The 288,358-nt window shown below is 35.7% G+C and overlaps 2 pseudogenes; both read left to right on the top strand.

Moving 5' to 3' along the window:
* Positions 1-31,777: 31,777 nt before the first annotated feature.
* On the top strand, positions 31,778-32,295 carry LOC101421126 (PRELI domain containing protein 3B pseudogene; annotated as a pseudogene).
* Positions 32,296-68,500: 36,205 nt separating this feature from the next.
* LOC101422012 (tRNA dimethylallyltransferase pseudogene) lies at positions 68,501-218,312 on the top strand (annotated as a pseudogene).
* Positions 218,313-288,358: the final 70,046 nt, after the last annotated feature.

Genomic DNA, 288,358 nt, shown 5'->3' on the forward strand with positions numbered 1-288,358 from the left:
GAGAGTTGATGCCTGCCACTGCAGAGAGCTGGCACAGTAAATTGAGGCAACAAAGGGAAATAAGCAGACACAGAAGAACACGCAGAAAATGGACACAGAAAGCAGACAGCAAACAAGCCGCAAGGGGGGCGAATAAATAAAAGAAAAATCTTTAAAAAATAATAAAATAATAACTGCTGTCTTCCAGGCAGAAAGGAATAATAAGCACCAGATTTTTTCCTCCGTTTTGAAACAATTACAACAAAAATATACAAAATATAGAAAATAATAGTTGCTAAGACACTGTTTATCAGGCAGTGACAATAACAATCACTGCAAAAGAGGAAACAAATAATCTGAATCCTATGATTGTTTCAGCTACTTCCTTGAGAGAGTTTCTACTAAGGCAAAGAGAGGGAGAAGAGCAATTAGATTTATCTGAGTTGGAGAGAAAGCTGAGAGTCTAGGGAGAGAAACACAAGTAGATATTTCAGGACTCAATATGAGACAGGAAGAAATGGCATAAAGAGGACAATTCATGGATGATAGGGGATTGACACTGATTATTTTGTTATAGAAATTACTAAGAAGACAAGTGGCGAAATGAAAGAATATGCTTTAAGGAAATGACCCAACCTTTCCCAAATTTGATAAAAAATGAACCAAAATGTTTAAGGTCTTTGGACTCTGTGTGCGAAACAAACAAACACTTCAAAACCAATTACAAAGAAAAAATCTTAAATTAATTCAGTTCAAAAGACATGTTAAGTATAGAGTAACTGTAATAAGGATAACAGCATATTTCTTATTGGAAAAATGCAAGTGAGTGGAAAATGGTGGAAGAACACTTTTAGAGGACTGAAGGAAAAAAAAACACAACAAAACCTGTCAACTTAAAATTCTATGTCCAGTGAAAATATCTTGGAAATAAAGGTTAAATAAAGAGTATTCAAACATATACAAACAAAGAATTCATAAGCAATAAGCCCGTACTATAAGAAATATTAAAGGAAATCACTCAAGCAGAAGAAAGATGGAAATAAAGATTTCAAAAAAATCAAAGAATGAAGAACAATAAAATTGGTAATTATATAGGCAAATATATTAGCTTTTTAAGTTCTTTCAACTCTTTAAAGCATAATCAGTTATTTAAACCAGAATGTTAGTGATATAGAGTGACATTCATAGTATTTCTGATACTAAATGTATGAAAACAAACATAAAGAGAAGACAAAGATAAGTGTACTATTATAGGGTCATATACTATTCAAAAAGTTACATAATAGTAGGTGAAGGTAGACTGTAATGAATGAACAAGACTTATTATAAACCAAAATGCAGTCACTAAATTAAAAAAACAAAGAGTTACAATAAAAAGCCAACAAAAGAAATAAAATGTAATAAAGAAAGACAACTCATCCAAAATCAGGCAGAAAAATCCATGAAATTTGGGAAAGTAGGCACAAAGAACAAATGGAACAAAGAACAAACAGTAAGATAATTGACTTAAGCCAAGTCACATCAACAACAAATTATCTGTAAATGACTAAATGTGAAAAAAAAGAAGCAAAGATTGTTGAATTGGTTTAAAAATCATGACCCAATCAATATAAATACTCTCCACAAGAAATGCACCTCAAATATAAAGATATAAAGACACAGATAGGCTTAAGTAAAAGGATGTAAAAGTAAATAACATGCCAAAACACACTAATAAATAGAAATATGGAGTATCAATATTATTATCAGACTAAATATATTTCAGAGCAAAGAATATAGCTGGAGATTTTTTTTAAAAGCTCATTTCATACTGATAAATAGTTCACTCCATCAAGTGGAACCAGCAATCCAAAATATTTATATACAGAAAAAAAGAAACTCAAAAACATATGAAGCAAAAAACATATGTAACTGCAAGGAGTAACAGACAGAATCACAAATAGCCATGGAATTCAATACTCCTCTCTCAATATTTAACTGAACAAGCAGACAAGATAAATGTAAAAATATAGAAGACTTGAACAACACCATCAATAATATGATTTTATTGATATTAGATGTACATTGCATTCAACCATAGTCAAATATGCCTTATAGACAAAGGCAAACACAGTAGACAATATTATGACCCCTAAATAATTCTCAATAATTGCAAAATAAATTTAAAAGGATTCAAGTACAAAGCATGTTCTCTGAACACTATGTAATTAAAGTAGAAATAAAAAATGAAAGACCTCTGGAAATTCCACAGATATTTCTAAATTACATGTGGGTAAAATGAGGAGTAAAAAAAAAATCACAAACTATTTTAACTGAATGAAAATACATACCACAACTTAGCAAAATTTATGGCGAGCGACAAAGGCATTTCCCAGGTGGAAATTTCTAGCACTAAATGCCCAAATAGAAAAGAAGAAAGGTCTCAAATCAATGACCTCAGTTTCTGCTTTGACAGGAGAACAAATTTAACAGAAGCAAAGCTAAAATAAGAGAAATAAAAATCAGAGTTACAATCAATGAAATTTAAAGCAAAAGCATTATTTAGAAAACTTGGTGAAACTAAAACTTTGCTCTTAAAGAACATAAATAGAATGAATAAACCTCTAGCCAGACTAATCAGGAAAAAAATAAAGGAAACACAAATTATAAATCTCATGTATGAGAGTGATGACTTCAATACAAATTTCCATATATCAAAAGGAAAGGGAATAATTTGAGAAAACGTATGCCAAAAATTTGACAACATAAATGAAATGGATCAAAACTTGGAAAGACACAAACTTCCAAAGTTTCTATTATTATTAAATAAGGAAAATGCTCTATAATGTTTGAAGTGATAAATGCACAACTATGTGATTATATCAAATGCCATTGATTGTACACTTTGAATTGTATGCTTTATCAGTATGTATCAATAAAATTGACTTGTTTAAAAAAAGAGAATACACAGATGAATACTTTTATATCTTTCTAAGTAATTTAATTATTGTTAAAAAAAACTTCCAAAATTGAAAACTCCATGTCCAAATGATTTCAATAGTGAATTTTAACAAGCATTTAGAGAAAAGTGCAATAATCTATTATACAATAACTTCCAGAAAATAGGAAAGGAAGGAATGCTTGGAAACTGATTCTATGAATCCATGATTAATTACCTTGATATCAAAAGCAGGCAAAGAGATTACATTCTAATAAAACTACAGATAAATAAATCTCATGAACATAGATTCAAAAATACAAACAAATCAAAGCTAAACAAAAACTCATTATGATTAATTGGTATTTACCCTAAACAATTAAGGTTGGTTGGTGCAACATTTGAAAGTCAATTGGTATAATTCAAGACAGTAAAAAACTGAAAATGAAATACCATGAGATCATTTCAGTAAACATGGGAAAAAGTGCTTTGACAAAATCCAACATTCTTCTTGATGAAAATCTTTGCAGAGTAGGAATAGAATGGGTCTAACTCACCCTGGTGAAAGGCACTAGCAAAAACCTGAAGTTATTGCTGAAAATTTTAATATTTTCTCCTTGATATTGAGAACAATAAAAAGATATCCACTCTCTCCCATTTCATTTCAACATCATACTGGAAGTTTTAAAAAGTACACTAAGGGAAAATAATAATGATGGTAGTAATATAATAATAATAATAATAGGCATCTAGAATGAAAATGAAATAAAACTGCCTCGATTCACAAAGGATGTAGACAATATGATAAAACCTATTTTTAAAAAGCTATCAGAAATAGGAAAGTGGCTGTGGCTCAATCAGATGAGCTCCTGTCTACCATATGAGATGCCCTCGGTTCGCGTCCAGGACCTCCTGTGAAGGGAGGCTCGCCCACACACTGCAGAGCGTCGCCCTGCCAGCAGATGCTGCGGGGAAGCAAAAGTAACACAACAAAGAAGAGAGACAAGCAGGAACACAGGAGAGCCCACAGCGAATGAACATAGAGAGCAGACAGCAAGCAAGCCTCAAGGGGGGGAGGGGAAAATAAATAAATACAGATACAGAAGAACATACAGCAAAATGGACACAGAGAACAGACAGCTTGTAAAAAAAAAAGTTGCAAGAGAGGGATAAAAAAAAAGCTACCAGAAATAAGTGAATATAGTAAAATTGCAAAAAAATATATCAACACATCTGCATAAAAATTTAATTTCATTTTATGTACTAGCAATGAAAAATTATAGACTAATAATTAAACTATCACTTAAAATGGCATAAAATATTAAGTACTTAGAAATAAATCTGACAAATATGTGAAAGAGATGTATGCTGAAAGCTAAAATATTATCAAGGTAATTTAACAAATACATAAGTTAATGAAGAGTTACACGTCTTGTCCATAGGCGGGAAGACTCAATTTTGTAATTACGTCAATTCTCCCTATATGGGTCTATAGATTCAGTGCTGTCACAATCAAAATAAAAACAATTTGTTTTTTTATTTTTAATAGAAATTAACAAGCTGATTGTAAAATTTATTTTGAAAGACAAAGGATCTAGAATAACCAAACTACTTTGAAAAAACAAAACCTAAAATTGGATGATTAACACTGCTTTACTTCAAAATTATTATAAAGCTACAGTAATAGAGATGATGTAAATATAGAAAAATAGGTTAATCAAAAATAATAAACTGAAAAAGGGAGCCCAATCATAGATCACACTTATATGAAGAACATATTTTCATCAAATATAGAAAGGCAGTATAGTGGAGAAAGGATGGTCCTTTCATCAAATGGTGCTGGAGCAATTGGATAGGCACATGAGAAACTGAAAACATTTATCCATATATAACCACATTATAAAAAAAATAAAGCTTCAGGTGAACCAGAGACCTAGCTATAAAACCAAAAACTATAAAAATTTTTAGAAGGAAACTCTGGAAAAATATGTTTGTTACCTTGGGTTAGCCAAAGATTTTTTAGATATCACCTCAAGACAAAAATCCATAAAAGAAAAAATTAACAAAGTGGATTTCATTAAAATTAAAAACTTCTCTTTAAAAAGCTGTTATTTGTGATAATATTACAGGTAATGAATTTTTTACAAATTGAAGGTTTGTGGCAATCCTGCAAAAAGCAAGTCTGCTGGCACCATTTTTTCTACAGCATGTGCTCCCTTCATGTCTGTGTCACATTTTTAAAAAATTATCTCTAATATTGAAATTTACTTTGAATAAATAATCCTTTAGAAAGAACAAAAATAAGTTTAGGCTGTCACATAAAAATTCGTGACACTTTCTCTTAGTATTACTTAAGTCTTTGTATCGATTTTTTGTTGGTGTTAAAACCCCCTTGCAACTAATGGTTACTGTGAGAAATTAGAAAACATTGCTCTGAATGATCAATGATGACTCTCACACATACAGCCCTGGTCTTGGTTCTAACCATCTGATTTGTGCTCTTTGGAAAATATTTGTCTATAGTATATCTTTCTTATTGTAAAACATAGGTAACCATCATTTCACTCTTCTAAAGATTATCAGAATTAAGTGAGAGGTTTTTTTTGTTGTTGTTTGTTTCTTTTTTTTTTTTTTAAGTACTCAGAATAAAAGCCTAGAAAATATACTAACAAATGACACTGACCATTATCCTGGAAATAAAATATTCAAACCTTACACTGAAGATGTAACACAAGAAGAGCAGACTAAAGTCTGTCATTTGTCTACTTTTCTTTCTTTTTTTATATTTATTTTTTAAAGATTTATTTTTTATTTTTATTTATCTCCCCTCTTCCATGGCCTGCTTGCTGTCTGCTCTCTGTGTCCATTAGCTGTGCATTCTTCTGTGTCTGCTTGTCTCCCCTCTTGTTGCCTCATCTTGCTGTACAAGCTCTCTGCAGGCATGTGCTGTCAGCTCTCTGTGGGCACGGCCAGCTTTGCCTTCACAAGGAAGACCTGGGACATGAAGCCAGGGCCTCCCATATGGTAGATGGGAGCCCAATCGATTGAACCACAGCTGCTTCCCTATTTTTTTTAATCTTTAAAGACACTTTAGATTACGTAAATGTTACATCAAAACTTGAGAGGATTCCCATATACCCCACCCCTCCATAATTTCCCACATTAGCAACATCTTTCATTAGAGTGGTACATTTGTTATAATTGATAAACACATATTGAACCATTGCTATATAAGTTTACATTATAGTTTATACTTGCCCAGAACAATTTTATAGGTTTTTGAAAAAATGTATAAAGGCCTGTATCAGTCATTGCAATCTCATGCAGAACAATTACAATAACCCAAAAATGTCTCTATGTCACACTAATTCTTACCTCTCCATCACCTCAGAACCTTCATTGTTTTTTTAGACATATTCTTAGACACTCTCCTGTATACTTAATAGACTACAATATAGAGTAAACATAGCTTTTATATGCACTGGGAAACCAAAAACTTCGTGTGACTCATTTTATTGTGATATTTGTTTTATTGCAGTAATCTGGAGCAGAACCTGCAGTATCTCCAGGATATAACTATATATTAATATATTAATATCAAAAACTTGTTTATTTATACATATAAATACATACTTTATATATATTTGAATATATAACAAAAATTTCAAGCACAATAATAACAAATCAAATAATCCAAAATAAATATAGGCAAAAGATTTGAACAGGGAAGCGGACTTGGCCCAGTGGTTAGGGCGTCCGTCTACCACATGGGAGGTCTGCAGTTCAAACCCCGGGCCTCCTTGACCCGTGTGCAGCTGGCCCATGCACAGTGCTGATGCGCGCAAGGAGTGTCATGCCACGCAGGGGTGTCCCCCGCGTGGGGGAGCCCCATGCGCAAGGAGTGCACCCCATAAGGAGAGCCGCCCAGCGCGAAAGAAAGTACAGCCTGCCCAGGAATGGTGCCGCACACACAGAGAGCTGACACACAAGATGACAGAGCAAAAAGAAACAGATTCCCATGCCGCTGACAATGACAGAAGCAGACAAAGAAGAAGACACAGCATATGGACACAGAGAACAGACAACCCGGGTGGGGGGGGAGGGGAGAGAAATAAATAAATAAATACATCTTTAAAAAAAGAAAAAAAGATTTGAACATATATTTCACCAAATAAGATGTATAAATAACAAGTAACCTTAAGAAATGATATCACTAGCAAAATGAAAATTAAATCTACAGTGAGATGATATAAATACCTACTAAAATCACTATAATTAAAAAGAACATTCCAATTTATGATGATGATATAGAAAAACTAAGACTCTCATACACTGCTGGTGGCAAAAAAACTGGTGGTAGTTTCTTTGAAAATAAAACATGTACTTATCATATGAGCCAGTCTTTCTACAACTAGGTATTTACCCAAGAGAAGTAAAGCATATGACCAAACAAAGACTTTTATACAAATGTTCATAGCAACTTTATTTGTAATAGCCTCAACTCACATCCTTATCAACAATTGAATAGATAAACAAATTGAGCTATATTCATAAAATCGGATACTTAACAATATCAAAGAATGAAATCTTCATACATATTAAAATGTGTGAATTTCAAAATAATTTGTAACATATAAAATTCTATAAAATGCAAACTAATATGGTGACAGAGTAGATCAGCGGCTGCTTTTGGAAAAGGGAGGAGTAGGAATGTGGCAAGAAAATTTGGGGGCAGGAGACATAGTGTAAATTTTCTTGATTGTGTTGATAGTTGCATTTTTGTGTATATTTTTCAAAACTCAACTTGTACACTTGAAATTGTGCAGTTTATTGTATGTCAATTATACTTTGACAACACCATATTTTAAAAAGACCATTTTACTACTTGAGACTATAAAATATTATTTCTCTATAAAGTTTTCATGTTAATGTACTTTAGAAAAGAACATAAAATCATAATAAGTATGGGGTAGTACTGTCACTGTATAGAAATTAAAATATTGCAAATATAGACCAAATTAGTTCTATTTGTGTTAGTCAATAAAAATTGACTAAAACTCAGAAGTCTCTTGACCTTTGGATATTAATATTTTGAAAAATAAAATTTATATGGAAATTTATTAGGAAACAGACATGTATTAAAGTGCCCATACCACACATATTATTATTTTGTTTTATATAGAAAGATTAATATAAATAAATAATAATAAAATATCTTATTTAGCACAAAATCCCATATGATTTTTCTTCAAACCTGTGAGTCAGGTATCAGTCTGGAGCACATTTCTATGGAGATGAAAGAAATGATGACAAGTCAACTGCAGGAGATCTAACATTGCCACTTACAATGTAACCAAGAATTGCAAGGTAACAACAGATGAAGAGACTTAAATAGAATTCTGAACTATTCCCCAGAAGTCATTACATTAGTGAAGTTTATCTCAGTCTTGTAATTCACATAAGTCATGCACTGAATTGAATTTACTACTAAGGCATCAACATCAACTACTTTGGTGTCATCTTGCTCTCCTTCCAAATGACCTAATTCTACTCAAGGATAACAGACCACTTTCATTCCTGCAGGGGACAGATTAAACATTAGCAGTCAAAAGCAATTGCTTCTCCCTTCAACTTCGTCTCTAGCCTACTTGTTTAGAACATCCTCCCTGGGGATTTCCTGCTAGCTGAAGGAAAGGCAAATAACATTTGTGCCTCAGCATAGTATCAGTTGATTCCATGCTGTAATACTGAGATCTTTAAAACAATGTGTGAGATCTTAATAGGTAAGGTACAGCCCTGGTGTAAAGCTCTGGAAGGCTCATAATAATCCAGATTTCCTTGAAGACACTGCATGTTGCTTTGAATACTCCACAGCCTATAAATTCATGAATTGCAAAAGACTTGAGCAGTCCTTGTTTAGGTCATCAGTTCTGTCACTATCCTTGAGAAATCACCCCTTTCTGGTGACCATTAATGTGTAACAGATTTTGGATGTCTTTTTTAAGCACAGTATCCTAGCAATTTCTTAAATTGTGGGATGTAAATTATGAATTGGTTAAAAGTTGAGTCACTGAGTTGGAGTTGGTGTGGGTGCCTGTTACAGACTTTGTGTTGAGATCATCTAAAGTCCTGGTTTTACTACTTGAATGTTTTCTCCATTGTGATCCTAGATGCCTAAAAAGCCTTATCTATTAAATAAGATTCCCTGGTGGCATAGAATAAAACTCATATTGTCTTAGAATATTTTGTCTTTGCCTGTTACGAATGTTCTGTCTAATTTTGATTTCTGCATGACCTATTGATCTGAAGATGATGGATGAAAGCCACAGAAAACACCCAGAATGAGCCTACAATAAATTTTGAATTCTTCAGGGCTTATAAATGAAGTCTCCAGATTCCTACAGCCGATGAGTAGATAGAGGGACTCACTCAGTACAAACAACATCAAGTTAAAAGTCACAGAAACAACTTGCTTTCCCCGGTTTCTCCTGATATTGTTTTCTCCATTCCTCATTGCAGGATGTGTATCCTACAAATGTGAAAAGTAAACTGAAAATTTTAGTGACTGTTTTCATGTTACAGTACAAGTAATACTTGTATGTCTCCTTTATAAAATTAGTTCAGAATGACCATTTTTGAGCTTGGTCAGAAAAGATGAAGATGGCTTACAAGAATTCTAGACCAGCATTTAGTTTTATATAATTATCCTTGTATACTGAAGATCCATGGTTATTGTGAAAAGATGGTTCTGGTATCTGTACTGAATGCACTGGATAAAAAGCTAATTTTTTTAAATTAGCTAACTAAAATATAATAGATATGTTGGCTTTTATCTTAATCTTAATTATTGATTGTTATTTTTAGCTCTGCATTCCTTTGATGTACTGCTATTATGTTCTGTACTAACAATATCCCTGATAAAATTCTGTTGTTGATGTTTTCAGGTGGTCACTGTACTTAGTCTGTCCAACTAAACTATAAAATATTTTTAGTTCTATTGCTGCTGTTATTGTTATTCCTTCTTTTTCATATCTCAAATCTTAGTATCTACAAATACTTGTAATGTGGCTACAAAAGACACAGGTATATTTATAGAAGCAATTTTATATATGGAAATTCAAACCATTCTCTGGTCTTCTTTCTTGTCATCCACTTAAAAATTCCATTTGCAACTATGGAGTAGGATCATGAAAGTTTCCAATTTTAGAATTATCAATAACAACTTTACTGTAGCCCTATGTGAGTTACAACAGGAATAAATGTGCTCCTAAAAATTTAGAAAAGTGCTATTTATATCACTAGAAAACATGATGTAGCGAGATGACTGAAATTACCACTTAAGCATATTGACATTATTAATAATAATAATGATAATGTGAACTTTTCTAAAGACACCTGGAAAATAGCATAAGATTTGATATCTTTTACACTCTGTGAAATACACTATACACAACTAAGAAACTAAGACAACTAAGAAAATAGTAAAAGCTGCAGTCTTTGAAGTTTGCTATTCACAAGTATAAATGCATACATATGTATAATAAGAACCACATTCCTTAGTGCTTTAGCAATATCTAAAACATTTTAATGTATCATAACCACATTTAGTTTCCAAAAACCTTAAGAAGAAAATAGAACAGACTTGATTTTTCTTATTTCATGGCAAGGACTTGGAATCTCAGAAAAAAGTCAAGCTTGTCCAAAGTCATGTGATATAAAGTGTTCTTACTCTTGCTCCATTTTTTTTTTTACAATGTTTTAAACTTTTTCCATGATCCCAGCCTGATTGTATTTTTAAAAATGAAAATTAAATGTTCGGATAGGTTTCTGGAAGATTAGTACTTTAAAGATATTTAATCATGAATTTATTTGTTTATTAAACATATGTGGATCATTCATACTACTCATTTTATTTGCATTCTTCAACAATCCAACACAGTTCACCATTCTTTCCTCCTAGAAACACTCTCTACTCATTTTTCATGGAACTTCTCTCCTGATTTTCCTCTTATTTTACTGTTCATACAAATTCTGTCTCCTTTGCTTTTTTAGTCAATCTCTACATGTTCAAATCACTCAGGTCTATGCTCTATACTCTTCTTAGGGAGCTGCAGCAATTGCTATGGACTTATAATACTATCTTCATGCTGACACCACCCATGTCTGGTTTTCTTGACCAGGCAACTTCCAAGATCTTCACACCTTAATGAATTATATGCTTTGTTTTCAACGTGAGACAGACTTTTTCCTTTTGCTGCTGAAGGCATATGAAAAAAGTATCCAACTTCTCTATATCTCAGCAAATTCATTCGCCAGATAACTACTTCAGAAGTTCCATTACATGAACATTTTCAGAGTCCAGACATCTCCACTGGCGTATTTCAGAGGCATCTCAAATTTAACTTAACCGAAATGACTCCTAGTTTCTGGCCTCAAATCTTATCCTGTTGAGTCTTCTTTTTTTCTTTATAGCAGAAGTTGGTAGGAGCTCCTGCCCCCAAGTTGTGTATCGAAATATCAATGATCTTGAATACCCCAAACATTGTAAATATGTTGACAACAACTAGAAAGCAAACAAATTAAGAAAAACGTGTTATTATAACAACTGAAAACAAAACATTCAGGTAAGGATATGACATAGACTGGCTTGATGCCTGCCAGAGGGACACTCCCTCAGTAAGAATATTAATGACCAGATCTCTGAGACATAAAAACCAAGTGCTGATGTCACTTTGGTGAGTGTCAGATAGAGGCAGATTGAAACCTGGCCACTCTGACTTCTGGCTCCAATGCCCAAGCCATGCTGCAAGACTTACTGCCATCTTTGCCACACCACTACCAGTGCCTCTTGCAGGTAGCTTTGGATGCTCAGCTGATCATACGTGGGACCAACCTGAAGACCTCTCATTAAGGTCAATGGACTTTAGAGACTCTAGTATCCTCCACCTTTAACTGTGCTGTGTGTCCTTAACCTGGTTATTGCATATTGTTTATGCTGGCAGCTTGTGATGAAACAAGCAAATAAATTAAATTGAGCATCCAAACTATTGCATTAAACCTGCTTGCAATTTGTGGTCATTTCTCAGATCACTTCATGACAGTTTTCTGACACTTACCTGACTCACATTTATCATTATATTAGAAAGCCATAATCTATATTTAACTTTGCTTTTTTCTTATTTAATTCCAGATCCAAGCCATTAATTAACAAGATCTACCAATTCTACCTTCAAATTAATCTCAAATCTATATAATTTTCTACATGTCATTGTCACAACAGAACAGTTAACATGTCTTTACCGACCGTTTGCAGTAACCATATTATTGCTCTCCCTATTTTTATTAACGCTTTTCTTCCATCCTTTATCCATTGAGCAGCCAAAATATCCTTACTAAAAACAAATATTATTCCACTCCTCTGATTAAAACTATGCTGTATTTCACTAAGAATAACACAAAACCCCTTATCACATTGTACAAAATCATGTGTAATCTGGCTCTTGCTTATCTCTCTATTCTCATCTTACTCACCTTATCATCACTTGCTATGCTCCAGTCACAAAGGTCTTCTAATGGTTCCTAAAATTCAACCAACCCTTTTACACTGAACTTCCTTTCTGCTCTCTATTATCTCTTCTTGGAAGGTGTTTCCTCTGGTTTTAGGCAAGGCAGTTGCTGTGTCATTGTTTAAGACTTAGTCATTATCTCAAAGAGATTTCCCTGACAACACTATTCACCCCTCTCCAGTTACTTTCTTTTTTGTCACAACACCCTATTTTTCATGAAGAGCATAGATAACTATGTATAATTGTTTTATTTTGTTCATTTATTTGCTTATTGCATTTATCCAACTACCAACATTTTTGAATGCCTACTCTGGTACAAGTTCTGTTCTAGAGTCTAGGAATGAAGCAATGGAGACCCTCATGAATCTCACTACATGGTAGGAAAGCAAAGTAAATAATATGTAGCAGAATAAGAAAATATACACTTGGGACAACTGGTAAGGGGTACGATTGGGATTGAATGAATGATTAGGAAAGGATTTTCTGAAGAAACGATACTTGCGTTTAAACTTGATTTACATGAAGAAACATTTACAATATATGAAGGAAGAACATCCTATGCCATGCAGTAGATTAAAAATTTTAGTCTCATATACATAAGGGGCCTATAAGACACCCAAGAGAAGATAGAAGTAAATGGTTGAATCCCAAAAAAAGGTTTCAACTGAATATGTGAGTCTGACAATCTATCAACAAATAAAAACATCCTGGGACTGGATAAGGTTTGCAGGGAGTCATTTGAAGAAGAGAGATGAGGAAGAACTTGAACAGACATGAAAAGGTTTAGAGGCCCAGACTAAAAAAGAGAGGCTAGGCAAGAACAGGAAAGTAAGGGCAAATTAAACCAGGGGATGTAATGCCCCAGAATCAATTAGAATGTGCCAAATGTTGTTTAGTGGGTGAATAATTTGAGGACTTATAAAAGCCAGCTGAATTTGGCAATGTGATGGTAATTGGTGATTCAGACAAGACAAGATGAAAGACTTGTTATAGTGGGATCAAGAGAGACTTGGCCCAGTGGTTGGGGCGTCCGTCTACCACATGGGAGGTCCATGGCTCAAACCCCAGGCCTCCTTGACCCATGTGGAACTGGCCCATGTGCAGTGCTGATGCACTCAAGGAGTGCCCTGCCACGCAGGGGTGTCCCCCATGTAGGGGAGTCCAACCCGCAAGGAATGCGCCCCATAAGGAGAGCTGCCCAGCGTGAAAGAAAGTGCAGCCTGCCCAGGAATGGTGCCGCACACATGGAGCGCTGACACAACGAGATGATCCAACAAAAAGAAACACAGATTTCTGTGCCTTTGACAACAACAGAAGTGGACAAAGAAGAAGACACAGCAATAGACACAGAGAACAGACAACCCAGGTGGGGGCGGGGGCAGGGGTGGGGGTGAGGGTAGAGAAATAAATAAATAAATCTTTTAAAAATAGAGAAAGAATGGAAAACAGGGAATAAAGACAGTGAGTTTAAAGAAATTCTTGGCAGAATGTTACTATAAGAGTAGTTGATTATTGGGGAGGTGCTAGAGAACAGTGTAGTTTTGTGTTTGTTTTTAAGCAGGTGGATACTATAGTAGGTTGATGTAGTTGAGCTAGTAAAAAGGGAAAAATAGGATAATGGGAGAGACAGAAGGAAAAGATATGAACAGGTGGATGACTGAACTGATTAGGGAAATGGAATAGTATACCAGAACAGTATTTGAGAGTTGCCGTAGTAAATAGAATAAGTTAAGTCAGCAGCATTGTATATTATTCTGCAGCCAGACTTAGCTACACAGAAACACTAGAGGAATGAATAGGTGGAGGGTTGTGTTTACTCATACTGGAAGTTCTGCCTATCATATATTACAGAGGGAAAGGTAGTTGACAATGAACACAAGGGAATAACTGCAATAATGCTCCATGCAATCAGACCTAGGTAAGAAGAGGGTGAAGACACAAGTACCTATGGCAAATATGTGGCAGAATGTATAGAGTTCCAATGGAATCCAAAAAATTATTGAATTAAGGATGTTGTAGAATTTAAGAGAAGTTCAATTATTTGAGTATAGAGAGGCCAGGACTCAGGAATGATTTTGAGAAGGAAAAATGGTTTATTGACGGCCGGCCGGACTTGGGAACTTCTGTTTGAATCCCGAGCCCCAAACAAGATTTTCAAACGTCTTTTATACAGAGAGGAAAGGCCAAATGGTCCCTTTGTTTCAGTTCTCAATAGGCTTCAATTAGCATATATCTCTTCCACATCTTAGGTAAGCTTTTAGCATGGACTCCAGATATTCTAGATAAGCTTTTAGCATATTTACTTTTTGCATTTCCCCTAAATACTTGAAGTTTATAGCCCTTGCATTGTTAAACATTTCCTGGGACTGGAGCCGCTGCCACTGTCCCTAAGGGCAGGACTGCAGCCTCTTACCGTTCCACACCCACAAGTCAAACAACTTAGTTATCTCTGAAGAGACAAAGAGCCTTCCACCCATAGCCCACATCAAGGATAGTAAATTAAATGATACAAAAGATGTAGTATTTCATACATGTGTCCTTCACTAGAATGGAGTTTCCATGATGTCAAGAACAATGCTTGACTTCTTAATTATATTCTTATTACATAGACTAACAAAGAGGTAATTACTACATAGGAGAACAAGTGTTAGGAAAGAAGAACACGGTATTATGAGAAAACCAAGTAGAGCCACTTATCACAGATTGGAGGGATTCAGAGGAAATGATGCCTAATAGGAAATGTGGAGAATGAGTGATAGTTGGCCAGGCACTATGGAGGAAAGATTTCTCAGTGCCAAAGAAACAGCATGAGCACTGAAACAGTCAAATTTGGCCAACGTAATATTTCTAGCACCAAGCAGAATTTGAATAGAGAGTGACAGCTAAAATTTTTTCTGGTGTGTGTGTGTTTTTTTAAGAAATATAAAGAGCAACATCTAATACTTTTTGCATTGACTAGTTACTTACTTTTGTATTTTGACATTTGCTCTCTTTTTCAAGTCTCTGACTTGATTCTAGCTAAAGCAGGGGTTTTTGTTCCACGGACCTCTTGCCAGCCAGGTGAAAACCATGGACCCCTTACAAGTCCACACTATACTGTGTATTATTTAATAAATATATCACACCCACACCAACACATCCCCCACTAGAATAATGTTTTATTGAATTTCAATTCAAGCTCACAGACCCCTTGTTAAGAACCCCTGCACTAAAGGGAAATTTGCAGTTTATTACCAAAACTTCTCAGGATAGATAACTAGAGATTTTTATTCCAGTATTTATGGCTTTGATTTTCTTCTAGGGTATTTAGATCTTCTGCCTTCATTCTTACAGTTGTAAGACTCTCTAGCCTCTTGTATTCAGCTCTGTGCTAGCTTTTGCTTAAGAAACTGCCAGACATTTAACACTGAAGACATTTCTCTGAAAGGTACACATATGAAAGGGTTTTTTTCTATATTGCTCTAAAAAGATAATAATTAACAATTATTTTATAGTTAACTTCGTGGGGGAAGGGAGATGAATAATAAATGCACTTAGAGAAATTTGACATTGGAAAACATTTGTTATCTCAGAAATTTCTTATTGAAACAATCTGCCAAAACTTTCAAACAATTCTACCTAAGAGTACAGTATTTTAAACTTTGTATTATTTTCTGAGACATTTTAAAAGACACACAAGATTCATAAATGCAAACACTGATTTATTTATAAGTACACATTTGGGAAAATGTTATTGTAAAATCTATCAAGTTATCTGGGCTCCATTTAACAAAATTAAATGAATACATTTACCAGTCTTTATTATATTTCTATTGTGATCTGAAAAAATTAGCCCCTAAAGTTATTTTCATTTGGTTGGTAGATATAGAAAGATTTTTATGCTACTTTTTAAATTTTTGAAGCAGAAAGCATCAATACTTTCTGAGATAATTATGAAATTTCAAAAGAATAATCAGGGAACTTTGGGGACTCACAATGGGGATAGATTGGAAGGGCAGGATATTAAAAATAGATGCCTGAAAATGAATTTGCTTTGGCTGTTCTACAATGTAATAATTTGTATCAGAAACACAGCTGCAATTACCACGTAATCATGGTCAAAATCACATGTAGACAGATGGCAGAAATGTTTGGGGGAGAGATAACACTGAATTTTAGCAAGTGATAAAAAGATTGTCATGATGTAAAAAGAACATCACTGTACTTAGCTGACAGCCAGGCTGGCCCCGTGTGCTCTCCTCCTGCCATCGCACAGAAGGCTTACATTCTAAACAAGACAGTGGATTCTGTCTCTCAGTCGACACAGACCCTCAGAGTTAAAATAAATAAATAGATAGATAAATAAATAAATAAATAAATAAATAAATAAATAAATAAATAAATAAGAAAGGGAATAGCATTTCTATTACATTCTAAGGTTATTTGATTTGAAAGTTTGGCAAGGTAAACCAACACAATATCCTGCCCATTGCCGTCAGCAGTATCATTTTGGTTGGGAGCACAACAGCACTGTGGTTAGAACAAGACTTCTAGTGTGCAGCTCAAATATTAGCTCTGCCAAGTACTATCTGTGTAACCTTCAGTAAATTTTTTCTAATCTGTCTGTGCCTCAGCATCTCTAAACTTTGAAGATCAATAGAGTCTACCTGTTGTTGAATGTAGGATTATTTAGAAGAAGCTAAGACAATGATTCTTGGAAGATTCTGAACAAGGATGTGGCCTTAGCTGAATTCTTGGCATTTATTATTGCACACTACTCCGATTATTAATGATATAAACAAACAATTATGTCATGATCTCATGATTCTGGTGCATCAGGAATTTAGTTGGGGTACAGTGGGGGTGCATCTTTTACTCCACAATATGAAGTGAGGTGGCTCAAAAAGGAGGTGTTTTAGAGGGTTCTGCTGAAGATATGTGCTTGAGGTCTTAGTTGTTTCCCATGTGGCTGAAATGCCCACAATAACTTCTTCACTCACTCATCTAGCACTTAAGCTGAGACATCTGGAACACCTGTGGGCTGTCCAGCATCTGCTCAACCTCTACATGGATTTTCCAGATTGCTAGCTTGTGCTTTCTCACTGAATGGCAGTCACAGGATAGTCAGATACTTTTATATGATGTTTGCCTTCCCCTGAAGTATTCCAAGAGACTAAGGTAGAAGCTTCAAGATTCATTATAACCCAATGTCAGAGTCATGCAGTTTCACTTTTGCCACATTCTATTGATTACCTTTAATATAGGGCCATCTGAGATTTGATATAGAAGGGGTCTACACAAAGCATAAATACCAAGAGACATGGGTTCCCTGGGGAGCCTTCTTGGAGAATAATTAACACAGTTGGAAACGACTTCATTTTGAACTTAAGGGGGGAACAATGGAGTTGGTCCCACCTTAAGGGAGGGAGCCCAGCCTTTTGTGTCATCATTTGGATGATGGGGTTAACATCTCTAGCAAGACAGTTTGAGTCAGAGGGCAGGGTGATTGCCTATAGGTGGAGGCATCTGTGAGCAGTTAACACCTAGCACTTACAGCAACTGCAGTATGAATGCAGAAACATGTAAAGGTGAGCAGAGCAGCCAAATGATATTGCCTAGTACGCTACCTCAGAGGGTTGATGTGAAAATTAAATTAATTACTATATTTATAAGCACTTAGAGCAATAGCAGACAAACTTTAATGAAAGACTCAAGGAAAGGTAACTCTAACTCTGATTTACCTCTCTCAGTACTGAGTGGTTGCTTCATCTGGACTCATAAGGAGCCTGAGAAAATATACTGGTAGATTAATATTTGAAGTTATACAACCAGCAAAAGTTCTTTGATTAAACTGCTAAAGAACAGCTCTAATTAAAGAGGAGTTATAAGACTTTTGAATGGTGCTGCCTATACAGAGCAGTTCCCAAGAAGCATTATGGTATAAAAATTAATCAACTTCAAAATGATATTACCTCTTAGAGCCATCTTAATTTGCACTCTGATTTCAAAGAAATTTGAAGAATACCAATTAGCTCTTTTGTTGAGCCCTAGTAAGATACCAATTACTCCAGGAATGTCTTTGTATGTATTATTTCAGTAATTCCCATAACGCATCTGTGAGACATTATATTCCTAATCACACTGGCATACAAACTAAAAATTAGGAAAATTGAATAATTTTTTTAATGAATGAACATACTTATTTAGGCAAGTATGGCATCACATTTGAACCAGAGTCTCTTTAATTTTAAAACCTGTTTGTCCAACCATATTAAATGATCATCTATTGTAAATAATTCAGAAATGATTATATTGAAAAGAATACAGAAGATTCATTTTAAGTATCTCTGGCCTCTCTACGGTAATATGTCTAGTGCTCCTTCAAAGAAACAAAGGCAGGTTGTGTGGAGCAAGGAAATTGCCAAAGGCTTCATTGACTATTCAGAGAAGAACAATAACTCAAGGAGAAAAATCTTTAGCTTCTTAATGAGGCTATTGATATAAATAATGGCAGTGTAGCTACTGTATTCTGACCAATGAATTATGGTGTTAACACAAGCCAATAAAATTTACATGTTTTTAACTTTTTTTTAAAGGTATTGAATAATTGTTCTTATTGTTGTATTGTACAAATGCTTGTTCTAGTAAGCCACAGACACATTACTTACATAAAGGTAAACACTGACTTTTTCAACTCTGCCATTTTTCCAGTAAGTGGTATTTAAAATCCAGGGGAATAAAGGAAATGTGCTCCTTCAAATTAAAAAAAAAAAAAAAGTATGTTTAGTTCTATCCTGTCAAAGTTACTAGTTTGATATTTGTATCCTACAAGTAAGAAAATCAATCATTATATTTTAACATATTTGATCATTATAGCGATGACTATATATTTGAGGAGAGAAATTAACATATGTATATTATTGGAGGAAGAGGTGATAATCATTGTGAAGAGGAAGAATAAATTAATTCTATTTACAGTAAAAATAGTATATTCCAATATTATCAAAATAAACTTGTAAAATTATCTTATGGGCATCTATAACATTTTAAATTATTTATTAGGGCATTTTCTTCTCATTTATTCTGTGGTCTCTGAATGCTGTTAAGGCAGGCTAGAACAGGGACCTGAGGGAAAAAGAGTGCCATAGGAAATCATTAGGGTGATAAGGACAAAAGAGCCAGTTCTGTGTAAAACTTCTGCTCATAAGTGCACATCTTTACCTGCACCTAATAGCAGAAAGTCCCACCAACAACAGAAGAGTCAACCTCCCTCCCAAAGCCAGCTGAATGCCTGAAGACAATAGATAATGAGAAGCCCATTTGCTCCTATCCCCCAACCCCCACTCACCCTCACTCAGGCTGGCAGACACTCAGAAACAATAAAAATGCTGTTTGCAATCGTTCTTCTGTATACTTAGAACCAAAGAGAATGTTGTAACTTAGAAGTATTCATTTACATGGAGGAAGAAGGGGCAGGGGAAGACCAGCTTTAAATGAGGTCACAGTCTCAGTTCCTGCATGCATCTCTCCTTGAGCATGCCTGCATCCCTGTCTCAGGTGTGTACTTCCTCTTTCTTTCACTTTACAATAAATTCTTTATTTGCTTGCTTAAAATATGGCATGTCCTTAAATTCTTTTCTGCAACATGGCCAAGAACTTGGAAACCCACCGTTGGTGACATCTTTGGTGAGACAGCCAGGAGTGAAGATCTGGTAACATTCTACTGCCACCCGACAAAGACTGATGAGTTTTGGCCTCTAACCAGAGCCTGCCTGTGCTCTCTTTTGTCTGTCTGCCATTTCCTTCCATCATTTATTTGTGCCTTTTCCTCTCACTGCTTCAAGCAGTTTCTAGATTCAGCTCCCACAGGACATAAATGTCTTCCAAGAGTCCTCATGCTCTAGAGTTGACTGAGGCTGGTCCCCATGCTATGCAGATTCAAGGAGACTTTTATGGCTGTGGCCATAAAGGAGACCTCTTACCTTCAGTGCTTGATAATCTGGACGATTATAAAGTTCCTTTCATGGCCATTCCCTAAATCACCTAAAACATAGACCATTCTAGAAGGAAAAAGTTCCTAGGAAGCCCCTGTTCTAGGGAGGAAACTCAACTTGGTAGCTTAGGTTTGAGAACAAGATCCAGATGGCTCCTAAGACCTGTAAGACCCTGGAAACATCCAGGAGCAAGGGAATCTGATCACCAGGACACCAAGACAATGAGCAGTTTCCATGTGGTGAGATCGAGGAGTGGGATGCCACTAAAACTGATGAATGCACTCTCATCCTCCCATAGGATAATAGCCAGTTCTTCCAGCATTCCCATACACTCCCCACCACTGGGTTGTCTCCTCCGAACCTGGAACAACCTACCTACTGATGGTGTAAAGAGAAAGAACCTAACCTTCTTCTATAATTCAGTTTACATTAAAAGATGGCAAGGAGTGGCTGTTAAATGGAACATTTAATTGTAACCCTGTCCTCCAGTCAGATCTCTTATGTAAAAGGGAAGGAAAATGACTAGAAATTTTCTGTCTGACTTTTTATGGCTCTGTATTAGAACAAGAGCCAAAAGGGTTCTTGTGGGTTGTGTTATGTACAAGGAAAATCCAGAGCGCAAGGAATATCCCTTTCTGAGATGTAAAATAATACCTTGGATAATCCCCTTCTTAGTAGCCCACTCCATTAAAACCTGGTCCAGCAGGCCATACATGATTTGAAGCCTCTTTCCATCCAATGAAAAAGCTTACAGGACTTTATTCCTTGTGAGCAGTGACTGATGGGTATTCAGCCCCCAGAGCAGCCCCAATTCATGTCTAGTCAGCCATTAGTCTTCCCTGGATACCTCAGCTCTGTGCCTAGCAGCTGCCCAGGGATTTCCTGGAGGAGCAAGGCTGGAGGATCTGAGCAATTTTTCTGTCATGGGCAGATACTGGGAGCTCTGTGTGAAGGTGATTTATAGAATTGGGTCTTTCCCTATGCTAAGTAAATATGTAAAATTCTTTCTTTTGCTCTAATCCCTGCTTAATTTAACTTTGTCAGTCTGCTATGCCTAAGAGCTCATGAATCAGATTCTGGGTTCAACTGTTAATTTTATATTTTCAGTTAGGAAACCTGTTGACTTTGAGGAGCTCCTGTTTTTGATGTTCTATCTTCATGACTTCTGTTGGTATTGCCTACTGATGAGAAACACTCAGAATGTGCCAGCTATATCTCCTTTGGGTTGTATATTGGATAATTTAGTATAAACTTGGAGGGGATTCACTCAAGGAAAAGAGAAATTGATTTTCCATTACAACATTTCCTGGCCACATTATAAACTGGATAACAGTGAAAAGTAACCTAAAAATTAATCTTCAAATTTTAATAATATCTTGCAATTGGATTTATTTTATAAAAGAAATCACAAAAGGATTTAGTTCGACTGCTGTAAAAGGGGAAAAAAAACATTAATTGTTACTAATGAAATAGTTTTGGTTGCTTAGTTGATAAATGAATATCCCTAATTTATTTTGAAGTGAAAATTTACTAAAAATTGTAACTAAGTTAAAATTAAAGCATTCTCTAGATACCTTTATAATATAAAACAGCAAAAAATACAAGATCTGCAGGTGCTGAAACTGACTGGATTTGTTCTAGACTTGCTTTCATGATGGTAATTCTAAACTGAATTTACCTTTGTTTATGGTTATTTCAAGACTAGCCTCACCTTGTGTATTCTCAATATTGTGTTGGTAATCATAGACCAAACTTTTGCCTTTGTTTATGGTTTCATCAAGACTAGACTTACACTGTGTATACTTGTTATTGTGATGATAAACCCGTTTAAATCCCTAGAAACTTCTGCTCCCCACAGTTCAGGGATAGCAGATTTGAGACACCCCTGTCTCTGGTTCTTCTACTGGCATTAATAAATTTTCTTTCTCTCATGACCATCCCTGTGTGGACTCCAATTCATCTGCTCTGGGCAAGAACCCAGAGGAATCCCTGAAAGGTTTCAACTTGGCACCCCAGGTGCAACCCCAAAACTGTTGAGATTGCAGCCCAGTGTAATCCATAATCCATGGGGTTGTATGACGACTCTTCCAGTCCAGCAGCCACTAGAGTTCTGTTATTTCTGAGGACTGGGGAGTGGTGGATCTCCCACTCTGAGCATCAAAGACCCCAAAAGCATTTGGTCATGACAGAAATCAGTTTCCCCTGAGATTTCAGTTGCCTCAGTGATTAGTTGGTGTTGTTCATCAGAGGTCTGTCAGAGTCAAAATGTGAAATAAGCAGAGCTCTGAAGTAAAGGAAAAGGTTATAGATTATATTTTAAGGCATGGGAACAATTTGATTATAAGCCAATGACTAAAAACATTTTTTGCGCAAAAATGCCTTATCACAGTGCACATTAGAATAATTATAAATAGTTTTCAAAAAGATCTGTTGAATATAATGTTATTTTACAGTTAAACTTATTTTGTAAGATAAAGAAAATCATAAGTAACATTAGTGAGTTGCTTTTTTATGTTTTATTTTGTTTAAAGATCTTTTAACACATATTGTTTTATTTCTTGATGATTGATCCAAGTTTACATTCCTGGTAGTAGTGAATATTAGTGTATGCCTTATATACTTTCACAAGCATCATTTTTCTAGTTAGAGAGACAAAATACATACCTTTCAAACTCCAAATCCTTTGTAATATTCATTGCAAGTGTTTCTTCATTTTATTTGCTTATTTTTTCCATTTCACTTTTATTTAGATGTATAAACTCTTATACTAGCTTTTTTCTTTTAAAAAAAATCAACTTTATTGATACATAAATTCATCCAAAGTGTAGAATCACTAGTATTAATTGTAATCACATATTTGTGCCTTCATCACTTCATTCTTAGAGCACTTTCATTATTCCAATTATAATAATAAACAAAATACGAACAAAACTCATCACCTCTCAATCACTCTATACTTCCCCTGCCATACATAGCTACTATTCTTTTTCCATCTCTCTAGTATATTTTATATTTTATAAATACAATCATATACACAATATCACCCAAATTCACATTTACATGAAGTTTTAATATCCTATACATTCCCATGTTAGTTTTAGCTTTCCTTCTTGTAATATATATGACCTTAGTCTTTCTCTGACAACTACTGTCATATCCATGTAACAATAGCACTGCTAGTTACAAACTCCATGATATGGTTTAACCATTTCTATTCATTTCCAAAGATTTACAAACAACCTTTCTTCCAGTACTGCATAGACTAACCCTCATCTTTCCATTCTTTACCCTCCAATTTTCTGGTGATTGATATTCTAGTTATTAACTCCATGAGTTTACACAATTTATTTAGTTCATAATAGCACAATCATACTATATTTGTCCTTTTGTGTCTGACGTGCTTTACTCAACATAATGCCCTTCAGTTTCATCCATGACGTCACATCCTTCATGACTTCATTTCTTCCTACTGCTGCATTATATTCCATCATATGTTTATACCACAATTTGTTTATCCATTCATCAGTTGGGTTGTTTCCAACTTCAGGTAATTGTGAATAATGTCACTGTGAACACTGATGTGCAGATGTCTGTCTGTTCATGTCTCTGCTCTCAGTTCTTCAGGGAACATACCTAGTAATGGTGTTGCTGGGTCCCATGGCAAGTCTATATTCAACTTCCTTTGAAATTGCCAAACAGTCCTCCACAGTGGCTGTACCATTCTATATTCCCACCAACAGTGAATACGCTTTCCTTTTATTTATTTCTTTATTTTTGTCTTTATTTATTTTAATGTTACATTCAAAAAATATGAGGTTCCTATATACTCCCACCCCCCTCCCTCCACTCCTCCCCCCATAACAACAACCTCCTCCATCATCATGAGACATTCATTGCATAGATCATTGATCTATTTTGAGGTAATTTTCATATATGGTATGAGAAGAAATGGGTCTTCTTACTTTCTTTTGGATATGGATATCCAGTTCTCCCAGCACCATTTGTTGAGTAGACTGTTCTGGTCCAGGTGGAAGGACTTGACAGCCTTGTTAAAAATCGCTTGACTGTAGATGTGAGGGTCTATTTCTGAGTTCTCAATTTGGCTCCACTGGTCAATGTGTCTGTCTTTATGCCAGTACCATGCTGCTTTTACTATTGTAGCTAAGCAATATGCTTTAAAGACTGGACCTGAGAGTCCTCCAAATTTGTTCATTTTTAACATCTTTTTGGCTATTTAGGGGTCCTTACCCTTCCAAATAAATTTAATCATTATTTTTTCCATTTCTGCAGAAAAAGCTGTTGGGATTTTTATTGGGATTGCATTGACTCTGTAAATCAGTTTCTGTAGAATTGACATCTTAATGATATTTATTCTTCCAATCCATATACACAGAATGACGTTCCATTTATTTAAGTCTTTGTCAGTTTCTTTTAGTAATGTTTTGTGGTTTTCTGGATATAGGTCCTTTATGTCCTTGGTTACGTTCATTTCCTAAATGTTTTGTTTTAGTTGCTATTATAAATGGATTTTTTTCTTATTTCTTCCTCAGATTGCACATCATTAGTATATAGATATGCTTTGATTTTTATGTATTAATCATGTATCCTGCCACTTTGTTGAACCCATCTGTTAGTTCTAGAAGCTTTTTTTGTGTGTTTTTCAGGACATTCTAGATATAGGATCATATCATCAGTGAATAATGAAAGTTTTACTTCTTCCTTTCCTATTTGGGTGCATTTTTATTTCTTTATCTAGCCTATTGTTCTACTAGCACCTCTAGCACAATATTGAATAACAGTGGTGACTGAGCATCCTTGTCTTGTTTCAGTGAGAAAACTTTCAGTCTTTCACCACAGAATAAAATGCTAGCTGTATATTTTTCATATGTGCACTTTACCATAGTGAGAAAACTTCCTTCTATACCTATCTTTTTGAGTGTTTTTATCAAAAAAGAATCCTGTATTTTGTCAAATGCCTTTTCTGCATCAATTGAAATCGCATGATTTTCTGCATCAATTGAGATCGCATCAATTGATAACCAACTTATCAATGTGGTTTATTACAGTAATTGATTTTCTTGTGTTCAACCACCCTTGCATACCTGTGATAAAACCCACTTGATGGTGGTGTGTAATTCTTTTAATGTGCTTTTGGATTCAGTGTGCAGGTATTTAGAGAGGATTTTTACATCCATATTCATTAGAGATATTGGACCATAATTTTCATGTTTCATGGTATCTTAATCTGGTTTTGGTATTAGGGCAATTTGGCTTCATAGAATGAGTTTGGTAGTGTTATTTCCTGTTCCATATTATGGAAGAGCTCGAGCAAGATTTGGATTAGCTTGTCTTCACAGGTAAATTACAATTTACCTGTGAGGTCATCTGGACCTGGGCTTTTTATCTTTGGGAGATTTTTGATGATTGTTTCAATCTCTTCACTTGTGGTTGGTTTGTCGAGGTCTTCTGTTTCTTCTAGGGTCAGTATACATGCTTTGGGTGTTTCTAGGAATTTGTCCATCTCCTCTGCATTGTCTAGTTTGTTGGTATACTGTTGTTCATGGTATCCTTTTATGATCGCTCTTATTTCTGTGGAGTCAGTGGTAATGTCCCCCTCTCATTTTTTATTTTAATTATTTCATTCTTCTCTCTTTTTTTCTTTGTCAGTCTAGCTAAGGGTTGGTTGATTTTTGTTGATCATCTCAAAGAACCAAATTTTGCTCTTGTTGATTCTATTATTTTGTTGTTGTTATTCTAAATTTCATTTATTTCTGCTCTGATCTTTATTATTTCTTTCCTTCAGCTTTGTTTGGGATTAGTTTGCTGTTCTTTTCCTAGTTCTTTCAAGTGTGCAGTTAGATCTTCAATTTTAGCTCTTTTTTCTTTTTTAATGTAAGCATTGAGGATATATATTTCTTTCTCAGCACTTCCTTTACAGTGATTCATATGTTTTGATATGATGTGTTCTCATTTTCTTTCATCTCAAGATATTTGCTGAATTCTCTTGCAATTTCTTCTTTGACCCACAGATTATGTGAGTGTGTTGTTTAATCTCCATACATTTATGAATGTTCCTTTTTTTCCATCCATTATTGATTTCCAGCTTCATTCTGTTATGATTAGAGAAAGTGTTTTGTATAATTTTGATCTTCTTAAATTTATTGAGACTTGTCTGTGATCTAATGTATGGTCTATCTTGGAAAAGGATCCATAACCACTTGAAAAAAATGTATATCCTGCTGTTTTGGGGTGCATTGCTGTATTGATGTCTGTTAGGTCTAGTTCATTTATCATATTATTCAAGTTGTCTGTTTATTTATCCTCTGTCCAGATGTTCTTCACAATATGGAGAGTGGTGTATTGAAGTCTCCAACAATTATTGTAGGGACATTTATTTCTTCCTTCAGTTTTTCTAGTGTGTGCCTTTTGTATCTTGGGGAAATAAAGTTTGGTCAGAGATTCTTAAATAAGGGTCCACAGAAGCCCCAGGAGTTTGTGGAAAGATTTCAGGAGTTCCATGAGCATGAACTGAAAATTCAAAAAAAAATATTCTTGTTGGGGACGTGTTGGTGTAGGTGTGATATATTTATTAAATAATGTACAGCATAGTGTGGACTTACTAAGGGGTCTGTGGTTTTCACCTGACTAGCAAAGGGTTCCATGGCCCAAACAAGATTAAGAATCCTTGAAATATTTAGTACAGTTATTTTTTCTTCTTGAATTGCCACCTTTATTAATAAATAATGACCTTCTTCATCCCTTATTGCAGTTTTGCATTTGAAATCTATTTTGTCCAATATTAATATTGCTACTTGCGCTCTTTTTTGGTTACTATTTGCATAGACTATCTTTTCCAACATTTCACTTTTAATCTGGTTGTGTCCTGATTTCTGAGATGGGTCTTTTGTAGACAATATATAGACAGCTTATTTTTTTATCCATTCTATTAGTCTATGTCTTTTGTTTGGGGAATTTAATCCATTAATATTCAATGTTATTACTGTAAAGGCATTACTTACTTCATCCATTTTGTCTTTCAGTTCTCTGTTGTCATATCAGTCTATTATTGGTTTTCTTATCCTTCAGTTTACCTTTCCTAATAATCTTCATTTCTCTACTCTTTTCCAAATTTCTTGCCATTGTCTTTTACTTTTAGTTTGCAGCACTCCCTTTAGTATCTCTTGTAATTCTGGTCTTTGGTAACATATTCTATCAGTCTTTGTTTGTCTGTGAAGACTTTGAACTCACTGTCATTTTTGAAGGACAGTTTGCCAGATACAGAATTCTTGGCTGGCAGTTTTTCTCTTTCAGTACCTTAAATACTTCATACCACTTTTTCTCTCCTCCATGACTTCTGATGAGAAGTTGGAACTTAATCTTATTGAATTTTCCTTTTATGTGATGCTTTGCTTTCCTCTTGCTGCTTTCAGAATCCTCTCTTTATCTCTGATATTTGTCATTCTGTATCATATGTGTCTTGAGGTAGGTCCATTCAGATTATTCTGCTTGGGGAGCATTGTCCTTGTTGGATATTGATATTTCTGTCCTTCATCAGGGCTGGGGAGTTTTGGGTCATTATTTTTTCACTACTTATTTCTACCACTTTTCCATTCTCTTCTCCTTCTGGGACACCAGTAACATGAATATTTGTGCATTTTGCATTGTCATACAATTTCTTTGAGACTCTGTTAAATTTTTTTACATTCTCTTCTCCTACTTCTTTCCAGTCTTTTCCAGTTCAGATGATCTGTCTTTGAAATCACTAATTCTGTCTTCAAACCACTCAAATCAGCTCTCATATGCCTCTAATGTAGTTTTAATCTCACCCATTGTGTCTTTCATTCCCATAAGTTCTGTTAATTTTCTTTGCAGGCTTTCAAATTATCTTTATGCTCACTGAGTGTCTTCTAAATATCCATTATTTCTTTAATTCTGTGAAGTGATTTAGGAGAGTTGTGTGATTATCACAGATTAATTATCTTAAATTCTATACTTCTTCAGGATATTCAGTTAGTTCCTTTGACTGCATCATCTCTTCTTTTTTCCTAGTATAACTTGTAATTTTTTGCTGATGTCTAGACATTTGAATTGGCGAATCTACTGTGATGACCAATTTCTCTCTCTTTCCAATTTTTTTTTCTCAGCTTCTCTTTAATATTTGGTTCAACTTATTCTATGTCTTTAAAATTGCCTGTGTTAAGTTATCAAAATCAGACCAGGACTCCCTAGTGGTATATAGATTTTCTCCTAGAGGTTAAGATACAGAGAGAACTGAGAACAGATTTTGTCCATGCAATTTCCAGATCTGCCAGCAGATGGCTTTCATCAGTGAACCTTTCCATGGAGGTGTTTCAGTCTCAGTGTTCCTGTGTTTCTGTGTTAATATTCAGAACAGAGTCAACTCCCCTCCCTTTTCCCTTGAAATAACTGACAGGGAGATTTCTGTTCCACTGTCAGTAGCTTCAGTGTGCGAGAGGTTTTACCTCAGCTTAATATCTTCAGGGTAGGGGAAGAGAACCTTTCCTGGCCACCACAGGGGCTTGGTAATTGACACTTGTTGTTACTGTCCCTCTGCTACTCACCCTTCTGGGAGTTGTATAGCACTGTCCTGGTCTGCTGACCCCCAAAGAAGGTCCCTTGGACAGCTTTTGGCTTTTTTGCCATTGTTTTTGTGAGAGAATCCAGCTCTTCCTGTTAGTTCAATGTCATCTTCCTACAATGCTCTACTGTACTCTGTGTTTTTGTTTGTGTGTCTAACTCTCTATTTGTGTCTGTCTCTTTTTCAGAGTATATTTTCATACCTCTGGATGGTAATATCAAATTAGTAAATGAAAATTCTAAAAGAGCTCTACACAGCAGATGTAGCTCAAGTGGTTGAGCACCATGTACGAGATCCCAGGTTCATTCTCCAGTATCTTCAAAAAAAAACAAACAAAACAAACAAATGATGAAACCAACTTTCACTGAGGAGTGAATGTTGCTCAGTGTTTGAGCACCTGCTTTCCATGTACAAGGTCCTGGGTTCAATCCCTAGTACCTCAAAAAAATGAAAAACTCAATTCAAATTGTTAAAAATTAAATAAGTACTTATACATGTAAATTAATACCCCTGGATCCTAAACTAGAGGAGCTAAATAGGATGGAAAGGTCATATAGAAATCTGAATATAGAAACTATTGGAAGAAAAAGTTTATCCTAAGCTCCTTGACCTGCCTCCAGGTCCTTCACTTTGATACAGCTGTGGGGGAAGGGCTAGGTGTGATAAGATAATGAAATGTAAGTTTAGCTTAAATTAAAGCACTGTCTACTAGGTGGGGAAATTAAGAACAATAATGACAGAGGAAATGTTACAGAATAAAACTTGGTTGCATAGTTTGTCCTGCAATTCCCCAATTTAAGCCTTTTAATAGTCTTGGAATGAGAGTAATCAATAATCCAATTGCCAATTTTCAGTAAGTAAATAAAGTCCTTGAAAACTATGGAAAGTTTTTCTAAATTATGATTAAACGATATATTATTCTAATATATTCCAGAATCTGAGAGTTTGTTTTAAGGTGAGTCACTATTTTAGAATATTAAAAAGAAAAGTGGTTTTAGCCTTCTGTGGGGGAAGGAAAAAAAATTCTTGTACAAACCATAACTTTCAAATTTTATTTGGTTTGGGTGGAATATATAGTTTTATAGGATACTAATAAAACAAATCAGCATTTTCCTTACTAAATCTTTAAAATGATAAAAACTCTAAGTTTCTGCTTAATGAAATTAAGCTAAAGAAGAAAATAAGTAAAATGACAAGTGTTCACAGAACAGAATAAGGGACATAAGACAAGGTTTAAATGGATAAAAGGAAATTTCATTGGTTGTTGGCTGTAATTTAATAAGCTTATTTAAAGGAGAAGTAACTAGTCTATGTGGTTATGGCTATAGGACATTTATAAAAGCATTTTCTAAACTGAAGTATTTCAATGACTACTTCCAGGAAGTCAATATTAAATAAAACTTGAATTGATATTGATAACAAAAAATAATGTCATAACAGAGAAACCTGTCACAGGCTGCACTAGTCAGCTAAAGAGGTGCTGATGAAAAGTTTCTGAAGTCTGTTGGTATTTATAAAGGGTATTTATTTGGGGTGAAAACTTACAGTTACAAGTAAAGAGTTCAACTCAAGGCACCATAAGAGGTACTTTCTCAGCTGGCATGTGTTGAAGTAAGATGGTGGGTCTGATCTCTCCTTCCTTCTTTCTCTTAAGGCTCGGTGGGACCTGCTTCTTCTGATCGCAGCTATAGCCTGGCATAGGGTATGTTTCTTTACAGGCTTCCTTCGCTCAGCTGCTCTGTTCTCTTCAGCTGCAAACTATCAGTCACATTGTTCATCTCTTTTCCTGAGGCTGCAGGATCAAAGTTCTCTCTTCTACCTTATCTATGATGCTCTCTTTCTGCCTGTGCCTCCTTCTGTGTATCTTCTTGAGTGTCAATTTATATAGCCCACCAAAGGGGTGGAGACTTAAACAGAGTTACAACCTACTGATCTTAACATAATTTAATCAAAGACATCTCAGTTGAATCTAATACAATGAAAATGTATCACATCCATTTCACAAATATAATCTCTCTTTTTGGGATTCATAAATAATCTCAAATTGACACACTCCACCCCCTGAATTCAAGAAAGACATTCAAATATTCAAAAAACCATAAGCACTTTCAGTTAGCAATACAAGTACAAAATTATATCACAATTAGTTTACGGAAATACAGTTTGTTTTGGGGGCAAAGTCCTGTCTGGCCTTAGACCTGTGAAACTTACCAAACAATTTATCTGTTTCCAATATACAAAGCAACAGACATAGGATAAATATTTGCATTACCTTAAGGAGAATTAGGGTGGGAAACTTGCATCACTGGTCCCCAGTTGTTCTGAAAACCTGCAAGGCATACTCCATTAGATTTTAAAGTCTGAGAGTCATTCTTAAGATGATGGTTTCTTCTCCTCCTTGGCAATTCAGGGGGCTCCACCCTTTCCACAGGCTTGTCCAATGGCCATTTTCTTGGTTCAACCCTCATCAAGCATCCGCCTGGTGACCTTGCTTCAGACCTACCCTCCAAGAACATTGGGTTGATGGCTACACTTTACCCATTCTCTAGGGTACAGTCTCAACCCTCTTACTACAGTGGCAAGGAGGAACCAGCCTGCATTTTCCACATTTAGTTTGGAAATCTCCTTGGCTAAATGTGCAAGTTTGTAATTTTCAAATTCTGCCTTCCATATAACATCAAGAGTCAATCTTGCTAAGTTCTCTGCAGATTTTAAAAACAGATCACCTTTCCTCCAGTTTGCAATGTAGAAATACCCAAGCCCTATGAACCCAAGTGTGGTTAGAGTTGATGCATTAGACGGACACGTAGATCCCTCTGGAAATTTGCGGTCATAGACCTCTCAGCAGAGTGGGGACTGCCTTCCATTGTGAAATCTCTTATCAGTGTGGCAAAAAACAAAACAAATATGCAAAAACATTCAGTAGTGGATCCGGGAGAGAGAACAATGGAACTTAAATCGACTAATATTTCATTTACAAATATGGTTTCAGTAGATGAGAGACTTATATACAAACCATATTCTCAAGACCCAGAAAAAACTGTTTTGACTCAAGTAGCCATAATCACTGTGAAAGGAGTCAGCCTCAGTAGTTACCTGGAAGGACTGATGGCAAGTACAATTTCTTCAAATGCTACTAAAGGCCGGCAGGCAATGGAATGTGTCATACATAAATTAAATGCTGAGATTGAAAAATTGGCAGCTTCGGCAAGAGGAAGCATAAGGACACCAATGAATGCAGCAGTATTTGTAGAGGAATGATAATGAAAATTGGTGTACAATATTGGATCCCCCAGGTCTTTCCAAGCTGGCAATATATTTATGTATTATTACTTTTTAAAATACAACTATATTTTAGGTAGACTTTTTTGTAATAAGCTGAAGAAAGTATACGTGACTTTTCATGAAGACAAGGAGATGCAGGGCCTCTAATTAAGAGACCGTCTGAAATTTGTGTTATTTGAAATGACCATCTCATTTTAAGGGTTCCAGTATATATTTTTAAATTTTACAATTTTTGAAAAAGTACTTTGCAATTGGTATTAGCATATTGAATAAGGAGTTAGGGTGGAATGTTAAAGCTTTTCACACATTGGGACTCTACCTGACTTTGGACCAACCCCAGAAACAAGCAGAGCCACCTTAATTTATATGCACACACAATTGCCCTACTGCATTAAACTTCAACAGCTTATATGAAGGGACTCTCTTTAAAAATAGAAAATTGTAACTTTTTAAAAGCATGTTAATTTGTGTTTACAAACTTGCCATGCTTTAAATTACTACTAAAAACCACAGTGTTTAAAGTTGATATACTTAGGTAATACTTTTGGAGTGCAAATTATCAATATAAAGTAACATATAACACCAACAAAAATATGATTTTATTGTATTAAAGAGTACTGTATTAATTTGCCAAGGTTTTGTAACTTAGTAAGGTATTACCTTCTTTGGATTTGTACTTCTAGAACTCTTTAATGATTTAGTATGCTGTACCATGGGCTGTTTACGTCAACTGAAAAAATGTCATTACCTGAATTTTGCAGCACTCTAAACTTAAAACAGAAGAACAGCTGGTCACATCTTTTAGCATTTCACATTTGCTTAACTCATAAATTGCCATGTGTCAAAATCATGGTTCTGTAATTGCTAAAGCATGATATGTCAGGTTATTTGAATGTAATTATTTTTTGAAGTAAAAAAAAAAGTTTCAAACTTTGAGAACCATAGCTTTGGGCCTCTAATTAAGGAGAGGAGAATGAGATAAATATAAGAAGATGTGGAGGTAAAGGAAAGGGAAACAGGAAAAGGAAAAATAATAATATATAGAAGTTAAATCAAACAAACCCTCTCCCTATCACCACCAACATAACTCATTAAGGAAACTGAATTTCATTAGACAACTGAAGAGGGTTCTCTTGTATTTGGATGTCTGTCCATGAAATATTTAAGAATAGAAAAATATTAGACATTGCATAAGGATTTAGTTACAGGAAATATTAAGTGAAAAGAACAAAGTTAAATGTTTACATATAGTATGCTACTGATTATGTAAGAAAGAAGGAGAATTAAGGAAATGCATTCATCCCCTTTCCTTTAAAAAAAGAAACACAGGGAATATAAACCAGAAAATAATGAAATTGATGACATATAGAACTGTGGGAGGAAAATGACAGGAAAACAATCAGAGAGAGGTGATACTCCTCTGAATAATGAATTTTTATAGTTTTGTATTTTGGAAGCATACTAAAATTCTTATATTAAAATAAAAATAAATCAACAGTAACTCTGTTAATTCAGATTTTACTCAAATGGTAATGGTAAGTAATTATAAATGATTCTTTAGAAAAGAGAGGTGGTCAATTATGAGTTTTCGGAGTCCTTTTACTTCAGTGTGGCTTTCACAGTGAGACACAGGACACTAACTAGGAGGGTGAAATAAAATAGAAACACATTCATTTTTCCTTTCCGAAATTCACACCTGTAAGAGGCTTATTAGAAAATTGACTGTTGGAGGTAAGTTCCTGGAGCCCAGAAGAGCTCAAAGGCATGATATGTGGCATCTTCCTCTTAGGTATCTGTTGACTGGCAGACACATACAGGAAAATTGCTACAGCAGAAGTCATCTAGTCCAGAGAAACACTAAAGCAAAGTTGAGACTGTGGGCCAACTTTGGTTAGTAAAAATAAAATCTAAAACCACATGGTGTGGCAGCATCTGTTTGGGTGGGTGGGGGGTGGGGGGGTGGCTGTTTTGTTTTGTTTTTTCCTTAAACTGGAACCTTCTTTATTTGATCAACAAATATATATATCAAGTGGGCAGAAACTATCATTTTCCCTCTTCATGAATTGGAAAAATAACATAGCAAAAAGTTAACAATTAGCCATTATGAACCAAAGAGAAATAGTCTGATGGAATTACAATTTGCTATAAGGCCAATTATGACTTGTAATGTGACAGTAATACACAGCAGACTGTGGAGCTTAGAGCACCATTGTTAGAAAGATCTATGAGAAACAACCCATTTAGCACATAAAAAGAATGAGTACCAGCATCTTTCAAACAGAACCATTTCAGTTACTCTACCACAGACAGAAAGAGTTCAAGCTTAGAGTTATGTCAGTTTTCTCACCTGCTAGCATGTCTTGGTGCTTAAATCAATGCAAGAGAAACTCTAGATTGTACATTATAGCCCTTGTGGGGAAAAGAGCAAATAAAATCATTCTGTGCTCATCTTCCCAATTCAAAAGCACAATTAAAATGATAGGAGTTAAATCAGAGCTTACTGCTTTAAAAAGAATGAGAATGTAAACTTCTAAGACACTAAAATTCTGTTCAGTGTACTTCTCCATAAAGCTTTGTGCAGAAGATTGTGGTGAGGAATAGAAGAAGTGTCTCATTTGAATGTGAAAGTCTCCCCTTCACATAAAATAAATCATGCTTATGATATACATTACTACAGAGAACTTGGTCCTTTAGTCCTCAGTAGTATTTATCATTACATACCTACATCTTTATCCTGTGGCAAAGAATGTGTGTGAGAGAGATGGGGTGGGGGTGGAGAGACAGGGTTTGAGGGAGGGGAGAGAGAGGGGAAATTGAGAGAGAGAAATTGAGAAAGAGAAAGGTAGTCTCAGACAGTACAGAAAAGCAATTTGGAATAAAGAGGGGAGATTTAAGTTTGGGTTAAGGAAGTATATTATAGGAGACTAAGGTGACTAGAATTGCCTTTATCTTGGCTTGTAAAGCATGGTTAGTTTCTATTTTACAGTCTTTTGGTGGATGACTCTGGCCTTTTATGATCTGGGTACCATGTTACTTTATCTTTTGACCTACTGAGGTTGATACTGGCAATAGGTAGCTACAAGCAAGCCAGCCTTGGATCCTTGTGCAAATAGAGTAGAGGACAAGGAGATGGGAAATAGGGGTAATTGAAACTTACAGTTTAGCAGTAGGAAATAGCATGGTTTTTCTATGGCTGGTGTGGTATGAATATTAAGTATCAGTTTTAAATATACATATATATATCAAACTTTATTTCAACCTCAAAAAATAAAAGACAAAAGGCAGCTTAACAAATTATGGAAGCATTATTTTTAAAAATCCTATCCAGGCACATTTATTTTATTTAATCCTAAAAAAATTCACTTGTTTCTTCAGTGTTCCAATAGATGAATAAATGAGCACAGATCGGTTAAATGATATGATCAAAGTCTCCTTGTTAATGAAGAAAATGATCATATTCAATCAGAATAACTAAATCAAATAATGCAGCTCAGTGTATTAGAACTGAAAGAAGCCTGTTGATAAATACTTACAGATATTCAAGAGAATATTTTCAGTCGAGAGGTGAAGAAAGGTATTAGATTCAAAGCATTAAAACAGTAGTCTGAAATGAAGAAATGATATGATTGGCTAAGAGAATTTGGAAAGATTAAGGTGGTGATTTAAAAAATGGAGATTCAGTAGAAGTGAGAGGATGTAGGAGATGGAAAGATAAGAGGTTTTGGTCAGAGAAACACCACTTGAGAGGTTAATTTTGGGGAGGGGAAGAATCTCAAAAGAAAATTATATTTAAATTGTGGCCATGTTTTACAATTGGAGGTCTACTAACTAGAAGTTAAAAATAATGATATAGGATATTTAGATTTAAAATTGTGGAGTTCAGTGAGGATAATTTTAATGTGATATTTAAACATATATATATATATAAAAGAATTTGATTTAAAAGTAACTAGTAGCTTCCATCTCTGGAGATATGGATACAACTTTGCCTTTAAAATTGTCTGGAGAAAATCAGCAAATGGCAAGTATAAACCTATTCTTTTTGTAGGAAGTATTAAAGTTACAATTCTACTGCATGCCAGTGTTTCAGACTAGTGTTTTCCTTGTCAATCACCCAGGATCAGCAAAGCACTCTGGCTTTAAAGCAGAGTAAAGCAAAGGCTTTTCTTCTTTATAGGACCAGGACATGGTTGATGTGAGCTCTTTTTGGTCAACAGATTGGCTGACTCTTACACCATGACAAAAACATGGTTTCTAAAGACAGAGTTAGCCAGTAAAAGGGGCACATTGAAGAGGCATGACCTGCACACCCTAAGAGCAATTAATTTTTCAGCTATAAATTTTATCCCTTAAACCCAAGATTTTAGTTGACTTCAATAAAGCCTTGTCTTAGACCTGCTTTGAAAAGTTAAGAGAATGCTCAGTGCCCACACTTGGAGGTCTGGTAGTGGTATGAGAGAGCAGTAGCAGCTTGCAGAAATTTATGAAAGGATGAACAGAAATGATTCATAGGAAGTCAAAGTAAATTTTTGAGAGAAACACAGTTTGGTGCGAATGAGAAGTAACCATCACCTTTTCTTATGAAGTCTCAGAATTTATTAAGAAAGAACCTTTGGAAAATATAAAATTCTTGGAGCCTTCATATTTGGAGGTTTTTTGGGGATAAGAGCTTTTACTTTTTATTTTTATCATTATTGGAGAAGTTGTAGCCTTAAAGAAAAATCATGGAGAAAATACAGAGCTCTGGTATATCCCTCTTACAGACACACAGTTTTCTTGTATTTGTTTGGTATTTCAGTTACAATTGATGAAAAATATTATTATAATTGTACTATTAACTGTAACCCACAGTTTACATTAAGGTTCACTGTATTATACAATTACATGTTGTTGTTTTTTTTTGAGTTTTTACTCTGCTACATATAGACAAGCTAAAATTTCCTCTTGTAACAACATCCAAATATATAATACGATGATGTTAATTATATTCATAAAGTTGTGCTACCATCAAAACCATCCATTACCAGAACTTTTCCATCACCCCAGATAAAAACTCTATGACATGTAAGCATGAACTTCCCATTTTCTAACCCCATGTTGAGCCCTGAGACTTGTATTCTAATTTCTAACTCTTTGAATTTACTAACTCTATTTTGTGTCATTGAGATCATATAGAAATTGTCATTTGGTGTCTAACTTATTTCAATCATCATGATGCCTTCAAGGTTCATTCAAATTGTCACACATAATATCACAACTACATTCATTTTCATGGCTGAATAATATTCCATGTTATATAAATACCACGGTTTGTTCATCCGTTCATGTGCTAATGGACACTTTGTTGCATCCATATTTTGGCAATTGTGAATAATTCCACTATGAACATTGTTGTTGAAATATCTGTTTGAGTCCCTGCTTTCAGTTCTTTGGAATATATATCTAGAAGTGGGAACGACAGGTCAAATGATAATTCTATAGTTATATTTTCTACAGTGGCTGTACCATTTTACATTCCCACCAACAATGAAAGAGGGCTTCTCTTGCCCCAAATCTCCAACATTATTTTCTCTTTTTTTATTAATAATAGTCATTCTAGTAGGTAAAAAATGTTATCTGAAGTTTTGATTTGCATTTCCTAATGTCTAATGATGTTAACATCTTTTCAAGTACTTTTTGGCCACTGCTTTGTAGCAGGGGGTCTTAACAAGGGGTCCGTGAGCTTGAATTGAAATTCAGAAAACACTATTCTTGTGGGACTACTTTGGTATGGGTGTGATATATTTATTAATTAATACACAGTATAGTGTGGTCTTAGTAAAGGGTTCATGGTTTTCACCTGACTGGCTAAGAAGTCCGTAGAACAAAAAAGGTTAAGAACCCCTGCTTTGGAGAAATGTCTATTCAAGTCTTCTGTCCATATTTTAATGGGCTTTTTGTCTTTGTGTTGTTGACTTGTAGGACTGCTTCACATAATCCGGATAGTTAAACCATATTGGATATGTGGATTCTAAATAATTTCCATCTTGTAAGTTATCTTTTTACTTTCATAATGAAGTTCTTTGATGCACAAAATTTTTCATTTGTTTCTTATGTTTTTTAAAGTTGAAAAATTCATTGCCTAATGAAAAGTACAGAAGATGCTTTGCCCTGTTTTTTTCTAGGGGTTTTATACTTTTGGTTCTTATATTTAGGCAATTAATATATTTTTAGTTAATTTTCATATTTGGTTTGAGGTAGGGGTCCACCTTCATTCTTCTGCATATGGATATCCAGTTTCCCAACATCATTTAGGGAAGAGACTATTCTTTCCCAATAGATTATATTTGTCACTGTTGTCAAAAATCAGTTGGACATAGATATGAGGGCTTATTTCGGAATTCTCAATTGAATGCCATTAGTCTATATGTCTTCTCCTATGCCAATATCATGCTTTTTTGATTACAGTAGCTTTATAATATTTTAAAATCTGGAAGTGTGAATCCTTCAACTTCATCCTACTTTTTCAAGATGGCTTTGGATATTTGAGGTCCCTTACCCCTACATAAAATGTTGGTAATTGGTTTTTAATACCTCAATTTATTTTTTACTTTATTTTAGTTTTTCTAAATTAGTGTGTATTCAATTTCTAATCTTTAAACTATCATTACTATTTCATTTTCCTACTATTTGAATTGGACAATATATTAGGCTTCATTTTTGAAGAAGTTTTGGACCACAGAGGGGTTCAGTTCAACTAGGGCAGGGAAGGAACACTGGTGTGGGGTGTTATTGATCAGGGACACATGGTTGGGAGGTAGTTCTCCAGAGCATGTATATAGGGTATATTAAAATGTTTGGATATTCATTGGGTATTGTCATAGTTATAATACCCAAACAACAACTGAGGGGGTGCTGAGTTCCTAGCTAGGGGAGCCCTGTCACATTCCTCAATGAAACAGCAATAATCCCCCAAGTGCAAGGGCAAAGACCAGTGAAGAAGGATGGTCCAATGATGAGCCCTTGATACTGATGACTATGCTTATGAGCCTGTGTGCCTGAAATTTCAACTAGGCCTAGAGCTGCAGGGTGCCTAAGAGTTACCTCCTGAGAGCTTCCATGCTGCTCAAATGTAGCCACTCTCTAAGTCAAACTCAGCATGTAAATGCTTTACCTTCCCCCTATCATGGGGTATATGGGAACCTCTAATATTTTTAATGTAAAATTTTTTGTGATCTATGTATCTTTTAAAAAGAAGACAATTAAAAATAAATAAAAATTTTTTAAAAATAAAGTAGGAAATGACAAAAAATAAAATAAAATAGATTTTCCAAATATCTATATAGCATATTCGGGAATTAAAATGAGATGATTTATGGGGGAAAAAAAGTTGATGATTGGGAGCAGATGTGGCTCAAGTGGTTGACAGCCTGCCTCCCATGTGGGAGGTCCTGGGTTTGGTTCCCAGTGCCTCCTGAAAGAAATGAAAAGAAATAAAAGACAAACAAATGAAAAAACCAACTCAGGGAAGCCAATGTGGATCAGTGGTTGAGTGCTAGCTTCATACATACAAGATCCCAGGTTCAATCCCTGGCTCCCATTATATAACATAAAATAAACAAACAAAAATTCAATGATTAGATTTTCCATTTTTTCCATTTTTGTAAATAATCTTATTGGATTTTTTACTGGGATTGCATTGAATCTGTACATCACTTTGGGTAGAATTGAAAGAATTGAAACTCTTAACAATATTATTCTTTCATTTCATAAATATGGAATGTCCATTTATTTAGGTCTTATTTGACTTCTTTAAGCAATGTTTTGTTGATTTCTGTGCATGTCTCTTTATCCTTGGTTAAATTTAATCCTAGATTATTCATTCTTTTAGCTGCTAATGTAAATGGAATATTTTTGATTTCTTCCTCTGATTGTTCATTGCTAGTGTGTAGAAATACTACTGACGTTTGTCTGTTGATCTTGTACCTCACCACTTTGCTAAGTTCTTTCATTGACTTTAGTAGCTGTGTTGTGGAGCTTTCCAGATTTTCTGTATATGAGATCAAGAAATCTACTGATACGGAAAGTTTTTCTTTTTCCTTTGCAATTTGATACCAATTTATTTCTTTTCTCATCTAACGAATCACAGTAGTGACAATGAGCATCCTTATCTTTTTCCTGATCTTAGAGGGTAAGTTTTCAGTCTTTTACTATTGGGAGGGTTATTACTGTGGGTTTTTCATATATGCTCCTTGTCATTTGGAGGAAGTTTCCTTCTAGTCTAGATGTCTAGGTGCTTTTGTCAAATGCCTCTCCTGCATTAATTGTAATGATAATGCTAGTGTGTTTTTCCCCCTTCATTTTATTAATATGTTCTATTACATTCTGATTTTCTTATGTTGAACCACTCTTGCATCCTTGGGATAAATCACACTTCATCATGGTATAATAACTCTTTTGATATGCTTTTGGATTCAGTTTGTAAATTTTTTTTGTTAAGGACTTTGCATCAATATTTGTGAGGAAGGTAGGACTTCAATTTTCTTTTCATAGGGTATTTTTATCTGGTTTTGGTAATAGGATAATAATGGTCTCATAAAAAATAATTAAGGATTTTTCCTGCCTATTCAATTTTTTGGAATTGTTTGGGCAGGAGAGGTGCTAATTCTTCTCAGTATTTTTGGTAAATTTCTTAGGTGAAGCCATCTAATGCTGTCCATTTTATTTTGGAGAGGTTTTTGATTACTGACTCAAACTCTACTCGTTATTTTTCTACTGTGTTCTTCAATTTCTTTTTGAATCAGTTTAGATAGTTTGTATATTTCTGGGAGTTTGTCAATTTCAATTACATTATCCAATTTGTTGGTGTACATTTGTTTATAGCATCTTCTTATAAACCTTTTTTATTTCTGTGAGTTTGACATTAATTCTCTTTCATTCTTGATTTTAATTATTTTCATCTTCTACCTTTTCTTCTGTCAGTCTAGCTAAAGGATTGTCAATTTTATTGACCTTTTTTAAAACTAATTTTTGGTTTCATTGCTCCTCTTTAATTTTTTAAATTCTCTATTTCAATTTTCTCTAAACTAATATTTTGCATTCATTCCTTCTGCTCATTTAGGGTATAGATTACTCTTTTTTATCTGTACCATCCAGTTGTGTGATGAGCTGTCTGATTTGAGGTCTTCATTCTTTTTTAATATAACATTTAGAATTATAAATGTTCCTTTCAGCACTGCCTTTGCTGCAGCCCATAAATTTTGATATGTTGTGCTTTTGTTTTCATTTGCATCACAATATTTCCTAATTTCCCTTGTGATTTCTTCTTTGCCCCATGGTTGATTAAGAGAACATTATTTAATGTTTACATAGTTTTCAATTGCCCAGTTCTCTTTTGGTTATTGATTTCTAGCTTCATTCCATTCTGGTCAGAGAAGATACATTTTATGGTTCCAGAGTTTTAAATTCATTGAAATTTATTTTGTGACACATCGTCTATCCTGCAAAATGATCCATGTGTACTAAAGAGGATTTTGTGTTCTGATGCTGTTGAGTGAAGTGATTTATATATATATATATACACATATGTACCAATTGTATATATATATCAGTTCTATTTGGTTATAATATTGGTTAAGTCTTCTATCTCCTTTTTGATCATCTATCTAGATGTATTGTATTAGATGTTGCATAGTGGTGTATTGAAGTTTCCTATCATTAATGTAGAAACATTTATTTTTTCCTTCAAATCTGTCAGTATTTTCTTTATATAGGCCCTGCCACTAGGGATATATATGTATATAAATATAATTTTTATGTCTTTTTATGTGAATTGACCCATTTATTAGTATACAGCGATCTTCCTTGTCCCTTATAAGAGTTTTTGACTTTAAGTCATCTTATCTGATATTAGTATAGCTATTCCAGCTCTCTTGTGGTTACTATTTGCAAAGTATATTTTTTCAATCCTTTCACTTTTAACCTTTATCTGACTTGTAATTTAAAGTAAGACTCTTGTAAACAGCATATAGTCTGGTGATAATTTTTTATTAATTATGTCAATGTATTTTCACTGGTGCCTTCATTTAAAGTAATTACTGATAATACAGCCCTTTCTTCTACCATTTTAGAATTTGGACTTTATCAATCTTTTACTTTTTTCCCTCAATTTTTCTATTAACAACTTATTTTCATATTTATTTGATTTTTCACATTGTACCAATTGTATCCCTTCTTATATCTTTTCACAAGTATTTTTCAGATATTTTTGGTTACTATGTGGCTTAAATTTAACTTCCTAACAAATAATTATGTCTGATTTTATACCAACTTATATTCAAAAGCATACACATACACTGTTTATATACCTTTCCATATTCCCATCTTTTTGTTGTCCATTATAAAAAATATACCTTTTTCATATTTTATGCCACAAACCATAGATTTATCATTAATTTTTATGCATAAACATTTTAGAACCTGTTAAAGGTTCTAAAATACAATACAGTATTACTGGCATTAGCAGTAGTCTTTATTTCCTTATGTCATTTTAATCCATTGCCTAGTGTCCTTTCCTTTCAGTCTAAGTAATACTCTTTAGAATTTTTTTTTATAGGGCATGTTTAAAGTTGATGAACACCTTCAGTTTTCGTTTATCTGGGAATGTCTTAATTGCTATCTCATTTTTGAAATATACAAAAGTATTGATTGGTGAATATTTTCTTTCAACACTTTAAATATTTGATATCACTACCTTCTTGCCTCCATGAAGTCTGAAATAAAATTATCACTTAATCTTATTGGGACTCTCTTATACATAACACATTGCTTTTTCACTTTCACCTTTCAGAACTCTCTCCTTGTCCTTGGCATTCAACAGTTTTACTACAGTATATCTCGATATGGTTCCTCAAATTCATCCTTTTTAAGTTTCATTGGGATTCTTGAGTATATCTTTTCATGTCGTTCATTAAATTTAAGACCTTCTTCTGCCATTATGTGTTTGAATATACCTTCTGTCCCATTCTCTCTTTCTTCTCTTTCTGGGATTCCCATAATGTAAATATTTGTATGCTTGATGGTGCTCCACAGTTGTCTTATGCTTTCTACTTTTTTTCATTATTTTTTTTCTTTCTTCTCCCCAGTTAGAAACATTGCATTTTTCTTCATTTCATACTCACTAGTCTTTCTCCTGCTAGGTCCAATATGCTGCTGAAATTTTCTAGGAAATATTTCATTTCAGTTATTGTGGTCTTCAGTTCCAGTATTTCTATTTGGTTCTTTTTTAAAATTTCTATCATTTCAGGGGGGTGGATGTAGCTCAAGTAGTTGAGCACCTGCTTCTCAAGTGCGATGTCCCGGGTTTGATCTCTGGTACCGTCTAAAAAATCAAACAAACAAATGAAAGAAAGAAAACTCTCATTGGGGAGAAGAAGTAACTCAGTGGTTGAACATCTGCTTCCCATGTACAAGGTCTTGAATCCATTCCCAGGTTCCTCCTAAAAAAATTCTATCATTTTATTGAGATTCTTTTATTGCTCATTCATTATCTTCCTGATATTCTTTACTCTTTCTCTATGTTTTCCTTTATATTGTTGAGAATATTAAGAATCTTTTTAAAAAATATCTTTGTTTGATATGCCCAAAGTCTGGTCTTCTTCATTGAATGTATCTGAATTTTTACCTTGTTTCTTTGGATGGATCATCATCTCCTTTTTCTTTGGTTGACTTGTAATCATTTGTGGCACACTGTATATTTTAATATTTTTAATGTTAACTCTGTGATTTTAGTTCCTGATCTATCTGTTCTTTATATTTGTGTCCAGCTAGTTATTTATACGACAAGAGATTTCTGTGGGTGACAGGTGCTTACAAAACTGATCAAGCACAAAAATCCCTTTCTCAGTCTTTGCAAATTATGTGTTATATGGTGCTCTCCTTCACAATTTAGCCCTCCTATCCAGAAGATCATGCTAAGGAAAATATGAAATATGAAGTTCAGGGTCCTCTCCATCTTTCTCATCCTGAATCTGAGCTTGCATCTTTTGGAACTCTTCCATTTATAAGAATTTGAATGTCTGCTCTATGCCCTATGAAATATAGTTTTTTCCTCTTCCTGGTTGCTCTACTGAATAACTTAAAGAAAGCAATCCTTTGCCTTAGGTCACTTTGACTTTTTTCTTAGATTTCTTACATATCTGAAAGATGCTTCTTCCTTCAGAATAAGTTCTAGGGTGAACCTGAGAGTAGTGTCCAGGTACAGTAATACAGATTACCATCAATAGATTGCCACTGATATTTTGGCACCGAAGTATTTGCATAGGGGTTTCTGTGCTTCCTCTGAAGCTGGGTCAGGGATCCACAAAAAGAGTGCAAGTTAGCTCCACATTGCACTGAGGAAGGAGTTGGGGGAGGGTTAGCTAATGGGCCAAAAGCTACTACTACCATTTTAAATCTGTGTTTTCTTGTTTAATCATTCACCATCTACTGCAAACCTTTAATTGTTTTCTGTAGTTTTGAGGAAGATGGCAATGCTACCTTTTGCAAGTTTTTCAAAATTTTATGGGGACACAACACCCTGGATACATCTTGACACCATCTTTGTTGACTAGAAACCAAGATGGGGGCTTTGAAAAATGTTACTTTAATATTCAAGGTAGCTAGAAGATTGTGAGATCTGAGTTCCAGATATATACACAATCTTTAATTATAAGCATGTTGCTTCTGGAAACATCCTTAGTAACAATTGTTTAGAATCCATGATACATTTATAATTACTAATATTTTATATTTTATTTGAGATTAAGATATTTTGTAAAGCATCGTAAAGCATCAATTGTATAATTGATTTCTAGTGTTCATGATGACTTAACCACTCTGCTAATTACCTTTATCATATTATCTCTTTTAATCCACATAGCAATTCTATGATATGGGTTCTGTTATTTTTTCCCATTTTACAGATAAGATAATTGATCTACGTAACTGTATGTAATATGCTCATGTCTGACAGCCAATGAGTGGTTCACCTGGAATGAGAACCCAAAACCAGACTCCAGAATGTAAGATCTTAAACTTTACACTACAATACACTAGTATTATGGGACCAAATAATTGCATTCACATGTATGTGTATTTGAGAGAAAGAGAAAGAGATGGAGAGAGGGAAAGAGAGAAGTGAGATAGATACATGGATAGAGAGATTGAGAGATAGAGAGAGGGAGAAAGAAAGAAAGAGGGAGAGAGGAAGGAAGGAAGGGTGGGAGGAAGGGAGGGAAGAAGGAAAGAGGAAGAAGAGAAAGAAAGAAAGAAAACAGTCAAAATCACAGCTTCAGATTGCAGAGGTATATACTCTCAGCCACAGTAAGAACATCACCCCCCACTCACTGTCACTACAAGTGAAGGTCTCCTAACTCTAAAACTAATGGTTAGTCCTCTATTTATCTGCAACGAAAGCAATTAGGGTTGAGGCCATTCCCTTAACAGGAGTCACTGAATTGAGGTTCAGGAAGCTTTTTGGTCTTAAGGCAGTGTCCACAATGCATCAAGTGATCAAAAAGTCAATTAAATGAGTAAAGAGTGAATGGGAGATCCTCCAGGCCAGGGAAAAGTGTTGTTCCTACAATAACTTTTTATGTATAAAGAATCATATGACTGGAATTTTATGTTAGCTCAAGAAAATAATACACAAAACTATATAAGTGGATCTATGTCACCAGTGAGAACTGAAAAGAAACAGAATCCAGAGGGATAGAAATTGTCATGGGCAGGAAAAGACTAGCTAACAAAGAAACAAAGAAGAGTCAATAATAACAAAGAACAAAATGACCTATTATCTTAGAAGCCATGCTTGTGATTTTTGAAGCTTCTGCTTCTTACCTATTCTCTTCATTGAGTAGGTGTGGATGAACTTTGTTCTACCCTATACCTTATCACAGCAGTGTTGTAATTATTGACCATTTTAAATGCTTGCTTAAAAGATACTTAGCTGTTATAGCAAACCTTTCTGGCAAATGGCATGGGGTACCTCCAGGGATATTTTTACAGACAAATTTTTTAAGAATTTGAATATTTTCCAGTGTATTAATTTTGGTTTGTCTATGTTTTCCTGGCTTCCACTTTAAATATAGAGAAAGTAGGAATACTCTATACTTTAACAAGCCCAGAGAAAACACAAGCATAAAATAAAACATATTTTTCAGAATTCCTAAATGTTATAATAGAGCTCATGGGCTCAAAAGAGTAATATTGTTTTAGGGTTTTTTTAAAGATAAATTTTAGATTGGTAAGAGAAAGTTATTTACAATAGGAAATACAAGAGGAGAGGTTCTTAAATAATTTTGTACATTCATGATATTCCTCTGCTAACTTTTTCTCTAAAATAAATAAATCCAGGGCTCATAAATTATTTCATTCTAAGAGCTGATTTTGCATTTACAGACACTAAGTTTCAGAATAACAGTGACAAACCTCCAATTTTTCCCATTGTACATTTTCTCTTCCATAGCATTTCAAAAATATTTATTCATATTTCTAAAACACCAAGATGAAAGCAGTATCTCTCATTTACTTAGGAAAAAAATGTAATTTGCTCTTTACAATAACTGAGCTCCTATATATCACTTATAAACTAATGGTAATGCAATGATTTCAAATGCAGTAAAGAATCCAATATTTAAAAAGGAGACCAATATGGAATTATTTTGCAAAGTAAATATCTCTTCCTTTAAATACTAGTCATTCTTTAATGTATGATTATATGCATTATATGTATATATATTTCTTAATATTTGAAAGTATACCTGCATTCTAGATGGTTATTGTTTATGCAGAACATATGTAGGATCAACCATAATATTAGAATTTTTATCAGTTTTAGAATAGAGAGCATAGAAATTACAACCTCAGAAAAATTATTTTAAGAGCCTGGCAGTCATGAAGCTAATGAACACCATAGGAGCTTATGTAAGATTGAATCATTCTGAAATTCAGATGAATTGTTTCAGATAAAAGAATGAACAGAATATCAGTTAATAAAAAAATAGCCATTAAAGCTCCTACCTTCTTCCTGCAAATTTGAAGTTGGGCATTGGCACATAATTTGCTTTGGCCAATGAAATATGTGTGGATCTGACATGTGTCACCCAGGCCAGAAACATTTAACAGTGGAGTGCAATCATCCTTTCTTGCCCTTCTCTTGTCTTGACAAATGTGAAAGTCCATATTGATTTGGAGGTGCAACCGCTGAACCATCACATGGAGCACTGCTACCCCAGAGAGTCATTCAAAAACACAGGGGCTTTGTTTTCGTGAGTTATTAATATAAACTTGTGTTGCTACAGAACAGAGGCCAGCAAACTTTTTCTGTTAAAGAGTAAGAGAGTAAATATTTTAAGCTATGCATGTAGTCTTTTTACAACAACTAAGTTTACCTGTTGTGTGATAGAGGCCATAAACAATATGCAAAAGGAAAGAAATGGGTGTGGCTATGTTCTAATAAAAATATTATTTTCAAAGCCAAGAGGTTGGATTAATTTGTCAGTCTTTAAGTTATTGACACTTGCTAGTTGATTTCTGCTGCAATATAATTTACAATAATCTGACTAATAAAACCATTTTTTACTCTTTGTTGTGTATACTGTTTTATCAGCAAGAGAAAAGGTCATGGTGTGATGAGAAAACTATGAGAATATATCCCTGACAAGGAAGGCACACAGACCTTATGACATCACGACTCATTTACTAGGTAACTATTTCCCACCGTCCATAACATATACATATCAATCAGGGTCCAAACTATTTTTTTCAAATAAAGACTTAATTAAATATAATTCAGATAAAATAAAATTCATACTTTTGTTAAAACTTGTAATCACATATATATATCTCAAAATTTCCCATTTTAATCACTTCCAAATATATATTTCCATGTCTTTAATTATATTCAAAATAATGTGCTACCATCAAGAATATTAATTACTCCAACTCTGTCATCTACTCAAACAGAATTTCTGAACCCATTTAGTAATAACTCCTCCCGCCCAATTCTTTTAAAGTACAGAAGTCAATAATTTTTATTATATTCAGAGTTATACAACCATCACCATTATCTAATTTTATAATGGCTTCATTATCTCAAAACAAAACTCCTTTCCCATCAGCAGTCACTCTGCAATAGACCAATCTCTCCAACCCCTTGCAACCACTTATCTATTTTCTTCTCCGTGGATTTACCTATTCACATAAATGGAATATAATAGTACTTCCTTTTCACTGCTGAATAATATTATATTTTATAGAGATGCGATATTTTGTTTATCTATCATAAATTAATTCATCTTTGAGTTGTTTGTACTTTGGGGCTATTTCAAATAATATTGCTATCAATAGTTGTGCAGAACATTTTGCATAAAAATAAACTTTTATATCTCTTGAGTACATAACTAGAAGTAGAATTGCTGGAACATATGGTAATATTATAACTATCATTTTAAGGAACTGTCAGACTCTTTTCCAAAGTGTCTTCACCATTGTACATTCACAATCGCAGTGTACAAGTGCTCCAATTTCTCCACATCCTCAATAAACTTGTTATTTTCTGTCTTTTTTATATGAACTGGTTTAGTGGGGATGAAGTGGTACCTCACTGGCGTCTTTACTTGCATTTGCTAATGAATAATGATGTTGAACATCTTTCAATGTGTTTTCTGGATAGTTGTATATATTCTTTGAACCAATGCTTATTCAAATTACTTCCTCATTTGTAAAATAAATTATTTGTCTCTTTATTGTTGAAATAAAAGTTCTTTATATACTTTGGCTACAGTACTTAATTAGATTATAATTGATAAATATTTTCTTCCATTCTCTGGATTGTATCCTTACTTTCTTGACACAAGTAGGTTTTTTGGATTTTTTTTTTGCATGTTTTCTTTCTTTCATTTTTTTTAATTTAAAAATTTTTTAAATTTATTGAAATATATCACTCATACATAAACACACATAAACAATAAGTATATAATAGTTGTGAACTTACAAAACATATATAATATCAAACAAACATATAATATCTCACACTACCACCAATAACTTGCATTATTTTTAAACCTTTTTAACTAATAATTAAGGAACATTGTCAAAATATTACTTCTAAACAAAGTATTTTCCCCTAATCAATCCTATTATTATCTTTATATCATTTACATATAAACATACATAAACAATTGAGTGTATAGTAAAAGTTGTGAACTTACAAAGCAAACATGCATAACATCATATAGGGGTCCCACATATCAACCCTCCACCAACACCTTGCACTGTCATGAGACATTTTTTACAAATGATGAAAGAATATTGTCAAAATCTTACTACTAATCATAGTCCTTATCTTACATTTGATGTGTTTCCCCCAACCCACTCTATTAATACTTTTAAAATATATTTTTTTATGACAGAAGTTGTAAACTTATAAAATAATCATGCACATATGCAGAATTCCCAAACAACACCCCTCTATCAACACACTTACATCTGTACTATCAACCACAATTCTCATCCAGCTCTTGGTTTACTGTGCAATCCACTTCCCAGATTATTCTCTAGCATTCTGTCAGTTGGCATTTACATAACTAGACTACCATTTTCTGTCACATCTCCATTTACAAACTAGCTGTTACTGTGTGTTACCATCAACTCTATATATTTCCATACCTTTACAGTAAAGTTAATTAAAACTTCCACATACATTAAACATCAGTAGTCCACTCAGTCCTTCTCTTATCTTCTTCAAAAATCCACCATCTACCACCAGGTCTTGAAGATATTTTCCTACAATTTCTTCTAGAAGTTTTATGATTCTTGCTTTTATTTTTAGTTTTTTTTTATGCATTTTGAGTTAATTTTTGGATGAGGTGCGAGACAGGGGTCCTCTTTCCGTCTTTCAACTATGGATGTCCAATATTTTCAGCACCTTTTGTTGAATGGATTGTTCTGCCCAAGCTGTGTGACTTTGACAGGCTAGTCAAAAATCACTTCACCATACCTGTGAGGGTCTGTTTCTGAACCATAAATTTGGTTCCATTGGTCTATTGTGCCTGTCTTCAGGCTAAAACAACAGTACCATGCTGTTTTTACCACTACAGGTAAGTATTATGATTAAAAGTCTGAAGAAGAGGGTTGACTTTTCCTTTTTATGATGTTTCTGACTATTCAGGACTCCTTACCCTTCCAAATACATTTAATGATCATGTTTTCAATTTTTTCTTTAATGCTGGTGGAATTTTTATCGAGATTGCATTAAATCTGTATATCAATTTGAGTAGAATTGACATCTTGATGATATTTAGTCTTCCAATCCATGAACATGGAATGTTCTTCCAGTTATTTAGGGCAATTTTGATTAGTTTTAGCATTGATTTGCAGTTTTCTGAATACCAGTGCTTTACATCATTGGTTAAGTTTATTCCTGACTATTTCAGTTTTTTATTTTCTCCACTCTTTTGATACTTTTAGTTACTTTTATTGATATAATCTTCATGCCTAGATACTCTTCCAGGCCCTTCTCTCCTGTCTTTTCTTTTCAGGCTCTAGCACACCTTTTAGCATTTCCTGAAAATCTGGTCTCTTGCTTAGAAATTCTCTCAATTTCTGTGTATCTGTGAATATTCTAATTTCACCCTGATTTTTGAAAGAGAGTCTTGCTGGATATAAGATTCTTGGCTGGAAATTTTTCTCTTGTAGTATCTTAAATATATCAGACCACTGTCTTCTTGCTGCCATGGTTTCTGGTGAGAAATCAGCACTTAATCTTATTGGATATCCTTTATATGTTATGCATGGCTTTTCGCTTGCTGTTCTCAAAATTCTCTCTTTGTCTTTGCCCTTGGACATTCTGATGAGTATGTGTCTTGGAGTTAGTCTATTTGGATTTTTTTGGATGGGAGTACAAGTACATTGTGCTTCTTGGACATGGATATTATGTCCTTCAATAGGGTTGGGAAATATTCTACCATTATTTCTTCAAATATTCCTTCCGCTCCTTTCCTCTTCTCTTCTCCTCTGGGACACCCACTATACAAATGTTTGCATGCCTTTTGCTTTCTTTTAGTTCCCTGAGACCTTTCAATTTCTTCCATTCTTTTCTTCATCTCTTCTTTTGTATGTTCACTTTCAGAGGCCATTTCTTTAAGCACACCAATCCTTTCTTCTGCCTCCTCAAATCTGCTATTATATGATTCCAATGTTTTAAAATTTCATTTATTGCACCTTTCATTCCATAAGATCTGCTATTTTTCTATGTATGCTTTCAAATTCTTCTTTGTGCTCATCCAGTGTCTTCTTAATATCCTTAATCTCTTTAGCCATTTCACTGAATATATTAAGGAGATTTGTTTGAACATCTATAATTAGTTGTCTCAACTCCTTTATGTCATCTGGAGGCTAATCTTGTTCCTTTAACTGGGCCATATCTTTCTGTTTCTTGGAAGATATGTTTTCTTGAAACAATCTTGTGGATTGTAATTTTTTGTTGGTGTCTTCACATCTGGCTTACTATAGTAGTATTTATTCCGGGCGCAGTTTTTCTCTTTAGTTTTGGGCTACCTATCCTTTCTCCATTGCTGGTTCTGCAGTAGGAGCCAAGCATGTAGCTGGTGCTGTAAGCTATGGATGCTCAAGCTGCCCTCGTTGCACCAGGGACCAATGAAGTTTCTTCCAACTTTCTCTTTTGCCAGGGGTAGGGACAGAGTCACAACTATGTGGAATAATCCAAGTGCAGGCATAGACTGTAGTTGCCCAGATAGACTGATGAAGCTTCACATCCCTTTCTACACTGCCTGGGGTAGGGATGGAGCTGCAGGTGTGGGCAGCAATCTATGCAGTGTGGGTCCAAGATGACCACAGTTGCCCTGGTAGACTTCTGATTTTCAGTCTGGCCAGCCAAAGTTACCTGCAGTTACCTTTATAGGCTAGTGCAGGGCTCCTCAGGCCTCTCCCCACCAGAGGTGGAACTAGACTGAAGCCTAGTCTAAGGTTGCAGGCTGATCTGCATGAAAGAAACTGGTTCCTGCTGAACCAGTTTCATGAAAGAAACTGTCTGCCTGGCTTCCCCTCAGGATGGGTGCAGAGTCAGAATGGCAGCTACTGGCCTCTTTCTGACTTGGGCTGGTTCACACCCTAATTGTTACCAGGGTTATGCCTTAGCCAGCCTAGTCTACCAATCAGCAGCCAAAATCGGCAGGCAAAGGTCTCCTCCTCCCCCATTTCTGAGAAATGGAACCTCCAACTCCAACCACAGACTAGCCCCTGGGGTGGCTTACGCTGCCAGAGTAGGATAGTCACCTGCCTCCACGGCTTGGCTGGTAATTTCCTGGAGAGGCTGGCACAGGTCCCCACAGCTTCCTCCCTGATGGAGGTGATCCTGGGGCCTAGGCTACAGCTGCAATGTGATCTGGATGGAAAGAAGCTGGTCCCCACCAACACTGGGATTCTCAGGCCACCCTGCTTCCCCTTGTGCCAGGTGCAGAGTTAAGATGGCAGCTTCCAGCCTCTTTCTGACTTGTACAGGTTCAAACTTTAGCTGTTCTCAGGATTATACTCTAGCCCACTGAATTTACTCATCGGTAGCTGAAATTGGTGCCCAACTGTCTCTTCCTCCCCAGTTTTGGGGAAGTGGAGCTTTCAGTTACAGCCATGGAACAGCTCCCGAGGCAGTTTGTGCCTCCATTGGAGGTTGGGCACCAGCCTTGGTGGTGTGGAGTGCTCGACTTATGAGTCTTCTCTGCAGATGGGCAGTCTCCTCCTTTCACTTCAAGGATGTTCTTCTGGTCTCCTGGAGCCCCCAAACCGGTACTTCAGCTTGCTCCAGAGAGCTCTGGGTGTTTGCTAACTGCCCTGCAGCAAAAGCTGACTAGGAACACCTTACTCCACTGCCATCTTGCTGGTTCTCCACATAAGTTTTTAATTTTGATGTAGTCCAATATAACTACTTTTCTTTTGTTGCTTCTGCTTTTAGTGTCATAGCAAATTCTCAGAGTGATAACCCAAGATAAGTTTCTTGATTCCAGATTTCAAGATGCAAATTAGTAGATTGGCTCCTCTGAAAGATAGCCAGGTACCCAAAATGGGAGTGCAGAACTGGTCAAGACCATTTTGGGGAGGGGTTTGAAGAGGAGCCAACAAGTGTACCATGAGACCTTTCTCCTACTGTTCGATAGTTTGTTTTCTTAGTTTGGCTCTGCACAGTTAAGCAAACCCTCTAATGCTTCTCGAGACTATTGAGGAAGATGGCTCTACTAGTTTCTGTTGTTTGTTCAAAGAATTTGTAGGGTAATAACACTCTGGAGTATCTATGCCACCATATTTTTTATTAATACAGTTATATTAAACTTGCAAAAATAAAATTAAAAAAATCATTACAATAGCATCATATTAATAGAGCAAAGGAAAAACAAAACAAAAACAAAAACATATGATCATCTCAACTGAAGAATAAGTTATATGACACAAATGGAAGGACATTCCATGTTCATGGATTGGAAGAATAAATATTTATAACATATCAATTATATCAAAGTGATTTACAGATTCAATACATTGCCAATCAAAATTCCACCATCCTTCTTTGAAGAAATGGAAAAGCCAATAATAAAATTTATATGGAAGAATAAGAGGCCCTGGGTAGACATAAGCAACTTGAAAAAGAAGGACAAAGTTGGAGCACTCACAGTTTCCAATTTTGAAACATGTTACAAGGTTAAAGTAATGAAAACAGCATGGTTGCAGTACAATACAGGCATCTAACCAAAAATTTAGAAATATATGCTGAAATATATGGCCAATAGATTTTGACAAGGTGCCAAGTCCACTCAATTTGGAGAGAATAATCCCTTTATTAAAATGGTATTGCAAAAACTGGATGTGCATAAAAACAAGATGGACCCCCTACCTCACATCATAAAATAAAACTCAAAATGGATCAAAGATCTAAATATAGGAGTGAATTACTACAAACATCATAGAAGAAAACATTTTGTAGCTTCTTTAGGACCTTGCATTAGGGAATGGTTTCTTGTATATTATACCAAATGAATAAAATAATTTAAAAGGGTGTATTAGTCAGTCAAAAGGGTGCTGATGCAGGGTACCAGAAGCCTGTTGACTTTTATTAAGGGTATTTATTTGGGGTAAAAGCTTACAGTTACAAGGCCTTTAAGAGCCCCACTTAAAGTACCATAAGATGTACTTCCTCACCCAAAGTCTGTTGTCACGTGTTGAAGCATGATGGTGGGCAATGTCTGCAAGGGTTCAGCTTTCCTCTTTCCTCTTAAGGCCCCATGGGTCCAGCGGTAGCCTGGCATAGGGTTCGGTTTTCTTCCTGGAGCTCATTTCTTTTCTGGCTCAGCTGCCCTGGCCTCTTCACAAGGTCAGCTGTAAACTGTCAGGCAGATGGCTCATTTCTCTTCCTGGGAATCTGCCATGTTTATGGCACTCTTTTTTCACATATCTGTTTCCAAGTTCTTGATTGAGCCTCCACTTATATAGCCCATCAGGGCATGGAGATTCAAACTAAATCACCCTAATGAAGTGGTTGAATCAAGCCCTAATCTTAACATAATTTCATCAAAGTCATCTCAGCTGAATCTAATACAGTCTAAAGGTAATATGCCCAGAGGAACAGACCAGTTTACAAACATAATCTATATCTCTTTTTGTAATTCATAAATAATACCAAACTGCCATAATGGGGCTTCATCAAAATTAAAAGCTTTTTGCATTAATGACTTTTGTTATGAATGTAAAACAGATTGTACATAATGGGAGAAAATATTTGGAAATGACTTGCCCTTTAATCTTTTAATATATAGAATATATAGTTATCCTATAATTTAAACAAAGACAAACAAACCAATTTATAAATGGGTAAAACCTTGAATAGACATTTCTCCAAAGAAAGTATACAAATGGCCAAAATGCACGTGATGATATGCTCAACATCATTAGCAACTAGGGAAATGCTAATCAAAACCACAGTCAAACACCAGTTCACACCTACTAGATTGGTTGCTATTTTTAAAATGGAAAATAAAAAGTGTTGGAGAAGATGTGGAGAAATAGGAAACTTCATTAATTGTTGTTGGAAGGGTAAAGTCTTTGGTTTCTGTGAAAAACAGAAATATAAGTTTAAAACTACTGTATGACCTAGCAGTCCCACATCTAGTTATATACCAAAAATAATTGTAAGTGAGGACTCAAACAGATATTTACACACTGAGGTTCATAGCAGCATTACTCAAATTTGCCAAAAGCCAGTGTCTTGGTTTGGGACAGGGCTGTCACTGCAAAGTTCCAGAAATGTGTTTGCTTCTAAAATTTATTTGGGCTAAAAGCTTCAGTTCTGAGGCCTTGAAATGTCAAGTCATCACAGACATGCTTTCTTAGTTCCTGCCACATGGCAAAGCAAGATGACTACTGGTCTTTGCTCAGGTCTCTGTCTTCCCCTCTAGAAGCTACCAGCTCCAGGCGCTCAGCTGTGGGCAATCTGGCACAGGTCTTCTCTTCCTGGGCTCTTCTCTCAGTCACAGGTGCTCAACTTTATTCTTGATTTCAGCTGTGAGTTAGCAGGCATCTGGCTCATCTCTTCAGCATTGAGCCACTTCATGGGTCCAGTTTCTTGGGCCTCTTCCTTTGTCTCTGTATTCTGCTGGTTGCAGACTTTGAATTCTCTCTCAGTGTTCAGGGATTCTCTGTTTTCCTGTGGTCTTCTCTCTCACATGGCAGGATCAATATGATGGCTCCCTTTCCCTGTGTCTCCTTTAATATCTGACCCAACAAGAGGCCAGAGTTGACCTGAGTCATGCCTCACTGATATAATACAATCAAAAATTTCTCCCAAGCACAGCAATAGGTTAGTTCAGAAACATAATCTTTTTATTTTGAGGATTCATAAAAGAACTTAAAATTCTCACAAATGGAACCAACCCAAGTTTCCATAAAGGGATGAATGAATAAACAAAATGTAGTGTATGCATACTATGGAATATTACCCAGCCTTAAGAAATATTACCCAGCCTTAAGAAATAAGGTTCTGATACATGCCATAGCATAGATAACCATAAAGACATCATGTTGAGTAAAATAAGGCAGACACAAAAGGACAAATATTGTATGATGTTACTTATATGAAATAATTGTATAAACAATTTCATAGAGTCAGAAACTACAATATTATGTACCAGAGGCCAGGGAAATTACTTATTAGTTACAAAAGATCTATTTACTGTGAGGGAGGGTTTTTTGTAAATGATTTTTGTGATGGTAGCACATCATTGTGAATTTAATTGACACCGCTGAATGATATATTTGAATGTTGTTACAGGAGGAAATTTTAGGTTATATATATTTCGCTAGAGTTAAAATTAAAACCCAGCATTTACAACATAAGCAGTGAACCTAATGTAGCCTATGGACTAGAGTTAATAGTACAATTAAACTAATATTCTTTCATCAGTTGAAACAATGGTACTACGCTAATGGAAGAAGTGAATAGTAATGGTGATGATATATGGTAACTTTTTATTTCTTCATGTTTTTTTGTAAACCTTCAAGTTCCCTAATAAAAATAAAATATAATGGGTAAAGAAATAAAACTGATTTTTGTGTATTAATCTTGTACCCTTCCACTTGCAGAACTTATTACTTTAATTAATTTTTAGTGGCTCACTTAGCCTTTATATGTACAAGATCATATTGTCTGTGAGTAGAAATAGTTTTACATGTACATTTCCTGACTCTCATCTTTTATTTCTTTCTCTTATCTAATTGCTCTGTCTATAACACTTAGTACACTATTATGTAGAAATGGTGAGAGCAAGCATAATTTTCTTTCTCCTGATCTTATGTGGAAAGTAGATACTCTTTCACCTTTAGTGTGCTACTAGCTGTTGGTTTATCATAGATGTCCTATATTAGGTTGAGGAACTCTCCTTCTTTTCCTAGATTATTGAGCACTTTTATAAAGAAGGGGTGCTGTATTTTGTCCAATCCTTTTCAGTGTCTATTGAGATAATCTTTATCAAGTATGTATATTTATATAATGTATAAATATATGATATTTTACATTACTTATCATTACCATTATGCATTTCATTAATCAATTTAGGTATGTTTAACCAAACTTGCATTCTTGGTTAAATCTAATTGGTCATGATATAATTATTTTTATGTGTGTCTTGATTTTTGTTAGCATTTTGATGAGGAATTTTGTTTTCTAATTTTTGAGGAATATTGGTCTGTAATTATATTTTTTAAGATGTCTTTGTCTGGATTGGGCATCAAGGTAATACTTGCCTCATAAAAGGCAAATTAATTGCAACATGTCCCATCCATTTCTAATGATTAAAAGAGTTTGTGGAAGAATTAATTCTTTAAATATTTAGTGGAAATCATTCAATTCATGTGGACTTAGGATTTTAATTGAGAGAAGTTTTTGAATTATAAATTCATTTTCTTCACTTTTTACACATGATTTATATTTTTTATTTCTTCTTCAGTTGGTTTTGGTAGTTTGTGTCTGTCTAGGAATTTTCCATTTCTTCTAGGTTATCTAACTTATTGGCAAATGATTGTTCATATAATTTCCTTACAATCTTTTTAACTTTTCTAAAGTCATTAGTTGACCTTCCTTCTTTTATTTCTGATTTTAAATTTGGTTATTTTCTTCTATTTTCAGCCCAAAAAGAGGTTTGTCAATTTTATTGAACCTTCCAAAGAACCAACTTTTGGTTTCTAAGATTTTTTCCCCATGGTTTCTTTATTTTCAATCACTTCTATTCCAATCTATTATTTCTTTTTTCTGTTGATTTTGGATTTAATTTTATGTTTCTAGTCTTAAGGTGAAAGGTTAAGTTATTAAATTGAAATCTTTTTTCATGTTTTCATATATGCACTTACAATGATAGATTTCCCCTTAACCATTGCTTAAGAGCATTCTGTAAATTTCATTTGTTGTATTTTCTTTTTCATTCATCTAAAAGTATATTATAATAGTTCCTTTATTTATTCTTTAATATGTAAGCTTTTGTCTTGGGTTGAGTCCTTTGTAGAACCCTAAAAAATCCTCATCTTAAAGTGAACAAATTCCTGTGTCTGTAAATCCATTACAGATCATACCTTTTGATTAGATTCAGTTAAGGGAGCTTTCTTTTGATTCGATCACTTCAATTAGGGCAGGGTGGGTCTTAATCAACTTACTGGAGTCCTTTATAAATGGAGGAATAAAAGCTGTAGAAAGACAGAAAAGAAGGTCATAGAAACAGAGAGAGGCAGTAGAAATAGAGAAAGAACTTCAGAAGTTGAAATCAATGAACCTGAGAGAAATAAAAAGAGAAGAGGGGAGAGATGAGAGGACCCTGCCATGTGCTAATCATGCCCAGCTGAGCTGGGAGAGAAAGTAAGCCTGGAGGAGAAGGCGGAGGTAGGCAGAGTGGCCATTGTGTCTTGTCACATGACAGGAGTCCAGGATCACCAGCAGCCAACCTTCTGGGAGACAGCTTTGCCTGGCGCCTTCATTTGGACATTTTTCCCAGCACTGGAACTGTAAAATTTAACCTAATAAATTCACATTATAAAAGTCAACTCATTTTATGTTATCTGCATTTCAGGAGCCTAGCAAACTGTAATAGTTATTTAGGAGTATGTCATTTAATTTCCACATATATGAAAATTACCACATTTTCCTTTTTTTCACTTTAAAAAATAACTTTATTGAGATAGAATTTTCATAACACACAATTCACCCTTTAAAAGTATATAATTCAGTGGTTTTAGTATATTCTCAGAGTTGTACAACCATCACCATATTTTCCTTCTCTTATTGATTTCTAATTTAATTCCATTTTATTCAAGGAACATATTTTGTATGAGTTCAATTAAAAAAAAATTTGAGATTTCTGTACCAACATATGGTTTATCTGGGGAAATGTTCCACGAGCATTTGAGGATAATGTGTGTTATTCTGCTTTTTGGGGGAGTGCTGTACAGTTATCTGTTAGGTCTTAGAGATTTTTGATGCCTCTCAGGGCTTCAATTTCCTTATCAATCTGCATAATTGTTCTATCCATTGTTAAAAATGTAATAGGAAGTTTCCAAATACTATCATTGAATTGCCTTTTTCTCCTTTCAATTTTGTCAGTTTTTACTTCACATATGCACTTTCTAAGTTTTGTTGGTAGGTGCTGTATTAGTCAGCCAAAGGGGTACCAATGCAAAATACCAGAAATGTTTTGGCTTTTATAAAAGGTATTTATTTGGGTTAAAAGCTTACAGGTACCAGGCCATACAGCATAAGGTACTTACTCACCATAGTCTTTTGCCATGTGTGGGAGCAAGATTGTTGCCAAATTCTGCAAGGATTTAGGCTTACTCACCCTCTTAAGGCTCCGTGGTCCCAGCTTCTTCCAATATCACCTGTAGGCTGGGATAAGTCTAGTTTCTCTCACTTGAAGCTCATTTCTTTCTGGGCTTAGCTGCACTTCTCTCTCCACAAGGCCAGCTGTAGATCATCAGGCTAAATTGCTCATCTCTATTTCCAGGTCATCTGCCATGTCTAATGGAGCCTTCTTTCTTTCCTTATGTGTGTTTCTTCTTTGTGTGTTTACTTCCCATGGCTCCAAAATCAAAACTCTCACCTCCCTTCTCTGCAGTGTGATTTCTCTGTAAGTCCCTGCCCACCAATTAAAGCCTTAATCATTATTTAATCAAGTAAAAGTGAAACCTCTGTATCCAATGTAATCTAATATTCCCAGAGGAAAAGACCACTTTACAAACATAAACCAATATCTATTTTTGAAATTCATAAACAATATCAACTGCCACAGGTGCATATATGGTTATAATTTTATTTCTTCCTAATTATTCACACTTTATCATTATATAATGCTTTTTTTCTCTGCTAATTTTTTTAACTTAGTCTGTTTTACTTGATATCTGTATAGACATTAAAGCTCTCTTTTGGTAAGTATTTGTATGGTGTATAACTTTCCACTATTTCATTTGCAGGTTATTTGTGTTTTAGAACTAAAGTGTGTCTCTTTTAGAGTTGGAGCATTGCTTATCTATTCTGACAATCTCTGCCTCTTGATAGGGGTGTCAGATCACTTTACACCTAAAGTAATTACAGATGAGTGACATAATGACCAATGGAACCAAATTGAGGGTTCAGATATAGACCCACACGTCTATAGCCAATTGATATTTTAAAATGTCACCAGGTTCACTCAAGTGGGAGAGAATAATCTCTTCCACAAAAGGCACTGGAAAGATCGGATATCCATTTCCAAAGAATAAAGTTGCAATACTTACTCTCCAGTTCATTGGACTCAACAGGGACAACTAACAAGGAGATGGTGATGGAATGACCATCCCAAGCAACTGAGAGAGTCTACAACTACAAGCAAGAGAGTCCCATCCATGCCCTATGGGAATGAAGCCCCATCTCAATTAGAGGAGGAGTGGGCATCACCATCCCAGAATCCTCAGGATTGGGGGAATGAACTATGGACCGAAGTAGATATACTGGTATTCTGCTATAAACTTGTTATTCTTGCAATAGAAAAACTGTTATCATTGATGTGGAGGCAGTGGCCACTGAAGGTTCTGAGGTGGGAGATAGGAAAAAACAGGTGTAATATGGGGGCATTTTCAGGACTTGGGAATTGTTCTGAATGACACTGCAATGACAGATATAGGCCATTACATATCTTGCCATAACCTACAAAATTGTATGGGAGAGAGTGTAAACTACTATTTAAACTATAATCTATGCTTAGTGGAAATGCTCCAAAATGTGTGTATCAGTTGTAATGAATGTACCACAATAATGAAGGATATTGTTAATGTAGTAAAATGGGGGAGGTGTAGGGAGTGGGGCACATGGGAATCCCCTTTATTTTTATGTAACATTTATGTAAACTAAATATTTTAATAAAAAATATATTTAACAAAAGAAAAAATGACTATGCAGTTACTTGGCAATTTCTTTTTTTCTTTGACAGTTTGTGAGATGATTATATTGAGTTCTTTGGAAAGTCAATGAATTTGAAGTATGACTTGCTTATAAAAATATGTGAATGCAAGTGTTGGAAAGCTGGCCAGATGTATTCCCTCTATTTAGTCTTACTTTAAAATAAAAGTATGGTCATTTGCTTCTTCCTTTTTGAGAGCACTGGTCAGGTTTTGAATTACATCTCTTGGAAATCAGTTTTAAATATAATTTGAACTGTAGCTAAAATTCCATCAAATCCACAAATATATTTTGACTACTTTTTTCTTGGGATACTTTAAGTAAAATGCTGGAAGGAAATAAAAGAAAACTCTTTGGCCTCACAAAGCTTAAAATCAAGGAGAGGAGGCAAAACAACTACAAAGTTTGGATGATTAAAAATTTAAATAGCAATAAAATATTTATGGAGCAAACCATGTCAATAAAGAGTTATTGCTAAATAACATGGGGCTATTAAGAAATGAAGAAAGATCTCTTTAGTCGGTGAGTTTTATACATAACCAGGATAACTAAATTTTGGGTAGCTGCAGATGAGGAAGGAAAGCATTGAAGTCAGGTGGAATTGCAGGATCAGAAGAAATGAATGCATTCTTGATGAACAGGCAGCCAATTAATTCAACTTTTATTTCCGTTCATTTATAAGCTTTTAATTATCTTGCTTCTGATAACAAAGAATTCATTATATTCCAGGCATTCTTCAAATCACTATATAAATATGAATTTATTTAATCCTTATGACAACCATATCTAGCACACACTATTATTACACAGATGAGGAAACTGAGGCACAAAATTCTAAAAAATTTCAATCCTGCTGCATGCTAATATTAACTTCTTTCTTGCCTTTGGGAAAATACCAATTTAAGGAAAATTGCCTCTGAATGTTTTTCATTTAGCATATAGTACACACTGTATAATTATGAGTAATTGATGATTGCCTTATACTTACTTGTTAAATGGTTGTTTCATATAACTTTTAAAAGATACTTTGATCTTTAAGCTCTTAATCAGTCAAAGAATACTTAAGAGATACATTAAATGAAGTAAATTTCGAAAAAAAATCATCTATTTGAATAGACCCTTTCAGCTTGTGTTTTGAACAAAAAGCTAACATTCGACATCAGAACTTTAAAACAGCTGATGCAGAAGATTGTGTTGGAGAGTACATTTATTTGTGATTTCTTACAAATTAGTAAAGCAGCCACACTGTCATGGATACATCATCTTTCTTAAGTAATTTCATAGGTTAGTCTAGAGGGGATATACCACCTTCCATCGACTTTTCCAGAATTCTTTAAATGGCTATGACTAAACTGGAAAAAAAAGAAACAAATTATTTCCAAGATCTTTAATTTTTTTCAAAATTCATGAGTCTATGTGATTCTACAAACTGATGTCCTCATGGAGAAATGTCACAAATCTTTAATAGTTGGAGGGATACAAGGAAGACAATTTTTAAAATTAGAAAAATCAAAAGAATTGTATATTTAATAATTGATTATTTTTTCCATGATGAATTTTCCATCTTAATATTTGTGCTTTATCTGGTTTATTTCCTGAATAAATTCAGAAAGCTGTAATTCTCTCTGCTTATCTAAAACCTAAATATTATGCATACCTAAAACTATTTCTTCAGAAAGTTATTTAAAACAAGTATTTTCCCTTCCTTAATATTCAGGAAAAGATCTGATACCAAAATAATAATAATGGCAATTTGTTCCACATAAAATCAATGCCTTAATAGCCCTAGCTATTTGTGAAATAGGCTTTCATCTTAAGTGGGAGAGGAGCAATAGGTGACTGCATTGAGAAGACAAGATCATCAAAATTTAGTTTCAAATATTGTTGATAAAATCATTTCAATAAATAGTTTTTCTTCAGTAAAAATTTCTTATACAATACCCTCTTCTTAAACTGTTTTTAAATCAACTTGAAAGCAAAATGTTGTATCGTCCCCACATTTCACAAAATTATCTATATAAAAAGGATACAGTTTAGGAAAAACATAAAACTCAGGTTAAGAAATTCCAAGATCACTAACTTACTGAGAAATACTATATATGAATCGTATCCATGGCAATCTTTAAACACTCACGGGTGCCATTTTTATAGAAAAAATTAGAACTGTTTCTCTCACTCATTACTTAATTACATACTTATTTTATTACTCCATTGAGCCATGCAGGCACAAATGCAGCAGGTCTGGACTGAAAATTGACCCAGTGGAAGCCGGGGTCCTTGTTTTTAGAATTTACATTCTTGTTGTGGAAACTAATACTAAACAAACAGATTGTCATACAGGATAATTGCTGATAGAGAGTGACCAAAAGGTTTTAGAAGTTCTACAAGATTGCTTTAAAGAGCAGAGATTTGAAAATTAAAAATAAGCCATCAGGCAAAGTTGGGGGAAGAGCTTTCCACGCAGAAGGAAGAGCAAGTCCAAAGGTTCTCTCTGTGTAGGGAAAAACTTGGAATGTTCAAGGAGGTGTCATTTCTCATGAAACACAATGAATAAGGGGACAGCTGCAAAATATGAAGCTGGAAAGGAAGACAGGGTTTTGGTCATGCTGACTCATGTCACCTAGTAAGGGATTTTAATTTTATTAAAAGATAAGTTGGCAGTCACTGAGGCTTAAAGTAGTAGAGTGCATGATTTAATTAAGATTTAAATTAAAAAAGGAGTAATATGGGGCCATTTTTTGGACATTGGAGTTGTTCTGCATGACGTTGCCATGACGGATACAGGCCATTATGCATTTTGTCATAACTTACAAAATTGTGTGGGACAATGTGTAAACTATAATGTAAACTGTAATCCACAGTTAGTGGCAGTGCTTCAATATGTGTTCATCAATTGTAACAAATGTACCACACTAATGAATTATGTTGTTAATGTTGGAAAGTGTAGAAGGGGGAGGGAGTGGGGCACATGGGCATCCCCTATATTTTTAATATGATATTATATAATCTAAAGTTTCTTAAATAAATATATATATATATAAATTAGAAAGAAAAAATGATTTTATTGTGTCTAAAAAAAGTGGCAAATAATAAGAATAAAATCAAAGAGATAATTAGGAGGTTGATAAATAATTCTAGGCAAGAGATAGTGACTGCTTGGAAGCACAGTTGTGGCAATAGAGAGAAGTGGACAGATGAGTATTTTGGTAGCTAATCAGAAAGACTTGCTGATATCTGGAATGTGGGTACTGAGATGGGGGAAAAGAGGAATTAAGTAGATGTTTAACTTAAGATTTGATGCTGTTGGAGTTACTTTTAAAATGGGAAAGACTAGAAGAGAGAGGGCTCTAAAGGAGAGAATAGAATACTCCATTTTGGTCATACTAAATTTAAGATAGCTTCATCTAACATTCAGGTAGAGATGTCAAGTAGGCAAATGGAAGTTATAAAGGTGAAATTCAGGAGATAATTCTAGACTGAAAATACGGAATTGAGAGAAATTAGCATTTAGATTTTCAAGAGAGTGTTTGAGAGAGGGGTCAACTATTGAATGCTGTTTAGATTTCAAGAAAAATAATGTTAGATGTTAGTAACATATATATAACATGCATACGTTAGTAATAGGAATTGACCCATATAACTGTTGGGATTGCCAAGTCCATGTAATTCTGGAGGGCTGCTGAATGTTGGAAATTCTGATGAGATGAATGAAGTTGGATTCCCCAGAAGTTGTCTGGATGACATAGAGTTGAGAATGCTTCTCTGACTTCTGAAATCCTCAGTTCCAGCTTTTAGAACTCCAATTGGCTGGATGTGGAATCACATCTATTGCTGAAGGTAATCTCTTTTGTTGATTGTAAATGCAATCAGCTGTAGATAAAATCAATTGACTAGAAATGCAAATCCATCTACAAAATACGTTCACAGCAAAAATCAGGCCAGAATTTGTTTCACCAAACTTCTGGACACCATAACCTAGCCAAGCAGACAAATGAAATTAGCCATCACAGCTGGTGTCCATTGTACTTGGAAATCAGGGAGTCTTGGTGCTCCTTGACAGGAACCGATCCAGAGAAATATGGAAGTAAAAGCCGAGAAGGGATAAATTAAGGAAAAATACGAAGTGAAGGAGTAGAGACATATTGGTATAACAAATATATTTGAAAAATTTTGCTGTGAAGTAGGTTTGTGATTGAAGGGGAATGTAGAGTGAAGGAGAGATTTTTGTGTTTTTATGAGGACAAATACAATTGTATGCAAAAAAGTAGAGAGAGATTGTTTAAAAAACAAAACAGAGTCTCTTCTGCCTTTGAAACAGGAGAAAATGATTCAAGTATGTGTTTTTACTTGAAAATTTGATTAATAGAGGAAAAGGGAGATCTCCTTTGAAGAGCAGAAGTCATGAACCCTAGAACAACGGTATCTTTGATAAGGGTTAGTTAGGACTGATTAGATAATGAGATGTAGTGGTGATAACATCTTAGCAAAGAAGGATATTAGCACAGTTAACTGTGATATGCTTATAACTTGCTTTATTACTTCATTTCTGGTGTCTGTCAAAAGGAGAAGCTCTAAAGATAATGTGAAATAAAAAACTAGAAATATTTCGAGAGAACTTAGATGTCAAGATTGAAGACTCTGGGTTCCTTTTGAGATGTCTAAAATTTTAATTTTCTGTGAAAATACTATCTCCTAATCATCTCTGTTTTAACTGACAAAATGCCTTTCTTCAAAATCTCCAAAATATACAACAATCAAAAATTTTACAACTCTGATGTACCTTACTAGTTGAATCCTTTATTTCAAGTGTTCCCTTCTTCTTGAGAAGAGTATAGCATTTTATCAGTGTGTCAGTCCACTTGTATTTAGTGAAATTGTTTTTCATGTTTTAAAATTATACACATATAGACACCTACCAAAAAATACTAAGATATAAATATACAACTTGATGAGTTATTGTAATGTGAACAAAATAAAATATTGCCAAACCCTGTCCCACCCAAAAACCCAATGCCCCTACACTTCCTTCCTCCTATAGTTAACCTGACTTTATCTTTATAGCTTTATCCCATAATGGTGCATCCCAAAACAGATGGTTTTGTTTTGACTGTTTTAAACTTTCTGTAAATGGAATCACTACAATGTGTATTCTTTTGCATCTGGATTCTTTGTCTCAAGACTATATTTTTAACACCCATCCAATTTGTTCTGTATACTTATTGTAATTCATTTTCAAAGCTTATATGGTGTTCCAATTTATAAACATACATTTTATTTAACCTTTCAACCATAATTCAGAGCATTTCCAATTTGGAGCTATTACAGAAAATGATGCTGTGCAACTTTTATACTCATTTCAGTGTGTATAGCCATTGCTATCAGCACCATTTTTAAAAGCATTCTTTCTTTCTCCACTTATATTCAGTTCTAAGTTTATTATAAATTAAGTACCCATATATGAAAGAGTCTGTGTCTAGGCTCTTGATATTTTTTCATTGGTTATCCCATCTATCTTTGGACAACTGCTGTTTCACCTTACTTTCTAAACTTCTATGGTAACTCTTGACATCCATCTTCCTTTTTAAAGTGTCTTAGATTTTTTTATTGCATTTCCAAATAAATTTTTGAATTATCACTCAAATTCCAAAGAAATTTTAGAGGTTTCATTGAAATTTCAATGGCACTATAGATCATTGAGAAGATAATTGACATATTTACAATAACTGAGTCTTTTATGTTGTGAATGAGACATAACTTTAAAAAGATCAATAGTGTCCTATACCCATATGCTTATTTGTTTCTGACTGAAAACAAATAAATTACATTTTCCTCAATCCTACATGCAGAATTGCACAAATATTTAAAGATTTCTGTATAGTAAACATTTTAGTCAGAGTCTATGAGGAACTGGTAGAAAATAATTCTGCATATTAAAAATAAAGCTAAAATACTTTCTACAAGTTTAAAGCATTTCCCAAGTTATTCACTCTATATTTTCTAAAATGTAGTTACTTTTGAGAGGGTGACATCACATAGTGAAGTAAAACATCTTCTGGGAAAGCCTGACCTCAGAATCAACTAATAAAAGGATAATCTCACTTGCTTGAATCTCTGGAGACTAGCAAAGGCCTCCACAAATGCTACCTCAAAGGAAAAAAAAAACAGAAACAAAATCAAGTAGGAGATTTACATCCCAGACCCACTAGTCCAAATCCTCACCCTCACTCAGTCCCATGAAGCTTGGGAGTTTCACAGAGGCAGCAAGATCCATGTCCCTCCTGCCGTGGATGCAGACTATAGAACCACTCATAACAGCAGCATAGTGTCCTATGCACATCCAGGCACAGGACCAAGTCTACAAAGACCTATAATAGAACACAAGGAGCACTGCATTTAAAATAATGTCCCCTGGAAAATAATAGACCATGGCAGAAATGTGACAAGAGGTGCACACACTCCATCCATTCTCTGCTTGTTGAACTACCTAAAGGAACATAAATGGTCCTTTTGGATGACCCCCTTTGGCTCCATAAAATGAGATACCTAAAAGGGAAGAAACCAGAGACAGAAAAGCCTTACAGAAAAAACTAAAAATTGGGTAAATGGACTCCTGGAAGACAAGAAGTGTCCTAGAACTGAAAAGTGTAATGAAGGAGACAATTTAAACAAATCACAGGAGCTGATGAGAAAAGGCTACACAAAAACAAAAGGACCATAACAAGATTTTGGGGGAAGGGGCAGAGAAAGAGAAGCTTTCTCCTGAAAGAAATAATTGTACACAAAAAGGGCAAACTTAAAAATTTTGTCACACATCCAGGGCAAGAATTATGTGCAGAAGAGACAAGAAAATCTGAACAGTTAAATACAGGCTACTCTAATGTTCCATAATAAGTTGAGGCAATCATCAAAGGAGAGCCTTAACACTGAGCCATTCACCAATGAACCCCAGCAAGAAGAAGAAACTGGCCTTCAGATGTAATACATCAAAAGAATCAGATGTCCAGACAGCAGCAAAAAATTACAAGCCACACTAAGAAACATGAAGATATGGCCCAGTCAAACAAATATATAAAAATTTTCAGAGGAAGCAAAGAATTGGGAGCAACTAACCAAGGAAGTTCAAACACTTTTAAACCAATTCAAGGAAATGAAAGAACATGTGGATAGAACTAACTGATAGTTGATATGGAGATAAAGGATTTTAAGAAGGAAACATGTCAGTGTAAAGAAGAATTTGAAAATTCAAAAGGAAGCAAAACAGAAAGTATGGGAATAAAAGGCACAATAATGGAGATTGAAAATACACTAGAGACAAAGGACAGCAGATATGAAAAAACAGAAGGTAGAATAAGCAAAGTAGAAGACAATACAATTGAAATCCCACAATCAGAAGAGATAGAGAAAATAATAGAAAAATTTGAGCAAATTCTCAGGGACTTGAGTGACAGTATGAAATGCACAAACACATGTATCATGGGTGTCTCAGATATAGAGGAGAAGGAAATAGGGCAGAAAGATTTTTGAGGAAATAATGGCTGCACATTTCCCAATTCTTATGAAAGACATAAACATACATGCCATGTCCACGAATTACAATATATTCCAGATAGAATAAAATTTAATATACCTACTCTAAGACACATTTTTTTCAGAATGTCAAATGCAAAAGACAGAAAATTCTATAAACAGCAAGAGAAAAACACTTTATCACATAGAATGGATCCTCAGTAAGACTAAGTGCTAACTGCTCATCACAAGTTATAGAGGTGAGAAAGCAGTTGTATGGCATAGTTAAGGTACTGAAAGAGAAAAATTGCCAGCTATAAATTTCTTTATACAGCAAAACTGTCCTTCAAAAAATGAGGGAGAGTTAAAAATATTCACAGATAAACACAACCTCTGAGAGTTCAACAGAAGTCCTACTATTCAAGAATTTCTAAAGGGAGTTCTACAGTTGAAAAGAAAAGACAGGAGAATGGTTTGGAGTAGTGTGAAGAAATTAAGATCTTCAGTAAAGGTAACTGAGAGGACTAATACAAAACCCAGTAGTATTCTCAATATACAACCCTACTCTTTAATTTCTGTAAGAGTCATAATATAGTTATATCTTATATATATATATTATACATATAATATAGTTGAATAGGAAAAAGTCATATTCCCTGGTAATAGACACACAATATAAGTAGGCAATGTGGGACAAAAATAAACATGTATGCTATTGAAGCTAAGTGGGGATTTGTTCCAATTAGTAGGTTATAAAAGTAGGTTGTGTAATACAAACACCCTGGTAACCACAAATGGAGTATTTAAAACATATATAGAAATGGAAATGAGAAATAGAACAGTCAGCTACATCCAAAAAAATTAACTATATAAAAAAGGAGGTGGCAATAAAGGAAAAGAGAGACCAAAATGATATGACATATGTAAACCAAAGCACAAAATGCCTGAAGTACTATCTTTGTTGTAATAACATTGAATATTAAAAGGATTAAATAACCCGATAAAAAGACACAGATTAGTAGACTGGATAAACAATCATGATCCAACTACATATTGTTTACAAGAGACTCACCTGAGACCCAAATACACAAAAAATATGAAAGCAAAAGAATGGAAAAGAATAATCCATATAAACAGTAACCACAAAAGAGCTGAGGTAGCTAGACTAGTATCAGCCAAAATGGACTTTAAGGCAAAAACTGTTACAAGGACAAAAAGGACACTATCAGTAAAAGGGTAAATCCACCAAGAAGAAATAATAATCTTAAGTATCTATTCACCTAACCACAGTACCCCAAAAATACATAAGGAAAATACTGGCAAAACGTAAAGGAGAAAAACACAGCTCTAAAACAATAGTTCAAGCCTTCAATACACCACTCTTATAAATAGATGAACACAAAGATAGAAGATAAATAAGGAAACAGGAAACTTGAAGAAATGGAACAAGAGGAACACTACCTAACTTATTCTATGAAGCTAACATCACCCTAATATCAAAACCATATAAAAGAAAATGAAAATACAGACCATTGCCTCTTTGAGCATAGATGTAAAAACCCTCTACAAAATGCTTACAAATCTAATCCAACAGCATATTAAAAGAAATATACACTGTGATCAAGTGGGTTTTAGCCCAGTTATGCAAGGATGGTCCAACATAAGAAAATCAATTAATGTAATACATTGCATTAGCAAAATGAAGGGAAAGAAAAAAACACATGGTCATCTTAATTGGTGCAGAAAAGGCATTTGACAAAATTAACCTTGGTTTCCTGATACAAACACTTAGAAAATAAGAACAGAAGGAAAATTACTCGACTTGATAAAGGGCATATATGAAAAACCCACAGTCAACATCAAACTTAATGGTGAAATAATGAAAGCTATCCCTCTGAGATCGTGAACAAGACAATGATGTCCACTGTCACTAACACTATTCAACATTCTGCTGGAAGTCCTAGCCAGAGCAGTTAAGGAAGAAAAAGAGCTAAAAGCCAGGCAAGGGAAGTGGCTGTGGCTCAATCAGAAGAGCTCCGGTCTACCATATGGGAGGCCCTTAGTCCCCGTCCCAGGGCCTCCTTGTGAAGGCAGGCTCACCTGCACGCTGCAAAATACCACCTGGCCTGCAGATGCCACGGAAAGCCTACTCAATAAGGTGACTCAACAAAAAGAAGGGAGACAAGCGAGAACACAGAAGAGCCTGCAGTTAATGGATGCAGAGTGCAGACAGCATGCAAAAAGCAACAAGGGGGAATGGGATAAAAAAAAAAAGTCAACCAAATCGGAAAGGGGGAAGTAAACTTTCACCATTTGTAGATAGCAGGATCTTATATTTAGAAGTCCTGTAAAACCCACCACAAAGCTACTAAAGACAATAAACAAATTCAGCAAAGTAGTGGGGTACAAGATCAACATGCAAAAATTGGTAGTTTTTCTACACATTAATAATGAGCAATCTGAAAAGGAAACCAAGAAAAAAATCCACTTACAATAGCAACTAAAAGAATCAAATAGGAATAAATTTAACCTGGTATGTAAAGGAGTAGCATACAGGAAACTACAAAACATTGCTGAAAGATATCAAAGAATATCTGAATAACTGGACTGGCATTCCATGTACTTGGAGTGGAAGACTAAATATTGTTAATTTACCCAATATTATTTACAGATTCAATACAATCTCAATCAAAACTCCAACAGTCTACTTTGCAGAAATGGAAAAAACACTCATCAAATTTATTTGGAAGGGTAAGAGGTCCAGAATAGCCAAAAACTTTTTGAAAAAGAAAAAAAAGTTGGACTCACACTTCCTGACTTTAAAGCTTTTTAGAAAGGTAAATTGGTCAAAGCAGCATGGAACTGGCTCAAGGATAGATATATAGACTAAAATAGACAAGACTTGAATTGAGAATTCAGAAATAGACCCTCACATCTATGGCCAATTGATATTTGACAAGACTTCCATGTCCACTCAACTGGGAAAAAAGAGTCTCTTCAACAGCTGGTGCTGGAAGAACTGTATATCCATAATCAAAAGAAGGAAAGTGGATCCCTCTCTCTCACCAAATGTAAATATTAACTCTAGTGATTCAATGACCTAAATATAGGAGCAAGGACTATAAAACCCCTAAAAGAAAATAAAGGGAAGCATTTTAAGGAGCATCTTAAGAATCTTATGTTAGGCATTGGTTTCTTAGACTTCACATCCAAAGCACAAGCAGCAAAAGAAAAAAAAAATAAAGGGACATCAATATTATAAACTTTTGTGCATCAAAGTACTTTATCAGGAAATTAAAAAGACAATCTAGTCCATGGAAGAAATATTTGGAAACTACATATCCAATAAGAGTTTAGTATCCAGAATATATAAAGAAATCTTATGAATCAATAATAAAAAGATAAGCAACTTAATTTTTAAAAATGGTCAAATGACTTGAATAGACATTTCTTCTAAGATGATACACAAATGGCTAAAAAACACATGAAAATATGCTTAATATCACTATCTATTAGTAAAACACATCAAAACAGCCATGAAATACCATTTTACACCCACTAGAATGACTAATATTAAAAAAAAACAAAACCATAAAATTACTGATGTTGGAGAGGACATGAGGAAATAGGAACACTCATTCAATTTTGGTGACAATGTAAAACGATACAGCCACTTTGAAAGATAGTATAGCAGGCCCTCAGAAAAGTAAGAATAGAATTACCATATAATTTGACAATCCTGCTGCTAGGTATATACTCAGAAGAACTGAAAGCAGGAAATTGAACAGATATTTGCACATCGATGTGCATAGAGGCATTATCCACAATTGCTGAAAGATGGGAGCAACCCAAGTATCCATTAATTGAGGAACAGATAAACAAGCTGTGGCATATACATACAATGGAACATTATTAAGCATTATAAAGGATTGATGATGACCCTGAAGACATCATGTGGATTGAAAGAAGCCAGAAACCAAAGGACAGGTATTGTTTGATCTCCATGTCATGAAACATTTAGAATAAGCAAACTCTTATTGGAGTCATAACTATAGGTTACCAGGGGCTGAGCTATGGGGATTTGATGCTTAATTTGTACAGAATTTTTATTTGGGTTGATTGTAAAGATTTGGAATTGGATGGTGGCAATGGTAACACAATACTGTCAGTAAAATTAAGAGAACTGAATTATATATATTAATGTTGTTAGGGAAATTTTAGGTAATTTATGTATTAAAAAAATAAAAAATAAAAGATGAAACATAGGAATATGCAACACAGTGAGCTCTATTATTAATGATGGACTTTAGTTAATAGAATAATTAGAAAAATATTCTTTCATGAAGTACAACTAATGTATCTCAGTAATTCAAAATGCAATAAGGTGGTATATGGGAACTCTGAGTTTTATATATTTTACTCATTATATTTCTGTAAACCTCTAACTTTTAAACAATAATTATTAATTATTAATTTCATTATTAATTATTAATAAAATAATTTTAAAAGAACACCTTCAGAATTCTTCATAGGCTTTTGTTGAGTTGTGCTCAGTGGTAGGTCACCTATGCATAGAATAAAAGGTCATAAAGTCAGAAGAAAAATGGCCTTGTATTTGTAAGATGACCAATTCGAAGAACTTTTCAAGCATTTTCCCCAAAAAATTGTAGTCAGTCTTTATTTTCTTGAAAAGGAATATGGTGTATCCTGATTCAACATCACATCACAGACTAAAAATAAGTTTGTCCTTCCAGTTTTAACAATGTTCACTTTGGGTTCAACATTATTTAAAAATGTGGCATGGAATATCCTTGTTTAGGTATACTTTTATAAACTATAAGAAAATTGCAAAGTCTTAAAATCCATCATTTCACTAAGTATGATAAAATTGAGCAACCTCAAAAGTAGTTTTTATTTCACTAATGATCTAGATCAGTAGTTTTCACTGGGGGTAATTTTGCATCCCTTCTAAGGGTATATTTGGCAATGCCTGGAGAAATTTTTCATTGTCATAAGGTAAGTAAGGGGACTGATTGCTACTGATATACAGTTGTAGAGCCAGGTATGTTGCAAAATATCCTACAATACACAGAACAGTCCCCCACAACAAAGAATTATCTTGCCCATATTGTCACTGGTGCCAACGTTGAGTAAGTCTAGATAACTTTGTGTTTCAGAAAAATTGCTTCTACATGTCAAAATTCTTCCTGGAAATCAGGACAAATGAATGCTTAGTTGCCCTTCAGTAAATGATGAACAATAATTATGAAAACGAACATTATTATTGAGTAAAACAAATCCCCTTATGTTGATATTCACCAAATTTGCAGTGAACTATAAAAGGAATATTCAAATAAACTTTGACCTTAGAAATCACTTACACACATATGGCCAACCATGCTTCATTTTATGACTACAAAAACAACCAAAAACATTCACTTGGGAATCTCTCCTAGTTTAGAGCTTTTCTAATTTGTTACAATTTCTTATTTTCAATATTCTCAAGTATTTCAAATTTTACCTCCAAGGACTAATTAAATGTCTAGTATATAATGCAGTTTAATAGTAATTAAAAATAAACACAAGCAATATAGAAAATGTCTAGCCATGAAAATTTTCTATATAGTGACCGATAACTTCATTTGGAAACCATTTTTGGGAGAATACCCTACCACTCAGTGGATTTTAAGGTTTTAGAAGTTTTCTGTGACCAGGAAGTCCATCTCTATCGATGACTTTTATGTGGTAATTGGGAACCTCATTAAGACCCAGAGTGGAATGATGGGCTTCCATTTGATCCTGCATAAAACTCATTCTACCATTACTGACCTTGTTTCCAGAAACTTTTCAGTAAAGCCTGACTGAATCATGAACTCCTGACCAGCTTAAAGATGCTTCTGAGTCAAGATATTCTGGGGAAATATTTTATACAGTTCTATGTCCTTTAAATCTATTTTCTAAAAGCTATAAGCAATGTGCCCTCCAAAATATTTTATTAATGGCCAAATCAAACCTACATACATTTTAAATGTGCTGAACTGCATTTGCTTCATTTTTCTAAATGGCATTACCCTTAAAAGCAGAAGTATGTTTGAAAGAGGTTATCTAGCTTAAATTTATACTGACTACAACCCACCCTAGGGTTTGTTTATTTTAATCAGTGTGATCAGTAGCCCTCTCTTGCTGTCTGCTTTGGGGAACAGCTTGCAGTTATTACTTCCACCACTGAGATCTGACACTGTATATCGTCTAAATGGGACAGATGGAGCTTGTCTAAGGTTGTGTTTCATCAGCCCTATCCTTGGCAAGTCTCCCATAGACATCAGAGTAGAGCAGACTGATGCCCAATCTGTTATTTATAAAAAATGATTTAATATTAAATTACAAAATGCTATTGACACAATTATAGGAGAAAAATTAATAGTGTCAGATTCAGTAATAAAGAAGTTTCTCTAGCATCATAAATCTATCACCAACACTTTATTCATGCATCAGCATCTCACATGGAAAAAATTATGAGAGAGAGACCCTTGGTGCTATTAAATAGGAAAGCATTTGAGAAGGTAGCCATGAAAGTGTTTTGTCCTGGTCCTATGTTGGAAGATGATAGACTTGAGAATAATGACTGCACTGTAAATGAGATAACTTTCAGTAAGTCTACTGAGTTTTCAATATTAAATTTCAAAGACTAACTGAAAGCCAGAGATAAATAGTGACAATGACTACACTATTCTATAGATATTTAATTGATCTTTTTCTGCTCCTGATATTTCATGGAAGAATTTGTTTTCAACCTCAATGTAATAATGACAAAACTAGAGGAATTTTCAGAAAAAGAGAAAGTTACTAAGAATGTTGTACAAAACAATTCATATCAGCATGGAAAGGATACAAAACTAATTTAAACTTTGGAAGGCTTTCCATTGTTTTGCTTCATAGAAAGCACTTTGCGCATCATCATTTCAACCCCAGTTTATTATGTTTGTCACTGTATATACTTCATTTCCAAAAATCCCATATTATTAATTTTCTGCATCACTCAGTTTGGCATGATAAGTAAAATCTAGCAGGACCAACGTGGAGGAACTCATTCTAAATCCCACATCAGCAAACCAAAAACCTAACACCATGTCTATTTCCTATAAATGCCTGGCTTGCTCATAACACCAAACTTAAATACAGCTCATCTGTTATCACAAGCTGACTTCCTCAATCCTAAGGAACCACCTGCTCCCAACTCTATATGTCTCCCCTAAGTAAATTGGAAACAATGTCAGCCAATCAGAACATCTATTCTCTTGCTTTCGTGCTCACCCTATGTGAGCTTCCCTTTGCACCTCCACTGGAGCTGCTTTCTATTTCTGAATGGGATGCTGCCCGTCTCATGAATCCCACAATAAAAGTTGTGAGATCATTTATAAGCATTTACTCAGGTTCTGTTCAGTTCTGTTGTTTTATGGGCACATATCATTTGTCCCCCTAAAGAGTAATAAATTCCTCTGAGGTAAATACTCTAGTTAATACTTTATGTTCTCTTCCATAACACTAAGCAGAGAACTGAACACAGTGGTAACCACTCAGTAAGTACTTATTAAACCAAGGAAAATCAAATCAATGCATTGCTTACAAATGGAAGCAAATGCCTAAAACCCATTTCAATATTCATAGATTTTAGTGCTATTACATCAAACTATAAACTAATATGTAAAAAAATAAACCTTATATTTCTACTATTTTTCTTTGTATGTTCCCTTCTGTTATTCTCTATATTGAGAAACAGAAGTCAGAAGAGTTCAGAAAAGACAGCAAACTCAGATCATGGGAGCAGGTTGTAACAGATTCTTAGATAAGAGAGCAGTTATAACTAGTTAGAAATGGGTCAGAAATGAAATTTTCAACATAAAATCATACAACTATTAATTGGGCTTCAATGCAGTCACAGTATTTTATCTAGCCTTTTACTATTAGGTGTTATCTAGAAAAGCCTATATAGAGAGGATTAGATAAATTTCTGACACAGGTGTGATGATATGTAAGAACACAACCAACTCACATTTACTGAATGCATACTCTGTATATTGTGTTGGTTTGGATTTAAGCGTCAGAGAAAAATATGTTCTTAAACAATCTTTTCCTATGGCTGTGAACCCACTGCAAGTAGGAAATTTGATGAGGTTATTTTGGTTAAGATGTAGACCAACTCAATCAGAATTATTACTGGAATCCTTTATAAGCAGAATGAAATCAGACATAAAGAAAGCTGCAGCAAGCAAGAAGTTGAAATTTAACAGAACCCAGAAGAACACTAAAAGGCCAGGAGAGGCTACCATGTAAACTGCCATGTGCCATAGGAGTTCAGGACTAAGGATTATCGATAGCCATCCCCAGAATGCCAGTCTTTAGTAAGAAAGCATTACAGTGATGACACCTTGATTTGGACTTTTCCTAGCCTTGAACGGTGATGGAGTTAAGTTTCCAAGTTTAAGCCAATTCATTGAATGGTATTTGTTTTGGCAACCAGAAAACTGAAACACCTATCAAGGTGATGGTAAAACTGATGATGGGGGAAACATTAAATAAGAAAATATTAGAGCTATATAACTAAATGATAAAGCAGTTAAAGATTAATACACATTGCATCATTTTAAAATAATATAGAAATTTGTTTATAAACTCAGTCCACAAGGATGTGCAATGCAGCTGAACTGAATGCTAGAAATTGTCTATCATTCTATCTATCTATCTATCTATCTATCTATCTATCTATCTATCTATACATCCATCCATCTATCTACCTTTGACACTCACAATCTTTGGGTGACACCAAAACAAATACATAGAACAGGAATACAGTGAATAGTAATGAATGGTATACACTAGTCACAACTTTGGCACAAAGATGAACTGATCAGATTTGCTTAGTTGGGTCAGGGAGGAAATACTTGATCTGAGTCTTGAAATGTGAATAGAAATTCAACCATTTTGTTGAAGAAAGAATCAAAGTGCAATAGCTGTATATGGTTCTACATGTTTTAGTAGATATTAAGATAAAGAAGATATAATGATTGCTGGAAATTAATATGAAATTTCAAGAATCAAACATGAACTGAACCCAGAATGATGTCTAAGATATGGATCTAAGGAATAAGAAATTTATTTACAAATGAGGTTAATTATGGCTATTCCTAGAGTGAAGAAAGACAATTCAAAAGGACATGTGCAACCCTTTCTAATAAAATGATTTCAATAAACCTGTGTCTCTCCTCAAATAATCCTATGTCCCCAAATACTGCTCTTGGTACATTCATTTTATTGTTACATATTTTGGAGTATACATGTATGGCAATAGTGATTTCACACTGATAAAAGCAATGATAATCTTATAGAAACTATTTTACTAAAAACGGACTTGCAGTATTTATTGAATGCACTGAGACAATAATCTACTGAGAAATTTGAATTCAAACAGATAAGATAGCTTGTCAATATACCAATATATGCTAAAATAATTTATTTCTAGTATTTGGACATATCATGCAAGAACAATTTCAGAAATATGCATGGAGTTAGGAAGTACCTAAGAAGCTTAAACAGGAATCCATTTCGAGTCAAAGATGGTTGAGTTTATGAGAACACCAATGAATCAGCAATAGTAAAAATATATATATAATACACAGAAGATTTATTGGCATAATCTCCTATGGTACATCTGGTACCTGTAGATAGCTAATAGAACCAATTTACCAGGAATGACATGTCAAAGCCTTAAGAGAAAATGACTCCTTCCAGATGCCACCTATAATCACTTTCTGCTGGTTCTAATATCTTTCTCTCTTTCTGGATGGCCTCAATCCATTCTGGCAGACACAATACAGAGAACAATGTCAGTAGACATTAGAAATGAAAAGAAGTATAAATGAAACTACTCTTGTATAGTAGGTCACATTTCAAACTCAATATACAAAGGTTTAAAAGAGATAACAACTTGTTCCATTTCATTTAAACATCATCCAGGCTATTTAAAGTATTTTATAATATGAATGGCTAACATAATGAGACTTTTTTCAGTCCCACAGGCAGGCATATAATAATGTCTTTGACCTTCAGAGCAGAGGAGACTCTTCGCCCTTGCCTTTCTGCAGTCTTTTATCATTGCCATAAGTAGTTATTGTGTTCTGTACCTACTAACACCCACCACTATTAGCACATATGAAGGATACAACTGTGAATAAGATAAGGATACTGACACAGTGGATCTAGATTTAATACAAATGACTTCACCGAGAAAGCAAGAACTCCAATATTCAACAATCACTGAAATTTTTCTAGGAAAAGTTCAAGCTTATATAATTCCAGTAAGAATGCCTTGGCCAAGCCTTCATTTCCCAACACCTATTCAATTTTCTTTGAATGTGCTGATTTCTGGCTTCCATTCCTATTTTCCTATCACACTTTGAAATCCTCATGAAATACCCCATCAGCAATGAGTATTTGTTCTCATCCATCAGAAATAAGTATTGTTTCTCAAAATTAAAAGCTCATTGAATCCCAGATCTTGGATATTACATCTGTATTTGAGTGTACTGTTGTAATCATAATGTTTTGCTTTTACTCTAGACTGGTTTTCATGCTTATTCTTTGACAACAACCCTGATAAAAATCATTAGAGTATAAAGCTCCAAGTGTAAACTTTTTAAGGAATTTATTAAGCAAACTATAATTAAACCCCAAAGAAAAAAAATTTTTTTCATTTGAGTCAGAGGCTTTTCTTCTATTTATATCATATTCATTCGTCAGCCCTCAATCATATCAGTGTGCACTGAAAAATTAGCTCATGGGACAAGAAACAACATTTCAGTTCTGTGTTGTTCAGCAGGTAAGCTCACACTTGGCACTCCACAAGCACCAAATGATCTACTTTAATAAAGTTTAAAAATGAAGACATCAAATACACTTTACTGTGTTAAATCTATTCTCTTCAGATTAGGCTGCAACAACAGTGGGACTTGTTGAATTGATGGGATGTTCTTTTTGTGACAGCAGAAATCTCAAGTTGGATATTGTTTTGCCTTAAAATAAAGATTTATTAGGTAGTAACAAAAGATCCTATTATAAAGAAGGCAAACGAAGAGCTAGGTAGTTCTCAAAATACCTAATTTATAAAATGATAATGAGTCAATTTTTCTTTCTCATGTGAATTCTTAAGCAGGGAGTTTTTATGAGTACTAACAAGGGTCTCATATGTCAGGCTTTCAGAGTTACAAATCTCGATTCCCTTTACAATATTGCTCATGATACCATTCTGCAGCCCAGGATGAGAATCAGAAAAAGATATCACCCTTTTCCCATGATAATTACTCTGATTTTTTTAATTATTATATTTTGCATTTTGGTGCCTCTCTTTTTTGTGGTCACCTTACATCCATTCAGCATTAACCTAGATTCCTGTATTCCAGACCTTCATCTCAGAAAGAATGGGCACAGAATCCCAACTTGGACCCCGAACCAGAAGCCCATTATATTTGCAAGTATGGATTGTGGGGATAAACTGCAATCAGGCATGGAGTTGAATATCCTGGAAGAGGAACACGTGAAAAGTATTTCAAAATTGTGTTCATCTACTTCTGAGATACTGCTTTTCAGAGTTCATAATCTCACCATGCTTCTTATATCTAAGATTGCATAAAACACAATGATTTTTAATAGTATAGTGCTTCTGCAGGACCCTTCTAGGAAAAGAACAGACTCATTTTAAAGGTACAATAGAATCTTTTGGACTCAGCAATCAGACTGCAACAAAGGTCTTTACTACATTTAGCTTTACCACTAGGTGTGTCTTTTAGTGATTTACACTATTTTATAGTTTACAGAATAGATTGACAGAAGCACACATACCACCACATCTAGCAGTTTTGATTGCCTCGAGTGGGGGTGCAATAGAGCAAGCATACTTTGCAGACAGGTCTGACTTTAGTTCCAGCTCCTATCTTCACTGGCTAGATATCCTTGAGGAAATTACTCCTTTCTTGAAACTCCAGTTTCCTTATCTGTGAATGGCTGTGATATTGCCCACCTGATGAGAGAGCAGACATTAAATCCTGAACACTGTGCCCAAACGCAGATTAAATTAATGTACTTTCAAACTTCAAAGTAGCAGTTAATGCAGTTAGCATCCCATTTAATAAATTGTTGTATTAGTCTTTTATTACTGCTGTAAAAAATTACCACAAACTTAGTAGCTTAAAACAATTTAAATGTATTGTTTTATTTTTTATTTTATTTTTTGTCTTTTTTTTTATTGACTTTGTAATAATATTACATTAAAAATATATATGTGAGGTCCCATTCAACCCCACCCCCCCACCCCCCCCTCCCCCCCCAACAACACTCGTTCACATCATCATGACACATCCATTGGATTTGGTAAGTACATCTTTGGGCATCTCTGCACCTCATAGACAATGGTCCACATCATGGCCCATACTCTCCTCCATTCCATCCAGTGGGCCCTGTGAGGATATACAATGTCCGGTGATTAGCTCTGAAGCACCATCCAGGGCAGCTCCATGTCCCAAAGACGCCTCCACCTCTCATCTCTTCCTGCCTTTCCCCATACCCATCGTCCACCATGTCCACTTTTCCCAATCCAATGCCACCTCTTCTATGTGGAAATTGGATTGGTTGTGTCCATTGCACCTCTAAGTCAAGAGGAGGCTCAGATTCCACCTGGATGCTGGATGCAATCCTCCCATTTTCAGTTGTAATCACTCTAGGCTCCATGGTGTGGTGGTTGTCCTTCTTCAACTCCATCTTAGCTGAGTGTGGTAAGTCCAATAAATCAGATTGTAGGTGCTGGAGTCTGTTGAGGCTCAGGACCTGGCTATCACATTGTCAGTCCAGAGATTCAAATCCCCTAAATATATCTTAAACCCCAACGTTAACTGCACCTCCAGCACATTAGCATGAAAGTCTTATGAAGGGAGATCCCATCTGAGTCCAGATTCATCATACATAAACACCATTTCCAAAGAGGGGCCATCTGCCCTGGTAGTTAACCCCATCGGCCATGACCATAACTCTCATGGGTCTCTTTAGCCTTCAAAGGAACCAATATCTGGGGGTTGTATCTGCTTTATCTGTCTCTCTGACTCTGCTCAGTTGTGCATGAGGGCAATCCTTCTGCCAGCCTCCAGACTCTTTTTTAGAAACTCGTAGCCATATAAACTCATTTCTCCTTTCCATTTCCCCCTTACTTTAGGTCAAACAGCATTTTAAAGTCATGGTATTTTATGTAGACATGGATATTCTGCTGATCCGCATTGAACCTTCCGTATAAGGTCCTTTTCCAGTTGCATCATCAGTTGGTATTTGATAGTGGTCCCTCGTTGCCAGGGAGGCTCATCCCCAGGTGTCATGTCCCACGCTGGAGGGAAGGCATTGCATTTACATGCTGAGTTTGGCTTCGAGACTGGCCACATTTGAGTAACATGAAGGCTGACAGGAGGAAATTCCCAGGCACAATGTTGCTCTAGGCCTTGTTCTTATTTTAGGTTTATCAGCTCACAAGCATAGTCATTAGCATCAGGGGCTCACTGTTGAACCCTCACTCCCTCCCGGTCCCCGCCGCTGTACCTGGGAGACTGTCGCTGCTCCCCTAGGGACCACGACAGAGCACCACTGGCCAGGAACCCAGTACCCCCCTGCTGTGGTTTTTAATTGTTGCCACTATGAGTATATCCAATCATTACCATGCACCCTGGACATATGTTCTTTACAGCTCCCTGTCAGCCATATATCACCTGTCATTGGTATCCCATACCATTATCCCTCCATTGCCATTGTTGAAACACTCTGTGATCCAGAACTCCCCGAAATTTGAAGCTCAATATAATGTCATGGTCCCTTACTAGGGAATGGCATATAGCGATGGGTTTAAAGGATAGATAAAGAACTTGGATAAAGTTAGATAAAGAACTTGGATAAAGAATGTTGACTTGAGAAAATTCCACATCCTATCCTTTTTTTTTTTTTTTCCCCCCTAATTATTCAGCATTTCTTCTAAATGTATTGTTTTAAAGGTCTGGAGGTCAGAATTTGGAAATGAGTCTCACTGGGCTAAAATCAAGGAGTTGGCAGGGTTGCTTTCCCTTCCGGAGGCTCCAGGGTAGACAGTCTTGCCTTTTCCAGCTTCTTTTGGTTGGACACATGGACTCCTTCTCCTGTCTTCAAACCCAACAACACTGCATCCCTCTGACCTCTCTTCCCTGGTCACATCTCATCTATGGCCTCAGCTTTTGACCTGGCCAGGATAGATTTTCCAATTTAAAGAATCAGTGATTAAATTGGCCCACTAAGATAACCCAAAATCATTTCTGATATCAACGTTCTTAACCTTAATCACATGTGCAAAGTCCCTTTTCCATGTAAGGTAACATATTTATAGGTTTTAGGGATTCAGATGTAGGAATCTTTGTGGGATCATGAGTCTACCTACAACAGTTGTATAGCAATTACTTGATTGAAGGTCAGAATTTATGTCTTCATGGACATTGTGTTAAGCATACCAGCTATGCCCTCAGGTTAACTCAGAAAGTCTTTTTAAATCATTATGTATCTCAGCTACAAAAATGCACTACATGAACAAAGGAGTAAAAAGTTTTATCAGATGATGTTTGAAGAATTTACCTTGAATGACGGATACAAAACTTGTCAACTCCAAATTCTTTGAGCTGAAGCATCAGGATTGTGGTAGAGAGGATGGAGAAAGGTAGGATTCAGGAACTGAGGCATAATGAACAGTGATACTTATCTGCGGTGACCTCATCACTGCAAATCTTTTACTGCCTCAATAAATGGCAGTGGAACATGGCTCCTTTTCTTCTGCCACCTTCTGCTTCTACCAAAACCTTCCCTACCACCCAGCATATGGATTCACAACTCATCTCCTCAGCTCCTATACTTGCAATATACTCTGGATATTCACAGTAAGGATCAAAGAGAAAATCCAGTGTTTAAAAGGCTTCCAAACATGCACCTTCCTTTAGTTTCTACTCATTTCGCTTTTATCTCTTTCCATTACCCCTGACTTCAGGGAACACTGATCTTTCCATAGGAAAAGTTAAGAATCAGGAACTTTGGGTGGATGAATTATCCTAGGCAGTAGATACGGAAGAGAATAAAGAGAACCCAGGAAGGTGTGAGCAACTGATGGTAATGGGCTACCTAGCAGCATTGGTGATTTCTGGGTGACTAATCTTATATAATCAATTATCATAAATCCGGTATAATTTTTTAAAAAAAAATAGACTGCATCTTTATCAATTTCACCAAAAACACATGCCAGACAAATTTTAGCCCATTCCCCAGATTTCCCAAAGAGAATATTTAAAGTCAGAACATCTAAATAATAGGTGTCACCTATTCCCCTGCTTTTTTCCACACTAGGTAATGCAGGACATCCAGGCCTTCACCAACAAGTGTTCCTGGAAAGCCCTAATTTATGACCCACGTTCATGATCACAAGTCCTCTCTATCACAGAAGCATAACCCATGTTCTTTCTGTCTTGCTCCTATGCCCATTGTGTTCTGAATCTCCTATATTCTGCTCCAAATGTCCCCTTGTTGTATCACAGAAAGCCAGTTTTCAAGAATTCTTTCATAGTTGCCAAGAAATTTTGGTAAATAATTATATGTAAATAATAATATTAATAGCTAACTTGCCCACCATGTGTGCCTTCTATTTACAAATACCAGAATAGAATTGTGTTCTGGAAACATTTGGTTTCTTTATCTTATTTATAAATGTTTTAGGTAATTGCTCAAATAAACTAATTAGAGTCTTTTACTTTAGTTTCTATATTAAAATGCCTAATAAGATGACCTATAATTAATTACCAGACACTAGGAGACAAGGAAGAGTATGTCATCTTTATTCTGATTTTAATATGAGACCATGCTTCTGACTTTAATTTATTGCCATAGGCAATTTGAGAAACTGAATTGTGAGTTTTTTGAGAGCAAGAACTGTGTTTCATGTATCTTTTAGTTTAGGCATTTAGCTTATTTAATGGAACACAATAGTTGCTCATTAAATATTTTTAAGAATAAATGAATAATGAATATAAAAAAATAAGCTCCCAATGTTCCCTTGTTGGTCATGTGTAAGCCTTTCTTTGTATTTAAATAGCATCATATGAATGATTCCTGGAAATAGTCAGACATATCTGAATACATTGGATACAGTTTGGATTAAAGTTAGAACTTCTGCTACACAAAAAATATATCAGAAAAAAACTGATAAAGAATATACTGAAAGTGTTTCCTAACTTTATTGGAAGTCATCATGGTGAACCACTAAATAGCACAAAATGCAATTGTAGAGAAGCAGATGTGGGTGAAGTGATAGGGCTTCCACCTACCCTATGGGAGGACCAGGATTCCATCTCTGGGGACTCCAGGTAATAAAGGAAAAGAGAAAGCATGCCTGCGCAGTGAGCCAGTACCCATGTGACAAGACCAGTGCCCGCCTGAGTGCCTGCATGGTGAGCCAAGTGCCTACATGATGAGTCAGCGCCCACATGATATGCCAGTGCCCACACAAGTGAGTCACACAGCAAGATGATGACACAACAAAAGAAAGATGAAGGGGAGAGTCAAGGTGAAGTGCAGCAGAAACCCAGAACTGAGGTAACGCAAGTGACCTCTCCACATCAGAGGTCCCCAAGGTCAAATCCTGGTGAATCCTAGAGAAGAAAACAGCAAAAACAAAAATGAGAAGAGAAGACAAAAAGAGAAATAGACACTGAAGATAATAAAGTGAATGGACACAGGCAGCAAAACATCAGGATGGGGGAAGGGGGAGGGGAAAATAAATAAATAAAGTAAATCTTTTAAAAAATGCAATTACATTTGGGATGACAATGGCAATGGTGCTTTTTGTGGTAAGTTGGCACTGTTCACCACTAATTGGAGTCTCATTCTATTATGTCTTGTAGTTAGTTTATTGTACTAGATTGGTTACTTTAGACCATAAAGTTACTTTGAATATTGTTGTTACATTGCAATGCTCATTATAGGCTATAATACATTCTTTTAATAATTGACTGTATTCAAATACACTTGTTCAAATAAATATTAACTAATTAACCATATGAAATACATACTATTCTAGGTACTTAGAAATAAAATATGTAAAAGGCATAATCCTTGCAAGCAAGTAGCTAATAGTTGTATAAGAAACTGTATTCATAAAACATACTAAAGTTAAGCTAATTTAAAGATGTTTGGACTAAGTTGCATGGACAAATAGAAACTGAACTTGAAAGAGATCTTACAAATACATTGTCTGATTAATAAAGTAGACATTTTATATCCAATAATGTGGAGGATTATACTTTTCACAGGGAAGTAAAAATAAAAGAGGCAGTTAAGGGTATTGCAAAAACTTACTTGGGAAACTTAAAGACAAACATAAACCCATGTACAAGTTATGGAGTCTTTTTAAGTGCAGGCCTACATACAAGAGCAAGTCTGTATTCTAGTAGGGAAAATGTGTACAAGTGAATAGATGTGCACAAATACAGGAGAGTATACAACTTCAGGAACATGGACAAGCACAGAATTATGTATATATGCAAGCAGGTATACAACTACAGGCCTGTGTGCAAGTGCAGATCTGTGTGCATGTTCAGGCATGTGTACAACTACCTGGAAGTTTGGGAAAAGATCCTGCCAAATTTTTTTTTATGATTCATAGCTAGACAAAGGGTAAAGAAAACTGGGATAGAAGGATATGCTACTGTTAATTTCCATAAGAAAGATATCCAAGTTTTAAGATGAGAAAATTAGTCATCCAATTATGAAAGGAACTTCATTTTAAAGCAATCTGGTATTACGATGAAGATGTGGAGGGAAAAACTCCTGTCTGGCTACATTCTTTAAAATACCTCCAATGTGCTAATCTGGAGTGTCAGGATTAAAAATCAGCAAGATGAGGCATTCTTGTTCAGTATTTTTTCACTAGTACCTATTAAAGTATATCGCATGGCAAGTTATTGTCTTGGAAGAAAATTCTCTAAATTCTTTATTTCCTTTTCAACATTTAAACAATAAAGCATGGAAGATCTACATTCATTGGATTCTTGCTAAAGAAATCTCTTAAGATGAAAAAATATTCTTTTGACTTACCCATCTCAAGCTTTGGATTAGAGGAAGAGAAAAAAAAAAAAAAAGAAAGGGGAGGGAGGGAGCTTAATTGTTATTTATATGTATCCCAATTTTCCCACCTCGGGACTTTAGCTAACTGACAGTGAGTTGTGCATCAAAAGCACGATTGGGGAATGTTCCTATCAATTCCTTGCTATCAATCCTCAATACTATATATTGTCACAGATTATATTTCACACTGTCTTCTCACCTAGGTGGGGCACAGGTCCATCAATTTAGTTACTGTAGTCTGATCATTGTTTCTGGATTGACAGTCTGAAGTTTTAGCTTCCTCGGTCATGCTTTAGTCTATATGACTGAATGAGACCCAGAAAAAGTAGAGTCCATATGGAGAACTCATCAGAAGAACAGATAGCTGTGTATTGAAAACTACAAAGCAGATCACTCATATCATGTCTAAAGAAAGCCACTGCCAGATGCATTCAAGGAGTCTCTAGACCCAGTTGAAGTTACAAGAAATCTGGTGAGCTAGACAATGCCTCCAAAAAAACTAACCAGGACTAGGCTTTAGCTATGGTGGCCAGCAAGCTATCAATCCAAAATGTGGTGAAGGAACGTCTTCTGGAGATCAGAGTTGCCAGGGGTCATGCAACAATTAACCCATATTTTCCAGGTCAATATTATAAAAATTCCCAAACAAGACCTTGTAAAAGATAGACAAAACTGTTGAACAGCTATAAAACTCTTTAAGAGACTATTACCTGAAGACATTGTCTAAACGATTGAATTAGACTAAAGTTTAAAGAGGATGAGAAATTTTGGTTTTGCTTCTAGTAGTGAGCATAAGGAACTTAGACATGGAAGACTAGACTATAATACCCCTAATAAAGACAAGATATATTTTTTGCACTATCGTATTGTTGTTTGAGTTCAATTTTGCAACTCACTAAATAAATGCATAATTACTTTTGCATCTGCAGTGTCTACAGGTGTATGTTATTTTTGCATGTGTGTACGGGGCATGTATTTTTTTTTTAATTTACAAAAGTATAGAATTATGGAAATTTTGTTAGGAATTAAATTGATTGACACATTTTCTCTCTAGCTAGTTTTAAAGTCCATTTTCTGGTAATTGCCCATTCAATTAATCATATAGAACTTATCTCTAATTGACATGTCACATGTGCCCAGACCAACAGAGCTTTACCACAGAAGCATAGCTTTTGTGCTGGCAAATTTGATATGTTTTTTATGACTTCAGACTACTAACAATGAATAGCACCATCCTATCATACCAGACAAAGAATATTATGGCTTAGTGAGGGCACATACACTGGCAGGCATAGGTACTTCTGATACAATACAGTTTGGAAGCTATTTTATCTTCTCTATGAACACACCAATTTAGACACTAACTTAACCTACCAAATGGACACTCCTATATTCAAATACTCATTTCTCCTGTAAATATAAATTTTGTTTCGGACTCCTAGAATCTAACCAAAAATGAATACTACTGTTTATTTTCATAGGGTGATTTTTGAAGTCACGTATGACGCATAAAGTTGAACTACTTTCATATCATCAAGGTCCGACTGAAAGAAGAACACCACAAATAGACAATATTCCTCACAATCTTGAACATGTGATCTCTGCAGTCCATCACAAACGGCAGTGCAAGCTCTGAGGTACTTTGGTCCTTGGTGAATAATAATAAAGACTATTGATTTTCATTGTCCCTGAACCATGGAGACACAGGCTCTGTCTGCACCCAATTTATATATGTGCAACTCCCCTTAATTGATATGCTAGTAATGAGAAAATATTCTTAGAAGTGGACAATTCCTCTCTGCCGAATTTGTAAAGACAAGCGCATGTATACTCAAACCGTTTCTGTAGATTCAAAGAATTAAAATATTAAAGGACTCAATGGCTTATATGGAGAAAATACCACAAATCAGATTTTGAATATTTAGTGGAAAACAAATGCTTGTACAAAATCACCATGGGTAATTTTATTAGTAGACACCGTTGATATTTACAAAATGTTGAGTTACACATGATATTTCTTAAAAAAAAGTTTTCCTAACATTTTGTGAGCAGAATTTTGAAGTAACTCTTACTTAAAGATAGAAAATTGCATGATGCTTTTCCTATATAGAAATAAAACCTTTTACTGCAACTATGTCTCCATAATACAAACGTACATCATTCAGAGATGTAACTCTTAGACATTGATTTCAAATTTTCTCCAAGTTTGACCTCTCTAAGAATTCTTAGAAGAAATGCATTAGAATGAAAGATCTATTGCCTCCCACCCATCTCTACCCCACTTTCCTAAGTAACCTACTTCAGATGGACATGCAAATAAGATAAAAATCCAAGCTATCTAAGAGGTGAACAGCTCTGTTGAAGACCATGGAAATTCAGAAGCCCATGATCCATTCTTGGGAAAAATTTCCATGAATATTCAGAATAAATAATACTTGAGAACCCAAGGTTTTTGAGTAAAAGTAGCCTTTCTTCTTGTCTTTACCTATAGTTGTCCATTGGTATCTTGTTCACAGAATAATGTGTAATTCTCTTAAGGACAGACATCAAAGCAGTTTGTGACTAGATCTGATGCAGTTTTACCTCAGTGAAAATTGCCTTTTCCTAAAATTCTATTTGATCCTGTATAATTTTAAAAGCAAACATTTGAAATAATTATGTATTTAATTCTCATATTGTATTATGAGTTTATTGAATTGTCCCACTTAATTCTCATAATATCAAATAGGTACTATTATTCTTTTAGTTAAAGGTAAGGAAATCAAGCCTTAGAAATATTAGCAATTTTTCCACAGTCCCATACTATTAAGTGTAAATAAGAGTTAAGACTGTAGGATGTCATTTCACCACTGCCGTAAAGATTAAGAAGCAGAGAAACAAACCAGATAAATTCCACTAAAATAATTTTCACATGCTAATATTGAACACTTACATACCACAGTTAGATGCCAGTACACAAAACAAAACCATCACACAAAAGAAATAAAAAAAGAATTCTAAGTCCAAAATTCAGGTACATTGCACTCAAATACAATTAAGGTTTAGACTTTAACTTTTTATTATAGGGAGGCAAATAAACACATTTTTTTTTCATCCGTGCACCCTAATGTGCTAGCACATTTAAGCTGCTCTGTTTTCTTTACTGCAGAATTTAGAAACACCTGACATGCAGAAGTTTTTTCGTAAATATTGGTTAAGTGAATAATAGTAAAAGTTGACTTTACTTAATACTATATGTGTTTTGATAGTTCAACAGAGCATTGTTCTGCCGTTCAAGGGGATCTCCGTTTTAAAAGGCCCTTCCAGTCTTAAATTCTAATTAAAGCTTAAGTGTATGCCTCACCATCCAGATGCAGTCTTTTGCATTGCATTAGCCTAAAATGTTTTTAGGTTGCACAGACATTTATAATGAAACTATCCAAACAGCATACCTGCTCTAAGTTCTTTGCCTGGAAATGGTTTCATTATCAGTATATTGCTTCTTTAGTATTTAAATGTTGCACTATTTTATCAAAGCATGACAGAATTAGCTACAGATGTTGAATAGTTCAAACTGTTCCATGTAATAAGGGTCTGCTTTCCATGTTTTCCTGAGAGGTTATTTCACTTCTTGCTGCTTCTTGAAGAGATGAAATTGTATATAAAGTCAGAAATGTGTCTGCCCTCTGAATTCCACAGCGAAACAAATCAGAAAGGATAGATCATTCTCCATAATGGAAACGCTATTCTCCAAGGGACTCTTCTTACATAATACAGAAGAAGGATAGTAAACATTTTAATTTTTCATCTGAATCTATTGCTTTAGACCATTAGCAAAGAACATTACAGCCCTCCACAAAAATCAAACTAATGTATTGTCACCTTTCAAATGAGTAGGAGCCATTCATCATGTTCAGAAACAGAAAGCAATGTTACTTTAATCAAATAGGCAAGATTAAATGTATCATCCATAATATGAATTAGAATGGGTCCTCTCACAGGGGAAGAGAAGCTTTAAGAGACAGGAATTGGTTTATTTATTTATTTATTTTAATTTTTTATTTTCCTCGTTTACTGAGTGGGCATTAGGAGCATTTAAAAAATTAAAATCATACATAGATGCTTTCTAATAACATTAATAGCAACAAAAGAAATAAAAACATCTAAACAGTGTGAACTCTGAGCCAGGACTGTTCTAAAGGCTTTCCTTACATAAATTCAGTCCAAGAAATGTCACTTCACTGATCTTTTGATATGTACACTTAAAAAAAAAAGCCTTCTAAAAGCTGACCTATAATCTAAGGAAAATAGTTTGCGAATCAATGGAAAGTGATTCTAGATTTTAAACTTGCTTCTTTTCCATTCTTTTATCAAATTAGAGGCTATTGCATACAAGCCTGGGGATATAAGATTTTGAACCTGTTTCTGTCTTCATGGAGCACATGACCTAGTAGAGGCATTTGCATTCCAATTGGCTTCCCCAATTTTCAGAGATCTCAAAACCCAGAACAACATAAGGAAAAATCCAGCTTCAAAACCTTTATAACAAAATAAGGATAATAATAAATTCTCATTATAAAGTTTGTGAAAAATGCTGTGCAACAGTTTTCATTTAGAAAATGCTCAATAAAGTGCAGCTAAAACTGAACAAATCATTTAAACATTGTCTTTCTTAGAAGCTCAGATATCTTGTAGGGGAAACTTGTCAGATTTCTGCTGTACTAGATTTAGATGGAAGAATATAAGACAAACATAAATAGGAAGCTGACAGGAAGAGAATCTAGAAGATAATGGCCACATCCTTTATTTAATTATCTTGCATTTCCTGACTCTTAAGATAAAAGATATTCACATGTAATAGACTTTACTTAAGAAAATCCTTTTCCACTTAATCCTCTCCTAACATTGTGAATAACAGAAAATTGTCTTAAATAAGTATCACAAATTTATTTTGATAAGATTTTAAGAGTATATGTGCACCTTTCTACAAAAAAGTAATATGTTCCAAATCAGGACAGTAAACAATACTGATGGATCTTGAAGCTTTGCCTTTCAGGCTTATATGATATTTAACATTGCTACTCACCTTTTTCTGAAACCCAATCTCCATCAATTGCTGATTTACAGGAATATAGATGCAAAATCAAGCTCTCATTTCTTTCAGAAACTTATTGTTAGAATTGTGTATTTGTTTTATGGTATTTACAGAGAAATATAGTTTCTCTGTAAATTGAGCACAATCCAATCATTTGGTCTTATATATTTTGGTGTTTTCTGGCATGTCCTTCCTTTCTAAACCTTGAAAAGTGTATCTAGGCAACCTTAGATCATGGAAGTGAAAAGTCAAACTGCAAGGTGATTCAAAAGTAAAAGTTAAGAAACTATTAAGCAACAATAAGAATTTACACGAAAACAGCACTTTAAATCTGACATAAAAATGTTAAACAATAGGAAAAGCAGAAAGACAATGAGAAGCTGATCATCATCACTCATCAAGTGGCAGGGTAGCCAGAACATCATCAAAGATGATATATGAGCTTCAGATAATTGCATGGGTGAGTTTTAAATTTAAAACAATGAGATCTGAGGGATTGAATTTTGCAGAAGTTTGAGCATTTAGTGAACAGTTTATTTATGACTGTTAGACATACATTTTAGACAATTTGTTACTCAGACAGGAAAACATGAATAACTTAATAAAATATACATGAGCAAAATATCTCTGCAACATAAGACAGACACTTTAAATAGACCTTGGTCAAGAGTTATTAGAATTAAAAGCATAATTTTTGGCCAGTGAACTGTAATAGAAGCATATGGAAGAAAATGAGGGTTTGAAGTGCTATGTGGCTCACCATATCAATTTACCTCTGTAAATTCTGTGTTTCCTAAATGTTTACCTTTGAGAGAGATGTGTAGATAGGTAGCAGAGAAATAAAAACTTTGTTCTTTCAGAGTTTCTCTTATAGTGTAATTCAGAGTTATATTAAATATTAGTTTCACCATATAAGAAATTATTCCTTCAAAGAGTTAACACCTTACAATTTACTGCTGACTGATCATCCAACCAAATTTGCTAAAAATCCTTACGTGAAAATGTCAAAATTTCAAATCAAATTAATTTAGGTGAATTCAGGGAGTTACTACAAAGTGTATGGAACCATGATAAAAGGCAAATAGTCTCAGAGACACAAGGAGCAAGCAACTGGATTGCTACAAAATTGCATCCTCCTCTCCTTGCTACCTTCAGTTCTCACTCCCCTATATCCTTGAATGCTGTTTTGGGTTTCCTCAACAAAAGTAAACTTTAATGCAGGAAACACAATTGCTATAGCACCCCTATTTCACCACCAGACATGGGGCATAAACAGGTCTTCATCCCTTAGTTCAAAATTCCCAAGAAATGACTCTGAACATCCTAGCTGGTATTGTGCATTTCCATTGAAATTAACTGTTGTTAGAATCTCAGGTCCATATGAGCACACAGAAGCTCCACTAACCATACGGTAGGAATTGGAGAAATAGCTCTTCTCAACAGAATAAATGTCAAAGAGACCCACAGTCTTTTTTTCTGGCCTGTTGTAGTTTTCCTTGGCTGCTCAAGCAAATAGCGTGCATTTCATCAGTTTCAACAATTGGAAATTATTAGCTCACATGAGTTGGGAGGTCACCAGAAGCGCAGGGCTTATGCAAATTTCAGCAGGATCTCAAAGAAAGTCTGGGCGGATGCAACTCCAGGTAGTGGTGTACCTGGGGGCTGCAGAGATACCCGGGTCCTGAGGTTATAGCAAATGGCTCTGGAGTTCAGTGCCTTGCCAGTGGGCCCTGCTTTGGAGTTTGTGCTTCTGAGTGTGACAGAGTTGGACTCGGGTGTGACTTCTCTGCACATGCCTCTTCTGTCACTTTTACTGAACCTGTCCTGGTGCTGGGGTTGGTGTATGCCCAGGAGTCTTGGGTCACTGGACTGTCCATGTGCCAGCTGTGCCCTGAGCCTCAGCGGAGGCAACGCCTACTCTCCAGTTCATTGGACTTGACCTAGTGGGCTGGCAGGGAGGTGGGGGTAGTCAGCAACCACAATGGGGATCCAAGAGAGTCTTCAGCTGCGGACAGGAGAGTCCCATCCACCAGCCATGTGAGATCTGAGTCTCCTCTCAAGCTGGAGGTGAGGAGGGCGTCGCCATCCCAAGGTCCTCAGGATGGAGGAATGGGGTATGGACTGGAGCGGACTTGCTGGTATTCTACTGTGGAATTGGTGTGACTTTGGCAATGGAAGAGATTGTGTCATTGGTGCGCAGACAGTGGCAGCAGGGGTTGCTGGGGATGGGGGGAATGGAGAGGGGACATGGTGTGGGGGCTTTTTTAGGACTTGGAGTTGTCCTGGGTGGTGTTGCAGAGACAATACAGGGCATTGTGTCCTGCCATAACCCACTGAATGGACTGGAAGAGAGTGTAAACTACAGTATAAACTATAATCCATGCTGTGTAGCAGTGCTCCAAAATGTATTCATCAAATGCAATGAATGTGCCACATTAATGAGGGAGGTCGTTGGTGTGGGGGAAAAGGGGGGTGGAGGGTGGGGTATATGGGAAATTCTTATATTTTTTTAATGTAACATTTGTGTGATCTATGTATCTTTTTTAAAAAAGAAAGATATTCCAAATCAAAGTATCATCAAGGTGATGCTTTCTTCCCAAAAACTGGCATTTTGGAGCTGGCAGCCTGTCATTCTTGGTTCGTAATTTGTCACATGGCAGGACACATGGTATCGTTTCCTGGTATTTCCCTTCTCTTCTAAGTTCTGTTGATGTTCAGCTGCTAGTCCCTTTCTGTGGCTTTTCCTCTCCATTTGAATTTCATTCTTCTTATAAAAGACTCCAGAAATAGTGTTCAGATGCATCCCAATTGGATTTGAAGTAACCTCATTGAAAGGCCATACTTACAATGTTTTCACACCCACAGGAATGGATTAAGTTTAAGGACTTATTTTACTTGGGGACATGCAACTCCACACCATCACATGGAATTCTCCCCTATTTTATTTCACAGGAGAATAGCAGCACTCCTGGAAAGTATATTACAAATTGGCTGTGCTAAATATAATTTTAGCCTTGCTGCTTAGTGTGCTTCTTTGGCCTGCTTTCTGGCTAGCCACCTCCCTGCCTGGTGTTAAGAACATAATCTTTTGTGAAGCCGTAGGGATGGTGAAAGCTCCCAGCAGGAATCTATATAGAGCATTAGTTTTAAACTGCTGAAATAAACCCAGACTGCTGGGTTAAAGTTGAATAAGTGATGAATAATACTGGGGGTCAGCTTACAACTCTTGCTGCTTTTCTCCACATCAGAAATCAAAGGGAGAAATTAGGAGGAGGCATTGTTTCTTTCTTTCAATACACTGTTGTTATAAAAGAGCAGATATGAGTTGTTTAAAATTTCCTTTGACCAACTCCAAGGAAACATAAGGGAGTAAAGTTTATTATCTTCCTTTCAATTTTTCAAATAGCTTGAACAATGCTACCATTTACATCTAATACAGCACTTCTCAAGTATGGTCTAGAAGTGTGGGTATTCTGGTTAAGTTGGCTGATTTGAACCTTTAATGGTTGGGCAGAGTACATCTGCACTTTTAAAAACCACTGGAAGTGATTCTTATGTACATTGAATTTCAAAACCCATTGAAAGTATGAATGTTCTGTATATATCAACATATTACTGCCATTCACATATCTAGTACATCACCAAATATCTAGTACATCACCTTATCCAATAAGCGCACACTTCTTGAGTGACAAAAATGTGCGTTTGTAATGTGAGCTTCTCCCTTTTCCTTCCTTTAGCTAAGTCAGTTTTAACCAACTGATAATCCACGATGACTGGCTTGCTTCATTTCTTCATTCCTTATTTTATTTATTTTCTCATTCAGCATTCGATAAATATTAAGCACTTATTTGATGTCGCATGCTTTCTAGATACTCTGAATACAAAAGAACAAAACATAGTCCCTGCTCGGAGAAATGCACAGTACAGTAGCAATGTCAGATACTTGAACTAATGCTACTGCAGAGTGCTGCAGTGTTCTCCAGTGTGCTGCAACGTACAAGATGCTATTGGGACAAAACAAGAAACATTGTGCTATGAATGTACTTATTCAAGATATAATTATCTTAATTTAGCTTTACTAAGCTTATCCTTTTAAATCATCTCAATCAGTCCACAGAATTTACTTCAGCATCTGTTATGTCCAGGGTAATATGCTAAGCAATGATGGGAAAACACAAAATTACAAGATTTGCTCTTAATCTCTTTTAAGGTTGTTTATTTGATATCATATCATTTAATAGGAAGATATTTAAATACCTTGTGATGAATTTCCTTTGCTCAGTGAACTGAGTCTAACACATTCACAAGCAATTTCAAGGACCTCACTTTCTTTACCAGTAACCCTAAGTCCTTTGTCATGATTTCTGGAGTTTTAACCTGAGCCTACCCAAGCATTCTTGCTCAGAGCAATTTTGATATAGTCAGCTGTTTTTTCCCTTTGAGCTTTCCTTTAAACATTTGTAGTCTCTAGCCATCCACTAATTTTCTAAATAGACATAAATGCCAAATTCCCATTTACCTCATAGAGCTAAAGAACAAGTTAAGGGACACCGCACTGCTGTCTAAATACACGTCTTTGCTTTACCTGCCTGTTCGAAGCTACTCCTTAAGATGGTATATCTTCAGGGTCTTCCTTCATTCATGAATGTTCTTCAATGCAATCCTTATTTGCTAGCCTCTACTCATTCTTCAGGTCTCAGCTTTAATGCCTTAATCTTAACCTAAATCCATTTTTCGCTTATTCTTTCTCTAGCAACTGTACTTCCCATCAAAGCACAGATCACAAGTTTTATTATTGGTTGTTATGCATGCTTGTTTAATATCTGACTCTCCCATTAATTTATAATTCCATGAGGCCTAGAATGGTATTTGTTTTAGTCACTATATTAATCAGCCAAAGGGGTACTGATGCAAAATATCACAAATTGGTTGCTTTTTATAAAGGGTATTTATTTGAGGTAGAAGCTTACAGTTACCAAGCCATAAAACATAATTACTTCCCTCACCAAAGTCTGTTTCCATGTTTTGGAGCACGATGACTACCAATATCTGCCAAGGGTTCAGGCTTCCTGGGTTCTTCTTTTCCTAGGGCTTGTTTCTCTCCAGGCTCTGCTGCTCTGCTCTTTCCTTAAGGCAAGCTATAGACTATCAAGCAAATGGTTCAACTCTCTTCCTGTGGCCTCTGCCTCTAACAGAGCCTTCTCTCCTTCCTCCCATATCTGTGTCTCTGTGTGTTTATTTCCTAGAGCTCCAATAACAAAACTCCAACCTCTCTTCCCTGTGGTGTGGTTTCTTTGTGAGTCTCTGCCCACCAAAAGGGTAAGGACTCAATGTCTTACTGACATGGCCCAATCAAAAGCTAAATCATTATTTAATCAAATAAAAGCAAAACCTCTGAATCCCATGTAATCTAATATGCCCAGAGAAAAAGAGAAGTTCACAAACATAATCCAATATCTATTTTTGGAGTTCACAAATAATGCCAAACTGCTACAGTTACCACTGCACATACTTAAGACATTGACTGCCTTGCTGTAGATGTACAAGGATCCATTTGGAATGGTTTAACCAAACCAAAAATAGATTTAGAAATAGTTTTAAGGAAGACAGTTGGTATAAGAAAGAGTCCATGCTAAATGTTGTTATATAATAACTTAACTACTACTGTACTTACTATCTCCACCACTCTTTTTATAGTTAAGAATTTACAGTGTATATTGACCTGAATTGTTTTTTAAATATTCTTTGAGTTTAGGTAGTGTGCCTTGGATTAAATTATGATACATTTAAGATTAAAGAATTTCGTCTTATGCATATTTTGTATTGCCCACAGAATTTAGGATGGCATTGAGAACATGGTGGTTTCTTAATACAGCTTAGTGTATCAAATTGAACTGAAGTGAATGAAAATGAATTAAAGAAGAAATTTTCATAACATTATGCCTTCTGGGTTTGGCAGATAGAACACAGGAGTGTTAGTTAGAATTACTATACTTAGCTTTCAACTAGCAAGTGAATTGGGGCCATTTGAAAGCATTCCAATTCTCTACGTAGAGAAGGAGGATAGTGCTTGTCTCATCTTTAGAAAGATGCCACATAGATTAGATATCATCTTTACATAAAAGAATCTTAAAAAATATGAATTATTGTCACTCAATCACTGCACAGGTTAAGCACAGAGCTGCAAAGGATATAATTAAGACCTAATTCAAAGAGATGGAAATCTGGTATGCTAGAAGAAAGATGCTCAGAGAAAGTTATAAGGTTTTAAGGCATTTTCTGTGGTTTGACTACATTTGTCTCATTCATTTAGTAATTCTGGGAAACCTTTGGATACTAAACTGTTTTTGGATTTGGGAGAAGAGCATGAATCTTGGGCTAATATAAATGTTCTCTAATTGTAATGATATTTTCTATATCAAACTATATCATTCATATGCTAAATTAATGAAACTGGTAGGATAGTATTTCTAATGTCCTCTGGTATATTTTGTGATCTATTTAGAAAATTATTATTCCCTCACAGTGTGATTCTCTTGCTCATGCCATATATCTTTACAACCATCTCCATTATAAAGTTGGGCATATAACTGTATATGTAATCTAAGTATGGTCAATCACAAACATTTTGGGGGAAATGATATGAATACCACATAGAAGATTTCTTTCTGAGGTATTGTCTGATACTGCAAATCACACAGGCAGTGTAAGCCTGGATCCAATACAGAATCTCATTTTTGCCATACATAGAGAAGAAGAGCTGAAAGATGGGGAGGAAAAAGGTAGACATTCACTGGCATAGCTAGAGATATGTAGATATGTAGAAACAAATCTGTTTCTTTAGTGATAGTCACCACTGGCCTTCCACAAAGTTCCATTCAAATATATCCCCTATGGCTTAAGCAATTTTGAATTTGAATTCTATAACTTGTTCCTGAATACCCCTTCCTATAAATTCTACCTTCTGCAAAACAGAAAAATTCTCTTTCCCATCATCTTTCTTCCTTATTCCATGTCAACAAACACAATAATATTCTGCATAATTTGGGATTTTATATGCATAAATTTTTCCAAGAACTCTGAATTGGTGAGCTATAAGTATCCATGAATAATATGAATCTGAAAACTTATGATTTCAAGTTAACTATGTTTAGCCTAAACTTAGTCATTTAAGAAATTGGGACTTGCATGAGGATTTAACTCACATGAACCAAAAATTCTTCACATTTTATTATTTTATCATCAGGACTTTTCCTTTGAGGTATCACTTATCTTTTCTCTTATATATTTACTTTGTTTTTGTTTTTTGACCAGAATATCACATTTTGACTCCTAATAAACAATGTGTAAGCTGAAATCCTAAGATGTTCTCAGTTGTGTGGTTGTTATCTCCACTCTCTCTGTATTGATCTTCTTTATGTTTTTTTCCCTATCAAGATTCCCATAGCTAGATTGGATCTACTTATCTAATCTTCCTAAATACTTCTTGATATAAATTATGTCATCCTACATATTTGTCTTTTAGTTTGATGGATTTGGTAAATGTTTACCTACTGAGATATTTTTACCTTTATCCAAACAATTATTTTGGATAGAAGAAGTACTCTAAATATTTTTAAAATAAATTAATGGAGCGATCTAATGAAAACAATGATAACTCCAGCGTTGGTCAAATGTAGGATAAACAAAAAATCAAAGATTAGGTACTAATTATTAGTACAAATGTTCCTTGCCACATCACTTTTTGCTCTCAGAATTACAATATTCTAATGAGAAGCATGACTATACTGGCTAGAACCTCTATCAGGAGAGGATTTGGGCTTCTTGTTTTTGAGCTTCATTGTAGTTAGTGGTACCTAGCTTTTGCTCGATGAGTGGCTGATTTTCTGTCTGGGGTAAATTTTTTGCATGCTGTTATTATGAGTTTTTAGACACATACTGAATCAGAAAACAAGGCAGAATTTCTGTTGTCTTCAGTTTTCTTCTCTATCTCATGGACAGAACTTAGAGGTAAGTAGTGGAAAACATACATCAGAAGCATATACACAATAGAGAGAAACAGGTCTTGAAAATATCCAGTGGAAGCTTATGGCATGGAATGACTAATTAGTATCTTCATTAATGCCTGGTAACAAGAAATATGACTAAGGAGGGAGGGAACTTCTAGATGCCTCAGGAGAGATTATAAAACAAAGCACTCCTTGATTTGATGTCATATGTTCCTCTCTTTTGTCTTTACAGACAAAGAGGAGACATAAATAAGCTCCCACCTTCTGCTTAGGGTTGCACAGACTGCCAATTATTTAAATGAATAAGAAAGAGAGATGACTATTAGGAAGTGCACAATAAAAAAAGAGAAAAAAGACAAAATACATATATTGTAATAGATTCTATAAGACTTTACTTACAGATATGTGAATATTTAAGACAGAAACCAAGAGACATGAGCTGTTAATCCTTGTCACTTTAATTCCATAGGTTCTACCAGAGAAGCACATAAAAGTACCAGCTACCTATATATAGCTTTCAAGTAAATCAAAGAGAGGAAACTCTTGGTGAGTACTTCAGAAAGAGTCAGTTTCCTCAGAATCAACAGCATTTTAAAAGAATAATGTTCCTATGGGGTAACACTATATTAAAATATTTGTCTTGCAAAGCTTTCATGAAAGATGTTACTGATTATATACTCATTCCAAAATTTCTCAAAATAGTAATAGCTAATATTGATGTAATATTTGCCATGTGTCAGACAGTATGCTCAGGGCTTTGTTACATAGTAATTCATGTGCAGATAAGGAAAGTGAGGCACAGAGTAAGCAATTTACCCAAGTTTCTGCTTCTGGTAAGTGTTAGAGCTAGGACAGAATCTCTGTGTTTATCATACTAACTATCCTGCTTCTTTAATAATCAACACACTTTAGCCATGTGTCAACCATAAATCACAATCTAAATCATGTAGTGTCACTATAAGGAATTACGTAAAGTTTCATTTTACTCATTCATCACATAGGCTTTTTGACAAGTAACCACAGGCAGCGGCATCAAACAATTCAAGACTTAAATATCTAATCAAGATTTTTCATATTCTTTTATTTATGTATTAGGAGCAGTTAATGAAATTCCCCCCCAAACTTTAAGCTCAAAAGCAAATCCTCAAAAATTACTACATAAATTAGCTATATTTTTTAATCATTGATAAAATTATGAAACTTTTATGTCAGAAAATTATCAAACTTAAATATACATTTGGACCACTTGGGATATTATGATAGATCCAAAGTCCATCATTCATTCTACAAGCATATGGACTGCTTTATTTTGTATAGAGTATTTTGCATAGTGGTTGCCCTCAGGAATTCAGAGATGCTTTAGGAATTTCCCCTGTCTAGATGGCTCCTGACAAGCTCAACAAAAGTTTACTTCTGAAGTTAAGTCAGTAAAATAAATAATGTATATATGTACATAATAAAGCATATATGAAATACTTAGTTTAATTCATTAAAAAGATAGTAATATAGCATGTAACAAATTTTTTTTATGAATTACCTGGTAATTGGCATAATAGATATGTTAACTAAAAGCTATGTTAGTATGTGTTTTAGTTTCCTAGATGTTAAAACAAATACCACACAATGGCTGGCTTAAACTATGGGAATTTATTGGCTCACAGTTTTGAGGGTAGGAAAAGCCCAAAATTGAGGGGTTAGTAAGGCAATGCTTTCTCCTATAAAACTGTGGCATTCTGTGGCCGGTTGCTGCCTTTCAGTCATCCCAGATCCTTGGCTTATGGATCACATGACAATGTAGATGGCAGTGGCTTCTTTCTTTTCTGGTTTTTGTTGACTTCCAACTTCTAACTGTTACCTATGACTTCTTCTCCATGTCCAATTTCCTGTGATTATAAAGACTTGAGCCACATTGGATTAAGGCTCAACCTCATTCAGTTTGGGCACACCTTAACTTAAAACATCTTCACGGGTTCTATTTTCAAATAAGTTCACACCCACAGGACCACAGGTTGGACCTGAACCTGCCTTTTGTGGGGGACATGATTCAATGTCCAACAGAATGGATGCATCTGATTGTTTTGGCTGCATAGCAGACCACCCCCAAACTCAGCAGCAATCTGAGCTGTGCTCAGCAAAACAGTTCTGCCTCAGCCTGTAGCAGCTGGAAGGCTATGTTTCTTACTATAGGTCCATTGACTTACTGATAGCCACAGCATGTTATTTTAATAGAAACTGCAGATGAGCAAAGAGTAAGCAGAATTATGTGAGTCCTCTAAGGCCTATGCTAATAAATTGCACACTGTCACATCTACCTCATTCCGTTGGCAAGTTGGCCAATCTCAAAGAAAAGCAACATGGGGATATATTTGATTCTGTCCCTGAAAAAGGAAGAATTGCAAAGTCACATGCCAAAAACATTGAGATAGGAGGAGAAAAATTCACCAATGAAGTGAACTACCACTATGAAGAATAAGATTAAAATTCTAACTAGAGAATTAGCAATTGGCTCACAGAAGAAGAGAAAGCTAAAAAGGATCTTCAATGATGAGTATATTTCTGTCCAATGGGGCTCAGAATAAAGTATTGAATTAGAGTGGACAACACAAACACTTAGTCCTAAGAGTACAGAGTACATTTAGGGAACCAGAATCAATAAAGGATATATGAAATAAAAATTGCTACAGGGAAATTAGATGTATATTGAAATATGTACTCTTGTAAGTAGCAATATATAGTAGCTAATATCTGATTTTGCATTATCTGAGTTTGGATGTAAAATTGGGAAGGAATGTAATTGGTGATATCAAGAATCCATGAAAAGGCATTCTTGGAAGCATGCATGGCATGAGTAAGAATAATTGAGGCAATGATCAATGGTAGTACAAAGGATTTGTATAAGAAGTAGTGGGAAATGTATTATAAACAGTTTTAAGAATGTTTTAAAATAGAGGGAGTTTGATTTTATTCAAAGGCTTCTGTTCAAAGAACTTTCTGCAAATGGTTAAAATAACCAAAGTAATGAAGTAGGAGGGCAAAAATCTGGCTAGGTATATAAAATGGAAAAGAATGGAAGATTCTAGGAGATAGGATCAATAATTAAGGAAGATATGACTCAGGACTGGGTGCGAAGTATGATGACAAGGTAAAGAAGAGGATTAAGAGAGAGCACTTAGGGATTGGTAGATTAAAGGAAGTTGCAAAGAAGGAAGAGAACTCAAAGACTTCAACTCAGAGATGATGATATGGTTTCTTAACAAAAATCAATAGAAGGTATTATTTTAGGGAGTGGCAAAATCATGAGTTTAGTTATATACATAATATGGTCAAGGCATAGAAAATATATATGAGTAGAAATGTTCATTTAACTAATTATAATAAAATTTTAAAACAACACTGAATGATAGGCTGGGTATTTTTCTAAATGTTTTTCCTACTTTAACTTAGGCAGTACTTATCATGACACTAAAGGTAAACAATATGAGACCCAGTATGAAGAGCAAGAAATTGAGACCTAGAGAAGTCTGAGTAGCAAAGCCCAGATTGAAAAGCAGAGGCTTTAGCTGTTGAAAACAAAATTGCAACCACTCCCTGTTCCTCTTTCAGCCATTCTTAAATGTGGAACTGGAGGCCCTAAGAGAGTCTGTGCTGGGTGGAAATAGGCAAACATGAAGAAAACAACTGAAGACATGGGAGTAGGTAAGAGTGTGTTCATTCATTCATCCATCCATTCATTCAATGAATATTTAAGCACTATGGGGACTCAGGTCCTTCAAGTCCTCAGCACATAGCTAGCTGTGTGACCTAGGCATAAGTTAAAGGTTAATAACCCTCCCCAGAGGGGAGAGAATTTATATATGGTATCATAAACTATACTCTTCCCAAAGCAGTAAACATCCTTGGTACACGTCCTTCCTATAAGCCTATAAGCGTAGTATAAACATAACCGCACCCCATGTGTACACTTCATTTGGCCCTAGCAAAAACTTTGCTCTCATACCCTATAGGATGTCTTTGTTCTGAGATCCCTTATATATCACCCTTTATTTTCCCATCTTTTTGCAGAGCACTAACACCATTCATTCTTTGACAGGCCACAGTCAAAAATTCTCTCCTGTCCATAAGCTTATACCTGACTAAATGCCAGGTATGTTCTTTGGTCTCGCGGCCTCACCAACTTGTGCTCTTCAGGAATTGGGTTGTAACAATTGGTGAATCACGAGCCAGGAGGCCAAAGGATCACCAGCGGTAGAGGGCATGAGCTCAGGGAAAGGAGAATCAGTGGGGGAAATCCTGGGTTCACCTATAATGTCATGTGGGGAGGGGTGGCTATTCTCCAAGACAAGTGGGGACTGTCAAGAGAATATGCGGCCACTCACTTGCATGACTATTGTGAACTCCCCATGAGTATGGGGCCACCCTGAAAACTCTGATGGGAGTTGCAGTTAACTAAGATAGGGAAAACATTCCAGCAGCAACTCTGCAAAACCCCTGCTGCCTGGATGGTGCAACTGCAGGCTAGTGGGGACTGATAGAATTTATTTAGTTGCTGGAGAAGTAGAAAAACTTAGCAACATTAATTTCTATGTTCTGTTTCCATGTTCATTCTAATTAGATCTGGATAACCACATTAATAACATTGATGCTATTAAAATTTAGTAACTTTGACCCAGATAACTCTATGAAAACAAAAGAAAAAAGGGAAAGAAAAAAATCCTAGCAGTTTTTGTAATCTTGTAATTAAAAATATATTACAAAACTGAAAGCTCATAAGAGTGTGTAAACTGTGGAAGAGTTTAAAAGGGGTGTTATTTTGACAATGCTTTAAGTTTTATTCACATTTTATTTTAACCAGAATTTTTATTAAGGTGTTAAAAAGAACTTTTAGTTTTGAATCAATAGTTTAATCCTGAACTTTGAGTCTAAGTGTACTCCTGAAGAGTAATCCAGAGTATGTGTGTTATATGTCTGTCAGTCTAAACTCTAAATTAGTGCTTAACTGTATTTATACTGCTCAAGTATCTTTTGCATAATCTGCAATGTTTTCCATTTTATTTAACTTGTGTTTAATTTCTATAGGTTTATAAGATAGTAAAAAATAATTAGCATTACATGTGTTAAATCTTTAAGATGATGAAAATTTTAAGTTTTTAGCTCATGAAATTATTACAAACCTCTTTTTTAAAAATTGTTTTTGCCTAAATTGACAGGAATATTTTTTTTCACACAATAGAATGAGGGCTGTGAGACTTAAATGGATACAGAAAGAGTAAAAATTTTGTGAAAGTGAATTCATGGTCAATGCTGACTAAAGTTTGATAAGTTTGATTAAGGGAATGTATTTTGTCCAAAGATAAGGTGGTTGGTTTCCATAAAATCTGGGTGGAAATATGTAAGACAAGACTTGAATATTCATGGACTCAGCACTGTAAGCTTGAAAGATAACAAATCTCCATTTTAAAAGCCAATGCATTTCTGGTATATTGCATTTTGGCAGTCTAGCAGACTAAACAGTACTATTTGTAATTCAGAAAACATAAAAGAAAAAAATCTTGATTAAATAAAAAAAATTGTACAGGGTTTTGTAGATGGTAGCATTAAGTAAGGGGATGTGTTTTATAAAGGCAAAATTTGTCTTGAGATGGAATGACTATAGTCTATATGGTTATGGTTAGTTACAGGAAGCTTGCAAAAGCATTTTCTAAACTAAAGTATTTAAAAGGTCAATCCCAGGAAGCTATTATTAAATACAAACCAGAATCAATGTTGATAACAAAAAGTAACTTCATAACAGGGAAACCTGTCACAGGCCATCTTAATCTGCATATTAAAGTGGTGGTAGAGGGAAGATAATCTTGATTCCATTGGGAAACTTAAGTTTCCATATAATAATGAAGAATGTAGCTTTTCCTGTAGTGCCAAAATAAAATAGCTGTTAATTAATATAATTATGGTAAAGGGGCAAAAGTAAAAAGTAAAGTAATAAAATAGTTCATTTGTTATGTTACAAAATCTATTGGAAGTATTTAGAAAATGTATGAAAATCAAAAGAGATAGACTTCAGTATTGCCAGACTCTCTTGTACATTCAAACCAGGCATTCAGTACAACGCATGATAACCCTCCATTTGAGTTATTGAGTTGGTTGGTCATTATGGGTCTTAAAATAATAATAGGATCTACCAGATTTCTGGATATGACTCCTGAAATGGATGGAGAGCATGTTAGTTTCAGACTCCTGCAGCAGCCAGTGATGGCTCAATATGGCCAGACTCACACTGCCTCCAAACTGGCTCTGTTTCATCGTGTCCAAGGATGCTATGCATTGGGAACACTGGGACTTCCCTCCAAGGGACAATCGTGCAGCATGCTGCCTTTGTGAAGGATATACCAGAGCAATAATTACCAGAGGAATGTGAGTAGAAACTAAACAGACACAATTGGCATTATGGTCTGCTCCCATGGAGAGACAGCAAACCTGGAGCTTAGATCTATTAACTGCAGCTCAAAAAGTAACTTGTGCTTTGATGAGTGCATTGATTAGTATTAAGTGTTGTACCTATATACCTGATGAATATAATAATGTTTATTTTATTCTGGATCATATACAGGGTATAGAGCATATTAAAAGTCTTTGTAAAAGTAATTCATTTTCTAAGTAATTAATGAACACACCTATAAGATAAAAGAATGGCTCTCTTAAGTATTGTCATTATTTTGCATGCCATATGTTTATCTTGTTGTTGCATACATGGTCTTTGTGAGTTCACGTCTAGGGTAGTGCCTCTCCTCATACCTCTTCTAGCTGTACTAGGCATAACTACTGCTGTGGCAACTGGTGGTAGCAGTTTCCTAGACAATGTTTGAGACTTACAAGATCAAGCCCATCAGCTTCAGGAGGATGTAACCTCTGGAGGCACCTGGCCTTCCTCATCCCCACTGTTCAGTATGTCATGGCTGGCCCCCTTTTGGGGGCCACTTACCACAATTTTCTTTATCCTTTTAGTAGGACCATGTATCTTCAAAATTCTAACTTGCTTATCTCTTCCAAAACCAATGTCTTCCAGAGCAAGGTATTAGTCATGTGGGCATTTCTTCCAGCTCTGACCTGTCTTCCCTCAACCTCAATAGAATAGCCAAAGAGTTTCATGCCTTGTCAGGCAGGAAACTTCTGCCACTAGCCAGCAGGAATCAGCTATAGAAGAATGACCATCACCCTTCAGCCCCGCCCCTTAAAAATAAGGGTGGGAACTCTCTGAGGGGGTAGTTGAAGCAGGTTAGTATAGGAAACAGAGAAGGCAGCTGGTCAGATAAAGCCTGCCAAAGACTCTGGTCACAAGGTCCAGTTCGAAAGTCCTGGACTCAAAAGAAGTCCAGAATAAATCCAAATAGGAAGGCCTCCCCATTTGTTCCCTGAAAGTTGACAGGTGAAGGTAGAAAGCAACCAATCAGGACAACAAATAGCTGGGGCCCATATGTATTCATGTGGACTCTCCTTATACTTAAACTAATTTTTTATGTCACCACAGAAAACTCAGAGTATTTAGAGGGGGAAAATATATGGCATTGGAAGCCTCCTCATAGGAGTCCCGTATCTGGTACTTTGTTAACTACTAATGGAAATGTTACTTGTATACAGTTTGACCAGCATGATCTGCCTCTTACTGTTCCCCATAAACATCTCCCTCTTCACCCATAATGTCCTTGTCAATACTTTTCTACGGTGGGCTTCAGCAGTAACCCATGCCAATGGTCAAGCCCAACATTGGGTTTGCAGACTTACCATCCTTGGGTGCTACTGGCCTTCCTTGGGCTGTAGCTCTTGCACATTGGACAGCATGGAGCACCTTGATGGCAGAATATGACCCATCGACGAGTTTGGAACAAGACCTTCTCATTTAAGACTGAAATCCAGCTGCTGTCTTTCAATGAGACTCATATTTTTCCCCCCTATGGGTGAATAAGCCCAGGCCTTTATTAGGATATGCTGTAGATAATGATTTAGGATGGTTAACGGCTGAGTCTGTCACCCTAGAGCTCATCAAGTCTGCATGAAATGACAAGAGGAATAGATAATGTGGGGTGGTTACCTCTGAGTTGTTTAATTTTACTATCAAGGCTAGATATAGAGTAAAAGAGCAAAGTGCAGTCCCTGCTGGTTTTTGTGCCAGGTGGTGCTGTAATCGTCACTGAAAAACACATAACAGTTTTAGCTGTTGTCTTTTATACTATTGCTGTAGAAGGTGGATGCCATGCTTGTCCTATAGTCAATGTAGGCCACTATGTGGGAGTGGATTATGGGGGCCCAGGGTCCCCCTAAGTCCTCAGCACATAGCTGTTTGTGTAACCAAGGCATAAAGTAAAGGTTAAGAACCCTGCCAGAGGGGAGGGAATGAATAGATGGTATCACAAACTATAATCTTCCTAGAACTGTAAACATCCTTGGTAAATGTCCTTCCTAGGAGGGTAGTATAAACATCACCACACCCCACGTGTATGCTTCACATGGCCCTAGTAGGAACTCTATTCTCCTACCCTATGGGGTGTCCTCGTTCTGAGATGCCTTATATATCATTCCTCATTTTCTCATTGCTTTGTAGAGTGCTAACTTCATTCATTCTTTCATCGACCCTGTCAAAGATTCTCCCTTACACATAAGTCCCAATAAAGCTTATGCCTGACTAATTGCCAGGTGTGTTCTTTGGTCTCACAGCCTCATCAACTTGTGCCCTTCAGAAATTGGGTTGTAACAAGCACTTATATGTTAACATTTGTGTAGTTGCTAGAGTAGACCAATGAATAACAGCTCCTTCAAAACAATTTTTCTTAAATACCTAATATGTATTCATATTCCTATTCATTATAACTAGAGAGTTAAATCATAAGCATCTTATCCTTCATGGAATTTATACTCCAATGGAAAGGATAGATATTAAACAATAGAATTACTTATATACAAATACAAAAGTGAAACTATAAGTTCATATGGAAGCTTATAACTTAGTCTGTGGTACCAAATATAAGGAAGAAAGAAACCAACATTTAATCTGAGTCCAGAAATATGAACAGGAATAGGTAGAAAGTGAGTGTGCAAAAGACAATTCTGACAGAGAGAATGCCTGTATCCTGACATGAGAGAATTGGTGGCCAAGCAAAAGAATTATAAAATAAGGGGGTTGGGTACCTTTATTTAGAGCTTAGAAAGTGAGAGAGATAAGAGAAAGAAAAGAGAGAGAGGAGACAGGGAGAAAAAGAGAGGCAACTGCTAAGACTGGAGCAGTAGGCAGGAGCTAGATGGTAAGGAATTATAAATCAGGTTAAATATTTGAAGTTTGTCTGAACAATTTAAGCGTGGGAAAATATGATCTGATTTACAATTTTAAAAGATCAAACTGAAAACTGAGTCTACAAAGGTAAGGAAATTGTGAAATAAATCAATTGTATATATTATACAGAGTTTTTCAGTATAAATGTATCACCACTGGACTTACATCAAAATGACTCCTTTGTAAACAAGATAATTAAAATGAACTGAACATTTTTTACTGTATTACAAAAGAAAGAAAGGTATACTCCTATTTTACAAATTAAAATATGCATCTTTCTTTGTATTGACATCACTAACTATTTAGGAACTGGAAAGAAACATCTATAATTATAAGCAATGCAATGTGAATTGTGAAAAAAATAAAGTCATAGGCAGGCATTGCAATATATCAAGGGATTAATAACAAATAAGCAGTGACAGTATGTTTATCTAAGAAGGAAAATTTAAGTCTTGCAATTTTATATTCTCCAAAATTAATTGTGTATAGCCAGAATACATTGATTTTGGTACCTTCACCACAAGTAACTTTTTTTTTTTTTCAGTTTGGTAGAACAGGTGTATGATTTTCATGATTATCAAATGTCCCATTATATTTTATGGCATAATTTCCTACTTTCTCCTGTCTTGTTATATTGTATGCTTTCACACAAAATCAGAGGTTTACAGAATATACAAATAATATTAAAGAAAAGAAAATGAGGATGCAGTACTTATTTGATGGAATAAAGAGAAAAACTACATAACACACCTGGATTTTCTAAACACTCAACACCATTTTTGAGTTTGTCCACAAACTTGGCATTTAAATCTATCTTAACTTAGCATAATATTTCTGAATGAAGTTTAGGAGATATACATTTATCTTTTTCTGAGGAAGACTAAAGGGCATGTGGATTCTCATTAAAAAAACATTTCACTACTTTTATTTAAATATGCAATAGTGATTTTTACTTAATCTATAAATTATACTTGTAAAGCTTTCTAAAGTCTAAATTCAGAATTAACTTATTCTATTTTCATCATAACCAAATTCAGAATTAACTTACTCAATTTTCATCATAACCAAAGTTAAATTCTTGTTACAATTACTTAAAAGGAAAAAGTAAATATTCTTTATAAAAGAATGTAGAGTGTAGAGTTTTTAAGAATATCGAAATAAAGCTAATAGTAAAAATCATTTCTGTTCAAAGGGTAACCATTAAAAGCAAAGAGGATAACAGTAAGAAAAATAATAGAAGTTACAAACACAAGTCTTATTTTAGAATTTTTTTCTGGCATATCAGTTGCAATTATTCTGTTCTTAATTTTGTTTGCATTTTCACTTTATTTAAGGAAATTTTTGTCGGGAAACTTCATAATGCAGCTGGACTTCACAATCGTTCCTATTGTTGCTTCTGGATTTTATGCAATGCTTGGTGAGAAGTGTAACTAAATTCTCCCATTTTTCTGTATTTTATATTGTTCCTATTTCATATTTAGATATTTGATTCATTGGCATTTACTGTGATATAATGATTATGGGAAGAGACTCAAATCCTTACTGTTTTCCTGATGGCTATTTCAATTTTCCCAGCAAAACTAATTGAATGATCCTCTTTGATCAATTGCCTTTTGTATTATATATTAATTTCAGTATTTATTTGAATAGCTTTATAAACTTTCCGTTGTGTTCCAATGATATGACTTTTGAGTCAGTGTCATACTATTTAATATAACATTATAATTAGTTTTAACACTTAGTAAGAATAGCTTCCAGTATAATGTTTTAATTGATAAATACTCTTAAAAAGTTCAGTTTAAAGGAGATAACAGAAAAAGATTCTACCTGTATAAATCTAGCAAGTTTTACTAAAAATGCATAAAGAAGTTAGCTGGGTAGGTTTTACATAGAGAAGGCATCAAGATTCTACAGTGATAAATGAAGGATTAAATTTCTGGGTCTCCACAACTATGGATCATAAGTGTGAATCAGTGAGAGCCAAGTCAAAGCTTATTGACTCAACCATGTCCCTTCCAGGTGCAGATTTAAATCATGAGTTGAAAATCCTACAGTCTTTCTTGGACATGACCACTGAGTTGGGTACTTCTTAATCTTAAACTTACACACTTAAATCCCCACTAGACTGTGTGAGGCAGGAGGGTAGGAATTGTCTGTTTTGTTGCTCTCTCCCCTGCATTAAGAAAAAGACCTTGACCAAAGGAAAAGCTAAAGAAAATAAGTTTGTATGGCAAAGAGACTTCAAAGTGAGTTGGGAGGCATCCCAGCAGTAGTGTTTATGCCTATCTCAACAGGATCTCCCTGACAAAATAGATACTACTCCCAAATAGCAAAGCTTCTCAGAGATATGGAGACATCCAGACACTGTAGTCAGGGCAGATAGCTCAGGAATTTGGCCCCTTGCCAGAAAGCCTTAATCTGGTATTTATGCTTCCTAGGGTGACAGAATTAGAATCAGTAGTGATTTCCTATACATGACACTTCTGTCCTTCTATTTGAACCTATAATCAGTACTAGAGTTGGTAAGTATACACCCAAGAGACTTAAATATTTGTATTGTCCATGTGCCAGCAGAGCCCTGAATCTCAACAGAGTTGCAACACCTACTCTCCAGTTTAACGGACTCACCCAGGACTACTAACAGGGAGGAAATGATGGGCAAACAGCATACCAAAGAACCAAGAGTGCTTACAACTGCAGGCAAGAGAGTCCCATCCATCGGATGCATGGGATCAAAGCCCCCCTCAATTAACGGTGGAGTGGCATCACCATTCCAGAGTCCTCAGGATTGGGAAACAAACTATGGACTAAAACAAACTTGCTAGGGAAGCACACTTGGCCCAGTGGATAGGGCGTCCATCTACCACACGGGAGGTCCACGGTTCAAACCCCAGGCCTCCTTGACCTGTGTGGAGCTGGCCCATGCGCAGTACAATGCACACAAGGAGTGCCCTGCCATGCAGGGGTGTCCTCGCATAGGGGAGCCCCACGCGCAAGGAGTGCTACCCATAAGGAGAGCTGCCCAGCATGAAAGAAAGTTCAGCCTGCCCAAGAATGGCGCCACACACATGAAGAGCTGACACAACAAGATGACACAACAAAAAGAGACACAGATTCTCGTGCCACTGACAACAACAAAAGCAGACAAAAGAACACTCAGCAAAATCGACAGAGAGAACAGACAACTGGGGCGGGGCGGGGAGGGGAGAGAAATAAAAAATAAAATAAAATAAATAAAAAAATAAGCTTACTAGTATTCTATTATAGACTTATTGTGATTCTAGCAATGGAAGAAATACCACTGTTGTGGATGCCCGTGGATGATCTGGGATTAGGTATAATATGGGGGCATTTTCAGGAGTTGGGAATCATCCTGAATGACACTACGATGACAGGTACAGGATATTTTATATCAGGCCATAACATATAGAATCTAATGAGAGAGAGTGTAAACTACAATGTAAACTATAATCCATGCTTAATGGCAATGCTCTAAAATGTGTTTATCAATTGCAATAAATGAACCACATTGATGAAAGATGTTACTAATGTGGGAAAATGTGGGAGGTGGGGAGCAGGGCATATGGGAATCCCCTATATATTCTCTGTATCATTTATGTAATCAAAGTATCTTTTAAAAAAGAAAAAAAAGTGAAAAAAAAGAACTAAGTATGACATAGAGTAAGGATACAATAAAAATTGTTGAATGATGAATAAATGAATGAAAGATTGCTAGATAAAGCACACAGTATACTTTGGCCTGAAATAATTCTTTTTTTTTTTTTATTGACTTTGTAATAATATTACATTAAAAACATATATGTGAGGTCCCATTCAACCCCACCCCCCCATCCCCCCTCTCCCCCCCCAACAACACTCGTTCCCATCATCATGACACATCCATTGGATTTGGTAAGTACATCTTTGGGCACCTCTGCACCTCATAGACAATGGTCCACATCATGGCCCATACTCTCCTCCATTCCATCCAGTGGGCCCTGTGAGGATCCACGATGTCCGGTGATCACCCCCGAGGCGCCATCCAGGGCAGCTCCACGTCCCAAATACGCCCCCACCTCTCATCTCTTCCTGCCCTTCCCCATACCCATCGTCCACCATGTCCACTTTTCCCAATCCAATGCCACCTCTTCTATGTGGACATTGGATTGGTTGTGTCCATTGCACCTCTATGTCAAGAGGAGGCTCAGATTCCACATGGATGCTGGCTGCCATGCTCCCATTTTCAGTTGTAATCACTCTAGGCTCCATGGTGTGGTGATTGTCCTTCTTCAACTCCATCTTAGCTGAGTGTGGTAAGTCCAATAAATCAGATTGTAGGTGCTGGAGTCTGTTGAGGCTCAGGACCTGGCTATCACATTATCAGTCCAGAGATTCAAATCGCCTAACTATATCTTAAACCCCAACGTTAACTGCACCTCCAGCAGATTAGTATGAAAGTCTTATGAAGGGAGATCCCATCTGAGTCCAGATTCATCACACATAAACACCATGAAATAATTCTTTATCCATCACTTTCAAAGTCTTGACTTAATATGAAATAGCTTTCCTTATAACTGTAGAAATAGAACATTGACATGCTATAAGGTCTATTGTACATAGCCTGTATTCCTGTCCAATCTCAGAAATTTCCTGGGTATTTAGGCAGAGTTGTTTTTGATAAGAATTTAAAACTAAAATAATCTGGTATCAGTATTTGGGGGAGGTCTACATTGCTAAATTTATGTATTATATTTAGACAATTGATACATTTGTATTAGCCGCCCAACTCAAGGAAAGATTATATAACATCCAATTTTATGACCTTGAGTAGTTCTTTAATTGATTTTTCATATAGATCTTGTACATTTCTTATTAAGCTTATTTCCAAATATTTTAAATATTATTTTCCTATTATAAATGAAATCATTTTTGTTTTATTTCTTTATTAGAGAAGTCATAGGTTTGCAGAAAATATAATGCATAAAATAAGTTTCTCATATACAATCCTAATATTAACAATTTGTATTGGTGTGGAATATTTGCTGCAATTGATGATAGCACATTCTTATAATTTTAGTATTAATTACAGTCCATGGTTTAACATAGGGTTTATGGTTTTGTAGTGTAGTTCAGTAGAATATTTTAAAATTTTTATTCTATTATCGGATATATAACCTCACATTTCCCCTTTTACTGACATTGAGATAATTTTTCAGTGCTATTAATTCACAATATTATGCTACCATCACAATCATCCATTACCAAATATTACCCTATATATTTTAAGCCTTAACTTCCCAAACCCTATCCCAACCATGTCTGTCTCCAGGTAACCTATATTTTACATTCTGACCTATGAGTTTGCTTATCCTAATTCTTTAAAATCAGTGAGATTATGCAATATTTGTTCTGTGTCTGGCTTGTTCCACTCAAAATGATGTCTGATGTCTTTAAGGTTCATTCATGTTGTATCATGAATCAACATTTCATTCTTTTTTTATGGCTGAAAAATATTCCATTGAATGTCTATACCGTATTTGTTTACCCATTCATCATTTAATGGATATTTGGGTTGCTTCCATCTTTCAGCAATTGTGAATAATGCTGCTATGAACATTGGTGCAAGTATTTGTTTGAGTCATTGCTTTCAATTCTTCTGATTATATGCCAAGTAGTGGGATTACCAGGTCATGTGTTAATTCTATACTTAAGTTTGTGAGGCACCACCAAAGTGTTTTCCACAGTAGCTGCACCATTTTACATTGCCATCAGCAATGAATGAGTGTCCCTATTTCTCTGTATTCCACTAGTAATTTTCTGGGTTGTTTTTTTTTTTCATAGTAGTCATTCTAATGTGTATAAAATGGTATCTCAATGTGGTTTTGATTTATATTTCCCTGATGACTAAGGATGTTGAGAATCTTTTCATGTTCTTTTTGGCTGTTCATATATCTTCTTTTTTTTTTTAATTAATTATTTATTTATTTATTTTTAATTACATTATGAAAAATATGAGGTCCCATTCAACCCCACCGCCCCCGCCCCCCACTCCCCCCACAGCAACACTCTCTCCCATCATCATGACACATCCATTGCACCTGGTAAATTCATCTCTGAGCATCACTGCACCCCATAGTCAATGGTCCACATCATAGCCCAGACTCTCTCACGTTCCATCCAGTGGGCCCTGGGGGGATCTATAATGTCCCGTAATTGTCCGTGAAGCACTATCCAGGACAACTCCACGTCCCGAAAACGCCTCCACATCTCATCTCTTCCTCCCGTTCCCCACACCCAGCAGCTACCATGGCTACCGTTCCCACACCCATTCCACATTTTCTCTGTGGACATTGGATTGGTTGTGTCCATTGCACATCTATGTCAAGTGAGGGCTTAGATTCCATATGGGTACTGGATGCACTCCTCCCGCTTCCAGTTGTAGACACTCTAGGCTCCATGTTGTGGTGGTTGACCTTCTTCAACTCCATGTTAGCTGAGTGGAGTAAGTCCAATAAATCAATGTGTAGGAGCTGAAGTCTGTTGAGGCTCTGGGCCTGGGTGTCATATTATCAGTCCAGAGATTCGAATCCCCTACATATATCATAAACCCAGCACTGACTACAATTCCAATAAAGTAGCATGCAAGTCTTGTGAAAAGAGATCCCCTCTGAGTCCAATTCCATCACGCAGAAACACCAGCTCCAAAGAAGGGCTATCTGTCATGGCAGTGAACCCCTTCTGCCATGACCATAGAACCCGTGGGTCTCTTTATCCCTCAAAAGAACCAATACCAGGGGTTGTATCTACCTTATCTGTCTCTTAGACTCTGTTCAGTTGTACATAGGGGTATTCCTTCTGACAACCTCCAGACTCTTTTTTAGAGACTCACAGCCTTATAATCTCATTTCTCCTTTCCATTTCCCCCTTACATTAGGTCAAACAGCTTCCCGAAGTCATGTCATTATATGTAGACAGGTATATTCTGCTGTTCCGCATTGAATCTTTAATTCAAGGTCATTTTCTAGTTGCTTCTTCAGCTGGTATGTGGTAGTGATCCCTCGGTGCCAGGGAGGCTCATCCCCGGGTGTCATGTCCCACGCTGGGGGGAATGCATCGCATCTACACACTGAGTTTGGCTGTGAGAGTGGCCACATTTGAGTAACATGCAAGCTGTCAGGAGGAAACCCCCAGGCACAATGCTACTCTAGGCCTTGTTCTTATTGCAGGTGTATAGGCTCAAAAGTGTAACCATTAGTATCACGAGCCCACTGTTGGGCCCTCCTTCCTTCCTGGTTCTTGCCGTTGCACCTGGAGGATTGCCGCTGCTCTCCCAGGGCCCACAACAGTGACCCCCCGGCCAGGAGCCCAGTACCCCCCCAGCTGTTGTTTTTGTTTCCACTATGAGTATATATAGACATTACCATATACCCTGGGCATATGCCCTGTATAACTCCCTGTCAACCATATATATCCTGTCAATAACATCCCATATCAGTATTCCTCCGCTGCCATTGTTGAACCACTCTGTGATCCAAAACTTCCCGTAAAGTGAATCCCAACATAATGTCAGCTTCAGAAGAGTCTTAGATCACCGAAATTCATATATACAATATACAGTATTTCCCCAGATCCACCATAAAACCTTTTCCCTTGCACAGCAATAATCTTTTAACTTATTCGTATCATATTTCCTGAAACTGATGTACAGATTCCAACACTATAGTTTTCAAACAAGGTGACATTTGTGCTTACTATGTGGTCCATATTTTAGGCTGTACAGTTTTCTAAATTTTTTAGTTATCCTATGTTTTATCTTATGGTTTTCATTATTAGTCTGTCGTCCCCTATATGTTTTTGGTGTAATATTAGCTGTTTTATATTCATCCTCGTGTACTCTCACATAACTCCTCTTTTTCCCCCTTATTTACCTTTGTTCCATCCATTCCACATCCATTTTCCCCTCCCCTTAGGGCCCACAACGCCTGCCAATCTAATACCCTGGGAGCCGTCCTTTCTCACGAGAGATACAGTTCTCTCTATTCAACGGCATTAGTCTTCCCCAGGATATGGGTCCACCCCACCCAATGGTAGAACCCACCTTGGCAAAATGAGCCTTCAGCTATTCCCTCCGGAGTCCGTCACACATCAGACCATAGCCCCTGAGCGTCCTAACCAGGTAACCCTCCTACTTACTACACATATATCTTCTTTAGAGAGATAGTTATTCAAGTGTTTTGACCATTTTTTTGTGTTGTTTGTCTTTTTATTATTATATCGAAGGATTTCTTTATATATTCTGTTTATTAAACCTTTATCTTTCTCTTTTTTGGACATGGAAACACAGTTTTCCCAGCACCATTTGTTGAATAGGTTATTCCTTCCCAATTGAGTGGTCTTTGTCACCTTGTTAAAAATCAGTTTGCCATAAATGTTTGGGTTGGTTTCTGAGCTTTCAATTATATTTCATCAGTCTCTATGTCTGTCGTTTGCCAGTGCCATGCTATTTTGATTACTGTGGCTTTGTCATAAGTTTTAAGATTGTGACGTGTGAGCCCTCCAACTTTATTCTTTGTTTCAATTTATCTTTTAGGCACCCCTTACACTTCCATATATATTTGATGATTTGCTTTTCCATTTCTGCAAAGAAGGTTGTTGTGATTTTGATGGGATTTTGCATTGAATCTATACATTGTTTTGGGTAGGATTAACATTGTAATAGTATTTAGTCTTCCACTCCATGAACACAAAGAGGTTTTCCATTTATTTGGGTCTTCTTTAAGAATGTTGTGTAATTTTCTGTGTACAAGTCCTTTTCATCTTTGGTTAGATTTATTCCTGGATATTTGATTATTTTAATTCTTATTGTTAATGGAATTTGTTTCTTTATTTCTTCTTTTTTTCTATTGCTCGTGTGTAGAAACACTACTGATTTTGGGGTGTTGTTGCTGAATCATTAATTAATTCTAGGAGATTTGTTGTGGATTTCTCAGGATGTTCTGTACATAGGATCATACCATGTGAAATTACAGAAACTTTTACTTCTTCCTTTACAATTTGGATGATTTGTATTTCTTTTTCTTGCCTAATTTCTCTGGCAAGAACTTCTAGGTCAACATTGAATAGCAGCAATGACAGTGGGCATCCTTGTCTTGTTCCTGATCTTAGAGGCAAAGTCTTCAGTCATTCACCATTTAGTAGGATGTTAACTGTGGGCTGTTGATATATGCTCTTCATCATGAAGAGCAAGTTTTCTTTTACTCTTAGTGTTCTAAATGTTTTTATCAAGAAGGGGTGCTGCCACTCAGCTAACATGGAGGTGAAGAAGGTCAACCACCACACCAGGGAGCCAAAGTTCCTACAACTGCAAGCAGGAGAATTACATCCAACATCCATGTGGAATCCAAGCCCACTCTTGATATAGATGTGGAGTGGACACAACCATTCCAGTGTCCACAGGATGGAAGAATAGAGTATGGATTAGAGTGGACTTACTGATATCTTATTCATGAACTATTGTGATTAGTAACTGAAAATAATGTAGCATTGATGTGGAGAAAGTGGCCATGGTAGCTGCAGAGGGTAGGGAGTGAGAAGAAGAGATGCAATGTGGGGGCATTTTCAGGACTTGGAGTTGTCCTGGGTGATAGCGCATGGCCCACTGGGGGAGAGTGTAAACTGTAATGTGGACCATGTGGTGCAGAGATGTATTCACCAAGTGCAATGAAGTCCCATGATGATGGAGGAGGTTGTTGTTATGGGAGGAGAGGGGTGAGGGGGGTGGGGGGTATATAGGGCCCTCATATTTTTTGAATGTAACATTAAAAAAAATAAAGACAAAAAGAAAAGAAAATAATAATTAAAAAAAGGACAGAGTTGGGAGTTTTGGTTGCTAGAACCCTGGAAAGTAAGCACACAGGAGAAGAATACAGAGGAATAGAGATGGCTCTTTAGACATAGTGGAGGTCCCAGGAAGAAAGATGAGTCATTCGCCTGAAGTTTACAGCTGGCCTTGTGGAGGGAGCAGAGCAGTTGAGCCTTGAAAGAAAGGAGCCCCAGAAGATGGGACAAGACTTATCCCAGTCTACAGCTGATATTGGAAGAAGCTGGGACCACAGAGCTTTAAGAGGAAGAGGAAGACTGAATGTCAGCAACCATCTTGATCCAGTATCTGGCAACAGACTTTAGTGAGGGAAATAACTTATGCCTCATGGCCTGGTAACTGTAAGCTTCTACCCCAAATAAATACACTTTAGAAAAGTAAAAAAAAAAAAAAAAAAAAAAGGGGTGCTGTACTTTTCAAATGTCTTTTCTGTATCAATGAGAAGGTCATGTGTTTTTTTCTTCGTTCTGTTAATGTATATTACATTAATTGATTTTATTATTTTCAGACAACCTTGTGTACCTTGCAACTACTCTACTGAGTTTTCTTATAATCCATAATAATATTCATTTATTGAATTATATATAATTATGTCATCTGCAATAGTAAACATTTTGTTTTCATTTGCTATTCTTATGTATCTTACTTCATTTTCACAATTGTAGAACTCTAGTAACTCTAAAATAATAAGTTAAGTATATCATAATGCTTCTTTTCCCCAAAGAAACCTATTACTATGAACTTGGGTGACTATACAATGAGGAAACGGTATTATCTAGACATTCAAGGACTCTGAGACACATCTGATTTGGCTTTCATACTTGAAGACGCCTCATCATGGCTTTTCTATTAGAATAGGAGTTTATGGTAAAATGGAGTCCTGGCTAAAGTCCAACTCACCGTAGGGTCCACTATACATATATCCCAGACCACCCAATTGTCATTTCATCAAAGCCCCACAATTTCCCCGGTTTCTGCAGCTCTCCATTTATTTTAATAATTTCAGAATCTTTGAAATGAAAGTAAAATTTGTTTGTTTTTTAAGTTTAAACCAAATTGAACTGGGTTTCTGTTACTTTCAACTGACAGTCCTGCTTGATATAGTTTTCACAGTAAAGAATAACATTCACAATTGAAAAATTTAAAAAGTTTACAACATGTTAGATGCTCTTTAAGAACAGTGAAACAGTATTTTCAGACATTAACAATGATTTCTTGCCTATCTCTAGTAGCAGAAATTAAATACTTAATATATTTCCAAGACCCTGCACAGTAACTAGAACTAGGAGGAAATTAGTATTGTGGGCAAGTTCCTGAGTCTTTGTCAGCTTTAGTTATCCTACATATGAAATAGGCAAGGTATGTAATACTTATTGCACAGTACAGGCATAAAAATTAAGAGCAATCTATGTAGAGCATCTGGTTTAATGCACGGTGATTGAGCAAGAAAACAAACAGTACTAAATAATAGTAAAATTTTATTAGTATTTTTAATGAATGAATAATTGAAACTTAATGGCAACTTCTTATAGCAAGTCATATTAATTTATTAAACTGCTCAAATTTCTTAATTGTTTAAACTGAATTTCACACTACCAAATCATCTGAGAAGAATTACAAAGACTTGTGGGTTGGAGAAAAAGCCCTGTTGGTGAAAGTGATATTAGCTGGGTGTTCAGAATATATGATATTTGGGTCCTGATAGCTGTCAAAGATGATGACTTCCAATAAAAAACATTTGAGAAAAATGCGTAGATGCCATTGTACAGTAAATCAGAAGTATTACAGACAGTCAAGACCTGTAGTCTTTGAATAAAGGCAAGGGATGCAATGAGCCTGAAACAGGAACTGTTGGCAGGTACGTGGCTCTTTTTCAAGAATTCTCATTCATGATCATTAGAGTGATGGTTAGTTAGCAAACCAAAGCCATGATAGTATTCACAAAAATGGTGTTGGTTGAATTAATCATAAACTGAAATGATGCAAAAGGCAGATTTCTGTCAGGAAAGGAATTCTAATTCTTTTTAAAGTAAATAGAAAATATATGATAAAACCCATTATTTTGAAGTTTTCCAAAGTAGTCAAAAGAGGGCCCAGGAAGTAATTCTGTCCACTTCCCCAGTTCCATGCTTCCAAAATTTCAAATCCAGCCTAATATGGCTTTGTGCTTTAAAAATGTGGGTGTGTTTAAAAATGAAAAAGAAATTCTATTGTCCAGTAATATCTTCTAATTCACCACAGTCACCATTAATATTAATGAGCCAATCAATATAAGAATGTATTATAGAAATATAGGGTTTCAGTGAGTTGTGGATTGTCCTATAATTTCTCATTCACTATGTTTTCTTTCATACTGCTAAATGATGAAGTACCAAGAGAGTTTTCTAATCCTTCCTCATTTGTTCGTTTGCTTCCTTCTTCCCCTGGAAGATGTTTTCTATTATAAATAAAAATTTGATTCTTTCTAAATGTAATTAAAGATAAAATTTCCATAATGTATTGGTGACCTCAGAATAGAAGGAGATATTGGAATCCTGTGCTGGAATATATGATTCATGTGCTAGAATGAAAACCTAAAACATAAGCCAAGCTCAGAGAGCCTAGCATCAGGCAAATAAAATGATAGCAAACTTATTTGGACAAAATGCTATCTCTAAAACCTGAATGGGCCCCTCCCATGGAAGAAAGAATTAGTTAAAAAACAATATATAGTTGGAACAACATATCCTTATGACAATCTAAAACTTATAAATACTTTATTGACAGAAATACAATTGCCTTCTTCATTGATTCCTTTCTCACTTTACTTTGGAAATGATGTCCCAATGGAGAGTGCCCTGCCAGTGCAATGGAAGTTATTTAACCATGATTAGAAAACAGAAAGCTGTATCCATTACAAGTTAATTCTTGGTTACTAAGGAAAAGGTATTTATTTATAGAATTAACCAGACCCCTTCCTATTTTCTTCTTTTCTATTGTTTGTCATGTATTATAAGAATATTATATATATAAATATTGAGAGAATTAAATTTTTCAACTTGAAAGCTGGATAGACAGAGAGACAGACTCCTACTAAGCTTTAGGTACATCAGCACAGGAAGAGCATTTGACAAAATCCAGCATCTTTTCTTAAATAAAACACTTAGAAAAATAAGAATAGAAAGAAACTTACTCAACATGATAAAGGGTATATATGAAAAACCTACAGCTAACATTACATTAAATGGTGACAGACTGAAAGATTTCCCTTTAAGATCAGGAACGAGTCAATGATGCCCACTGTCACCAAGTCTATTGAGCATTGCACTGGAAGGTCTGTCCAGAGCAGATAGTCAAGGAAAAGAAATCAAAGGCATTCAAATTGGAAAGGAAGAACTAAAAGTTTCACTACTTTCAGATGATGTGATCTTATATTCAGAAAGTCCTAAAAGATCTACAACAAGGCTACTAGAGCTAATAAACAAATTCAGCGAAGTGGCAGAGTAGAGACGAACATACAAAAAAGAATAGTGTTTCTGTTCACTAGTTATAAGCAATTTGAGGGAGAAATCAAGAATAAAATTCCATTTACATGAGCAACTAAAAGAATCTAATATCTAGGAATAAATTTAACCAAGGATGTAATGGACTTATTCGCAGAAAACTAAAGAAGTTTGCTAAAAGAAATCAGAACATATAAATAAATGGAAGCACATTCCATGCCCGTGGATTGGAAGACTAAATATTGTTAAGATGTCTAGTCTATCCAAAGTGATTTACAGATTCAACACAATCCCAATAAAAATTCCAACAGCCTACTTTGTAGAAATGGAAAAGCCAATTATAAAACTTTTTTATAAGGGTAAGGAACCACAAAGATCCAAAACTATCTTGGAAAAGAACAAAATTAGAGGACTCACACTTTCTAACCTTAACAAAATTACAGTGATCAAATAGCATGTTACTTGCACAAGGACAGATAAACATGGAATTGAATTTAGAGCTCAGAGATAGACCCTTAAATTTATGACCAGTTGATTTTTAACAAGGCTGCCAAGTCCACTCAATTAGGAAAGAATAGATTCTTCAACATACGGTACTGACAGAACTAGATACACCAATGCAAAACAATGAAGAAAGTCTTCTATCTTACACCATATACATGAATTATCTTAAAATGGATCAAAGAACTAAACATGACTATCAATCACCTTGAAGAAAACATAGGGGAGCATCTTCTATATCTTCTGGTAGGCAATGATTTCTTAGACTTTATACCCAAAGGACAAGTAACAAAAGAAAAAATAGATAAATGGGACCTCATCAAAATTAAAAACTTTTGTGTATCAAAGGACTTTTTCATGAAAGTAAAAAGACAACTGTAGCGTATATGACTTCGTACTTTCTCCCTAACCCTTCCAGCTCTTTTCTCTACTCCAAATAGTAGCAGAATTCCTAAATCATTAAAACCGCAACCCCCTGTGACTGGTTACTGAACAACAGCTGTTGTATTCAGATGCGTAACCTATATTTCCAGAAGCCTGTCACGACATCTTTTTCCCTGCCTAATCAATCTTATATCAATAAACCGTTCCTGCCTTGCTGAAATCATCTGTTCCATTAGGACCTGTTTCCTATAACTACTGTCTTTTTGGTTTGTGAGCTGTTCACCAATTCACTGCGTTCCTTGGAAAGCACCCAGAGAGAAATGGACCCCGGGAAGAGAGGAACCCAGGAAGCCTGGAACCCTGGCATATGTCAGCAGTTTTCTTGCTCCAAGACATGGCAAAAGCCTTTGGTGAGGGAAGTAACTAATAGTTTATGGCCTGATTACTGTAAGCTTCTAGGCCAGATAAATACCCTTTATAAAAACCAAACGATTTCTGGTATTTTACATCAGCACCCCTTAGGCTGACTAATACAACATACAACAAAATATTTTTCTGCATTACAGACAGAATGAACTTCTGATTCATGTGACAACATGGATGAATCTTGAAGACATTATGTTAAGTGTAATAAGCCAGACACAAAAGGACATATATTGTATGATCTCATTGATATAAAATAATTATAATAAGTAATCAGAGCTAGAATCTAGAATAGAGGTAACCAGTGATCAGGTTGGGGCTAGGGAATGGGGCATTAATGCTTAAATTGTGTAGCTCTTTGATTTAGGTCAATTTTAAAGTTTTGAAAATGGATGGTGGTGATGGTAGCACAACACTGAACATAATTAAGAACACTGAATTATATATATAAATACGGTTAAAAGGGGAAAATTTAGAACATATATATGTTACTAGAATAAATTTTTTTAAATGCAAAAATGAAGTCTGAAAAGATATGAAAAAAATCATATAGTACACCTTAGTATTCCTTAGTGGCTTTTACCAGAAGTTAACATTATTTTAACATTAACGTGTTAATAGGATTTCATGAGAGAAAATCCAAAGGGCATTATTCAGATTTATTTTTATGTACTGAATCCTGTCTTTATTTCCTTATTAAAACAATGTAAAATATAAAAAATTAAAAAATAAAAATGTAAAATATAGAGATATAGTGATACTTTTCTTAAATCTAAGTATGATTTCCTGAATTGGGGTTAAGCAAATAAATTTCAAAAAGCTAAGAACATTAATCATTTAATATTATTTAGGATCAGAAAGAAAAAATATAAATTAAAATGAGAAAATGCAAGCAAAATTGAACACACATAGCAATATACAACAAAATTTTTATGTTGATTCTAAAACAATGTAGTGAATATCCTAAAGGATAGTGAAAGTGGTTTCAGGTCATATGTTTCCCAGTTCTTTGAATATAGCATAATCAGTATTACAAAGTTAGTTATCAACTGAATTTAAATATAAAGTTTATTATGATTGTTTGATTTTCTCAGGAAAGAATTATCTTTATACATAAACTAAGTGCAATAATAAGGATAATTCAAACTATGATCATATACATTCCTTCATTTAATTCCCACATCAAGTTGTGTGTATAAATACTATCTATATTTTATAACAAAGTGGATTGTTCAAGGTCTCATCAGTATCAGTAATAGAAAAGGAAATTAAAACCATATCTTGTAACTTCATGACCTTTACATTAACTTGTATTGATTTTGAATACAATTGCCATCTAATTCCCCTTTATAGCTGTCAATTGGACACTAGCTATTGTTCCTCATGAAGGCAGAAAGTAAGGTGATTTATTAGAAATTAAAAACAAAAAATGAAAAACAAAAAGTAAAAGTAAAACCAAGAAGCCAGATAAAATGGAGTACGAATCCCACGCTATGCCACTTTTTATTGTTTATATTTGTTCGAGCAACACAGTCTCATCTTTTTTTTAATTTTAATTATTTATTTATTTATTTTTAAATTTCTCTCCCCTTCCCCCCCCCCCATTGTCTGCTCTCTGTGTCCATTCGCTGTGTGTTCTTCTGTGACTGCTTCTATCCTCATCAGCGGCACCAGGAATCTATATTCCTTTCTGTTGCGTCATCTTGTTGTGTCAGCTCTCCGTGTGTGTGGCGCCATTCCTGGGCAGGCTGCACTTTCTTTCGCGCTGGGCAGCTCTCCTTATGGGGCGCACTCCTTGTGCGTGGGGCTCCCCTACGCAGGGAACACCCCTGCGTGGCATGGCACTCCTTGCACGCATCAGCACAGCACATGGGCCTGCTCCACACGGGTCAAGGAGGCCGGGGGTTTAATTGCAGATCTCCTATGTGGTAGGCAGATGCCCTATCCATTGGGCCAAGTCTGCTTCCCACAACCTCATCTTTTAAACTCTCATGTGCCACGTGTATAATAGGGAGGTAGATTATCTACCTTTTAGACATGCTGATTGAATTAGATAAGACACAAAAAATAGTTTGTATACTGTAAGTTCTTAAAAACTGTGATTTCCACCTTCATTTGTATCAGTTTGTTCTGATATTGCATGGCTTTGAAATTAAAAACATGATTTGATTCAAAATATAATACATAATTTCATTTTTTCTCTCAATATCATTCTCATGTATTTCAAGTAAAACAACCAAAAAACCTTCAAAAATAGAGCACAGAAAGGAAATTAGCAAATATGAGGAATTTTATATATAGATAGATAGATATCGTAGTGAGAAATAAAGAATAAAAATCTCTAGTTAAGGGGTGTGCCTATATATCCTCCAAGAATGCATATATGACAGAGTCTTCCATTTAATCATTAAAGAATGTCTTAACAAATTTCCTTAAAGACTCCTAGTTCATATGATTAAATTTGAATTATAAAGCAAGGAGAAGGTCAGTGAGAGGAAATCCAAAGTTACAGGAAAAAAATCTTGAACTGTTTCTTGACATGAAGTAATTTCATCAGTGTCATCTCACACAAGGAATTTATTTTTAGTTAACAATTCAGTACAAGTAGTTTAGAACAGTCAAATCACTGGAACTAATGTTCCAAGGGTGACCAAGTAAGTAAAACATGACAGTGTGCCAAAGAGAAATGGGAGCAGGAATTCTAGGTAGCTTCTGGGTAAGATGCTAACATGGGACAAATGTTGTTTAAAAAAAAGGCTAAGAAAGTGTGAGCATATGGTTTCCAGCAAAACGAGACTTTCTGATTTTTAGGAAAAAACACTAGGTGTTTCCTTATCAGATTCTCCTCTTTGGTATAGAGTCCTAGTAATAAGAATGTTTAGATCAGTCAAACAAAGGAAGTTTTTAGTAAGAATTAGAGAATGTGTTTCAAATATAGGAAATAAAAAAAAATAGTAGCTAAGCATCAATTCCTCACTTTAGCACTTCTTAAACAAACAAAAACTTCTCTGGCCATGATGCTAGCATATTGCATTTAATTCAGCTGAATCCCATGTTGCTTCACACCTTCCCTTTTTTTGTGCAGTCAGTCCCTGAGTTTTTTGCTGCTGCTTTTTACAAAATATCTTGCATCCTTTCCTGTCCATGAAGTCTCACTATCACCAGTCATATTCAACCCCTCATGATATCAGACTTAAATTGCTTGATGCTCCATCTTACATTCCCATTTATTTCCTGATTTTTAAAATTCTTTTTATGAAGAAATTATAAGAGATTCAATACTTCCAAGTGACAAATTTGCTTAATGTTTGAAAATCTGTTAGATCCAGTGTTAGTTCAGCTCTATTCTGCCTGTTGCAATTCAAGGTCATTTTTATTTTTCTTCTTTTTTTTTAAAAGGTAAAAAATGCACATAACTTGACAAAGCCAGAACAAAAATGTATTCATTAAATAGACTCTATTCTATTTGTGTAGTTGGAAACCCAATTCCCTTTTGCAAAAGAAAATGTGACCATTTTCTCATGCATTCTCCCAGAGATTATTTTTAATTCAAGCAAAATATAACCATTATTTTTCCTCTTTTTTTACACACAGGTTATGGGAGTATAAAAATACTTGTTGTGTATATTCTTATACAATATATACAATATTCAGTATATACAATATGTATGCATATTCATATAGCAATATATATCAGTGATTTTCCTTATCTATACATATGAACATCTTCATTTTGTTTTGGTATTTCCTTTTAAATTTTTAACACATATACATAACACATGCACAAAATACAAATGTGTAATTCAATGGATTGACACAAAATGAACATGACTGTGTAACTGTCACCCAGATATCACCAAGACTTCAGGAGACTTATGCCCTCCCACAAGCATCTCTTTCCTTTATCTTAAAGATAATAATTTTCCTACATTTTAACACCTGAGATTAATTTTTCAGGTTTAAAAAATGTTTACAAATTAGATGAGGATAGATAGATGATTGATTACATAGATTTAGATATAGATATATTGATAGACATCTTTACTGAATATTATATTTGTGAAATGTATCCTTGTTGCTGATTGTTTTCATTTTTATTATGCTTTTTTTAGAATTCTTTGATCTTGATAATTTCCTACTAAACCAGTCAGCTCAAATTTCAATTGTTTATCTTCAACCTCTTTGCTAAAATGTTCGTGCTTGTCTTTCATTTCCTTGATCATACTATGCACAATTACTTTACTATTCATGTCTTATAATAATATGATCTAGAGCCTTTGTGTGCCTGCAGGTCTTAATATTGTCACTTATTTCCCTTGGTTTTCAGTTCCATTTTACTTTATAGTTTTATGTCTCGTTATTTTTGATTCTGAGTGCAGAGCATTGTAAACAAAGAAAAAGTTATAGAGATAATTTGAAAACTTGGATGTTGCTATCTCCTTATCGACAGGACTGATGTTTGCTTCTCTCTGTCACTAAAAGTACTTGCAATCCAGGTCACCTTTAACCAGTTAGGAATTAAAATTATTAGAGCTGTCATTCAATTTCTGAAACAATTGATTTATTTCTGTTTTACACTTACTCATAAGTAAGTTCCAAAACAAAATATAGGGTGTTGTCTAAGGTTACTTTTTAATAAGCCCTGAATATCAATTTTTGTCTCTCTGGCCCAACTTCTTAAATTCTGTGCCTCAGTTTTGGGAATAATCAAATGTCTTGAAGGAAGCAGTCCCAAATTAGAGTGGGAACTGTTTTGAAGTTTCCTTTTCTTCATGTATTTCAGTGCCATCATTTTATTAGCTCACCGTTATCTCAAATAGATGTATTATTATTTATTTTTATCTAGCTTTTGGAATTGTTCTCAGCAGGATGATGGGTCTGAATCGTCTTATCAAAACTATAACTCTTTTTCTTCTTTATGATTTCAAGTATTTGATGGTCATTTAGGTTGATTCCAGTCTTTTGCTGTTATGAACAATGCTACAAGGAATTACGTGTATGTAGGTTTATATTTGTAGGAAACAATACTCAACAAACAAATCATAAGTAATGAGCTTGAAACAGTTATCTAAAATCTCCCAAATGAAAAGTCTAGAGCAGATAACTTCACAGGTGAATTCTACCAATCATTCAAAGAAGATCTAATGCCAATCTTACTCAAAGTTTTCCAATAAATTGAACAGTAGTGATTGCAACCAAATTTATTCTATGAAGCCAACATCACCCTAATACCAAAGCCAGACAAAATTACTATGAAAAAAGAAAACTACTGACCAACTTCTCTAATGAATATAGATGCAAAAATCTTCAGCAAAATAAATGTTAACCAAATCCAAAATCACAGTAAAAGAATTGTACAACATGATCAGGTGGGTTTTATTCCAGGTATGTAAGCATGGTTTAATACAAGAAAATAGATTAGTGTGATTGAAGAATAAAAATCACATGATCATCTCTATTAATATAGAAAAGGCATTTAAAAAGTTTTAGCATTTTTTCTTGATAAAATACTCCAAAAGATAGGAATAGAAGATCATTTTATTAGCATATTAAAGTGCATATAAGAAAAGCCCACAGCTAGCATTGTACTCAATGTTGAATGACTGAAAGCTTTCCTGCTGAGATTGGGAGCAAGACAAAGGTAACCACTGCCACCACTGTTATTCAATATTGTGCTAGAAGTTCTAGCTAAAGTAATGAGGCAAGAAAAAAAATTAAAGTCACCAACATAGGAAAGGAAGAAGTAAAATTTTCATTATTTGCTTATGATGTGATCCTATACCTAGAAAATCCTGAAATATCCATGACAATACTACTAAAACTAATAGATGAACTCAGCAAAGTAGCAGCAAACAAGATTATATGCAAAAATAAGAAGCATTTTTATACACCACTAATGAGTCATCTGAGGAGGAATTTTTTTTCCATTTATAATAGTGAATAAAAGAATCAAATATTTAGGAATAACCTTAACCTAGGGCATAAAGGAAGTATATCCAGAAAACTACAAAATATTGCTGAAAGAAACCAAAGAAGATATAAGTAAATGGAAGACATTCCATATTCATGGACTGGAAGACTAAATATTGTAAAGATGTCAATTATACCCAAACTGATTTATGGAATCAGTGCAATCCCAATAAAAATTCCAACAGCCTTTTTTTAAACAGTTTTTACAGAAATTAAAAATCCAATTATCAAATTTATTTGGACAGATAATGGGGCCTGAATAGGCAAAACTTTCTTTAAAAAGAATGAAGTTGGAGGATTCTCATTTCCTGACTTTAAAGCATGTTAACTGGATACAGTGGTAAAAACAGCATGGCACTGGCATAAGATAGATATATTGACCAATGAAACTGAATTAAGAACTCAGAAATAGACCTCCACATCAGTGGCCAAGTGATTTTTGACAAAGCTATCAAACCCACCCAGCTGGGTCAGAGCAGTCTATTCCAAAATGGTGCTGGGAGAAATGGATATACATTGCTAAAGAAAGAAGGATGACCCCTATCTCATACGTTATATACATTTTTAACTCAAAATGAATCAAGGACCTAAATATAAAAGCTAGGATCAAAAAACTCCAAGAAGAAAATGTAAAGAAACCTCATCAAAAACTTGTGGTAGATCAAGCCCTCTTAAACTTCAACTCAAAGCCTAAGGAATGAATGAAAAAATAATTAAATGGAAGTTCCTCAAAATTAAACACTTTGTCCCTCAAATGACTTTGATAAGAAGGTGAAAAGGCAGTCACATATCTGATAAGGGTTTGATCTACATGTTATATAAGGCGATCATACAACTCAGTGATAAAAGCATGCAATCCAATTAAAAAATGGTGGAAAGACTTGAACAGAAGTTTATCCATGGAAGAAATACAAATGGCCAAAAACACAGGAAATGATGCTACACATCACTAGCTATTAGGGAAATGCAGATCAAAACTACAATGAGATATCATTTCACACCAGAATAGCCATTATTAGAGAGGCAGAAAATTACAAGGGCTGAAGGGGATGTGGAGAAATAGTAAAAAACCTTCACTGTTGATAGGAATGTAAAATGGTACAGCCTCTGTGGAGGACAGTTTGGAGATTCATTGAATGGAAAACAAGGACACAAACAGACATTTTCACACTAATGTTCTTAGCAGCATTATTCACAATTGCAAAAAGATGGAAAATACCCAAGGGTCTGTCAACTGATAAAGGGATAAAACAAAGCTGTTCCATACCTACAATGGAAAACATTTAGCTATAAGAAGAAATTAACTTGTGATGCACATGACAACATGGATGAATCTTGAGGACATTATGTTGAGTGAACTAAGCCAGACACAAAAGGGCTAAAAGTGTATATTCTCAATAATATGAAATAAATATGATGAGTAAACTCATTGCATTAAACTATAGAGTGTAGCTTGCTAGGAGACAAAATATGGCTTGAGCAGAGGGAGCTGATGTTGAATGTATGCAGAATATTAAATAATGGAGATTATAAATATGGAGAAATGGATAGAGTTGATGGCAACAAATTACAGTGAATATGATCAACATGGCCAATTTGTAAATGTGATTGTGACTGAAAAGTGTCATCTAGGGAGGTTAATGCCAATTGATAGAAAACTAGAGGGTAATCTAGAGATTCTATAACAGTGATTTTGGTGGGGGGTAATGTTTGTGGTTAATAGTACAAATACAAGAGTGTTCTATTACAAGATGTTAAAAATATGAAGATACATAGGTAAATATAGAACTAATGTAACATATGACTATAGTTGGTAACAATATTGTAATATTTTTACAACAGTGGCAAAGCAGGTGCTTTATCAATGCTCAGGGTCAATAATGGGGAGTGGATATGGAATTTTTACTTTTGGAGCAATGAAACCATTCTGACATGGATGGAACTGATGACAGCCCAACTCTGTGATGAAACTGAGAGCCACTGAACATACACTTTCAATGGACTGTACAAGGTAGGGGAATGCATAACAGCATACCCCATGTTGAACAATGGACTGTGGTTAACAGTACAAATATGAGAACATCCCTTCATGAGCTATTACGAATATACAATACTAACACAAGGTGTTAATGATAGGATGCTTTGTTGGAAAAATGCAGCAAATATAAGGTATGGACTGTAGATAACAGTAATATTATGATGATGTCCTTTTATCATTTGTAACCAATGTGTCACAACAATTTAAGTTGTTGGTGGGGCAATGGATGGAATCCTATATGGTAGGCATGATTGTTCTGTTAACTCACAACTTGTCAAATAAAAAAAGAAATTAAAGAAAATAGAATAAAACACAGTCTCCAGCATTCCTAATTGGCACTTTTCTTAGGAAGAAATGCTATTCATCTCTCATTCTTTTACTCTCAGAACCAGGAAAATCTATATCATCAGTAGGAGCACCTTCACTTACAAAATACAGTTTTAGTTATTTTAACATGAATTAAAATGGCATTATATGAAAGTACTTTTAAAAAATAGCAAGTGATAATTTTCAGAAAAATAACTGCCTGATGGGTTGTACATGAGCCCATAAACTTGTTATTATAAATGTAATTTGTACTAGCCTGAGACTTTAGTAAGAAGAAGGAAACAAAAGAATGAGACCCTTGCTTCCCAGTCCCAGGCTCTGTTTCAATTCCCAGGATCTTCTCCGTTTTCTTCAATTTTTCAAAAGTCCTGCATCTTTGCCATATGAAATTATGTGAACATGAATTATTTCTAATTCTTAATAGGACTTCCAAATGAAAAAATGTGTTTATGGCTTTTATTGTTGCCTTTCATCTATTCTCAAGCCAGACTTCACTGCTGACTTCTTTTATATTGGTGCAGAAGAGTTTATTGCATAATTCATAGCCCATTAATGATCTGGCAACCAACTCTTAAGGCATTGCAAAAATAGCAACGTCCACTAAACAAAAAGATTATCTGTGCTCGGATGCTGTGAACAACTTTGCAAGGAAAGCAGGGAGATTTAGGAGGAGCAAGCTTAAGCAAAGAGACTAAATTCACAATTCCGTCTTATTTGATCAAACGGAAATTTTCTTTAAGTATTTTTTCTATATGGCTATCTAAGTAGCACTAACATTTCCATGCACTACATAAGCACAGATATATTTACTTGATATTTAACAATTCTCTATATTAAAACATAAATCATTTCTTATTTCTCCCTGTGGAAATATAGTTGTGAGCATACTATAATTATTTCTGTTTATTAGCTATATCTGTATTTAAGATATGACATCAGTAAAGCCCATAACCTATTCACTATTTTTATTCATATCTAGTCAGCAAACAGCTCAACAAGGCAAACTTTATATACTTCAGTCTGTAACCATCCCAGATGGGCTTTCCCTCTAAGTATTTCATTTTTTCACAGAAACGTGTATAATGATTCTGTCAGCTTCTGGCAATATTCTTCCTTCCAGTACAAATTCATCCCAGCATAGAAAATACAGCTTGTGTGAACTATTGGATAATCTGTCTCAGATCACTCTTCTGTCCCACTAGGTCTTACCCTGTTTCTGTAGTAATTACCTCCAGCTGTGTTGCTGATACATGTAATATAGCAAGCATTTATAAATTATATGAAATCTTTCTTTTTTAGTTGAAGTCATGTTCAGAACTTTCTCCAGTCAACTCCTGGGGCCTTTGACACATTGTGTAGTATCTAAAATAATGAACAAGCTTTTATTGCTGTTGTTTTAAGTAAGTTTGAGAACTTCAACAGACCAAAAGGAAAGAAACCTAGTTATTTCAGTAGCAGGCAGACACGTACATAGAACATTCATATCAAGCTTGCAAAGAGTGATGTCTGAAACACTTTTTTCTACGAAGCACTGTGACTTGTAAATTGGCCTTTAATCTTTCCTATCTTTAGTTTTACATTTCAAGTATCCCCTTTGTCTTTGATGGAAGTGTTATATGGATCTGCCCCAAACTTATTTTTCCAAGCTTGTTCCTCATAATGCCAATTCAAGAAGCCTGTGTCACCACCAAGGTACTTTCCTTGATAGCATACTTAAATAAGGTGACTCATGGTTCATTTTCTCTCAGCTACTTAATGTGGGGTTTCCACTACTTAGAATTCTTTCCTTTTTGCTCTATGATCATTTAACTTCTCAATAACCTAAAAAATGCCCTCTCTTCTCCAAGTTAATACACTCCTTCCATGTTTTCCTGTAGAATAGAAGGTAAGAGTAGGAAGAACACTGATGGATACTGCAGAATAAAACCCACATTTTATAAGGAAAAAAATCTGAACCATATCCATACCTCATTCTCATGAGTCATTATTCGAGAATAGTTCCAAGTCCTTTGAGAGCTATCCAGAAAAAAATATATAATAATTATATTGTAAACTCTTGAAGTTCAAGAAATAATGCTTTGGTTTCTTTGTTCAATCTATCAACTAACCAATAAATATAAAATGAAAATCCACTACATATAGTTACTATACCAGTGCTATAGGTATTACAGCAAAATACACATATAAGATCTCTCTTTTAGAGACTTTCATGTTAGTTGAGGAATAAAAGAATAAGAAAAGTCCAACATAAAAGGAATTATAGGAATGAAGTTGGGAGGAAGGTCACTTTACATTATAGAAAGTCTCCAGAGAGGAGATGAACCTTCAACTAAAATTGAACTAAGGGTTCAAAATAGCCAGCTAATGAAAAAATAATATTATCAAAGACATAAAGACAGCATTTTATAAAATCTTTTTCAAGAACATATTTTCTCAAAGGTTAGTAAAACAGATAGAAAAAAATATGTTTAGAAAGTTAGCCATCAGCACAGTTGTAAAGTGTCTTTAATTCCAGTTTCAGAAGTCTGATCTTCACCTTGAGCATGGAAAATATGATGTAGTGAATGAAACATTATGATTTTTTAAATATACAAGTATGGCTGGAAGAAAACAGTTGTTTGTGGAGGCTTAAACATTTATAAATGGCTAGAACAGATTGTTGCCAAGAGAGATTAGGCATAATGTGTCTAGATAAAAATTTAAGATGATATATTGTGGGAATTCTGCACATTATACATGATTGTTTTGCAAGTTCATAACTTTAATTATAAAAAATTAAGATGATAATTCAGGTGTAATGTGATGGTGGAAGGATGAAATATTTTTTAAAAATCTGTGATGCAAGCAAGATGTATGATTTTGCTTGGTGTATTTTCAAAAAGTGTCTTAATGAGTGAGTTAAAAATAAAAAAAGAAAGCATTCACCATAAAGATTACTATAAATAAAAATTCCATATAACAAGAAAGATTGTCACATCATCTGGAAGTGTGCTAATTGTGCTCATTAACTAATAGCAAAAAATTCTTGCATGGTTCCATCTTATATGATTAAAGCTTATGAGTTCAAGAACCAGGCAGACCTGTGGATGAAGGTCAATATCATAACTTGAAAGCTGTGTGATTAGACAGCTTATTTCATGTATCTGAAACTCAGTTTCCTCATATGAAATCTGGAGTCATAATACGTCCAAGGGGCATTGTGGGAATTAAATATGGCAGGTATGCAAAGTGATATGCATGAACATCGGCTCATGGAAGTATCTTAATAAATTCTCACTTTGCCTCAAAAAAAAAAAAGGCCTTAATATGAAAGGTAATTCAAAGGAAATATCATCAAGAGAGAACTCCTCTGAATTTCTTGAAATTGAGCCTCCTATGTACTGAAGAATAGAGTAGACCCTTGCCCATCAAGTGTGCTGTATTTCATCTTAGAAAAGTGTTGTTTTTAGCTGATAGTTTGGGGCACATTGGTTTGGGGCACATTGTAGGCACTAATTTCATAAATATAGGAATGACTTTTCCTTTTGTTTCATATTCATAAAAAAGGAAAAAAAGAAAGTAAGGAATGTAAAAAGGAAATTTGAGAAAGAGAAAAGACAATAGGACACTTGTAGGTAAACAAAGTCAAAGAAAGCTGCTCTTCCAAAAATTACCAAATAAGCTGCTAATGCACCTTCAAAAGCCAACAATGTCTAGTCATGACAGTAATAATTGAGTCCATGGTAGCAGTATTACTATTGTTATCCCAAAAACTAACAGTACCACCCATGCCAAAGCTTTGATATTTTTCACATAACTGATGCTACTGCCAAAGTTACTAAAGGCATTACTACTAGTACCTGCAGTGCTCGAGAATTATGTTCTCAATATCACCCAAAGTTTACAGAGACAGAGCTAATTAACCTTTAAGGCCCCTGTATTAGTCAGCCAAAGGGGTGCTGATGCAAAATACCAGAAATCTGTTGGCTTTATAAAGGGTATTTATTTGGGGTAGAAGCTTACAGTTCTTGAGGGAAGTAAAGCATAAATTACTTCCCTCACCAAAGTCGGTTGCCATGTGTTGGAGCAAGATGACTGCCAGTATCTGCAAGGGCTCAGGCTTCCTCTTCATCTTAAGGCTCTGTGGTCCCAGTTTCTTCCAATATCAGCTGTTGGCTGGGATAAGTCTTGTCTCTCTCCCAGAGCTCATTTCTCTCTGGGTTCAGCTGCTCTGTTCTCTCCACAATGCCAACTGTAAACTATGGGTGAATGGTTTGTCTCTCTTCCTAAGGCTTGCTTCTCTTTCCTCACAACCAAGCTCTTTTGTGTGCTTACTTCCTGGGCTCCAGCTCAAAACTCCAGCATCAAAACTCCAACTAACACTTCTGCATTGTTGTTTTCTCTGTGAGTCCCTGCCCCCACCAAGGGGGTGGGGTGCAATGTCTTACTGGCATGGCCCAATCAAAGCCTTAATCATTATTTAATTAAGTAAAAGTGAAACCTCTCAATCAAATAGATTCTAATATGCCTGGAGAGACAAATCAGTTTACAAATATAATCCAATATCTTTTTTTTGGAATTCATAAACAATATCAAACTGCTACAGCCCCTTATATTTATTGTGGGATGAGCAATAAAACCATCTAAATGATGAACTATTTTCCATATTTACCTATTGCACTAGAAACAGACTTATAGATTTGATAATGTTTCCCTTAGGATAATTAGTCTTTCAATATGCTGTGCTTTATAACTAGATTATAATGGATTGCTCTCTTGTTCTCCACGTATGGCTAAATGCTCAGATAATGATTCAGTTTAAAAGAGCCTTATCCCTAACAGTAGTGGAAAGTTTCATAGTCTCAAACAGTTTAAGTGTTGGTGGTTTGAAATCAGATGAAATCTGGGTATAAATCATGCTTCTGACATTTTGATGCCCACATACTCAGTAAGGTACTTCACTCTCTCATTGTCTAGTATCTAAGTCCATTTGTTGAAATAATATCATACTTCAGAGTAGTGAGGATTTAATGATGTAATAAAAATAATGCCATTAGCTCACTTCTAGAAACAGAGTATTTGTTCAATAAACGGCAGATACCGTTTTACATAGATCAAATAAAGGAACAAACAACTGAATATTAAAAAAAAAGGATTGCAATAAATGTATTCCTTGGGGAAGTGGAAAACAAATCAGATAACTATAATACTATTAAAGCTGATAACAGAAGCATACACATGAAAATTCTTTACTATTAAAACTGGAAGATGTGCATTACAGCATTTAGAAATATTTTATGACTATATAAAAAATAAAGTTTACATATTGTTCAAGCAGCATTTATTGATTCCTTTATTTATAGAAGAACATTTATATAATAATAACAAACAATATCACTGCACAATTCAGTACTCAGAGTTTTTCTATTTTCTTAGCATAATTTGAATCTCTTTTTTCAGTGACTCCTCTGCTGGCTTTTGGCAGTCCCACAATTGGCACAAGAGAATCACCTGCATATGCTTGTAGTAATTTTATATGCATATTTAATTCTCATGCATTTACCTTAAAAAGTGTTTATATATGTTTTATACATATAATAGAAATTATAACTTTCCAATTTAACAGATTATAAGAAGCTATCACGCGGGCTTAATAGAAGTCAAAACACTTTAAAGTAAATATAAATTTGGGTACAGTAATGTTTTTAGAGTAAAGCATGTTCAAATCTATTCTTATTGAAAGGAATGGGTAAGAAGGAACAGTGGATTTCAGCTAAGTGCTTTCCTTCATCCTTAACCAAGTGTTTAATAAACTTGATGTAATCTATAACGGAACGAGTATTATATGTATTAAGATAAAGTAAAACACCATATTGATATAGTATAAATATGCCTAATATTATCATAAAACCTTAAGATTTAAATAGCAACAAAATTCATTGAACTATCCTCTTAAAATGGGTGCTTTTATTGTATGTAAAGCTCACCTTGGTAAAGTTGTTAAAGTGTTGCAAGAGACTTATTACATAACTCTGAAACAAATTTGAAAGTGCATATGCAATGGAGTATTTTCTAGAAACTAGCAAACAGAGGTGGAGTATGCTATATGAATATTTTATATTAAAATATGAAGTTTGAGAGCAGGCCATTGGCTTGTGACTCTCTCCTTGCTCAGTGCATTTTTTAAAAAGATTTATTTTATTTATTTCTCCTCCCTCCCCCATTGTGTGTGCTCACTGCCTGCTCTCTGTTCATTGTGTGCTCATCTTTTTTTTTAGGAGGCACCAGAAAACAAACCCAGGACCTCTCGTGTGGTAGGCAGGCACCCAACTGCTTGGGCCACATCTGCGTCCTGTGCATTATTTTTTCTTTTCTTGCCCCTGAATGGGTGCACTATTCCTGGAGGTACTGCAATATCAAGACAAATGAAATAAATTCAAAGCTGCAATAGTATCAGAAACTCCTGGGTAGAGCATAGAAGATTTTTTTTTCCAAATCTAAAAGCACAGATAAAAGAATGTTTACAACTTGGACTTTGAAGCTAGTTTGATATAGGTCATAGTGAGTCCCAGGTAGGTCTTTTACTAACTCCGTTACCTTGGGCAAGTGGATGGAATGTTTTTACCTTGTGTTACTTAACATAGGAATTAATGCTGTAAGAGTCATCTTTATAATTAAAACTGAAACATCACAACAATTCCCATTAAAATCAGGAATAAGTATGTCTAATATCACTATGAATATTTAACATTGTCTGGGTTTTCTAATCAGTGCAACAAGTTACAAAATGGAAATGAGATAGTAATAACTAACATAAAGCATCAAAAGTAAAAGAATGCAAGCATTGTCAGACAGACCAATCAAAGACCATAGCTTTCTAAAGGTCTTAATACACATATAGGAATTTATTATCTGATAAACTTGGCAATACAAATCATTCAAAAGGTAAGATCACTCAATATCTCCTTGGGAAAATTAGTAATATTAACAACATTTTAACCAAACACATTTCAAATTAGTTAAAAAAGCAGGAGAAGAAATATTAAAAGAAGAAAATATAGTAAAAAGATTTTTTTTGGATTCCTGAATGACAAGTAATTTTTAAGCACAATGGAATAAAACACGTGGGCTAACTAATTCTTGTTTTTAACTCTTTAAAGTATTTTTAGATCCTTTTATTATATTCCACTCCATTCTACAAGTGAAAGAGAAACAAAAATTGTACGTATCATCTGTAAAATGGAGATAATGGTAATATCTACTGCATGGGTTTGTTTTTGAAATAACCGTGTTCATACAACAGTGAGATAAAAATCACTCAATATTGTTAGTTATAATTATTTTATTATACATATAAAGAATGATATCCCTCAAAAATTATGATATATTGAAATGATAGATAGATAAATAGATGGATCGATGCGGACACTGTAAAGCCAGCAATTAGACTCAATAAGTATAAAAAAACGGTTTCCCTCTTGTTATCAGTGAGTTTGAGATTTAGCTCCACAATCTCAGTCAATCCATAATGCCCATGAGATAAACACAAGAAGTCACTTTGAAGTACCACTATTCTTTTTTTTTCAAAGATTTATTTTTTATTTCTTTCTCTCCCCACCCCCCAGTTGTATGCTTTCTGTGTCCATTCCCTGCGTGTTCTTCTGTGACCGCTTCTATCCTTATCAGCAGCATAGGAATCTGTGTTCCTTTTTGTTGCGTCATCTTGTTGTGTCAGCTCTCCGTGTGTGCAGCACCATTCCTGGGCAGGCTGCACTTTCTTTCGCGCTGGGCGGCTCTCCTCACAGGCGCACTCCTTGCGTGTGGGGCTCTCCTACGCGGGGACACCCCTGCGTGGCAGGGCACTCCTTGTGCGCATTAGCACTGTGCATGGGCCAGCGCCACACGGGTCAAGGAAGCCCGGGGTTTGAAGCGTGGACGCCCTAACCACTGGGCCAAGTCTGCTCCCAAGCATTATTCAAAAAACTTAAGTTAATCGCAAATCTGCCATGAGCACACATTCTGTACCATAAACTCCTTCAGACATAGTAATTTCAGCATCATATTCATAATATGTGGGCCCACATTACTAAACAGTGAGGACAGAGAACTGTACATGTAATCTAAACTTTATTTTTCTTGGCTGATTCAAATTGTTTCCATTGCCTTTACTTACACCCCTCATAAGCACTCCTGAGGCACCACTGAGAATCAGCACAGCTTCTGCTCGAACTCAGCATAAAGTCTAGTCCCACAGTCTCCACCTTAGTCAAGTGTCATTCACTGTCATTCCTTTCTATCTTCTAGGACAGCACCCAGAGCTGCTTGCCGTACCCTTAATGTCTCTCTCATGTTCACGCACTCATCAGTGTGTATACAGATGCCCTTGCCTTTATCAGGAATGTTATTGCTCCCTGATCAAAATATTCTTTCCTCAAATAAACTTTCTTCCTTAAAACATCTTTTTTTCATTGACTAAGTTGCTGTTTTTTCATTCTCTCACATGACGTTGCACACACTTTTTTATGCCACAGATATTACACAGAAACTACTATGTGTCCTGCTTTTCCAGAGACTACGGCGTGGTTGAGGGAAGCTTTTTGTCTTATTCATCTACACATTAAAAAATATATAGTGTCAAATGTTTGTCAAAGGAATTATTGAGTGAGTGAGTGAGTGGGTAAGTGAGTTAAGGTATGGGTGATGTGAGGTACAGTAAAGATGTGTGAACATATGTCCTCTTCCATATTTGCTCTCATTTATCTATTCTCTATGTTATTCAATGAACATCCAATATTAATATTTCAGATTTAGGATTAAAGGCAAATTAAAATTTCTTATACTAGGTAAGAAAATGAGATAAAAACCCTTCCAAATGCATTTGAACTAATGGTGGGGCTATTTAATAAATAGTAAAGCATTTAATACATGGAATTTAAAATATAGCCAGTTCTAATGTGGTTAATCTGAATGACACTCTTAGTTATGGATAGTGGAAAACAAATTATTAAGAAAACTTTGTGTTAGTCATGAATAAACTGCCTGCAACTGTTCTTTGTTAGTTTAAAAAATAAAAAAGGATATTTTTGAAATATGAAATTTTATTAACTACCAGATGCTTAATGAGATTAAGTAATTCACTAAAAGTGGCACTTTTAATTTACAAAATTTTAAGTCGAATCCCCTTATGCCATTTCAGTAATGCACGTTTTTCCTAAATTATTTTATGTTAATTAATTCCAATGGAATATCCTATACTTAAATGAATTTGAAATGCTACCATTGTAACAGAAGAAAATGTCAATCTTTAATGCAAAAGTATATACCTAGTTTGCTGTGTTGCAATATTTGTACATTAGAGCCAAGCCCATGCTTATATCCTATATGCATTTAGAAAATTTTCTTTAAGAAACACCAAATAATGAACATCTTATTCCTTAGCTAAAAAATAGATGATAACCCAGTAACTTAAAGCCCATTTAGATACTATAAGTGCTGGTCTAAAAAATATATTGACACTTTGATTGGAAAAATCAGATGAGCAATCAACAGAGTAAAACTGAAGCAGTGAAAACTTGTTGGACTAGTACTGAACAACTGAACTATTAGGCTGGCACAGACTGAAAAGTCTGTGTGGAAACCATCTTTAGACATGGTTTAGTCAGTAGTACCCCCACATACAGAGCCATCGCACTTTCCTGATTTTCTAAGACAGACCTAATTTCAAGCATTCTATACCTTTTCTCATAAATGTGTCAATTATCAGAATGTGGATCTCAATTTTGAATCCAGTTCATTCAGGTCTGCAATTGATTCACCATTACCTCCAAGAGCATTTGAATCTCCCAACTTGAACCTCCCAGTCCAAGCCACCGTCAACTGTTTCCAGCAACCATCCTTTAACTGGTTTTCCGTGTCCATCATTTATTTCCTCCAATACACTCTCTACTGAGCAACTAGAGGAACTTTAAGATATTTAAATCAATCATGCTACCCTTCTGCTTAATAATGTCAGTGAATTTTCATGACTATTAGGGAAATATCCAGAATATTTCTCAACACCAGTAAAAGCTTGATATTTTACCTACATCTCACACCTCAATTAGATACCACTCTCCCTCTCACACTTGTTGCTTGAGCAAGTTTTCTTCTGTTCCTTAAATATGTCGTGATCTTTCCTGTCATGGAATTTGTTTGTTTTTTAGTATACATTTTTATTTTTTAAAAAAGGTACTTAGATCTTAAATGCTACACAAAAAATATAGGGGTTTCCCATATGCCCCACTCCCTACCCCTCACACATTTTCCCATATTAACAACATCCTTCATTAGTGTAGTATTTTTGTTACAATTAATAAACACATTTTGGAGCATTGCCACAAAGCATGGATTATAGTTTACATTGTAGTTTACACTCTCTCTCCTGTACAATTTTGTAAGTTATGACAAGATATATAATGGCCTGTATCTGTCATTGCAGTGTCATTCAGGACAATTTCCAAGTCCTGAAAATGCCCCCATATCACACCTATTTTACCCTCTCCTGGGAACCTTCAGAGGTTCTCCCCTCAGAACCTCCAGTGGCCTCTGTCTCCACATCAATGATAGCAGTTCTTCTATTGCTAGAAACACTATAAGTCTATAGTAGAATAACAGTAAGTCTACTCTAGTCCATATTTTATTCCCCAATCCTGAGAATTCTGGGATGGTGATGCCCACTCCACCTCTAATTAAGAGGGGGCTTATATCACATGGGGCGGGTGGATAGTCCCATGGGACTCCCTTGCTTGCAGTTGCAGATGCTCTCTGTTCCTTGGGATGGTCATGACCATCATCATCTCCTTGTTAGTTGTTCTGGGTGAGTCCAGTGAACTGAGAGTAGGTGTTGCAACACTGTTGAGATTCAGGATCCAACTGGCACATGGAAAGTCCAAAGATTTTTTTTACTTCAATTTTGAAGAAGTTTGGACCACAGAAGGGTTACAACTGTGGCACGGGAGGATCGTTGTGTGGGGTATCAGAGATAGCGGATGCATGGAAGGAGGTTCCCCTGGGGAATACTTATAAGGCATATGAATGTGTCCATGTGTTCATGGGGCATTGTCACAGTGGGTGACAATTCACACAAATAACCAAAATAATATTGAATGTCCATCATGGAGAGCTCTATCACATCCTCTAATAGGACAGCAAGAATCCCTAGCGTACAGGGGCAGTGACTAGTGAAGGAGGATGGACCACTGACATGGCCTTAATAGTGATGACTGGATTTATGAATCTTTACTTTTGAAATTGAAACTTAGCCTAGTATATAGGGTGCTTAAGAGTTATCTCCTGAGAGCCTCCTTGTTGCTCAAATGTGGCCTCTCTCTAAGGCAAACTAAGCACATAAATGCATTACTTTCACCCCAATGTGGGGCATGACTCCTGGGGATGAGCCTTCCTAGCACTAAGGGATTATTTCCAAGCCCCAACTAGTTATGCAACTGGAGAAAGACCTTGACCAAAAGGGGGAAAGGGTAAAGACAAATGGGTTTATATATCTAAGAGACTTCAAAGTGGGTCAGGAGGTCATTCCAGAGGTTAAGCTTATGCACATTTCAGCAGGATCTCATTGACTGCCAAAGTAAATATTGCCTCAAATATCAGGGTTTCTGAGGGCTGCGGAGACACCCAGACACTATAGGCAGGGTAGACATCTCACAAGTTTGGTACCATGCCCACGGCCCTACTTTGGAATTTATGATTCCCAGTGTGCCAGAGTTGGACCTCAATTATGGTTTCCCTACATATGGCTCTTCTGCCCCTTCTATTGGAACCTATGGTTAGTACTAGAGTGGATAGGTGTATGTCCAAGAAACTTAAATCTTTGGGCTTTTCCTGTCACAGAGTTTTGCCTGCCTTTACCTGGAATTCCTCTCACTCTTTACCTGGAATTCCTCTCACTCTCATCCTTTGCCTGCTAATTTTTAATAACTCCTCAGGTCTCACTTTAAATGTCACATCTTGAGAGGCTTCGGTCTAGTTCAGGCCTCCCTGTTACATATATACAAGGATGGCATGATTCATTTCTCCTTTACCACACGCATCTCTCTAACAATTTCTTACACATCTGTCTCCTGCTTAAGATTTCAAACTGTGTGATGTAAGGAGCCATGTCTGTCTTTTGCAACATTATGCCCCTTCTGTATATTTAGGCCCTAGCTAAATATGGAGTAGGCACACTGGGCTGCCTCTGAGCAGGATGGATCAAAACATAAGCTCAGCAGTTCCACAGAAGTTTGTTGCATCAGAGTATGATTTGTGCTGAGTCAAAATCCAAGGTCAAGAGAACCTGAGTAGGCTAGAAATTAGGTTAGCAGGATACTCACAGGTGCCCTTTAAACCTAGCAACTAAAATAAAGTGCCAGTGAGTCACATGCATCAGTAACCTCTTTTAGCATAAGATGAAGAAGAATGAAGAAAAGACTTTTTTAGAAAAAAATAATCCAGGTTAAAAGTGACAATGAGCATTACATAATGTGAAATAGAAAAAAACACCTTGGTTGTACCTGACACAACAATGAAGAAACATATAATTATAATTTCCTTTAGCCTTTTAATGCTGCCCCACCTTCTAAAAAAAGTGTTAGCACAACCCCTGGATATTGGACCTGATGGAGACAGATGAAACCCTGAGTTCTCAAGGAAAAAGACAGATGCCTACAGAGAAGAAGTCTTCTTAGGTACGTGCTCTTTGGCAAGTCAATCTTTCTGCTTTTTTTCCCCATTTTCCTCATTTTATCTAACTCCCATTCCTTCTTTTTAAATAATAATTATCTAATCTCTTCATCCATATAGCACCCTCTGTTATCTTGCTGAATTCTCGATAACTAAAATTGTCTCTGATTTCCATTTAATTGTGATTAAAAATAAATGAATATATAAGGTGACAACAAGGTATGAGAGAAATGATGAATGAGGGGCAGAAAGATATGTGAAGGGTATTTGGCCCTCTGTACTCTACCATGTCTCTTGTAAATTGGGTCCAGTGGAAAAATGGAGTGGGTGAAGAGCCAGAAGAGGACTCTCAATTGTGTCCTTACACAGTTTCTGTGCTTTCAAATATTGGCTATAAAGAATGGTGCTGAGCACCTTGAATGAAATACAATAAAATAATTGAGGGTTAAGCTATAATTATAGATATCATAAAATAACTATTTCTTATTTTTTATTTAATTGGGTACCTTGAAATGCCACTGAAGAAAAGAAGTTATAACTTTCTGAAAACTAAGTTTGATAGCATGAAAAACTTGTTATTGTTTTTAATATTTCATACTTCTGGTTCCCAGAGAACTGAAGGGTTGAAGAACCTTCTCAGATTAGCAGAGAAACTTACTTCACTCATCAGAGAGATGACATCTCCCCTGGGAAGAGGCTGGCAGATCTTTAACAATGCATAATGTCTCTTGGCATTCTAGAAGAGGTTTGAAAGCTGAATTCTGATGGTGTTGTGGCATATCCTCCAAGCTTACTTACATCACACTCAACAGTTAGACTCTACCACGTGGTTTTTATTCATGGATTTTAACTTCTTATAAATAAGGTAGCTTGCCACTTTTCTCTTTTGTCATGTGTCAGAAGTTTTATTGATTCAAGTTTTGGAAGTATATCCAGCTGATTCTCCCTTAAAATATGTGAAAAAAAGTAGAAAAAGAAGTAATTTTGAAGACTGGGTCTCTGGCCTTGGCTCTATCTTTTTAATGATTTCATTTTCTACAGATATCTTGAACTCTGTCTTAGGTCCAATAGGATATATCAATATTTTCAATCTCTGAGTAAGTGTCTAGGTACCCATTCAGTATTTCAGTTCTGTTTTAGGAAAATTCATTTATTTAACAGATTTTCATTATGTTTCCACACTCTTCCAGGAAAAAGAGATGCTGTTGTGAACAAGAGGAAATACCCATCTTCCTGGACTTTATATTCAAGTGAGGGCAGACAGACAATTAGCAAACAAATTAACAATCAGCAAACAAAAAACAAAAAAAAAACATAAATAATATGTCAGGTGAAAGGAAGAGAGTATAAGAGTAAAAATGGTAACAGTGGAAGGTGGCAATTTTATATAAAATCATCAAAGTGGTCTCTGACAAAATAACATTTGAGCAGAGACCTAAAGGAAATGAGTCATGTTGATATCTGGGAGAAAAATGTTCTAAGAGCATTAGTTCAAGAAACAACAAGGCAGCCAGTATGAGTGCAGCAGGAGCAAGGCAAAGAACATCAGAAGGTGAAGTTAGAATTAATAAAAGCCTGACTTGTGTAAAGCCTATTAAGCTATAGAAAACTTTGCATTTTCTCTGAGATTGGGAATGGAAATAGCATCTCATGTACATTCTAACAGAATCACTGACTCTAGACTACAAAGCAAGGATAGATGTAGGGAGGAAAATTTAGAAGTTCATTGCAGCTATTCAGCAAAGAGATATAATGTCTTGATGTAAACTTATGACAGTATACGAAGCTTTATATTCAAGAAAGAAAAGTGTTCACTGGAAATCTTGCAACAAATCGACTAGTCATATGTGGAAAACAATCATTTCTATCAGAGAGGAAAAAATTTAAAATCTTCATCTAAGATAACTTATATTGGGAATGTGCAACTTGCCTTTATTTTATAAAGGCAAGCCTTTTCTCAGTTTAACATTTCTTTCCCAGCAATCAGTACAGTCCTCTCCATTAAAAACTATCTTTCTTCTTTCACATCATAAATGTAAACACACAAACAGATATACCCAGACACACATACCTCCCCACACACAAATCCAATTTATCATTAAAACCAGTCACTTAATCTTCATATGAAAATACTTCATATACTCATGAAGATAAAAATACCATAGCAGTCCTAGAATCACAATGAACAGTATCAAGTTTATAGCATATGGCATTCATAATTTGGGATATTCACTCCCAAATTTTATCACTTATTTTGTGCTCAATGCTTTCAGGGATATAAATAAATTGACGTTATAGTGAACAATTACTGTAATTATAAACCAATTCAATGATTGTGTCCATATTAACCATCTTATTCTTTCTTCCATGAATGTTAATGTATTGTTGCTCTATTATGTATTTTCTTTTTGCTTTTTTATTGTACTTTTTTGAAGATATATAGATCACACAAAATGTTACATTAAAAAATATAAAATGTTCCCACATATCCCACATACACACACACACACATACACCCCACTCCTCCCACATCAATAACCTCCTTCATCATTGAGGCACATTAATTGCATTTGGTAAATACATCTTGGAGCACTGTTGCATCACATGGATTATAGTTCACAATGTAGTTCACGCTCTCCCCCAGTACAGTCAGTGGGTTATGGCAGGTTATATAATGTCCAGCATCTGTCTCTGCAATATCATTTAGGACAACTCCAAGTCCCGAAAATGCCCTCACATCACATCTCTTCTTCCCTCTCTCTGCCCTCAGCAACTATCATGGCCACTTTCTCCACGCCAGTGCTACAGTTTCTTCCATTACTAGTCACAATAGTTCTGTAGTAGAATACCAGTAAGTCCACTTTAATCCATGTTTTATTCCTCCATCCTGTGGACCCTGGGATGGTGGTGCCCTCTCCACCTTTATATTGAGAGGGGGCTTAGATCCCACATGGTTGATGAATGCGATTCTCCTGCTTGCAGTTGTAGGCACTCTCAGTTCCCTATTGTGGTGGTTGACCACCTTCACCCCATGTTAACTGACCTGTGTAAGTCCATCGAACCAGAGAGTAAGAGTTGCAACTCTGCTGAAGCTCAAGGACCAGCTAGCACATGGACAGTCCAGAGATTCAAGTCTACTGGATATATACCAACCCCAGCACCAAACACAGGTTCAGTAAAAGTGACAGAAGAGGCATGTGGTAAAAAGGTCACATCTGAGTCCAACTCCATCACACTCAGGAACAAAAATTCCAAAGTGGGGCCCACTGACAAGGCACTGAACTCCAGAGTCAACTTCCATGACCTAAGAACCTGTGTGTCTCTGTAACCCTCAGGAGCACCAGTACCTGTGGTTGTATCTACTTTGACTGTCTCTGGGATCCTGCTGAGGCATGCGTAAGCATGACCCCTCTGATGACCTCCTGACTCTTTTTTGAAGACTTAGCCATATAAACTCATTTGTCTTTGCCATTCCCCCCTTTTATTCAAGGTCTTTTTCTAGTTGCATCATCAGCTGGTGCTTGGTAGTAATCCCTCAGCACCAGGGAGACTCATCCCTGGGGGTCATTTCCCATGCTGGGGGGAAGGCAGTGCATTTACATGCTGAGTTTGGCTTAGAGAGTGGCCACATTTGAACAACATGGATGCTCTCAGGAGGTAACTCTTAGGCACCCTGCAGCTCTAGACCTATTTCAGATTTCAGGCACACAGACTCATAAGGATAGGCATGAGTATCAAGGGCTCATCACTGGATCATCCTTCTTTACTGGTCTTTACCCTTGCACTTGGGGGATTGTTGCTGTTCCATTGGGGAATGTGACAGAGCTCCTCTGGCTAGGAACTCAGCACTCCTTCAGTTGTCATTTGTAACTGTAACTACTATGAAAATACCCAACAAATATCCAAACATTTTTATATACCCTAAATACATGCCCTGGAGAACTCCCTCCCAACCATGTGTCTTCCATCAATAACATCCAACACCAGCATTCCTCCAGGGGCATAAGAATACTATTGTGTTGGGTTTTGCAGGCTTGAGTGGGGCTAGGGTTGGGAGTATGGGTCAGATGGCCCAAGGAATGGGGGCGGGGGAAGGTTGGGAGGGACAGAGGAACATGGTAGATTGTCAGGTATGTGGTTGAAACTATAATGTTGAAAAAATATAATAAGGAAGGATTACCTGTTTAAGGTGCTTAAGAAGGGGCATCTGGCACAGGGGACAGCTTCTAGGGAGTGTGTAAGTGCTCATCTTGTCATAGTGTGTTTTATTGTCAAAATGAGACCCATATAATGAGTGGGAAGGTGTACTCACATACTGGGGAGGCCTGATGTTCTCACATAGAGAGTATTGGGTCTCTCGAGAGAATTGGTGGCTCCCAATGGGGGAGGATAGTCTAATATGTCAAGCCCTCAGCATTCTTGCAAGTATCTGTGAATCTGGTCCTTCAAGCACTGAAGCTTGGTTGTCACTGTGGGCCCTGAGGGGAGAGGGAGACAGGAATAGAGTAGATGGAAGCAGGGTAACTGGGGGGCAATGGAAGTGTCCCACAAGATCATGCAATGATGGATATAGGACATGTTTAACTTCACAAAAATGTATAAAAGTCTATAGGCTAAAATGTAAACCATAAGGTAAATTATAATGTAACTAAAATTTTAGAAAATTATGCAGTCTAAAATATAAACCATAACATAAATCAAAATGGAACCACATTTGATAGCAATGTTTCAATATCTGTACATCACCTGCAGCAAATATAATATGAACATGTAAAAAGATCATTGCTGGGGAAGGGGCAAAAGGGGTTGATGTTGGATATATGAGATTTCTCCTATATTGTGTAGGTGACCTTACTGTATCTAAAACTTTTTGAAGAAAAAATTAAAAATTAGGGGAAAAAAAAATGGATGTAGACCCTGAGGAAGAAATGAAAGAAACTGCCTTGCTATTGTACAGACAGGGCAATACCCATTACAGTGATAAAAGGCAAATGTCAAAAACAAAGTTTTACGATATTTGTCATTTTTTAATACTCCAATTAATTTTTGCTTCATTTTAGTTTTTCTAAATTAGTATATGTTCTATTTCTAATCTTTAAACCTATCATTACTATTTCATTTTCCTACTAATTGAATTTGGCACTATAATAGGCTTCATTTTTGAAGAAGTTTTGGACCACAGAGGGGTTCAATTATGGCAGGGGAGGAATGCTGGTGTGGGGTGTTATTGTTTTTTTTTTTTTTAAAGTTCAAAATAGATACGTATCTCCTTTTTTAAAGATGGTAAAGGTAAACAAAATATTAGATATTCAGAAATACTTAGATCTTTCTTTCCTTCATCTTTGGCTATGTTTTCTTTTTTTTCTTATTAATACTCAGAACTCCATTGCTAGAAACCACACAAAAAGATGCTTTCTTAACTTGAGATGGAATGTTTATGAATTTCTTGGATCCAGGAAACCATAGAATTATAAGAAACTGTCAATTGTTTAAGTCAAGTATTAGAGGAAAAAGAAACCTAATATAGAATAATTTAAATGAGAAGGGGCAATTTATTAGTTCATGTTACTAAAAAGTGTTGTTCTAGGGGCTCAAAGGGTAATAGGGCTCTATTCAACTTCTTACCTCTTGGACAGTTCCTTGAAATGTGCAAAAAATGTTGACGTTCACCTGCCCAAGATTCACATCCCACCACCTGAGAATCCTAGGGGAGAAAAGACATCCTTCCTACAGCTTCAGGAAAAAGTTCCATGGAGGGCTGCACATGGCTTGGCTTATGTCATGTGCCCATGATTGAATGAATCACTGTTTCTATGTGGCAGGCACAATCCATTTAATTTGGGGGATGAATTCTTTCACTGCCAAGAAAGTAGGTTTCCCATAAGAAAAATTGAATGATTCTGGCCACCCAAATCAGCAGATGTGTCCTACGTGCTTATGTGCATGTTTTTGAGCTGGAGAAGGAAGGGTCAAGAGTTTTCCCAGATTCTAAAAGGGGTCATGACCCCACCATCAGCAAAAAAAAGTTTAGATAAGTTTTGTAAAGATTTGTTACCTAGAGACAAAAAGGAAGTAAATCTTCAAGGACCAAAAAATCAAAAACAAAGCAAAACAGATATTTTCAATGTCAGTCAGATATTAACCAGCATGACCTTCCTTTGGTCAAAAAAAACATAGTTTATTAATAGTATCAAAGGGTTTATTCATGTTTTTATAGAAGTGGAGACCATAACTTCAGCATCCACACTCAGAAGAGAAACCCAGCTTCTGGTGAGGTGATTTTTCCTTTATTTGTTTGATTTTGTAGATAATTTTCTTCTTATCATTGTTACTGGCTTTCCTACAGTCCTGACACATGGTATATAATCACAAAGTGACTTCATTTCAACTCCTTCTCTCTCTTTGAAATTCATTCAGTGAGGTAAGTTCCTATCCTGCCCTTGGATGAAAGCCAAGGAACTGCCATGACTTATGTGGTGACTCCTAGATAATAGGAGCCATAGTTACTTTAAATCATTCAACATAGTGTGGCTCAGAAATTAGAATGTCTGTAGCAATTAGAACTCTGATTTTCATGTAAATTTTCCTGGCTGTCCTGGCTCCATTTTTATGTCTACAGATTTTGACAAGCACCAGTATGCATCTGTGGTAATGCACATAGATTCTTTACAAATCTGGCATAGGACCAGAATATAATATAAAATTGACATTGAACAGGCAGGCCCATTGGAATACAGTCACAGAGCAATTTTATTTCCTTCTTCCTTGTCTTTTAATTTTGTAAAGGGAAGTTAACTTCTCCTACCCTGGGTTAAAGTGCCTAGTACTCAAGACTTAGATATTAATAATATAAAGTTTCTTAAATGCAATAAGCTCATAGATATAATTCATTTCTTGGAATGTCCAGACTCCTATAATAATCCAAGTTGCCACTTTCATTCAATCACAACTACTCTGCTCCCTGCTAGGGCCTACAGTAAACAGAAAAATAAACCAAGGAAAATGGTATATACAGTTTTGTGTTTCCCTTCCTTTATTCCTCTGCGATATGGCTAAACAAGTTTCTGAATCCTCTGAGCTTGGATTATAAGGAAAGAGCAAAGTTAAGGAGAGGGGGGAAAGATTTTTCTTGATTTTTACTGTCATAACTTGGTCTGACCATTATTTAAAGCTGACTTTTCCTGGTTTGAACACATTTGTCGGTTGTACCCCAATTGGTAAGATCCTCTTGTCTATGGCGTTCTTGCTTTGGGTCATGGACTTACCTCAAAGTTTCCTTTTCTCCATCCTTTGGAGTCTTGCAACTCACTTCCAACCTCTTTGTGCTGAAACTGTTTGCTGACTCTGACTGACTTGGTCAGGATTTTTGGTAATTTTATATGACTTTGATTTTACCATGGGCAACATCAGATTCAAGTAACAGACTCACTTCTCCTTGGCTCTCATGTGCTTTTAGAATGAAGGCCCATTCTATACAGAATGCCTTCATCTCTCTAATTTAATTTTCTCAGGTGAGAGTTAGGCACTGTAGCAGTTTGATATTATTGATGAATTCCAAAAAGAAATATTGGATTATGCTTGTAATCTGATCTCTACCTGGCCATGTTGAGTTAGGATTAGGGCACCCAACAAGGGGGAGGGACTCACAGATAAAAGGCATGTCAAAGAATAGAGTTAAGGATTTTCTGATGTTAGAGTTTTGATGTTGAAATTTGTTGCTGAAGACTTAGGCTGGAGCGCCTGAAAGTCAGCATGCAGAGGAAAGAGAACTCAGCACCCAGAGAAAAGCAAGCCCCAGGAATGTAGGAACCCAGGAAGCCTGAACCCTCTCAGATGTTGGCAGCCATCTTGCTCCAAATAGACTGGTGAGGGAACTAACGTATACTTTATGGCCTTGTATGTGTAAGCTCCTACCCCAAATAAATACCCTTTATAAAATACCAACCAATTTCTCGTATTTTGCATCAGCACCCCTTTGGCTGACTAATATGGGCACCAATCCATGCATCCTCTATGCTACTACTCCAAAAAAAGTTTAATAACCTGTTAGTAATATTTGCTAATTTTAAATACAGTTCTCATTTTGCACCCACTAATAAAACCTAAGTCTAAATAAAGTGGAGTACATAAATGTATTTATGATTCTGTGTCACATCAATTCTTGTTACATTGTCTGTTTATTCCAGTTCAGAGTAAAATGGTTCAAGAAGAATGAATACACATCATCAGAAATGGTTTCATCTTCTTTTTAGGTGTGTGTGCTTCTCTCACTGATTCTAGTCTTTCTCTGCATTATCTATATTGCTTGCCCACAAATCATAATACTGCATCAACAAGCATATAAACCCGAACCATTTTATCTTGCTCATCTTAAATGGAACTTTATTGCACATGAACATTGCTTCTTTGCTATTCTATTTTCCCATCCCCATTAGCCCTGACAGGCTTACATTTGATTTACGTGTTTTTTCTAGCCCAATTCATCTCCCCACTTTAGCTCCTGGTGATTTCTTTGTTCAAAAATTTTTTCAGCACCCTATTCTGGCTCCCATCAATATGAATGCATATTTGCTCTCCAATGACTCACGATTAGGTATCCTGAGGCCTCACTGACACTCTCACAATGCCTCAACACCATCAGTTAAGAGAGAGGCAAAAAAAGGGCTAACCCTTGCCATCTAATGTCAGTGTTTATATGCCTCTGTTCTCAGGCCAGTATTAATTTTTATTACGAGACTTGAGGATCTGTTGCAAGTCAGCTATTTATTCGATAGCATCCAATTGATTAAAATACATTTCTTTTTATCTTGAAAGGAGAATGCAATTTCTAAAGTGACTCTGTTCTTTCACTCTTTAGCTAAAAGAGGGAATCATTTCCTTCTCATTCCATCAATCAATGTATCATAAACAAAGCTTTGATGGATGACCAGCCATGATGTATTAGAATTATGTCATTATTAGAAAATGTCTTATCATCACTTTCTAAGTTTATATCAATTACAGAGTCTTAGAATGCAAATGAAAGCAACCAGGAAATCATTTTCCTTCCCATACCACACACATAGATTTGTACCTTTTGCAGTTCATGCTATTTTTTGCTTTGTCCTTAATTGTGATTTTAATATCATTGTATAAATCTAAATAATACTTTGGGTTCTCTCCAAAGACATTCCTTCTGACTGTCTTAATCATACTGCTAGATTCTTCCAGCACTTTCTAATACAGAGCAACCAAGTGAAACTGAAGTGGGGAGAACATTTCACTCCACATTCAAATAATTGCCACTCACAGAAGGTGACATTTTGAGTCTCACTTTATTGTTTAAGAATAAAAGAAAATGCATTCACTGAACATTATCTCATAATATTTTACTAAAACATTTCCAATATGTACAATACAATGAAATCCCTTGATATTCTATTTGACAATATCTTCCCAATTTACAAGCAAACCAATAAATGAATGATTCATTGAAATGTGTTCCATTGTGAGGCAACAAAGCACGATGGTGCTTACAGTAAAAAATGTATGTGCTTTAGAGTCAGAGAAAACTACTACACCTTTGATATTTTTGACACCTCTTCTGCAAATTCTCAAAATAATATTTGTCTTATTTTGTTCTTATCCCTTTCATATTAGGAATTAATATGCCAAATATGTATGAATGACTGGCATAATTGGGAAATTAGATTTAGTCCCCTGGAGTTAATGATAAGGGAAAAATTGTTATCTCTGCATAATTCTTTTATAATTTCTTAGTTCATACTGTACCCTTAAAAATGTTTTCAAACTGGACAATATGTTCATTGTATCCTTGCAGTAAATTGAGTAAAATAAAAATTGTTGATCTCTCTTCAGTGCCTGTAAGACATCAGAGAGGAAACAAAGAAAAAATAGTAAGACCTAAAATTCCATTAAAGTAGAAATGTGACACAGAAAAGAACAGAGCATTTTTCTGTTTTTGACAGGATTTCATATAATAATATTGAAAGTTTTATCTTTATAACAAGAAAGATAGAAATCATAAAAAGAGAATGTATTGTACCTTCTCACAATTGCAGAGAGAGTTTACTAATCTAAATGCCATAGTCCTTCTGTTCAAAAAAAAAGAAAAATATGCCTCATTTGGAGAAATCATAGTATTTACTCAATATTACCAATTTCAAATTTTCACTTTTAAGTGAAGATTTATGGTGCAAAATGTTTCCAAATAAACCTATATCCATGTGGAACCCTCGATTTCTTTAGCAACTTCAAGGCAACTATCCTTTTTCAAAGATTTCTAGGTCATAAACAGAAGTGAAGAGGGCCTTATTCATAGTCTCAGAGTTAGTAAAATTCATTTTAAAGCATGTTCTACTAAGGATGGATAAGACTATATTCTAGGTCTGCTTTTTATTAAACTATAGTATTTTTCTTTCCTGTTATATATGTGTAACACCATTACTCTCTTTATCTCTCATAATACATACTAGGTTAAAAATTAAGGTTAATGTTTATAATAAATGCTTTGCAAAGTTTAAAGTGCCACCTAAATACAAAACATTCTAATTACCAAGCTCATTTTAGTCTTCTCTGGATTTTCTAACTTTGAGGTTATTTATCAGAATGGGTTTCAGCATTTATATTTACTAACAAAAGTGGAGGAAAAAAATGTGACAAGTGGAATCCTAGGGGAGTTGCATCTATGTCTCGCTGTGAAAATAATATTACATTAGGTGGTGTGGAAGACAGACTCCAGGGAGGTGGTCCATTATCCAGCCTGCTGCTGTTCGTGGGGTATTGGTTTTCTAGGGCTGCTGTAAAAAAGTAGCACAACTTTTGTGGCTTAAAACAATAGAAATATATTCATTCTCAGTAATGGAGGCTAGAAGTCCAAAATAAAGGTTTGGCAGGGTTGATTCCTTCTAGGGTTCTGAGGGAGAATCTATTTCATGCTTATCTCCTAGTTCTGTTGGTTGTCTGCAATCCTTGGCATTCCTTGGTTTGTGTACACATCACTCCAACCTCTGCCTCTATGTCACATGGAGGTTTCCCTGTATATCTGGGTCACACTCATGGGTTCCAAGTGGACATCAATTTTTTGGAGAGACACTGTTCAACCCAGTAGAAGACTCTCGTATCATCCCTTCCCTTTGAGCATGATTAAGGCCTATCACATAATTCTAGCCAATAGAATATGGCAGAGGTGATGAGATGTTAATTTTGCGATTAGGTTACTATATATAGGACTCTGTCCTGCTAGCAGGCTCTTGATGGAGTAAGTGACCATGCTGAGGAAATCACGTGACAAAGAACTTGGAGCAGTCTCTAGGAAAAAGGGACAGCATCCAGGAATTGCATGCAGTCTCTGCTTGTTATGGGTGGCTTCTAGGAGCTGAGTGCAGCTTTCAGGAGAGAGCCAGCCAGAAGCCTGGGCTTTCTGAACTAAAGATACAAGGATAAGAATTCTGCCAATAATTAATAAATTTTGAAGCACATTTTTTCTCAGGTGGCCCTCTAGATGAGAAACAGCCCAGCCAACAGCTTAATTGCAGGCTTGTTAGATTCTGAGCAGAGGACTCAGCTCCTCTGTGCCTAGACTACTGACCCATGGAAACTGTGAGATGATAAACATATATTGTTTCAAGCTACTAAATTGTAGAACTGTGTGATACAGCAATAAAAAACTAATATACCTGGTAAAGGAGTAGCCAGGACCCTGACCTAGCTAGTGATACAAATCTAACCAGAGGAGTATCTGATATTTTGATAGGTCATAGAACTGGTATTGAGAGTTAATTCCTTTTAGATACTGGTCATTCATTGAATACTTCCAATATGTACCTTGAATCAGTCAGCTATCCCTTAAAATTTAAAAATCTGAATTTAAAGATAATTTGCCTTTAACCATTATCTACTTGGTACTTCTCACTCTACTTGTAAGAGATAACAAAGAATAATGTCCGCAAAGACACATTAGTGAGTAGAAAAGTGTCTGTAAATTATGTATAGTTCCCTCCTTAGCAATGTCCATTTCACCACCAACAATTCCAAGAATAAGAGATTCCTTTGTACCCGAAGCAAAATCTGTGCATGTGCAATATAAGTATTGCATACTTATCAAATTCTTTAATAGATAATAGATCTGTTGTCAAATGGCAAAGGACACATATTATTTTATTTCCCCTTTGTCTATCATTTTATTCATCATTGTGGTCTCTTTCTTCTTAATTTCTGATTTAGACTTTAGAAAGTAAGATAACAATCAAAGAATTAACTAACTCCCATTTTTATTCTTCCTGCCCAGTGGGCTTTAAATAAGTGGAAGAAAATCCGTAAATATTCTGCCCTTACTTGAGGAGCCTATGAGATTAAATTCTTAATTATTGTGTTAAATACATCCTCAACCACTCAAAACCATGTTGGCTAACTCCCTATTTGACTAAAATAAATAAAAACACCAACCTCCTTTTCTTAAAAAGGAAGCAAATGAGATTTTAAGTAAATTTAGATTGTGATTGGAAATAATGTTAAATGTTTGCAAAAATCAGGAATAGATTTCCAATAATCTAATCATGGACCTATTTTTGTTTGTATTCTATCATGCTGTATTCCTCACTCATGTGGCTAATGACTGCTCCCTTGGAATACACAACAAACAAAATTCATAGTTTGAATCCCTGCTGTTTGGGCAACATATGGACCTTATTTTTCTTGCAGGGAGCACCAAAGATGGCGTTAGATCACTCAATTTTAAAATGTCTATTTAAGTATGTGATCAACAGCAACATCAAAAATTCCTTATTCTCTAGAGGTAAGACCTCCTACCCTCCAAGTCATGAAGTGCTTTCCTGTTGTCCACTCCCCAGCCTTCTAGGATGAAACGCACACTATTTTGTATTGGAACACAAATTATTCCTATATTGGTACTGGAATTTGTTATGCTACAACTTTATAGTGTTTTTGTTTTGTTTTCTTTTTCCTCGATGTCTTTGTATAGTTCCACTCCTTGTACATGCAAATCGGTACATACCCAAAGACTAGAGTGGGATTGTCTCTGCAGATCTCTGATGTCTTTCTACCTCTCCTTTCTGCCCTGCAATTTCTAGACATTTTAGCCTCTTGTTGCTCCAACTGCAGTGTGTTAGAGAAGAAAAATTTCTTGACAGAAATGATGATTGAATATAGAGTAAGAAAGGTTTTTGTAATGCTGTTCTCTGGTGGCCTTTAAAATTAGGAGGTTCTAGGAACCTCTGCATACAAAAATAAAGTTCTCATTTGGCCTGACAGCAGAAGATTGCTCATTCACCCAAGCATTTGTTTCTTCATTGAATAAAGAAAGATTAAGCCTCAACTATGGGTTGTTTGAGGTTTGTCTAATACAAAGATTAATTATGTGGTCTCCACCCTTATGAATCTCACAGTGTAGAAGTAGAGAAATATATAGAAACACAAAATTTCAAGGCAATGCAATCAGACTTCTAGTCAAAGTAACAACAAAGTGTAATGAAATATAAAGAAAAATTGTCTTTGAATGTACTTGTAGTCTTAAGTCAATGTTTAAGGATACAGTATTGATAGTTCATTATACAAAATTTGCTTCGTATTATTTTTACACAGCAATCTTAAAAAATAGAAAAAAAGAAAGGGATGTTTCAATTTGCTGAGTTAGTAAATGGCTAATAATTATATGCAAATAAATATATTTAATAATTAAATGTGCTTAATAAATTAATAAGTATATTTAATAAAAATGTTTAACCTCCAGAGTAAAAAATAAGCAAAAAGGAACTATGTCTCCCCCTACTTTTGTGTTACTTAATAAATATTGCTAGACTATGATTTCAAATAATGAGCATGATGACTAATTAAACTTACCCACATGATGATGTTCATCTTCAGAAATTCATATTATTTCATTTGTTGACTTAATTTACATCATGGGGGACTGAAAATGGGTGTGTCAAGACAATAGAGAATGAGATAAAAGTGGTAGCTACCATTTGAAATTAATATTATGTGCCAGGAAATGTTCTAAATACTTAAGAATATTTACATTCTACATCCTTCACCTGAAGCAGGTACCATTATTTTTAGGTGTTAGGTATATGGAAACTGAGTCTCAAGGATGATAAATGAATGAAGATCACATGGTTTGTAAGTGATGGCACTGTGATTTAAAACCAGAGCCATCTGTTTTCTCAATCTTTAACTCTTAACCATAGGACATGAGGCTTCTAGACCTGAACATTAAATTTGACCAAATTGCTACAGTAAGCAATAAAAAATGAGACCCTCAGAGGGACTTTTCCTATACCAAGACATTAAGGTACAGGTGTAGTAAAGCTATTTAAAATGATTCCTTGGGAGTTTCATTTAAATATCCTGTAAAAAATAGTTTCTTCCACTTTGTTTTCACCCATCATTTTTCTCCAGTAAGAAGATTTAGTATTCTTGTAGAGTAAGAAAAAAAAATCAAATTACTTCAAAAGACAAGATTGATGGGACCTTGGAAAAAATAATGATTGAAATTCTCAGCTGCTCTCCAAGGTGATTAAAACCTAATTGAGGAAAGGTCCTTGTGTGGAACCCGCAGGCTACAGCAAGATGGTTCTGTGGACTCCGAAGGAGATACAGTTGGATCTATTGCATTCAACAATTGCTTTAGGCAGTTCTATATTGAGTGGTTACAATTCAATAATAGGGAGGACTGACATTATAATGATTTCTACTCTCCCTAATTATTCTGTGATATTTTTTGTTGTGCATGAGCTATGGTTCTGAAGCACCACTTAAGAGGGCATAGAGGACTTCTCATTTAGGCCAACAGAGCTCAGTTTTCAGTGGGATGACATTCTAGGCACCTCTTGAAATGTATTTACACATCAAACTTTTAAGTCTAATACTCTCAGATTGTAATCACTGCTATAAATGGAAGATAACTAAAAGAGGAGTGTGACAAAATCTTATAATATTTTAGCAGTAATTTGTAATTTAGATTCCCTCTAGATACAAAATCTCAGAAAAGAAATGTTCACAGGTTTGAGTGCATGCCTGTCCTCTGTCCAAAAGCACCATTTATGAGAAATCAACCTTTCTGCATACTCTTGGTGCATGTATGGCAGCATCAGTCTTGACATCCAAACAATTAGGGGGGAAGACTTGATCCCACCCTCTAAAATGCAAATACAAAACAACTGGAGTTGTAAGCAAGATGCCTAAGAGATATCACCCACTTCCTGGGGTTCTTTCTGCTCTTGCTTTTGACTTGCTAACCGGCTGATACCTTTAAGGTTCTGCTGACTGGCAAGTTTGCTCTTTGAACTGTGTTGCTATCTGTTGTCAAGCTTGCTCTGTGCTGTGCTGCACTGTGATGCATTTACCAAGTCCTACCAAGTCTCCATTATAGATTTAACAGCCTAAACTGGAAGTTTCAATACTTATTACTTAGGAATCTGAATATGAGATTGGGGCTCTTCTTAAAGGGGTGTAAGTTTGGGTGTCTTGGCCTGTACCTACCTCTGATTTAATCAGATTTAATCAGCTTAAGTCTTGGCTGATGCTAGGCCTCAAGGAAACCACTCTCATTTAGTGATCATTGGTTGCTTTTTTTAGCTAGGCATTTACTTGATCAGGGGAGCACACAGTGGAAAGATGGATACTCTATGCAATAAATTGGCTCATCAAGTGGTAGCTCATGTGGAAGAATTGTAGTCACCAAATGGTGAGTTGAGGTCCACACCCCTAAAACCAAGTTAGTCACTGGGATCCTATGAGGACTTATTTGGTTCTGCTACTACTTCCCATGCCTCTAACACCAAAAAGACTTTAACCTTAGGGCTATAGTAGAAAACATCCATGGCACCCCATCACACAGAATGCTTTATCCCCACCTCAGTAAAAGAGCTGGGGGACACCATCACTCTACTAGATAACCATGAAATGGACCAACAAAGACTTTGGTTTTAATTGAGTGTGTGGCCTATCGACATGTAAAAGGATTACATCTGATTTAAGCCTAGCATCCCTAAATCTTTTTTTTTTTTTTACATTTTTTTTATTGATTTTGTAATAATATTACATTAAAAATATATATGTGAGGTCCCATTCAACCCCACCCCCCCCACCCCACCTCTCCCCCCCCACCTCTCCCCCCCCCCCCCACCTCTCCCCCCCCCCCAGCAACACTCGTTCCCATCATCATGACACATCCATTGGATTTGGTAAGTACATCTTTGGTCACCTCTGCACCTCATAGTCAATGGTCCACATCATGGCCCATACTCTCCTCCATTCCATCCAGTGGGCCCTGTGAGGATTTACAATGTCCGGTGATTGCCTCCTAAATCTTAATAAATCAACAGTCACCATAGGGGAGTACCCTAACCCTGTCAATACTGATTTAGGACACTCTGGAGAAAGAAACTTATATAAATATGAGCAGAATAGAGATGATCTCCTAAGGTATATCCAGATTAATTTCTGGGAATCAGTTGGTTAGTGTAGAATTCCTCTATCCCTTACACTGTCAAAAAAGACAACTATTGGGAAACGGACTTTGGCCCAGTGGTTAGGGAGTCTGTCTACCATATGGGAGGTCCGCGGCTCAAACCCCGGGCCTCCTTGACCCGTGTGGAGCTGGCCATGTGCAGCGCTGATGCGCGCAAGGAGTGCCGTGCAACGCAAGGGTGTCCCCCGTGTGGGGGAGCCCCACGCGCAAGGAGTGCGCCCGTGAGGAGAGCCGCCCAGCGAGAAAAGAAAGAGCAGCCTGCCCAGGAATGGCGCCGCCCACACTTCCCGTGCCGCTGACGACAACAGAAGCGGACAAAGAAACAAGACGCAGCAAATGGACACCAAGAACAGACAACCAGGGGAGGGGGTGAAATTAAATAAATGAATAAATCTTTAAAAAAAAAAAAAAAGACAACTATTACCCTCTCAGCACCCACAATACTAAAACAAGGTAAATGTCTTTTAGTCCTTTCGGGTTCTACAGCAACATATTTCTCAGTTACAAATTTTATTAAGCCCAGTTATGCTGTTACTTGCAAATCATCCCAGTTTAAATAGAGACACCTACAACAAAAGGTTCTAGAATCTGTCCAAATTGCAATATGAGGTTTCTTATAGTGTCCTTCACTTTGGAAGTGCTACCAGTCTATTCTCATGCCTCCTGGAGACTCTGGCTCACCCATAATGGCCCTAAGTTGCCTATGAGTTTCTAGTGCCAAAAACCGTTGTCCTCAGCCTTATACTACACACAATTGAATTGGTAACTTCTGGTTGCATGTTGGACTCTTCTGAAAAAAGAGGCTTTCATAGGCTCAGCTGCCCATTATGCCTTAGGTAATGGAGGCAGCACTCCACAGACTCTGCACAGCCACAAAATTCTTCTTAATAAAACATAAAGAGGGGGAAGTGGATGTAGCTCAAGTGACTGGGCTTCCACCTACCTCGTGGAGGGTTCCTGGTTCAGATCCTTGTGCATCCTAAAGAAGACAACGAGCAGACATGATGGGCAAGCATGGGCAGGCACAGGCAAGTGCAGTGAGCTGATGCAACAGGATGACCCAACAAAAGACACTGGGAGCTAAAACATAATGAAAGACATAGTGAAGCAGGGAGCAGATGTGGCTCAAGTGATTAGGCACCTCCTTCCCACATCAGAGGTCCCAGGTTCAGCTCCTGGTACCTCTAAAGAAATAAGGAATGACAGACGCAGCAAGTGCAAACAACTAGGGGGTGGAGAAAAATAAGTAAATAAAATAAATCTTTAAAAAGTAAATTAAAAAATATATTAAGGGGACTTAGAAGATAAATCCAATTCTAGACCTTCTGGCATATCCTACCTACAGGAGGAGTGACTTTACAAAAATTTGCAGAATATTTTTTTAAGTTGTGATTATTTTCTTACACAGACCATAATTTACCCACACTAAAATCCAGCATATCCTAGTGTTATGAAAGTATTATTTCACTATAGTAGATGCTAAGTAGAAGAATCCAGATCATTGGATGTTCAAGTTTGTGTCAGAATAAATCTTATTCTGTTAGCACATTGAGATACAATTTTAAAGATGATGGGATCTATGGTTAATCTTTTATAGAAAGGTAAGTTTGAGGTTAGGTGTTATTTTTTTCCTACTTCAACCATGTACATATAGAAATGTTTGATTCCATATAAAGTATACACATATGAATTTATTTAATTTTAATTTATTCAGTTAAACAGTCCCAACCTTGAAAATTAGCTAAAGCATATTTTTATACTTCAACTATATGAAATATTACATTATTTGAGGAACCACTTCAACTCCAGATATTTTTTTCTAATAAAGAAAATGTTTCATATACTCCTGCTATTTCTTAAGCTATATCTCAGTTTTAAGTTAAAACAAAGTGTTCATTCAAGCTCTACTATATATTTGTTGAGTACCTACATGTTCTGGATATTATGCTAGGTATATAATCATAAAAGAAAAGAACCATCTTTTAATAGTTTAAATTAAGCATATGAAAACAAGCTAAACTTAAAATACCATTTTTTGTCTGTAAACATGATTGCTCTTGGTTAACATGAATTGGTTAAAATCCATAAAAAACAACAATAGGTTTGAGAACTCTGAGAAGGAACAATCACACATGTAAATAATTCCATGGAAGTTTGGTAATTGCTCTCAAAGGGGAATGCTTTTCACTTGTTACTTCAAATCATGTCCTCAAAACTAGGAACTCATTGTTGGAAATAAAAAGCAGTATCAACATGCCCCTGAATTCTTTGAATATTAGAGTTTGTTCTAAGAGAATATGACAATTCATTGGGAAACTTTCTTTTAAAAATTAGCCACTCTGAACTCTTCACCTATATCGTCAATTCTTCTCATTCTTGGCAACAGTATGATTTATCATTTAAGAAGATGATAAGTGGATTTACATTGACTTCAACAAAAATTTACACTGAGTTCTGGATTTTGGTGTTGTTTTATAAATTATTTTTAGGAATTTTGTTACATTTGCTAACGTCTAGAAGAATATAAATTATTTTTTGTCTTGCACAAGAAAGCTTTACAAGTAAAAAGGACACTTTCATCATCTCATATGATAACTTGCAGAACTCTATTTTATGATATCTGAACAAGTGATATTTGAGTGCCACAGACAGATTTATCTAGCAATAAATTTTGGGTTAATACTCTTACTTCTACAAAGGAAAAATGTTTTCTAGGTAACAGATCCCTGAGATTCATGCTCTGGGTACAAATAAGTGTTTCTTTAGCATTCACAGAATAATCATACAAACAGCAAATATGTATGTTGTGCCCATTATAAGCAATATAATAACAATAGTCTAGATTAGCTGGTGAGTTGATAAATATGAAATGAAATATTTCAAAGCTAATCAATGAGGATCACACAAATCTCTTAGATCAAATTATGGAGTTGAAGGACAAAAAGGCTAAGTAAAAAAAGATATTAAGGAGACACTGAGTGAGCACAATGAAAAAATTGAAATCTAGAATAGAAAAATAGCAGATTTATGGGAATGAAAGATACAATAACTGAGATTAAAAATACAATAGAGGCACACAACAGGAGCTTTGAATTCATGTAAAAAAGAATCAGTAATGTAAAAGAAAGAATGATTAAAATTGAAGAAGGAAAATATCAGAAAGAGAAAAGAATGGAAAAAATTGAGCAGGGGCTCAGAGAGTTAAATGATACCATGAAGGGCAACGGCATACATGCTGTGGGAGTTCCAGAAGAGATGAGAAGAGAAAAGGGGAAGAAGGAGTATTTGAGGAAATAATGACTGAAAAATTTCCCAACTCTCATGAAAGACATGAACATATATGTCCAGGGAGCACAACATACTCCAATTAGAATAAATGCAAATAGACCTACCCCAAGACTCATAATATGCAGAATGCCAAATGCCAAAGATAAAGAGAAAATTCTGAAATCAGCAAGGGAAAAGCAAAACATCACATATAAGGGACATCTAATAAAACTTAGTGAAGATTTCTCTTCAGAAACCATGGAGGCAAGAAAGCAATAATATGATATAATTAAGGTAATGAAAGAGAAAAACTGCCAGCCAAGAATTCTTTATCTGGCAGAACTTTCCCTCAAATATCAGTGAGTTTAAAATATTCACAGATAAACAGAAACTAAGAGACTTTGTAAATAAGAATCCAGCTCTTCAGGAAAAACTAAAGGGAGTTCTGCAGCCAGAAAAGAAAATAAGAGAAAGAGAGTATAGAAGTGAAGACTGTCAGAAAGAATAACCAAAAAGGTAAAAAGACAGACAAAAATAAGATGCAACATTTGAAAGCCAAAGGATAAAATGGCTGAAGTAAGTAATGCCTTTACAGTAATAACACTGAATATTAATGTATTTAACTCCCCAATCAGAAGATATGGGCTGACAGAATGGATAAGAAAAGATGAGCCATCCACATGCTGTTGGCGGGAGACTCACCTTAGACCCAAGGGTGCAAATAGACTGAAAGCAAAAGGTTGGAAAAAGATATTTCACACAAATAGTAGCCAAAAGAGGAGCAGGGGTAGCTATACTGATGTTTGACAAATACACATTAAATGCAAAACAAAAAAAAAAGTGATAAGAGATGCAGTAGGCCATTATTTATTAATAAAATGGATAATCCACCAGGAAGGAATAACAGTCACAAATATCTATGCACCTAGCTGGAGTGCCCCAAAATACATGAGGCAATCTCTGGCAAAACTGAAAGGAGAGATAGACATCTCTAAAGTAATAGCTGAAGACTTCAACATGCCACTTATATCAATAGATAGAACAACTAGACAGAAGATCAACAAGAAAACAGAGAACTTGAACAATATCATAAATGAGCTGGACCTGACAGACATATATAGCACATTGCACCCCAAATCAGCAAGTTATAAGTTCTTCTCAAGTGTTCATGGATCTTCTCCAGGATAGACCACATGTTGGGTCACAACACAGCTCTCAATAAATTTAAGAAGATTGAAATTATACAAAGCATCTTCTCTGATCATAAGGGAATGAAGGTGGAAATAAATAATAGGGAGGAAAGGGGAAATTTTACACATATATGGAGACTAAACAAACTCCTTAATAATCAATGGGTCAGAGAAGAAATTGCAAGAAAATTTAGTAGATATGTCAAGACAAAGGAAAATGAGAACACAATTTATCAAAACTTATGGGATACAGTAACAGCAGTGGTGGGAGTGAAATATTCAGCCCTAAATTTCTATATTAAAATGAAGATGTAAGATCAAAGATCTAACTGAATGACTGGGAAAACTAGAAAAAGAGCAGCAAACTAATCCAAAATCAAGCAAAAAGAAGGAAGTAACAAAGATTAGAGCAGAAACAAATGAAATTGAGAGCAACAATAACAAGAACAAAAAAACCAGTAGAGATAATCAACAAAACCAAAAGCTGGTTCTGTGAGAAAATCAATAAAATTGACAACCTTTAGCAAGATGTGCAAAGGGAAAAAGAAATAAGATGCAAATAAATTAAATCAGAAATGAAAGGGAGCACATTATAACTGACCACACAAAATAAAAAGGATATACATCATAAGAATATATATTTTGAGAAACTGGATGCCAACAAATTATACAATCTTAGTGAAATGGACAAATTCCTAAAAATGAACAAATAACCTACATGGAATATACAAGAAATACAGAAACTAAACATTCGTAAGCAAAGAAATAGAATCATTTATCAAAAAACTTCCAAAAAAAAAAGTCTAGGAACAGATGGCTTCATAGGCTAATTCTACCAAATATTTTGAGAAAGGTATTACCAATACTGTTCAAACTCTTCCCAAAAAATTTAAGAGGAGAGAAAATTACCCAACACATTTTATAAAGCCAATATCACCCTAATAAAAAAGCCAGATAAAGATACTACAAGAAAAGAAAGTTACAGACCAATCTCTCTAATGAATATAGATACAAAAATTCTCAACTAAATACTTGCAAATCAAACCCAACTATATATAAAAAACAACTATAGGTCACTATCAAGTGGGTTTTATTCCTGGTATGCAAGAATTCAACATAAGAAAATCAATTAATGTAATATACCACATTAACAAAAGGAAAGAACCACATGCTCATCTCAATTGAAGCAAAAAAGGCATTTGACAAAATCCAGCATTCTTTTTGATAAAAATCACTTCAAAAGATAATTATAGAAGGAATGTTACTGAACACAATAAAGGGTATATATGAAAATCTTACAGCCAACATCATACTAAATGTGGAAGGGTTGAAAATTTTCCCTCTAAGATCAGGAACAAGACCAGGGTACCCACTGTCACCACTGTTATTTGTTAATAGCATTGTGCTAGAAGTTATAGCTAGAGTAATTAGGCAAGAAAAAAATAAAAGACATCCAAATTGGAAAAAAGGAAGAAAAACTCTCACTATTCACAGATGGCATGATCCTATATTTAGTAAATCCCAAAATATCTACAACAAAGATATTAGAGCTAATAAATGAGTTCATCAAAATGTCAGGATACAAGATCAACATGCAAAAAATCAGTAGTGTTTCTATACACCAGTAATGAGCAAGCTGAGAAGGAAATCAAGAAAAACATTCCAATTACAATAGCAACAGAAAGACTCAAATACTAGGAAATAATTTAACCAGAAATGTAAAGGATCTATATTCAGAAAGCTAAAAAACAGTGCTAAAAGAAATCAAAGAAGACCTAAACCATTTGGAAGAACACCCCATGTTCATGGATTGGAAAACTAAATATCGTGAAGATGTCAATTCTACCGAAATTGGTTTATAGATTCAATGCAATATCTATCAAAATTCCAAAAACCTACATTACAGAAAAATAAAAGTCAATTACTAAATTTATTTAGAAGGGAAAGGGGACCTGAATAGCCAAAAACATTTTAAAAAAAGAAAAGCAAAGTCAGAGTACTCCTGCTTCCTGACCTTGAAGTGTATTATAAAGCTACAGTGGTCAAAACAGTATCGTTTTGGCATAAAGATAGACATATGCATCGAAGGAATCAAATTAAGAATTCAGAAATAGACCCTCACTTCTATGGTCAACTGATTTTTGATAAGCCTACCAAATCTACTTTTCTGAGACAGAATAGGCTCTTCAACAAATAGTACTGGGAGAACTGGATATCCATTGCCAAATGAATGAAAGAGGACCCCTAAATCACTCCCTATACAGGAATCAACTCAAGATGGATCAAAGACCTAAACATAAAAGACAGGACCATAAAACTCCTAGAAGATAATGTTGGGAAACATCTACAAGGCTTTGTGGTAGCTAGTGGTCTCTTAAAACTTACATCCAAATCATGAATGACAAAAGAAAAAAATAGATAAATGGGACCTCCTCAAAATTAAACACTTCTGCACCTTAGAGGAATTTGTGAAGAGTGTAAAAAAGCAGCCTACACAACAGGAGAAAAATATTTGGAAACTACACATCTGACAAGAATCTAATATTCATGATTTATATCCTACAACTCAACAGTAAAAAGAGAAATGACCCAATTAAAAAAATGGGCAAAAACCTGAATAGACATTATTCTTTAGAAGAAATACAAATGGTGAAAAAAATCACATGAAAAAATATTCAACATCCCTGGCTATTAGGGAAATGTAAATCAAAGCTACAATGAGATATCATTTAACACCTACTAGAATGGCCACTATTAACAAAGCAGTAAACTACAAATTTTGGAAAGAATGTGGAGAAATAGGAAAATTTATTCATTGTTGGTAGGAATATAAGTGGTCCAGCCACTGTGGAAGTCTGTTTGGTGGGTTCCTAAGGAAGTTAGCAATAGGTCTACCATGTGAACTGGCAATACTGCTACTAGATATATACCCAGGAGAACTGAGAGCAGGGACAAGAACAGACATCTGCACATTGATGTTCATAGAGACATTATTCCCAATTGCCAAAAATGGAAATAATTCAGGTGTCCATCAACTGACAAATGGATAAGCAAATTGTGGGGTGTACTTACGATGGAATATTATTCAGCTGTAAGAAGAAATGAAGTCATAAGGCATATGACAACATGGATGAACCTGGAGGACATTATGTTGAGTGAAGCAAACCAAGCACAAAAGGACAAACATTGAATGATTTTGCTAAAATGGACTAAATGTAATGAACAGATTCATGGAGTTAATAGCTAGAAACTAAGTCACTAGAGAAAAAAATATAGTTTGAGAATGAGAAGCTGAGGCTTAATCTGTACAGTATTGGTAAAAAGTTGTTTGGAAATGAATAGCAAACAACACAGGATTTGTAACTAATAGCATTAACATATTGGTATGATTAGTGGTTTGTTTTTCATTGTTTTTGTTTTTGTTTTTTGAGTTGAAAAATGCTCTAATATTGATTGAATATGATAAATGTGCAACTCTGATTATAGCAAATGCCTTTGATTATAGACTTTAGATAACTTATGTGGTTTATGAACAAAAAATAGTAGTGTAGTTTGGAGAGAAAATGCATTATTGTAAAATACGGACTATAATTAGTAGTAATACTTTAATAATGCTCTTTCGTAATTTTTTACAAATGTTTCACAACCATGCAAGGTGTTGGTGGTGGGGTGTTGTATGAGAGCTCTGTATGATGCTATGCATGCTTGTTTTGTAAGTCCACAACTTTTATTACATACTTATTGTTTATGTATGTTTATGTATGAATTATATACTTTAAGAAATTGTTTTTTAAATGAAAATAAAAAAGAAATCCAGGAGCTATCCATTAATATTGATAAGAAACCAGTTGTCTAGTATTAAACTGAAGACTTTCTTAAATAATGTCTCATGGGATATTATTAAACAGCACTGTGGAATGTCCCATAGGAAGACGTATTAATCAAGTAAGTTAAGGAAACCATGCATATCATTTGTTCATTCAGCTAATAATAATTACTGAGCAACTATCTTATGCAAAGTACCTTTATGGGTACTAGAGACTCAGCAGTGAAAAATAAAAGTCCCTTATTTGGAGATACAAAGAATAAACAATAGAAAAATAAATTCACATATAATATTTAAAGGTCAATAAATCCTGTGGAATAAATCCAAGTGAGAGTGATGAATAGAAATTCTATTTTATAGAAAACATTTAAGAAAAGCCATTCTGAGCTATGATAAGCATAAAACTGAAAGGAATAAATAAAGAGCCACATTCAGATATCTGGGGAAAGGGTCTACTGGGCAGAGGGAACAGCAAGAGCAAAGCCCTGGGATGGGAGTTTTCTTGGTGTATTCAAGGAACAATAAGGATATCAGTGTGGCTGAAGTAGAGGGAGTGATAAGATCAATGGGTCTGGATTATGAGGCGCTTTTAAGTCATTTTAGGAACTTTGGCTTTAGCACCCACGGATTTAAGAAGACAATGGAGACTTTTGAGCAGGGAACAAATAAGGTCTGACGTACGTTTTAAACGGGAAAATAGCAGATATATGAAACATATAGTGTAGAAATAAGGGATGTGAAAGGTTAGAAACTAGTTTGGAGTTTATTTTGATAATCCATGTAAGACATTATGGCAGTTTAAACCAGGGTATTTAGAGTGAATAAAGTAAAAAATGCACAGATGCTGGAAAAATAGTGATTGAAGAGTCATCGGGATTTGCTTATGTATTAAATTTGAGTTTAAGAGAAATAGAGGAGGAAAGGATAGCTCCAAGTTCAATGACCTGGGAATGAAGAAAAATGCATTGTTTAGTGGTAAAGAGCATGGACTCTGCAGCCATGCTGCCCATGTGTAAACTTAGATCTTTCACCAACTGTGAAATACTAGACAAGTCGTTTAAGCTTTCCAGGTCTCAGTCTCCTAATTGATAAATGGTGTGTAAAAATGCTACCTCCCTCACAAAGTTAATATAATAGCCAAATGAATCACTACTTATAAGGACACTTAGAATAAGTAGTGTCAGGCACATAGCATGCCCCATCTAATGTTTTGTTGGAAAATAAATGTACCAAAGTGCAGATACTTTGAAGAGATACAAGTTTGAAGTTGAGGAAGTCAATAGTTTAGTTCAATTTTAGACAGTTATTAGATATCCAAAGGGGGAAGATGTGTAAGTAGGTGTATATATTCATAAAGAATTCTGAGAAAAAGTATTTATATATAAATTCCAGGAATATATTTGGCAGTTATAAATGTATTGGTGTTATTTAGTGTTAGGGCCTGGATAAGACCACCTAAAGAGTGAGCACAGTTTGGTAAAATGGCAGGGGATTGAGCCCTGAGGCATACAAATTTTATAGATCAGAGATTTTAGCACAGTGAATAATGAGGGTGGTAGGAGTAAAAAGAAAATAGATTCTGGAAGTTATGCAAAGATAATGTTTCTAGAAAAAGGTAGTACATCAACACAGAAGAAAACGTTTTATGTAAAAAAACACCTGTTCATTTTAAAAACTATTAAAAACAGGAATTGATGGTCAGTGACTTAGGAAAAAAATATATAACAAAATGTATATTGTGTCAGTCTAAGAACAAGAATCTTATTTAATGAGGAAATAATAGCAGCTTTCTCACTAAGTACAAAAATAATGATTGCCCACTATCTCTACAATTTAAAATTCTTCTAGACTAATAGGCAATAGAATGAGAAAAGAGAGAATAAACAAAGGTATAAGAATTGTAAAGAAGTGGAAGAACTAGCTCTACTTTTGTATGATAAGACTATCTTTCTTTCTACCTATTTACCTATCTATCAACCATAATTCTACTTATCTTTACATGTATGTGTATTTGCCTGTTTGGTTCATAATTAAGATTAAAATATCTTTATATATTTATACACCAACATTAAAGCTAGGAGATGGTAATATAGGAGGTAAATGAAATACTTAGATATAAACTTACCAAGAAATATCCAAAACTTTCAATATCCAAAACAGTAAAACACAGCTGAAAAATATAAACTTAACAGAATGAAAAAAGCATAATTTTAGATGGGAAGGCTAAAATCATAAAGATATAGGTTTTTCCTAAGTTAATTTATAAACAAATCTAATGTATCAAGTTTGTTGTTGATAACATTATATTTCAGAGCTCCACTGATTCTAAAATTCATTTGGAAAGTCAAACAAGCAAGAACAGACAGAGAGGAGACCTGAGCTAGTGGTACACCAAGATGGCACTGTAAGACACTCCAGGGTGCTATTTTCACTAACCAAAAATAAGACACAGGCTTAGCAAAGAAAGAGGAGAGCCCTGTACTTCCTTTCCCCTTGGACTTTCATTTTGGTAGGAGGGCTAAATTCTGAAGAAAAGCACAAGCCAAAATAAGCCAATTTGCAAAAAGAGTGAAAGATGTTTTTGTTAGCTCCTGGCACTCAAGGAAATGTTTACCGTGTCATTAGCTGGATATAAATAAAAAGAACAGATAGCCCAGGAATTAAACCCAGAGTTAACACTTTAAAATATCAAAATGTACAGTGTACAACAAAAGATTATAAGACAAAAAAGAAATAGGGTATATGACCTATCCAAAGGAACAAGAGAAAGATTGAGAAAGCATCAATGAAGAAAACTAGTCTTTAGACATACAAGATAAAGAGTAAAACAAATGACCTTCAATATGCTCAAGGAAATAAATGAAAATTTGGTAAAGGAATTAAGAAAGCAATGTATGAATATGAGAATCTCAATACAGAGAAATTTTAAAAAGGAACCAAAGAAAAGTAAATACTGTAGTTGAAGACTGAAATAATTGAAGTAGAAAATTCACCAGAGGGCTTCAACAGCATATTGGAGCAGGCAGTAGAAAAAATCAATAAACTAGAAATAAAGAAAATTGAAATGATTCAAGCTGAGGAGCAGAAAGAGAAAAGAATGAAAAACAGTGATGAGCCTAAGAAATCTGTGGGACACCATTAAGCATGCCAATATAGGCATGATAAGAATCCCAGAACAGAAGAAAGGGGAAGAAGGAAAATTCAAATAAATAATGGCAAAAGAACTTCCCATATTTAGCAAAAGATATGAACATGCATATACAAGAAGTTCAACAAAACCTAAACAGGTTAAACATGAGGATATATATGCCCAGATACATAGTAGTCAAACTGCCAAATATCAAGGACAAGGTGAAAATTCTGAAAGTTGTAATAAAATCAAGTGAAAATTTCTCATCATAAAACATGTAGGTATGATGGCAGTGGGATGAAATATTTTAAGTGCCAAAAGAAAACAATTGCCAACCAATAATTTTGTAATTTTGATACAAAATCTTTCAAGATTAGGGAATGATGAAACATTCCCAGATATGTAAATACTGAGGAAGTTCATCATCCCTAAACTTGCACTACGAGCAAAGCTAAAGGGGGTTCTTTAGGACACTAGATAATGGATCAAAGAAGAGTGAAAAAAATAGACCTCTAAAAGACCTCTAAAAGGCAACCATGTAAGTAATTAAAAGTGGCAAAACTGTTGTATTTTTTTGTTATATAACACCATTTTCTCTTTCTTAGATTTTCCAAACTGCAAATGTATAAAAAAGTAATGATAAACCTGTAGTTTTGGTCATGCAATGTAAAAGATAAAATTTATGACAAGTACAACAAAAAGTTAGAGAGATAGAGAGGTATAGGAACAATGTTTGTGTATGCTATTGAAGTTAAGTTCATATCTAGTCAAACAGGATTGTTATAGATTTATGATGTTAAATTTAAAACCCATGGTAACGACAAGGAAAATATCTGAAAGAATACATACAGTAGAAAATGAAAAGGCACTCAAAAATTGTACACTACAAAATATAAATATATTAGTTATTAATCAAAAAATTGAGGGAGATAATATGTTGTAATACTCATGTATTAGTCATGTTCTCAAGGGAAACAGATGCAATAGAAGATATCTGTAAATTGTATGAGATTTTTGACCATGGGGGCGCAAAAGTCCAAATTCCACAGGAAGGCTGCAAACAAGGTACTCCAATCAAGGTCCTTGAAGAGGAGTTCCCAGGAGACACTGGCTGACTGAAGTAAAGATGGAAATTATCTCTCTGAATGCTGAAATCACTTCCCCTTTAAAGGCTTTCAGCTGGTTAAATGAGATGTCACTCATTGCTGAGGGCAATCTTCTACGTTGCATAGATTGCATCTATGCAATCAACTCACTGATGTTTAAATTCCATTAAATGCTCTTTTATTAAAATTAGCCCAGTGCTTGCTTGACCAAATAACTGGGCACAATTACCTGGCCAAGTTGACACATTAGACTAATCATCCCAACTTATAAACACAAAATGACAAAATGGCAGAAGAAAGTCTGACATTATCTGTAGTTACTTAAAACATAAATAAACTGTCCAGTCAAAAGACAGTGATGAAAATATAGATTAAAAAGCATGACCCAACTCTATGCTATTTACAAGAGACTCACCCAAATTCACCACTATGAACTATGGTGTGCAGATGTCCCAATTGCCAGAAGATGGAAAGAAAACAATTGTCCATCAACCAATGACTAGATAAATAAAATGTGGTGTGTACTTGTGATGCAATACTATTCAGCTTTAAGAAGAATATATGCAACAACTCAGATGAATCTTGAGGAAATTACGTTGCGTGAAATAAGCCAAACACAACAGGATAAATATTGCATGGTTTCAGTAATATGAACTAATTATAATAAGTAAAGTCATGGCAATAAATTCAAGAGTATAGGTTACTATGAGATAAAATGAGGGTAGAGGATGGGGAGTTGATGCTTAATGTATGCAGAGTTTTGAATAAGATTGACTATAAATGTTTGGTAAAGGACAGGTGTGATGGTAGCACATTATTTTGAGTGTAATCAACAGCTCTGATTTATGGGTATGATTGTGCTTGAAAAGGGAAGTTTAGAACTGTATATGTCAAAAGAAGGAAAACCAGAGGATAAACTTGGGACTGAAAAGCATATTGAAACATATAGTGGATGATAAATGTTTAACAAAGTATGAATATAGGAATAATCTTTCATTAATTACAACAAATGTATGTTACTATTATAAGATCTTAATATTAGGGTGGTATATGGGAAAATAAAAGCAAATTATTGACCATAGTTAATGTAATATTGTTAAATTTTTTCATCAGTTATAACAAAGGCACTAAAACAATGCTAAGGATCAATAGTGGGGGTATAAGGTTAGGGGATTTTTTGGAGTAATGCAAATGTTCTAAAACTGATTGTCATGATGAATGCTCGACTCTGTGATTTTACTGAAAGCCATTGATTGTATAGTTTGGATTGATTGATTGTATGGAGTTTTAATAAAATTTTTCAAAAAAGTTAAAGTAAAAAATTAAAGTATACAACAAAAGAGTGCAAGACAAAGAAACAGAAAATGATGACCCAGCCACAGGAAAAGGATAAAAATACAGAAAATTCCAACAAAGAATCAAAGAACATGGACTTACCAAAGAAAGCCTTTAAAAGGAATATTAAAAACAAGGAGATGAAGGAAAAGACAGAGAAAGAACTAAAAATATCACAAAAACAATGAATGAGCAATGTGAGAATCTAAGTAGAGAAAAAGAAAATTTAAAAAGGAAACAGAAGTACTAGAGTTGAAGTCCACAAAAATTGAAATTAAAAATTCCCAGGGCAATTTCAAGAGAAAATTAGAATTAGAACAAAATGATATCAATAACTTGAAGTCAAGACTTTGAAATTAGTCAGCATGAAGAACAAAAAGGAAGAGGAAATATTCAAAGAGAAAATAGCATAAGAAACCTCTAGGGCACCATCAAATGCATCAATATATGCATTCTGGGAGTCTCAGAAGGAAAAGAAAGAGAGAAAGGGACAAAAGGAAAATTGAAAATATAATGACAGGGAACTTCCCATACTTAGCAATAGACATGAACATGTACATCCAAGAAATTTAAAGAGCAAACAAGATAAGATGAAGAAAAACACACCCCTGATGTATTGATCACCCTACTGAATACAAAGGGCAAGAGAGAGTTCTGAAAACTGCGTGGGAAAATAAATGTGTGACATTCAAGGGAATCCCAATTAGATTGAGTGCCAAATTCTCATCAGAGAGTATGGAGGCAAGAAGGTAATGGGATGAAATATTTAAAGTACTGAAAGAAAGCAACAGTCAGTCAAGAATTTAATATCTAGTTAGACTTTCTTTCAAAAATGAGGGAGAGATTTGATCATTCTCAGATACAAAGACAAACAAAGGCTAAGGAAGTTCATTACCACTAGATCTACCCTACGAGCAATGCCAAAAGGAGTTCTTCAGACTGAAAGGAAAGGACAATAGACAATGGTTCAAAGCAGCATAAAAAACAGAGACCTGTGGTAAATGTAACCATTTGGTATTGGGTATTTGTAAATGCCAATATTATCATAGTATATTGTTTGCTATGTAACTGCACTTCATACATCCTGTAAGTGCTAAAATGTATATACATAAAAAGTAACAGTAAGTCTAGGTTTTTGGACATACAATGTACAAAGATATAAATATAACAAGTACAAAAATAGTGGGGAGACAGAGCAAAATGGGAAAATATATGTGTATGTTATTGAAGTTAAGTTGGTATTATACTAAATATGATTATTTATTTAAAATGTAAAATTTTAACCACAGTGTAACCACAAAGAAACTAGATGAAAAATATATCCAGATAGAAATGAGAAGGCACTCAACAACACAAAAAGCAAATAAATATAAAAGTAGACTTTAATGGAAGTGAGGGACTAAAAAAGGTGTAAGATTTAGAAAGACTAAAGAGGAAAATGGCAGAAGAAAGGTTTCTTCTTTGTCAGTAGTGACTTTAAATGTAAATGGGTGAAACTGTCAAGTCAAAAGGCAGACTGGCAGAAACAAGAAAAAGCATGGCCCAGGGGAGCAAATGTAGCTCAAGTGGTTGAGTGTCTGCTTCCTATGTACAAGGTCTTGGGTTCAATCCCCAGTACCTCCTAAAAACAAACAAATAAAGAATTAAATTTAATTAAAAAAAAAAAACAACTATCACTGGAGAGTGAATGTAACACAGTGGTTTAGTGCCTGCTTTCCATGTGCAAGGTCTGGGTTCAATACCCGGTACCTCCTAAAAAATAAAACTAAAAGACATGGGACCCAAATATATACAGTCTGAAAGAGACTCACTTTAAATTCAAAGACACAAATAGGTTTAGGTTGAAAGGATGGAAAAAATATACCATCCAAGTAGTAACCAAAAGAGAGCTAGGGTGATTGCACTAATATTGGATAAAAGAAACTTTAAGTCAAAAACAGTTATGATGGGCAAAGATTGTCATTATATATTGATAAAGGGGACAATTCAAGAGGAAGATGTAACAATTACAAATTTATGTTCACTTAACAGCAGAGCTCCATAACATATGAAGCAAATACTGACAAATTTGAAGCATGAAATTGATGGTTCTATGTTAATACTAGAAGACTTTAACACACCATTCTCCATAATATAGAGAATAACTAGTCAGATCAGTAAGGAAGTACAGGAATTTAATGATATACTAAAACAACTAGCCCTAACAGATATATATATACAACAAGACACCCAACAAAAATAGAATATACATCTTCTCAAGTGCACATGTATCATTCTCCAGGATAGTCTACATGTGGTGTCACACAAAAAATCTCAATAAATTAAAAATATTGAAATAATAGAATTTATATTCTCTGACCACAACAGAATGAAGCTAGATACCAATAACAGAGGGGGATATGTAAAATTTACACAGTGTGGAAATTTTAAAAACATACTCTTAAACAATGAATGGGAAAATACAACTAGTGTGATTTATAGACTATAGGTAATGTGATATTGTAATATTTTGTAGCAAAGGCAAGGAAGGTACTATAGCAATAGTAATTTTTTCAAGTCAAAGAAAAAGAACATGGGATTTAATTTTATGAGATATGAATATGAAATCAAGCATTTTTTTCTTCATTTTCATCATTAACAAAGAGACGTTGGTCATGTCATTTAATCAATCCATACTCATTTAGGTATCTTTCCGAACACTGGAGAAACAATTGAGTTTGTGTTAGGATTAAATGAGATAAATGTATCTGGAAAGAATTTTTTTAAGCCATGCTTCCATTATTTGTTAAGCTGCTTTTTATCTGTTATTTTGTTTTTAAAGTTGAATTAAAGTTTACTTAAATTTTCTAAGAATTGGTTAAGGAGGAAATCATAACCCAAATTAGGAAAATCTTGAGAACAATGAAAATGAAAATACAACATACCATAACTTATGGGATGCAGCAAAGACAGTGCTGAGAGGGAAATTTATAGCTCTAAGTTCTTACATTACAAAAAAGAAAGGCTTCAAATCCTAGACCTAACCACAAAACAGGAAGAGCTAGAAAAAGAAGAGCAGAGAAAACTCGAGTCCAGGAAAAGAAAGGAATAACAAAGATTAGAGTGGAGATAAATGAAATTTAAAAATAATAGAATCAAGAAAACCAAAAGTTGGTTCTTTGAAAAGATCAATAGAATTGACAAACTTTTAGCTAGACTGACAAAGAAAAAAAGAGAGAGGATACAAATAATGAAAACCATTATTGAAAAGGGGGACAATGCTACTGACTCACTGAAATAAAAAGGATTATAAAAAGATACTATGAACAACTGCATGCCAATAATTAGATAACCTATATGAAATGGACAAATTCTTAGACATACCAACTGACCTACACTGACTCAAGAAGAAATAGAAAATCTTAACAAATCAATTACTAGCTAAGATATTAAGTCAGTATCAAAACTTCCCAACAAAGACATGCCCAGGAACAAATGCCTTAACAGGAGAATTGTACCCAACATTCCAAGACTTTAAGTCAATCTCTCATCAGCCTTCCAAAAACTTGAACAGGAGGTGTATTAGTCAGCCAAAGGGTTGCTGATGCAAAATACCAGAAATTGCTTGGTTTTTATAAAGGGTATTTATTTGGGGTAGGAACTTACAGATACCAGGCCATAAAGCATAAGTTACTTCCCTCACCAAGGTCTATTTTCACATGTTAGAGCAAGATGGCTGCCGACATCTGTAAGGGTTCAGGCTTTCTGGGTTCCTCTGGACTCAGCTCCTGTGGTTTCTCTACAAGGTCAGCTGTAGACTATTAGGTTTTCTAGGCTTTGTCTCTCTCCACAAGATCAGCTGTAGCCTATGGGGTGAACAGCTGTCTCTCTTCCAGGGGCTCCAGCTTAAGACTTCAGAATCCAACTCCAGCATCAAAAGCCCAACATTAAGAACCCTCCAACACTGTCTTTTGCCATGCCTTTTATCTGTGAGTCCCCACCCACCAAGGGGTGGGAACTACCGACACGGCCCAATCAAAGCCCTAATCATAACTTAATCATGCCCAGGTACAGACCAGATTACAAACATAATCCAATATCTATTTTTGGAATTCATAACTATATCAAACTGTTACAGGAGGGAACACACCCTAACACGTTCTATGAGGCCAACATCACCCTCATATCAAAGCCAGATAAAAAACTGAAAAGACACCAAATGAAATGCATGTGCCACAATGATGAAAGAGGTTGTTGATATGGGAGGAGTGTGGAGTGGAGTATATCAGAACTTCTTATACCATTTAATGTAACATTTTTTGTAATCTATGTATCTTTAAAAAAAGACAATTAAGAAATAAATTTTAAAAAGATACTGAGAAGAAAAATAAAACTACAGACTAGGTTTGCTTATGAATATAGATGCAAACAATTCTCCACAAAACACTAGCAAACAGAATCCAAAGGCACATTAAATGAATTATACACCATGAGCAAGTGGTGATTATCTGTGGTATGCAAATTTGGTTCAACAAAAGAAATTCAGTTAATATAATATATCACATTAATAAGATGAATTTTTAAAAAGATCATCCCAATAATGCAGAGACAGCATTTGACATAATAAAGCACCATTTTGTGATTTTTTTAAAAAGCACACATAGAACACTAGGAATAGAAGGAAATTTCCTCAAAATGATTAAAAGATATCTAAAATGCCCACAGCTAACATCCTGTATAATGATGAAAGACTGAAAGCTTTCTCTCTAATGAGGAACAAGACAAGGATGCTCATGATCACCACACTTATTCAACATTGTACTGGATGTACTCTCCAAAGTAATCAGGCAAGAAAAACAAATAAAGGGCATCCAAATTGAAAAGGAAGTTGCAAAACTTTCCCTCTGCGCTGATGATATGATCCGAAATACAGAAAAACCTGAAAAATCCACAACAAAGTTCTTAGAGCTAATAAATGAATTCAGCAATGTGGTGGGGTGCAAGATCAGTACCCCCAAATCAGTGGTGTTTCTATACACAGAAAATGAGCAATCAGAAGAAGAAATCAAGAACAAATTCCATTCACAAAAGCAAATAAAAGAATCAAATATTTAGGAATAAATATTACCAAGGATGTAATGTACTTGTACACAGAAAACAACAAAAAATTGCTAGAGGAAATTAAAGAAGACCCAAATAAATGGAAGTATATTCCATGTGCATGGGTTGAAAGACTAAACATCAAGATGTCAATATCAGGTGGCGGACTTGGGCCAGTGGTTAGGGCATCCATCTACCACATGGGACATCTGCAGTTCAAACCCTGGGCCTCCTTGACCCATACAGAGCTGGCCCATGCGCAGTGCTGATGCGTGCAAGGAGTGCCCTGCCACGCAGAGGTGTACCCCATGTAGGGGAGCCCCACGTGCAAGGAGTGCGCCCCGTAAGGAGAGCCATCCAGAGCGAAAGACAGTGCAGCCTGCCCAGGAATGGCGCTGCACACATGGAGAGCTTACACAACGGAAAGAAACACAGATTTCCATGCCGTTGACAACAGCGGATGCTGACAAAAAGAAGAACACACAGCAAATGGACACAGAGAACAGACAACTGGGGGGGGAGGGGGAGAAAAATAAATAAATAAATCTAAAAAAAAAAAAGATGTCCATACCACCTGGGTAATAAGGAAATGCAAATTCATTACTCCTGAGCAAATGTTCCATGTAATCAAACCGTGAATTTGTTTGTTGAAATCTATGTTTTATAGCTGTACACTTATAGCTTTAATAAAATGTTTCTCATTGAAAATAAGAAGATGTCAATACGGCCTAAAGCAATTTATAGATTCAATGCAATCTGAATCAAAGTTACACTGGAATGGAAAAGCTAATCATCAAGTTAATATGGGAGGACAATGAGCCCTGAGTAGCTAATGCTATCTTGAAAAAGAAAACTAAAATTCAATAATTTGCACTTCCCAATTGTAGCGGTTTGATAGGGTTATGAATTCAAAAATAGGTATTGGATTATGTTTGTAATCTGATCTGTACCTGAGTATGATTGAAGTTATGATTAGGGCATTGGTGGGTCCCCTTGGTGGGTGGGGACTCACAGATAAAAGGCATGGGAAATAAGAGTTGAGGGTTTTTGCTGCTGGAGTTTTGCTGTTGGAGTTTGATGCTGAAGCCTTAAGCTGGAGCCCCAGGAAGAAAGCTCACAGAGGAAAAAGAAACCAGTCCCAGGAAGAAAAAAGCCCTGGAAGGAAAGGAACCTTGAGCCCAGAGAGAAGCAAGACCCTGAAAGGGAAGAACCCAAGAAGCCTGAACCCTTGCAGCTGTTGGCAGCCATCTTACTCCAACACGTGGAAATAGACTTTGCTTAAGGAAGTAACTTATGTTTTGTGGCTTGTATCTGTAAGTTCCTACCCCAAATAAATACCCTTTATAAAAACTAACCTATTTCTGGTATTTTGCATCAGCACCCCTTTAGCTGACTAATACACCGATCTTAAAATTTATTACAAACCGTAATAATTTAAACAGCATGATATTGGCACAAGGATGGACATATAGACCAATGAAATATAATTTGGAAGTTAAGAAATCAACCCTCATATTTATGGCCAACTGAATTTTGACAAAGTGATAGAGATCACCCAATAGGGAAAAATCTCCTTTTGAAAAAGAAAGGAGGACCCCCCACCACACCATATATAAAAATCAATTCAAAATGAAAAAAAACAAACAAACCCAAAATGCTTAATATTAGTTCTAAAACTATGAAACTCCAAGAAGAAAATATAGGGAAGCCTTTTCAAGACCTTGTGGTAGGAAATGGTTTCTTAGACTTTACAGCCAAAGAACAAGCAACAAAAGAAAAAAAGAGATAAATGGGACATCATTGCAATTAAAGACTTCTGTATATCAAAGGACTTTATCATGAAAGTAAAAGGACAGCTTATACAATGGGAGAAAAGATTTGGAAACCACTTCTCTGATAAAGATTTAATATCCAGAATATATAAAGAAATCCTTTACCATAACAACAAAAAGATAAACAGCCCTATTAGAAAATGGGAAGAAGACCTGAAGATATAAAAATGGCCAAAAGATACATGAAAAGATGTACAAGAGCATGAGCCATTAGAGAAATGCACATCAAAACCACGTTACAATACCATTTCTTACCCATTATAATGACTGCTATTAAAAAGAAGAAAACAAGTGTTGGAAAGGATCTGAAGAAATAGAAAAACTTACTCATTGCTTGTGGCAATGGAAAATGGCACAGCTGCTGTGGAAAAGAATTTAGCATTTCTTCAGAAAGCTAAGTATAAAATTACCATATGATGCAGCAATCACAGTACTAGTTATATACTTAAAATAATTGAAAGCAAGGACTTAGAGTTTTGCACACCAATGTTTATAGCAGCATTATTCACAATTGCTAAAAGGTGGAAGCAATTCAGTTGTCAATAAATTGATGAATGGATAAATATAATGTTGTATATATAAACAATGGACTATTATTCAGCCATAAAAAGGAATGAATTCTGATAGATGCACCAAATGGATGAACCTTGAAGATTTCGTTTTGAGTGAAATATGCTCAAGAGGAAAGGGTGAACCTGGAGGGAAAGCCTGAAACCTGGAAAGAGATTGGCAGCCTTCTTTCTTCAACACATGAAAGCTAACTTTGATGACAAAGCATCTCTTACGGTGCCTTGATTGGATTTTTCTCGGCCTTGGAACTGAAAGCTTTTATCCCAAATAAACCTCCTTTATTTGGCCAAACGGATAGGGCATCCACCTACCACATGCGAGGTCCAAGGTTCAAACCCAGGGTCTCCTGACCTGTGTGATGAGCTGGCCCACATGCAGTGCTGATGCACTCAAGGAATGCTGTGCCACTCAGGGGTGTCCCCCATGTAGGGGAGCCCCACATGCAAGGAGTGCACCCCATAAGGAGAGCCGCCCAGTGTGAAAAAAATGCAGCCTGCCCAGGAATGGCACCACACACACGGAGAGCTGACACAACAAGATGATGCAACAAAAAGAGACACAGATTCGGGGTGCCGCTGACAAGAATAGAAGCAGACACAGAAGAACACACAGCCAGTGGACTCAAGAGAGCAGACAACTGGGGGAGGAGAGCAGGGAAGGGGAGAGAAATAAATAAAAAATAAATCTTAAAAAAAAAGTCAAAACATTTTCTAGTACTTTGCATCAGCAACCCTTTGGCAGACTAATATGCCCCATATGGAATTATGTGGTTGATTCTTCTCTGCCAGGATTTTTAAAAAATAACTTTGTCTAAAGATTTTACTAAGGACATCATGATACAGGATTTCCCTGGAATCCAAAATCCCTCTCAACCTCCCTTTATTATGTGTCTTTAAATATTTATTTTAAATAGGCTGCTTAATATTATATAGATTTGGTATTTTGTTTAATTTTTCTTTGAAATATATTCATTGTATTGGGAAGAGTCTCTTAAAAATTAATTCGTCCCCATTTTCTAGTTAGATGAAGAGCAAACCAATAGAGAGTTCATAGTTCTATCTTCCTTTTAGCTTTTTTTCTAATTGTAACCATACAATAGGTATAAGCGTCACTTTCTTTAAGACTAAATCAGCAATAATTGAAATCAAACATAAACATTAGAGTTAAGAGTGGGATGCAAACAGTAGATTGGGAGCAGATGCTTATGACATAGTGAACTATTTTCAAAAATTACACTATCAAATATCTAAGACTAATTAATTTCAAAGTAGTTTGTTTTTTTAAATAACATTTCTAGAATTCTGTGTAGATGGATGCAGGAAATAGCTCTTTGAGAGATGAAATAACACCTCTTATCCCCTTATCAGTTCCACACAATTCTCATGAACCTAAAAGCTGCTTCAAAAGTCAGAATTCTATGAGAGAAAGTATTGATTTTTATCAACCTGGAAAGTGAAACGAGAAGGAGAATGACATTGCTAGCCATAGGCAGTTTAGTTCAGGTCAACAACCCCTAAGTTTTATGGGAATTGTTCAGAAATTACAAATGTTTCAGTGCTAAAGAACTCTGACATAGGGCTAGAATACACATTTTGACATTGGGTAGCATTTGGCCTCCAATCTGCCAGTCACTGAGAGCCAGAGCATAGTAAGCACACCTATTGGTTGTATATAAGTCCAGATGAGCCTGATTTTTGGAATAGCATTTGGTCTAAAAGGAGTAAATATCACATGAGAAATTAATTCTGGTGCTGGAAATTGTGGTGTATATCAGCTGTTTTGCTGCTACTGCTGCTGCTGCTCTACTTTTCTTGCACGTGTCAATATCACTAAAGATGTCATTACATTAGAACGTATTTTGACAGGTCCCTACTGATGAAAATATGAAAAAGTAGAACATGGGAAAAAGAATGCAAACTTTTTATGCTCTTCCTTCTGTAAATCTTTCAATTGTTTTATTTGAATTAAACCTAATCTAATTCAGGAAATGATTAACCATACATTTTTTCTTTTGTTTTTCTTACATTTTTCTTCTACAATTACAAGCTAGCCTCTGAAATTAATTGCAAGGAAGTGACTATTAAGATATGATATCGTTTACCTTTTTCACTTTTTTTCTTATATGCAATGCTCTAACACTATTAGTATCTCTCTTTTTTTTTTTTTTTTGGATTAGTATCTCTTAAATGCTGCCCTTTACAAGCCTACACCAGAGGAAATAAGAGTTAATAATTCGTTTGAAAAAGCTTTTCACACTAATGGGCTTGTAAAGTTTCATCTATATTCAATCAGTGCCTCTTAGTTTGTGTGCTACCATCTCTACCAATTGATGGCACTTTTTCATTTGTTAAACACCCATGCATTTATCAGATTGTATTGAGTTAGTTAGGTGATATTTATCAAAATAAAACAAACAAAAAACAAAGGAGAGAGAGACAGAAAGTGAGAGAGAGAGAGATGAAAATAAAAATGTAGTGGATAAAGACAAAAATAATGCTAAAGGAAATAATTTTCAAATTCCTTAGTCAATAATTTATTTGAGTAAAAGAAAATTATGTTGATGGAATGCATAAACAAGGCTCAGAATTGGGGTCTATTTAGGAACATTTGTACCTGTCTAGAAGATGGCTAACAAGAGTTGGTCATGAGAATTGGGATTGCTAATTGCCCAGTTTTTATTTTATGGCCAACATTCTCCAAGGGATGTCAATGTAAAAAATACACTGTATTTTTTTCAGCGGCTTCATTGATATTCTAAATGTCCTGAAGTTAAGAGCCCTACCTGTATCCTGTGGTCCATCAATAGCACACAATTAAAGTATTGTGTTTTAGTATATTTGATAATACTTTAAACCAAGCCTGCTTCACTAATACATAAAGGACAATTACAGATCCATTGGCAGGCAGTAATCAGTCCCACCTGAGAAAGGAGTGTATCTATCAATATACATATATGTGCACTTGTTCACATACAATCCAAAATGAATGGTCTTTAGAGCATTAATGAGATTTTTGATGAAATACATAATATAAATATTTGTCATTGTTTTCTATTACATTTTGAGGATAATTTTGTGGTTTTGACTAGAATAACAATGTCAAGATTTAGAATACAAATAGAATTTTTTAATTTTTCCCTTCATACAAGCATTTTGGAGACATCAAAAGCAGTTGCTGTATGGAAATACAGGAGCAATTATTCTTAGTTTGATAGTGTAATTAGAACCACACTCTCTTAATTGTACTAAATTGTCCTAATTAATTTTTAACTTTGTGCTTTATTCAAAATTAGATAAGGTGGCATACTAAGGCAGAATGAATGATAAATAGATTAAAAGTAGAGCATAAAATATGGCAAGCATAAAAGAAAATTTAGAAAATACGTTGTGTAGCTTACCATTAATTGTGGAGGGAAAAAGCTTTTTCAGATGAAGTAAGTCTAGGCTAAACCTTTTAATACAATTTCAATTATGTAAAGCATTTCATGATTCTGAGACACTCATTGAGTCATTTATTTTTTTAACAAATATTAACTGAAAATGCATTCATTCCAGACACCGTAACAGTTTCTATGGATATGAACATTAAAACAACATAGTGGCTTCCCTCACAAAGCTTACATTCCAGTATAGGAGACACATATGTAAAAACATTGTCTAATATACTCAAGTGAGATGATTGAGGCAGATTTCATATGCAAGGAGAATCTATTTGAGCTGTGGTGATTTGCTCAGGATATGACAGGTTGGGGATTGAGGCTGTGCCAATCAAGTCTTCACAAAATAAAAGGAAGACTGAAAATTTAGAAATCTAAGCTATTCTATGTAATTGACAGGACAAAAATTCTGAATACATTAAACATGTCTTGATGGAATTAAAATTATTCAGTGCAAAATTGAAATAGAAATATGATCTGCTTAATATATTTCCTATTAGTTTCATTTTTCACAGTTGAACATTTTGAGAATATCGGCCTTTCACAGTTTAAAAGGCCTTTCAGTTTAAAAGCATAAAGCCTTTTATGCATGAGCTGTTGAGTGTGAGCACTGATGACATCATAAAAGTAAGGCAGACATCTGTAAGCTTATTTGACCAATATTTACTTATTAAATGTGTTCTACGGGCCAGGCATTGTGCAAATAATTAGAAAACTCTTGTTGTTTGAATCATATTCACTGTAAAGGACATGTTCAAGTTCAAATGGTCTGGTCCTGTGGCTATTAACACATTTGTAAATAGGATCTTTGAACATGTTATTATTATAGTTAAAGTGAGTCAGGTTGCAGATGTGAACCCATTAGTAAGCAGCATATTAGAAGATGTTACTAGTTATGGCATGGCTGAACTGAATGAGGATGTACCTTAATCCAACATTCCTGAAGTCCTTATACCCAAAGGAAAGTAGACAAAGAGGTGTAATCCAAAGAAGAAGATATATATTTCCTTGTGACAGAGACAGGCAGAGATCAACAAAAGTCTCAAGAAAAGAGACTGTATGGATTATGCAAAGCCTTATAGGTCATTTTAAAGACTTCAGTCGCCACAACTTCAGAACTATCAAACGTCATTGAGAAATTGAAGGCAGAGAACTTAGAGTCTGCCTCCTTGAACACTACCTCATGGAACTCAGAGTCTGACAGGAGTACTTATACACATGTAATATAATTCAATTTGCGACATAGTAAAGGCTTATACTCGTTAGGGGAGCAAATAAGGACACCTACTACCACAACTTGGGGACCTCAGAAATCCTTATAGAATGAAAATCTTGTAGAATGAAATACCTGAATTTAGTCTTGAAAGATGAGTAAAAAAATCATCAAAGGAAAGGAATATAGTTAAGTATTCCAAGCAAGAGAATATTCTGTGTAAAGAAATGAAAATGTGAGATAAATGGCATAAATTGAAGATGCAAACATTTTTATTACCAGAGAATGAAAGGTAAGGCAGGGAGTGAGAAAGCATGAGACTGCAGAGTATCTTCATATATGGAACCATAATGTCATATTGGAATTTAGTAGTTCATTCTCTAGGCACAGAAATGTCCCTACAAGGTACTCAGCAGGTGATTGAGGTAACCCACATCTTATGTAGGTTATTCTGGGTGAGTGGAAAAGATAAATTTGTGGTGGTCGAGAATGAGTACATGACCAAGATGAAGTGTAAGATGCTCCAGGGTTCTATTCTATCACATAATCTTTGAACAACAAGCAAAAACTGGTATATCTATCTTATTTAGAGATATGAAAGGAGTTAAAGGGTATCAGTAAGTGGGTGACTCTTGAATCAAGAAAATAAAACATAAAAATGGTAAGAAAACCATGTGGCACCATGATGAATGTGGAGCTGGCCTGAATCCTCAATGTATGCACCTGGCCCTGTTTCAGTGGGAGTAGAGTAATACCTGTGCCCATATAAGGTCCAATCAATCAAGTGGCAGCCTAAAAGTCTATATCAGGACATTTGTCTCAGACTTGCTGTCTCAGAAATTGCTCTGCAGGCATATGGAGCTTGCATATAGCTAAAACAACTTAAGACACAATCAAATCCAAGGAAGCTGGGGCAAAGGGCTACTGGCTTCTGGGCATATAATAAAGTACTCCAGGAGTTGGGGCAGATTCTATTTCATAGAGAATAGAGAAACATTCAGATTCCTATAAATAGGGGAATTCTTAAAATCACCAGTGAGCATGAGCTCAGAACAAGATATAGACTCATCAGAGGAGGACAGGAGCCCATGCTTTTACCACAGTTTGAAATTCTTGGTAGAAAGAAAGAAAGTCAACATAAATCCAATTTGCAAGGACTGTGAAGGTCATTTTTTGCATAGATTTGTTTGTTTCAGTTAACTACTAGTATTTATGGAAATCCCTGTCATATCCCTAACTGAATACATACTTAAGGATCAGACAGCACAGGGACGAACTCCTGAACTTAAAACTTAAAAGCATTAAACTGTTAAATGTGCAACAAAAGATTAAAAGACAAAGAAAGAACAAATGGCCCATCCAAAAGGACAAGATAAATCTTTAAACTATCAGCAATAAAGGACCAGACTTTAACATACAGAGATACAAGAAAACATGGAGAAAAAAACTACAGGATATCAGGAAAACGATGAATGAACAAAATGATCATCTCAATAAAGAAATAGAATATAAATTGAAATTGTGTGGTTTGAAGCTATATGTATGCCACAAAAAATATGTCCTTAAATTTAATCCAATCCTGTGGGTATAAACTGATTGTAAGTAGGATCTTTTGATGAGGTTATTTCAGTAAAGGTATGCCACCTCAAGCAAGGTGGGTCTTAATTACTGGAGTCCTTTATTTATAAGAGAAAGAAATTCAGACAAAGAGATAACCCAAGAGGGAGCAGCCAGACATCAATAAAATATAGAAAAGATCTGAAGCTATCACCTTGTGCCTTGCCATGTGACAAAAGAGCAAAGGGTCACCAGCAGCCAGCTTCAGAACACCAATAGTAGGGAAGAAAGCATCGCCTTGATGATGCCTTGATTTGGACTTTCTTTTAGCCTCAAAACCATGAGCAAATATATTTGCATTGTTTAAACTTACCATTTCAATGTATTTGCTTGAGCAGACTGGAAAACTAAAACACACACCAAACAGAAACACTGGAGGTTAAGACTATAACAAGTAAATTTAAAAATTCCCTAAAGGATTTCAATAGCAGATAAGAGCTGTCAAAAGAAAGGATCACTGAAACTGAAGATAAGACCACTGAAATGACTCAGGATGAGTGGATAAAAAGAAAAAGAAAGAAAAGAGAAAATAAACAAAGCATAAGAGACCTAAGGAACATTGTTCTGGTTTGCTAAGCTGCTCAAGTGAATACCATAAAATTTGTTGGCTTTTAACAATGGAAATGTATTAGTTTACAAGCTTACAGTATTGAGGCTGAAAAAAATGACCAAATGAAAGCATCATCAAAGTGATACTTTCTCCCTAAAGACTGGCGGCAGGGATTCTGGAATCCTCTGTCACCTGGTAAGACACATGGTAGCATGTACTTTTTTCTCTCTTTTCTTCTGGATTTCATTGCCTTCAGCTTCTTACTTCATGGCTTTCTCTCTGTCTGAATTTCATTCTCCTATGAAGGACTTCAGTAAGAGGATTAAGACAAACCATGAATGGAATGAGATGAATCACATCTTAAGATCCTACTCACCAAAAGATCACACTTATAATGAGTCCACAACCACAGGGAAGGATTAACTTTAAGAAATACTTTTCTGGGGTTCATAGTTTCAAATCATCACACTCCACCCTCTGGATCCTAAAAGACACATTCTTTCCACATGCAAATACAGTCATTCTATCGCAATATCCCAAAAGCCTTAAGTCATTTCAGTAAGAACACTAATACAAAGTCTCATCAAAATCAATTATAGATGTTATCTGTGCTGGGAAACAATTCCCCTCAGTCAATGGACATATGAAACTTAGAGAACAAGTTATAGCTTCCAACATACAAGGGAAAGCCAATCATAGGATAAAATTTCCCATTTCCATAGGGAGAAATTAGAAAGAAAACAGAGATCTTGCAGCCCAAACAACTCTGAAATACTGCAGAGCATACTCCATTAGATTTCAAAGTCTGAGATTAAGCTATAGAATGATGCCTGGTCTTCAGGACTTGATGGAGTGGCAGCACCACCCTTTCCAATTGCTTGCACAGTGGCCATGCTGTACTAAAACAATGGGGTGAAGGCTACAAAATCTTCAAACTTTGGAGTGATATCCAGGCTCTCAGCTACACCCTCATCCAGACTTGGTGAGACGGCCAGCTTCTAGTCTCCACTTTCTTCAAGCATTGGAGTGGCAGCCAGCCTTTCCACAATTCCCCAGGTATTTAAGAAAATTGGGGTAGTAGTACTATTCCTAAACTATGGCGCAGAAGGCCCATCCTCTCCAAGCTCCAGGACATACTCATCATTTCCATATGCATGTGTGGGTCCACTCTCTTGGCCTGAGAAGATGTCTTCAGTCCAGACCTCAGGTTCCATGGTTATGCTTTTCAATCTCTTCCTTTGCAGTCCTTATTAGTCCAGGCTGACAGTGGTTCCATTCATTCACGTCCTGCACAAAAACAAAAACAAAAACAAACCTTGTCAATTTCACATGTATACACAGGGATCCACACCATCAGACAGTAAGACATTACATAGATCCTTCCTGGAGAACTGCACTTCCAATCCTGACTTGCACTGAAATGGCTGACTGGTTCTGTGTTAAGTTAAACCCTTCCATGCTGCATTATTCTCTGGGAACTCATTTTTCCACAAATTCAGCATTTTCCAAACCATCAATTTTTTATTTCTTTATGTCAAGGAGTTCAGTACTCAGCGTATCCCTTTCCTCTCACATTTGACTATAACCTCAAAGAAGAAGTCAGACTGTGCTTCCACATTTAGTTTAGAAATCTCCTCAACTAAATATCCAAACTCATCACTTTAAATTTTGCCTTCCATCTGACACCAGGACCCAATTTGCCAAATTCTCTGCACTTTAAAACTAGAGTGCCCTTTCTTTTAGTTTTCAGTGACACATTAACTATTTCTGTCTATGTCTTCATCAGAAGTAATTTTAGTGACCATATTTCTAAAAAGTCTCTTCAAAGCCAGTCTAAGCCTTTTCTATCAAGCATTTCACAATTCTTCCAGCATACCCATTTAATAAGCCAGTACCACATTTTTGCTATTTGTAATAGCAGCACCATACTTCCCTGGTACCAAAATCTGTTCTAGTTTGCTAAAGCTGCTAAAGTAAATACCATAAAATGCTTTGACTTTTTAATAATGGGAATGTATTAGTTTACAAGCTTACAGTTTTAAAGTTGAGAGAAATGTTCAAATCAAGAAGTTCTTTCTTCCAGAGGATGGTGACATTTTAGTGCTTCCTGCAATGATCCTTGGTTCCTAGCTTTTCTGTCAAATGGAGGCCTCTTCCAGTTTAGCTGAGTTCTGTTGACTTCCAGCTTTTCCTCATGGCTTTCATTTTGGATCTAAAGGTCTCTAGTAATAGGATTAAGACCAAAACTGATGTAGTTTGGCCACATATTAATTGACGTAAATGCATCAAAAGGTCTTATTTGTAATGGGTTCACACCCATGGGAATGGATTAAGAGTAAGAACATGTTCTTCCTAGGGAAAACAGCTCCAAGCCACTATAACACCTGTTGAACAAAGAACAAATCACACTAGAAATTAGGAAATAATAAATAAATATATGGATGTGAATGAAAACCAAAACACATTAAAAATTATGAAATGTAGAAAAGGCAGTGCTCAGAGGGAAATTTCCAGCTCTAAATGCTTATATTGTGAAGAAGAAAAATCAGAGAACTAACCTAAAACATGTAGTAAGAATAACAAACTAAATCTAAGTGAGCAGGAGGAAGAAATCAACAACGATTAGAGTGGCGATAAATAAAGAATTTAAAAAATTAAAGAGAAAATCAACAAAACCAAAAGTTGGTTACTTTAGAAGATTAATAAAATAAAATCAACAAGCCTTTAGTCTGACCAAAAAAAAAGAGATGGCACAAAAAACTAAAATCAGAAATAAATGGGGACATTAGTAGCATTCCCACAGAAATAAAAAGGATTATAAGAGGTTGTTGTGAACAACATTCCTAGAAAGACAAAGCATTTTATACCATGATCAATTGGGATGTATCCCAATAATACAATGTGGCTCAACAGAAAAAAAGTCAATTATTGTAAGACACAATATGAATAGAATGAATTTTTTTAAAAATTCACATGACCATCTCAATTGATGCATAAAAGGCATTTAACAATATCTAGCACCCATACTTAATAAAAACACTCAGAAAACTAGGAATAAAAGATTTCCTGAAAATAGTAAAGGGCATAGATGAAAAACCCATAGGCAACATGAAACTCAGTTCAGAAAGACTGAAGGTGCTCCCTTTAATATCAAGAACAAGAAAAGATGGTCATTGTCACCACTGTTGTTCAACATTGTACTACAAGTTCCATACAGAAAAATTAGATTAAAAAAAAAAATAAAAGCAATCAACATCAGAAAGGAAGAAGTCAAAATTTCCTTACTTGTTGATGATATGATTCTATACATAGGAAATCCTGAAAAACCCACAAGACTACCAGAACTAAGGATCAAATTTAGCAAAGTGATGGACCGCAAAATCAACGTGCAAAAATCAGTAATGTTTCTCACGCAATACTAATGAACATTCTGAAACAAATATCACAAATTATCCTGTTTTCAATAGCAAATAAGAATCAAATATCTAGAAGTACACTAAACTATGAATGTAAAGGATTTTTACACAGAAACCTACAAACCCTTGTTGAAAGAAATGAGAGAATACTTAAATAAATGAAAAAAAAGTTCCATTTTCATGAATTGTTAAGATATCAATCTGACCAAAAGTGATAAATGGAGTAAACATAATCTGCCCAATCAAACTTCCAAAAGCATTCTTTATAGAAATGAAAATGTCAGTCATCAAATTTATATGGAAGGGTAAAGGGCCCTAAATAGCAAAAATGTCTTGAAAAAGATGAACAAAGCTGAAATACTCAAACTTCTTGATTTTAAAATTTTTACCAAGTGCAAGGTCAATGTCTACTGAAGAAAAATAGACCATTCAGCCAGGCTCTTGACATTGTTAATAGTACTTATGATGTACTTATGAACCTTGTCTTGTGAAATTGAAACTTATTGTAGTATTATATAATGTCTAAGAGTTGCTTCCCGAAAGCCTCCTGTTGCTCAAATATAGCCTCTCTCTAAGTCAAACTCAGCATATAAATACACTACCCACCCCCCAGTGTGGGACATAACTCCCAGGGATAAGCCTCCCTGGCACTGAGGAATTATTACCAAATGTCAACTAGCAATGCATATGGAAGAAGACCTTGACCAAAAATGAGAAAAAGTAAAGACAAATGAGTTTATATGGCTAAGTAATTTCAAAATGAGTCAGTAGGTCATTCCAGAGGTTACAATTATGCAAATCTCAGCAGGATCTCATTGACTGCCACAATAAGCAGTGCCTCAGATAGCAGGGCTCCTGAGGGATTTAGAGATATCCATAAACTATAAGGAGACAGCTCAGGAATTTGGCACCCTGTCAGTGGGCCTTACTTTGGAATTTATGCTCTTCAGTGTAACAGTTAGATTCATTCATAGTTTCTCTACTCATGTCTCTTCTGCTCCTTTTATTTGAACCCATAATTAGCACTATACTTGATAAATATATGTCTCAGACACTTAAGTCTTTAGTCTTCCCATATGCCAGTTAAGCGCTGTATCTCAGCAGTGTTGCAACACCTACTGTCCAGTTCATTGTATTCACCCAGGACAACTAAAAAGGAGATGATGATAGACAACCACCATACCAAGAAAAAGAGAGTATTGCAACTGCAAGCAAGATAGATCCATCCATCTGCCCCATGGGATCTAAGCTCCATCTCAATTAGAAACAGAGTGGTCATCAATACCCCAAATCCTCAAGATTGGGGAATGAACAATGAACTAAGGTAGGCTTATTAGTATTCTACTATAGACTTATTATTTTTCTAGCAGTAGAAGAACTCTTATCATTGATGTAAAGACTGTGGCCACCTCAGGTTCTGAGGGATGGGAGAGAGAAGAATAGGTGTAATATGGGGGCATTTTTGGGACATTGGATTTGTCCTGCATGACATTGCAGTGATGGATACAGGCCATTGTAAATTGTGTCATAACTTACAAAATTGTGTGGTACAAAGTGTAAACTCTAATGTAAACTGTAGTCCATGGTTAGTAGTAATGCTTCAATATGAGTTCTTCAATTGTAACAAATATACAACACTAATGAAGGATATTGTCTATGTGGGAAAATGTGGGAGGGGGAAGGAGTAGGGCATATGGGAATCCCTTATCTTTTTTATGTAACATTTATGTAATCTAAATCTTCTTTAAAAATAAAATAATTAATTATTTTAAAAAGTTATTACAAAACTACAGTAAACAAAACAGCATGATACTGGAATAAAGACAGGCAAATAGACCAATGGAATAAAGAGTTCAGAAATAAACCCTCAAATCTATGCCAATTTTTAATATATTTTTATTAAAGTTGAGAACTTACAAAAAATTATGCACATGTGTGGAATTCCCATAAACACCCCTCCCTAACATACTACATTGCTGTGGAAACATTTGTTATACAAATTATGAGATAATATCATCAGACTATTACCACTAACTATAGTCTATAGCATATATTTGGTATATTTTTTGGATACCTCTGATTATTAATGCACAGCACATCCCTAGCATTGATGCAAGAATATTACAAATTGACTATAGTCCATACATTATGTTAATTTTGCTTTTCCCATGCTTCTCCACATTCTTTCCACCTTGCAATAGTGATGTACATTTGTTTTAGTTCATAGGACATTCTTGTATTTGTACTATTAGCTACAATTCTCACCTACCTCTGGATTCACGATGTTATTCATTCCATAGATTATTCACTAGCTTTCTTTCAATCATTTACATCCCTAAGCATTTACATCCCTAAACTACCATTTTCAGCCACAAACCCATTTATAAACCAGCTGTTAGTGTTTTACTCTCTATAATGTGTTGCAATCATCTGTATCCATTTCCAGACTTTTACAGTGAAATTAATTAAAACTTCTACATACATTAAGTATCAGTTCATCTTCTCATTTCTCTTGTTATCTCCTAATAACCTCTACTCTACGTTTAACTTCATGAATTTATTCTTCATATTTAGTTCATATTAGTGAGACCATGCAATATTTATCCTTTTGTGTTTGGCTTATTTCACTTAGCATAATGTCTTCAAGGTTCATCCACTTTATCATATGTGTCCCAATTTCATTTCTTCTTATAGCAGCATAGTATTCCATCAAATGTATATACCACATTTTGTTTATCCATTCATCAGTTGATAGACAATTGGGTGTTTCCAGCTTTTGGCAATTGTGAATAATGCCACTGTGATGAACATCAGTGTGAAAATGTCTGTTCATATTACAGTTTTAAGTTCTATTTATATTCCTAATAAAAGAATTGCTGGAGGATATGTCAGTTCTATATTTAGCTTCCTGAGGAACCACCAAACTGTATTCCACAGAGGCTGTGCCATTTTACATTTCTACCAACAGTGAAGGAGTGTTCACATTTCCTCCACATCCTCTCCAGCACTTATTGTTTTCTGTTCTGTTTTGTTTTTTAAAATAATGGCCATTCTGTGTGCTGTGAGATGATACCACATTGTCATTTTGATTTGCATGTCCATAATAACTAGTGATATTGAACATTTTTTTCATATGCTTTTTGGCCATTTGTATTTCCTCTTTGGAGAATTTTCTATTTAAGTCTTTTTCCCATTTTAAAATTGGATAGCTTGCTCTTTTATTGTTGAGTTGTAGGGTCTCTTTATATAGAATGGAAATAAAACCCTTATTGGATAAGTGATTTCTAAATATTCCACCCATTGAGTGGGCTGCCTTTCATTTTCTTGGTGAAGTCCTTTGAATCACAGAAGTGTTTAAATTTGAGGAGGCCTAATTTATCCATGTTTTCTTTCATTGCTAATGCTTTCACTGTAAGGTTTAACAATGCACCACCTACTACCAAGTCTTGAAGATGTTTCCTCACATTTTCTTTTAGGAACTTTATGGTTCTATTAATAGCTTTTATATTTGAATCTTTGATCCATTTTGAGTTAAATTTTCTGTAAGTTATGAGATAAGGGTCCTCTTTATTTCTTTTGGCTAAGGATATCCAATTCTCCCAGCACCATTTGTTGAATAGACTATCCTGCCCCAGCTAGGTGAGTTTGACAGCCTTGTCAAAAATCACTTGACCATAGATGTGAGAGTCTGTTTCTGAACCATTTGTTTGGTTCCATTGGTCTGTTTATCTTTATGCCATTACCATGTTGTTTTACCACTGTAGCTCAGATAATGATTTAAAGTCAGGAAGAGAGATTTGTGAAATTTTGCTCTTCCTTTTTCAGATGTTTCTGACTATTTGGGGCCCCTTAACATTCCAAATAAATTTAAGAATTATGTTTCCATTTCTTTTAAAAATGCTGGTGGAATTTTTATTGGGATTGCATTGAATTTGTATATTAGTTTGGATAGAATTGAGATCTTTAGAATATTAAGTCTTCCAATTTGAATACAGAACATTCTTCTATTTGTTTAGGTCTTTTTAAATTTCTTATAGAATTACATTGTACTTTCCTAGATACAAGTGCTTTACATCCTTGGTTAGGTTTATTCTTAAATATTTGATTATTTAGTCACTGTTGTTAATAGATTTTCCTGAATTCCTCCTCAGATTGCACATTACTAGTGTATAGAAAAACTATTGATTTTTGCATATTAATCTTGTTTTCTGCCTTTTGTTGAAATAATTTATTAGCGCTAACAACTTTGTTGTAGATTTTTCAGGACTTTCTAAGTATGTGACTATATCATCTATGAATAGGAAAAATTTTTCTTGCTCCTTTCCAATTTGGATCTATCTTATTTCTTTTTCTTGCCTGACTGCTCTAGCTGGAAGTTCTAGCACTATGTTGAACAACAGTGTGGACAGTGGGCATTCTTGTCTTGTTCCTGTACTCAACAGGAAAGGCTTCAGTCTTTCACCATTGAGTACAAAGTTAGCTGTGTGTTTTTCATATATGGTCTTTATCATGTTGAGAAAGTTTCCCTCAATTCTTATCTTATGTAGTATTTTTCCCAAGAAAGGATGCTGTATTTGTCATCATGTGATTTTTCTTCTTTGATTTATTAATGTGGTATATTACATTGATTGATTTCCTTGTGCTGAACCATTGTTGCATGCCTGGTATAAAACCCACTTGATCGTGATGAATAATTCCTTTAGTGTGTTGCTGGATTCATTTAACAAGTATACTGCTCAGGATTTTTGCAGCCATATTAATAAAGGAAATGGGTGTATAATTTTCTCTTTTTTTGTATATCTTTATTTGGATTTGGTATTAGGGTAATATTGGCTTCATAGAACTAGTTTAGTAGTGTTCCTTTTTGTTCAATTTTTTAAAAGAGTTTGTGTAATATCAGTATTAAGTATTCTTTGAAAGCTTGTAGAACTCCCCAGAGAAACCATCTGGTCCTGGGATTTTCATTTTGGCTAAACGTTTTTGTTTCTTTTTTAAGATTTTATTTATTTATTTATTCCCCCCCACCCCGCCCTGATTGTCTGTTCTCTGTGTCTATTTGCTGTGCTTCTTCTTTGTCCGCTTCTGTTGTTGTCAGCATCATGGGAATCTGTGTTTCCTGTTGCATCATCTTGTTGTGTCAGCTCTCCATGTGTGCGGTGCCATTCCTGGGCAGGCCGCACTTTCTTTCGCTCTTCTTATGGGGCACACTCCTTGCGTGTGGGGCTCCCCTACGCGGGGGACACCCCTGAGTGGCACGGCACTCCTTGCGCGCATCAGCACTGTGCATGGACCAGGTCCACACAGGTCAAGGAGGCCCGGGGTTTGAACCATGGACCTCCCATGTGGTAGACGGATGCCCTAATGCTGGGCCAAGTCTGCTTCCCTTGGCTAAATGTTTAATGACTGTTTCAATCTCTTTGCCTGTGATTGGTTTGTTGATGTCTTCTATTTCTTCCAGGGTCAGTGTAGAATTTTCCTACATTCCTAGGAATTTTTGCATTTCATCGTCACTGTGTAGTATATTGGCATAGAGTTGTTCATAGTATCTTTTATGATCTCTTTTGTTTCTTTGGGGTCAGTTGAAATTACCAGTTTTCATTTTTTATTTTATTTATTTGCATCTTTTCTCTTTATTTCTTTTTCAGTCTTGCTAAAAGTTTGTCAATTTTTTAATCTCAAAGAAACAACTTTTGGTTTTGTTAATTCTATTGTATTTTTGTTCTCAATTTCATTTATTTCTGCACTTATCTTTGTTATTTCTTCTGCTTGCATTTGGAATCGTTTTCTGTTCTTTTTCTAGTTTCTCTAGCTGTTAGGTCATTGATTTGAGTTTTTTCTTCTTTTATAATGCAAGCATCAAAGACTATAAATTTCCTTCTCAGCACTGCCTTCATGGTGTCCCATAGGTTTTGATATGTTGTGTTCTCATTTTAATTCACCTCAAAATATTTAATCAAAATTGATTTCTTTCATAATTTCTTCTTTGACTCACTGATTATTTAAGAGTGTGTTGTTTAATATCCATATATTTGTGATTTTTCCTTTTTCCACCTGTTGTTGATTTCCAACTTTATTGAATTATGATCAGAGGAAGTGCTTGTATAATTTCAATCATGTTGAATTTATTGAGATCTGCTTTGTGACCAACATATTGTCTATCCTGGAGAAAGATCCAAGAACACTTGAGAAGAATGTATATCCTGTTGTTTTGGAGTGTAATGTTCTGTATAAGTCTATTTGGTGCAGTCCATTTTTCATATATTCAACCTGTCTGTTTCTTTATTGATCCTCTTCCCAGATGATTGTCCAATGCTGAGAGTGGTGTATTGAAGTCTCCAATTATTATTGTAAAGATTTCTATTTCTCCCTTCCATTTTGTCAGTGTTTGCCTCATATAATTTGTGGCATCCTGTTTAGGTGCATATATATTTATGATTGTTATTTCTTCCTGGTAAATTGCCCTTTATATTAATATATAATGTCCTTCCTTGTCTATAATAACAGTCTTGTTTTTTTAAAAAAAGTCTATTCCATCTGAAGTAAGTTATTGCATGCATGGGATGTCTTTTCCAAATCTTTTACTTTCAGTCTATTGGTGTCCTTGGGTCTAAGGTGAATCTCCTGTAGACAGCATATAGGTAACTCACATTTTCTTATCCATTCCACCAGTCTGTGCTTTTTGATTGGGGAATTTAATCCATTAACAGTCAATATTATTACTGTAAAGGCAGTTCTTTTTTTTGCTCTTCAAAAAACTATTTTATTTATACTCGTGGAAAAAAATGGTTATATTATCATGTTTACATACATACCAAAATTGGAAACAGAATTCCATAACAAATTGCATCTAAATTTTATAAAGAAAACACAAATATTAAAACACTGATTGGTTACAGAGAGCAGAATGGGGGAAATTTAGCTGTAATTTGCATTTTAGATAAAGAGGAGCGTCCTCTGAGAAGAACAAAAAATTAATAGTATTTGTATATACTAAGAAATAATATTTACATGGGAAAGTTAATGATTGTACTGACTTTGTTATCTTTGCTAACTCGTTTTATCTTCTTCATATTCAATACAAAGAAATAAAGCAAAAATATGTTCTTATTATTCACAATAAAAAGGGTCTGCTTCACTCTGAAGACCTGGGAGAATTATACACTAAGGATCCCTTAATGGCTTAAGTGGATCAACATACCATTTTGATTCTGATCTACTGAAGAGAATCTTAAGCATATTTGGTGGCTGCGCTAACTCTATGGAGCTGACGTAGATGGAAGCATTTTTATAGCGTCCCCAGATCTTACTAAATAAGAAAAGACCCTAAACAAGGAAATGCAACAATCTGTCCAGAAATTATATCTGTAGGCTCTTTCTTAGTATAAGGTAGAAAAGGGGCCCTTTCTTGAGTACATGGATATAAATATTATTGTGGTCTAAAGATTGCTGGATTGATAATGTGTCTGACATAATGAAGATAAGATACATATTGAATCCACTGTCAAATTAAGAAACCTCCACAACTTGGCTCAATTATTCAAACAGTGAAGCAAATTCCTTTTCTAGGCTGACAATTAGTCCTGTGCTGCTGTCTATGAAACTCACCACCAAAGGTAAATGACTAAATTGAACCACCTGGTAAATGTTATAGTAACAGATAATGCTTTTGTTTTTTCAAAGTCTATGTTTGCTCCCTTGGTCTGTTGCAAGGGCAAAAGTAGATAAGAAACCAGATCTTAAAGCATCCTCTGGGGCATTATCATTTGCCACTTTAATAACTGCTACTCCATCTCTATCTGACACAACAATAGCACGGAGACCTTCAACACTTGGTAATTTTTTATACAGGAAGCATTTTAGATCATCCACCATGATGAACCCCTTTCTTCTGCACACTCAATCTCCACACCATGGACTTCAGTTCCCAGGGCTGTCTGTTTTTTCCCAGCTGTCACTTCAGTAACAGCTTCAAAGACAGGTTCCAAAAGGCAGGTCTTACTTCACCCATTTTGACCTTTGGGTTTTATTTGTGATATTTTGTTTTCATCACTATTTTTACACTTGCAGTTACTTTTATTGATATGATCTTCATTTCTAGACTGTCTTACAAACCTCTCCTCCTGTTTTTATTCTTTTCAGCTGTAAAATTCCCTTTACTATTTCCTCCAAAACTGGTCTCTTGGGTACAAACTTAGTTTCTGTTTATCTGAACAGATAACAGCAATTGAAAGACAATCTTGACTGATATAAGATTTTTGGGGAGCAGTTTTCTCTTGCAGTATCTTAAATATATCATATCACTGCCTTCTTGCCTCCACCGTTTCTGGTGACAAATCAGCACTTAATCTTATTGGGTGTCCATTGTATTTGATGTATCACTTTTCTCTTGCTTTAGCATTTGATATTCTATTTAGTATGTGTCTCAGAATAGGACTGTTTGGATTTTTTCAAATATAAGTATGTTGTGTTTCTTGGACATGTTATCCATGTCTTTCAGTACAGTTGGGGAATTTTCCTCCCTTTTTGTGGAGAGGTTGAGGAATTTTCTACCATTATTTCTTCAAGTATTTGTTCTGCCCCTTTTCCCTTCTCTTTTCCTACTAGGACACCCATAAGATGTATATTTTCATGTCTCTTACTGTCATTTAGTTTCCTGAAACCCTGTTCAATTTTTTTCCTATTGTTTTCTTTATCTATTCTTTCATATGCTCACTTTTGGAGGCCATGTCATCAAAGTCATGGATCTTTTCTTCTGCCACCTCAAATCTCCTGTTATATGCCCCCAGGTTATTTTTATCTCATTTTTTATGCCTTTATTCACATAAGATCTGTTATTTTCCTATATATGCTTTCAAATTATTCTTTTTTTTTACTCAGTGTCTTCTTAATATCCCTAATCTCTTTAATCTCTTAATCTTTAACCATCTCTTTGAGTTTATTAAGGAGATTTGTTTGAACATCTATGATTAGTTGTCTGAACTCCTTAATGTCATCTGGAGGTATATCTTTTTTTTTTTTTAATTTTATTGACTTTGTAATAATATTACATTAAAAATATATATGTGAGGTCCCATTCAACCCCACCCCCCCAACCCACCTCTCCCCCCCCCCCCCCCAGCAACACTCCCTCCCATCATCATGACACATCCATTGGATTTGGTAAGTACATCTTTGGGCACCTCTGCACCTCATAGTCAATGGTCCACATCATGGCCCATACTCTCCCCCATTCCATCCAGTGGGCCCTGTGAGGATATACAATGTCCGGTGATTGCCTCTGAAGCACCATCCAGGGCAGCTCCATGTCCCAAAGACGTCTCCACCTCTCATCTCTTCCTGCCTTTCCCCATACCCATCAGCCACCATGTACACTTTTCCCAATCCAATGCCACCTCTTCTATGTGGACATTGGATTGGTTGTGTCCATTGCACCTCTATGTCAAGAGGAGGCTCAGATTCCACATGGATGCTGGATGCAATCCTCCTGCTTTCAGTTGTAATCACTCTAGGCTCCATGGTATGGTGGTTGTCCTTCTTCAACTCCATCTTAGCTGAGTGTGGTAAGTCCAATAAAACAGATTGTAGGTGCTGGAGTCTGTTGAGGCTCAGGACCTGGCTATCACATTGTCAGTCCAGAGATTCAAATCCCCTAAATATATCTTAAACCCCAACATTAACTGCACCTCCAGCACATTAGCATGAAAGTCTTATGAAGGGAGATTCCATCTGAGTCCAGATTCATCACACATAAACACCATTTCCAAAGAGGGGCCATCTGACCTGGTAGTTAACCCCATCGGCCATGACCATAACTCCCATGGTTCTCTTTAGCCCTCAAAGGAACCAATATCTGGGAGTTGTATCTGCTTTATCTGTCTCTCTGACTCTGCTCAGTTGTGCATAAGGGCAATCCTTTTGCCAGCCTCCAGACTCTGTTTTAGAAACTCGTAGCCATATAGACTCATTTCTCCTTTCCATTTCCCCCTTACTTTAGGTCAAACAGCATTTTAAAGTCATGCTATTTTATGTAGACAGGGATATTCTGCTGATCCGCATTGAACCTTCCGTATAAGGTCATTTTCCAGTTGCATCATTAGTTGGTAGTTGATAGTGGTCCCTCAGTGCCAGGGAGGCTCATCCCTGGGTGTCATGTCCCACGCTGGGGGGAAGGCATTGCATTTACATGCTGAGTTTGGCTTCGAGACTGGCCACATTTGAGTAACATGAAGGCTGACAGGAGGAAATTCCCAGGCACAATGTTGCTCTAGGCCTTGTTCTTATTTTAGGCTTATCAGCTCACAAGCATAGTCATTAGCATCAGGGGCTCACTGTTGAACCCTCACTCCCTCCCGGTCTCCGCCGCTGCACCTGGGAGACTGTCGCTGCTCCCCTAGGGACCACGACAGAGTACCACTGGCCAGGAATCCAGTACCCCCCCTGCTGTGTTTTTTAATTGTTACCACTATGAGTATATCCAAACATTACCATGCACCCTGGACATATGTTCTGTACAGTTCCCTGTCAGCCATATATCACCTGTCAATGGCATCCCATACCAGTATCCCTCCATTGCCATTGTTGAAACATTCTGTGATCCAGAACTCCCCGAAATTTGAAGCCCAATATAATGTCAGGGTCCCTTACTAGGGAATGGCATATAGCGATGGGTTTAAAGGTTAGATAAAGAACACGTGTTTACTTGGAAAAAATTCTACATCCTATCTTTTTCTTTTTTTTTTTTTTTCCCCCCCTAATTATTCAGCTTCTCTTCACAGGAGCCCTAGACCACAGCAATGCATATATATAATGTACAGCACTCCCATACATCCACCACAAAACCTTTTCCCTTCCACAGTGCTACTCTTACACCCTATTCACATCATATTTACTTAACGTGATGTATAGAGTCTGAGACACTAGCTTTCTAACAAGGTGACATCTGTGCTTACATTATGGTGCATACTTTAGGATACACAGTTTTTTACTTTCTTAGTTATCCTATGTTTTACATTATGGTTTACATTATCAGTCTGTTATCTCCTATATGTTATGGTGTAATATTACATGTTTTATATCCATCCTTGTGTACTCTCAAGATACTCCTCTCTTACCCCCCATTTACCTTGGTTCCACACATTTAACGTCCATTTTCCCTTCCACCTTGGTGCCCACAGTGACAGCCAACCTCCGTTTCCTGAGGAGCCACTTCCAGATATAGATGGAATAGTGTTCAGGGCCTAACTTGCTCAACTGCCCTAATGCCCTGGGAGCCACCCTTTCTCTCGAGGGATACAGTTCCCTCTATTTGATGGCATTAGTCCTCCCCAGGATGTGGGTCCACCCCCACTCTCACTACTTGGGTTTCTACCCCATGGTGTCACCCACTCTGGCAGAATGAGCATTTAGACATTCCCCAGGAGCCCGTCCTGCATCAGACCCTCCCCTCCGAGCATTCTAAACAGGTAACCCTCTTTATTATATTTTGATATGATTTTCTCGGCATTTTACTCTCCACCAACACCTGACCCTCTCCTGTGTTCGTATGCTACCCCTCCCTCCCCCCACTTTTGGGCAATGTTACCCATCTGTCCCTCCCCAGCCACCCTCAAACCTGCAAAGCCCCAACCAAAGGCAACCCCTTGCCCCCCTTTTATCTCTTCTTTGTGTTCATGCTTACCACCATCTCGTCTTAAATTCCACCCCTGCAGACATCGGCTCACATCCTTCCTCCACCCTCCGATTTCCTGTAAGCCTATCGTTCAGTCTCTTGCTATCTAGGGCAGCTTGTTTATTTCATATCATTGAGGTCATGTAGTATTTGTCCTTCAATGTCTGGGTTGCTTCACTCAACATAAGGTTCTCAAGATTCATCCATGTTATCACATGCGTTTGTAGTGTGTTTGTTCTTACAGCCCAGTAGTATTCCATTGTGTGTATATACCACATTTTATTGATCCACTCATCTGTTGATGGGCATTTGGGTTGATTCCAACTTTTGGCAATAGTGAACAATGCTGCTATGAACATTGGTGTACATATATCGGTTTGTGTCCTTGTTTTCAGTTCTGCTTGGTATATACCCAGCAGTGGTATTGCTGGGTCATATGGCAAATCTATGGCTAGTTTTTTGATGGAGGTATATCTTGTTCCTTTAACTTGGCCGTATCTTCCTGTTGCTTGATATGGATTGTAGTTTTTTGTTGGTGTCTTGGCATCTGGCTTAGTAGATGTAATTTTTTTCTAGGTGCAGTTTATCTCTTTAGTTCAGGACTTTCTTGGCCTTTCTCCCTTGATGACTGTATAGTAGGAACCAAGGGTATAGTTAGTATTGCACACTGTGGAGGCTAAAGCTACCCACATTCCCCAAGAACCAATGAAGATTCTCCTCTGCCATGTTTAGGGATGGAACCCAAGCCATGCAGGCCAAGACCATCTGTACTTGCCTGGAGAGACTTATGAAGCTTCACACCCCTTCCTCCCCAGCCTGGGCAGGGATGGAGCTGAAGGTGTGGGCAGCATACTAAGCCATGCAGGCCAAAACTGACCACAGTTGACCAGGTAGACAAACATAGCTTCAGCCCCCATCCTTCCCTACCAGGGGTGTGGATGGACCCTTTGGCGTGCCCAACAGTCTAATCTTTATGAGTCAAAAGTACCTGCAGTTACCCTGAGAGGCTGAGGGCATACAATCTCTTCTGTCCTTCAAAGTTGGGAATGTAACCACAGGCACCCAACAAACTAGCCCATGCAGGCCAAAAGCACCTGCAGTTGCCCAGAGAGGCTGAAGAAACACCACCCTCCTTTCTTATCCTATAGGGTAGGCAGGGATGGAATCAAAGGTGCTCAACAAACCAGACCATGCAGGTCCAAAGCACCTGCAGTTGCTCAGAAATGCTGGGAAGTACCAGCCCTTTCCTATCCTATGGTGGGGATACAGAGGTAGAGCCCCCAGCACTCAACAGTCTGTGTAGGCTGACAGCACCTGCACTTTCCCAGAGAGACTGAGGTAATTCAGCTCCCCTCTTATCCTATTAGGGGACAGAAATTGAGCTACATGTGTCTGAGTGTCCAGTCTTTGGGAGCTGAAAGTGTCTACAGTTGTCCAGAGAGGCTGAGGCAAGCCCCCCTCCTATCCTATGCAGGTGGCAGGAGGGTGGGAGGGCAAGGATGGAATCTAAGACTCTCAACAAACTAACCCATGCAGGCCAAAAGCACATACAGTTGCCCAAAGAAGCCAAGGAAACAAAGATTCCCTCCTCTCCTCTTCGTGGGTGGAGATGGAGCTCCAGGTGTCCAACTATCCAGTGTGTGTCTGCCAAAAGCACCTGCAGTTTTCTGGAGAGGCTGGTGCAGGTCCCGCCAGCTTCCCTCCTGCCAGAGGTCAGGCTGGGGCCTAGGCTAAAGCTGCAGTCCAATCTGGGTGAAAAGAAGCCAGTCTCTACCATCTCTGTGATTTTCAATCATTCTTGCTTCCTCTGATGCTAGGGTAGAGTGAAAATCATGGCCACCCGCCCCTTTCTGACCCAGACAGGCTCAAACCTTAGGATTACATATTGTCAGCCAAATCCACTAAACAGTAACTGATGTCTGTGCTCGGCCATATCTTCCTCCCCTGGTTTTGGTAAATGGAGTTTCCAACTTCAGTCATGGAATTATTTCTGAAGTAGTTTGTGCTGCAAGAGGACAAAGAGTGCCAGCCTCCGTGGCATGGAGTGCTCTATGCACGATCCTTCACTGCAGTTGGGTGGTCTCTTCCTTCCATTCTTTTAAGGGTGTTTCAGGATGCTCTTCTGGTTTCCTGTGCCCCAAATAAGTGCTTTAGTTACCTTTGGGTAATTACTAATTTCTCTGTAGGATGAGCTGACTCTTGGAGCTCCTTACTCTGCCACCATTCTGGTCAATTAATTTTTGACAAGGATGCCAAGTTTACCCAATTTGGAAAGAGTAGTCTCTTCAGCAAATGGTGCTGGGAAAACTGGATATCCATTTGCAAAAGAATGGATGTGGACTGCTACCTTATATCATATACAAAATTTACCTCAAAGTAGATCAAAGAACTAAATACAAGAAACAAAACTGTAAAACTCCTAAAATAAATCGCAGGGAAATATCTTCAAAACTTTGTGTTAGCAGGAAGCAGACTTGGCCCAGTGGTAAGGGCATCCGTCTACCACATGGGAGGTCCGTGGTTCAAACCCTGGCCTCCTTGACCCGTGTGGAGTTGGTTCCATGCGCAGTGCTGATGAGCATAAGGAGTGCTGTGCCACACAGGGGTGTCCCTCACGTAGGGGAGCCCCACGCGCAAGAAGTGCACCCCTTAAGGAGAGCCCCGTAAGGAGGGCCGCCCAGCCGAAACAAAGTGCAGCCTGCCCAAGAATGGTGCCGCGCATGGAGAGCTGACACAAAAAGAAACACAGATTCCCATGCCGCTGACAACAACAGAAGTGGACAGAGAAGATGACCAGCAAATAGACACAGAGAACAGACAACCGGGGTGGAGGGGGGTGAAGAGAAATAAATAAATAAATAAATCTTTAAAAAACAACACTTTGTGTTAGAAATGGTTTCTTAGACTTTATACCAAATGCACAAGGAACAACAAAAACAGCAAAGATAAATAGGACTTCATCAAAATTAAAAACTTTTATGTATCAAAGAATATTATCATGACAGTGAAAAAGGAACTTACAGAATGAGAGAAAATATTTGGAAACCATGTATCTGATAATGGTTTAACACTCAGCATATCTAAGTAAATTCCACAACTCAACAATAAAAAGGCAAAAAATCCAACTAAAAAATGGGAAAATACTTGAATAGACATTTCTCAAAGAATTATATTCAAATGGACAATAAGCATTTGAAAAGATGCTCAACATGATTAGTCATTGTGGAAATGCAAATCAAACCACAGGAGATTCCATTTCATACCCACTAGATTGGGTACAATTTTAAAAATGGAAAATGAATATTAGAGGATTTGGAGCAATGGAACTCTAGTGCATTGTTGGGGTGGCAAATTGATACATCCCTTATGGGAAACAGTTTGGCAATTCCTCATAAAGTGACATATAGATTTAACATTTGACCAGAAATCCCACTTTTTGGTATACACCCAAGAAAATTAAAATCATGGATTTGAACAGATATTTGCTTATCAATGTTCATAGAAGCATTCTTCACAACTGACAAAAGATGACTCAACCCTAATGTCCATCAAAATTGAATTGATAACCAAAATGTAATTTTGCAATCAGAATAGAATATTATTAAGCTATAAAAATGTGATGAAGTTTTGACACTTGCTATAAAATGAATGAACCTGGAAGTCATCATATTGCACAGAATAAGCCTGACACAAAAGGACAAAAACTGTATGATCTCACTTACATGAATTAATTAGAATTATTATTAAATTTATAATAATATTGCTTCACTGTTTGTTGCAAAAGCACCAAACTAATGCAAATGTTAATAGGGAAGCCTATTGTTGATTGGTATATGGATGCGCTATACTTTCTGCATGATTTTTCTGCAAACCTATAACTGCTCAAATAAAAGGAAAAAGAAAAAAAGAATAGATGCATGGAGAGTATTTATGTAAACAGTCTAATAGCTCAAGAGAAAGAAGATGAGTCATAAGGTAAAAAAGGGTAGCAGTATTAGAGAGTAACAGATTTGAGATAAATCACAGAAATTTATCATTAATTGGATATTGAGATAAAGGAATATAAAAGAAAACTTTTATAATGTATTGCTTGTGTCCTTAGGTGTGTAGCAGATTTGGTTAATGACATTTATAATAGAGAATCAGATTTTGGATAAAATCCAATGAGTGTTCAGAAGTGGAACTTTCAGAAAACTGGTTTCAGAATCTTGAAGAAGCATTTCCTGCAGAAAGATATTTATTAAACTCATTAAGATTAGCAAAATCACTCATTCAAAGATGTTGGAAATTGAAAGAAAGACATTGCAATAAATCTAGAAGCATTTATTTTAAAAAATCCTGCGGACACTAAGTAAGAACCATGGAATGCCAAGTCATTTGAACTAGAAACTGCATCCATATCCTAATACCTCTGTGTTGTGGAAGAATGTTCCATTGCACAGTTGGAACTGTATCTTTGTTTATGTAAGACCCTAATAATTGCAGATCATGTTTGATTCAAGAAGAATGCAGAAAAGTGAAATAATCACAAAATTACCGTAGGTTAAAAAGTGCTAAAATAGGAAAGTATATGCTACTATATAAACACACATGGGAGGGAAACTAAATAAGAATGAGAGAACTGGAAAACAGTGAATTCCAGAAGTGATATCTGATATAAGAAAAAAATCAATTTCACCAAATTTAATGTTTTATTAATTATTATTATTAAACGACTCTGACCATAGTGTAATGAATGAGTTAGATTATGTAGAACTGCATGCTTGGAGAGGTTTTGAGAAGGTTATTGCAGTGAGCCAGGCCAGTTAAGTGAGCTACAGCAAAATCAATAATTTGAACAGTAGTAGGAGAAATTTGGATGATAGAAGTTAATGGAGTTTTTAAAAATTAGTATATTTGAGAGGGTTTAGTGCTTAGCCAGAAGCATAAGAGGAAGGGTGATAGGTGAGAGAAATGGGGAAATAAGAATGATGTGTGGATGTCATGCTTGGTCAACTGGATAGATGTTGGTGTTATACCCTGTGTTAGAGAACACTGGAGGAAGTTCAAACTAAGGGTGGAAGTGTGGAGAAAACAAGCAAGTTTTGTGGTTGTTGAATTCCAGATTCTCAGGAGATATTTAGTTAGCAAAGCTTAAGTAAAAGGTAGAAAACAGTTCTGAAGCTTATCAGAGAGACGTGAGCAAAAAATACTTATTTTTCAGCTCTACTTTTTCAACACTTTATTATAAAAATGTTCAAACATGCAAAAAAGTTGAAAGGAAATAAACTTTTGGTGTGCTAAAACACTAAGCTTTTAAGATTTTCTGTTGTTTCAGTTAATATTGCTATCATAATGCAGAAATTGGTAACAGAAATGGGATGCTGTATAGCCAAAAAAAGAAAAAAAACAAAACATAGTGTTTTTCTATTGGTTTGGCAATCAGTGAGGAAACTGAAAGGATGATCAGGAAAGATGGTGAACCATTTTATGGAATGGAAAAATATTTAGTAAAATTGTTGCCTGCTATGACTTGAAGGACAGGTTGCTTGTCTTTGATAGTTCTAGAACAGAGTAGCAAAGCAGCCCTGTGTGTAGACTGCTTCCTTCATTTGGCAAAGCGTTGCAAGAAAGACATAAGAACAGGCTAAATTTGTCTGATTTGCGAACATAAATGAGAGTTAGTAGAGAGAATCCAGGAACTCAAGGTTTTCAGAAAAGTTACTGTTTATAGATATAAGATTAAAATGACTTTGGTCAAAAATAAAATCGAACCCTTTAAGTTGAATAAAGTATGTAAATATCCTATTTAGAACAAGGCCTTTCCACCTATTGTTCTGATAGTTCCTGAGGTAAACATCATCATGTGGAGAAAGTAAAACAAGGGAATTAATAAGCAAATAATAAAGACTTAACAACGATGCCTGTAATAAACAGAAACGTGTGGCTGTGATGTGGATAAGATAAGCATGTGGCTGGGCTAGGATATTTCAGGGTTGCCAGTTTTAACAGTCAGTTCTGATTAGTATCTTTTCCTTTGATGTTATAGGAAAGGAGCAAGGATATGTTCTGATAGTGAATTTGGGGCAGGAAAGTAAGATAATTGATATGTACCAGTCTCAATACTTTTGGAAATAGGAAATGGGAAGATGAGTTCATTTGAGAGATAGAGGGCAAATGGAGTTTGCAAAATTACTGTGAGGAACAGACAAATATAATTGGCCAAAAATGGTTAAGTAAGTATTTTGCAATGTTGAGGATCCAACTGAGGTTGAAGAATATGATTTTCATGTTTGCACCAACCTTCAAGACTGACTTGTTTTATTCAAATTTCCCTTAGCAGTTTAAAAAAGAACTTAGCACCATTGACCTAAGGTTGTAGTTTTGCTGGGATGATGAGGCCAAAGGCAGGTATTGATCAGAGTCCATAAAATACATACCTTGAAAGCCATAAAAAAGAGGCCAGAAGAAAGCTGAACTGCTCAGAGCAAAATGTATCATCAAGGAAATAGAAGTTGCTCTGGGATTTTTTTTAAAAAGTTGAATTTACAGAAGACATGGAACTATCTAAGACGGCAAGAAAAAGTAAAATACTGGAGTTTGATATCTGATTATAAAAGTAATCCTGCCACAAAATGGCTGAGTGTGTTGGTGATTAAAATAGAGTGAAAACTAAGCTTTATTTGAAACCAGGATAGCAAGGAACCAAAAGAACTAAAGTATTGGATTCATTATTAAATGAACACTGAAATCACCCTAGGCTGATGTTTAGAAGTATGTTTAGAAGTATGTGGTAAAGAGAAAGCATTAAAGACTTCATTGACTAGATTTGATTAAGATGTTGGCTAGTGGCATAGACATATTAACCATAGAGGAGGTGGGATTTCCCACCGCAGGGGTGGAAGAATTGTGCTTTGGAAGTGGTAATAAAGAGGTAGAGTGATGCCAAACTCACATTCAGGAATTCAGCCATGTTGTTGGGTATGGCATATTGAAGACCTATTTGCAAGAAAAACTGAAAAAAATAATATCATCTTTGAATCAGCAAATCCTGAAGTCTGGATATTTCATTGAAGAGGCTGATGATTCAGAAATGTTGCTAATTATGAAGACAGGTACAGGGATAATAAATTAAATGTTTCAGGACTAAAAGGGAAGGAAAATGTGGTGTTTTAGTTAGCCAAGGGGTGCTGATGCAAAATACCAGAAATCTGCTGGATGTTACAAAGGGTATTTATTTGGGTAGGAGCTTACAGACACCATACCATAAAGTATAAATTACTTCCCTCACCAAAGTCTATTTTCATGTGTTGGAACAAGATGGCTGCCGATGTCTGCGAGGGTTCAGGCTTCCTGGGTTCCTGTGGGCTCAGCGCCTCTGTTTACTCTACAAGGTCAGCTGTAGACTATGAGGCTCTCAAGGCTTTGCCTCGCTCCACAAGGTCAGCTGTAGATTATCAGGCAAATGGCTCTGTTTCTCTTCCTGGGGCTCCAGCTTCTGCGTCAAATTCCAACATCAAAACTCCAACATTGAAAGCCCTCAACTCTGTTCTTCACCATGCCTTTTATCTGTGAGTCCCCATCCCTTGGTAGGTGGTGACTCAATGCCCTAATCATAACTCAACCATGCCCATGTACAGATCAGATTACAAGTATAAGCCAATATTTCTTTTCAGAATTCATCCATTATATCAAACTGCCACATGTGGAAATTCACAAAATGGAGATGCAAGAGGAGTGGAGGATATTTTGTTTCAAATGCATGCTGAATGAAAAACAAACAAACAAACAAAAAAACACCATGAGGCATGGAGGGTTTTGTGAGCATAGTCATTCCAGTGTAACTTTGGTGTCAAAACCTGGTACCATATTAAGGGAGCCCTGATTGGGGTGGGAGTGTGAGATGACCTCAGAACAAGTTTCAGTGGTGTTATATTCATAGAGATATGACCAAGAAGGCAGAAAATCTGCATTCACGGCTTCTGGATGCAATTTGCAGCACTCTGTCACAAATACTCATTTGTAACCTCACTAAGTAGGGACTTTTATAAAATTTATCCCTGACTGTAGACATGAGAAAAAAAATTCTATGCAAATAATTATTTCAGAGGGAGAGAGAGAGAGAGACTCATATGCAAGGAGATTAAAATAGAGAATCAAACCATTCTATCTGTAGTTGCAAGCTGCACGTGATTAGGGAACCAAAACTAGCTGAGGAATGAATCATCTTACAAAAGAGATTCTTTTGTTTTATTGTGAATATTGACAGTCTGAAAATAGAAATTAAGAATTCAGATGTCCCGTTCAAATATTTGCCTGTGGCTGTGGGAGAGAAGCTTAGATTTCAGATTCTTCAAGCATTTGTTTTGTTGCTTATGTTAAGTTAATCATTGAGCTATAAATCAGGCAGTTTATGGCTTGAGGCTTACTTTATGTTAGAATATAAACTCCTCATGGGCAGGATCCATCTCTTTTCCTATTTAGGGAAGTGTTTTATACAACATCAAAAAAAAAAAACCACCTTCAATAAATGTATTTGCTAGCTTGAAGGCAGTACTTGCACTTTAATATCAGAACAGCCAGAGTCTTTTAATTCTCTAATTCACTATCTTCTAGGGAAATCAATATTCAATCCTACCCTATAATATGTGAAATATTCCTTCTGATTCCTTAGAATAGAGTGATTCATAGTTCAACAACATACACACATATGTGCACCTCATGGGCCACATATACACAAATATACACATTCTCTCACAAGGACATATGTTACTGTGGCTATATAATTACATGTATGTAAGTGTGTATGTGCATATATACAAGCCATGTTTCTTGTATTCTTTCATGCGGTGTATTTTTTCATAGCTATTATATTTTATATTCACTGTAATGTAATGTCACAACATTAGAGTCTGATTTCTCTTTGCTTTCTATAATGTACTATGTCTTTAATGCCTAGAAAAGCAGCAATCTCATTTTAAGATAATTAACAGGGATGATAGATTTTTTTCCCCAAAGTTTCCAAAACAACATCAAAGTGGTAGGCATATTTTAACTTAGAGGGAAAAATGTTTATGGGACTAGATTTTCCAAATTAAAGATTCCTTCTAGTAATAGTTTGGGTCCTTTGGAAGGTACATTAATTTTTTAAGTCAATCTGCATATATTCTTCAGCTGTTTCAGAAAAAGCACATTTATGTAAAGGCGATTACTTATGCCCAAGAGAGGATTTATTTTTCTTTTTTGAAAAGCTGCTGGTTTCTGTTTTCATTCTTTTGGCGAACATGTTGTAATTATTGATAAGACATTCAACTGAAGGAAAACATAGCTAGAAATTTTATTATCACAATTCATAATTGATCATCTCTTTCTGAGTATTATGGTCAATAATTCAGATTTCCTCCAGCACTTGTTTTTGCCATTGCTATTTGTAAAACACTGAGATACATGCTGATCAAGAGATAGTTTCACATACTTGGTTTTTAATATATTAATGTGCAATCATTCATTGTTGAAGACATCTCCCTTTTTAGTATAAAATTTGAAAAAACGTTCTTATTCTCTATTGCACTCTTTACTAGTCAGTGAATATCTATAGCTCATTTGCACAAGGTTAGAAACTCTTCAATTAAATGACTCTCCAGAGCACATATGCCAACTTGTGTTATAAATGTGACATGACAAGAAAGGAAAGAGAGGGGACAAAGATATAACAAGTGACTTGAATTAATTCTCACAGGTAACGGCTTGGTCAGGTTCCCTGGAATCTTTCTCTGAGGAAGAGATTTGCGTGCAGGAGTGATATTGAAGAATGCTCTGAAGAGTACCTGAAAAGGAGGAAAGGAAGCAGAACTGAGATGAGGAAAAGGTTTAATGGAATAGCCCATAAAAGTCATCTCAAATTGAAGTAAGGAGCCAGGCATTTGCACCCCTGTATAAAAGAGTCAATGAATGCAGGATTCCCCTGAGGATATTTCTATGAATTGATTAGATTTCAGTGATATGTTTTCTATCAAATCACAAAATGCAATAGAGAGAAAATTGCACACAGAAAAATCCAAATGTGTTGTTATTTCTTGCATTTAGAAAAAAGAAAAAAAACACAAATAGTTTAAGAAAACCTTTCTCAGATGTCAAGCAGTGTAAGGATACTAACTTCAAGTAATTGTCACTTTCTTAATGGTAAGATAATTTTTTGAAAGAAGGTTATGAAATCTAAAGAGAAGCCACACAAATCTCACATGAAAACATAAAAGCTGACGATACACAGTCTTTCTGAGAAAAGAATTTTGGGAAAAAAACGCATGCAAAAAAATACTTGTTATATAAATGCATATACGCTCATAAACAAAGTATAAGCAAAACACTTGAAATTTAGTACATTTTGTACATGGCACCAAGATTTTTCAGATTGTGACTCACTAATACAATGTGACAATATTATAGTAGTTTTAAGTCACTGAAAGTTTCAATAACATCATTGTATGTCACTGAATATTGGGATGGTTTGTTACATGAAATTTTAGTAATAGTATCTAATGAAAATAATACATTCAGGGATTTCATAATTAAGTTTGATAGAAAAACATATGGAATAACACATACAGTGCACTTTGTCATTGCTTGAATCCTGGAAGAACTGAAAGGAGAAAATAACTGCCTGAAGTGATGAGATATATGAATATTAAATTGTTATATTAAGAAAACATGTAATAAATTACCTAAAATTGTAGAGAATGTACATGCACAAATTCATTTAAATATAAAAGTTACAATACTGGCCCTAATTCAGGATATAGAAGAAGAATCAACAACTACTCAGACATCTAATTCTAATTCTGCTAAAAGCACATCCCATAAAAAGTAAAAACAATATTATTCATCTTTCAGCCAAGATCATCTCTCAATAAATTAGAAAAAGTGTGAGAAACTGATTACTCTGGCTTTAATATTTGAGTAATAAAGAAAATCTTAGAGCATTTAACCATAGAAACTATAGTTTACTATATGAGATGACATTTGAAAATAAACTTTTTACTTTAGAATAATTTTAGATTTACATAAAACTTACAAAAACAGTACAGCCTGCTCCAGCTCATCTTGTGTATTTCCTGCTCTAATCATAAAATCAGCCATTTCTCCAAGCAACCTTGATTCCTTTCATTGGAAATGGTATCAGAAGCCAAGATCAGGGTGCTCATTGCTACTGAGATGTCATTGCTTTTGACAAACTCTGCTGACAGAGCAAGGAAATGCATGCATGTACACCAACCTGTATATATGCCCATATCTATAAATATTTACATGTAAAACTTGAGTTTTTACAAATGGCTCCAACTCTAATACAGTACCACGTGGATCATTGAAGTTTCCTCCTCTTGCTTATTTGAAACTTCCCATTACAACAGTGGAAACCTACATCCCATGATTTATCATCCATTTATATCATTGTTAAATTACTAAAATACATACCTATGGGAAGCAATTTTGTCAACTATTATTCCTTTGCCTTTAGTTTTACACATTCCACTCATTTCCAAAGTTACTTAGGCCCATACCATTTCTCCACTAACCACCCTCCCCCCAACTTTGGTAAGAATTTTTCATAACTTTGTTATACAGATAGATTACTTTGTCAAGTTCTTTATTTCAGGCAGGGATTCCTCCACATCCTAAAAGAATATTTAAATTTGTATATATTAAAGTACACTCTTCGTAATGTGAAGATGAATAAGTTTCTACAACTTGTAGACTATGCATAGCGTCATATTTCCCCCATTTTAGTATCAAACAATAGTTTCACCATCCTAAACATTTTCCTCTGCTTCTTATATCCAACCGATCAACTACCAATCTTTTTTACCATCTGGACAGTTTGCAAGGACGTCATATAAACAAAATCATATAGCATGTTGCCTTTTCAGCTTGGCTTCTTTCACTTAGCAATATGAATTTGAGATTTATCAATTCTTTGAACGGCTAGATAGCTCATTCTTTCTTATCACCGAGTTTATTCTATTGTAAGGATGTACCACAGTATGTCTATTTATTTACTTACCAAAGGACATCTTCATTGTTTCCAGTTTTTGAAAATTATTAATCAAATTGCTATAAACATTAATGTGTAGGCTTTTGTGCAGGCATTTGATTTAAAATTAATTGATTAAACACCTAGCAATGAGATTGCCAGCGCAAATGACAATACTCTATTTAGTTTTATAAGAAACTGTCAAACTGATTATGAAAGTGGCTGTACTATATTTTATTCCCATCAGCAATTGATGAGGGTTCCTGTTGCTCCATATCTTTGTCAACAATTGTTATTATCAGATTTTTTTATTTTAGCCATTCTTATGGCATGTAGTAGATCATTTTTGGATTTGCATTTCTGTAATAAATTAAGTTGAGCATTTTTTTCACTTTCTTTTTGACATCTGTTCTCCCTTTTAACTGAGGTATATTTTCAGAAATTTTGCCCAGTTTCTAATTTGGTAGTTTTATTGTTCTTGAGTTTTAAGGTTTTGTGTTTTGGCAGTTCCTGTGGACCTCAGACTCCACAGCCTGCAATGAACACTGCCTCCTGTAGTGATTCTTTGGGGCCACCAGCACTGGCAAATGCACCTTGGCATTGCAGCTAGGCCAGCTGCTCTGGAGCAGATCTTCAGCACTGACTCCATGTAGGAGGTTGCAAGTATTGAAGAAACAGGACTCTCTCATACTGAATTTCTTTATCATCATCATGCAGAAGGTCGTGGTCCCCTTTCAGACCCTCTGAAGTTCCCTAATCCCTGCATCCCCTGCTTTATGCTGACCAGACAGTTCTACAGGAGTGTTTGGATAAAAGGGTGGATGATATGTTTGCTGCTGGCCTCTTGGAGGAGCTAAGAGATTTTCAGACTCTGAAATAGAAGAAAGTTGCCAGAAATAGGTTTTGGGGTTCTGAAACAAGCAACTAAGTGATATGCCTAGCAGAACCTATGAATTAAAAACCCTTTCTTGAGCAGACTTGTTTCCAACATTCCCCCAGTGTATGGCTTAGAGCTGTCCGATTCGCAAAGTGGGAGGAGTCTGTTCTCGAAACTACTCTTGAAATAGTCCAAAGTTTCATCCAGGGCCATAAACCTGCAACCACCCCAATAAACATGTTGTAAAATGAATCTGAGAACAAAAGAGGTTATCATATGTGTGACTTCTATGATCAAATCATCACTGGGGACTACAAATGAGCAACACATATAAAATCCAAATCCCACTTGTAGCAACTGAAGTAAAGGAAAAAATTGGACTCAGATGCCTTCACCACCATAGAAAGTCAGGATATTTTCCAGAGCATGACAAAGAGCTTAAAGAAAAGGAATAATCCAGGGCAAAATGATCAAGAGCTGAAATCCAGCATTTGCGAGACGGGAGAAAAGGATATGTCTGTCTCCCAGTTTGGGCTGGAGAGTGCTATGCAGTAAAACCTACCATATTCTTTCATTCAAATAGCCTAGTTTTAAATTCTCATGGAAACAGCCAGTCTTGTCAGCTCTGCATGTAGATGATGTGTCTGGTGATGAAACTTTTCAGGAAGGGACTTTTTTTTCCCTTTTATCTTTAAAGTTTCTATTTTTAAAAGACGCACCTATTGTGCTTTTTTGTATTTGAAGATATTTTCAGTGATAAATACAAGGATTCACTGCATCTCTTTAAAGAAGTTTTATGTCCCTGATTCTGGCTAATTTCCAGACCCTTCTGAATGGCTAAAATATTATGAGCCACACATCACAAGTTTGGATTCAAGTGAGTTGTAGGAAAGGAATGGCCCCGGTGAGATGATCAAGTAAACCAAACCAGTGCTTGGAATTTCCACAGAAAATTAGGGAATCAGACTGAGGTGACAGTGGACATGAGACTTGAAGACTGAAAACTGAAAATTTGTTAAGCTGTTCCTATCTGATAATTACTAGTTTGGAATCTATATTTTCATTGACAATTAAATAAAGAAAAAGTTTACAAGAAAAAAAAGGTTGTGTTTTTTGTTTTGCTTTGCTTTGTTTTGCACTGTGGATAAAAGCCTTTTGTCAGATGTATGGAAATATTTTCTCACAAACAGTGGCTTACCTTTTCATTCTCTTAATGTCTTTTGCAGAACAGAAGCTTTTAATTTTAGAAATGTCCAACTTCTCAAATTTCCTTTCATAGATGATGCTTTTGTGTTTTACCAAGACCAAGCCTCAGGTCTTATCAATTTTCTCCAATTTTCTGCAGTGCCTGTTATAATTTTGCATTTTAAGTTTGGGTCTATGATCCACCTTGAATTCATTTCTGTTTAAGATATAAGTTCTGTGCCTAGCATTATTGTCTACATAGGGACATCCAATTGTCCCATCGCTATTTGTTGAAAAGACAATCCTTTCTCCATTGACTCTCCTTTGTGCCTTTGTCAAAAAGAAGTTCACTATATTTGCGTGGGTGTTTCTGGACTCTCTATTCTGTTCCACTGATCTATGTGTCTATTCTTTCACCAGTACCATGATGTCTCATTTATTGTAGCATTATAGTATATCTTGAAGTCTGATGACATGGGTACTTAGGTTGGCTACTGTATTCTTTTGCCTTTACATATAAATTTTAGAAGTAGTTTCTCATTATCTGCAAACTACCTTCTGGAATTTTCATTTGGATTGCAATGAATTTGTGATCAAGTTGAGAAGATCTGATCTGCTTTGATTTCTTGCACCTGTATTTTGTAGCTTCCTGCATATAGATTCTGTGCATATGTTATAAGAAAAAAATTTGGTATTTCACAGCTGACTGCTTTTAAACCTTACTTTTCCCTCTTCCTCGTCTACTCCTCAGCTGGTAAAGCTGATAAGAAATCCTGTGTGTTCCTTCCATTGGTGCTTGTGGGAGATTCAAAGCAAACAGGTCCTATCCACATATGGAAATGATCACCCAGCCTCATCCCTTAACCACCATAAAAATCCCAAGCAAGTCTCCTTTCCTTTCTTGAGGTCTGAAAGCGAAAACCTTGCTGATCTCCTCAGAAAAGCTCATTATGTGACTCATAAACTCTTTGTATAATTTTGTATGTCGTATCATCATTCTCAACACCCAAACAAAAAACAATATATTTTGTGGTGGGCGATTGACTACAAAACAGTAAATATTTCTTTTTTTTTTTTTTAAGATTTTATTTATTTATTTCTCTCCCCTTCCCCCCCCCCACCCGGGTTATCTGTTCTCTGTGTCTGTTTGCTGCATCTTCTTTGTCTGCTTCTGTTGTTGTCAGCGGCATGGGAATCTGTGTTTCTTTTTGTTGCGTCATCTTGTTGTGTCAGCTCTCCATGTGTGCGGCATCATTCCTGGGCAGGCTGCACTTTCTTTCACACTGGGCGGCTCTCCTTACGGGGTGTGCTTCTTGTGCATGGGGCTCCACTACTCAGGGACACCCCTGCATGGCAGGGCACTCCTTGCACGCATCAGCACTGTGCATGGGCCGGCTCCACATGGGTCAAGGAGGCTTGGGGTTTGAACCGCGGACCTCCCATGTGGTAGACAGACACCCTAATCACTGGGCCAAGTCTGACGCCAATATTTCATTTTTTTTTACCCTATTGTTAATGATATTATTTTTTGTTAAATATCACATTCCCATTGTTTGGTATATGGGAAAGAAATAGAGTTTCATATAATTCATCTTATGTAACTCTACTGTACTCACTTATTAAGTCTAGGAGATTTTCCTTTTTTGTTTTGTTTTGTTTTGTTAGATTGGGTAGGTTCTACATAGCAATCATGTCTTTTGTATGTGAATAAAAACAGTTTTATTAATTGCGAATGTATGCACATTTTATTTCCTTTTCTTGTCTTATTGCACTATTTAAGACTTCTAGTATGATACTGATTAAGACTGGTTGAGAGGGCATCCCTGGCTTGTTCCCAAACTTAAGGGAACAGGAGTAAATGTTGTTATAAGGAAGTAAAATGCAGCTTTAGGTTTTTGTAGATGTTCATTATCAAATTGAGGACTTTCCACTCATTTTAGAGTTTGCAGAATTTTTATCCTGAATGCATTATCATTTTTTGTCAAATACTTCCTCTGTAGCAACTGATATAAGCATTGCATTTTTCTTCTTTGGCCTGATGATATGGTGAATTAAATTCATTGATATTTGAAAGTTGTATCAGCCTTTCACACCTGGAGTAAATCTGACTTGGTCAGGAAGTATATATTGTTGGATTTGTTTGTTAATGTTTTGTTTAAGCTTTTTATTTCAATTTTTATGGAAGATATTAGTCTGTATTTTCCATTTATTGTCATGTCTATAACTGAATTTGGTATTTTGGTAATCCTGACCTTATAGAATAAGTTAGGAAGTATTTTCCCTTCTTAAATTTTCTAGAAGAGATTGTGAAGAAATAAGGAAATTATTTTTTCCTTAAATGTTTTGGTAGAATTTACCAAGGCAACCAAAGAGACCTGGTATTTTTTTTTCATGGAAGGTTATTAATTTTTTATTCAATTTACTTAATAGATATATGGCTATACATATTATGTTTTTCTTTGTGTGAGCTTTAGTAATTCCTATCTTTCTAAAAATGGTTCTATTTCACCTAAGTGTTCAAGTTTGTGGACATAATGTTTTTTGCGGTATTCCTTTCTCAGCATTTTACTATCCGTATGATCAGTAGTGTAATAATATTCACACTTTCTTTTCTGATATATGTAGTTAATGCTTTCTATATTTTTAGCCTAATTATTTTTATCAATTTTATTGATCTTCTTGTAGAACCAGTTTTTGGTTTCATTGATTTACTCTGTTCATTTCCTGTTTTCAATGTTACTGATTTTGGCTCTACTTTTTACAGTTTATTTCCTTCTGCTTGCTCTACACATAAATTGTTCTTTGTTCTCTAGTCTCCCTGGTAGAAGGTTAGGTTACTGATTTTAGATCTTTCTGCTTTCCTCTGTATGCATGTAATACAATAAATTAGCCTTTATGGACTGCTTTCAGTGTATCCCACCAATATTGTAAAGTTGTATTTTCATTTGCACTTAATTCAAAATATTTTTTTCATTTCTCTTGAGACTTCTTTGACAATTGTTTTACTAAGAAATGTATTCTTAAATTTCTTAAAATTCTTAAATACTTAGTGATTTTTAGGTAATTTATTCTATTGATTTCTATATTATTTCCATTCTAAGAACATATTTAAATTATTTCTATACCTTTTGGTTTTTAAGTTGTGTTTTATGGCCCAGAGTGTGGTTAGTGTTGATGAGGTCCCATGTGAGCTTGAGAAGAATGTGTATTATTTTGGGGTTGATGGAGTATTCTATCAATGCCATTTAGATCAAGTTATTTGATAATTCTATTCAAGTCATATGTATTCTTAATGATTTTGTCTTTGCTTGATCCATCAGTTACTGGCAATGGGTTAATTGATGATGTCTTCATATCTGATAACAGATTTGTCTATTTTTCCTTTTAGTTCTATCAGCTTCTGTCTCATGTCTTTTTATGATTTGTTATTAGGTTCATACATGTTTTGGATTGTTATGGCTCCTTGGAGAATTGACCCATTGAATATATGCCACTTTTATCCCTAATAATTTTCCTGTTCTGAACTCTGCATGACTGAAATGAATATAGCTATTCCAGCTTTCATTAGTTAGAGTTAGCTTTCTATATCTTTCTCCATTCTTTTACTTTTAGCCTGTGTCTTTATATATAAAGTGAATTTCTTATAGACAGCCATATAGTTGGGTTTGTATTTTTATATTTCTGACAACCTCTGTCTTTTCATTGGTGCATTTAGATCATTCACATTTAAAGAGATTATTGATATAGTTTAGTTAATATTAACCATATGTATATTTACTATTTGTTGCATTTCTTGTTTATTTTCCCCTCTTTTTCTGTCATCTCTGGTTTTAAATCAACTTTTATATAATTCCATGTTATCATCCCTCTTAGCATCTAAATTATAAATCTTTTTTAAAAATTACTAATTGTTCTGGATTTTGCAATATTGTTTTAACTAATCTAAGTTCATCTTTAAATAACACTATAGCATACCCCTTTATGTGTAGTGCAGATAATTTATACAAGATTATTCTCAATTTTTTCCTCCCAATCTCTTTACCAATGCTCTCATTAATTTCATTTATTCATTTTCTATAATCATCAACTGTATTGTTTTTATTACTATCTTAAAATAAATTATTATTTAGATCAATTAAAAATAATTGTTAAACATTTTATTTTTACCTTATTTTATTCCTTCTCAGAGACTATTCCTTCTTCATGGAGATGCAGATTTCTAATCTATATTATTTTCTTTCTGCCTAAAGAATGTATTTAATCATTTTTGGTGCAGAAAGCTTTCTAGGATTAATTCCCTCAGTTATTAACTTTCTTCTAAGACATTTATTTCTTCTTTAATTTTCAAGGACAATTTCACCAAAAATAGAAATTTTTTTCTTTCAATAGTTTAAAAATTCCACTCTCCTAGCTCTTTTCTTGCCTGATTTTGGACAAAAAGTCTGCTCTAATTCTTATCCTTATTACTCTAGGTAAGGTTCTCCTATTTTCTCCTTTGGCTTCTTTGAAGAGGTTGGTTTTTTTTTTTGTTTGTTTTTTTTTTGCCTTTGGTTTTCTGCTGTTCTAATATGATATGTTTAGATACTTTTTGCTTTGTTTTCTTTGTATTTTGTATTTATTTTTCTTAGTGTGCTCTGACCTCCCCAGATCTATGGTTCATTTTCTGTCATTAATTTCAGAAAATCCTCAGCCATTATTACTTCAATGATTTCTTTTCCATTCTCTTTCTTCTTCTTTTGGTATTCCAGTTACACATGTTATGCCTTTGAAATTGTCCACAATTCCTGGATGTACTGTTGTGATCTGTTGTTTATTTTTCCTTTCTTTCTTTCTTTTTCCTCTTTGCATTTCAGTTTGGGAAGTTTCTAGTGAAATATTTTCAAGCTCAGTGATTGTTTCTTTGGCCATGATGCTTCTACTGATGATTCACTGAAGAAAATTTTCACTCCTGTTATAGCATTTTAAAAAATTTTCTTAGAATTTTCATTTCTCTGTTTACATTACACATTGCTCTTGATGTTGTGCCTTTTTAAAAATTAGAACCCTTAACATCTTAATCATAGCTCTTTTTAATTCTCTGTGTGATTATCCAGCATCTGTGTCACATGTGAGTTTCATTCTGATACTTGCTTTATTCTTTTAGATTATGTTTTTCTTGCTTTTTGGAATGAATTATAATAATTTGTTGAAAGTCAAATATATTAAACCAGGTAATAGGAACTGAGCTAAATAGGTCTTTAATATAAGTATTTATATTAATCTTGCTAGGAGTTGGGCTGTGCTTCATGTTTGCAGTATATATGGATAACAGAGACTTCAGTTTCCTCTAGTATTTCTGGCTCTGTCCTCGTTTTGCTTTAGGCCTCTGTAAGTTTTCCTCTACAGTGAGATCCTGAGTCTTTGTAGCACTTTCAACTGCAATCTAATCTTATTTTATTGGAGCCATGCTAGTATGATGGTAAGGTAAAAGAAGAAGGAGTATTCTATAATTTTCTGATTAAATCTCATTCTTTTAGTCAATCTTAGGTGCTGTGTTTATCCAGTGGTATAGTGCACCCCTCCCTACTCCCTATTGCCTTCTTTGATTCAGTGTTCCCGGTCTAATCCTTAAAGCTCTGATCCCTGTTGACTGTTTTCATTCCCTTACATGAAGAAAACCTGAAGGAGATTGGAGTGAGAGCAATGCCCTTTCTTTAGATAGGATTAGGCTCCGGTAATTTTTCTTTTCCTCTGGTCAGCAAGTCTTTGCCATGGAAATGTTTCTGGGTATACTTCACAACGTTTACTCTTCCTCTCCTCTTGCAAGAATCTTAAGGGGCATCTTTCTGAGATCTTAAAGTGAGAACCTCCTTGTGAGATCCCTGGAGATTGCAGGCATTTCTCACTCTAATGCTAGTCTAAATTCAGCTTCCAGAAATTCATCAAAATCTCTGTTTAAGCAGCCCTACCAGTATGACTTCAGTGACTTCTGTTCTAGGTAAGCAGATTGCAGCTGTGACTCTCTGGTTGTGGCTGTCTCTCCTGGTCTCAGGGATACAGTTTGCCCTGCAATCTCAGTTCTCTGATGAGTCCAAGAAAAGTCATTGATTTTTACTTTGTCCAGGTGTTTTCTTATTGTAAGGGCAGCAGTGAGGCCCTCCAAGATCTTTTCATCCCAGAGCTCAAACCACAAACCTCAGAAAATTTTTGAACAATCAGGACAATTCAAGTAGAGGTAATAAGGCACAGGAGGCGGTGGCTTCAATATCGTTGGATACCAATACTTAGACATGAGAAGGGAAAGTGTGTAGCATTCACATTTAGAGCTGCTTCATGTATTAGATATGAAATTGGGCTAAACAATATTTATATGATTTGCTAACCCTAAGATTTTATGATTTTCTAAATCATGGTGTGTCACAGGGCTGAACATGCTAACACAATGAACAAATTTCCCAATGGCAAGTTTACCAACATAGGAATGATGTAGAGCAGGAGTTTTTAGCTATAAAGCTCTGAATTTCACTCAAGGCATGAATGAAACCTTTGAATCTATTTGAAGAATTGCATATGAAAGAGTCTCTATGCATTTCATTCTGCCAGGAGGGTCTATACTTTTCAACAGATTACAAAATGATGCATAATTCTTCTAACATGTTTAGAATTGAAATTTTTGAGATTGGACCCTAGATCTATTTTTGTGCAGTAAACAGGATATGTGAGTGGCATGGAAGTTTTATGCTTCATATTAAATTATATTCAATTCAGAAACCAGGGATTAAATATCAACTATCAGGCCCAGAGAGTTAATGCATTATGTCTTGTCCTAGTGAAGGAGAGACCTGAGTAACCAGATAATTATATGTATTTAGTGAAAGACTCCATGTATTTTAAAGTCCAGAAATGAGAAAGAAGGTGACATAATCAGAGAACCACAAAAATGTTGATCCTATGAATAAAAAGATGAAAATATAGTCAGGGGTCAGTTTATGCTCTTTGCTAAGAATTTTAAATATTCTGAAATTTATGGAGAGGCATTGGAGAGTATATTTAGCTGGAGAGAGACCTTGCCCATTCTTACTACAGAAATTCACTATAACCCTTGTAATGAAGTATAGGGTAGTGAGGTAGAACATTAAGGCAAAACTAGATTCAAGGAAAGCAGTCAGAAAAATGCTGGGATAATCCAAGTGATAAATGAAGACCCAAACTATGATTATGACAAAAAGAGGGAAAAAAAATAATGTGGATTATACAGGAATTAAAATGGGGACTGAATGTGATGAGAAAGAGAAAAAGGGAATTCAGGAAGTTTTTCCTGTGCCTAGTTAGGGCTACTTGCCTTCCCAGACAGTAATTACACATTTATTTCATTAAGTTTTCAAATAAAATAACATATTATTCTTAATTTTGAAGATGCTTCATATACCACATTCAAAGCTGAAGTGCTAAATGAAATGACAGGTTTATCCTTTTGTGAACAAGGGTCTGTGTATATGTGTGCTTGATTTGGATTTACTGATGAAAAACTTAATGATGTCACTGGATCAGTCTTGCACCTTTCTGCTAGACTTTTCTTCTAAACATGCTGTAAAAGTGAAAACACTTGGAAAACATTGGCTGTATCACTGTATGGTACAAAGAAGACCTGCTTTCCTCTCTTTGTTGCTTCTCTAGATTATTTGAAGTGATAGCTGAATCATTGAATATGCTGCTCAGAGCTTCCATGTTGTGAAATATTGATGATATATTACTGTGAAGCAATTTGGGGCACTGATGTGAAAGGTGCTATTCAAATTGAAGTCGGAATTTGTTTTTAGGCAACACATAGCAAAGTTTATCAGCACCTGTGAGTAGCTAATCTCAAGTTCAATTATATGTAAGTTGAAAGAGAGAGAACTTCTATCACCATCTGAGGCCAAAGTATAAAAGAAAATAAAAGGTCAGTGTATTGCCTAATGAAATACCAAATATGAAAAATAAAAGCCTACAGGAGCAAGTTTATCAGCTGTAGCACATTTACAACATAGGATTCCTCTAAGCAATGAGGGCAACTTTCAGAGCATAAGATATTGGCTGCAGCACTCACAACAGAAAGGTAGTTTTCCCATGCAAATGACTATTCTCAGGCTGTTTTTTTGTCTTTCATAACACCTGTCAGGGTCATGTTTCAGTGTCTTCTATATTATAAATAGGTACGTGGTTACCTACAGAAACATGAAATATTCTGATATAGATGATATGGAATAAAATGCAAAAGTATTATACTACTTTAGCTGCTTTCTAACTTTAGACTTGCAAAACCAATAGGTCAGCAGTAAGGCCAAGACGCAATTTTTCTCTTTTGGTACATGAAGGTAAATTTCCCCCTAATGCCACAAAATGAGTCAATTGTTAGGAATTAAATTTTAAATGGACCCTGCAAAACATCTATGGTAACCCATTGTAAAGGGGAATTAACAGACAGTTATTTATAAAATAGACTTAAAATTACATAAACCAGGCAAAATGGAGGCACTATACTTGATAATCTTCCATTCTTTCCTCCTACCATTCCATACAAACTGCCCTGTTTCCCCCCTTAATTGCTCATATGTACTAGTCTTCACCTCTTTCAAGATTGTAGATAGTAGGAGTTAAAGCAAATGGAATGATTTACTCTATGCTATCTCACCAGCAGTGAAAACAGCAGGGAGAATTTAGAATAGAAATGAATTGTAATTTAGAAGTCAGGAATGGTCCTAAAGATGCTGAGGCTTTCATTCAGTTTCTCCATCACCCACGTGGTACCCAGTACCACATATTTTGGGACCTTATAGCTCCTTTTCCCTCCTCCCTAACAAGAAGCTCTCCTGCAGGGAAAAAAATATATATATGTATGTATATATACATACATACATATCAGGACACAAAATTTCAGAAACCTTGACTTTTTATAAGCAAGGCTTGTATAAGCCACTATGAATCCCAAAAAGGTAAATATTATATGTATAAACGATTCCTCTGGGTTTGACTCCTTTGATTGTACTAAATTCATTTGAGAGGCCTTTGATTAGATTACCTCTTAAGATTGCTTTGGGCTTTTGATTTGACTGTTGTCAGTGGGCCTATCTCAGGTTGAGTCTCTACCCCCTTGCTGGATCTGATAGAAAGGGTCACTCACACAGCACACAGACAGACACTCAGGAAAAGAGAGCTCTGTCATTTTTGATCCTGCCGTGTGACAGAATGGAGAAGACTCAAAACAGCTGAGACATTTTGCCTGACGGCTTACAGATGAGATCGAGAAGAGGCTAGAGCAACCGAGACTAATAGAGGGGGTCCAGAAAGAAACAAACCCTATGCTAGGGGAGAAAGGACTACAGAGTCACACAAGCACAAAATTTCAAGAGGCTGGATCCATGGAGCCTCAGGAGGAAGAGGAAGTCCAGAGATGAAGGAAGGGATCAGCCAGAGATCAGCCACCATCTTGCTTCAACATGTGGCAACAAACTTTGGTGAGAAAGCAACCTTGAGTTGGACTTTTTACAGCCTCTAACTGCAAGATTTTACCCCCAAATAAATGGCCTTTATAAAATCAACAGATTTCTGTTACTTTGCATTGGCAGCCCTTTGGCAGAATAATACAGCCACCTTCCCCAGCAGATGACAAAGGACCAGATTTTAAAAGAATTCTATGTCCATTGCTGATCATATTTGCAGAAATGAAGGAAGGAAAATACTCCAGAAAAGCTTTTTGATGCATTATGGTACTTCTTTTCCTGAAATACCCGGATTTAAACCATGTAAAATTATTAGGTTACTTCTTTAAGAAGTTTCTTTGATCTCTTAGTCAAACTCAATTCCATCCAGCGAAATTGTAATTAGTAACTATTATTAATATATGCCAGATGCAACTTTAGTCAAACAGATGTGCATAATACAAGGTCTCTACTCTAAAAATCAACAGAAAACAGATATGAACACAACCGTTGTAGAATACTCTGGTATGTTCCATGACAAAGGTATGCTCCAAATCCTTACAGTACACAACGGTGTGCCTGGGAGTACAGGAAAGGCAAGACACGTGATATTGAAGTTGCATTTTGAAGGTTAAAGTCCCAAGATTAGAAATAAAAGCCAGGGAAAAAAGAAGCCTACGGAGACAGTATTTGCAAAGGTCATACACATGAAGGAACATCAGAAAGCCTAGGGAACTTAAAGTAATTCAATGTATCCAGAACATATGGCACAAAGCCCAGTAGAGGGAAATAAGACCAGTTGGATGGTGTCTAGGTAATGATGGGTCCTCTATGCCAAGGAAGGGGTCTAGATTTTATTCTGAAGTTATCTTTGAAGTGTGGAGCGGCAAATCAGAAATCCTAACTTCAAAAGATTGAAGAGTAACATAGAATTTTACCAAATTCCCTTGTAAAGATATCAGAGGATCAGGAAGCAAGGTGAGGAATTATACTTCACGAACACTGGAAAACTTCCTCTAATATATACCCCCCATTGACATATTTCTTCCCAAATTCCTGCATCACAGATATCTTTGGAAGAGAGGCGATGGGGGCAGGACCATGAATTCTCAGACTAGTGATAATCTTTTGCAAGGTAGTGTTTGAATCCATCCCACTGACTTCACATAGATTTCAACCTAAAATGTTTTTGACAGATGAAATGATTCATATTTATTTAAAGTCTTCCTGGGAAAATATTACTATATCTTGCAATAATATAGTCTACTAATATTTACATCCAGATCATATTTATCTTTGCTTCCTTGTAATAGAGAACAACTGGTCATCATTTTCTGTATAATAACCTTTCATAAGATGTGTTCAATATAAATTATTTTTTTATTATTATTGCTGAGCTGCTGCTGTTATGTTCATGGTACTTAAAATAACAGTTAGCCAAGATTCTCTTATTCCTGCACACAGAGTCCATTTACTGCATTGCCTCCCTTCACTGCTGATTATTTCAAAGGAATGAAGAGAGCACAGGGAGGCCGTGTTCCTTGTTAAGATTAAATAATTAATTGAGTAAATAAAATCAAGGCCAGGAAGAAAGGAACTAACTGCTTCTTATAAATGTTTACTTGATTCGCCTTGATGCTCATGGGTAATGGTTCTTTATCAAAAGCTGAATACTATTTATGAGACAGTAAGATATTACATAGTGAAAAAATAATACCCTTACAAATGAGAAAAACAAAACACTGATCTCCTTAGTCCTGGTTAGTGGGAAGATCATTTTTCAGCACTCTCTGCTGACCACTAATACAATTTGAGACATTTTCTGCATGCTTCTCCAGATTTCAGTATTATATACCTCCATATGCCATGCCTTAGTTTGTACTGCATTACTCATTTCCTTTTCTTGATTATCCCCACACTACTCTGTTTTCAATAGACTTTCAAGAATATTCTGGTTTATATCGTCTTCTGCTTTTTAGCAATTATGCCTAACAATTTCACACCTATTTATATAATATTGTACACTATCCTTTGTCAGACACATGTGTAAATTGATTTTCTGCACCTTGATTTGGAATCCTTGATTTCAGGAAAGCAGATCTCATATGTGTTTGAGTTCCCAAAGGCAAAGGGGAACTAGCCCAGGAATGAATATATAATTACTGTTCCATAAAGTGTGTATTAGTTGCTTTTAAACAGGGCTACTGTATCACCTAATTTCAAGTAGCAGTATTCATATAGCATGCAGCATGAATAATATTACACTATAAAGATGCTAGCACTTAAGTTCAAATGCAGTAAAATACAGTATTGATAGTGACTCTGGAGTTGTTCAATGCTTGCAACCATGCATGAACTACTTAAGCATTCTGTTAAAATAATCATGGTTTTAAGGAAGTTTTATTTTTTAGGAAAAATGGCAACACAGCAATTAACAAAGGTGATTTTTAAAAAAGAAAATATATCATCTCTGGCAGAATTCAAATTTTCCTGAAACTAAAGGTACCATATTTGATTAGCTCAAAATCACTTAATCTATAAATATGCCCCATCCCTAATATTCTCTCAGTAGTAAAGCCAAAGGCCTATTTCTCAGTGTTTCTTTAGCCCTCATTTATACTTCTTCTGTGGTATTATCTGCCATTCTAAACTGTATTTGTTCTCCTAATCAGTTAGAGTTTAAGGTTGTCATAGTTACAGTTTGCTCAAGCCCCTTGGGAACTTAGCTGCACAGCCCAGTGGGAAAGGAGAATAAGGTAGGGGGGCCTTCTGGACCAAGTCTGGAAAACTGACCCAAATCAAAGTCTAACTCCCAAGAGGGAAATAAGTAAACCAACAAGCGTTGGCTTAGGCTACTCTGGCTTGGTTTCAGCAGACAACAACGTGCTAGGAGGAATCATCATTTCAGTACAATGAAACAGCAGACAGGAGGCACAGTAGTTTGTAGCATCCTAGTCACAAAACAGCTAATATTTGTGTACTGTGATTCTCAGTGAAGAGGCTGACAAGAGCCGGTCATGGGGCCCAGGACATCAAACAACCTACAATCAGAGTACAGCTCACACTTTGGAAGATTCAGAGGAGTCAATGAAAAACATGAGAGTGCATGTCCCATATGATAAGGGAATGGAGTTTTAAGATCTAGATTCAGTTCTGGCACTTAGTAACAATGTGACCTGGCAATTTACATAATCCCTCCAGCTCCCAATTGCCCTGTCAATAAAATGGGGGTAATTATAGTAACTCCATCGTAGAGTCTTTATGAGAGTTGATGAGATAATGAATAAAAAAGTGTAATCATAGCATTTTGGAAAATGGTAGTATTAGTTACTCCTCTTTAATATGATTATTATCTTGGAGATGGAGATCACGAATCTCAAATATGTTACCCACCCTTTGGATTTGGCACTTAGTAAATTATTCGTGATAGGGCAGGAGCAATTTTAGTGTTGCGGTAAGAACAAAAGCCCATCTATATTGGACTGGAGAACAAAAAGAAGAACAGAAATGAGTGCTAATCAGTTCTTCAAACAGTTTGGATGATAGGGAGAAAAAGAGAAAGTAGATGGTAACTAGAAATGAAGCTGTGATAAAAGCTTTTGTAAGGATGGAAAAATGGTTGAAATGTTTGTGCACAAGAGAAGAAAGAGTCAAGGGTGTGCTGCTGCAGAAATAGAGCCTCGGGTCCCAGGATGTTACTGCCCTTGCTCAGGAGCCCAAAGAACTTCTAGCGGGAGAGACAGACAAATCATCCCAACGTTTACTTAGGGAAGCCTACAGACAGGAGACGGGGTTCAGGGAGGCAACTGGACTCCAGGGAGGGCTCCGCAGATGGCAAGAGGTTACATACAGATTACACAGGAGAACAAAAGACACAAAGCCAAAGTGTGCAAGACCAAAAGATTTATGCAATGTACTCAGGACTGGTGTGGGACCTTTAGGTGCACGTATGCAGGAGGTTCTCTACAAAACAATGCCGTCCCTCGCCGTCAAAGGAGAGAGTCCCAACCAGCGCCATCTGCCCTACATGCTAGGTGCCTTCTGTAATTACACGCTCCTTCCTCCAGGCTTGGCCAGGGCCCTTGAACACCTTCCGTGCTGTTTCCAGGGAAGAAGAGGCGGGGGAATGGCAGGAAGAAGCCAGGTTTGCACCTGAGAAAATATTCGTCTTACAAAGAGTCATTACGTTCAGTAGATGCATGAGACCCACAGAATATTTTCCTTCTAGCCACGGAAGTTGCTGCATTTAAGAAAATAAAGATCTTAAGACGTGGGTATCTGTAACTAAGAGTGTATGTGGTTGCAATTGTGGAGATGGGGAAGTTTACGAAAAAGTGGAGAAAGACCGCATATGAAGACATTTTAATAATGCATTTTATTTACTAATTTTCATACCTTTTTATTTATCTATCTTTAAAAAAATTCTTAAGATGCTTAATAAAAATATGCATAAGATTTTCAGGACTTGGAGTTGTCCTGAATGATATTGCAGAGATGGAGGCAGGACATCATATACCCTGCCATAACCCACTGAATGAACTGGGAGCGATTGTAAACTGCAGTGTAAACTATAATCCACTCTGTGTAGCTGTGCTCCAAAATGTACTCATAAATGCAATGAATGTGCCACACTGATGAAAGAATTTGGTGAAGTGGGAGGAGTGGGGAGGGGGTTGAGAGTGGGGATATATGGGATCCTCATTTTTTTTAATGTAATATTTTATATGATCTATGTATCTTTTAAAAAATTGTAAAAAATCTATTTAAAAATACAAAGGAATTGAAAGAAAAAAAAAGTACACATAAGGCGTGAATTAGCCTTAGCCCTTCAGTAGTAGTTTCAACCTCTTTGCTGTGTGCTATACTCAGCTAGGCTGCATTTCTAAGGTATTGTAACTGTATTAGGTACAGGATTGTCATACAGCAAATGATTGAGGAGAGTGGTGAAAATTTGTATCATTGCTAAGAAAAATGATAAAAAATCCTGACCAGTTCTTGTAAAATGACAGGTGGTCATGCTTGAGTCCACCTGAAGCTGAAGAGCATGAATAATTACTGGCAAGAGTATGCGAAATTGTGGGGTTTTTTTTCCTGCAACATCTTTTAAAAATTCAGGTGTAGGAACAGAGAAGGATTACATATATATCCAGGCATGAAATGTTTCTGATTAGGACAGAAGGAAAGCTATGAGTACAAGGGGATTGAAGATGTTGATAAGAGAGAAGTTCAAAAGTCTAATCATAGACAAGGGAAGAAGAGAAACTGTAAAGTAGTTGATAGATTTGGTGAGAAATGTAGCCACCAAGCAATTCTGAGATCAAAGAGTAGATGGGGAAGTAATAAGTATGGCAGTTTTAGTCAGTATTTAGTACTGACCCCAGAGGCATAAGGACTAAAATAGCAAAACAAATTATAGGCTAACTGAGAGATGAGCTAAACAGGAATGCTAACAGACTGAAGGTGTCTGCTTCACCCTTGGTTCCATCAAGGTGAACTCTCAAGGCACAGGGTGAAGCAAGGTTTCTCAGTTTCTCCTATTTCCTCATGTGGGAACAAATCTCTTTTCAGAAATATCAGAATTCCTTGGTGCCTATGTCCTAAACTCATTCTATCAACATGACTTAAGTATGAGATTTAAATATCAACACTGAATTTTAGAGCTCAGAATATTATACCTTGATTACCAAAACAAAAAACAAAAAAAACCATCCAATAGGCAAGACCCCTCAGTCAAAATCTGCAACTTGCATTCAAAGATATCTTAAACCCACTTGAACATTAAAGACATAAAGTTATTTTGATGTATTAAAATAACTAAGTAGCATATTATATTGTATTAGCTAAAGGGGTGCTGATGCAAAATACCAGAAATCAATTGGTTTTTATAAAGGGTATTTATTTGGGTTAGAAATGTAAAGTCACAAGGCATAAAGAATCCAACTCAAGGTGCTGTAAGAGGTATTTTGTTACCAGAGTCTGTTGCCACATGTTGATGCAAGATGGAAGTGATGTCTGCAAGGTTCAGTCTTCCTCCACCTCCCAAGGTTTCCTGGTCCCAACTTCTTCCAATCTCAGCTGCAGGCTGGGACAAGTTTTATTCCAGGGCTTGTTTCTCTCTGGGCTCCGCTGCTCTGCTCTCTCCACAAGACCAGCTGTAACTATCAGACAGTTTTGTCTCTCTTCCTGGGGCCTCTGCCATGTCTAATGGAAACTTCTCTCTTTCCTCACGAATCTGCTTCTCTGCGTGCTTACTTCCCAGGCTCCAGGATCAAAACTCTAACTTTCTCCTCTGGCATGTGGTTTTCTCTGTGAGTCCCTGTCCAACAAGGGGGCAGGGATGCAATGTCCTCCTGATGTGGCCCAATCAAAGCCTTAATCATTATTTAATCAAGTAAAAGTGAAACCTCTGAATCCAATCCAATCTCATATGCCCAAAGAAACAGACCAGTTCACAAACATAATCCAAAATCTAATTTTAGAATTCATAAACAATATCAAACTGCTACACATATATATTTACTTTTCTAATGGTTGAATGGACTTTTACTTCTTCATGAATCCTCTTGTAGAAGAATAAAACTGAATAATAAATCACCAGTACAGATATGCTGGATTTGTCAATGTTTCTCTTCAGAAGAAGTAAATAATAGAAAAAAAAAATCCACTCTGCAATATGTTTGTACCACACAGCATTCGGTTCCCCGGTCATGGGGGTTGATATGGACCGCTGAGAAGAAGCAAGAGCTGCTCTACCCCCACAGAACAGCTAAAGCAACAGGTCATCATTTACAGGGCACACAACACGTCATCCAGGAGCAGTGAAATACTTTCTCAGGAAAGAACTGCCCTCATCCTCACCTTTTCCTCCCATGAGGAAACTAACTTTGGTCTTTGCCATTCATCATTCTAACTGGTAGGGGAAAGGGAATAACATTTAGAAAGGAACTACCCTATATGGAGCATTTTACATATGCCTTCCGATGAAATCCTTAAAACACAATTGTGAAACTGTAAAATCTGTTTTCTGAAGAAGTATATAGTTTAGAAGCTTAGTAAAATTCTAATTCACAGATAACTGGAGATGGTTTGAATGCTGGGTCTTCTGAATGTCTGGTCTCACACTCCACTCACATATTGTCTAGTATAATATGTGTTTAATTAGGATGGAATATTTGACTTAAAAACCCCCATTCCAAACACAAGTAGAACTAGCGATTTCTAGTAAATGCCTCTTTAGACAAAGTACACGAGCCTCTAGTGATAACAAAAAATGAATACAAAATGTTCATGGCCACCCATCCTTCAAGAGACCTTGGGCATCTTCAGAAATAAGTATGGTATGCCTAGCCCAATATTCAGGGAATGGTATGTATATTTTGTAAAGCACCTTATAATCTCCAAGTTATTTTAATTGTATTAGTGCACCTACTCCCTCTACAGACCACACCAGCTGAAAATCACTTTTCAGCTGAATAGCTGGGTTGTTGTTAAAATGGTTGCCCCTTGCCCAAACAGAGTAACAAATACAGTAAATTACAATGAAGCTAATTTGTTGAGAGAACTGAGAGAGAAAAAGAGTGAACTTGAGGTAGGTGAGAAACATGAAACTGGGAGCTCAGCAACAATGAGTTTAATATTACTACGGATATGAACATGGTAGTACATTCCTTCTCCTTCCCAGACCTCAGGTTCCTCACCTGTAAAATGAGCTGGATGGCATCACCTCAAAGCTTCTTCCTATTGCTAAGAATCCATGATGAATGTTGTCAGAGTATTTATAGTTTAACAAGTAAGGAAATGTTGCATGTTGCTTCTCTTTCCAGGAGATTCATAATGCAAAGCAGCATCTTAAAGCTCCATTCAAAGAGCTCCTCAATTTTTCTTCCCCTACCCATTTCTAAGTATATTTATGTTCCATTTCTGAAGAGCAGCTATAAATACCTAGATGAACAAATGCTCTGCAGAGCACACTCAGGAAAAGCCAGCTTAAAACATAAGAATATAGAAAATGTTAATAAGCATATAAATATATATTTTGGATGTTAGTAGATGAGTGTGATGAGGCTGTACCTTGGATAGTATAAATGGCAACTTCATGTAGTGATGGTGGCACCAAATAATAAGACTTGAATCAAAGTTTGAAACTTAAACATCTATAAGGGCTTGAAAGTAAATGGGACTAAATGATGAATAAAATATAAAATGCCGAACAGGAATTGACAGTCCGCATGAGACACGGAGATTAAAGGAAATGGTTGAGACTATAGTAAAATGGATAATGTAAAGCTTCATAAAAGAGGACAGCAGCTACTTGTCCAAGCAACTTTTACCACGTGGGACTATGGGTGCTATTTTACCAGTATTCCAATTTCTAAGAGAAGGTAGAAATTACTATTTTTAAGTAAAAGTTCCCCAATTTTTCTCCCCCAAAATGGCTCCCTTGTCTGTTTATTCATTGTTTTTGCTCATTGTTTGTGCTCATTGTCTGCACATTGTTTTTTGCTCATTGTCTGCTCATTGTCTGTTTTTTCTTTAGAGGACCAGGAACCAAACCCAGGACCTCCCATGTGGGAGGCAGGTGTTCAACTGCTTGAGCCACATCCACTCCTGCTCCTTTGCTTATTGTTTGCTTGATGTTAGCTCGCTGTCTGCTCATTATTTTTTCTCGTCTGCTTATTGTTTGTACTTGATGTCTGCTTGTTGTTTGTGCTCAATGTCTGATCATTGTTTGTTCATTGTTTGTCTTCTTTAGGAGGCACCAGGAACCAAATCCTGGACCTCCCAAAGTGGGGGGGGGATGGGTTCTCAACTGCCTGAGCCACTTCTGCTCCCCACAATTTTTTTTGTATGCTTTCCATTACATGGGAGACCAACAAGTTACAGACCAGAAAGACACATCTTCAGGCCATCTTTGACCCATGAGCCACATGCTTGTGACCACTGAGCAAACAAGTATCTATTAAGTACTGTTATGTGAATCACACTGAACAAGCACAAGTGGGAGAAGGAGAAATTTTTAATGGAGAGTTTATGATGACATGACATTACCTGACCAACTAAAAAAAGAGAGAGAGATTTCAATTTAGGTAAATTGAAGTTTTATGGAAGAGGTGGGGCATATTGCACATAGAAATCTATAAAACTCAGTGGGGTATGTTCATAGTGAAGTTGGAAAGTGGTTATAATAATAGTGAGATTAATGACAGAGATGGAAGGCAATGAAATTTTAGAGAAAACAGGTCACAAAAGAGGAAACAACATACATCTGCTTCAATCTGTCCTTGATTAGTGAGCACATAGAGCACCCTATAGGTTTACAAAGTTTGTGTACTTTCTAGGGCAGAACTAGGGATGTCATTCAGGTGTTCTAATCCATAGTCTAGTCCTTTTGTGTCAAGCCATTTGCTTTCTTTTATAATCTTAAACGTATACATTTACCAAATAATTTATTCTAGATATGTTTGAATAAATGTACTTATTGATAATACTTTTGTGTTTTTCCAGGACCATAAAAATGATATAATGGAGTGGCCTTTAAGCTAACCATAGGCAGCCAATTTGATGGATAATGTTACTAAAATGAGATCCATCAGTTAATTAAATTTTTGTTTCAACACACTTCATGTAATTCTAGGTTCTGCACAAGATTTAAATAAAGGATATCATAAAGCACGACATAAGTCCAATTAACTCTACTTTTAGGAATTTTTTTTTACCTCTCCAGAGATATTCTACATTAAAAAGTGAATGTCCAGCAGAACAAAGGTTGAGGAGTCCTCATAAGCAACATTCCATGTTAGACAGTTCCAAAGGTGATGGCACAAGAGTTGTTTGAGTACTTTTTATTAAAAAGTGATTGGGGGACTAAGTCTCAGGTGATTCTGATGCTCAGCTGCTGTGGAAAACCATCTTTCTACTGGTAGATATGATGTTTTAACAGTATTTAGATTTCCTTCAAAGTACAGTTTAGAATAGATATTTTCTACATTGTCAAGAAAAACCAACCTCATATTTGTATAGGTCTTAAAATTTATGAAGCAGATTCACGAAATTTTTACCTTCCAGAAACCTATATAGAAGACACAAGAAGTTAGACTCCTCCATTTTATAAATCAGGAGCCTGTGATACTGAGATATTTTACCTCATATTTTTCTAAAAAGTAATAGATCTTAGAGTAGAATTTAGGCCTGAATTATGATATCATGTCCATTATATAATGTTGTCTTTGTAAAAAATAACTGGAATTAAGGAGTTGTATTAGTCAGACAAAGGGAATGCTGATGGAAAGTACCAGAAATCTTATAGGATATTTATTTGAAGTAAAAGCTTACAGTTATCAGGCCCTAAAGAATTCAACTCAAGGTTAGTTCCTCACCATTAAATGTCTGTTACCATGTTTTTTGTTTTTTTCTTATATTTTTTACTTATTTCTTGCTTTATTAAGTTTTTAATTAATTTTTTGTTATCTTTTTTTTTAAAGATACATAGATCACACAACATGTTACCTTAAAAAATATAACAGGTTCCTGTAAACCCCCACTCCCCACCCTATCACACTCCTCCCACATCGACAACCTCTTTCATCATTGTGGCACATTCATAACAGGGAAATGAGGATGGTCAACTACCACATCAGGAAACCGAGAGAGTCTACAATTGCAAGCAGGAGAATCCCATCCATCAGCCATGTGGGATCTAAGCACCCTCTCAATTTAGAGGTAGAGTGGTCATCACCATCCCAGAGTCCTCAGGATGGAGGAATAAAATGCGGATTAGAGTAGACTTACTGGTATTCTACTATAGAATTAATGTGATTCTAGCAATGGAAGAAACTCTTTCACTGATGTGGAGACAGAGGCCATGGGAGTTACTGAGGGCATGGAGGGGGAAGAAGAGGTATGATATGGGGGCATTATCAGGACTTGGACTTGTCCTGAATGATATTGCAGAAACAGATGCAGGACATTACATATCCTGCCATAACCCATTGAATGGACTGGGAGAGAGTGTAAACTACAATGTAAACCATAATCCACGCTATTGACATGTTTTGAAGGAAGATGATGGGGGATGTCTGCGAGTGTTCAACCTTCCTCTTTCCTCTTAAGGCTCTGTGGCCCCAGCTACTTCCAATCTCAGCTGTAGAATGGAGGGCTCATTTCTTTTCCCAGGACTGGTCAGCTACTCAGGGCTGCAAACTATCAGGCAAATGACTCACCTTTCTCTGGGGCTGCAAATTCCTCATCTGGACCTATGGAGATCTCTCTTCTCTTGAGTTCTGTCTTCTTGATTAAGTATCCATTTATATAGCCCACAAAGGCAGCAGAGACTCAGAGTTGTCCTAATGAAGTGGTCAAATCAAAGCCCTATCTTGATTTAATTATGTAAAGGTAAAGTCTTTGAATTTTAATCAGGCAAAAGGTATCATGTCCAGAGGAACAGACCAGTTTACAAATATAATCAATGTTGCTTTTTGGAATTCATAAATAATATCAAACTGCCACATGGGGCATGTAGCATGAATTTTTAAAATATAAATTATTGTATGGGTATTTTGATTATGATATAATTTATTAATTTAACAAACTTTTCATATATTCAAAATAATTGTAGACACAATATAACACTTTAAAATAGCAAATGGAGTCATAATCTGAATGTTTTCTATATTGTTTTCTGAACTTTGCTTTTTTTCGCCCTTATACAGTGTTTTCTACAGAAACAGTGATGATTTCTATTGTTGTTGGGTTCTCCAAAATGCAATCTCTGAGATGAAGTTTAATGTGCACAACATTAAGGAGTGAGGAAGGGAATGAAAGGCAGAGAGATAAACTCAGTCAACAGTTTTGGCCAACCACACAGTTAGTGTTAGGCTAGAATGGCCCCTCAGAGATTTCCCTGATGGGATAACTCCTAATGATCACACACTGATGTGGGCTGCAGTGGGAAAGGGCACGACCTTGGGCGAGGTGCTCTGTGCAACTGAAGAAACCAGTCCCTTGCTGAAGGGATTTGTGTAGCGTGTCATAGTGTCCTATTCAATTAGTTTTTCCAGGATTCATTCAGCAGTATTTTCCTGGCTTTCTATCACCAGTAAGTTCTGCAATAGCACACTTTAAAAACAGCCCTATATTTTTGGTTGCACATTGAAGTTTCAATCTAGGTGTGATTACAGAACTTTATAAAATATATCTTGGCAAAATGCTCCCATGTTCATTATCTTGATAGATGTTATTTTCTGCAACACATGGCAATGAGCAAAAAGATGGTTCATTGTCTGATAAGCCTTTCTTTAAAATAAACTGAGCCACATGTGGTTTCTCAGGCATGAAATGTTCTTTTTCCTAGACACTGAGTTTTTATGTACTTGATGGACATGGGATAGATATGTCAAATATCTGCATTTTTTCCTATAAAGATATAAAACATGTTTTCATTATCTAAGGCATTAGTCTATAAGATTTCAGAATAGGCAGAAAGGTTGCCTTGCTCCAACATTGTATGCATATTTCTTTATTTTTCTTTACTTTTTTCTTCCATTCTTTCAACAAATATTCATTTGCTATATATTAGGCTGTATACTACACGATAAGTAAATAAAGGACCATATCAAGGACCATATTAAACAGGTCACAGTCAAGTAAAAAATGTGTAAGAAAAATATGCAGTTAGAATACTATACATTGACATAAAAGTGTTGGTATAAAAAGAAACTTAACCAACAAGACTTGATAATACAATTAAGAGACATACACAAGGCTTGGAATTTCAATGTTAGAATATATCCTGAAAGTTATTTTCACAAACCAACCATTTGACACTTGAGTCTCTTCTATAACCATGACTGTTAGAAAACATAATTTTTTCTTTGGGTATCTCTGATGTAAGAACAAAAAAATAAAAGGGAAAAATATTAAAATGAAATCTGTCCCTTCGAAGTTGATCTTTGGGGTCCATTTTTACACTTGGGGAATGAATATAATCTCAACTCAACATGTCAAACCTTCAAGTACATAAAAATGTCAAGTATTATTTTACTTGGTTGCCTAATTCAAAAATGTAAAGCATCATAAGATAGTATTTAAGACTTAACGCATATGTGGAAGGGTAGAAAGGAAGCAAGTGTTAGAGAGAAAGCGTGTCTTAACTCAAAAACACAAAGAATAAATGTTTGTGCAATGAGAAAATAATAAAAGTAAACTACAAGGTACCAGGGTCATCATATATAGTAAAGTATTTTTAAATTTATAAGAAAATATTCAGACCTTAATAAATAAAAAGATCAAGTGAAATGACAGCTCATACAAGAAGAAATACAATAACAAATATCCTTATAAAATTAATTCTTGTTATGGAAAGTCAAATTAAAACAACACAAGACACTTTACAAGTGCTAGACTAACAAATTCCTTTGCATGCATGGATGTGTTTTAAAAAAAATATTTCCCAGTGCTAATATAGTTGAAGTGAAATAGTAAATAGTTGGAAGAATTTTTAAGTAGTAAATTGATAATAAAAAATATTTGTAATTTGAAATAAAAATAATAATATGTAATTTGAAATAAAAATAATAATAGCCGTTCCTAACAATTATTCAACATTTCCCGTATCAGAATATGTAGCTCTGGATATCTCATTTAAGTGTGATATAAGTCCAATGATGTAGGTACTTTATATTACTCCCATTTTACAGATGAGAAAATTGAGGCTTCTAAACTGAGGTGAGGGTTTCAAGGTGTGTTCTCTGTGCAGTTTAAGCTTTATGGTAGTGGCAAGTATGAAATGAGGAAGAGAAAATCAAGGAGAAATTTTATTAAATGAATATTTTTTATAGATGCCTAATTTACATTAGTTAAAGCGTGATATTATTTTATTTTTTATTGATTAGACCCTAGTCAGGAAAAACAAAAACAAAAACAAAAAAACATTGAAAAATACTCCAAAACCAACATAACAACAGAATAGCACTTATTGGAATATATATATATATATATATATACACACTGAATACACATAGAAACCAATGGGTAGCTCTAACCCAAATGGCAGGTTTGAGAATTAAACATTTTGAAACTATGTTTATCTCACTTTAAAATGCCTATGAGTCACCAGAGAATCTTATTATATGTAGATTCAGATGTAGTAGTCTTGGTCTGGGCCCTGAAAATTTGTCCTGCAACAGTCTCCCAGGTAAAATAACATATTTACAGTACTAAGTGATAGTTATATACTTGACATCCTCTGCCTACCTCTAACAGTTTTTAAAATATTTATTACCGTAAATTTTAACAATAAAGCTTTTGCTACACTTATTTTTCACCCATGGCCTGCAGTCATGGCGAAAAGAGTTTATTGCTGCACAAAATTGACATCTGTTATGAGAACACATTTTACTGAGCATTTATGACCACATGTGAGTGGTATGAGTATGTGAATGTTGAGAGAAGTTGTACAGAACAGATAAAACATGAAGGAAACACATCACTAACTTGAACATTTGGAGATAAAATACACAGAGAAATAATTACAAGTCAATCTACTTTATTCAAATCATCAAAAGAAGGATGAAACTTGATTTGCCAGAAAAGTTAAAAAAAGATCCCTGGGGGAATGAATTTTCACTTGATATGAGTATTTGTATTTAAAAAGACATCATAAGACTAACTCAAATCTCTGCCACATCTGTATTACCATCTAAGGGTAAAGGATACAAGGTAGTTCTTTCTACATAATCACTTTAATTGTGCCATACAACACTACTTCTACCTTGTCCACATGGAGATGGGTTGGAAGTGGTACCTCAAAGGCATACATTAACGAGCCACATCTGAGGAAATCAGCAAACTTTGAGGAGGTTCAAAGTGAAGTATTTGTCTAAAATGGGCACTCCGTATTGAACTGCGGCAAAACCTTCATTTTTGGAGCTTTGAATGCAAAGGTTTGAGAGAGGATGACAGAAGCAGAGGCAGAAGAATGATAGGCAGTAGAGGGAAAGCTAATAGCAGAGAGCAGCTAATTCACAGTCATGGCAGAAGCAGGGTACAGATAACAGCAATGCACATTAGAAACACCCAGAGAGCTTTCAACAATCCCAGAGCCCAGGCTGTTTGCCAGGTCAGATTCCCTGGGGAACTGTCCCAAGCTTCAGTGCTTTTAAAGCTCCCTAGTTGATTCCAAAGTGCAGCCAAGGTTGAAAGCCAGTTATACCAGATCTACTGTCATTCACTGGATCAGTTCTTGAGGCTTGGTTAAGGAGTTGATGAATACGTTTCCTAGGTTACCTTACACACTGGTTCTTAAACTTTTATTCTCTGCAGAATCAGCTAACGGACTTATTAAAAATGCAGATGGCTGAGTAACTCTCTCAGAATTTTTTAATTGGTAGGTCACGGGAGGGTTATGATATTTACATTTCTAACAAGTTCCCAGGTAATGTTACTGCAACTGATCAGTGGAACACACTTTATATTAAAGAAGAATTAGGGGACTGGGAGAAAGAGAGGGAAAGGAGAGCAAGAGAGGGAAAGGAGAAAAACAGATTCTACGTTCAAGAATAATATGAATAAATATACATTTGTGAAAAATGATGTTATGTTTGTAGAATTCAAGAAGTTCTTTGTGATACAGTAAGGAAAGCAAAGTGGAGAAGGCAAGAAATAAATCTGGTAGGGTGGTCCATGAGAGCCAAAGGAAGAATTTGGATTTCAACCTATGATATATGGAAGGGCTATTCACCTGAGCAAATCTGGAATTAGAAAAGTATTTCTGGCCTTTGTATGTTACTAATTTGTGCAAGAATCAAAATAATTCTTATCTTTCCCACAAATTCTAAATTGCACTTTTGTTGAGATATTTTTCATGAGAACTCTATTGCAAGCAAGGGGAAAGGTATATATAATTATACCTGGAATAGTATAATCTATTCTCAAATACATTTTTAAAATGAGAGATTGTGAAGTAACATATCAACAAGTTTTAGAAATATAAAAAACAATGTTGAAATTATTTTTTCAGGTTATTTGAACTTTCTATCAAATATTACATTCTTAATATTCTTAATGAGGTAACAAATATTCTTAATGAAGTAACAGAAACTAGAATTTCTATTCTTCAGTTTGAGAATATGTATATATGTACATCTATCTATATATATACAATAAATCTATTTATATTCATTCAATATTAATTCCTGCTTTATTCTGAAATTGATTTTAAATGCATTCTATTATTCATAAATAATAGGCATAGGTCTCAGCTTTAAAACAAGTTTGTGGAGAATTTTACTGTAAATTTGCTTTATTTTCATTTCTGTTAGTATACTGACACGTTGTTGAGGAGTGAATCTTTCTTGATCTTTAGTAGATATTTTTATTTACTTTCTTATTTTAACTTGCATAAAAATGTCTTCCAAAACAGTAATCACTGTTTGAACTTAAATTTTATCTGCCTTCTTCTTATTTAATGCATCAGTTTTATCAACTGTGACTGCTTTGGCAATAATTTATTTAAATGCCTAATACTGGAAGTAGAAGGGCAAAATTATATCTCATTCATATTCAGTCTTAAAAACCTGCATTTGTTTTCATGTCCTTATTTATCAAGTTATCCAGCTCCTAGCAACAATAAAAATATAAACTACAGATCACACTTGCTTTATTTTTAGATGTTGTATTGGTGAGCCAGTTTACAAATACAATCCAATATTTATTTCTGGAATTCATGGTGTCTTGATCTTTCACGAATCAGAAAAGTATATGATTACAGATATCACAATTTCCTCCTATTTTAGTTCTAATTTTCTTCAGTGATTTGTGTGCTCATGTATTTGTCCTGAATAATGTTCCCACAACTTATGTGTGTTTTCCCTTCAGATTTCCCCATGTCTTGTATATAAATGTGATATAAATTCCAAGGGTGCGTAAGTCCCCAGATATTTATAGCTGATCAGTTCCCTTGGTATCAGCAAAAAGATTCAAGGGTCCCTCCACTTTGGACAGTCTGCTTGGCCCCTTTTTCTTCTTGTTTATTTGTCCACAGATGAGTGTTTCATCTTATCATGTATGCTTAGGGCATGTGGTACAATTAGATTGCAAATATATTTTTTAAGATAATAGTCATGATCAAATAATTTTGAATTATAATAATAATAATAATAATAAAGCCAACTTGAGGAAAACACTGCCCAGCCACAGATACTTCAGTTTTGACGACAAGGCAGAAGCTGGGAATGTCAGCTTAAAGCAGAAATTTATGTCCAAAGAAGGGTGCCTGGCTTGGCTGTGTAGACCACAGATGTTTTGAGGGATTGTGGTTGGCAGTGATTCTAAAACCAACTTAGTACTTAGTACTCAGTACCCAGGAATGTCTGTTAAATTAGGCAACTGAAGTACCTGGGAAGGAAACTATGTTGAATGTGTAAGGCATTTTGAAATCACTAGAAGTGGGTAATTGGCTAAACTTCTGGATGGGGCCAATCACTGAGTTGAAGTCCTTTTAAAAAGACTGACAATGCTTTTAGGATTATAAATAAATTAATAAGAGACATAACTTCAATTCAACAGTTTAGAAATAGAGTTTTATATTTTTAATTTAATGAATTGAAGCACATTTTAAAAACAGAAATTTGACAGCTGAAAAAGTTTTTTTTTTTTCCTTTCTAGGCACAGAAGTATTTTGATTTGTTTATTAAAGGCTGGGCATTTAAGCTATTTGGAAATTTACTAAAATAAGTAACTACTTCCTCAAGTTAAACCAGGATTATAAAAGGCCAGGGAGTAGAGTGCCTATTTAAAGAATTTGCATTGGTTAGATATTAGAATATAAATATATGTAATAGTTGACAATTGTCTTTTAATACTAAAAGTAATCTCTGCTTTAAGATGGAGAATTTCTTCTCCCTAAAAAGTTCTGTGTGCTTAACTCATATAACATATTACATATCAATAGAAAAAAAACAATAATGTTCAAAGATCTTAGAGTTTCCAGAGTAGTTGCTTGTAATGATGACCTCAAACTTTTTCTTAATGTTCCAAAGTTTGCTTATGTAAATTGGTATAAATTATTCAAATGTTAATAAAAGGTCCAGTGTATTTGAATAGCTTATATGAGACAATTCTGTTCAAAACAATTATTTGTTTAAAAGAGTTTGTAAGAGGCTAAAACAGTTGTAAATCAACTATTTTGAAACACAAATAATTCTATTTTCTCCCATTTTCTTAAACTCAAGAAATATGTATAAATGTTGCCTAATAAGAAAAGATAAGAGACTTACTTGTTCCAAGGCTAGGTTTTAGACTGACCAAAAAATAGAAAGTTAACCCTGGCCCTATCATACCACACATAGACTTCATTGGTTAAAACAAACACATAAACAAACAAACAAAAACCATTCTCAGTTTTCCAAAATAAAAATCCAGTTTTAGACCATGTCACATGACTTTTAAATTGAAAAGTGAAAGGAGAAATTTAAAATTTGACTAGAGTTAAATGCAACGTTGTGGTTTTCCTATGTATTTAAGTGAAGTTACTACAGAGGCAGAAATGAAATTTCCAGCATAACATATTATCTCTTAATTCTGTGAAAAATTTGGATTTCTATAAAAAAATGATTTAATTTTTATTTTTTAATTGGAGAAATTGTGGGTTTACAGAACAATCATGCATAAAATAAGATTCCCCTATAACACCCCACCATCAATACCTTGCATTGGTATGGAACATTTGTTACAATTGATGATAGCACGTTTTTATACTTGTACTATTAATTAAAGTCCATGGTTTGTCTTAGGGTACAATGTTTGGGTAGTGCGGTTCTGTGAAATTTTTTTTTAAATTTTCATATTATTACTATGTGTACAATTTACATTTCCCCCTTTTAATCATATTCATGTTCTGGTTTGCTAAAGCTTAACAAAGCAATCCACCAGAAATGGGTTGGCATTTACATTTGGGATTTATTAGTCTGAAAGCTTACAGTTTTGAGGCTGAGAAGCATGTTTGAATCAAATCTTCATCAGACAATGTTTTTTCTCACCTAAAACCTGCTGTCAGTAATCCTGGACTCCTCTTTCTCATGGCAAGGCACACGGGGGCATCTGCTGGGACTCTCCTCCTCTGGGCTCCTTTGTCCACAGCTTCCTGCTTCTCAGCTTTCTCTCTGTTTCTGTGTTCCATGGATTGCAGGTTCCAGCTTCTGGGGCTTTCTCTCTCAGCTTTTGGGAGTTTTTCTCTGTCTCTGCTGCCCTCTCTGTCCATATTCATGTCTATAAATGTTTCTAGAAAGAGGATTAAGACCTACCCTGAAGTAATCTAATCCAACAATATCATCCAAAATAGGTTCACATGCACAGGGATAGCCCAGTATCAAGAGCATTATTTTCTGGGGTACATACATTCTCAAACTATCACAGATATATATTTATCAATTTAAGTGTATTTTATCTTTAGCTTTGCTTTTGTAAATTTGAATTCATATTGCATTAGGGTAAAAATACTTTTTATTTATCTAAAAACATTTGAGTATTTTGAATTCCACACTAAAAGTTTCCAGTAATTAAAAGAAAGATTGTAGTAAAGATTATAGAAATGTTGCCTTTAGTCCTTGACTAAGAGGATCTCAGCAAAATATTAAGACTTTGTATTCCCATGTACTGTTCTTCCTAATCACATGGGAAATTTGGAAGAGCATAGAGATTTTACAATTAGTTCTGGTTAAATCAATACTAATAGATTGACCTGAATTTAAACATTCTAAAAGTTGGTATAATAATGATATATTATTTTGGTAAGGAAATAAATCATATATTATTTTGGTAAGGAAATGTAACATATTATTTTAAAAAGAAGAAAATGTATTACTTATAAGGTTTAAGATTAATTTAAAATCTCCTTATCTAACAAAATAAAAATGGAAAAATTGAGTATATTAGAATGTATGTTTTAATATTGCTAAAAATTAAACGGGATAAAGCAGAAATTGGCAAGTTGGGCCTTGCATACAGAAATTTTGCACTTGTAACTTTTGAGTCATTATAAAACTAAACTATAAGTCGGTAAGTATTCACATAAGCACAGAGAATTCAGAATTATTCCAAATGACTCTAGAACACAGTGTTTTGATTATACATTCTTATTGGGGTATATTTTAAGCACAAAATTAACAGCAACAATTTTAAACTTATTTCTACAGCTTTATTGTTAGTGGAAATATTGAAATTATTATTTTGAAACATTTTTTATAATATTTTTAGGATTCAACATTTTTATTTTGAGAAACAAAGAGTTAATTAATCAAATACATTTAATGAAACTACAATGCTGGGAATGCTCTTTTGGCAATATAGCAAGTGAAAACTACTGGTTTGGGGTGTTGGATATGGGGGCATTCAGAAGCCTGGAGGCAGGCTTCTAGGGAGCGTGTGACTGTTCACCTTGCCATAGTGTGTTATATCAATGGGTGGGGACCCACATAATGAGTGGCAAGGTGATGGACTCCCATCCTGAAAAGGTTTGCTATCTTTTCAAATAGGAGTCTCTCAAAAGCAAGAGTGGTGCATAATAAGGGAGGGCAGACCAGAGTTTCAGGCCCTCAGTTTTGTTCCAAGTAACTAAGAATCTTGTTCTTTGAGCAGCGAAGCCTGGTGGTTGCGATGGGTCCCAAGGGGAGCAAAAGGTAGAAAGAGAATGGAACAGGGGGCATTTTGGAGGAGATTGAAGTATTCTACCTGATCTTGATATAATGGATACAGGCCATGTTGAATTGCATCAAAGTTTATAAAAGTGTATGGTCCAAAATATAAACCATAATATAAACCTTTTACCATGGTTGGTACTATGTTTCAATATTTGTACATCAGTTGTAACAAATGCACCAGACACATATAAAATGTTATTAATATGGGAAGGGGAAAAGGGGGAGGATGTTGGGTATATGGGAGTCTCCTATATTTGATACATGACTTTTCCGTAACCTAAAACTTCTTTGAGGACAAAATGAAAAAAAAAGTAAGGCACTGGGGGAATAAATGGAAGAATATGTCACTTTACATATAGGACAAGAGACCTTACAGTGATGAGAGGCAAAATGTCAAAAAAAATCTTTTTTTATTTTTTCATAATTTTTATTATCCCAAATATTTATATTTTTTTTGTATTTTATTTCATATTTTTTAAACTATCATATTTCATTTTCTTATTAATTGTTTTTGGCTATTTTATTGGCTTCATTTTTGAAGACATTCTGGATCATAAAAGGGTTACTACTGTGGCAGGGGAGGAACATTGATGCAGGGTGTCAGTGACTAGGTATACATGGAAGGAAGCTCACCTGGGCCTACATATAAGACATATAAATGTGTTCAAATATTCATGGGGCATTGCCACAGTGGGTGGAGATTCACACAATAAGTGAAGGAATATCAAATTCCCATCCTGGGAAGCCCTGCCACATTCTCTAATGGATCAACAAGAGTCCCCTGAGTACAGGGGCAATAACTAGTGAAGGAGGATGCCCCATTGATGGGCCCTTAATATTGATGACTGTGATTATGAAACTTTACTCTTGAAATTGAAGCTTAGCCTAGAATTATAGGGTGCCTAAGAGTTGCCTCCTGTGAGCCTCCTTGTTGCTCCAATGTGGCCTCTCTCTAAATTGAACTCAACATATAAATACATTACCTTGCCTGCCAGCATGGGACATGACTCCCAGGGAGGAGCTTCCCTGGCACTGAGGGTTACTATCAAGCACCAACTAGCAATGCAACTGGAAAAAGACCTTGATCAAAAGGGGGAAAGGTAAAGACAAATGAGTTTATATGTCTAAGAGACTTCAAAGTGAGTTGGGAGGTAGGTCATTCCAGGGGTTATGCTTATGCATGGTCTCAGCTGGATCTCTTTGACTGCCAAAGTAGATACAACCCAAATAGCAAAGCCTCTGAGGGATGGGAGATATCCAGACACTACAGTCAGGGCAGGTAGCTCAGGAGTTTGGTACCCTGCCAATGAACCTTACTTTGGAATTTATGCTCCCCAGAGTGATAGGGTTGGACTCAGTTGTGGTTTCCCTGTTACACATGGCTCTTCTGTCCTTCTATTTGAACCTATAATTACTACTAGAGTTGGCAGGTTTATGTCCAAGAATCTTAAATCTTTGACCTGTCCATGAACAAGCTGGGCCCTTTCTGAATCTCAATGGGGTTGCCATACCTACTCTTCAGTTCATTGGAGAATGAGCCGTGGGGGTGATGATGGACAATTACCATATCAAGGAATCTAGAGAATCTACAAATGCAAGCAAGAGAGTCCCATCCATCGGACCTATGGGATCTCAGCCTCCTCTCAATTAGCAATGGAGTGTACATCACTATCCCAGAATCCTTAGGATTGGGGAATAAACTATGGTCTAAAGTAGACTTACTGGTATTCTACTATCTACTTATTATGATTCTAGCAATGGAAGAAATCATACATATCATTGATGTGGAGACAGTGGCCACTGGAAAGTCTGTGGGGAGGGAGAGGGAAAAATAGGCATAATAAGGTGGCATTTTGGGGACTAGGGAATTGTCCTGAGTGACATTGCAACAACAAATACAGGTCATTGTAAATCTTGCCATAACCTACAGAACTGGGTGGGAGAGGGTATATACTACAATGTAAAATTTAATCCATGCTAAGTGTCAATGCTCCAAAATGTGTTCCTCAATTACACTGAATGTACCTCACTAATGAAGGTGGGAAAATGTGGGAGATGTGGGGAGTGATGCATATGGGAATCCCCTATATTTGTTATGTGACATTTGTATAATCTAAGTATCTTTTAAAAATAAGAGAAAATGAAATTTAAAAAGACATTTAAGAGAGAATGCAGTAAAATAATGATTTTTAGAAATACATCTATTCTTTTCTAGCTCTGTTTATGAAATAGCTTAGTAACAAATGCCATTTCAGCAGCAAACATTATATGTAAACTTTATTGCCCAGACTTTTGTCTCTAATAGCATTTCCAAAGAACCAGTAGAGCAGGGATGATTCAAGTTGACACTAGAATATCTTACTCAGCCAGGAAGCAAGAACATATCTTGAGGACAAACCAGCCAAGGAGCTAAATTGACGGAGCTCCAGTGGGACAAAGTTGTGACATATTGGGCATCAAAAAGAAATTATTGAATTGAAACTACAAAAAAACATGGATGCAGAATGGTACAAAAAGGAAAAGCCTTTATAAAGCACAGTGTCAAATACAATCTTTTTTGTTAAACATGTTCAAATCGAATTAATACTTTAGATGTAACTTCCAGTTTAGAGGAATTATAAGAAAAGGAAAAATAATCTACTCTACAAAGACATTCTTTAGCACAGCTGGAACAGGCTTCAACTTCTAAGTATTTCTTCACAAAAAGTTACTGTTAAAGATTAGAAAACTAAGGGGCCAAAGCAAAATATGTAATATATGGATCTTAATTCAGGCAGACAGGGAACAAAGAATATGTTGAGGGCAATTAGGTAAATTTTAATATGGATGAAACATTAAATGATATTAAGAAATTTTGATCCATTCTATTAAATATGATCATGGTATTTTGCCTATGAAAGGAGACATGCTTATTTTTAGAAAAGCATCCTATACTATTTAAGAGTGAACTGTTACCTGGTCTGTAGTTTACATTAAAATATATTGGCATAGACAGTGAAATAGAAATTTATGTGTTAGTTTTAATCTACCCCCTAATGGTGATCAACTGTCCTACTTTGGAATGTAGATTCCAAGAATTGTTAGCTAGATTTTATTCAAAAGACCACACTCCCAAACAATTGCTAACAGTATTTTGGCTGTCTTTATCTACAGTCAACACCATCAAAACCAGGAGTTTTGTTAGTTAGCATAATTACATTTCAAAACTATGTTTACAGTTAAACTTATTGGTTGGTATAGCAGTTTGATATAGTTATGAATTCCAAAAATAGACATGGATTATGTTCATAAACTGTTCTGTACCTGGGCATGATTAAATTATGGCTAGGGATTTGATTGAGCCACGTCAATAGGGTGTTGAGCTGGGTCCCTGCCTTGGTGGGTGGGGACTCACTAATGAAAGGCATGGCAAAGGACAGAGTAGAAGGGTTTTTGGTGTTGGAGTTTGATGCTGAAGCCTTAAGCTGGAGCCCTGGGAAGTAAGCTCACAGAGGAAAGAAAAGCAAGCCCCAGAAAGAGAGTAACCCTGAGCCCAGGAAGAAGCAAACCCTGGGAAGAAAGGAACCCTAAACTCAGAGAGAAACAAGACCCTGGAAGGGTGGAACCCAGGAAGCCTCACAGATGGTGGCAGCCATCTTGCTCCAATAGGTGAAAATAGACTTTGGTGAGGGAAACAACTTATGCTTTATGGCCTGATATCTGTAAGCTGCTACCCCAAATAATTAGCCTTTATAAAAACCAACCAATTTTTGGTATTTTGCATCAGCACCCATTTGGCTGACTGATACAGTTGGTTAATGAATATAATGGATATTAGAAATGAATTTTCATTTTGTGAATTAGCAGTTTTCAGGATGTATAGATTTGGGTATTTTAGAAGCATTCCTTATCCTAGCAAAAACAGGTTAGCAAAATCAAACAAGCAAAGCAATCTTGGCCCTTAGAAAAGATACCATAAGCTAGATTCTTAAAGGATCCTATGCCTGTCCACTTAATTCAGAGTATTATTGCTTGTGTGACTCTGTTTTAGTTTGCAAAAGGCTTCTAAGGCAATATACTAGAAATGGGTTGACTTTTACAATAGGAATTTATTAATTTACAATTACCTGAATTTAGTTCTTTCCCAGGAATTTCCAATCATATAAATATCAAAATTATTTTCAACCTGTTGGGTTATGTTTCTCACGATCAAAACTAACACAGATCATTATAAACATACAATTAAATATTTTTCACAAAATAATAAAGGAATGAAAAGGATATCTTCAACACTAATCAAAACTGATTAATCAACATAAGTTGAGGTAATTGATACATAAAAAGAACAATTTATTCACAAAATCAATTTTAAATAGCTTACAGTAAATGTTTCTGATTTTACTTGTTACCTATACTAACTTCCTTTACTCAGATCTTGGGTCTACCTACATTTATTCAATAAATTCTTGTTAAACATCTATAATCCAGGAACTAAGAATATAATGATTATCATGTTTTCACAGTTCCTACCTTTATGAAACCTACATTCCAAAGGGGAATCCAAACATAAGAATAAAAATAGATTAGATATATGTTCTAGATAGAAAATCAAAGGAGTTATGTGAGCATAAAGTTGAGGCTAGTCTTTGAACATGAAGGATAAGCAGGCATTTTCCAGGCACAGAGAAGTTAAAGAGTATACCAGGCAGAGAAAAAGAAAACAAAAATCATCATATATTTGAGGAACTGATTTAAAAATGAATGTGATGGTTAAGTTCAGGTGTTAACTTGATTAGGTTATGGTGTCCAGCTCTTGGGTCAAGCAAGCATTGGCCTGATTCTTACAGTGAGGAAATTTTGAGGATTTAAACCATCACTAAGTTGATTGCATCTTTGACTGATTCTATCTGCCATCGAATAGAGATTGCCTTCAGCAATGAGAGAAGTCAATTCGACTTCAATCAGTTGAAGGCCTCAAAGGGAGAACTGATGATTTCAGTAGTCAGAAGGAAGAATTTCTAACTCTACTTCTGCCAGCCAGTGTCTCATGAGGAATTAATTGAAAAACTTCATGGGGCTTCCCAGCTTGAAGCCTGCCCTGTGGAATTTGTATTTGCCCATTGCCACAATTGTATGAACCAATTCCTATAATAAATTTCCTGTTGGTTTTGGTTCCCTGAGGAACTCTGGCTAATACAAAGTTGGAGCCTAAATTACTAGGGAGCAAATGATAAACTATGACAAAGAAAATGGAACCATGTTATAAAATGACCCATCAACCATGTTAAGAATCTATTTTTGGGGACCTTCAGGGGGTCTTGAAGAATTTAAACATGGGGCAATATAGTCGGATTTTGAATTTTAAAGAGTGGAGTGATATAATCAAATTGGAATTTTAAAAGAATGACTAGTTGTAAAATAAGGAAAGTTAAGAGGAGCAGGGAAAAGTCTGGATATTTAATAATCTATCAGATTATGGTGGGAACAACATGAATAGTGGCTGGCAATTGGGTCAGAGAGGAGTGGATGGATTCAGCATATATTTAGAAGGCAGAATTTAAAAGGACTTGATTTGTTTAGACTAAGAAGGAGTGGGAAGGTAAAGAATCAAGAATGATTCATGTTTCTGATACTGGCATTTCAGTAGTAAACAATGTGGAGTGTATCCTTAGGAGAGAAGATGATGAGTTAATTTGAGAAATATTGAGCTTAATTTTCCCTGGATACATCTGAATGAAGATGTTGCATTGACAACAGCTAGACAGCAATTTAGCTTAGAAATCTGGGGCTCAGGATAGAGGCCTATTTTGAGAAAGAAATTTGCCCATCATCAGAACACACATACTAATTGATGCTACTGAAAAAGATTAAAGTGAAAAGAGAAGACTTAAGGCAGGTCTCTGAGGAACAACAATATTTTAGGAGTGTAGGCTATAAGAGGAACTACAATGGAAATCCTGAAAAGCAGCCAGAGATGTAGGATGAAATCCTGGAGATTAAAGTTTCATACTGTTTACAGGGAGAAAAACTTGGGGGAAGAGATAATGGCTGACAGTGTTGAATGCTATTGAGAGATCAAGAAAGATGAGGGTCGAAGAGTGACCATTGTGCCTGGTCATGTGGAAAGTGTGGGTGATTGTAGTGAAAGCTATGCTCAGTGAAGTATTAAAGGCAGAAGTGGAATCATAATGAGTTGAGGGATGAATAAAAAGTGAGAAAGGTGAGGCACCGAAATGGGCAATTTTATCCAAATGTTTGACTCTCATCAGAAGACCGTGAGATAAAGAAAAGAAGGAATATGACTGAGGGAGGTTTGTAGGGTTTCTCATAATGTTTTATGGTCTTTTTTAAAAGGGAGTTGAGCTTTTATAAATGCCAATTAAAAAACAAAAGCTGGGGTGTGAGTGGGAATCAAGAGCTAAGGCAGAAAAATTTGGGCTTTATAACAGAATGGATTGGTCTCAGATGTAAAAATGCAAGAGGAATTGATAGATAATATACACGTAATCAAGCCTGGTGTCAAAAACTTGAAGCAGATTTTTTCTTAATTCTTTTTTTCTCAATTAGGTAAGATTAGCCACTGAAAGTCAAAAGTATATATAATACCAGGAGTTAAAAATGCTTTTTGACCTGAATAAAAGGGGGAAATGGAAAGGACAAATGAGTTTATATGGCTATGAGTCTCCAAAAAGAGCCAGGAGGTTATCAGAAGGGTTACCCTTATGCACATCTGAGCAGAGTCCCAGAGACAGATAAGTAGATACAACCCCAGGTGTTGGTTCTTCTGAGGGCTACAGAAAACCACAGGTTCTATGGTCATGGAAGATGGAGTTCAGTGCCATGTCAGTTCGCCCTACTTTGGAGTTTGTGTTTCTGTGTGATGGAGCTGACTCAGATGTGATCTTTGTTCACAAGACTCTCCTGTTACTTTTACTGGAACTGTAGTTGGTGCTGGGGTTTAATGTATACCCAGGGGATCTGAATCTCTGGACTGACCATCTGATAGCCAGGCCCTGAGCCTCAACAGACTTGCAACTCCTATACTCTGGTTTATTGGACTTACCCCACTCAGCTAACATGGCGGTGAAGGTCAACCACCACACCAGGGAGCCAAGAGTGCCTACAACTGAAAGCAGGAGAATTGCATCCAGCATCCATATGGAATCTAAGCCCCCTCTTGATATAGATGTGGAGTGGACACAACTATTCCAAGGTCCACAGGATAGAGGAATAGAGTATGGATTAGAGTGGACTTACTGATATTCTATTCATGAACTATTGTGATTAGTAATCGAAGAAATTGTGGCATTGGTGTGGAGAAAGTGGCCATGGTAACTGCTGGGGGTAGGGAGTGGGAGGAAGAGATGAGATATGGGGCCATTTTCAGGACTTGGAGTTGTCCTGGGAGGTGCTGCAGGGACAGTTACCGGGCATTGTATGTCCTCCCATGACCCACTGGGTCGACTGTGGGAGAGTGTGGGCTATGGTGTGGACCATTGACCTTGAGGTGCAGCGGTGCTCAGAGATGTATTAACCAAATGCAATGAATGTCTCATGATGATGGAGGAGATTGTTGTTATGGGGGGAGGAGTAGGTTGAGGGGGGTGGGGAGTATATGGGGATCTCATATTTTTCAAATGTAATATTAAAAAAAAATAAAGACAAAAATGTATATGAAGAAATTGCCATATGGACTATGGCAATTCCTAAATAGCAGTTGCTCTGGAATGTTGGAGAAACCTAACTAGAGCAATACAATAGAAATGTTAGGCATACTTGCAGGAATTTGGCTAGGATTGTACAGATATGGAGCAGGTAAGCAGTTGTTTCAAATCAAGTTGTCAACACAGTAGTAGGAGAGTGAAGCAAAAGAGGTGAGGGTTGGTAGAAGACTTTTTGAAGTGTTAGGATATCACACCTAAGCTGGCACATGAAGAAGGTTAATACAGAGGTTACTGATAGAAATTAGAGGAGCCTGTGGGCTTGTTGGAAGAACTAGTATTTTAGGAATTGTTCTTTGAGAGGGTGGAAATGACAGCATACTGGCAGGGTAAATCAGAACTACCTTTGTGAGAATCCTCTGTAATCACTCTGAAAACTGACACCACGATATTTTCACAACCCCATTGTTCTTTTATTAATACATTGCAGTAAAAATTAATTCACTCACTCACTTTTCCCAGACCATGAACAATGTTTGTGCTCTTGTGTATTTTAATCTTAATATGGTAACCTATACTTTTGATCAATATAAATTGAGATTAACCCAGCCACACTGACATGTCACATATTCTTTATTCCTTTGTATGATTTTTGTAGGTTCTGGTAAAATAAACAAATACAAGAGCATACAATCAGGAAGGAGTTACAAATCATAATAAAAAAGTTATTTAACTTTTCAAAACTCCATTAACTTTAATAATATCTAGACGTATTTTGACTCTATCTCTTTTGATTGTGTGCTTTTCAATATAAAAGAATGCATAACCTTGAAGGCAAGTGCCTTGGATCAAGTGTGTTTAATTCAAGTTTCATTCATTGTGATCCCATTTTGTACAACTGTTAATATCCAAAAACGATGAGAAAATTGGTAGATTGTACCTGAATTTGTAGTTTAAAACTAAAAGGTTAATATTTTAGCTGATGACTCTTGTCCATGGCAGCTATTAATCAAGGTGTGTTTCTGCTTGTTAATTATCAGGTTATTTACTTCTCTATTTAATAAGAATCCTGACAAAGCACAGTAAACCAAACATTAGGCTGTGAATAAACTTACCAAGTCAAATAAAAATCTACTAATTTATTTATTACTAGTGAATAGTAGAGTCCACTTGTTTTAGTTTGCCAAAGGACTACCAATGCAAAAACAGAAATGTGTTAACTTTTATAAAGGGTATTTATTTGGGATAAAATTTCACTGTTCCAAGGCCATGAAACGTCCAACTCAAGGCACCATAAGAGGTGCTTTCTCACCAAAGTCAGTTACTGTTGATCCTGGTGTTTTTGCCACATGGTGAGGCAAGATGGCCGCCAGTCTCTGCTGAGGTTTCTGGCTTCCCCTCCAAAATGTACCTTCTCTTGGAACTCAGCTTTGGGTAGCCAGGCATACAGGGCTTATATCTCTCCCAGCCTCCTCCATCAGTCTGGGCTGTTTCATTGACTCCCCAAGTTCAGCTGTAAGTCATCAGGTATATAGTAGGGCTGGTTTCCTCTTGAGCTGCAATGAGGGCCCAGCCCCTTGGGGACTTTGTGCCTAACCAATCCTCTTTCTCATGTGGCAGAATCAAATATGCTGACTCCCTTTCCCCGTGTCTGTCTAATTCTCTGTGTCTCTCTTCATAACAGACCTAGCAACAGGGACGAGACTCAATAGGAATAACACCTTACTGACGTAATGCAGTCAAATGGGTCTCACACCCACAGAAATGGATTACTTTATTAAAATATATTTGTCATTTTGGGATTCATAAAATAATTTCAAACTGCCACACAAAACATGAGGCTGTGAATAAACTTACCAAGTCAATGAAAAATCTACTAATTTGTTTATTTCTGATGAATAGTAGAGTCACTTTATCAATTGTCCATCATCTCTGAAGACATTGGCTAAAAAAGGGACATATCTGTGGATGCAATGTCTTCAAGACAATATTGGAATAGTGACATTTAGTCCTATTTCTTTTTCTAATTTTTTAAAAAATTACTTCTAATTTATATACTTTCAAAATATGTTTAGAAACCACTCGAAGTCACTTTTTTAGGTAAAGAGATAAACAATCAAGCAAACAATCGATTATAAAAGTTTTGGTATGAAAATAGTTATGTGAGTATACTTCATAAATATGTACACACATATATATTATAACTCCTATTATTAGTTAATTCACTGTTTCTTTCTATCAGTGCTCCTTATATTCGTTGACCAAATTTAAATTTAAATCAGTTATTCCATGAGTCACTTATACAAATTTGTATTCATTGTCCAATTGTTGCTATTTTTAAGAAATACTGAATTTCCCTTCAGCAGCAACTGTTTCATTTCTGTAGTAATTGTCTCTGTTCAAGAAAATTAGAAGTGATAGAGGCTTTATTAGCTAATTAGCAAGGCCTGAGGAACACTGCTCCACCAGTTTAATTAAATCCATTTTTAAATACACAATATAAACTATAGCAGGCTGTTAATGATCAACACGTCTTGTCTATTTGGTTCTATTTTTTATCCTAAATCTTTTATTTTAAACCCGTGAGTTTCCAGCTGTTTCCTCAAAACAAAGTAAAACAGCTGCTGAGAGATATTAATTCAAACATCCAAAAGAATACCTTCAGATTTCCTTTCCCTAAACTGCTATTGTAACATTCACTTTTGAAGATAACTTTTTTATTATTGCCATTTTCCAAGCCAAAAATTTTGCTAAAATGGTAATTCAGAAAATAGATAATACTTCACTTACCTGCTTTGAAAAGAATAGGTAAATTAGTTAACTACACTGATTACAAATTACTTCTATAATTCTTCTTACTGATCTGAACAACTGAAAATTAATTTTTCCTATCCTTTAGTTATTATTTAAATGTAACATTCATTTTTATATTATCATTTTTCTTTCTTCTTTTTTATTTTTCTTCTTCTTACTAACTCTTGTGTGCCTATCCTGCCATCTGAATTTGCCCTTGATTATGCTGAAATATGCTTGACTTATTTAACTGGAAAGATTATGAACAAAATAGAATATCCATACTATTGTCTTCTATCAAGTTATGATGAGCTTGATTGCAGAGAAGTAAATAGAAAAGGATAGATAGGCATACCAGCTATGGGTGTGGTACTCTTTTTTGGTGCTAGTCTATTAATAAATTGGTTTGGAGCCAGACAATAATAACAGATAACTCTGGCCACTAGGTGAATAATAGTTTTACAGGGACATTTCAGAGATGCTTGTTTCCTACCAAGTAGCCATTCTATCTTTCATCTCAGCAAATATAACCCTAAATGTTTTGCATTATTAAAATGCATAACTGAAAACTATTTAATGCATACTCCAGCCTGTCTTGTAGATGAGAAAGTTCACATGACTAAGTTTTGGGCATTGAGTTTTGTTTTTATTTATTTTTTCATTTAAAACTGTACTCATTTATTTCACATATCTGCATATTAGAAGCACCGACCGCATTGGATGCATTATTTTTTAGTTTTTGTGTTTTTTTTAAAGAAGCTTTAGATTATATAAATGTTACATAAAAATACAGGGGATTCTCATATCCTCTACCCTGTCCCTTCCCACACTTTCCCACATTAACAATATCCTTCATTAGTGTGGTGTATTTGTTACAATTGTTGAATACATGTCGAAGCATAGCTACTAACTGTGGACTATAGTTTACATTATAGTTTACACTTTGCCCCAGTTAATTTTATAGGTTATGACAAAATGTATAGTGGCATGTATTTTGAAAATCAACAGAGTTGCAACATTTACTCACCAGTTCATTGGACTCATCTAGGACTACTAACAAGGAAATGATGGCAGATAGCAATCACACCAACGAACAGAGTGCTTACAAGTGCAAGTAAGATAATTCCATCCATCTGCACCCTGGGATCTAAGCCCTCTCTCAGTTAGAAACAGTGGGCATCACCATTCCCAAATCCTCAAGACTGGGGAATGAACAAAGGACTAAAGTAGACTTACTATTATTCTATTACAGACATTATTCTAGCAATAGAAGAACATCATTGATATGATGATCCCTGAGTTTTAAGGATAAATTTGGGGTATTGTTTCTAGCAAACCTTTAACGGGGAGAACTGAAGAGCTAGTTCAGATGTGTCATTGCCTAGATTGCAGATGTGATAGATAGAGGCTCAGCAGCTGTCATTTGACTAAATATATTTGTTTACTGCTGTGTACATGCATCTAGAACAGTGCCTGATATATAAATGGGCAAAAAATATTTCTCAAATGAATAACTAAATAGATAAATGAAGCAGAAAGATATCTTTCCCTTAGTAGCTGCATGATCTTTCTAGCTTTCTGAGAATTCTTGTTAGTTTTGCAGACTGGTATTTTTAAGGCAGACTCAAGAGTGGTTGGTCATACTTACTGGCTGCATGCCCATGAGCAAATCATTCACTGTTTATGAGTTTTGGTTACAACAGATGCAAACTGAGGATATAATTCTATCTTTCATGGATTTTCTAAGGGATTGAAATAGATTATTATATTCCTAGCCTGTTATACTGCATATTATCCTTTCTGAGATACTTGTGAACAAATGTTTTAAAATTTATGTTTCTCCAGTTGATTCATTAATGAATGTAATAAAGAATAACTAAAGTTTCAATGAATGCCAACTACATGCCATATTTTATGCTAGGAACCCAGACTTTCTTAACTACATGTTTTCCTCCCTTTAAACTATTTCTTATTTCATCATTTTAAAAACAAAAAGTAATTTTGGAGTGTCAATACATTATTTTTAAATGTTGTATTAGAATATTAAACAAAAATAAAATCCTGTATGACCCCCATTCTTCACTCTTCTCTTATAATATTTTCTATTGGCAGGATGGATCTTCAACTAGGTTAATAAAATAGGGGCTCACGTTAAGGGACACTTGAGGGGCTTTTTCTAGTGCAGGGAAACAAGATACACACAATCATCATAAAACATAAAATCTGAATCCCATCACAGAGGGAAAAAAAATGCTAGAGGAATTCACAAAAGGACAAGATTACTTTTGAAGGAAAATACCTGAAAAGGGTTCAGAAAGAGGCAGCCTTGTAGCCAGAGTCTGAAGGAATAAAATGCGGGAAAGGGCATATTAGCTGATAGAATAGCACAAGAGAAGCATAGAAAACATGTTTAGGTAACAAACACCGTCTCAGCTCTCTGAAAAATAAGGAATGTAAAGGGAACAGTAGAGCACTCTTGGATAAACAGTAGATGACCATTTCTCTAAAGGAACATGAAAGTACTATTAATACAACTAAACTCACACACTTCACTATTAAGGAAGATAAGTTCCTGGAAATGGGAGGGACGACTGATTTAGGGTACAAAGAGGCAGTAAGGTGTTGCACCCATGGTGATGAGATCCTAGCTTCTTTCACTCGCAATTGGTCTTCCTTTCCTTCAATCACCTGAACTCATGACAGACTCCAACTGCCTTTTCTATAGTTGGTCAGACTTCCCAGGATGCAGATATCTCTGATGCCTTAGATAATGTCAAAAGGTTTCCAGCAATTCCCACCCAGCCTTACCTCCTGGTTTATTTCCTGAAATGTGCAGGCCGCCATAATTAAACTTCTATTGAACATACTGCTGATACTCTTCCTTTGCTTCTTTTCAGCAATCAGCCCTACCACTTACACATAGTTTGCCAGGACACAGCAGTGACAACAGCAGATGTTGCAGAAGTCACACATGAGGCAGCATCAGGAAGGGTGTGTTGGCTGAGAGTGCAGCATACTGTGTATCAAGGCCAAAGACAGAAACAAACCCCCCAAAATTCCAATTTCCAAGGTGGCAGTATATTTTTCTGTAGACCTATATTTTGCTTTTCAAACTTTTTTCCTGTTTCTTAAGCTCTCTCTCGTTATCCAAGAAAGTTTGGATTTTATTGTTACATCACTCTATTCTTTTAAAAAAGAAGCATTACATAAGTCAGTGGCCCCACAACTTCCCTACTTCTCTTTTGATAGGTGCGTCTGACAAGTAGAATAATGCATGTGGAAAGATTCTTCCCAGCACTCAGTCTGCTTCTTTGTCAACTTCAATAGCAAGGTTCACTGAGTGGTCTCGTTGTCTATAAGCAGCACCAGAGACCTGAGAAACTCACCAGTCAGGTTTAGAGAATCAGTAGACATTTGGCCTTTTATCGCAGGATGGATCCATAGACTGACATGCCAATTAAGCCGGGAAGACGAGAAAGACGGGGTAACTTGAACAAGTCTCATCTGTTAATGACACACCAACCTTCAGCTGTTCTACAGCTTCCTGAAATGTCAAAGGCTGAGAAATCCTTTTTGAACATCTCGTTCACCAAGTGGAGTCCAGTAGCCTCAAATATGATGCAAATTACCTCCTGGTTTTTCATGCACTTTGTCAGACTAGTTAATCAAACCACCAGGCTCTGTGACAGCCATAGCTTTTATGGAATATCTGAAAAAGCAAAATTAGTATGGATTAAAAATGCAGTGAAATCTTTACTCTTCCTTAAATGGTAGCTGTAATATCTAAAGGGTAATCTATACCATGCTGGAATCAGTTGAGAAGATTCAAAGCCTGAGAAGATTCCACTTATTTATAACAAAATGTAGTTTGAAATGGCTCATGCTAAATATTGAAGATTTATGGAACCCTAATTAAAAGTGTTTTGCTCATGTGATGAGTAGGTCTTTTTTTCATGAAACAAACATACAAGAATTCTTTGAAATGTTTTCACATCTCTAAACTGCTTTTTTCCCCAATTTTACCACCCTTCTTTTCATGTGGATGCTGAAAATGCCAAATCTCCCACATGCCAATATGCTGCTTTCCTACCAGTATTCATTCTGTGAAAGGGCTGCTTTAATGACTGAGCTTGGAACTCTGAGTTCTTAATGGTGAGCGAATCAAACACTCTTAGGTGAATCTATAGCTAGGTTTCCTATTCTGTCTTCTAATTTCGATCAATAACTGAATTTTCCTCCATGCCAGTGGATATTTTGTGGATTGTTAAGGTACTGTTTTTCCTCATTTCTGTCTGTAAAGTTGTAAAAATAAAAAAAAAAAGAAATTCACAAATTCTGACACTGTGGTACTTTCATGTCACTATAAGCCTTTCCTTTCAACTCAGTTGTTTGCCCTAATACATGCCAAATGATCTCCTGGGTTGTATCACACACACAAAGGCTTGTTCCTAGTAGTGTCCAGATAATGCTAGTTTAACAAAGCTCAGACTTTGATCTGAAATATCTAAGGCAGAAAAAGGAGAATCTAGTAATATGACCCTCTGAGATTCTGGTGGATGAGGAGTAGGGTGAAACAGAAGCTAAAATGTTTGTCAAGATCATAATATGGCAAAGCCCTGCCTCCCTATACAGACCATAGTCCTTTCAAATATGACCTATGCTTTATGAATATGTTCATTGACCTTGAAGGAGGAAATATGAAAGCCACCAAATAGAAATTATATAAAATAGCAAAGATTACCTGTTTTCTCTGTTTATCCTTGACTAAGCACAACCAATTGAAGGGTAATGTGACTTATTATTGACATGTCTCTGTACTACCACTATTTGGCCTAGGAAAACTAATTTTAATTTTTAGGATCTTAGATTGCTAATCTAAAATATATCAATTGACCTGATATATGAATGGTTTCCTTCTAAAATTATAGAATTCAGTAAAATTGCCTTAAATAATTGAAAAATAAGTATTTCTTCACTTTTAGTTGCTGTGAAAATTGAATCAGTTATCACTGAAAGAAGAGAGTGAAAATATTTCATAGAGATTACCAGGGATATAATTGCATATAAACTGGTAGAATTTGGTACATTACTTCATACTCTTTAGAACAGGAAGCCAAATGGAATATATATCTAATCACATATAACAAAAGACAGAATTATTATTTTTAAATGTATTAAAAATAAATAATTGATTAAACTCTGGAGGGCAGAGTTCTGAAGGGATTATGACACAAAGGCATATTCTGGATGTCAGAAGCAGCTCTCCCCATGAAACTGAAAGTTGGCCATGTGCCATATTGGTCACATTGTGCTTGAGGATGCCAGTGCCTGCTTCAAATATTTATCATTTATTGGGAAAAGATTTATTGAGCATCTACTACATACAAATCACTATGGGAAATAACATAGGGTATAGAGAGAAATATCATCATCTTCAAGTAGCTTTCAATCCACCAAAAAATATAAAGCAACTTCATAAATAATCATAAAACAGAACAGATTCGGCAAAGCATCGCATTTGCTTTGCCTGGGATAATCCCTGTTTAAGCACTATTAACTTGGCTGAATTCCTGGCAGTGCTCCATTTATGTTTAGAAGAGTCCCATAATGGTTATGCAGATTTGAAACTGAAATTTTATTTCATATATTTACCTACTCAAAGTGTTGATTTCTATTCCTATTGCCTTTTGTAATAAAATAAGAAGTAGGTCTCTAGACCTACTTTTATGCTGGCTAATTCATCAGTTTGCTCCTTTTTTATTCAACCCGGCCATTAGTGACAAAAAAGAATCTAAATAAAATGTCAAAAAAAAAATACTTTCAAGAATAAATATAGGGAGCAGATGTGGCTCAAGTGACTGAGCTCCCACCTACCACATGGGAAGTCCCTGGTTTGGTTCCCGGTGCCTCCCAAAGAAGACAGAGAGTTGGTATGATGGGCAGGCACAGCAAGCTGATGCAACAAGATGACACACCAGGAGACACAGGAAAAAAAACATAACAAGAGACACAACAAAGCAGGGAGCAGAGGTGGCTCAAGCAATTAAGCACCTCCCTCCCACATTGGAGATCCTGGATTAAGCTCTCGGTGCATTCTAAAGAAACAAGGAAGAAAAAAAGACATGGCAAGTGCAAATGCAAGGGAGAGAGAAATAAATAAATAAAATAAATCTTTTTAGAAAAAGATAAATTGTCCTACTATGGCAAATTTAGAAATTATGTTAAATAATATTAAGTAAAAAAAAAAACAATAGCGGACAAATCTATAGGGCAAAATAAACCTGTAAGACATACATCAGACACATTCATGCTTGGAGATCAAGAATATCCTCTTAGCCTAAAGAGAGATGCTATTAATTTGTTCTCTGACTATAAAAGATAAGACTTTGACCCTATTATAAGTGCCATCTGTCAAATGAATTTGTGATATCCTATTTCACATTAGTAGTAGTAGTAGTAGTTCTTCTGGCAGGAGCTGACTGACAGAAAGGACTAATAGGTGTTGATGATGAAAAATAACTGTTAAGTCATGTGTTTTTGCCATAGAACAGGAGGAAGTAATTAGCTGATCCGTAGGCATAGTTTGCGTCTCACACACACTGATGGCTCACTCTTCTTCCTAGGAAACTGCTTAAGGCCACTATGAACTTTTGTTATTGGTTTTGGCATTTTTCTTTTCTGGTTCTTTTAAAGGGAACAATAAAACTGCCTTTCAAATCCTTGGCACTCACTTTCTAATAATAATAATAGAAGGGTTATAATTAAAAGGCTAGAAATTTTATCCCTTCCCAGTAATCTGATTTAGTACAAATCCCCTATAGTTAAACCATTTATCTATGGTATGTTGAGATATAATTATAATAGACTTCAAAAAAAAGCAGTTTTGGTTAATAATGTGACACTATTTAATGAGCAGGATTAATCTATTATTCTGTACTTCAAAACAAATGGGGGATGTGACAGTTTGAAGTTAATTTATGAATCCCAAAAAGGAAAAGGATTATGTTCTTGAACTAATTCACTCCTGTGGAGGTGGAACCCTTCTGATTGGACAACATCAGTGAGGCATTACTCAAATTGGGTCTCTGTTTTCTTACTGGAGCTTTATATAAACAGAGACACAGAGAGAGCCACACAGAGAAAGGAAACCACCATTTTTTAACTTGTCATGTGGAAGAGGACTGAAGGATGGCTAGGAGCCAAAATTTAAGCACAAAGCTCCCAAGAGGCTGGGCCCACAGAGCAGCTCAAGGCTGATGTGACGAGCCATATGCCTGATAGTCTCCAGCTGAACTCAGGAAGAAAGCAGAGCATCTGAGCAGCTGAGACTGAAAGGAGGGCAGAAAGAGAGAAGTCCTATGTCTGGTTGCCCACAGATGTGTTCTAAGAGTTGGTGGTGCATCATTGGATGCACCCAGGGCAACTAACAAGGAGGTGAGGATTGACAACCACCATACCAAGGAAATGAGAGAGCTTACAACTGCCAGCAAGGGAGTTCCATCCATCAGCTGTATGGGATCAAATTGGAGGTGGAGTGGACATCACCATTCCCAGAATTCTCAGGATTGGGGAATGAACTATGGACTAGAGTGGACTTACTAGTATTCTACTATAGACTTATTGTGATTCTAGCAATGGAAGAAATTACAACATTGATATGGAGGCAGTGGCCAATGGAGGCTCTGGGGTCAGGGGGAGGGAAAAACAGGTGTAATTCAGGGGCTTTTTTGGGACTTGGGAATCTTCCTGAATGACATTGCAATGACAGATATAGGCCATTTTATGTCTTCCCATAACATGCAGAATTGTGTGGGAAAGAGTGTAAACCACATTGTGAACTATGGTCCATGCTCAGAGGCAATGCCCCAGGATGCGTTTATCAGTTGCAATGAATGTGCTACACAAATGAAAGATGTTGTTTATATGGGAGGGTGTGGGGAGTGAGGCATATGGGAATCCCCATACATTGGGGGTATCATTTATGTAACCTAAGTATCTTTTAAAGAATAAAAAAAATTATTTAAAAAATTCCTAATGCAAAACCCAGCCAAATAAAATCAACTTCTGTAACTATGCTATTAAACTATGATGCAAAAATAAAATTTCTGGCTTCAAATAACCAATACCAGTAGAGCTTGGAATTCTGTTTACTGCTACCTAGGCACTATTCTCTTGAATTCTTATATTTTATCATTCCAAATGCTTTTAAATCCATTTACTCCTACCACCTAAACAGATCTCAGATCAATTCTCTTCTTTCCATCCCATTGTCCCTACTTCAGTTCAGGCCATCATCATTTGTCACATAGACTATTGCAATAGCCTCCTAATTGGTCTCTCTTGGTCTGTCTGCCACTAATCTCTCAATTCTAATAAATCTTCCAAAGTACCATCAGAGTGGTCTTTCTATAATGTGAACCTGTTCAAGTCATTCCATTGCTTAAAAGTCCTTTGCTCAAAAGTCAAAGCTTACCTTTCTGAGCATGCCAGACAAGGATATTCACAAATTCACCCATTCACACATTTCTAGGCTTAGTTCCCACTACTCACATCAATTGTGTTGCTGCTCTCTGAATATGACATTCTTTCACAACTCTGTATTTCCTACTGACTCTGAATGCTATGTCCTAAAATCCATATTTTCGCCTGGTGAATCAACAGCAATTCTTCTAGTTTTAACTGAAACATCATGTCCTTGTCAAGCATATACATATATACATACACAAGTGATATATTATTCTGTGGTCACATTAATTGTTTAAATATCATATACCGAAGAGTCTATTTTTTACTTGAAATCAGAGACCCTATTTATTTTCATCTTCATGTCCCATATTTGGATGTGTGCCAAGTAACAACAACTACTCAAACAATGTTTGGAGTTTGATTAACGGAATAAATGGATGCATGGGTGGTTGAATTAATAAATGAGAGACTATTATAAGAATGCCCATATCCTATATAAAGTCTAAGCTGGTTTAAACATATTTATATTATTGTAAAAATATTAGTAGCTATTTAAGACGAGAACTCATAAACAACCTTAGAGAGTGAAGGATTGTCAGTCCTGGAGAGAAAGTGTTCCTTTCAGATACTAGGTAACAAGGACAATGATAGCAATGTATCTAAGTGTTTCTATTTTAAAATGTTAAATGTTGTTAAATAAGTAGAAATTAATATTTATCCTAGTAATTGTAGCTTAGGAATTGCTTTGATGCAAGGTCGGGGGATAAATTAGTATCTCACAAATAATTAGTATAAATAAAGGGAGTGAAGCTCCTGGCAGTGGTCACCCCTGCTCTCCCTTGCCACTCTCAGTAATTATCGATGCTTTTCCCCAGCAGACTCAGTACCACCCACTTCCTGAGAAAGGTCTAAACATTTTTGGTGTGTTCAGCCCCAGAAGTTACCATCTGGCCGAGTGTGGAAATGACAAGGGAAAACTCTCACCCTACTCTGTTGGTTCATTCCATGCCACAAGTAAGGTCTCAGTTTTATTCCCTGTAAGCCATTCCTCCCTGTGCCCCAATCTGCTCCGTGAGGCTTGAAGACCTTACCTGCCTTCTGTCAGCTTCCTTGATGAATCACTCAGACCAAACCACGTACACCTGCCTCAATGTTTTTAGTACTACTTGCCAACGTTAGCCTTCTTGGGCCCTGAATCCTCTCATCATTTTATTACAATGTTTGCTTAATTCAAGCCTGTGTTTGCCTCTGATCTCTGGACATTCTAAATATGAAGCTGATATTCCTATGAACTGACAATTTTAGAACGGGGATGTGTTTTAGGCTCCCTTTTCAGCTACATCAAGCACAGTGGTTCTTGAGGGAGGAGGGTCATTTTGTCTCCCAGGTGACATTTGGAAATGTCTAGACTTTTGGGTAGCTCCCAGAGGGGATGCTATTGGCATCTAGTTGGTAAAGGCCAGGGATACTGCTAAACGTCCTATCATGCTCAGAATAGCTTCTCCCAGTCCCAACAAAAATTTATCCAGCCCATAATTTCAATAGTGCTGAGGTTGCGAAACACTGCATCTAACATTTTCCCTTCCACACATGCCCATGGTGTTTCAAGTGCCAGGATGCCTCATGGCTCAGCTGATCCCAGTTATCAAACCAGGGCAGAAAGCATGTAAAGTATGCCAATTTTTGGTACTATAATCTAGTCCCTTGGACTGTTTTTTATAAGTTTCCCATCTCGATGTAATAGCAGCTGACCATCCCTCTTCTACAGAGGGCCCTTGAGGTTTAATAAATCCATTTTAATGAGGCACTTTGCCATCCTCGGGTGAAAAATGTTCCACAAGTGTTCTTCCCATCACAAGACAGAGCAAGGATTGCTTTGCAGATTGGCACATGAAGTTCATCCCTGCAATGCACCTCCATCCCATAGCTCCAAAAAAGTGCAAAATTTGCTCATAAAAAATAGAACCAGACTGACAACTTCAGCATTTTCTTTTACTTCTGTCAGTAGAAGTGGAGTCACTGAAGAATCAGCTGTCAGGTGGCTGCATCTCTAAATTATCCAGCGCATCAGACACCACTGTTATTGAATTCCTCGCTCGGTTTATAGAATCTCCTAATGTATAAAGCAGACAGTGGAAGGAGATTGCATTGATCTCACAGAAAGGAGGATTAAAAAATCCTTAAAGCACTTACCAAAAGTTCCAATCTAGCAAACATGGCATATGTAAAGCAGTAAGGATTTGGAGGGAAAAGATTAAGGACTTTCTCTCCTTGAACTTTAAAAACAGATAGGGTTTAGGTCTTCTGATAACATTTAAATGTTTATCCGTGCACAGGGTGCTATATGGTAGCCTAGGTGGGTTAAGTTTGCATTCCCTCCCAAATTAACCTGTGATTAAATGACACTTTAAAGAATTTAATTAATTTTTTAACCATAGATTTTAAATTTTAATTACAGAGACATTAATACAAGTTTAACATAACTATTTTCCCTTTTGTATATTACTTTCCATATATATATATATATATTCTTACATGAGAGTAATCATGTTAAATGCACCGCCTTTGTAGATACCACTCTAGCCCAAAACACGGGTGATTTTCTCCTTCTTGGATTACTTTAATAACCTTCTAACTAGGCTCTATTTTTAATTTAGGGATTAAGTTTGGGTCTTTTTGAGTAAGGCTGGATTTAGCCTGTAGGTCTAGTTTGCCAATCCCTAGTCTAGAGTTCAAAAGCTGGATTTTGTTAGAGTATTCCAAAATTATTTTACAATATTTACCTTGCGAAACAAAACAAAACAAAATAAAACAAAAAAAATTTATTTTTTGCCGTCCTAATTTTAAAAATAGAAATTTTTGCAACATTCATGTTTCAATAGTTTACATGTGAATCATAATGTACCACTTACAATTTGTTTCAATGTATATCATCTCATTTTTCCCCACACAACAACTGTGTGAGTTAGGTAGGGAAATGCTATCATCATCAATTTACAACTAAAGAGAAAGGGGACTTTCAGTCATTGGGGAATCTGTAGGTTTCCTGTATAATTTATAAACTTGATCCTCAATGTGATATAATGAAATACATGTTTTCGTTCCCATTTTCCCAAATGAGGAAAACTGATGTTTGAAGAAATTCAGGGATGTGATCAAGATCATATAGCTAGCAACAGTTTGGGACCAAATTTAAATCCTATTCAGGGTGATTCCATCAATGGTATACTAACACCGAACCTATCTTATTCTGTAAACCCAGTTTGCTTCCTCAGTCTTATTCAAACTTCATTACCCTCAAAGGAGGGTAATGATTTAATGTATCTTGTCCTTTGAGCTGGGATAGAAGCAATATACCAATTTCCCTGTAAAAGATATCTTTAAAAATCTGTATTCACTAAGATTTTTGAAAATCATTTTTCTATCGTTATCGTGACTATCTACAATCATAAAAATAAAAACAAACAAACAAACAAAAAACCCTATCCAAGTTTTAACCTGCTATCTCTTGAGTGATATGGAAAATCTCCAGGGATGCACAGCCTCATATAACCCTCATGCTTTGTGCTTGCTCACCCCAGGCCAGCCATCCTCATGAAATGAGTTTGCCTTTAGACTTAGCATGTGGACTAACCATACCATTTGAGTTGTACTGCTCTGGCTCAAAACCAAGAGCCCACCACTAAATGAACCCCTAGAAGTGAGTTAGGATAAGTATTTGGAAATTTAAAGATCTGTACACTTATATAGAAAGCTAAAATAAGCAAATTACCATGCATGCAAAACATTTGTATTACTGAGGTCAAGCAGCATCAGTTGTTCAGCAGACAAGACCTTAAAATCTCAGTGGCTTAATATAACCAAAGTTTGGGGGTTTTGCTCACAAAAAGTCTGATGGAGGAGACATTTTTCTTCCAGGTGGTAACTCAGGGAGTCATGTTGCTTCTAGCCTGTGACGGTATAAGATCAACACATGGACTTCCAGGGTCAGCATGCAAGAGCACAAAGTAGGAAGGAAGTACTCCAGCTTTTAACTGCCTCAGCTTAGAAGAGATGCACATTACTTCTCCCAATCCTTTGTCTCATATTAGTCATGAGAGGCAGGAAAATGTAAGGAAACACATAGAATATTAGGTGAGCAATGTACCTCAATGTTTTATAAGCAAAAGGAGTCTATTTCACATGAATAAATATGAATTAGATCTTATAATTCACATTTACTATGAATGTAGAGGTCTTTTTATTATAAAGCATTATCATAGTGGGAACATTGAAGAAAAATTTAGATTGTGTCACCTTGTTGATGTTAAGTGTTTGCTGGGCTCTGATACAATATTTATAAATCACCAGTAGAAATCAAAGAAAAGCTGTATCATCCACAACAGAAATGAAGAGACAAAAATTATTTTCTTAAGTTTCTTTAAGTCATAGTTGAGTGTATTATGATTAAGAATTAAAGTACACAATTAAAATTGTGTACTTCATTAAAATTTTATTTTTATATGTGGATTGTTTCAATTAATTAGTTAATAAAGCTATGCAAGTCATTTTGACTTCTTAGTCCTCAATTTCATGTTTTTTTTAATTAAGAAGATGAACTAAATGCCCTAATTCTATCATGCAGCATAATTAATGCATTGATTGAAAAAATATTTATTGTCTATGTTCCTGATACTATGATAATTTCTGAACTGGATCCAAAGTTAACTCAGACAAAGATCCAACCCATAATCACAGTGTCTCATAAAATACACTGAAAACTTAGTTCTACAGGTAACACTTACAATGTACCATGCCATCAGCGAAAGGTAAGGAATACTACCTAGCAGCCATCCAGTTAAGAGTAACTATTTTTGTGAAAGAAAAGCATAATTAATGGTTGAAAGAACAGAGCTGACTAAATATCCCCAATATTCATGAAATGTTATAATAGGATAAAGAGTTAAATATTGAAAGTTTATTGTAAATGATGCATGTTGATGGAAATATTTTAGCAAAATATGTTTTTTAAAAAAATTCATGTTCAATTTAAGAAATAAAATGACCACTTCTTTAAGTCTCAAGACAAAGACTTAAAGCAAGTAATACACCCCAGTATTATCTCATTTGCCTTGACATATTCAAAGAGTGAAAGGTGACACTATAACCATGTTATTTTGACTTTATGGATATTTCACGTGTGCGCATGCTGTTGTGCAGAACTGGCAGGTGGCTAACACTTTATTTTACCACTGCAAAATTTTTCCCTTAAAGCTTACAAGCTGTTTCTTATCATTCTCTCCCCTGAAGGAAAGGGTGTACCTGCTGTTTAATCTGCCTAAATATCCTGCATGATGAACTTGCCATTTTGTGTGCACCTATGTTATGGTTGTAGTTTCATGACACATTATAGAGTTTCCTTGTTTCCATACTGCCTATTCTTAAAATCTTAGCGTGATTCCACAGAATCATTCAAAGGAAGTTGTAGTTTCATGACACATTATAGAGTTTCCTTGTTTCCATACTGCCTATTCTTAAAGTCTTAGCGTGATTCCACAGAATCATTCAAAGGAAGGGTAGCAGCAATGTGATGCATGAAGACTACTTGGTCCTTAGCTGGTGGAAAATCACTCCTTTATATGGTCACCATTTACCACTGCTAGGCAACAGCTTTGCTATTCCAGTTCACCAAGAGATGATCAGGATTTGGGAAATCACATCAGAGTGTGAGTAATCAAACACACAGAAGATTGATGATTCATAACTTAGAATGGAACTATAGATCTAACACACCTAGGGTACTCATATCTCTATCCAAATCACCAATAGGCAGAATCAAAGTGTCTGGAAGACAGAATATATAATTTAACAGTAGTCTCATGGGGATGAATCAGTGCTAAAAAGGATTTGGACATTTTTGAAGGAGGTTTCATTTACAAAGAAATATGAGGAACTAATACTTTCTGCTGCAGTGGAATGTATTTCTCCTGGAATGAAAGAAATTCATATTCATTAGGATTTACTCTATGCCAGCTCTTGCATTGTGCCTGTGTGTAATCTCACGTAATCTTTCCAACAAACCAAAGTGGGTGATGCTGTTATTCTCATATTTGTTACTAAAATCAAATATGAAGTCAAGAGAAAGTCTCACTGCTTTAAGGGATGGAGTTAGAATGAAAATTCAGGATTGTTTGGCATCAAATCTTAACTTACACTTTAGCATTTGATGTGATACCTACCCAACCTACCCACTCCACTTTACAGTGATGTCTCTTCTGAATAGGGAATGCCAAATAAAAACGAAACAGAACAATTTGCTTTCTATTCTCTCTTTTCTTAACTCAATACAGACCCCAATCCACTCTGCCTGATACTTTTATTCCCTCAGACACTTGTACAAACTACAAGTTTCTATCTACATTCTTATCCTGGGGCTTCCTGGTTCATCTTGTGTTTTTCCAAACCTCTAGAAATACTTTCAGAAAATTGAGATATGAGTAGTCCTTGAAGAATACTGTTGCTTTCTAGTTCTCACTATTTTTATTCAAATAAACTGGATTTTAGCAGGAATCTCAATTTGATGGTATAAAAGTGATTTATTTTTCTTTAATCACTGCCTTCTAAAAGCCTTGTTGAATTTCCATTCCCCATTGGGAGGCAGATCTGTTATAAGTTAATAACTACCTTAGTAAGCATCTTGGCTTTCTGGCCCTTGTTGACTATATAATTAATCCAATCTAGTTTAAAATTCCAGATGATAATCTATTCAATGCTTTGCTCTTTTCTCTTGATAATACCTGTAGCATTAGGAACTTTTACTGGAGTGGAGGCAGAATGTACTTTTTCAGTCCTTCCTCTCCTTTCCTCATCCAGGAAGGAGCTACTCTGATAATGAGGATGGAGGATGAAAAAGGCAGGGAAAATGGCAAATGTCAGTATACTTAACTGGATATAGGTATAACTTTCTCTGTAATGTCTGTTGCTACTTTCCTGGCCAAAGGCCACTGATGGACTCCCTGGGCTAGATTTGCCCCTCTCATGAGATACTTCTGTCTCGAAGCAGTAATCCTGGAGGGTTTCTCCACTACACACACAGTTCCTGGCTGTGGGAGTTCAAGCTCACCCACTGCCACCGCCATGCCCCAATCTTCCATCTCCAGCCATCCACCTCATGTAAAGACAACTTCTTTAGCCATCGACCCTCCTATAATGTTTCCACAAGGATGGCTGAAAGACAGTTACCTTCCAAGCATGCACTTGATACAAAGGAAGTTTACACGTCCCTACCATGATAAACAGTCAATGCTTCACTCCCACCCTCTCTGCCCTGCCTCCTCTCTCCAGTTCTCTTTTCCGCGGCCCAGAAAGCCACAGGGATAGTGACAAATCCACTTCAAATTGTATATTCATATAAAGAAAAGCATACCAGACTCTCTTATTGCAGTACAGGTATGTGACTGATGCTCTGGAAGGATCCTCATCACTCGATTTGAGGGCCGACTGCCCACTTCTCATGCTCATGGTGGAAATGCCTCTCACTCTCCAGGTACATTTCCTATCAGTCCAATGACTTTGAAAACACTCTCTTTCTGTCTTGCTTACCTAGACTTCTTAGATATATTGACATGGTAAACTGGGGCAAAGAGGACTGATTCCAATAGCATTTGGTTAGGCCTGGGGAGTAGAAGTAAAGATATCAATTTGGGGTAGCTATCTTTAGAATGGAATATATCCGGTGGCATTTTTTTCAGCTATGTGCTGAATTATCTCAGCTGAGTTGTTGCATCCTAGGAAATAGAAAAAGTTCTATGTATTTCCAAATATATGTGTGCTTTTTTTCTTCTTTATTTTCTTTTAAATGTTACATTCAAAAAATATGAGGCCCCCATATACCCCTCAACCCCCCTACCCTACTCCTCCCACATTAACAACCTCTTCCATCATCATTGCACATTCACTGCAACTGGTGAATACATTTTGGAGCACTGCTGCTGCACCACATGGACAATGGTCTACATTATAGTCTACACTGTCTCCTATTCCACCCAGTGGGCCATCACAGGACACACAATGTCCAGCATCTGTCCCTGCAGCACCACCCAGGACAGCTCCAAATCCTGAAAATGTGCCCACATCATATCTCATCTTCCCTCTCCCTACCATCAGCAGCTACCATGGCTACTTTTTCCATATCAATATTACAATTTCTTCCCTTACTAATCACAATAGTTCCCCAGCAGAGCAACAATAAGTCCACTCTAATTTATACTCTATTCCTCCATCCTGTGGACCCTGGGATGGTTAAGTCCAGTCCCCCTCTACATCATGAGGGTCTTAGATTCCACATGGATGATGGATGCAATTCTCCTACTTGCAGTTGTAGGCACTCTTGGCTCCCTGGTGTGGTGGTTGATCTTCTTCACCTTCCTGTTAGCTGGCCAGGGTAAGTTCAATAAACCAGAGGGTAGGAGTTGCAAGTCTGCTGAGGCTCAGGACCTGGCTGTCACATGAATAGTCCAGAGATTCAGGTCTCCTGAGTATACACCAACCCAAACACCAACCACAGGTCTGGTATAAGTAACAGAAGAGGCATGTGTAGAAAGGTCATATCTGAGTCCAGCTCCATCACATTCAGGTACAAATTCCAAAGTAGGGCCAACTGACATAGCCCTGAACTCCAGAGCCATCTGCCATGACCACAGAACCTGTGGGTCTCCAGTAGCCCTCAGGAGAACCAGTACCTGGGTTTCTATCTACTTTGGCTGTCTCTGGTACCCTGCTGAGGCATGCATAACCCTCGACCACCAGAATCTTTTTTGGAGACTCACAGCCATATAAACTCATTTGTCCTTTCCATTTCCCCCTTTTATCAAAGGTCAAAAAGCAGTTTTTAACACCTGATATTACATGTAGGCTGAGATATTCTGCTGGTCTGAGTTAACCCTTTTATTCAAGGTCTTTTTCTAGTTACATCGTCAGCTGGCAAAGTGTCAAAAACAAAGCTTTTTCATTTTTTCATTATTTCATTTTTTGATACCCCAATTTATTTTTCCTTTATTTAATTTTTCTAAGTTACTATGTATTCTATATCTAACCTTTAAACCTATCACTATATCCATTTTACTATTAATGGAACCTGGCAATATGTTAGGCTTCCCTTTTAAAGAAGTTTTGGACTACAGAGAGATTCAACGATGGCAGGGAGGAAAACATGTGTTTTTAATTCACCATTGCAAAGAATTACTCAATGCCTTCTATATGCCAACCATTGTATTGAGTGCTAATACAGAAAACTGATAAAATTCAATTACCACCCTCACAGTTATCATCAGATATGTTAGTTCATGCACTGGTTTTGGCCACAATTATCACAGCTGTCCACTAGCTTTAACTGAAACTTTTCCTCACAGAAATGATGGTATTTATTAAGTGTGAGAAGAACAGCTAGAGGGGTGAGAATGGTTCTCTGTGCGAGACGGGAGGTCAGTGAAGACTTCACAGATGAAGAATTGTTCCTACTGCCTCTTACAGAACAAGTAGGAATTTGCCAGTTAAAAAAGATAAGAATGGCGCACAAAATAGAAAGAATAGTGTATGCAAAAGTAAGAAGGCATGAATGAAATATGAAAATACAAGTAATCAGGCATGGCTTGAACAAAGATTCCATAATAACAGTAGATGGTTTTGCAAGGCAATCATATTTAGTGACTTTTACTTTATTTTTTTTACTACCTTTAAACTAGTCAGGCTAAGAATTTTCCTGGGTTCTTGTTCAGATGCAAATGCAAATTTTCAAACCCTGCTGGAGATTTCCCCCATCTCCCTAGAAATTCTGAAGCGGTATTTGTCATTCTGCATTTTAAAAGGCACTGCAGGAGAATCTAAGCAAGTAGCTTCTGTGGTTTATTGCCATAGATCCTGAAACTCATTGAAGAATTCTAAGCAAGAAGGTAATTCGTTAATATTTGCATTTTGGACACTCACGTCAGGTTTCCTTGTAGATGAATAACTTGAATAAGGTAAGACAAGAGGCAGGAAGGAGACTAATCAGATAACTATTACAGTAGTACAAGCAAGAAATGAGGGTGACCTAGACAATGTCAGATTACAGCATGAACCAGTCAGGCAGATGCCTGAGGAAGCAACATTAAAGTGTACTAAAATAATCATTAGACAAAAGTAGACATAGAATACCAGTTAAATCATGTTTCTTCCAAAGAATTCTAACATAATTAACATAGTGTCAAAATGTACACTAATCATGCTCACACTGAATTACAGAGGAGCAATTTTCAAACTCCTTCCTTTTTCCAAAGATTTTTCAGTTCAGATGTTCAAGTTGGGGGATGCAACTGTAGTCCAAACCAACCCTGAGACTTACATGAGAAATTCCGTCAACTGAAATTATAAAACCAGAGTTTAGCACAGAATGTGAAAGTTATTTTATTATCTAGATTTAAGCCCTTTGGAAGGTTTCCCAAGGAAATTGTGAGATTTAATGATATTGCAGAAGAGACTGAAGAGAGATCAAAACTAGTAGAAAAGTGGGAGGGACCTTCTGACAAGGGAAACAGAAAAACAAAACAAAACAAGAAAAACAAGAAGAAGAGAAATAGAGATTAAAAGCCATTCCATGTCAGTTATCTGTCTATCTGATGAATATAAGTAATATAGACAAAATGAAATAAGACAAAATTATGTTGAGTTGGGTGCATGATTGTCTGGAATAGCATTCTGGTTCAGGTTGTTTTCCTTCTTTCTATGTTTTATTTTATTCTTTCAGGGAATAGGATTTCTTGACATAGAAAAGAGGCAATGCCAGAAATTAGGAGAAGGAAGAAGAAGAAGGGGGAAAGGGGAAGAAAGAGAGAGAGAGGAAGAGAGAATGAGAGAGTATGAGAGAGAGAAAGAGAGAGAAACAGAGATTGATTTGTGGTTTCTGAATTTATGGATTCTGAGAGTAGAAGACATTTCCTCAGAAACATGGCAAGACCTGGGGAGAAATGGTTGAGTAGTGCCTCTATGTATGCCTACTATACTACTGGCAATTTTGTAAAAGAATTTTGTGCTCCTGGAATGGCATGGAAATCTCAGAAGTGATCATCTAACAGGGGTCATTGTCACTTCTTAGTTACTCATATGACCCTTCTTAATTCTTTGGCAAGTCTGAGACTCCTAACAAGCTGGGGTGGTTAAATCCTCAGGAATTCTCCAAAGTTAAGCTTCCCTCCAACCTAAAGTCAAAAATTTAGTTGAAACTTAGAAAATAAAAGAGCTATGTTTCTTGGAAACTTGTGTTTATAGAATGAGATTTATACATAGTGCATGAAGAAGCTTCTCTGGTAGTGAGAATTTCCAGTTCCATTCTAAACTATGTTAATTGCCCATTAATATAAAAGTGATGTGCCAAGGGCACTGACAAAGAGGCTGGGCTAAAGAGGGAAGTTTTCACAGGGAGGTCATAAGGAGAGCTGCCTGGCATCACAGGGTAAACACTGTGGCAGCAATTATGGAAATGCAAGGACCCTTTCTCTTGGATATATCTGTGAAGAGAAGAGCTTAGCGGGTTGTACCCAGGGTTGTGGAGCAGAAACCACAACCAGCAATAAGGAAGCTAAAGCCTTTGGGGAACTGTCTCAAGAATGGATCAGGTAGTATAGCCAGTTTATTCCACGAGGGTCTAGTCTATTCAAGGAGACACTCTATGTTTCCTACTCAAGCCAGATAAAGAGTGACACAGGACCAGGAATTAAAAGAAGAAAAAATCTGAACCTATGGTGTAAATGGGGCCACACAAGGAAATGACCACTTACTTGGTAGCTCCCTTCTGTTCCAGCAGACAAATTTGAATGGAAGGGATATCTCAGCTTGAAACTCAGATAGTAGGCAGAAAATGGTCAGTCTAGGAAGGAATGGATATAATTAGGGTTTCAGGGGAATTATAAAGGCATTACCATCTGAATATCTAAAATTTCGTCATGGCAGGCTTTAAACCACAGTGAGCTGTTCATCCTCCAGTCCTGAGTTGCCTTGCCTATGACTGGGCTCCAGGAAGAGGGGTGACAATGAGAGGTCCAGCACTGGGAGAATAGAGGATTTCATGGGAGAATGAGGCTGCATCTCTACACGAACAGTCTATTCATTCCTCTCCAACTTGGCAGTCACTGTCCTGAACAAAATGCCATGTTCTAGCACCTTGGACAACTGTGGGGGAAAACCTAAAAAAAAAGTATCTATGACTCTACAACAATTTACTGAAAGAGAAGACAACTGAGAAATATTGTGAGATATTAATCTGTTGATGTATTGTTCTAGTATTGTCTCACTTCTTTTATTAATACTCAGTCTGTACCAGTAATTGAGAACCTAATGTGCTCATTCCCTTTTCAGTCACGAAGGTACAATTGTGGGATGGGGAGGAACCCCTGGAAGGCCCATCATTTTAGATCACTAGCAGAAACCAGGGACTCAAAGACAGAAATTAAACTGAACTATAGAAAATCTCACAACAAAAACTGTTAACCAAGATTCATTCAGTCTATATATAAGCCCCGTATTTTTAACTAAAAAAAGATTTATAACTTTAGTAAATAGAAAATTCATTTTTCTTGTCCTCTCAACTAAATAAATACCAAAACAAATATTTAAAGACTATCAATTTATATTGCAGGGACAGATGTAGGACATTATATACCCTGCATAACCCACTGAAGGGACTGGGAGAGAGTGTAAACTACAATGTAAACTATAATCCATGCTGAGTAGCAGTGCTCCAAAATATAGTCATCAAATGCAATGAATGTACAACACTAATGAAAGAGGTGTTGATGTGGGAAAACTGAGGAGTGTGGAATTTGGGCATATGGGAGTCTCCTATATTTTTTAATGAAACATTTTGTGTGATCTATATATATTTTTAAAATAAATAAAAAATATGTTATAAAAAATAAATAAATAAAGACTATCAATTTAAACTTATAACAAGTCATTTGTCTGTCCAGTCACAGGTCTATGCCTAAGGAGGAGAAAGAAATATATGGGGTACTTGGAAGTAAAACAACTTTTGCCCTTTGGTTATTGGTCCACTGCTTCTTGATCCAGTTATTATGTGTCTGTCCCTCCTCTGTGCCTATGTTATGATGAATTGTGTATATAAAGCTCCATGAGAAAAGTAAATGTGACATTATCATGTGCAAGTCCTTTATATAGCAGGCACTAAATAAATATTTGTTGAATAATTGGATGAGGTGAAATTTAAAGATGATATATAAATTTAAGATTCTAATTTGTTTCACGTTGAAAAGTTATAACCTTGCCACATCTAAGAAGTAATCTGCCTCCTTTGATTGAACTATGAAATGAACACATTGGGGCTTAGAAATGTAATCTCAGATTTCTGCCTAGCTGTGACCTTGTTTATAACATTGGGTAACTGGCTTAACCACAGTTTCCATCTACTTCTGTATCTTCAATTCCCCTAATTATAGAGTTATGGAAACCAAAGTAATTCTTACTGACCTCATGTGATGGTGGTAAGGAATAAATAATCAAAGCAATGGTTAAGTTCTTTATGACTGAAACATAATGTGCCTTCCTAAATGTTTGTGGAAGTAGTCAAGTTCACCTCTCAGCAGGCAATGAATTATTCAGATTCCACATCCATTCTACAGCTGTCCAGATCCTAATAATAATCTTTTGACATCCTTGCAAGTATAGCAGATATGATCTGCATATGGTAAAGTATTTCCATATATTCCAATTATGAAAAAGCTCTACCAAAACCAAAAAGATAGCGCTAGTAATAATAAAACTGCAGTTTATTTTCAATAACTTATTTGCAATGTAAATAGTGGCAGAAAATACCAGGAAGGATAACAGGCCAAATGTTAGGTACTGTAAACATTCAGTTTCAGGATAGTTTCTCATACTTACTGCATTTAGATATTCGCAATGAGGTTTAAAAAAAACTAGCTGAATTACAACAATTTAGATAAACATCTTACCTGATTCCTAAATTCAAAGTCTCATTCCTGCACACATATCTATCCAGAAAACATATTGGACAACTCTACTGAAACAATATTTAATGTAGAAGTACAGTTAATTTTTTTGGCACTTATTTTACTTACTTTACTCCTTTTTACCCCATCCCAAAATTCAGTATAAAAATAGTATGAGAGACACAGAAATTCCCTTCATGCTCTTTATAGAATGAAAAATATTATAATTATCCAAAAAAACAAAACAAAACACAGCAGGAAGTCCTTCCAGGGCTTACTACTAATGACGACATTAGGCCTGCTCTGCCAAAAGGATGACCAGAGTTCCTAATGGGAGTTGACATAACCTTACATTAGTCAGGCTATAAAAGAGATCGAAAGATGGAATCTCCAAAGAATAAAATTAAAATGTTACAAGTTGAGAAGACTCTGTTTCATCTTTCTATGCAAAGGTAGTAATGTGACAACATTATAGGAAGGAGAGTTTCTTTTATTATTAAGTTGTGATGATGATTATTGTGTGTGTGTAAATATACAAGCCACTTTCTTCTTCTATTAAATGAAAAAGAGTGAGTATGCCTGAAAGCCACAGTTAACTATAATTTGTGAGTTTTAATAAATGTGACACAAGTTCACCCATTTGTGAACCCCTTGGCACAGTTTTCTGTGTCCTTGGAGGGCTGTGGTGAACTTTATTTTCCTTGAGTTTCAAGAAAATTCAACATAGCAGCCTAGCATTTTTATTTACTGGGCCAAGAAGTGAAAATGTTTGCCCTTCTGGTAGTTCAGAAAAGCAATAGCGAGGGTTTCCTGTAGAATATTTCAATTGATCATGAAGAGTTAAAAGAGAGGTGATAAAGAATGCCCAACCATACCACAAGGACATAAGAAGCAAAGAATCTTAATATTGCTTGACACAATTTGGTGTCTTTATGAAGCCCATGCTATTTAGAAAATAAAATAAAATCAAAATAAATTTATTTCAATGAGCATGTATCAAGCACTATGAGTAGAGTATCATAATAGTTTTTAAAAGGGAACTAGAAAAGACATATTTTCTTTTAAGAAGTTCGTAATCCTAAAAGCTGAACCCTAAAACTTCAAAAATTCGTTTCTTATTCAAAAATTCAAAATCTTCTTAGGAAAAGACCATAACAGAAATGATCATGGATCTTTCAATTAGACCAGCAGAGTTGGAAAAGGAATGGCCTGTGTTTCTTTATTATTGGCCTACCATTTAGAGTCTTTGCCAAAATAAAAGAAAAAAAACAAAAACAAAACTACAGCTTCCAAAGACTAGAGCCATATCAGGCTGAACTTTGGCAAGATGTTCCCATCAGAAGTATGTGGAAACTAAGACCTATCTGGGCAAATGAAGATTCATGAATCTCAGCTCATGCTTTCTTTGAGAAGAATGGTACACAGTTGTAAGTCTACAGCGCATTGAAATTGTGAGCAGACAGATGATTTGAGTAAGTTAAGTGCATCTGTGGTAAACTTGCACTATAGTCATAATAAAACCAAAGCCATGCAGAGATCCAAACCAATTTCCCTGGGATTTCACAAGAATGTACCCCCTGCATACAGCAAATAAGGAGTCATTTGGGGTGAACCCTGGAAGCTGATGGTATGTGAAGGATTATGATGTGGTAAGAAAATGATTGAAAGAAAAATATTTCAAAAGAAGGAGACGTGCAAATTGGAAAATTATGGATATGTTAATTATATTGAATTCATTGAAAATCAAATTTATATTAAACCACATATCTTGAAAGACCTTTAATTTCATGCTAAAGAGTTTGAATTCAGGGAAGCGGACTTGACCCAGTGGATAGGGCGTCCGTCTACCAAATGGGAGGACCGGAGTTCAAATCCCGGGCCTCCTTAACTTGTGTGGAGCTGGCCCATGCTCAGTGCTGATGTGCACAAGGAGTGCCCTGCCACACAGGTGTAACTCCCACATAGGGAAGACCCATGCGCAAGGAGTGCACCCTGTAAGGAGAGCTGACCAGTGCGAAAGAAAGTGCTGCCTGCCCAGGAACAGCACTGCACACATGGAGAGCTGACGCGTCAAGATGATGCAACAACAAAAAAGTAACACAGATTCCAGTGCTGCTGACAACAACAGAAGCAGACAAAAAGAAGAACACACAGCAAATGGACACAGACAACAGAAACTGGGGCAGGGGTGGTGGGAAGGGGAGAGAAATAAATAATAATAATAATAAAATAATTATTAAAAAAGAGTGAATTTATTCTGCAATTAGTAGAAACTATTGAAGATTTTTGAGATAAGGAAAGGTAATTGTGAACCAACCTGTGAGTTAAGAAGAAAATTCTTGTGACAGAGTAGAGAGTGAAATTCAGTGGCAAGAAATTAGAACCAGGAGATCAGAACAGGCCAAAAGGAATAGAAATGTGAAGAGAAAAGATGGAAAAAGATATAAAGGCATTTTTTGATGTAGAAGCAAGACTTGGTGACTAATCATATTTGTGGAGAAAAGGAGAATAAGTTACATATTCTAGGCAACTGGAAGAGTAATGTCTACCACTCATAAAAATAATGACCATAAAGAAAGTAGGGAAAGTGGACTTGGCCCAGTGGTTAGCGCATCCGTCTACCACATGGGAGGTCCGCCGTTCAAACCGCGGGCCTCCTTGACCTGTGTGGAGCTGGCCCATGAGCAGTGCTGATGTGAGCAAGAAGTGCTGTGCCACGCAGGGGTGTCCCCACTTGGGGAGCCCCATGTGCTAGGAGTGCGTCCTGTAAGGAGAGCCACCCAGCATGAAAGAAAGTTCAGCCTGCCCAGGAATGGTGCCACACACAGAGAGAGCTGATGCAGCAAGATGATGCAACAAAAAAGAGAGACACAGATTCCCGTGCCACTGACAACAACAGAAGCAGACAAAGAACACGTAGTGAATAGACACAGAGAACAGACAACTGGGGTGGGTGGGTGGGGGAAAGGGGAGAGAAATTAAAAAATAAATAAATCTTTTAAAAAAACAGAAAGATTATTTCATCAAGAATAAGAATAAGGATGGATGGAGAAAATCTATTTCATTTCAAATGCATTGTATTTCAGGAACCTGAGTATAGGCAAATAAAGACATTCAACTGGTACCTAAAAATTCAGATTTTAGAGAAGGAGATTGCTTTGGGCTGAAGACATAGGTTTGGGAGCTATCCGAATAGTGATAATAATTGATGTGGTAGACATGAATGAGTTTGCCCAGGAAAAGAAAGATTCAGGCAGAAAATGTGAGTGGAGAATGGTTTACACAGCCAACTTATCTTATAAAATGATCAATTTGTCATAGTCAATGGGTATGACTCAACATTAGAAGTCTAAGGGTGATATAAGCAAAAGGAAGAGAGATGTTATTGATGGTAGAAGGAAAGTGGCTGACCATGTTATTTTCAGATGCCATCCTAAATAATGCAAAGTATTTCTTGTAGAATAAAAGCCTTATAGAAGCAAGAATGTACATACCAAGGAAAAAACCTTCAGTGGACAAAAGTGGGGACAAAAAGTCAGCCTGAAGCCATTTTCAATATGGGATGCAAATGACCTTATAATGTGTATATTTTAAGAGAGTTTATAAAAATTGTATATTTAGAAATTCTGACAAGTAATAATTTAGCAGATCAATAAAGCAATGAAGGAACTATTTTAAAATAGAATATAGAGCATGTTTGAATTAAAAGTACAGCAATGGCTAGGATACTGATAAAGTTTTTATTATAAAATTAGATACAATCAGATTTCCATAAATAAAATTATAGAGGGATTAAAAGTAAACTAACTTAAAAAGAAGTTTCTTTCTGGTTGTTATGGGTTGAATCATGTTCCCACAAAGACACATTCAAGTTCTAACCCCTGGTCCTATGGGTTCACACCAGACCCCCCCCAAAAAAAAATCACTCTTATCAATTTGCTATAAAAATTCTTAGTGCTTTCACACAATTTCAGTACTTACTTGATTTCTGTCAGCAACAAACATTTCTGTGATCAGCATGAGTCTACCTACCCCGCTTTTAGTAGCCCCATACTGGAAGATATTATATTGCAAAAAAAGCTAAAATGGCAAGCAAAGTTCCAGGAAATGACAGGAGGGCTGAAAGAGCCAAGAGTACTTTAACCAGGATTGGAGAGTTATTTGTGGTGGGGAAGGAAAAATAGGACTTGGAGAGAGGCTTTGGGTACATTCTCTATGGAAAACAATTTTAAGAATTATTGCTTTGTTTGCAAATTGAAGTTGACAACTTTCAGAAACACTCAATGAAGAGTGGATTATTTTAATTGCTTTTGGTTGTCGATTTCTTTACTGAACATGATATTGGAAGACATAAATATTCAGATACACTGTAATTAACCCTATGATTAGTAGTGAGCTCTAACACATTAAAAAAGAGAAATGTCTTTTTTTTTTTAATTTAAGGGTCACAAAATGTGTCCCAGAGGAAGAAATCTGTATCCTCAGATCTGAAAGATAAATAAGAGGCACCCAAGAGAAAAGGATATCAGTTAGAATTACTCAATGGGAAAAATAACTTAACAAATACCTGTACAACTATAAAGTGGGAGGAGAGTCTTTCACAGTCAAGGAAGTTTAATACAACAGTTTTTAAAAGCATACAATTAACTACATGTTACGTTTACATTTTCTAGCTTCAAAATTCCTGAAATATAGGCTGAGTCAACTAAATGTAGAATATATATCTACCCATCCATCCCATCCATCCATCCATCCAACCATCCAGCAGCTGCTTAGTATTAGGCAATTCTGCTAGAGAAGGAATAACTATAAAGGCACAAAAATTGAACATTTTTCTTCAATTTTTCACAATTTAGTCATTGTTAGAGGTTCTCCCTCACTAGGTTTGCAATTAACAAGCATTGACTCAGTTCCCCCTGACATGCATGGAGGAAGGACAAGCTCCGCCATAAAGCTGGCATGTCTGAAAGCAGGGTACTTCCCCAAAGGTTGAACAAAGAAATCACAAGGAGATGAGGGAGTAAAGTGAGATAGAGCCCTTCACCCCTCCAGGTCAAAGCACCACCTGTTCCTCCAGAATTTCAAGAAAACAACTCCATAAACCACTACCCTCTAGCCACACAAGGGAAAATTTTCTTCTCTAGGGTTTCCTATTGGCCCCTGTACCTCACTTGGACCCTCAACCCCCTCTCACTGACTACATTTCCCCACCTAAAAAAGTACTGTATAAATTCATATTCCCCCTTCCAGGAACAGGTTGAAGTATATTTTTCAGACCCCCTCCATTGGGAGAGCTTCCCAATAAACCCTCTGCCTGCAATCATCAGTCTCCATGTCCCAGTGAGAGCCACTTTTTCTCCAACAGTAATGCAGGTACCAAAGCCAAAGTGACCAGAAAGAATTTGGAAGGAAAACTAAATCTTCAAGGTGAACTGAGTTTTATGGTTTATATTTCGTGTTCTTTGAGGAAGGGGTGGTGATGGTTGTTTGCTTTATTTTGATTTGCTTTTTTTCTCACATATTTACTTTTGCTAAAATCCTGATGAAAAAATAAATATTCCTATAAATACAATTTGAGGTAAGATTCAGATCAAGTGAGCAATGAAGTTTAAAAGTCACATAACCCCGTGAGTGCAAACCACAACAAATAATATGGATCGCCACAGAAATGTAAAGGGCTGTCACATGAATTCTGGGGAATTTTAAGAGGATAAAACACCCCTGAACTGCTGCTTCCTTATTTCTACAATCTGTTTCTCTCATCTGAAGCTTTTTATTCACCATTATCTCTCTTCCCTAATACCAAGGTCAGGGGCAATCTTGTACTTAGGAATAACAAACAAATCCATAGTTGGACATTTTAAATAGTGAAATATTATTAAGTTGAGGTAGCTACTCAACTTTTTCTGAATACGATGACATTAAAGAATAGCTATTTTGGGAAGTGGACTTCGCCCAGTGGTTAGGGCGTCCTTCTACCACATGGGAGGTCCACGGTTCAAACCCCGGGCCTCCTTGACCCGTGTGGAGCTGGCCCATGTGCTGTGCTGATGTGGGCAAGGAGTGCCCTGCCACGCAGGGGTGTCCCCTGCGTAGGGGAACCCCACGCACAAGGAGTGTACCCGTAGGGAGAGCCGCCCAGCGCGAAAGAAAGTGCAGCCTGCCCAGGAATGGCGCCGCCCACACTTCCCATGCTGCTGACAATAACAGAAGCGGGCAAAGAAACAAGATGCAGCAAATAGACACAGAGAGCAGACAACTGGGGGGGTGGGGGGAGGGATTAAATAAATAAAGAAATCTTTAAAAAAAAAAAAAGAATAGCTATTTTAACATAGTGATCACTGACTCATGGTCAAGCCCTTTCTTTAAATGAATTACAATCTTTATAAGAATTTTTCTTGATTT

This window comes from Dasypus novemcinctus, chromosome 1, assembly GCF_030445035.2.
Source record: "Dasypus novemcinctus isolate mDasNov1 chromosome 1, mDasNov1.1.hap2, whole genome shotgun sequence".
NCBI lineage: Eukaryota > Metazoa > Chordata > Mammalia > Cingulata > Dasypodidae > Dasypus > Dasypus novemcinctus.